The sequence below is a fragment of the Bos grunniens genome, chromosome X, assembly GCF_055505025.1.
Source record: "Bos grunniens cultivar Pamir isolate PY7600 chromosome X, Bosgru_T2T1.0, whole genome shotgun sequence".
In the NCBI taxonomy this organism is placed as follows: domain Eukaryota; kingdom Metazoa; phylum Chordata; class Mammalia; order Artiodactyla; family Bovidae; genus Bos; species Bos grunniens.
This window is the reverse complement of record NC_141194.1, coordinates 23,668,563-23,956,920: the sequence shown is the minus strand read 5'-3', so window position 1 is coordinate 23,956,920 and position 288,358 is coordinate 23,668,563. Positions and strand designations below refer to the sequence as shown.

Below are 288,358 nucleotides of genomic sequence, written 5' to 3'. Positions count from 1 at the left end.
TCTAACTGGGTTGTACAGAGTACATACCCAATAGTACTCAGTAGGCACACAGGAAAACTAGAAGATTTAGAATGAGTGATTATAGATAATTAAAAGAAAAACTGTTTCTCTAAGGTCATTGTAATGGAATGAATATTGAAGAGTCTGATTTATGTCTCCCTGAAATAAATGTTTTTATAAACCAGCCAGGTGGGTGTCAAGTTTGATTCAGAATTCTTAGCGGTGAGTTTGGAGATAGCTAGGTTTGGAAATTATGGCAGAGATTTGATTTGAGTACCCTGAGGGTATGAGCTTTATCAAATGAGTCTATGCCAATGGAAAGCAGAATAAAGTTGAAAACAGAATGTTGGGAACACACCAAATCTTAATCAAGAAGGCATTTTTCCTTGTTTTTTAAATAGATTTCAAAAAGCCTTTTGGAATAAAGACCATTTTATTTATTCTAGTAACAAAATTGCATTATATAAAAGTGACCACAGTGAAAAATTAAATGGCATTATGTTTCCATCACAATTAGTACGTGAGTCTGTCTCTAATTGGCTTTGTCTCTTATTGTTAACAACTTTGTAGAGATATTTATGAGCACCAGTAAGGATGTTCATTTATTCTTATTTATTTATGTATTCTTTTTTGTTGTTGTTTAGTTATTTAATTATTTTAATGGTACATTTTTGTTCTGTTTATTCTTTAGTAATCTTGTTCCTACACTATATTAAGCATATTTTTCTTTAACAAACTGGCAATACTTCATTTCAAATCTGTGAAAAATATAGGATATTTTGATAAATGAATATAACATTTACCCCAGCAACAATCTGAGAGGCACTTGTTAGTGTATAAGTGTATATATGTTTGTATATATGTGTGTATGTATCTTTATTGAGTTATAATTAGCATATAACATTTGTAAGTTTAAGGTGTACATCCTGTTGATTTGATACATTTGTATATTGCAGTATGATTACCATGTAGCATTTAGCTAACACTTCCATCCTGTCCTATAATTACCATTTATGTTATATTGTGAGAACAATTACAATCTAGTCTCTTAGCAATTTTGAAGTTTATAATATAGTATCATTGACCATAATCACTGTGCTGATTATTAAGATCCTCAGGACTTATTTATCTGCTAGTTGCAAGTTTGTATCCTTAAATATCATCTCCCCAATTTTCCCTAGTCCCTGGTAACCATCATTCTGCTCTCTGTTTTTATGAATTCACTTTTTTTTTAGATTCTACATAAATGATATCATACAGTATTTGTCTTTCTCTGACATCTCACTTAGCATAATAACCTCAAGGTCTATCCACGTTGTCACAAATGACAGGATTTCTTTCTTTTTTAAGCCTGAATAATATTCCACCATATATATATCTTCATTACTCTTTTATCCATTGAGGAATGCCTAAATTGTTTCCCTATCTTGGCTGCTATGAATAGTGCTGCAATGAAATGTGAGTGCACATGGTTTTTGATATTCTGTTTTCATTTCCTTTGGACATATACCCAGAAGTGGGATTTCTGAAGCCATGTATTGGATAAGGGATTGTTATTCAAAATGTATAAAGACCTCACACAACTCAATAACAAACCCCCCAAAATCCAATTAAAAAATGGGTAGAGGAACGGAATAGACATTTTTCCAAAGAAGACATCAAAATGGCCAATGGGTACATGAAAAGATTCTCAACATCATTAATAATCAGGAAAATGAAAATCAAAACCACAATGAGATGTCAGCTCACACCTGTTAGAATGGCCATAATTAAGACAAGAGATTGAACTTGGAGAGTATCATGCTAAGTGAAATAAGTCAAAGCCAAATACTGTATGTTATCACTTATAAGTGAAATCTAAAAAATAAAATGAACTATTGAATATAACCAAAAAAAGCAAATTCCCTGATAGTCTAGTGGTTAGGACTGCACACTTGAACTGCTGAGGGCCTGGGTTTAATCCCTGGTTGGGGAACTAAGATCCCATAAACCATGGGCATGGCCAAAAAAACAACAGAAGGAAAACATGCTGGATGAATATAACAAAAAAGAAACAGACTCACAGATACAGAATACAAACTAGTGGTTATGATTTGGAAGGGGGAAGGAAGAGCGGCAAGATGGGGTAATCTTAAGAGGTACAAACTACTACTATGTATAAAATAAGCCACAAGGATATATTATACAGCACAGGGAACATAGCCAGTATTTTATAACAACTATAAGTGGAGTATAATCCTTAAAAATTGTGAGTCACTATTTTGTATACCTGAAAGTTATACAATACTGTAAGTCAAGTACACCTCAGTAAAAAAGGAAAAAAATTAATGAAAACAAGACAAGGTAAATGTTGGCAAGGACATGGAGAAGAGAGTCTTTGTGCATTGTTGGTGGGCATGTAAACTGGTTCAGCAAGTTTGGAAAACAGTATGGAGGATTCTCTAAAAATCAGATATATTATATGTTTTTATTAACATTTGAGGGAATTCTCTGGTACTAAAAGCAAGAAAACTTTCTTTCATGTGTACACTTTGTATACTCTGAACACAAATACTTTGTCACACATGCAATTGGCAAATAATTTCTCCAGGAATGTGGTTTACCAATTAATTTTCTTAATTGTATTTAAATAAACAAAATTTGTAATTTTGTTGAAAGCTAAAGTATATTTTTTAATCTGTTGTGGGGTTTTATTTTTCTGTGTCTTCGTTAAGAAAGCTTTGCCTACTCCAAGTTAGTGAAGATAATGCTCCTGGTTTCTTTATGTGTGTGCGTGCTCAATCACTAAGTTGTGTCCAACTTTTTGTGACCCCATAGACTGTAGCCCGCCAGGCTCCTCTGTCCATGAAATTTTCCAGGTAAGAATACTGGAGTGGGTTGACATTTCCTGCTCCAGGAGATCTTCCCAACCCAGGGATTGAACCCTTATCTCCTGCATCAGCAAGCGATTCTTTACCACTGAGCCACCTGGGAAGCCATTTTACTTATGAAGTTTTATTTAACTTTTTTATAGTTAGGTCTGTGCTCTATCTTATATTAATTTTTATAGAGGTTGTTAGGTAAAGATCAGGGTGTATTTAGTTTCCTTATGGATGTTATTCCAACATTGTTGGAAAGACTTTCCTTTTTGTATTGATATGTATGTATGTGTGTGCATGCACACATGCACGTGTGTACATATGAGTGCCTTGGTCATATATCATTTATCTATATAAGTGAGGGTCTATTTCCGCACTCTCTGTTCTATTGCATTGAAGTATTGTCTTTCATTATGCAATGATTACCCTAAGTTTATATTGGTCAGTAAGTCAGGTAGTAAAATCCTCCAGTGTAGTTTTACTTTTAAAAGTTTATATTAAATCTTCTATATCTTCATATACATTTTAGATTCAATACATTAACTTATGTAAAATGTCCTGCTTGGATTATTATTCAGATTAAATTTAATCTATATGTCAATTGGGAGAGAATTGACAAGTAGACAATATTAAGTCTCTTCAAATCCCATAGACAAGGTATTTCATCATGTATTCTAATCTTCATTATGTTTTCTTCTTAATGTTTTGTTGTTTTTATGGTTAAGATCTTAAACGTCTCTTATTATATTCCTTTATCAGGATATTAAGTATTTCTAGGTTATTATAAATGTATGTTTTTCTTTTTTATTGCTAGTATGTGAAAGTACAAATTATATTTGTATATCAATCTTCTATCACATGACCTTGTTAAAATCACTTATATTTTGAAGTTTTTAAATGAATTCCTTAAGGTTTTCTACATGATCATGTCATCTGTGAATAAATTCAATTTTACTTCTTTTCTAGTCTTTATGTTATTTCTTTTTTTATTTTCTTCCACTAACTACTAACTTCAGTTCAGATTGCATAGAGAGTAGACTGTCTTCTTCTCAATCTTAGGGAAAAAGCATTCCATACTTCCTTAATAAGTATCTGTTAGCTGTTGGGTTTTGGTACATTTTGAACTTTTTCTCTTGAGTCCTATTTCTCACATAATGAGCAAAATTTTGTTATATAGTGTATATTGTGGATGAGATACTGTAGAGATTCTGATCACTCTCTCTTGTTCTTGTTCTAGCTAAAAGTTAACTTGAATCAATTGAATCCCAAGTCTGTACCTGCCAGGACCTCACCGTAGCCCCTAACTCCATGATGGGCAGCAGTTGAAACTGTTTAGTTTGTTCAACCTTTTGGCTATTGCATACTTTCCAACTTACGCCACATTCAGGGACTATCCAAGAGTATAAGCAAAATTTATCTGTGTATTTGAGAACTGTCCCTTCTTTGGCTCCCTCCTTCTAGACTTGCCCATCACTTTTCAGCTGTTTCAGAACACGAGAAACTCTTTTTTTTTTTTTAATTTTATTTTATTTTTAAACTTTACATAATTGTATTAGTTTTGCCAAATATCGAAATGAATCCGCCACAGGTATACATGTGTTCCCCATCCTGAACCCTCCTCCCTCCTTCCTCCCCATACCATCCCTCTGGGTCGTCCCAGTGCACTAGCCCCAAGCATCCAGTATCGTGCATCGAACCTGGACTGGCAACTCGTTTCTTACATGATATTTTACATGTTTCAATGTCATTCTCCAAAATCTTCCCACCCTCTCCCTCTCCCACAGAGTCCATAAGACTGTTCTATACATCAGTGTCTCTTTTGCTGTCTCGTACACCGGGTTATTGTTACCATCTTTCTAAATTCCATATATATGCGTTAGTATACTGTATTTATGTTTTTCCTTCTGGCTGAAACTCTTCCATAGCCAGTATCGCTCCTTACCTTCTGGCGTCCTCAGAGAAACTGGGAAGTGCCCTCAGGCAAGTCTTATTACTCAGGAATTTTACTTAAAGCACTTCCCTTTCCTCCAGGTTTTATTTAATTCTAGCCCTTCTTTAGTGCCTTCAAGTAGTTTTTACAACAGAGTTGATAATGGTTTTCTGCAGGAAGGTGATTCTGAAAAGAAGCTACTCAAACATTATTACCTTAAATGAAACAATAGTGAGTAGTATTTATTTATTTATTTTAACATTTTAGAAAATTTTATTTATTATTTATGGATGTACTAGGTCTTCGTTGCTGTGCATGGGCTTTCTCTAGTTGCAGGGAACTGAGGGCTACTCTCTAGTTGCGATGCATGCACGGGCTTCTCATTGCGGTGGCTTCTCTTGTTGCACAGCACAAGACTAGGGGCACAGGCTTCAAGTTGTGCTGCGTGAGCTTCAGTAGTTGTGGTGCTTGGGCTTCAGTAGTGGTGGAGCCTGGGCATAGTTGCCCAGTTCCATGTGGAATCTTCCCGGAGCAGGAATCAAACCTGTGACCCCTGCACTGGCAGGTGGATTCTTAACCACTGGGCCACCAGGGAAATCCTAATATTATTTCTGTGTAAATCTACCTTTAAATCTAGCTGAATGTATTGGCTATTCATTTATTATATAATATTTTGTCTGTTCAAGTGTTCTGCATTTTCCATTATCAGATCAGATCAGATCAGATCAGTAGCTCAGTCGAGTTCAACTCTTTGCAACCCCATGAATCGCAGCACCCCAGGCCTCCCTGTCCATCACCAACTCCCAGAGTTCACTCAGACTCACGTCCATCCAGTCAGAGATGCCATCCAGCCATCTCATCCTCTGTCATCCCCTTCTCCTCCTGCCCCCAATCCCTCCCAGCATCAGAGTCTTTTCCAATGAGTCAACTCTTCGCATGAGGTGGCCAAAGTACTGGAGTTTCAGCTTTAGCATCATTCCTTCCAAAGAAATCCCAGGGCTGATCTCCTTCAGAATGGACTGGTTGGATCTCCTTGCAGTCCAAGAGACTCTAAAGACTCTTCTCCAACACCACAGTTCAAAAGCATCAATTCTTCAGCACTCAGCCTTCTTCACAGTCCAACTCTCACATCCATACACACCACAGGAAAAACCATAGCCTTGACTGGACGAACCTTTGTTGGCAAAGTAATATCTCTGATTTTGAATATGCTATCTAGGTTGGTCATAACTTTCCTTCCAAGGAGTAAGCGTCTTTTAATTTCATGGCTGCAGTCACCATCTGCAGTGATTTTGGAGCCCCAAGAAATAAAGTCTGACACTGCTTCCACTGTTTCCCCATCTATTTCCCATGAAGTGATGGGACCAGATGCCATGATCTTCGTTTTCTGAATGTTGAGCTTTAAGCCAACTTTTTCACTCTCCACTGTCACTTTCATCAAGAGGCTTTTGAGTTCCTCTTCACTTTCTGCCATAAGGGTGGTGTCATCTGCATATCTGAGGTTATTGATATTTCTCCTGGCAATCTTGATTCCAGCTTGTGTTTCTTCCAGTCCAGTGTTTCTCATGATGTACTCTAAATATAAGTTACATAAACAGGGTGACAATATACAGCCTTGATGAACTCCTTTTCCTATTTGGAACCAGTCTGTTGTTCCATGTCCAGTTCTAACTGTTGCTTCCTGACCTGCATACAAATTTCTCAAGAGGCAGGTCAGGTGGTCTGGTATTCCCATCTCTTTCAGAATTTTCCACAGTTTATTGTGATCCACACAGTCAAAGGCTTTGGCATAGTCAATAAAGCACAAATAGATGTTTTTCTGGAACTCTCTTGCTTTTTCCATGATCCAGCGGATGTTGGCAATTTGATCTCTGGTTCCTCTGCCTTTTCTAAAACTGGCTTGAACATCAGGAAGTTCATGGTTCACATATTGCTGAAGCCTGGCTTGGAGAATTTTGAGCATTATTTTACTAGCGTGTGAGATGAGTGCAATTGTGCGGTAGTCTGAGCATTCTTTGGCATTGCCTTTCTTTGGGATTGGAATGAAAACTGACCTTTTCCAGTCCTGTGGCCACTGCTGAGTTTTCCAAATTTGTTGGCATATTGAGTGCAGCACTTTCACAGCATCATCTTTCAGGATTTGGAATAGCTCAACTGGAATTCCATCACCTCCACTAGCTTTGTTCATAGTGATGCTTTCTAAAGCCCACTTGACTTTACATTCCAGGATGTCTGGCTCTAGGTGAGTGATCACACCATCGTGATTATCTGGGTCGTGAAGATCTTTTTTGTAGTTCTTCTGTGTATTCTTGCCATCTTTTCTTAGTATCTTCTGCTTCTGTTAGGTCCATACCATTTCTGTCCTTTATCGAGCCCATCTTTGCATGAAATGTTCCTTTGGTATCTCTGATTTTCTTGAAGAGATCCCTAGTCTTTCCCGTTCTGTTGTTTTCCTCTATTTCTTTGCATTGATCGCTGAAGAAGGCTTTCTTATCTCTTCTTGCTATTCTTTCGAACTCTGCATTCAGGTGTTTATATCTTTTCTTTTCTCCTTTGCTTTTCACTTCTCTTCTTTTCACAGCTATTTGTAAGGCCTCCCCAGACAGCCATTTTGCTTTTTTGCATTTCTTTTCCATGGGGATGGTCTTGATCCCTGTCTCCTGTACAATGTCACGAACCTCATTCCATAGTTCATTAGGCACTCTATCAGATCTAGGCCCTTAAACCTATTTCTCACTTCCACTGTATAATCATAAGGGGTTTGATTTAGGTCATACCTGAATGGTCTAGTGGTTTTCCCTACTTTCTTCAATTTAAGTCTGAATTTGGCAATAAGGAGTTCATGATCTGAGCCACAGTCAGCTCCTGGTCTTGTTTTTGCTGACTGTATAGAGCTTCTCCATCTTTGGCTGCAAAGAATATAATCAGTCTGATTTCGGTGTTGACCATCTGGTGATGTCCATGTATAGAGTCTTCTCTTGTGGTGTTGGAAGAGGGTGTTTGTTATGACCAGTGCATTTTCTTGGCAAAACTCTATTAGTCTTTGCCCTGCTTCATTCTGTATTCCAAGGCCAAATTTGCCTGTTATTCCAGGTGTTTCTTGACTTCCTACTTTTGCATTCCAGTCCCCTATAATGAAAAGGACATCTTTTTTGGGTGTTAGTTCTAAAAGGTCTTGTAGGTCTTCATAAAACCGTTCAACTTCAGCTTCTTCAGCATTACTGGTTGGGGCATAGACTTGGATTACTGTGATATTGAATGGTTTGCCTTGGAAACGAACAGAGATCATTCTGTCATTTTTGAGATTGCTTCTAAGTACTGCATTTTGGACTCTTTTGTTGACCATGATGGCCACTCCATTTCTTCTGAGGGATTCCTGCCTGCAGTAGTAGATATAATGGTCATCTGAGTTAAATTCACCCATGCCAGTCCATTTCAGTTTGCTGATTCCTAGAATGTCGACATTCACTCTTGCCATCTCTTGTTTGACTGCTTCCAATTTGCCTTGATTCATGAACCTGACATTCCAGGTTCCTATGAAATATTGCTCTTTACAGCATCAGACCTTGCTTCTATCACCAGTCACATCCACAGCTGGGTATTCTTTTTGCTTTGGCTCCATCCCTTCATTCTTTCTGGAGTTATTTCTCCACTGATCTCCAGTAGCATATTGGGCACCTACTGACCTGGGGAGTTTCTCTTTCAGTATCCTATCATTTTGCCTTTTCATACTATTCATGGGGTTCTCAAGGCAAGAATACTGAAGTGGTTTGCCATTCCCTTCTCCAGTGGACCACATTCTGTCAGATCTCTCCACCATGACCCGCCCATCTTGGGTGGCCCCACAGGGCATGGCTTAGTTTCATTGAGTTAGACAAGGCTGTGGTCCTAGTGTGATTAGATTGACTAGTTTTCTCTGAGTATGGTTTCAGTGGGTTTGCCCTCTGAACACCTACTGTCTTTTCCATTATAATTACCTTGAAATATCTAATCTCTTATATGAACAACTAGCTCAGAACTTATTTTAAACAGGAACTATTATATGTTTTAGTGTCATTTGTTCCATGCTTAGATGATCACTTTACACAATACATACATGTTCTTTAAATAAATGTTAATTGGTTTGTTTCTAAAATTTGGATGCTTTCTGAGTGACCAATTTCTGATTTTCTTTTAACCTATCAGAATCATATTTTATAAGAGGTGGGTGCATCAGAAATAAGAGAGACTCATTTTAAGTACATTATTTATTTATTCTTTATTATATGACTTTTACTATGGAATTCATAGAATAATACTTTGTGTTTGATGTCAATAATAAAGGTAATCTATTTCAACCATCTCAGGCTTTTAAAATCCAATCTCCTTGAGAAAAACTATTTCACCTACAGATAAATCATTGTTATCCAAATGTTCTCTCTACATGTGCATTATAATGCAAATACAGAAATTCAAATTGCCAGTTGCCTTCTTGTGGTTTAATAATCATAACATTTTTATTTCCAGGTCAGATGCCATTGACTTCAACTCATGAAATTATGAAATGAATTAATTTAGAATGTGTGCCAGAATGAAAGGGAGGGTGGTAATGGATCAAGCTAAGTGAAGCTATAAAAAGAAAATCACGCCAGAGTGAAAAAGAGTTAAAATATGCTGAATTTCTTTCCATTTTGGGTTTAATATTAGTTCAGCTCATTAGGTAGAGAATGGATTAGGCTAATCCCAACTGTAATTATACATTCTATTGGGCATATAAAGGTAAATGAGAGAGCCTGTCTGTATTGCCATAAAATTCAGGTTTGAGATAATCATCACAACAGAATTAAGCTGTCACTAAATGACATTCATTATGCGGCAAAAGCCTAAAGCAGATGGAACTCACTCATAGTTGGCTTTATACTAGATGTCAAGAAACAAATATATTTAGCCAGGTTCTCAGATTTTAGGAAAATACTTACATGGTAACTGTACTGACACTATTTCATATAATACACTTGAAACCAGGTAGAACTGAAACCAGTATTTTCTTACCCCTGGGGGGAAGCAAGTAGAAATCGAAATGATTATAATACCATGTTCTTCAACAGTGTACATTGGAGACTAAATTTAGGTTTCTATCCTTGATTTGGTGACTCTTGGAAATGTGTTCATATTTCTCAAGTTACTCACAATAAAAAGAAATAACTTTTAAGTTTAACATATACATTAAACTGTATATGACAGAATTAAAAAATATTTTAGAAAGTTGGGTCCTTCCTCTCTGTGTTTGATTTTTTTTAAACCCATCTCAAATACTATTTCCCAATCACTGTAGCAGTTGAGTCAGCTATTGTGGTGTAATCATAACTCATCTACTTATTTTAGTGATAACTTCCAGTCCATTCCAAACGCCCATTAACATTATCATATTTCAGGTCCTACCTCCAAGCTGTTTCAACTCAAGATTTCACGCAAGTATAATTGGGAGTGAAGAGGAAGTCAGAAAGTATTAAATTGAGGGGGCATGTAAGGCAGTTATCATAAGATTGTATTGTGGAATCTAAACTGGATAAGGTTGAAAGCAAGGTTATTGTAGTTGACTTAGAGGAGTGGGAAGCATGTAAAAATATGGTGATATTAATAGATTTTTGGTTCTCACAAGTTCAAGAAAATGATGCAGTCAAGGTACTGGAAGAAGTAATCTTTAAAGAGTGAGATGTTTGAAGCTTATATTATTGAAGGATGCTGCTAAGCTAAGTCGCTTCAGTCGTGTCCGACTCTGTGCAACCCAAGAGATGGCAGCCCACCAGGCTCCCCTGTCCCTGGGATTCTCCAGGCAAGAACGCTGGAGTGGGCTGCCATTTCCTTCTCCAGTGCATGAAAGTGAAAAGTCAAAGTGAAGTTGCTCAGTTGTGTCCGACTCTTCGCAACCCATGGACTGCAGCCTACCAGGCTCCTCCGTCCATGGGATTTTCCAGGCAAGAGTACTGGAGTGGGTTACCATTCCCTTCTCCAATTGAAGGATGAGCAAGCATATATTAGTAATGACTATGTTAGTGTGTGATTGTAGAGTGGTGGCTTAGGGAAAACTTATGGAAGGAAGGAAGATCCTGAAACTGAGAAGCAAGATTTGTTTAAGAATTATGTTCATTGGTGTTAGAGTCATTGGTAATTGTGAAAGATTTTATTGGGAGAGTCACACATATGGTTAATGAGTGAACAGAATTGTATATGTATGAGTGAATTAATGTGAGTTTATGGGTATGTCTATATTAGACGGCTTAGTTCAATTATAGTATTGCTTCAGTTTAGTCTTAGCTGGTGTATTTAATAAGTAAAAATTGATAATAAACAGCATAACCACTATCCTAGTGTCAATCAAGTACTGTTTTGTAAACAGAAATAGAATCACAGACATAGAAAACAAACGTAAGGCTTTGTTTTGTGTTATTCCTTAGAGGAAAGAGGGGTTCAGTTCAGTCAGTTCGGTCGCACAGTCATGTCCAACTCTTTGTGACCCCCATGAACCACAGCATGCCAGGCCTCCCTGTCCATCACCAGCTCCTGGAGTCTACTCAAACCCATGTCCATTGAGTTAGTGATGCCATCCCACCATCTCATTTTCTGTCATCCCCTTCTCCTCCTGCCCTCAATCTTTTCCAGCATCAGGGTCTTTTCCAATGAGTCAGCTCTTCACATCAGGTGGCCAAAGTATTGAAGTTTCAGCTTCAACATTAGTCCTTCCAACGAACACCTAGGACTGATCTCCTTTAGAATGGACTGGTTGGATCTCCTTGCAGTCCAAGGACTCTCAAGAGTCTTCTCCAACACCACAGTTCAAAAGCATGAATTCTTCGGTGCTCAGCTTTCTTTATAGTCCATCTCTCACATCCATACATGACCACTGGAAAAACCATAGCTGTGACTAGACGGACCTTTGTTGACAAGGTGATGTCTCTGCTTTTATGGGTGAGGGAAAATTAGGAGGTTGGGATTAACTTATACACAATGATATATATATCAAATAGATAATCAACAGGGACCTACTGTATAGCACAGGGATGTCTACTCAATATTTTGTAATAACCAATAAGGGAAAAGAACTTGAAAAGGAATATATATATATAGATATGATAGATATAGATATAGATATATATCTCACATTGTGGTACACCTGAAACTAACATGATATTGTAAATCTACTATATTTCAATTGCATTTTTTTAAGAAAAAGAAACAATATATGCAGTTTTGTATTATGGTTAACTGAAGACATGTATTGCTTTCTCTCCAAGACAATCACAGTGGCTAATTCTTTATTTCTCCTACAGCTATGGTTTATAAGAAACACATTTATATGGAGTAATTACACAGAGACAAAGTCAGCTTTGAAGAACGAACATTTGTTTTCATCATATCTTGACATTTAGTGGCAAAGTTGAACAGTGGAATTGTATTTTAATTAAATTAAATTTTAATTTAATTGTATTTTAAAAATACCTTTAGCCAAGGTTTAATGACCTTTTTACTCTATGCCTGATGTGCAAAATGCTTTACATGCATTGCATTACTCTCATTATTTTTCCCCTAACTTCAATTTTTCATATTTGTAACTATTCAGTGATTTTAGTAACTTTACTAAATGATGCGACTATCACCACAAACAAGTTTTAGAACAATTTAATCCTTCAAATAAGATTCCCTCATGCCCATTTATAGTTAATCTTCATTATCATGAGTAGACCCAGGTGACTACTAATCTACTTTCTGTTTCTATAAATCTGCCTTCTCTGGACATGTCATACAAATGGAATCTTACAATATATAGTCTCTTATGTTTGGATTTTTTTGACTTCGCATAATGTTTTTGAACTTCAGCCACATTGTTGCATGTATCAAAATTTCATTCTCTTTTCTTGCTGAAAAGTACCCTGTCATATTGATATGCCACTTTTGTTTCCATTCACCAGTTGATGGCCATTTAATCGTTCCCAGTTTGGGGCCATTAGGAATAAAGCTTCTGTGAAAATTATTGTTCAAATCTTTGTGTGGAATATGCTTTCATTTACCTTGGACATATGCCTAGGGATAGCATTGCTGGGTGGTATGGTAACAGAAGTGTTCTTAAGAATAGATTTTGTTTTCAGAAGCAGGAGAGATGCTGATTGCTGTCTACTTAAATAATCCACATTCATCTTGATGTACTCTCCCAGCTATAGGGCTCCTATCTGAAAATTTTAGACATCTGGAAAATTTAAAATCCATACACACATATCATATTTAATGGAAGCTTAATCAATTTTTTGGTTTTGTTTTAAAAAAACATTTATTTATTTATTTGGCCACATGCCAGATCTTAGTTGCAGCGTGTGGGATCTAGTTCCCTGACCAGGGATTGAACCTGGGCCCCCTGCATTGAATGCATGGAGTGTTAGCCACTGGATTACCAGGGAAGTTCCAGACCTAATTGTTATGTCTTTTTCAGTGAAGGAAAGGAATGTGATCCTGTGAGAAGGAAAGGTTCTGGACTTGAGTGTAGTATATGATCTGTGATAGATTCACTGGGGGAAATAGTATCAGATGAATATGCGTGAGCTAAATGAAGAGAAACTTAGAAGAGTATTTCAATTAGAGGGAATAGCATGAGAAAAAATCATTATGGCAGCAGGGAGCATGAAAATTTTTGAGGAGTGGAAAGAAGTACATACAATATGGCTGGCCTCTTGTCAGTGAGAAGACAAGTAGAGTGTTGGCCTCAAGGTTTTGCTCCTGTCCCTAAAATCAGTAATAACCACTGAAGGGGTAGAAACAGGTAGGTGACAAAATCTGATAATCTTGTCTGCACTGGAAAATAGAGATTAGTCAGGATTTGTAGTGAATGTTGGGAGACCACTTACAGTCTACCTGGGTTTTTTCTCTCATGTGCATTTTTTGGGTGAGAGGGAAGGGAGGTTATTTGACATCTGTCATGCTGATGTGAACAGGAAAAGACTCACCAGTGACTGATGGTTTGTTACATCCTGCACCCTGTGCCCGAGGGGGGGCAGTGTTAGAAGCCAGGTTCAGTTCAGTTCCAACTCTTTGTGACCCATGGACTGCAGCATGCCAGGCTTCCCTGTCCATCACCAACTCCTGGAGCTTGCTAAAACTCATGTTCATCAAGTCGACAATGCCATCCAACCATCTCATGTTCGTCGTCCCCTTCTCCTCATGCCTTCAATCATTCCCAGCATCAGTGTGCCTTCCAATGAGTCAGTTCTTTGCATCAGGTGGCCAAAGTATTGGAGTTTCAGTTTCAGGATCAGTCCTTCCAATGAACATTCAGGACTGATTTCCTTTAGGATGGACTGGTTTGATCTCCTTGCAGTCCAAGGGACTCTCAAGAGTCTTCTCCAACACCACAGTTCAAAAGCATCAATTCTTCAGCGCTCAGTTTTGTTTATAGTTCAACTCTCACATCCTTACACGACCATGTGAATAACCATAACTTTGACTAGACAGTCTTTTGTTGGCAAAGTAATGTCTCTGCTTTTCAGTATGCTGTCTAGGTTGGTCATAGCTTTTCTTCCAAGGAACAAGCGTCTTTTAATTTCATGGCTACAGTCATCATCTGCAGTGATTTTGGAGCCCCCCAAAATAAAATCTCTCTCTGTTTACCCATCTATTTGCCTTTAAGAGATGGGACCAGATGCCATGATCTTAGTTTTCTGAATGTTGGGTTCTAAGCCAACTTTTTCACTCTCCTCTTTCACTTTCATCAAGAGGCTCTTCAGTTCTTCTTCATTTTCTTCCATAAAGATGATGTCTCCTGCGTATCTGAGGTTATTGATATTTTCTCCCAGCAATCTTGATTCCAGCTTATGTTTCATCCAACCCAGCATTTTGCATGATGTATTCTGCATAAAAGTTAAATAGCAACTGGAAGTGTTCCCTAAATATACGGTAATTGGTAAATTAGCAAAAATGGTTATGTAAATATAAAATCAATCAAAAAGCATAACGGGCTTCCCTGGTAGCTCAGCTGGTAAATAATCCACCTGCAATGCAGGATACCCCAATTCAGTTCCTGGGTTGGGAAGTTCTCCTGGAGAAAGGATAGGCTACTCACTCCAGTCTTCTTAGGGTTCCCGATGACTCAGGTAGTAAAGAGTTCACCTGAAATGTGGGAGATCTGGGTTCCATCCATGGGTCTTAAAGATCCCCTGGAGAAGGGAATGGCTACCCACTCCAGTATTCTTGCCTGGGAAATCCCATGGACAGAGGAACCTGGTGGGCTACAGTCCCTGGAGTCACAAAGAGTTGGACACAACTGAGTGACTAAGCACAGCACAGCACAAAGCATAAAGATGAATATGTGCTTCATTGCTCAGTTGTATCTGACTCTTTGTGACCCCATGGACTGTAGGCTGCCAGGTTCCCCTGTCCATGGAATTCTCCAGGCAAGAATACTGGATTGGGTATCCATTCCCTTCTCCAGGGGATCTTCCCTACCCAGGGATTGAACCCAGGTCTCCTGCACTGCAGATAGATTCTTTACCTTCTGAGCCACCAGGGAAACCCAAAGATGAATATAATGTATATAAACTCTTCTTGTAGTTCATAAAATATAAGCTTCATAACAAAGAGAACAAAACTAAATACAAAGTGTTGACTATATACAATATCGTCCATTGGATAACTGCAATTTTTCTGAACACACTATTTATATTACTAGTAATAATATTATTAGCTACCAATTATTTAGTGCCAACTGTGTGAGCTACTCTAAATACTTAATACAGCTTATCCTCAAGATAACATTACTGAGTAATAATTTTTAACCCCTTTTTAGATTAGAATATGAGGGTTCACAAATATGAGATGTCTTGTCCAAAATCTCACCGGTAATGAATAATGGAACAGATTTCCCAGTAATGTTCCATGTGGAACCCTAGAAAAGATGCTTACTAGTTGTGCTATTTTGTCTCCCTCCAAGCTCTTTGTAAAATAAAAGTGAAACATTTCAAAACCATTTCTCGAACAAATGGAATCTGAATCATGGGTTTTTTAAGTGGCGTTTTGAAAGCCTGCCTTTCATCCCATTTCTGTCTGCCAGGCTCTCCACCTTGGGTGAAGTAATTCATACACAGAAAATATAGTAACCTACCCTGTCATTAATAAGTAAGTAGAACTTTAGCAGTGAGCAATTTTTCCCCCTTCCTGCCTATCAGTTTGACAAGACCAACTATTTAACAGATAATTGGTTATATTTCTAAAATTAATCTTAAGGATATAAAATTGGGAGAAGATGAATAGAATGAAAGGCAAAAGACTTCCAAATGAAAAAGGATAGAAGTACTCAGGGCAAAGAAATGAACCATTTTGGATACTGTAAATAAAAAAAATAATAATTGAATATTTTGTAGTCATCCTAAACGTTCACTTTTCTATGTTCAAGTTAAGGTTGTATTTATAATCATGCATCCCCCCTTTCTCTAGTTGCTAGTATTATTCCTAAAATAGAATAGTTCTTGTTGGCACTATATCCTGAAATGATACACACAGAGTTTACTCAGATTTAGTGATGGATTTTAGAAGCTGCACATGGTAAAACTTATTGACTTGTCATCTGCTTATATTCATGGTCATAAACTAAGCAATATTCCCAAAGAGAAAAAAAACTACTTTTGGTAGCTCTTGCTTCCTTTTTTTTATTAAAAGAAATTCAAATAGTGCATGAAATAAAATCTAATTTTAAAATTTTGTTAGGCTTATGCCAGTGGGCTTTTATGCAAATGACCAATTGTAGACATAATGACTAAACAAGAGTGAGAAATGCTAAAAGAGTTCACTTAAGCAATGTCAACAAATGTTCCTTTCGACAATAAATAATGACAGATGGCTACCTTCTTAGTGACAGCTTCTAACTATAATGGTTTGACACTTAGAAAGAGCATTTCCCTAATGACACAAGAATGCCCTTCACTGAAAATTATTTGTACATCATCCTTTTTATAATATGACTATTCAAGTGATGCTAAATGAGTTACTTTCAAAACAAGTGTTTCAATGTAAGCTCACAGTCATAGGCAATCTATAAGGACTGTTGCAATACATGTGTGTTCTGCCTTGCAAAGTTGTCAATGCCTGTGTATGATTTTTCTTTTTTTCTTCTTTTAGTTTTATTGAGATATAATTGGCATATAGCACTGTATAAGTTTAAGGTATATAGCATAGTGATTTAACTTGTGTATATTATGAAAATATTACCACAATAAGTTTAGTGAACATCCATCTCATATAGATGGAAAATAACAAGAAATTTTCCTTATGATGAGGACCCTAAGGGTTTACTCTCTTAGCAGCTCTTATATGAAACATACAGCAATGTTAATTGTGTTTATCATGTTGTATATCATGTCCCTCATATTTGTTTATCTTACAGTAGGAGTTTGTACCTTTTGACCAATTTCATCCAATTCCCCCACCCCCCACCACCCTGCCGCTGGAAGCCACAAATCTCATCTCTTTTCCTATGAGTTTGGTTTTTTTGAAGTATAAATTGACCTACAACACTATGTTAGTTCCTGTTACACACAATATGGTGATTCAATACTTCTATACATTTCAAAATGATTACCACTAAAAATATAGTTAAAATATGTCAGTATACTGAGATATTACATAGTTACTGACTATATTCCCCATGCTGTACATTTCATACCCTTAACTCATTTATTTTGCAACTAGAAGTTTGTATCTCTTAATCCCTCTCATCTATTTCTTTCAGGCCCCTCAACCTCCAACCCCTCTGGCAACCACCTGATTGTTCTCTGTATCTATACTCTGTTTCTTTTTGGATACATTTGTTCATTTGCTTTATGTTTTATATTCTGCATACAAGTGAAAGCGTACAGTATTTGTCTTTCTCTGTCTGGCTTATTTCACTACATAGCATCCTCTGGGTCCATCCATGTTGTTGCAAATGGGAAGATTTGATTCTTCTTTATGGCTGAGTAAAGTATGCGACCCCATGGACTGTAGCTCACCAGGCACCTCTGTACATGGGATTTTCCAGGCAAGAATACTGGAGTGAGTAGCCATTTCCTCCTCCATGGGATCTTATGGATCTAGGATCAAAGCCAGGTCTCCTGCACTGCAGGCAGATTCTTTACCATATGAGCCTCCAGGGAAGCCCCAAAGTATATACAATAAGATATACTTATACCAAATCTTCTTTGCCATTCATCTATTGATGGGGACTTAGATTCCTTCCATATCTTGGCTATTTTAAGTAATTATGCAAATCACTCTAGAGGGTGACTGCAGCCATGAAATTAAAAGACGCTTGCTCCTCAGAACCTTATTCCATAGCTCATCAGGCACTCTATCTATCAGATCTAGGCCCTTACATCTATTTTTCACTTCCACTGTATAATCATAAGGGATTTATGGGGAGGCCTTACAAATAGCTGTGAAAAGAAGAGAAGCGAAAAACAAAGGAGAAAAGGAAAGATATAAGCATCTGAATGCAGAGTTCCAAAGAATAGCAAGAAGAGATAAGAAAGCCTTCTTCAGTGATCAATGCAAAGAAATAGAGGAAAACAACAGAATGGGAAAGACTAGGGATCTCTTCAAGAAAATCAGAGATACCAAAGGAACATTTCATGCAAAGATGGGCTTGATAAAGGACAGAAATGGGATGGACCTAACAGAAGCAGAAGATATTAAGAAGAGATGGCAAGAATACACAGAAGAACTGTACAAAAAAGATCTTCACGACCCAGATAATCATGATGGTGTGATCACTCACCTAGAGCCAGACATACTGGAATGTGAAGTCAAGTGGGCCTTAGAGCATCACTACGAACAAAGCTAGTGGAGGTGATGGAATTCCAGTTGAGCTATTCCAAATCCTGAAAGATGATGCTGTGAAAGTGCTGCACTCAATATGCCAGCAAATTTGGAAAACTCAGCAGTGGCCACAGGACTGGAAAAGGTCAGTTTTCATTCCAATCCCAAAGAAAGGCAATGCCAAAGAATGCTCAGACTACTGCACAATTGCACTCATCTCACATGCTAGTAAAGTAATGCTCAAAATTCTCCAAGCCAGGCTTCAGCAATATGTGAATCATGAACTTCCTGATGTTCAAGCTGGTTTTAGAAAAGGCAGAGGAACCAGAGATCAAATTGCCAACATCCGCTGGATCATGGAAAAAGCAAGAGAGTTCCAGAAAAACATCTATTTGTGCTTTATTGACTATGGCAAAGCCTTTGACTGTGTGAATCACAATAAACTGGAAAATTCTGAAAGAGATGGGAATACCAGACCACCTGATCTGCCTCTTGAGAAATTTGTATGCAGGTCAGGAAGCAACAGTTAGAACTGGACATGGAACAACAGACTGGTTCCAAATAGGAAAAGGAGTTCGTCAAGGCTGTATATTGTCACCCTGTTTATTTAACTTATATGCAGAGTACATCATGAGAAACGCTGGACTGGAAGAAACACAAGCTGGAATCAAGATTGCCGGGAGAAATATCAATAACCTCAGATATGCAGATGACACCACCCTTATGGCAGAAAGTGAAGAGGAACTCAAAAGCCTCTTGATGAAAGTGAAAGTGGAGAGTGAAAAAGTTGGTTTAAAGCTCAACATTCAGGAAACGAAGATCATGGCATCTGGTCCCACCACTTCATGGGAAATAGATGGGGAAACAGTGGAAACAGTGTCAGACTTTATTTCTTGGGGCTCCAAAATCACTACAGATGGTGACTGCAGCCATGAAATTAAAAGACGCTTACTCCTTGGAAGGAAAGTTATGACCAACCTAGATAGCATATTCAAAAGCAGAGATATTACTTTGCCAACAAAGGTTTGTCTAGTCAAGGCTATGGTTTTTCCTGTGGTCATGTATGGATGTGAGAGTTGGACTGTGAAGAAGGCTGAGCGCTGAAGAATTGATGCTTTTGAACTGTGGTGTTGGAGACGACTCTTGAGAGTCCCTTGGACTGCAAGGAGATCCAACCAGTCCATTCTGAAGGAGATCAGCCCTGGGACTTCTTTGGAAGGAATGATGCTAAAGCTGAAACTCCAGTACTTTGGCCACCTCATTCGAAGAGTTGACTCATTGGAAAAGACTCTGATGCTGGGAGGGATTGGGGGCAGGAGGAGAAGGGGACGACAGAGGATGAGATGGCTGGATGGCATCACTGACTAGATGGACATGAGTCTGAGTGAACTCCTGGATTTGGTGATGGACAGGGAGGCCTGGCGTGCTGGGATTCATGGGGTCGCAAAGAGTCGGACATGACTGAGTGACTGATCTGATCTGATCTGATCTGCTCCTCAGAAGAAAAGTTATGACCAAGCTAAACAGCATATTAAAAAGCAGAGATATTACTTTGCCAACAAAGGTCCATCTAGTCAAGACTATTGTTTTTCCAGTAGTCATGTATGGATGTGAGAGTTGGACTATAAGGAAAGTGGAGCACCGAAGAATTGATGCTTTTAAACTGTAGTGTTGGAGAAGACTCTTGAGTGTTCCTTTGACTGCAAGGAGATCCAACCAGTCCATCCTAAAGGAAATCAGTCCTGAATAGTCATTGGAAGGACTGTTGCTGAAGCTGAAACTCCAATACTTTGGCCTCCTGATGTGAAGAACTGACTCATTAGAAAAGACCCTGATGCTGGGAAAGATTGAAGGCAGGAGGAGAAGGGGACTACCGAGGACGAGATGGTTGAATGGCATTACCGACTCAATGGACATGAGTTTGAGTAAACTCTGGGAGTTGGTGATGGGCAGGCAGCAGGCCTGATGTGCTGCAGTCCATGGGGTTGCAAAGAGTGGACACAACTGAGCGACTGAACTGAACTGAGCATAGGAGTGCATATATTTTTTGTTTTATTTTAAAATATTTATTTATTTATTTGCCTGAGCTGGGTCTTAGTTGTGGCATGCAGGATTTTTTGTCTGTATTGTGGCATGTGGGTTCTTTAGTTGCAGTATACAGAATCCTTTAGCAGGCTAAAAGATTGCAGCCCGTGAACAAACTCTTAGTTGCAGCATGTGGGATCAGTGCCTAAGGACTGAACCCGGGCCCCCTGCATTGGGAGTGCAGAGTCTTAGCCACTGGACCACAAGAGAAGTACCTATTTTTTCTAACTAGTGTTTTTTTTTTTCTTTGTATAAATACTCAGGAGTGAAGCTGTTGAATCATATGATAGTTCTATTTTAATTTTTTGAGGAATCTCCATACTAATTTCCATCGTGACTGCACCAATTTATATTCCCACCAACAGTGCATTTTCTCCACATTCTCACCAACACTTACTTGTTGTTTTTGATATTGGCCATTCTAACAGGTGTGAGGTGATATCTCACTGTGGTTTTATTTATGTTTCCCAGATTAGTGATGTTGAGCATCATGTTATGTGCCCATAGGTGATTGTTTACGTCTTCTTTGGAAAAATGTCTATTCAAGTCCCCTTCACATTTGTGTACTATTTTTGCTAAATCAATAGCATGTTATGTATTTTAGGAAGTCATTGACACAGTGAGATGAAAGAGTTGTAATATCTGATAAATTGCAGAAAATTATTAAATATTTTATCTATAGGGAATTGATGATGCCATGATAAAGAATAGATGAAAATGTATCATAATTCTAATTAAGGATACATGTCATTACATTCTAATTTAATTCAATTCACTCATGCTCTTACACTCAAAAATACCATCCTGCAAACACAGGATTCCTAGACCCCAGATTTCCCATCTCCTTCTTAAAACCCTCCTTGGAACTGGGTCTCCCTGCCTGTACTTCATAATATATCATTTGGTTCTATTCATTGATTTGTGACCCTCCTCCACTCCCTTTCAAATTTTTGCTTATGCTAGATAGATACTTCCTAAGGCTTGTGACTGAGAAAAACTAATCCGTCATCTTTTTGAAAAATGGCTGTGAGAGCTTTCTCTGATATTACAAGAGGCCTTGCAGATGAGAAAACAAACAGAACAACAAACCAAAAATCATTGATAAGTCCATGTAAGAAAGACCGATTATTAGAGAATGGTGAGCTAGTATGTTTAAAACTACATTAAAATGACACCTGGGAGGAATCATGTCTCCTCTCATAATATTTCCTCTACGATCCCTATTAGATGTGTTCATTGAGATAGCATAGAGTTTTGGTGGTACACAGAATAGTCCAAAACTTGCATGGCGATTCCTAAGTTCTTATTGGAAATATTTTTTAAAGTATCATATATTTATCAGTAAACATGGAATAAATGATTTACACATTCTAGCTAAATTATTTTGGGAAGTAGAATTCTATAAAATAATATTACCTGAAAATGAAGTTATTTATGCAGTATAACTTAGTTAAAAAAAAACTTTTGAGATGATATAAGCTTTTTATTTAAATATTGTTGAATTGATTAACATGAGGTTGATATAATGACGGAAGAAAATCACATGAGGTTTTTTTTTTTTTTTTAGTTCGACACAAACACACATGTGCACACAGATATCTACATAGTACAATTTCCTATTACATATTGTATAAACAGTCCCCTGTAGCAGTGAGTGCAGAAATAGGATCCTTAGCACAAAATAATGAAAACTAATTCAAACAACTGGATGTCAGGATCATTGGATTCCTGCCCAGATGGGTCATTAGAAAGCTAGAGGACATTGCTAATGTCACCTGGATTTTAACTTTTTAGAAATTATTCATTTGTTAAATGTGGGAGTAGGAGGAGAGTAGTGGCTAGATCATCTAAAATTTTTCTTTGGTGCTATTATTCTCTGGCATTTCCAAAGAATTCTTTATTTAGAACCAATTCATAATTCAGAGCACCATCTGGTGTCTTGAAAGGGAATTTCAGGGAAAGTTTTAGTTAATTGTCTTTGGAACAACAGCATATGCCATTAGTTTATGGGGGGGGGGGAAGAATGTACCAGAATGTATCACATGTTGTCTTAACAAATACTCTTGCAATGATATTCAAAACATCACCATGTAAGTATGACTGACATGTTATTTACATATTACTGTTTTCCACATCACAAGTGTAGCCTTTTGATTATTTTACCTAATTTTCTATGCTTTGTTTTAATATTATTATTCTAATATCAGTTTGGAAGCTGACCTGACCATTTAATTTGAGAAGTTTTTACTCAAATAAAATATTATTAAATCAATGGTTTAAAATAAAATATTATCTCGATGTAGTTTTTACCTCCAAGCACCCAAATGTAAATTGTGAAAATGTCTGAATAAAATAGGCCATTGAATGTTGTAAAAAATAAGTCACCTATGTTAACCTTTTCTGTCCAATATTTTTGTTCACTGAATAACCATGCCTAGGGTTCTGGCATGAATTTATTTCCAAAGAACATAGTTCCTCTGAACTCTACATACTGAAAGAAATGAAGTGAATCATTTAAATGAGGATATTTACATGCACATGAATTATCTTCACAATATGGAGCTAATAGGTTCCTAGTGCTTTAAAGAGTAGGATCCTGAGAGAGTTATTGCCATGTTGGGAAAAATCATGGTTAAAGTTATCAAACACCAGCTTACCTTGTGAGGAAATGGACTTCATATAATTTATCTCAGCTTCATGAGTTAAAAGAAATAAAAAGAGAATCTGATGATTTTCTCATTAATAATTAAGTAGCAATCCTTTTAGAGTTAACTCTCCTGGAATTTACTACAACAATAGCAGAAGAAAAACCACCTTGTATATCTTTACAAATTTTAAAAATAGAATTTTAAACAGTAAATAGTGTGGCACTAAAGCATTTTAACCACTTTGGATTCAACCCAATAATAAAAACTAAATCAGACTAATTAATGATAGTTATAAACCATTCTAAGTTCAGAATTAAACTTAGCAAATAATTATTCTGAAACATTCACAAAATGTATGTTAAAGAATATTTGGCCATGATCAATCACCAGGTGTCTATTTGCCTGTAAGAATGAAGCACATTCTAACATTTAACCATCTGTCAGTCAACATTATTTATTGAATAACTGCTGTGTATGGAATAGTTAACCTTAAAACAAATCAATCACAAAAAAGTCAAGATTTTAATACTGAATAAAGCAAATGAAAGCACCTACATCAATTTCTGGTCAATTTAATAGGAAATTGCTTCATTATTTTGCATTTCTATTGTATATTTACTCTTGGAATGTATTATTTGCATATTGTCTGAATAGCCTTTAATTAGGAAGTCAAAATATATACAGTAATATGCAAGTATTCTATCAGCAACTGCCTTGTAACTCAGATTATCCCACCATCTCCACACATTTATTAGAGGGATTTTCCTGTATCACCTAATGTGCCATTAATTAAAGGATTAACGCTGGCCTGCTACCTAATTATCCTTAGATAAGATGCAATGTGATAATGTCTCTGCATCCTATAATGTTACTACTGATATTCTAAATGAGCATTATTGAGGAGGAAAAAAGATTCCCTGTACCCTTCTAGGTTCTTGTAGCTGATCTAAGAATTAAATTAATATGAGATAAATAAACAGGAGAAATAAAACTTTTTAAAAATGTATATACATGGGAGAGACACAGGAGAACTGTGTAACTTGCTGTCACCTTCAGTCAGTTCAGTTAAGTTGCTCAGTTGTGTCTGACTCATTGCGACCCCATGGACTGCAGCACGCCAGGCTTCCCTGTCCATTACCAACTCCCGGAGCTTGCAGCCATCTCATTCTCTGTTGTCCCCTTCTCCTGCCTTCAATCTTTCCCAGCATCAGGGCCTTTTCTAACGAGTCAGTTCTTCACATCAGGTGGCCAAAGTATTGGAGTTTCAGCTTCAGCATCAGCCCTTCCAATGAATATTCCTGACTGATTTCCTTTCGAATGAACTGGTTGGATCTCCTTGCTCCAAGGGACTCTCAAGAGTCTTCTCCAACACCACAGTTCAAAAGCATCAATTCTTCAGCATTCAGCTTTCTTTATGGTCCAACTCTCACATCCATACATGCCCACTGGAAAAACCATAGCTTTGACTAGACAGATCTGTGTCGGCAAAGTAATGTCTCTGCTTTTCAATATGCTGTCTAGGTTGGTTATAGCTTTTCTTCCAAGAAGCAAGCGTCTTTTAATTTCATGATTGCAGTCACCATCTGCAGTGATTTTGGAGCCTAAGAAAATAAACTCTGTCACTATTTCCATTGTTTCCCCATCTATTTGCATGAAGTGATGGGACCAAATACCATGATCCTCATTTTTTGAAGGTTGAGTTTAGGCTAGTTTTTTCACTCTCCTCTTTGATTTTGCCATCATCTTCAGCCAAAGACAAAAGAGGATATTGAGGATGATGGTTTGGGACTCGAAAGGGTAGGAAGGCAATTCATAAAGAGATCAAAAAGCAAAGGTTTGTTGAGCAAATGTTTGCTGACCCATATAGAGACAAGCTTCCCTGATGGCTTAGCAGTATAGAATCCACCTGCAGTACAGGAGATACAAGTTCAATCCCTGGGTCAGGAAGGTCCCCTGGAGGAGGGCACGGCAACTCACCCCAGAATTCTTGCCTGGAGAATCCTATGGTTAGAGGAACCTGGCGGGGTACAGTCCGTAGGATTGCAAAGAGTCAGACACAACTGAGCAGGAACACAGACGGATGGAGACAATAGGACACTGAGTAGATTCTGATCTCTAGAATCCCTGTCCAGTCTTCGGCACATTTACACATATTATTTTACAGTGATCTCTGGTGAGCTCTCTTTTCTGGGAACTTGCCCTCTATTAAATTCTTTCAGGCAGTTGGCAAAAGGTCAAAATTTCTTTGTGAGTCTTCTGGACCTTGATTGTTTTCAACTCAAAATAATCTGTATACTAAAGAGACATTTTAGGGTGGAAAAATTTTCTCCTTCATAGCATAATAAAGAAAATTTCATGTGGTTATTTGTTTTTGTTTTGATGTGGATATAGTGTTTCTCTATTAGGTTTCTAGTTGAGTCTACTAAATTCCATGTACGTATTGGGCACTTAATGTATTTTATATCTTTTATTTATTTTGCTCTTACCTTCAGTTTAAAATGCAACTAGGAAACAATATTAAGATATTACACAATGTGAGTTGTTAGAATGAAGAAGTCTCATCCCCAAGATGAGGATATTTTAGGCTGGATTTTGATAAGTGGACAGTTCACTATTTTTGTATAAACTGGGATGAGAGAATGAACAAAGAAAAGAGGGAAGCAAACAAGAAAGGAAGGAAGGAAAGTAGGAAAGAAGAAAAGGAAGGAAAGAGAAGAGAGGAAGGAAGGAAAGCAGAGATAGAAGGAGCAAGGTATGTATGCTCCAAATTTCTAAAAGTGCCTTGGAATAGACTTAACATTAGAAACATTAGTTTCTATAAGAAAATAGTTTTCTATAAGAAAATAGTTTTCATTCAGAGTCTCATTTGATTAACCTTAAATTAATGAAGAGTACATTTCTTTCCTGAGAAAGTGTATGAATATATACAAAGTTTTTATAAAACTATTAAGTCTTAATTATTGTTTTATTTCTGGTTATTATTTCCAGCTTTATTGAGATATAATTGATATATAACAGTGTGTTTGTTGGCAGATGAATAAACAAAACGTGTCATATATGCAGAATGCAATACGTTTCTGCTTTGAAAAGGAAGGACATGCTGACACATGCTACAACATGGGTGAACCCTGAAAACATTATGCTAAGTGAAATAAGACAGTCACAAGTGGGTAAATGCTATAAGAATCAGCTTATATTAAGTACCTAGAGTAGTTAATCGGAGAAGGCACTGGCACCCCACTCCAGTACTCTTGCCTGGAAAATCCCATGGACAGAGGAGTCTAGTAGGCTGCAGTCCATCGGGTCGCTAAGAGTCATGTCACTTTCCCTTTTCCCTTTCCTGCATTGGAGAAGGAAATGGCAACCCACTCCAGTGTTCTTGCCTGGAGAATCCCAGGGACGGGGGAGCCTGGTGGGCTGCCGTCTATGGGGTTGCACAGAGTCGGACACGACTGAAGCGACTTAGCAGCAGCAGCAGAGTAGTTAATAGAGGCAGAAAGTAGAACGGTGGTTTCCAAGGTTTAGGGGAGCGAGGAATGAAGAATTGTTGTTTAATGGGTACATAGGTTCAGTTTTGTAAGATAAAAAGATATGGTGATGAATAATGATAATTGTTGCATAAGAATATAAGTGTATTTAATGCCACTCAAAATTATTAAAATGATAAATATTATATTAATTAGTTGCAATTAAGAAAATACCAAAATTTAAAACTATAATTTTCCATAGCTCCATAAATCCATGAAAAGTTATCTTCTCAGTTTATATCATCAATTTGTCTTTCATTCTTTCCTCTCTCCATATTTAAATATGCATTTTCTAATATAAACTTATTTTTTCCTTTCTTGTATTCTCTGATTACTTTATATCCATTTTAATCCCAATACTTTTAGATGATGGTAGGCAACCTCATTAATTCATGAATAAATATGTATATAGATGGATTTTTTAAATGATTCTGAAAGAAAAAATTTACTTAAATTCAATTATCACTGTATTTAAAATAACTAATTATTAACCAATGCTAAAGTCCAAAGTTAACAAAGGTTTACCACATTTTATTGTGCTTCACATTATTGTACATCACGGATGATTTGTTTTTCCTCCAATTGAAGGCTTGTGGAAACCCTGTGTGAAGCATCTTTGTTGGCACTATTTTTCTAACAGAATTTGCTTACTATCTCTCTCTGTATCATGTTTTGATCATTCTCTCCATATTTCAAACTTCTTCATTATCATATTCATTATGGTGATCTGTGACTAATGATCTTTGATGTTACTGATACAACTCACTGAAGACTCAGATGATGGTTAGGATTTGTGAGCAATGAAATGATTTTTAATTGAGGTATGTGCATTGTTTTTCTAAACATAGGGCTTTTGCCCACTTACTAGACTATAGTATAGTGTAAACAAAACTTTCATATACACTGGGAAGCCAAAAGATTCTTATGACTCACTTGGCTGCAAGATTTGCTCTATTGTGGTGGTCTGGAATTGAACCTGCAATATCTCTGTGGATTGATTGACTGTATTCTCCTCATAGCTCAGTTGGTAAATAATCCACCTGAAATGCAGGAGACCCTGGTCTGGTTCCTGGGTTGGGAAGATCCGCTAGAGAAGGGATAGGCTACCTACGCCAGTAATCTTGGGCTTCCCTTGTGGCTCAGCTGGTAAAGAATCCGCTTGCAATGTGGGTTTGATCCCTGGGTTGTGAAGATACCCTGGAGAAGGGAAAGGCTACCCACTCCAGTATTCTGGCCTGGAGAATTCCATGGACTTTATAGTGCATGGGGTCACAGAGAGTCAGACATGACTGAGCAACTTTCACAGAAATTTAATTATCTTTATTACTGTAGATATAGATAATATTGATTTAATGACCCCATTAAACACCATGATATATTCTGTAACTATGTCAGTAATTTACATTGATTCCCCAAAAGGCAAAAGTAGGAGATAAACTTTTTATTAACCTTTAAAATCTTCCCAAATTCAATTACGTATTTCCCAAGACCCTGACAACTTCCATTTTTAAGCATCTACTTTCCTCCCTGTGTTCAGATATAACATTTTCCTCTTCTGTGTGCTTTTTATCAGTGCATGTTCAGCTTTTTGAAAGATTTTAAATCTAAGAATGTAAATTATTATAGCAATTTATGATTCATTCTGTATACTGTCTTTCCTCTAAACTCTTCAAACCTATTACAGCCATTCATTCATTAATATAAATACTCCTGAGAAGTAAAGTGGTCAATTGACCCCTTCGATATTAATAGAAAGGGGGAAAGAAAATTCAAATGACTTTGCTTTTATTTATTTATTTTTTGAACCAATACAATATTGTAAAGTAAAAAAAAATAATAATAAATAAATAAATAAAAATGACTTTGCTTTTAATTAAGTTACTACAGTCAGGGAAGCAGATCCTCATTTCCTCACCATTTTCTTCACAACAATATAGGATAATACAAATATGAAACTCACAAGAAGCTACTTCCCTTTTTGCACAAAACCCAATATTTCTGTAGTTTATCATGGAAGGAAAAAAAGATTTATTTGCCTCTTAATATTATCTTACTGAACAATTTATGGAAGGAAATTGGGAGTCAGTATGCCTTGTGGTTGAGTGTAGACTTGGGAAGAAACATGCCAGGGTTTGGTTTATAACCATTTTATTTAAAAATTGTGTGATTTGAGATAATTTTCTGAGCCTCATTCATCATATGTGAAATAGGGATAACAATAATAGGAGATACATCACAGAGTTGGTATGAGAAATGAATGAAATAAGATGTGCTAAGTATGTAGAAACTTCCTTGCTACATTCTCATCAACAACCCCATTTTATCTGTTTCATGTCTAGAATTAATGAATACATTACTGAGTGTCTACCATAAACCAGTCATTCTAATATGCACTTTCATGTACAGGTTTAATAGACTGTCCTGTTATATGATTTTTTTCCTTTTTATATTTTTATTGAAAGATAATTGCTTTACAGAATTTTGTTGTTTTCTGTCAAACCTCAACATGAATCAGCCATAGGTATACATATATCCCCTCCCTTTTGAACCTCCCTCCCATCTCCCTCAACATCCCACCCCTCTAGGTTGATGCAGAGCCCCTATTTATTTCCTGAGACATACAGCAAATTCCCATTGGCTGTCTATTTTACATATGGTAATGTAAATTTCCATGTTACTCTTTCCATATATCTCACCCTCTCCTCCCCTCTCCCCATGTCCATAAGTCTATCCTCTATGTCTGTTTCTCCACTGCTGCCCTGTAAATAAATTCTTCAGTAACATTTTTCTAGATTCCGTATATATGTGTTTGAATATGATATTTATCTTTCTCTTTCTGACTCACTTCATTCTGTATAATCGTTTCTAGGTTATTCACCTCGTCAGAACTGACTGAAATGTGTTCCTTTTTATGGCTGAGTAGTATTCCATTGTATATATGTAACGCACTTTTTTATCCATTCAGCTGTCAATGGACATCTAGGTTGCTTCCATGTTCTAGCTATTGTAAATAGTATTGTAATGAATAATGGGATACATGTGTTTTCTCAATTTTGATTTCTTCAGGGTGTATGACTAGGTGTGGGTTTGCTGGGCCATATGGTGGTTTTATTCCTAGTTTTTAAGGAATCCCCATACCATCTTCCAAAGTGACTGTATCAATATACATTCCCACCAACAGTGCAAGAGAGTTCCCTTTTCTCCCCACCCACTCCAGCATTTATTGTTTGTAGACTTTTTGATGATGGCCATTCTGACTGGTCTGAGGTGATATCTCACTGTAGTTTTGATTTGCATTTCTCTAATAATGAGTGATGTTGAGCATCTTTTCATGTGTTTGTTAGCTATCTATATGTCTTCTTTGGAGAAATGTCTGTTTAGGTCTTTTTCCCACTTTTTGACTGGGTTGTTTGTTTTTCAGGCATTGAGTTGTATGACCTGATTGTATATTTTGGAATTAATCCTTTATCAGATGCTTCATTTGCAATTATTTTCTCCCATTCTGAGGGTTGTTTTTTCACCTTGCTTATAGTTTTGTTTTGTTTTGTTTTTAGCTGTGCAAAAGCTTTTAAATTTAATCAGGTACCACTTGTTTACTTTTGGTTTTATTTCTATTACTCGAGGAGGTGGGTCATAGAGGATCTTGATTTGATTTATGTTATCATGTGTTCTGCGTATGTTTTCCTCTAAGAGTTTTAGTTTCTGGTCTTCCATTTAGATCTTTAATCCATTCTGAGTTTATCTTTGTGTATGGTGTCAGGAAGTGTTCTATGTGTTTTACACATAGCTGTCCAGTTTTCCCAGCACCATTTATTGAAGAGGCTGTCTTTGCCCCATTGTATATTCTTGCCTTCTTTGTCAAAAATAAGGTACCCATAGGTGCATGGCTTTATTTCTGGGCTTTCTATCTTGTTCCATTGGTCTATATTTCTGTTTTTGTGCCAGTACCGTACTGTCTTCATAACTGTAGCTTTGTAGTATAATCTGAAGTCAGGAAGGTTGATTCCCGCAGCTCCATTCTTCTTTCTCAAGACTGCTTTGGCTATTCAGGGTCTTTTGTGTTTTCATATGAATTGTAAAATTTTTTGTTCTAGTTCTGTGAAAAATGCCATTGGTAATTTGATAGGGATTGCATTGAATCTGTAGATTGCATTTGGTAGTATAGTCATTTTCACAGTATTGATTCTTCCTACCCAGGCGCATGGAATATCTCTGCATCTGTATATGTCATCTTTGATTTCTTTCATTAGTATATTATAATTTTCTGTGTACAGGTCTTTTGTCTCCTTAGGTAAGTTTATTCCCAGTTATTTAATTCTTTTTGTTACAGTGGTGAATGGAATTGATTCTTTATTTTCTCTCTCTGATTTGTCATTGTTAGTATATAGAAATGCAAGTGACTTCTGTGTGTTGATTTTGTGTCTTGCAACCTTGCTAAATTCACTGATTAGCTCTAGTAATTTTCTCATACTGTCTATAGGGTTTTCTATGTACAGAATTATGTCATCTGCAAACAGTGAGAGCTTTACTTCTTCTTTCCCTATCTGCATTCCTTTTATTTCTTTTTCTTCTCTGATTGCTGTAGCTAGGACTTTCAGAATATGTTGAATAATAGTGGTGACAGTGGACACCCTTGTCTTGTTCCTCATCTTAGGGGGAATACTTTCAGTTTTTCACCATTAAGAGTAATGTTTGCTGTAGGCTTATCATATATGGCCTTTATTATGCTGAGGTAGGTTCCTTCTATGCCCATTTTTTGAGGAGTTTTAATCATAACCAGGTGCTGAATTTTGTCAAAAGCTTTTTCCGGATCTATTGAGATGATCATATGGTTTTTATCTTTCAATTTGTTAATATGGTGTATCACATTGATTGATTTGTGTATATGAAGAACCCTTGCATTTCTGGAATAAACCCAACTTGATCATGGTGTATGAGCTTTTTGATGTGTTGCTGAATTCTGTTTGCTAAAATTTTGTTGAGGATTTTTGCATCTATATTCGTCAGTGATATTGGCCTGTAGTTTTCTTTTTTGTGTGTTGTCTTTGTCTGGTTTTGGTAGCAGAGTGATGGTGGCCTTATAGAATGAGTTTAGAAGTCTTCCTTCCTCTGCAATTTTTTGAAAGAGTTTTAGAAGTGTCTTCACTAAATGTTGATAGAATTCTCCTGTGAAGCCATCTGGTCCTGGACTTTTGTTTTGGGGGAGATTTTTGATCATAGCTTCAATTTCAGTGCTTGTAATTGGGTTGTTCATAATTTCAATTTCTTCCTGGTTCAGTCTTGAAACTTTGAACTTTTCTAAGAATCTGTCCATTTCTTCCAGGTTATCCATTTTATTGCCATATAATTGTTCATAATAGTCTCTTATAATCCTTTGTATTTTTGCATTGTCTGTTGTAACCTCTCCTTTTTCATTTCTAGTTTGTTGATTTGATTCTTCTCTCTTTTCTTCTTAATGATTCTGGCTAAAGGCTTGTCAATTTGTTTATCTTCTCAAAGAAACAGCTTTTGGTTTTATTAATCTTTACTATTGTTTCTTTCATTTCTTTTTCATTTATTTCTGCTCGGATCTTTATGTCTTTATGATTTCTTTCCTTCTACTACTTTTTTTTTTTGTCTTCTTTTTCCAGTTGTTTTAGATGTAAAGTTAGGTTTTCTATTCAATCTTTTTCTTATTTCTTGAGGTATGATTATATTGCTATAAACTTCCCTCTTAGAACTGCCTTTGCTGCATCCCATAGGTTTTGAGTTGTCGTGTTTTCATTGTCATTTGTTTCTAATTTTTTTTTTTATTTCCCTTTTGGTTTCTGCAGTAACCTGTTGGTTATTTAGAAACGTGTTGTTTAATCTTCACGTGTTTATGTTTCTTACAGTTTTTTTCTTGTAATTGATATCTAGTCTTATAGTGTTGTGGTCAGAGAAGATGCTTGATATGATTTCAATGTTCTTAAATTTACTGAGGTTTGATTTGTGATCCAAGATGTGGTCTATTCTGGAGAATGCTCCATGTACACTTGAGAAGAAGGTGTATTCTTCTGCATTTGGATGGAATATCCTGAAGATATCAGTGAGATCCGTCTCATCTAATGTATCACTTAAGACTTGTGTTTCCTTATTAATTTTCTGTTTTGATGATCTGTCCAATGGTGTGAATGGGGTGTTAAAGTCTCCTACTATTATTGTGTTACTGCCAGTTTCTCCTTTTATGTTTGTTAGTGTTTGTCCTATGTATTGAGGTGCTCCTATGTTGGGTGGATAGATATTTAAAATTGTTTTCTGTTATATGATTTTTGAAGTGAAATGCCTTGCATCTTAGTGGACCCAATAGAAACAGATCATCTCACTAAAGAAAAATATTTACTAACCAACCTAACATTTCCAACTGATCATAGTTTCTCTGTCAATTAAGATCCCATGTAGTATAATAAGTCCCAGAAATTTCCATTGTGAAATGGAAAGATAACTTCAGTTAAGGCTCACATTTGCCCATGTTCTCAAACTGGTGGGTGCCCACTTGTAAAAAAAACTATATGGCTCTACTGATTTATCCAAACTGCTGGGGAGGGTAGGTCTCCTCTAAGACTTGCTATCTGACAAGATTCTTTAAACAAAATCATTTTATAATGTATAAAAATATCAAATTACCATGTTGTAACCTGGAACTAATATAATATTGTGAGCCAGTTATACTTCAATTTTTTTTAAAAAATAGAAGCTTCCATTGTTATGTAATTAACTAAATAAACTCTACTCATGTACTTTTCCTATAAATATACCAAGCAACATGGTGGGTAGAGTTTTTTCTTTTGGATCATTTGCAAGATATTTCCAGCTATGCCAGATCTAGAATATTGAGTTGTTCACTGTAGCTTTTCTCCCTGTAAGTTTTCCCAATAAAATTTAAGCTAAGTTTATACCATATGATATGCTGTGTTCTTTTTATGATAGACATCTTATATTTCCTTTGACCCTCTAGTAAATACCAAAATGTCTATGTAATAATTAAATCAATGAATGAAGATAGAGAAGAACCTATATGATGGTGAAATGGTCTTTCTAATGTATTTGCATATTATTTTTATAGGTGATGTTTTTCAAACTATTTTGATAATGTTCTTCCTGAGAGTGAAGAGAAGCTGAACATCCATTTTGTTCCTAAATCACTTTATCACAGGTTAGTAAATTGATGGTCATATCATTTTGGATTCCTTTCAGTTGCATACAGTAGAAAGACTTATATTTACAAAGTTATAAACATTGTTTAACCCAACATATGGCTTTCAAACCCCAATTTTGGAATGGTGAGTGACCAAAACAGGCAAAAATATCTGCCCTCATGGAAATTACATCTTAGGATATAAGAGAGAAAATAAAGAAATAAAGTATATAATATGTTAGAGAGTAATAATAAGTATAAAGGGAAAAGGTTGCTGAGAATTTAGAGAGGATGAGAAACAAGGGCCCATTGAGAAAGTCACATGTCACATTAAGACTTAAACTGAGATAGGTAACGCAGATGTCTGGGGTGAGATTATTTCAGAATGAAATAGCACAAGATCATGACAGGCTTACTCAGGAAATAAAGAAACTTATGATTAGAACAGAGTGAACAAGTGGAAGAGTAGTAGGAGATATAGTTAAAAGGGGTGATGGGAGGAGGGCTAGACCTTGCTGAATATATGACTGTTGCTGTGATTGAGATGGGAATCTAGAACGTTCTGAGCACAAGAATGGTGGGATGAGATGTGTATTTTATGGATTCAGAGGAGCCTTTTATGAAGTTATTATAGCATTCCAGGCAAAAATTTATGGTTGCTTGGACCAGTCTCATATCAGTGGAAGTGGTGAACACAGATGCCCTATTGTGCAATAGTAGGGGTATACTAACTTTGCAATCTGTGTGAGTGGCTATGCACTGTACTGTTCTGTACTATCAATCAACCTTCACATTGATATAAAAAACTCAGACTCTGTGCATTGGTGCCAAATTGAATCTTGGAGACAGAGTTTGCAGTGAAGGAGAGAAAGAGTAGTTTTATTGCTTTGCCAGGCAAAGTGGGACACAGCCCCAGGTTCATGCCCCTCAAAAACTGTGTCCCCCAACCTGGGAGGACTTGGTGAGGTATTTTATAACAGTGGTTCAAGGGCTGGGTTGTTGACAAGGATTAGGGTGTGTGCAAGGCCTGCACTTCTTTATTCTGGTCTCAGGTAGTCTTCTGATGAACTTCTCTGGTTTCTTTAACCTGGCTTCAGGTGGTCTTCTTTGGAGTGAAGAATATTAACATCTTCCATTTGTTACCAGTTTTAGTTCTGCTGAAGAGCTTAATTATACTGTTGTGTGTATCCCTTGAGATGGAATCAGGGCCTGACCCAAGGATACACTAGTTTTTCTTGGCTGCTCCGTCCTTATTTCTGCATCTTTTCCCTTCCCTGATTAGCAGCTGTCCAAATCTGCCCTTTGCAACTCAGGGAAGGCATGGAGGCTGGAGTCTGTTCTCTATAAACAAGAAATGTATAAGAAAGCTGTGGTACATATACACGATGGAATATTACTCAGCTAATAAAAAGAACACATTTGACTCAGTTCTAATGAGGTGGATGAAACTGGAGCTTATTATACAGAGTGAAGTGAGTCAGAAAGAAAACCACCAATACAATATATTAACACATATATGTGGAATTTAGAAAGATAGTAATGATGGCCCTATATGTGAGACAGCAAAAGAGACACAGATATAAAAAACAGACTTTTGGACTCTGTGGAAGAAGGCGAGGGTGGGATGATTTGAGAGAATAGCATTGAAACATGTGTATTACCATATTGAAATAGATCACCAGTCCAAGCTCGATGCATGAAACAGGGCACTCAAAGCCAGTGCACTGGGACAACCCAGAGGGATGGGATGAGGAGGGAGGTGGGTTCAGGATAGGGGACACATGTACACTCATGGCTGATTCATGTCAATGTATGGCAAAAACCACTACAATATTGTAAAGTAATTAGCCTCCAATTAAAATAAATAAATTAATTAAAAAAAAAAAAAAGAAATGGGGATACAGAAAGGCTTCTGTGCTCAAGAACCCCACAGGGTCATGCTTGGTTTCAACATGGCATGCATGTTAACATGGTTCTTAGAGTTGTATTATGCAATAAAGAGAGAAACTTAGTTTTGAACACTTTATACTTGAGATTTCCAGTAGAGGCACAAGTGAGTATTGAATAGTCTGGTGGATATAGAAGTCATAAGAGAGGAACGGCTTGAGTCATACACTTGGTAGTAATCTGCGTATAGATATGTTTAAGGCTGTGTGACTATATAAGATCATCAGAATAATAAAATTAGAGTGAAAATATAAAAATTGAATTTGGAGGCACCACAGTACTTGGAGTACATCTAGGACAGGAGTAGGAGCCAGCAAAGGATACAAGAAAATCATAGTAGAGAATATTTGAAAAATCATCATCACCTTTGTTCAGTGCTGGTGACTTAACTTTTCATTAGCTTATAAAAGTTCAAAATTGGAGGTGGTGTGATTCCATGGTGGCCTAGTGGTTAAGATTCTGAGCTTTCACTGCCATGGCCTGGGTTCAATCCCTGGTTGAGAAACTGAGATCTAAACAAATTACATTACACTGAATTGACTGGCCAATGGGTCACTGTCAAAAATGCTGAATGTATGAAAATGTAAGTTTCTAAGTAAAAAAAGCAGAAGAATACATTTTTACTTGAGATATGTATATACTTATATATTCATATGTGTAAAATACATTTTATAAAAATCAGAGCACATAGAAAATTACAAAATAGTATTTTTCAAAGTTGTAGCACTGCCATTATTTTATTTTTTGTCATACCACTTCCTCCTGTACTTCCTAAAGATATTTTGTGATATGAATCAAATATTTTTTAAGGGTCCTATAATTTTTAAATGAATAAAAATTGGGAGCTGATAATTTTCTGACACCCATTGATCATTAGAAATATCCCAAGTATTGCAAAACCTGGACAGGGCATCACCAACCTAGAAAAACAGTTGAAAGGAGTAATTAATTCAATAGAGTATAGAAATACTACATAATCACACATTTGGTAGTATAGAATAGTGGTTAAATGTTTACTCTCTGACTTGTGGGTTGGAATCTTTTTAAATTTATTTTTAATTGAAGGATAATTGCTTTGCAATACTGATTATATTTCTGCCATCTTTTTAAAAAATCGATAAGATTCCCATACCATCATATTCATCATTTTAATGTGTACAATTTAGTGGTTTTTAGTATATTCACAAAGCTGTGCAGTAATTGCTAATTCCTAAACATTTTCATTTCATTCTCCCTTTCTCCCCTGTCCACCCCTGCCCCCAGGCCCTTCAGTTCAGTTCAGTTCAGTCGCTCAGTTGTGTCCAACTCTTTGCGACCCCATGAATTGCAGCACACCAGGCCTCCCTGTCCATCACCAACTCCCAGCGTCTACTCAAACTCATGTCCATCGAGTTGGTGATGGCATCCAGCCGTCTCATCCTCCGTTGTCCCTTTCTCCTCCTGCCTCCTATCCCTCCCAGCATCAGGGTCTTTTACAATAAGTCAACTCTTCGCATGAAGTGGCCAAAGTATTGGAGTTTCAGCTTTAGCATCAGTCCTTCCAAAGAACACCCAGGGCTGATCTCCTTTAGAATGGACTGGCTGGATCTCCTTGCAGTCCAAGGACTCTCAAGAGTCTTCTCCAATGCCACAGTTTAAAAGGATCAATTTTTTGACACTCAGCTTTCTTCACAGTCCAACTCTCACATCCATACATGACTACTGGAAAAACCACAGCCTGGACTAGACGGACCTTTGTTGGCAAAGTAATGTCTCTGCTTTTTAATATACTACCTAGGTTGGTCATAACTTTCCTTCCAAGGGAGTAAGCGTCTTTTAATTTCATGGCTGAAGTCACCATCTGCAGTGATTTTGGAGCCCAGAAAAATAAAGTCTGACACTGTTTCCCCATCTATTTCCCATGAAGTGATGGGACCGGATGCCATGATCTTCGTTTTCTGAATGTTGAGCTTTAAGCCAACTTTTTCACTCTCCTCTTTCACCTTCATCAAGAGGCTTTTTAGTTCCTCTTCACTTTCTGCCATAAGGGTGGTGTCATCTGCATATCTGAGGTTATTTATATTTCTCCCGGCAATCTTGATTCCAGCTTGTGCTTCTTCCAGCCCAGTGTTTCTCATGATGTACTCTGCATATAAGTTAAATAAGCAGGGTGACGATATACAGCCTTGATGTACTCCTTTTCCTATTGAGAACCAGTCTGTTGTTCCATGTCCAGTTGAGAAGCACTAATCTACTTATGGGTTTGCCTTTTCTGGACATTTCCTAAGGGAATCATATAATTTTTGACCTTTTGTGACTGGCTTATTTTACTTAGTATAATGTTTTCAAGGATCACCCATGTTGTAGCATGTGCATGCATGCTCAGTCATCCGACTCTTTGTGACCCTGTGAATTGTAGCCCACCAGCTTCCTCTGTCAATGGAATTTTCCAGACAAGAATACTGGAGTGGATTGCCATTTCCTACTCCAGGGAATCTTCCCAAACTCAGGGATCAAACTTGTGTCTTTTGCATTAGCAGGCAGATTCTTTACCACTAAGCCACCTGTGAAGTCCATTGTAGTATGTATCAGTACTTCATTCCTATTTCTTGCTGAATTATATTCCATTATGTGGATAGACCATATTTGTTTATCCACTCATCAGTTGAGGGACATTTGGGTTGTTTCCACCATTTGGTTGTTTTGAATAATGCTGCTATGAACATGAACATTAGTGTACTCCAGATATGAGTCAGCATATCTTCTGTTCTTCTAGATCTTATGGTAACTCTACATTTAGCATTTTGAAGAATTGCCAAACTATTTACATTCCTACCAGCAATGTACAAGGGTCCCAGTTTCTCTACATCCCAGCTGACATTTGTTTTTATTTTTTTATTATAGCCATCCTATTGTGTGTGAAGTAATATGATAGTTATTCTAGTTAGTGTGAAATAGTAGCTCAATGTGTGTTTTTTTAAATTACTTTTTATTGAAGTGTGTGTTGTGTTAGTTTCAGGTATACAACAAAGTGAATCATTTATACATATACATGTGTGTGTGCTAAATTGCTTCAGTTGTGTCCAACTCTTTGCAAACCTATGAACTGTAGCCTCCTGCCAGTCTCCTCTGTCTTTTGGATTCTCCAGGCAAGGATACATATCCACTCTTTTTTTAGATTGTTTTCCCATAAAGGTCATTACAGAGTATTGAGAAGCATTTCCTGTGCTATACAGTTGGTCCTTAGTAGGTATCTATTTTATAAATAGTAGTGTGTATATGTCGATCCCAATCTCCCAATTTATCTCTACCCCACATAAATAGTATTTTGTTTGAGAGATTTTATTCTAAAATTATTAGTAAAGTTAGCATAACAAAGAAAAAATGTTTGGGTCAACCTTTTTACTTCTGCGCAAGTAAAATCAAAATGGATTTGGTATTGCATGAGAGCTCTCTAAAGTGGAGGAAGGAGGCCTCTGAGGAAGTGTGACTTATACACGTCTCAGCCTGGATGCAATCTGATCTTTTGATTACTTATTGTCCTAAAGAACATCTGCCAGAAAGTAATACTTCCCAGTCCCTTACCCTAAAGCAACTTGATATTCCTTAAGGACAAATATTTCCTGAATTGAATTCTTACCAAGCAAGTTTAGCAACTTGTGGGTTTTTGTCTTAAAAGGCCTGGACTTTTTGAAACTGGGGGTGGTGGGGGGAGGGCATGGAAAGGATTTGTACTAGGGAGGACCACAGGAACACTTTGTATTGTTTTGCAGTATGCTGTGAAGATTCATTTTCAATTTAAAAATTTTTTAAAATCAAGGTTAACTCTGAGTTTTGATTAATTCAGGTGTAAAGAAGCAAAAGGATTGGGCATAAGGATGATTTGGCATAAGGATTATTTTAGCTGATTGTTTTTAAGAAGCAGAAGATAGATGAGAAGCTCTGAAAACCAAATAAAAGTTACCCTTTTGTAAGAGACATTTACGCGTATAAGGGAAGGCTCCATTTGTAAGCCTCTCACCCTCCTATACTGGAAGGAAGAAGGAATGACTGTATCTCTAGAAATTCTTCTCAATGAAGAACGTGTGAACTTACATCTGCATAGTAAACTTACCCTTGTCTATTGTGTATTTCCTGGCAACATCCCATTAACAGGCCTCCACTACTCCTACCCCTATCTTCTTTTGTTTCTAGCTGGGCATGACATTTAAGGTGATGGTTTAGACCAATACCAGGAGTTAGGTACTCAGTTTTCCTGGGCATCTCCTGGGTATACATGCTATGAAACTTCTGTTTGTCTTTCTCTTATTAATCTGCCTTTTATTGTATGGGTGTCTCAGCCCAGAATTTAGAAGGGTAGAAGGAGTAATATTTTTCCTACCCTCACCAGTAAACACAGAGATACTGTTTAAAAGCAAAACAAACAAACAAAAAAACCAACCTTGGGCCCTAAATGGAGTCAGTTTTGCTAGGCCACACCACTAACTTCATTGAAGTTTCCATGTCTCCTGGACATGTAGTCTTAACCACTCAGTCAGAAATTTTCTCATCAGCACCAATGAGGTAACACCCCAAGGGCTTTCTCCATCCCCCAAAGGAAGATGAGGTCATCTGCCCCATAGACCCCTTTCATCCACCATAGGCTGGCTGAATGATCTGACCTGAAATGACTTCTTTCATTTATGACTTCCTTGCCTCCTTTGTAAAACCCTTGCCCTTTATGAAGCCCACCACTACTCACTAGAGGATGCTGATCAATTCACAAATCATTTAGTGAAGTCAAATAGAGCTTTAAAATGTACTCAGCCGATTTTCTTTTGACAGTTTTGAGGAGGTAGTTTCAGTGGCCTTTTTGAGGAATAATAAGGCCTGTGACTCAAGCAAAGGGAACAGAGGGAAACTGAGATAAAAGGGGGCTAGATAATATAGTGCCTTAAAGGTATTATAAATGCTTTGTCTTAATATGGGAAGCTATTAGCATGTTTGGGAAATGACACGATTTAATACAGATTTTAATAAGATCCCCATGGATCCCTATTCTGTGTTAAGAATGAGCTGAAGATGGTAACATAATCTCCATGATCTCTGTGCTTCAGGATAGCCTCCTTCCCTTCTCTGATTTATGCCAGTTAGTCCAAGATTTAGCCCGTGTGTTTCCTTTGCTAAAAGCATTTGCCCTTTTTTTTTTTTTAATGCAGTACAGTTGATTTATAATGTGCATGCATTTGCTGATCTCCCATTCAAGGAGAAGAAATAACAAAGGTCCAGCATGTAGACATTTAAAGGTGTCGACTAAAAATATAGTCACAACCTGAAAGAAGTGAGTTATTTTATTTAGTGGTAATGTTTAGGAGTCTCAGAGTCTCTGAGTCCAAGAGACAGTGTCTCAGTAGCTCTGAGAAAACTGCTCCAAGGAAGCAGGGGGGAAGTCAGGCTGTATACAAGTTTGCAGCAAAGGGAGAAGGCAGTCTGATCATCAAAGATCAGGTATCAAGTAAAGGTATTTAGCATTCTGTATATGGGAAGATGTAAGCCTCTGGGCTCGCTGAGTTCATTCCTTTCATAGGCACCTCAGCTATCTGGGGCCAACTCTGTCCCCTTGTTCGCCTTGCTTCTTGCATTCCCCCAGCTCCTCAGCAGTCACTGTGGGGGCTGGCAGCATCTGCTGGATCAGTGTTTTGGGAGACCTCATTCACATTTGGAGGCCAGAAATCGCTGATGGCTGTAACATTTCTTGTTGATCAATATAGCAGGAGATATTTTCATTTCACAAAGGTCTGTTAAAAGAGACATAACAGAAATCACAGGCCCCACATATAGTCATTTACTCACCATGACAGTGTTATCCAACACAAATTTGTGTGCCTGATGCACAGGGAGGCCAAACAAACAAAGTGAAACGTCAGAGTTTTAAGCAAGGGAAGGTTCATTGCAGGCCCAATCAAGGAGAAGCGGGTGGTTCATGGTCAAAACCCCCAAACTCCCCAGTGGTTTCTGGGGAGAAGTTTTCATAGGCAAAATTTGGGGCAAAGGCTGCAGGGTGTGTGACTTTGTTCTGATTGGTTGGTGGTGAGGTAACAAGGTGGTGCTCCAGGAAGCTTGTGTTCAGCCTGAAGTTACCATCTTTCACTTGGATGGGCACCTTAGTTCCTGCAGAAGAACTCAAAGATATATATATATGTATTCCTTGAGGAGGAGCTAGGACAGTGCTTTAAAGGCTGCACTGTTGTTTCTCACTGCTTCTCCTTTGTCTCTGCACCCCCTCCCTTCACTGATTAGCAACCATTTGAATCTGCCCCTTGGTACTCAGGAAGAGAAGGGGGACAGATAATGGGCTCTGTACTTGGGAAGCCCCCCACAGAGTCCTGCTGGGTTTCAATAGCAAATCAAGACTTAATTGCAGTTTTGAATTTCTGTAGGTAAGTAATCTTAATCAACCAGTCTAAGAATTTTCTGATCAGCTTCAATAAGGTGATCTGTCACATTGACCCTCTCCATCGCCCTAGTGGAAGAAGAGGCAATCTGTGTGATAAAAACCCTTGCCATCCCCCCATCCCCATCCCCAACAATGTCCTGGCCTACAAATATATATATTTTTCTCTTTCTAAGAGATTCCTTGCTCCACTTTCCTTCCTATAAAGACTTTCAATTCTGTATAAACCCCTCAAAATACACTTCTAGTTGCTAGATGGAATGCTGACTCCTGAATCATCGAATAAAACCAATTTGTTCCTTAATAGTTCTTTAATCTGGAAGTGCATATATATCAATACTTAGGGGCTTCCCAGGTGGTGCTAGAGGTAAAGAATCCACCTGCCAATGCAGGAGACTTAAGAGATGCAGATTTGATCCCCAGGTCGGGAAGATCCCCTGGGGGAGGAAATGGCACCCCACTCCAATAGTCTTGCCTGGAGAATCCCATGGAGCCTGGGGGACTACAGTCTATAGTGTCGCAAAGAGTCGGACATAACCGAAGTGACTTAGCACACACACACATATATACATATACAATCCAATGTTAAGCAAGATGAGAGCTAGACACCTTCTAAATGCTATAGTGATTGGATTAGATGAAATAATTTTGGCTACAGAAGCCCTAAACAATAAAATGGGAAAGACTAGAAATTTCTTCAGGAAAATTGGAGGTATCGGGGAAGATTTCATGCAAGGATGGGCACAATAAAGGACAGAAATGTAAGGACCTAACAGAAACAGAAGAGATTAAAAAGAGGTGGCAAGAATACACAGAAGAACTATACAAAAAAAGATCTTCATGACCCAGATAACCACAAAGGTGTGATCACTCACCTAGAGCCAGATATCCTGGAATGTGAAGTCAAATGGGCCTTAGGAAGCATTACTATAAACAAAGCTAGTGGAGGTGATGGAATTCCAGCTGAGCTATTTCAAATCCTAAAAGATGATGCTGTGAAAGTGGTGCACTCAATATGTCAGCAAATTTGGAAATCTCATCAGTGGCCACAGGACTGGAAAGGTCAGTTTTCATTCCAATCCCAAAGAAAGACAATGCCAAGGAATATTCAAACTGCTGTACAGTTGTGCTCATTTCCTGTACTAGCAAGGTAATGCTCAAACTCTTTCAAGCTCGGCTTCAGCACTATGTGAACCAAGAACTTCCAGATGTACAGCTGGGTTTAGAAAAGGCAGAAAAACCAGAACTCAAATTGCCAACATCTCTTAGATTATTAAAAGAGCAAGGGGAAAAAAAAAAAAAAAAAAAGAGCAAGGGAATTCCAGAAAAACATCTCCTCTGCTCCATTGACTATACTAAACCCTTTGACTGTGTGGATCACCACAAACTAGGGAAAATTCTTTGAGATGGGAATACGAGACCACCTTACCTGTCTCCTTAGAAACCTACATGCAGGCAAGAAGAAACAGTTAGAACTGGACATGAAACGACAGACTGGTTCAAAGTTGGGAAAGGAGTACAAGAAGGCTGTATATTGTCACCCTGCTTATTTGACTTACATGCAGAGTACGTCATGAGAAGAAGCACTGGGCTGGATGAAGCACAAGCTGGAATCAGGATTGCCGGGAGAAGTATCAATAACCTCAGATATGCAGATGACATCACCCTTATGGCAGAAAGAGAAGAACTAGAGTCTCTTGACGAATGTGAAAGAGGATAGTGAAAAAGTTGGCTTTAAACTCAACATTCAAAAAACGAAGATCATGGCATGTGGTCCCATCATTTCATGGCAAATAGAAAGCGAAAAAATGGAAACAGTGACAGATTTTCTTTTCTTAGGCTCCAAAATCACTGTGGACAGTGACTGCAGCCATGAAATTAAAAGACGCTTGCTCCTTTTAAAGCCATGACCAACCTAGACAGCATAAGAAAAAAAAGAGACATCACTTTGCCAAGAAAAGTCCGTATAGACCTTTGTTGAGCCATTGCTCAGAGCTATTGTTTTCCCAGTAGTCGTGTTCAGGTGTGAGAGCTGAACCATAAAGAAGGTTGAGCAATGTAGAATTGATGCTTTCAAACTGTGGTGTTGAAGACTCTTGAGAGTCCCCTGAACAGCAAAGAGATCCAACCAGTCAATCTTAAAGGAAATCAGTCCTGAATATTCACTGGAAGGACTGATGCTGAAGCTCCAATACTTTGGCCAGCTGATGCGAAGAGCCAACTCATTGGAAAAGACCCTGATACTGGGAAAGATTGAGGGCAGGAGGAAAAGCTGGCGACAGAGGACGAGACAGTTGGATGACCAGGGAAGCCTGGATGGCATCACTGATTCAATAAACATGAGTTTGAGCAAGCTCCAGGAGATGGTAAAGGACAGGGAAGCCTGTCATGCTGCTGTGCATGGGATCACGAAGAGTCAGACATAGAGACTGAACAACAACAACAAGACAAATAAAGCCTGGAAGGAAGTAATTCAAGGAAATTTTCTCAAATATGAAAGGAGAATGGTTGATCTGTTCCATTACCTTTGAACATGGTCTTCAGTGTTTGCACAACATTAAGTGTAGAACTAATTCCTAACATTCAAAATATCATTCACTTTTAAGCAATTTCCATCATCCACCTCATCACTGAAACATATTCAAAGAATAAACTTTCTCTACCCCTATATCCTACAACCACCCCCCTCGCCTGTTTTTATCTCATTCATGGATGTGTTTAGCAATTGTGCTATATTCTCTGAAAGTTCTTTGGAAGATGGGCTAAATGTTTGGAATAGTTTTTCTACTGAAAGTTACTTTCTTACCACTTTGGGCTTTAAATTTTCAAAATAATCAGCAAATAAATAGCAATTTGGTTTTTTCCCTCTAAAATGATTTAACAGGTTATTGTGAACATTCACAGCAAATTCCTCTAAGACTTAATTCCAAGACTTCTTTCCAAAATAAATGGCTGCTAGAAGAACTGATCCACTCAAGTGTTTTAAGGATTTTTTTATTTCTGCCCCTTAACAGATTTAGAAACTTTAATTTTCTTCTAGGCTAACACATTCCTACCAATGATTTATTAGTAAAAAAGAATTACTTACTTCACATAAAGTTGAAAAAATAATTTCTAAAGGAAAATTCAAGTCCTAAAATATGCAACCTATAAAACAAATAAGGAACAAAAATTCCATGAGGAAAAAAGAAAGTCAACAGAAACTGTCTTCATCTACCAATGAATTGGGTGAATCCCCGAGTCTTTAAAATAAGAGAAAGGAAAAATTAAATATCATCAGCCTTTTATTTTAATATGCATATCTTAATTCACTTAAATTTAAATTTAAACTAAATTTAAACTGCCAGTTCAATGCCATCATTTAGGAGCTGTTTGCTTTCTTTTGGTTTGAATTTTTGGATTTACTTTTGTGAATTTTTTTTCTTTTCAATATCTAGAATGCAGATTTTCCCTGCTTCTCTGCCTTTGTTGTTTTTCAATCTTTCAGTTATGTACAACTGTCCGTGGGATTTGCCAGGCAAGAATACTGCAGTGGGCTTCAATTTTCTTCTCCCAGGGATCTTATGGATACAGGGATCAAGTCTGCATCTACTGCTTAGCAGGAGGATTCTTTACCACTGAGCCAGGCCTGGTTATCTTGCTAAGATAGAAAAAAAAAAAAAAGAGCCCATGATTCTGATGGCATGATAGTGTCAGGGAGCAAGAAATTTTCCTCTGTATTTCTAGGTTTTTTTGGTTGCCCTAAGAGTTAAATTGACATGAGAGAGATTACCAGGAGAAAATCAAACAAAATTTTAATAACATTATACACATGAGAGAGATCCAAGAAAACTGATTAACTCATCAAAATGATGGAAGCCCTCACCTCAAATATTATCTTTAGCTAAAAAACTAAAGATTAAGTTGGGGCTGGTGGATTGGGATTTCAAAAGAGAGGAAGGCATTTCACATGGAGATGGAATTTAAATGTTCGGTAAACAAATGTTTGCTGGCAGAGACAATGGGACACTGGGAGAAGTTTTAACAGTCTTTGCTAAATTCCTCCCTGTCTACCACACCTACTTCATATTATTCTGTCCTTGGCTGTCATGACAGCCCCCTTCCTGGAACTGGTGCTCTATCTGCATTCATTTAGGCAGCTAGGCGAGCCTTAATGATTTGGGGGAAATCTTTTGGGCCTTGATTGTTTTCAGCTCAAAATAACCCGCATGCTAAAGAGACGCATTTTAAGGTGGCAAATTTTTCTCCCCTACAATAAAATAAAATACCTGAAGTTTATTTTTATGGTCACTTCTTTAATAAGAGAAAAATTTGTCTACTGAAAGTAGGGTCCTAATATTAGTAACATGGATATCAGCTAGGGTGATTTACAAACACCAACACCTGAGTTTCACCTACCAAGTCAGAGTCTCTGAGGGTGGGGCTCTCTAGAGTAATTGATTTAAAAACCTCTTCTTTCTTTGAAAATCCTGGAACTAGCAGATGTCGGTCCTTTAAGAAAAAACCTGTAACATCTGAATGCTTCTCCACCAAATAGGAAACCGAAAGAAGTGTGCTAAGACGCCAGGGATTTTACTGGAAGGTAGATGGGCAAATTCACTGGAGCACCTTAAAACAGGAAGAGGAAAGAAAGCCAGTTTCGAGGGACTCCATGATTCTTCTTCAAGGTAGGCTCTTATGATCTGCTGTGGTCTTACCAGTTGTCTGTGTGCAGTGATATTCTGACAGTAATGTTTTATTTCTGGTAATGGACCATCTGTGTCTTCCTGATATTTTAAATGGTACACTGATGCCAAAGTTGTTACAGTTACTAACGCATCAACTAGGTTGAGGTAAATGGATTTTAGCAACCTTTTTTAACTTTAATTGCTTAAGAGAAAAGTTTTGGTTTTTTGTTTTTTTTCTTACAGAAAGACATTATGTAACATTGTGTTGCCAACACATGGCACTGGCATACCTAAATGCTAAAGGATGCTATTAAGTGTTTTATGTGTTTATGAAAAACCAGTGGTGGTGGTGGTAACTGAAATATATTTTTATAGCATTTATTATTTTGCATAAAATGTTCCTTTACATTATTTCATTTTCTCCTTACAAGTATAAGCTGTTAACTTTGAGGGGAACATAAAGACCCTGCGAATGTCTCATTCATTTTCCCAACTTAAAAAAAAAAAAAAGAGAGAGAAAGGAAAAAAAAAATCTCCCTGTCATTATAGCTAGAAAATTGCAACCTAGAACTTGAATCTATATATTCAGTTTGTGTTTAGACTTATCATGCTGGAGCAGCGAGCAGCGGCTGAGCAGCAAGTGGTGGCTGCACAGCACTGGAGCGGCGAGCAGCTGAGAGGAGATACCCCACGTCCAAGGTAAGAGAAACCCCAGTAAGACAGTAGGTGCTGAGAGAGGGCATCAGAGGGCAGAAAGACTGAAACCACAATTACAGAAAACTAGCCAAACTGATCACATGGACCACAGCCTTGTCGAACTCAATAAAACTAAGCCATGCCCTGTGGGGCCACCCAAGATGGGTGGGTCATGGTGGAGAGGTCTGACAAAATGTGGTCCACTGGAGAAGGGAATGGCAAACCACTTCAGTATTCCTGCCTTGAGAACCCCATGAGAAGTATGAAAAGGCAAAAAGATAGGACCCTGAAAGATGAACTCCCCAGGTCAGTAGGTGCCCAATATGCTACTGGAAATCAGTGGAGAAATAACTCCAGAAAGAATGAAGGGACAGAGCCAAAGCAAAAACAACACCCAGCTGTGGATATGACTGGTGATAGAAGCAAGGTCTGATGCTATAAAGAGCAATATTGCATAGGAACCTGGAATGTTAGGTCCATGAATCAAGGCAAATTGGAAGTGGTCAAACAGGAGATGGCAAGAGGGAACGTCAACATTCTAGGAATCAGAGAACTAAAATGGACTATAATGGGTGAATTTAACTCAGATGACCATTATATCTACTACTGTGGGCAAATGGAGTAGCCATCATACTCAACAAAAGAGTACAAAATGCAGTACTTGGATGCAGTCTCAAAAACGACAGAATGATCTCCGTTTCCAAGGCAAACAATTCAATATCACGGTAATCCAAGTCTATGCCCGACCAGTAATGCTGAAGAAGCTGAAGCTGAATGGCTCTATGAAGACCTACAAGACCTTTTAGAACACCCAAAAATGATGTCCTTTTCATTATAGGGGACTGGAATGCAAAAGTAGGAAGTCAAGAAACACCTGGAGTAAGAGGCAAATTTGGCCTTGGAGTACAGAATGAAGCAGGGCAAAGGCTAATAGAGTTGTGCTAAGAGAGCACACTGGTCATAGAAAACACCCTCTTCCAACAACACAAGACTCTACTCATGGACATCACCAGATGACCAACACTGAAATCAGACTGATTATATTCTTTGCAGCCAAAGATGGAAAAGCTCTATACAGTCAGCAAAAACAAGACTGGGAGCTGACTGTGGCTCGGATCATGAACTCCTTATTGCCAAATTCAGACTTAAATTGAAGAAAGTAGGGAAAACCACTAGACCATTCAGGCATGACCTAAATCAAATCCCTTCTGATTATACAGTGGAAGTGTGAAATAGATTTAAGGAACTAGATCTGATAGACAGAGTGCCTGATGAATTATGGACGGAGGTTCGTGACACTGTACAGGAGACAGGGATCAAGACCATCAAGACCCAAGAAAAACAAATGCAAAAAAGCAAAATGGCTGTCTGAGGAGGCCTTGCAAATAGCTGTGAAAGAAAGAGAAGCCAAAAGCAAAGGACAAAAGGAAAGATATAAGCATCTGAATGCAGAGTTCCAAAGAGTAGCAAGGAGAGATAAGAAAGCCTTCCTCAGTTATCAGTGCAAAGAAAAAGAGAAAAACAACAGAATGGGAAAGACTAGAGATCTCTTCAAGGAAATTAGAGATACCAAGGGAACATTTCTTGCAAAGATGGGCTCAATAAAGGATAGAAATGGTATGGACCTAACAGAAGCAGAAGAGATTAAAAAGAGGTGGCAAGAATACACAGAAGATCCTGGAGAAGGAAATGGCATCACACTCCAGTATTCTTGCCTGGAAAATCCCATGGACGGAGGAGCCTGGTAGGCTACAGTCCATGGGGTAGCACAGAGTCAGACAGGACTGAGTGACTTCACTTAAAAAAAAAAAAAAAAAGAATACACAGAAGAACTGTACAAAAAAGATCTTCATGACCCAGATAATCATGATGGTATGATCACTCACCTAGGGCCAGACATCCTGGAATGCAAAGTCAAGTGGGCCTTAAGAAGCATCACTACAAACAAAGCTAGTGGACGTGATGGAATTCCAGTTGAGCTATTTCAAATCCTGAAAGATGATGTGGTGAAAGTGCTGCACTTAGCAAATTTGGAAAACTCAGCAGTGGCCACAGGACTGGAAAAGGTCAGTTTTCATTCCAGTCGCGAAGAAAGGCAATGCCAAAGAATGCTCAAACTACCGCACAATTGCACTCATCTCACACTATAGTAAAGTAATGCTCAAAATTTTCCAAGCCAGGCTTAAATAGTATGTGAACTGTGAACTTCCAGATGTTCAAGCTGGTTTTAGAAAAGGCAGAGGAACCATAGATCAAATTGCCAACATCCGTTAGATCATCAAAAAGACAACAGAGTTCCAGAAAAATATCTACATCTGCTTTATTGACGATGCCAAAGCCTTTGACTGTGTGGATCACAATAAACTGTGGAAAATTCTGAAAGAGATGGGAATACCAGACCACCTGACCTGCTTCTTGAGAAATCTGTATGCAGGTCAGGAAGCAAGTTATAACTGGACATGAAACAACAGACTGGCTCCAAATAGGGAAAGGAGTATATCCGGGCTGTATATTGTCACCTTGCTTATTTAACTTATATGCAGAGTACATCATGAGAAATGCTGGGCTGGATGAAGGACAAGCTGGAATCAAAATTGCTGGGAGAAATATCAGTAACCTCAGGTATGCAGATGACACCACCCTTATGGCAGAAAGGGAAGAAGAACTAAAGAGTCTCTTGATGAAAGTGAAAGAGGAGAGTGAAAAAGTTGGCTGAAAACTCAACATTCAGAAAACTAAGATCATGGCATCTGGCCCCATCACTTCATGGCAAATAGATGGGGAAACAGTGGAAACAGTGACAGACTTTATTTTTCTAGGTTCGAAAATCACTGCAGATGGTGATTGCAGCCATGAAATTAAAAGACGCTTACTCTTTTAAGAAGAAAAGTTATGGAAGAAAAGTTATGACCAACCTAGACAGCATATTAAAAAGCAGACACATTACTTTGCCAACAAAGATCCATCTAGTCTAAGCTATGGTTTTTCCAGTAGTCATGTATGGATGTGAGAGTTGGACTATAAAGTTGCATGCTGAAGAATTGATGCTTTTGAACTGTGGTGTTGGAGAAGACTCTTGAGAGTCCCTTGGAGTGCAAAGAGATCCAACCAGTCCATCCTAAAGGAAATTAGTCCTGAATAGTCATTGGAAGGTCTGATGCTAAAGCTGAAACTCCAATACTTTGGCCACCTGATGTGAAGAACTGACTCATTGGAAAAGACCCTGATGCTGGGAAAGATTGAAGGTGAAGGAGAAGGGGGCAACAGAGGATAAGATGGTTGGATGGCATCACTGACTCAATGGACATGAGTTTGAGTAAATTCCGGCAACTGGTGGTGGACAGGGAGGCCTGGGGTGCTGCAGTCCATGGGGTTGCAAAGAGTCGTACACGACTGAGCAACTGAACGGAACTGAGATTTTTGTCTGTCGACCTGGGAAGTATGGAGAAAGCATTTCTTCTGGATGTTAAAGTAAATGATTGGCTCTGCTGCTGCTACTGCTGCTGCTAAATCACTTCAGTCATATCCGACTCTGTGCGACCCCATAGACGGCAGCCCACTAGGCTCCTCTGTTCCTGGGATTCTCCAGGCAAGAATACTGGAGTGGGTTGCCATTTCCTTCTCCAATGATTGGCTCTAGGGAATGCATTTGTGTGGTTGTTTTGTTTTGAGCTGAAGTTGATGCTTTGTTTTTCATGTAGTGTTATTTTTACTTGAAAGAACTCCTGACAGAAAGTAATGGTTATTCAGAGTTGGGCTTTTGGAAGATAGTTTCTCAAAATAATTAGAAATGAGGCTGCCACTTCACAGGAAATGATTGACAATATTTGTTGCCAAAGAAAAAATTTGAAATTTCATTTGAAAATTAAAATTTTGGAAACCTTGTAAATGCTTCCATAAGCTTGAAAGCTTCTTAGTGCTTAATATCACCAGTATAATCATTAGAAAAGTCCTTAAGCTGATTTTTATATAACATAAAGAAGTGTCAGTGAACCAAAATTCTGCAATGACCAATGTTTGATGTTACAAAATTATAGGCATGAAAAAGATAGATTAAAAGTGCAATAGATATCAATGGATTTTAATGTTCAGTTCAGTTCAGTTCAGTCACTCAGTTGTGTCCGACTCTTTGTGACCCCATGAATTGCAGCATGCCAGTCCTCCCTGTCCATCACCAACTCCCAGAGTTCACTCAGACTCATGTCCATCGAGTCAGTGATGCCATCCAGACATCTCATCCTCTGTCGTCCCCTTCTCCTTCTGCCCCCAATCCCTCCCAGCATCAGAGTCTTTTCCAATGATTCAACTCTTCTCATGAGGTGGCCAAAGTACTGGAGTTTCAGCTTTAGCATCATTCCTTCCAAAGAAATCCCAGGGCTGATCTCCTTCAGAATGGACTGGTTGGATCTCCTTGCAGTCCAAGGGACTCTCAGGAGTCTTCTCCAACACCGCAGTTCAAAAGCATCAATTCTTCAGCGCTCAGCTTTCTTCACATGTCCAACTCTCACATTCATACATGACCACTGGAAAAACCATAGCCTTGACTAGATGGACCTTTGTTGGCAAAGTAATGTCTCTGTTTTTCAATATGCTATCTAGGTTGGTCATAACTTTTCTTCCAAGGAGTGTCTTTTAATTTCATGGCTGCTTAGCAGGGTACAAAAAGTCCTTTGATAGAGTTTGACTCTGCATTGTTACTTTTATGAAACTACAACTTGCGAAGTTTGGATGTAGTATTAAATAAGAGTCTCCAAAATTACCTTAAAAGTCTACTAAAATAGCCCTCCCCTTTCCAGGTACTTCTCTATAATAGGCCACGTTTTGTTCATATATGTACATCTACCAATGTAACATCACAGCCAATTTAAAGTCGAATGTATGAGAACCTGCCTGTCATCTAATAGGCTAGACATTTAAAAAATTAGCAAAATTGTGAAACAGTGCTACTCTTCTGAGTAAATGTTTTATATTTTGGAAAAATATATTTCTTTCTTTAAAAATAATTTTAAATTTGTTTTAATCTCTAATAGGCTAAATATTAATAAATAACACCAACCCCAACCCCCAGGACTTCCCTGGTGGCTTAGAAGGTAAAGAATGTGCCTACAATGCAGGAGACCTGGCTTCAATCCCTGGGTCGGCAAGATCTCCTGAAGAAAGGAATGGCAACCCACTCCAATATTCTTGCCTAGAGAATTCCATGAATGGATTAGACTAGTGAGCTGTAGTCCATGGGGTTGCAAAGAGTTGGGCACGACTGAGCAGCTAACACTTTTACCTTCACCCCCACCCCCAACAAACAAAAATGCTCTTTGATGGTATTCAATAATTTTTAAGAGTGTAAAGAGGTTCTGAGATCAAAATGTTTGACAACAGGTCTAATATATCAAACAGTAGCAGTGAGAAATAATATATTTGTTTAGTTCTTCATATCTAAAATGTTTCCATTTCAAGAAATTATTACCTTTGGTTTTCAGATAATTTTCAGATAACTTTTAAGATAATTTGTTGCTTACAGATATGTATAATGTTGCTCAGATAATTTGTTTAAAGTAGAAGTATGAATTGTGGGGTTTGTCATACCTCCTGTGCACTAAGGGTTAATTTTAGCAGGCCTGAAACTGACCTGTGTTGTCTTGCTAAAAGACCTGTGCCCCACCTGACCAATGGTCAAAACATGAAATAATAGTGTTGTTCTTGTCACCATGGATTCAAGAGGTAATACCAACTTTTGAGCATTATTTACTGATTATGGAGAGACTGGTTTAATACGTAGTTCTGGCACAAGCTGGTTACATAGCAAGAATATGCCTAAGTGAATGGAATTGTGTAAGAAGCCCAAGCTGAGACTCAATTTGGGCTCCCTGATCATGTCTTGGAATATGCATTCCAGAGCAAGGATAATTGGTGCTTGAACCTGGCATCTTCAGATCCTGGCTTTGATGCCTTTTCTGTGTCATATCCCTTCCTCAAAATAAACTGTCGGTTCACAAGCCATGCTGTTTCAGTCCTGTGAGCTGTGTTTACCAATCACACCTTTTCTGATTGCCACATTTAGTGCATGAGCCAATCCAGTTTATTATACTAAGAACAATAACCATGTGTTACTTCTTTAGAATCTATGAATACATCTACTAAGAAATTATTTTTTTAAATACTAGCTGTTATTTAACATTTCTAGACACTGCATTTTGAAGTAGGTACTCTAAAATATATCAAACCATTTATTGACATAAAATCATCTGGTAAATGACCCTAGAGAGCTCCATCTTAATATTGTATCCATTAGCAGAGTTGTGACATCAAGTCTAGTACTTATCTTACTAAAAAGCCTAGAGAGAAAGATCTCCAGGATAAGTTGAGATGCTTAGCAATGTTATTAAGTAGACACTTGCCAAAATGATTTCCCTCCACACTTAGAGTGCTAGCTTTTCATTCTCAGAATTCTTACTGCCTGGGGATACTCAGGCCATACAGATATCACACTGGTACAGCTAAGTAGATAAGAGTTTTCATTTTATTATCATTCCTGTCTTTGACTCATAACCCTTCTCTCTTCTCTGAGACTTGTCTTAGGGCAGAATTTAGTTAAATAGACACACTTACTAGCAAGTGACTGGGACCAGGAAGATACAGCTTCAGTGTCCATCATGGATGGCAGGTTTTGCTGGCAAGTAGGAGGAGGGAGAGAAAACACCCATGGTGTGCACATCACCATGCCTGCTGTGTTATAGTACATGTGTGTGAGCCCCTAGAGTCACAGGTCAGGTGTACAGCAGGAAGTGGGTGGGGGATGGTATAATAGGATGAAAGCCCTCAGGTCCAACTAACTGGATCACCTTCCTCTCTGTTTAAATGCAGTCCTGGAGACTTTGTGATGCCTCTATGTGATGCCTCTTTTCCTTAAACACCTAGGTAAATTGTATTTTGTCGACCAAGCAATGCAGAAGGCGGCAAATAAGAAATAGAGTTTATATGGAGTCTTAGGAATTTTAATTCAGGAGTCACTGATTTGAGTAGCTACTCAAATATGCTCTGAGGAAAATAGAAAATGATGGGCATTTATAAAGACAACAAAGAAAGACATTCCAGAGAAGTAATTTAGGTTATCTTTGCAGATCTATTTTACAGTAAGTGCTGCCAAGCCTTCAGTTTTTTGCCAGCAGCACCTTGTTTGCTATGCTATGGTCTCTAGGGAGTAAATACAAGTTCCAGATTGTCTCAGGACGGCTGGGTCAAAAGTTTATGTTGCACTGGGGGTGAGGGAGGGTGGTGGCGGCTTGCATATGTTTCACTTCCTTAATGGCCTCCTGTCTCCATTTTTAGATCCTTTTGACATAAGTGACTCCAGTTTTTTGTTCATGGTCCACACTATAAAGTCACATATCAATTCCTCTTTGAAATTTTCCTAGATACCAAAATAAAGAAGCTTTCCCTTCTATACACTTTGTGTTGAAACCACTATTATAGAACTAGTGGTGTTAAAGTAATCTGTTTATCTCTGGCTGCCCTGGTAGATTGCAGTCCTGTAGGAATAGAGATGGACTTTGTTTGTATACATTATCAGCTTCAATGTGATGAATATATTATTACATGCAGATTAGATTGAAAAGTAGATGGTTGAAAACTATCTTTTTCACAAAGACTATGAAATGGGGTTGAATAAAATGGGAAAAAACCCACTGTTTATTCAACACCATTTCTTAATGACCATGCACGGCTACATATCAAGATGTTAGAGACAAATTAGCCTCATGGTGGCATCTATACTAAAAATGAATCTCTCCATTCATGGGTTAAATAGGGTGCAAACACCAATGACATATGGTTTGTGATTAAAAAGGTTTGATAATATATACACCCATTTTATGCATCAAGCATGTTTGACCTTTAGGTTTAAATGCTTCAGTATACTATTTATATCTTTTAAAGTTATTAACAAGAAAATACCAGGCATCCTCAGTAGTAAAAATAGCTTCCTCAGCTAAAATAACCTGAATTAAAATAAAAGAGATATAAATATGCATGCTTTACAATATAAACCCAAATGTCCCCTATGGTATAATTAGCCAATCCGCAGCATTTAGAGAAGGCTTTTTCATCTGTGGATCTAAAAGTGATTCACATGTTATTAATTCCACAAAAATGCCTCTAAGGTAGGAAAGTTATAGATTAGGAAACTGAGATTTTTGTGTTTATTTGCTAAAGGATCTAATGCTGGAATGCTTCAGAGATGGGTTTTAAGGTCAAATTATACATATATATATATATATATATATATATATTTTTAATCTTCTTAGGTCACTAGTTAGTGTTACATAACAACATGTCTTAATAAGCAGCCAAGTGTCGGTGGTACAGTGCTAGGCACTGAACACCTTGAATGAACACTGGCCACACCACAGACTGAAATCTAAGGCAGAAAATCTAGATGAACAAAACCAAAATGAAGTAATACTTGTGGTAAAAGGTCCTTTGGCAGTGGAATAATTATGAAAATATCAAGTAAAAATCTAAGTAGTGTCTCATAATAACTTGTATGGCATGTATATAGTTATAAATAATGTAATTATATATAAAGTATTATAGACAGAAAGAGGAGAATAAGAGTGAGGGTGGAATGGAACAAGGGAAGCAGGGGCAGAGGAAAGGGAAAGGTGTTTTGGATTATGAATATATTCTAAGCATTGTTGTTGTTTAGTCACTAAGTCATGTCTGACTCTTTTGTGACCCCATGGACTGTAGCCCACCAGGCTCCTCTGTCCATGGGATTTTCCAGGCAAGAATACTAGAGTGGGTTGCCATTTACTTCTTCAGAGGATCTTCCTAACCCAGGGATCAAACCTGAGTCTCCTGCATTGGCAGATGGGTTCTTAACTACTGAGCCACCAGGGAAGTTACCCGTTATTATTTTTTTCACACATTATTTTAATTTAAATCAAGAATAACATGGAAAAATATGTGGTCATGAGCAAAGACTCAAGGGAGAACTGGAAGAAGTAAGATGGGCATATAAAAATGAATGTATGAATTAAGTCTCTATACATACACAAACACACACCCTTCACAAAGTTAAGTACAATTGATTGTCTTTTGAGGAAAACTCACACTGAGTTCCTGTATGACCACTGTTATAGTCCAAAACTGAAGTGAAGTTTACCCTGCACCAGGAGATTAACAGCTCTTGAAAATTAAGTAATCACAACATTGATAATCAATTATACCCCAACGTAAAATTTTAAAAATTAAAAAAAAAAAAAGCCATCACAGCCCCATAAATCTCTTTAGGTCTTGATTGCCAGTGCTTAACAAAATGAGTTCATGTTCTCACAAAATACTTCCATATGTTCTATACACTTTTTAGAAACAATTCTTCGATGATATGAATAGTCTGGAAAGCTTTTTAAAGAGAATTCCACTATCAAAAGTTTCTCTTGATGACATACTCCTCTGGCTAAACTTTACCTTTACACTGAAACTTCTGAAGACATAGGCCTCCAGGGACTTTATCCACTCGAGTCCTGTCCTATCCACTTGGCGTTTGGAAAATGCAGCTTATAATAAAGTAATAACTTACTCCTAGAAATAACCCCAGAGCCTCAGGAGATGGCTTCATAAATCTCCTCCAGCACACAGCACACCAAAGCAGTTCACCCTTTGATCCTAACTAGTAAGTACAAATCTCTCTAAGGAAAATTCAACCTAACAGAAGGAAAGCCCAACCTAGGGATTCCTAGGAAGCCATTTGGCAAAATTGTTCTAGAAGAGTAGCTATGTGCTAGGGACCAACTGCCTTCAAAGGACTCTGAAGTCTTTAAAGGCACTACCCTTCAAAGATCCTTGCATCATGATTCACGTAATTGTTGCTTTGTCAAATACTCATCCTCACAGTTTTGTACATGGAAAAAAAGTGTTTATAATTTGAAAAACAAGTCTATATTTCTGAATATGCTACCTGATAGGCAATTTATTGTTTTTAATTAATTATGTAATTAAATTACACAGTGACATTTCTATTTAAATCACATGAGTGCACATTTGTGGTTATGTCTTACCTGGTGCATTTGTTTTCTAAGGTGATAAGGTGCTTAGTCACTCAGTTGTGTCTGACTCTTTGTGACCCCATGGACTGTAGCCCACCAGGCTTCTCTATCCATGGGATTTCCCAGGCAAACAAACCGGAGCGGATTGCCATTTCCTTCCCCAGGGGATCTTCCCCACCCAGAAATCAAACCCTTTTCTCCTGCATTGCAGGCAGATTCTTCACCAGGGAAGCTGCCTGCAATTCTCCAGTTTGGTGTAAAAAATTGTTACATACTTGGTGATTTAAAATGAAACCCCTTTATTAGCTCATACTTCTGTAAGTCAGAAGTATGAACACATTGGGCCCAGGTTCTCTACTTAAGGTATCGCAAGGCTGAAATCAAGGTGTGAGCCTGCTACTTTCTGGAGCTTGGGCTTCTCATTCAGGTGGTAGAATTTAGGCTAAAACATAAGATCTGGGGACATCGGTCTCGGCAGTGATTCTTTTGGATCAGACATTAAAAGCACAAGCAACCAAAGCAAAATTAACCAAGTAAGACTATGTCAAACAAAAAAGTTTCTTCACAACATAGGAAACATTCAACAATATGAAAAGGCAACTTGTGGAATGGGAGAAAATACTTGAAAATCATATATCCAATAAAGGGTTAATGTCAACAGTATATAAGGACCTCTTATAATTTAATGACAAACAGCAAATACACTGCTTTTAAAAATGGGGAATAGACCTGAATAGATATTTTCTGAAGAAACCTGCAAATGGCCAACAGGCACATGAAAAGATGTTCAGCATCATTGATCATCAGGGGGATGTGAATCAAAAACAATGACCTAAAAAAAAAAAAAAAAAAAAAAAACAATGACCTATCACCTCATACATGTTAGGTTGGCTATTATCAGAAAACAAGAGGTGACAACTACTGGTGAGTATGTAGAGAAAAGGGAAGCTGATACACTGTGGGAACATTTGATAACATCTGTTATTAAAAGCACTACACAGGTTCCTCAAAAAATTAAAAATAGTTACCGTAGTAACCAGCAATCTCACTTCTGGGTATATCTGAAGGAAGTGAAATCACTGTCTTGAAGAGTTATCTGCACCCCCATGTTCATTCATAGAAGCACTGTTTACATAGCCAAAACGTGGAACCAGCCTGTGTCCATTGATGGAGAAATGGATAAAGAAAATGTAACATACAAAGAAAATGTGAGATACACACACACACAGTATTATACATGTGCATGCAATACACATACACACACTTCCCTCGTGGCTCAGTGGTAAAAAACCCATCTGCCAATGCAGATGACATGGGTTTGATCCCTGGGTTGTGAATATCCCCTGGAGGAGGAAATGGCAATCCACTCCAGTATTCTTGACTGGGAAATCCCATGGACAGAGGAGCCAGATGGACTACAGTCCATGGGGTCACAAAAGAGTCAGACACAATTGCGTGACTAAACAACAACAAATGTGTACATACTATGCAAGTATATACATATGTGTTCACATTTTGGATATATGCATAGGCATGTGTGTGTGTGTGTGTATACACACACATATATATATACACATACATACATATATGCATACACACACTCAGTGGAATGTTATACAGTCCTTAAAAAATAGTAAAAAGGAAATCATGCTACTGGCAACAACCTGGGTAGACCTTGAGGGTCTTAAGCTGAGTGCTAAGTGAAATAAGCTAGACAGAGAAGGACAAATAGAATTTGTCATAGTAACCTATGGTGTCACTTACATCACTTACATGTGGAAACAGTAGAATGGTGGTTACTGAGTTGGGCCGAGGACAGAGAGTAGATTAAGGGAATGTTGGCCAGGGTGCAAATTTTCAGTTATAAGTTCTGGGAATCTAATATTACAGCATGGTGAGTATAGTTAATAATACTGTACTGTATGCTTGCATTTAATATGCTAAGAGAGTAGCTCTTAATCGTTTGCACCAAAAACATAAAAAAAAAAAAAAACTGTGAGGTGATGAATGTTATGACTATGGTAATTATTTTACAATGTATACATACATTAGATCATCACATGGGTTTGATCCCTGTTCAGTGAGCTAATATCCTGCATGCCATGTGGCATGGCCAGAAAACAAAAAACAAATTATAAGTGTTACCGTTTCATTAAACATCTTTCTCCATTCATTTGCCTTAAGGAAGGTCAGGTGGTTAATTTTAACCTGGAAATAAAGAATGTGTTTTGGATTTTGTTTCATTGTACTGAATCTCTATCTTTTGTTTACACAGTATACATAAAAGTCACAATAGTGTGTCTACAGTGTTGCCTCAAGATGTATGTGAATATTAATATGAGTAATACTAACTCAGGCTTCCCTTGTGGCTCAGCTGGTAAAGAATCCACCTGCAGTGAGGGAGACCTGGGTTCAATCCCTGGGTTGGGAACATCTCCTGGAGAAGGGAAAGGGTACCCACTCCAATATTCTGGCCTGGAGAATTCCATGGACTGTATAATCCAAGGGGTTGCAAGGAGTTGGACACAACAGCAACTTTTACTTCACTTTCAATGCTAACTCAGCCCATACTAAATGTTCTGCTTCAGGCAAAGATATTTTCTCTTCACTTTTAAAATTGAACAAAAATAAATTATTAAGTGTAATTTCTCAAATTATGCAAAATGTTCATTATCACTTTAAAAATATCATGTCAGTGTCATTGCAAGTTTAAGATTCTACATAATTGTTCTCTCTGAGTGCAGAAAGGAGAAAATGATTTGTTAAGGTGCTGTTGAACACGTGAAAATTTTTTGCCCTTGCCAATTTAAATCTATTGAATGACCTGTATGGGACTTGTATTACTGCAGCCCAGATGAAGTTCTGAACATCAGTTGAGTATATTCTTTTAAATTTAACTTCCTTTTATTTTTACCTAAATGGCATGAGAAATCCTGATAAAGTAGAAAGGACTCCTGAAGGTGAATATATTTTGACTTTAATTTAAAATGCTATTAATAACCATCATCTATTGCATGGTGATGTATGCTAAGAAATGTGCATTATTTCATTTAACCTCAACACTCTAAGGCAGTGTATCTGAAAGATTAAAAAACTGTAGTTGCTATGTCATCATCACACCTAATTTTTTTAAACTTTTATTTTTTAAAGGAATTAAATATGCTGTGTTTGAACTTCCCCAATTTCTATATACAATTTGTTTGAATCAGAATCAGAACACTAACCACAAGTGGCAATTGATTGATATGCTTTTACATCTATTTACTCTATAAACCCACTTCTTTTTCCTTTCAAATATTATATTAAAAAGTAATTTTTTTTGGCAGACTCTTCTACAAGATGTACTTGGCTAATTGTGTCCACACAGTGTTGTTAATTATATTCCTTTGTCTTCCCTGTGGCAGGGCAACTGATAGATTGATACAGGCTGGATCAGCTTCAGGTTTGACTTTTTTGCAAGACTGCTTTATAGGCAATGAGGAGCCTGGCTTTTCTGGGTCCACTTGCTTTGACACAGCCTTTCATTGTGATGCATATATTGACTTTAACGATTTTGCTATATTCTTGCAAATAATAATGTATCCTATTCTTGCAATAAATTTTGGATTTGTAAGTAGTGCCCTTTTGGGTCATGTAAGTCGTCTTCAGATCATTTCATTTCAGTTCAGTTGCTCAGTTGTGTCCGACTCTTTGCGACCCCATGAATCACAGCATGCCAGGCATCCCTGTCCATCACCAACTCCCAGAGTCTACTCAAACTAATGTCCATCGAGTTGGTAATACCATCCAACCATGTCATCCTGTCGTCCCCTTCTACTCCTGCCCCCAATCCCTCCCAGCATCAGGGTCTTTTCCAATGAGTCAACTCTGCGCATGAGATGGCCAAAGTATTGGAGTTTCAGCTTTAGCATCAGTCCTTCCAATGAACACCCAGGATTGATCTCCTTTAGGATGGACTGGTTGGACCTCCTTGCAGTCCAAGGGACTCTCAAGAATCTTCTCCAACACCACAGTTCAAAAGCATCAATTCTTTGGCGCTCAGCTTTCTTCACAGTCTAACTCTCACATCCATACATGACCACTGGAAAAAACCATAGCCTTGACTAGAGGGACCTTTGCTGGCAAAGTAATGTCTCTGCTTTTGAATATGCTACCTAAGTTGATCATAACTTTTCTTCCAAGGAGTAAGTCTTTTAATTTCATGGCTGCAGTCACCATCTGCAGTGATTTTGGAGCCCCAAGAAATAAAGTCTGACACTGTTTCCACTGTTTCCCCATCTATTTCCCATGAAGTGATGGGACCAGATGTCATGATCTTCGTTTTCTGAATGTTGAGCTTTAAGCCAACTTTTTCACTCTCCACTTTCACTTTCATCAAGAGGCTTTTGAGTTCCTCTTCACTTTCTGCCATAAGGTTGGTGTCGTCTGCATATCTGAGGTTATTGATATTTATTCTGGAAATCTTGATTCCAGCTTGTGCTTCTTCCAGCCCAGCGTTTCTCATGATGTACTCTGCGTATAAGTTAAATAAGCAGGGTGACAGTATACAGCCTTGACATACTCCTTTTCCCATTTGGAACCAGTCTGTTGTTCCATGTCCAGTTCTAACTGTTGCTTCCTGACCTGCATATAGGTTTCTCAAGAGGTAGGTCAGGTGGTCTGGTATTCTCATCTCTTGAAAAATTTTCCAGTTTATTGTGATCCACACAGTCAAAGGCTTTGGCATAGTCAGTAAAGCAGAAATAGATGTTTTTCTGGAACTCTCTTGCTTTTTCGATGATCCAGCATGTAAGACATCTTTAGACCATTTAACTCTGTTTAATTGCCACCGTTAGTGTAAGATCTATTCAGATAATCTACCTTTTATCAACATTTTGTTACACTCAGCAGCAGTTTGTAAAGAAAGCATGAAAAATGTTTGAGTCTTTTCCTTTATTTCACAATAATGACTCAGTTACTTAATAGTCCTCCAAAGGGGATGGATGTACTTTATTTTTCTTAAATGGCACTATAATTTGTTTCTTAATGTAAGCACACTAAATGTTCCAATCCACCGCAGTCTTCGTTTTATTGTTGCTTAAATGGTGACAACTTTGGCTAGTGGGAGACAACTCAAGTTGGCTCCTGAAACACTCTGCTATGTCTTCAGTAATTTTTGAAATCTCCCTTGCTTAACAATATGACAAGGTGATCCAGGTTACTCATATATTTCCTACACCAGACCCAGAATCAGCCATTTGTTTAGAGACTCCCTTTCCTGTTAATAGGAAATCGTATTTGGATTCACAGTCTGGGCGCTAGTAGTGCAAATTGCTACTAGGTTAGTCCTAGTTCCGAAAACTTTTCAGTGAAGAGACCTATGAAATATGTTTGTCTTTTTTTAAAAACTTTTGCTTACACCATGCAGCATGTGGGATCTTATTTCCCTGCCTGGGGATCGAACCTGCACTGCCTGCAGTGAAAGTATGGAGTCATAATCACCGGACCCCCAGGGAAGTCCTTAAAATACATTTTTTTCCATGAATTTTACACCATGCCTTTCAATGCTTTCAATTCAAGTTCATAACCCTAAGAAGGCTTTTAATTACTGTCAGAAATGTTATTTTTTTCTCCCACATCAAGCAAAAAAAAAAAAAAACTCTGTTACCAGTTGTACCTACATAATTTTTTTCTTTTTTTTTAATTTTAAATTTGAATTTATTTATTTTAATTAGAGGCTAATTACTTTACAGTATTGTATTGGTTTTGCCGTACATCAACATGAATCTGCCAGGGGTGTACATGTGTTCCCAATCCTGAACCCCCCTCCCACCTCCCTCCCCATACTATCCCTCTGGGTCATCCCAGTACACCAGCCCCAAGCTTCCTGTATTGAAACATGTATAATATCATATAAGAAATGAATTTTTTCTTTTTTTAACCACACAGTACACATACAACTATGTTTGAATTACAGTATCAACATTGCAAAAACCTATTGACTATTGAAAATAGTTTGAGGCTTTTTTTTTTTAAGTTTCTTTTGTCCTCAGAGTACTTGCCACCAGTGATATACAGTCAAATTATTGTACTTACTATTTTATTTTTTTTAATTTTTTACTTATTTCTAATCTTTTGGGGAAGATTTTTAAAATCTTTTTTAAAATTTAATTTATTTAAATTTTTAAAAAATTTAGTTTAATGATATATGGGGACTGCCGGGTAGCTCAGATGGTAAAGAATCTGCCTGCAATGCAGGAGACCTAGGTTCGATCCCCCTTGGTCAGGGGGATCACCTGGAGAAGGAAATGGCAACCCACTCCAGTATTCTTGCCTGGAAAATTCCATGGACAGAGGAGCCTGGTGGGCTACAGTCCATGGGGTCGCAAAGAATCAGACATGACTAAGTGACTAACACACACAATGATATGTATCTCATTCTGGTTTTTGTTTCTTGCTTTGCTTTCTTTACAAGTTACTGTGTTTTAGGTTCCAACTATGTATGTATGACATAATTTATTACTTCTATTTGCTGAGTGCTTATTAGTATGCAATGGCTAGTTTTTAATCTACTCTTGCAGGTAGAGACAGTCAGATTACCACATGATCTCCAACTTCCATCAATTCTCAGATTCCCAAAATAATACAATGCAGGTCATCATGGCTGTTCACCTTAGCCTGGAATTGCTGCATTTTAGAGTATCGATACATTTAATTGTACTATGTCAGATGGCACCATTGTCTGCTCACACCAGTAATAAATGAAGTAGCCTAAAGCCTGTATTTACTAATACTTCGAATTATTCAACTTTCTGATAATTTTTTTCAGTCACCGAAATGTTGCTCTGTAATTGTACTGTATCTGAAGATAATAGGCCAAAGAATGTGCAGAGTTGCAGGCAGTGGATTGCATTTTCCTCAACCCCCCACCCCAACCCCAGCAGACACTAGAAGAAAAACCATCTTATCTGGGGTTCATACAAGAGATTACAGAAATATGTATTTAACAAGTGGAAGTTTTCTTGGGCCTTCTTGTACAGTTTTAGGAGAGGAACTCAAAGAAAAGATTAGACATCCAGCTAATAAAATAGATGGAAGCTCAGCATATCCAAATTTAGCTGTAGATAATACATTTATAGTCACAGGTCAATGAAGCTAACAAAGGGACTACTAATATTTTGAGCACTTGTGATGTCCTAAGTATTTTGCTAGTTGTGTTAATACAGGGGATCTCTTTTGAGCCTCACAATAGTGCTCTAAGGCAGGATTGTTTTTAACCTTACAACTATCAACGTTTTGGGCAAATAATTCTTAGTTTTTGGTGGGGAGGTGAGCTGTGCATTGTAGGATGTTTAGCACCACACTGTTCTCTACCCATTAGAGGCCAGTCGCAACCCTTGGACAACCCAAAATGTCTCTACAGACATTCCCAAGTGTTGCTTTGAGGGTGGGATTGCCTCCAGTTGAGAGCCACTGCTTTAAGGTAATGATCACCATCTGTATGTATCTGGTATTAGGAATATACAAGAGAGAAAAGTTTTCATTTATTAAGCCATTAGTTAGCTTTATTTTTACTATAGCCCTAAAATACCCGAAGTCATAGATAAGACAAAAAGTTTACATAATCTGGGAGATCTACCAAAATGTTAGTTTAAGAGAGCAAACACAAAACAATGTAAAGCAAGTTGTTGTAATGTGGGCCTGTTTCTTTATATTTAGTATGTCTGCCCTAATTCCTTTTTAGTTGCAAGGCACAATTACTAGTGTTTATTGCCAGGACTGTGTTATTTATGTGCTGAACTCCCATCAAGAGGGTCTTCTTTCTCTGTCAGCAATGGCTTAATGAAATCGCCTTTCACCTTTCAAGACAGGCCTTTAAATTCTCTCTGTACAAATGGAAATGCTGTAGGTCATTTTCTTCTAATTGCTTGTGGACAAGGATTGACAAGCCACCACACAATTTTGCTTGATTGGCAGGTACTTCTCAGTAGTCCAAGCCTGAACCAGCAATTTCAGCACAAGATTTAGATATCTTGTCAGAGCCTGGTAGTGAAAATTAGCCTTCTTCTGAGCTCTCTGAAAGAATTATTTTTAAAAGAAAGAGCAGTATATCACAATTCTTTAACATAAAATAGGGAGGTTTGTTTGACCATCCTATAAAATAATTTTGATGAGTTTCTGTGTATTTGCCATTTGGTGACTCTTTCACAATCCTCAAGTGAGAGACATGCAGGAAAAATATTTCTTGAGTTCAGATTATTTTTACGTTAAATTTTTATTATTTATTTTATGTTTGTATGCATGGCATGTGGGATCTCAGTTCCCTGATGGGGAATGGAACACGTGCCCCCAGCAGTGGAAGCGTGGAGACTTAACCACTGGACCACCAGGGAAGTCCCCCAGATTATTTTTAAATTATGTGTTTTTTAAAGTATTAAGATTAAAATGATTGATTAAAAATTAAGATTTTTTTTAAAATTCAGTGTATATTAAATTGTGGTATGCTGTAGGAAATTAAGGGTAATGTATATGCATGTGTAATACTTTTTCTCTGAAAGAAATGCTCCTCTTCATATTGGTGCTATTTCTCATTATTTTACCCATCATTGCAGATTGCCACAGTGTTGAACTTACTGCCATATATGCCTTCACTTTGGATCAAATCTTTTAAGGCACATTTTGAAAATAATATGATTACATATTTGTCTTACTTAAAAGAAGGTCAAATTTTTTAAATATAAATTTATTTATTTTAATTGGAGGTTAATTACTTTACAGTATTGTAAACTGTTATGAAAATAACAAAAGTCAAAGCTTTGAGATAAAGAACAGATAGAAATACTCAAGTCTTCAGTAGTCCTCAAAATCTTTGTTCTCAGGAAAGCTATTAAATTCTTAAAACATTAAGGAAGCTAGTGTTGATGTGGATTGAACCTATTCATATTTATCATATTAGAAATTAAAACTGAAAAGAATGTAAAACATTATTTAAAAAATAGCAATAATAAACCCATTACGTGTAGATATAATTTTATTTTAAAATGTATCTTTATAGTAAAAAAGTAGTGCTAAATATGGCAATGTTTTACATGTCTGAAAATCTCTTAAATATCTAGAACTGTTTTATTAGGGGACAAAATGGCACCCACTGGCTTTGAGTGAGAGCATGAAAATGATACCCCACAGTCTCCCTCGCCAGAGAGAATCTCAGGAGGCCTCTGCCCCTCTGGTGAAGCCTTAAGATGAGGAAATGAGTCTTTTCACATAAAATCTGAGTGCTTTTCAAATGACTGCTCTTTCTCATATCTGTACAGCTCTTTGGGTCTCATGGAGGTGACCCCCACTTTTTTGAAAGCCAAATGCTCTGGGTGCAGGTCTCAAAAGTGGGGTTGCCCAATGTAGGGTATGAACACTTCACTACTCAGGTATGCAAAGCTCCAAGTTCATGGATCCCCTCCCTTATCATGGGTTGCTACCAAGGGTGGAAGAGGGCGATGTTATGGTAAAACTGGTTCTCTGCCTCTCTTACTTGCTCAGTATGGCTTTTTTTCTCCTTTGCCTGATGTGAATGAAGCAGCTGCTCAACTAGTTTGGAGGTCTTTTTTCAGAGAAAATTGTTCCATAGATTTGGTGTATTGGGGGAAGGAGATGAGTTCAGGAGCTTCCTGAGCAGCCATCTTGAACCACATGGCTTAACAGAAGATACTTGATTTCTCGTATACATTTAATGAACCACTGGGAAACTTGATTGTAATGCTTGAAAGAGAATGAGACTGAAAAAAGCAAATGACATTATTATTATGAAAGTAGTTTTGCTTGCAGAGCCCTGAGACAGTTTCAGGGAAGACTGGAGGTCCCTAGACCACGCTTTTAGAATCCATGCCTTAGACTGAAATTTGTATTGCATAGGAGGTGAATGTTTTATTTTTCTATTTGGAACTAAAATTTTCCCTTTGTTTGAGGCTAGCATGAGAAATTTAAGCTTTTGAGACTAATTTTACTATTTTTTTATTTAATGGTTGTATTTCACCTTCTGTAGAAAGCCATCTCATATTTGGGCCAAACTTTCCAATAAGAGTATTATGGGGATGACATTCATAGCATGGCAGAGGACTTTTTAATAAGATGCTGAAGGCTGCTGAACCACAAAATAAATCCAATTCCATCAAAGATCAAAAAAGAAAAGCACCACTGTTTATACTATATTTTTTAGAAGTACTCTTTTCATCTGCTCATCTGTGAGGAACAGCCCCAGAGATGACCTTGAGGGCAAGGTGAGATAAAACCAAAACCTATTTTATGTGGATGGAATCTACATCCATTTGTTTAGATTTTATATAGGGATCAGTCATACTATTGGTAATTTTTTTCATAGAATATTGTTTTCTTGTTACAGTCTCTTATTCTGGTATTCCTGGAACTATCAGAAATAGTGACAATTACTCTTACTATAGATTCCTATAAATTAATATAAAAGTAATTTTAGTATTTGATCTATACAGTTTATACATACTTTTACCCTAACTGGCAAAGTCTCTGACCTTGTGCTTACCTCACCTAGATTATGGCAGCCATATTTATGGTTTGGCTTTATATTTTTATATCTTCTCTTAAATCCCTGCTAAAGTTTGTGTCATAGTCACCTAAGGATCTTTTTTAAAATTTAAAACTCAGATAAACTTCTTTCATGTTCCTGATGTAGACAACTTGTTGATCTATTTTGCATCTACCTTTTCTGCAATTCGTAAGACATGTAAAGAATTATAGGCCACCTCAGTGGTGTGCTGGCATGCCTTGTATCTGAAATCCCCTGCTCAGGAACTGCTGAATACTTACCACCATCTCTAGGGGCAAGGGTTATAATTTATTGAAAAAATTTTAATTAAGTTATAGTTGATTTACAACACTGTTAGTTTCAGGTATACAACAAAGTAATTCAGTTATATACTCTTCATATTTCCCATTATGGTTTATTTTCAGATTGAATATAGTCCTCTGTGCTACACAGTAAGTCCTTGATGTTTGTCTACTTTATATATAGTCACATGTATCTGTTAACACCATACTCCCAATTTATTCCTCTCGCCTTTTTCTCCATTTGGTAACATAAGTTTGCATTCTATCTCTGTGGGTCTATTTCTGTTTTGTAAATAAGTTCACCTGTATTATTTTTCAGATTCCACATGTAAGTGATATATGATATTTGTCTTTCTCTGATTTACTTAGTATGATATTTTCTGGATCTATCTGTGTTGCTGCAAATGGCAATATTTCATTCTTTTTTCTGGCCAAGATGAATGGATAAAAATGTGTGACACACACACATATGTACATGCATATGTATTTCACATAATATTGAAATATTACTCAGCTGTAGAAAAGAATGGAAGGGTTTTCATCAGACTAGATAGAACTTCTCATTCCCTGAGAAAAAAATTTCTTTCCAACTAATTCCATCCTTTGATATGGTGCTTAGTCAGTCAGTTGTGTCCGACTCTGTGACCCCATGGACTGTAGCCTACCAGGCTCCTCTTTCCATGGGGATTCTCCAGGCAAGAATACTGGAGTGGGTTGTCATTTACTCCTCCAGCCTTAGCTATGGGAATACCTGCAATTCCAGGGTATATTTGTTATTTGCTCTAGTGTAGAATTATATTTTGGAGAAGGCAGTGGCGACCCCCTCCAGTACTCTTGCCTGGAAAATCCCATGGATGGAGGAGCCTGGTAGGCTGCAGTCCATGGAGTCACTAAGAGTCGGACATGACTGAGCGACTTCACTTTCACTTTTCACTTTCATGCATTGGAGAAGGAAATGGCAACCTACTCCAGTATTCTTGCCTGGAGAATCCCAGGGACGGGGGAGCCTGGTGGGCTGCCATCTATGGGGTCGCACAGAGTTGGACACAACTGAAGCGACTTAGCAGCAGCAGCAGCAGCAGAGTTACATTGGCAATCTTTAAGGAATCTGAAAACCCTTTTATAGGCATTTGAAAGAGAAGAAGATGTTTTTAATGTAGTTGATATGAGAATCCCCTCTAGGGGATCCCCATGTTTAATAAGAGGATTCTTCAGTTTCCCAAAACCTGTAATTGGAGGAGGTGATCGAGGGGGGTGAGTTGGAATGCAGTGCTGCTAGTGGAATCAAAAGACCCTTCTCATTGTTCTCCCTGTAGTGGGGGAAAAAATCTGAACACTGTATTGGTTACAAAGCATTTTATTTGACAGTTTTTTAATTTGGGAGATTGAAATCAATTTATGATAGATTCTATCTGTTGATAGTTGAAGCAAATACATAAAATGCATGCACAAGCTTTAAGAATGTGGTTCAAAGTCCTTGAGACAGTTCCATGATGATCCCTATATACATACAAAGTTGAATTGTGTGATTATGAATAGCCTCGCCCTGGCAAGTACAAAGTGTGGTGTGACCTCCTGGCTTAGGTATTAAAAGAATCAGGTACTAGATACAAAAGTGAAACCTGTAAGGCCACTGTTAGTATTCTGAGATGTCATGGAAATGCATACATTGAAATGTGTGCAGAAATCACTTTTTTTGTTAGACGTATGAATATTCCTTTTAATCTTTTTCCTTCAGTTGTTTCTTTTTCCTTTTTTTGCTTATTTGAGCTGGTAGGTAAATAATAATTATGCACATTGAAAATTCCCTGGTAGTCCAGTGGTTAGACTCTGTGCTTCCACTGCAGGGGGCACAGGTTCAATTCCTGGTTGAGAATTAATATCCTACATGTCACATGACATGGCCAAATATATATATATATATACATATATATACACACACATATATATATATATACACACACACATTATCTCTTCTGTTTGTTTTATCTCTTCCATTTTTACCCTGTATTTCAGTATTATTATTTCTATTTTATGGATAAAATTGAGACCCATGAAATGCTGATTTCGCTTGGCTAATAAGTGATTGCCTTGGTATATTCACCTTGCTGTTGTTCAGTCATTAAGTCATGTCCGACTCCTGCAACCCCATGGACTGAGGCATACCAGGCTTCCTTGTCCTTCACTATCTCCTGGAGTTTGCTCAAACTATGTACATTAAGTCGATGATGCCATCCAACCATCTCATCCTCTGTTGCCCCCTTCTCCTTTTGCCTTCAGTCTTTCCCAGCATCAGGGTCTTTCCAATGAGTCGGCTCTTCGCATCAGGTGGCCTAAGTATTGGAGTTTCAGTTTCAGTATCAGTCCTTCCAGTGAATATTCAGGGTTGATTTCCTTTAGGTTTGGTCTCCTTGCTGTCCAAGGGACTCTCAAGAGTCTTCTCCAGCATCACAGTTTGAAAGCATCTTCACCTTGAATCCCTCTCAACCCCAACTCCAATAGAATCCAGCCTCTTTTATCCATTTATAGATAATTAGATACCTGAAAACATTTAGCAATATAAATTATATAAAGTCAATTTATTGATCATTGAAACTTGGGATGAGCAAAAGTGGGCCTTGGGTTTTCAGCTCTTTGACCACATCACCCTTGATTTTTGTTTCCACAAAAATAGAAATACAAAAATGGTAACTGAACATTTCAGTTTGAGTTCACTTGGATATTTTGTAATATTTTAAATATTTTCATGATTTTGGTAAAGCCATGGTTCATGAGGATTTTCTTCAGCTCATTTTCCTTTTTTAGCATGAGTCAGTGTTAATTTTACACACATAGACACACTATTGTTCTAGGAAAAATATCTCAGGAGAATAATTACCTTGCCCTGTTGACAAATTGTTTAGCCTAAATAACAGTGCCATCTACTGAAAAGGACGAGTGAGTCACAGAAAAGTTTTCAGAGGGCTTATTTTGGCTAAAGATGCAAGGACTGAAAATGAAAAACAAAACAAAAACACTAGAGGAGGTGAACTCAAACAAAAGCTAGACCTAGAGGGAGGCAGAACTTCAGGGTACAATAAACTCCCCCCATTGATGAGGAACTTTACAAGCCTTGATGTGATATAAATTAAAACAGAACAATACTTTAGTCACATTGAAAATTTCAAGACACTATGATTGAAGTCATAATTATAATACAAGTGAAATACTGCAGTTAATCGAAGGGGGTGTGAAGAAATGGTACAAACAGGTCAATGAGAATAGGTTCTTCCTGTTTTTAAGCCTCCTCAAAAATATTCTGATGAAAGTTTAGTGATAGATGACATTAAGACATCAAGATTAAGAAAGAAACATTAATTGCTGCTTTCTCAACAATACTTGAATTTTACTGATGTGTTCTGCAGTTTGTTAAAGGCAAATCAAACAGGCAAATTCACTTTCAAAGGACTGTCTTTAAAATAAACTTCTTAAATGTTATGTTATTACTTCCCATAATATTTGTAATTGCTAGTTGTCTCTTTTCTAACCCTATCTCAGGGAAAGTTCAGCAATTACTTACTGGTGTTCTGAGAATGAATGGATGCTATGATTATAATGAAAGGTTTGTCCTAGAATGCTTTTGAATCAAAGTAGTATGTGGCCCTTTTAGTACCATTTAAAAGAGAGAATCTAGAATGTAGGCCTGTTGAATATATTTTGATGATGTTAAATGGATCATTGCATTTTTCCTTATTTTAATGTATTTTCCTACTGAAGTTTTTATGTTTTCCTTTTATAATATTATACAATGCCAAATGTCTAAAGGGAAACTGAAAATTTAGAACCTCCTGAACTACACATTCTTTCTATGCACATATTTTAATTTTTTTAGTTTTTTTCAATTAAAGTTTCTTTCATATACAGCATATTCTTGAATTTAGCATTGTTATCTAGTGTGAAAACATTTGTTTTTGAGTAGATGAATTCAACCCATTTATACTTCTTGCTATATTTCTCTGTCTCTATCTGCTATATCTTTTTGGAATTAAGGAAGTTTTGACTATTTTCTATACTTAGTTTTTTATATATTTAGTCTCTTTGGCCTCCTTTTCATTTAGCTATACTTAATTGATTCCCAACTATGAACTTAGTTTCAGCTAGTTAATACCTTCTTTTCCATCTCTTCCCTTTTCTCTTAGCATCACATTTGAATCAGTCATTTTTCTTTTATTTAATGCTTTACACAATCGAAAAGTTTATTTTACTTTTTGTGTTCTCTCCCATCTCTCTCCATTTTAGGAGAGATGATCTGTATTTTCAGCAGGTATTGGTGATTGCATATTACATTATTAACCTTATACCAACAAGTAGTCTTCAGTTCAGTTCAGTTCAGTCACTTAGTCGTGTCCGACTCTTGGCGACTCCATGAATCGCAGCACGCCAGGCCTCCCTGTCCATCACCAACTCTCAGAGTTCACTCAGACTAATGTCCATCGAGTCAGTGATGCCATCCAGCAATCTCATCCTCTGTCGTCCCCTTCTCCTCCTGCCCCCAATCCCTCCCAGCATCAGAGTCTTTTCCAATGAGTCAACTCTTCACATGAGGCGGCCAAAGTACTGGAGTTTCAGCTTTAGCATCATTCCTTCCAAAGAAATCCCAGGGCTGATCTCCTTCAGAATGGACTGGTTGGATCTCCTTGCAGTCCAAGGGACTCTCAAGAGTTGTCTCCAACACCACAGTTCAAAAGCATCAATTCTTTGGCGCTCAGCCTTCTTCAGAGTCCAACTCTCACATCCATACATGACCACAGGAAAAACCATAGCCTTGACTAGACAAACTTTTGTTGGAAAAGTAATGTCTCTGCTTTTGAATATGCTATATAGGTTGGTCATAAATTTTCTTCCAAGGAGTAAGTATCTTTTAATTTCATGGCTGCAGTCACCATCTGCAGTGATTTTTGAGCCCCCAAAAATAAAGTCTGACACTATTTCCACTGTTTCTCCATCTATTTCCCATGAAGTGATGGGACCAGATGTCATGATCTTAGTTTTCTGAATGTTGAGTTTTAAACCAACTTTTTCACTCTCCACTTTCACTTTCATCAAGAGGCTTTTGAGTTCCTCTTCACTTTCTGCCATAAGGTTGGTGTCTTCTGCATATCTGAGGTTATTGATATTTCTTCTGGCAATCTTGATTTCAGCTTGTGCTTCTTCCAGCCCAGCGTTTCTCATGATGTACTCTGCATATAAGTTAAATAAGCAGGGTGACAATATACAGCCTTGACGGACTCCTTTTCCTATTTGGAACCAGTCTGTTGTTTCATGTCAAGTTCTAACTGTTGCTTCCTGACCTGCATACAAATTTCTCAAGAGGCAGATCAGGTGGTCTGGTATTCCCATCTCTTTCAGAATTTTCCACAGTTTATTGTGATCCACACAGTCAAAGGCTTTGGCATAGTCAATAAAGCAGATATAGATGTTTTTTCTGGAACTCTCTTGCTTTTTCCATGATCCAGCAGATGTTGGCAATTTGATCTCTGGTTCCTCTGCGTTTTCGAAAGCCAGCTTGAACATCGGGAAGTTCACGGTTCATGTGTTGCTGAAGCCTGGCTTGGAGAATTTTGAGCATTATTTTACTAGCATGTGAGATGAGTGCAATTGTGCAGTGGTTTGAGCATTCTTTGGCATTGCCTTTCTTTGAGATTGGAATGAAAACTGACCTTTTCCAGTCCTGTGGCCACTGCTGAGTTTTCCAAATTTGCTGGCATATTGAGTGCAGCACTTTCACAGCATCATCTTTCAGGATTTGAAATAGCTCAACTGGAATTCCATCACCTCCACTAGCTTTGTTCGTAGTGATGCTTTCTAAGGCCTACCTGACTTCACATTCCAGGATGTCTGGCTCTAGGTCAGTGATCACACCATCGTGATTATCTGGGTCGTGAAGATCTTTTTTGTACAGTTCTTCTGTGTATTCTTGCCATCTCTTGTTAATATCTTCTGCTTCTGTTAGGTCCATCCCATTTATGTCCTTTATCGAGCCCATCTTTGCATGAAATGTTCCCTTGGTATCTCTAATTTTCTTGAAGAGAACTCTAGTCTTTCCCATTCTGTTGTTTTCCTCTATTTCTTTGCATTAATCGCTGAAGAAGGCTTTCTTATCTCTTCTTGCTATTCTTTGGAACTCTGCATTCAGATGTTTATATCTTTCCTTTTCTCCTTTGCTTTTCACTTCTCTTCTTTTCACAGCTATTTGTAAGGCCTCCCCCGACAGCCATTTTGCTTTTTTGCATTTCTTTTCCATGGGGATGGTCCTAATCCCTGTCTCCCATACAATGTCATGAACCTCAGTCCATAGTTCATCAGGCACTCTATCTATCAGATCTAGGCCCTTAAATCTATTTCTCACTTCCACTGTATAATCATAAGGGATTTGATTTAGGTCATACCTAATGATCTAGTGGTTTTCCCTACTTTCTTCAATTTAAGTCTGAATTTGGCAATAAGGAGTTCATGATCTGAGCCACAGTCAGTTCCCAGTCTTGTTTTTGTTGACTGTATAGAGCTTCTCCATCTTTGGCTGCAAAGAATATAATCAATCTGATTTCGGTGTTGACCCTCTGATGATGTCCACGTATAGAGTCTTCTCTTGTGTTGTTGGAAGAGGGTGTTTGCTATGACCAGTGCATTTTCTTGGCAAAACTCTATTAATCTTTGCCCTTCTTCATTCCGTATTCCAAGGCCAAATTTGCCTTTTACTCTAGGTGTTTCTTGACTTCCTCCTTTTGCATTCCAGTCCCCTATAATGAAAAGGACATCTTTTAAGTGTTAGTTCTAAAGGTCTTGTATGTCTTCATAGAACCGTTCAACTTCAGCTTCTTCAGCGTTCCTGGTTGGGACATAGACTTGGATTACTGTGATATTGAATTGTTTGCCTTGGAAACGAACAGAGATCATTCTGTCGTTTTTGAGATTGCATCCAAGTACTGCATTTCGGACTCTTTTGTTGACCATGATGGCTACCAGTGGTCTTAAGTACACGTAATACTCAATTTTCACTGTCACTCTTGAAGTCACTCTCTCTCAGTCCTTTGGGATGCCTAAAGATAATTCTCTGGAACTTCACTAGCTGAAATCTCATGGTAAAAATATTTGCTGAGTTCTTACATGTTCAAAAGATTGTCTCTGGCCCTGGCCTTAACACTTGAATATTTATTGACTGGGTACAAAATTCTTAGCTAAGATTTTCTTTACTAAAGTTTAATTACTAGTCATTTCCATTGTCTTCTGATATTAAGTATATACTTTGGGAAAATCTGATAATAGTTTATCTTTCCCTTATATGTGACTACATTTTTGCATCAATATTTCTCTTTTTCCTTATAATCTAATACTTACACTAAAATTTAAGATAAAAAAGTTGAAAATGTAGGGAAGATTTAGGGGCACCTCATATTCATTCCAGCATTTTTCTCCATAGCCAAGACACAGAAAAGATCTAAGTATCCATGGACCCATGACTGTATAAAGAAAATGTGGTATATATATACAATGAAATAGTATTCCTTGAAAAAAGATAATCCTGCCATTTGCAACCACACAGATGGACCTTGAGGACATTATGCTAAGAGAAATCAGGGAAAGACAAATACTATATGATCTCACTTACATGTAGAATCTAAAGAAAGCTAAAGTCATAGCAACAGATGATAGAACGGTGGATGTCAGGGACTGGGGAGAGGGGAATGAGGAGGTGTTGATCCAAGGGTACAAACTTTGTGTTACAGGATAAATAATTTGGGGTATCTAATGTATAGCATAGGAGAAGGCAATGGCAACCCACTCTAGTACTCTTGCCTGGAAAATCCCATGGGTGCAGGAGCCTGGTAGGCTGCAGTCCATGGGGTCTCGAAGAGTTGGACATGACTGAGCGACTTCACTTTCACTTTTCACTTTCATGCATTGGAGAAGGAAATGGCAACCCACTCCAGTGTCCTTGCCTGGAGAATCCCAGGGACAGGGGAGCCTGGTGGGCTGCCGTCTATTGGGTCGCACAGAGTCGGACACGACTGAAGTGACTTAGCAGCAGCAGCAGCAGCATCAACTTGTATGCCTTAAACTTACAGTGTCAGTTTTATGTCAATAGAGCTGAAAAAATAGTTTTTGAGTAACATGTAAGTTACTTTTTAAAAATGTAGTTTGTGGGCAGGCATTTCTTCTGTACCTTGACTGTCTATACATTAGATTGTTCTTTTTTTTTTCATATCCTAATTTTGTATGGAGTTTTAACCAGGATCCATTTTTTGTTTGGTATTTTGAAATCAAATTCCTTTTCCTGTTCTTTAACAGAACAATTGAGGCCAGGACAGCTTTCCTTACACCATCATTCTAGTGTTTGTTTTTTTACTGTTTTCATGAATTAACAATAAATCCTGCTTCATATATTCTGGGATCTGGCTCCTCTGTTCCTCTCCTTAAATTTTATTTGAAAAACTTCCTTTTCTTTTCTCCCATTGGTCCTGTCCTCCTTAACTTGGATTATACTACCAGTAATTTCTTCTTTGTGATGGGCTTTATTCTGGTAGAAAATTTGTTTAAGCGGTCAATGGGACTCACAACACAGTAACCCCTTCATTTCTTATCTCAGTCCTTTTACACTCAGTCATAAATTTAAGGATATTGAAATATGAAAAGATGTATAGCATTTATAATCTTGTTTCCTTTCTGTATATCTAATCTTTTATTACTATATCAGTAACATGAAAGAGTTCTAAATCCCACCTTATTAACAGCTGTTCTAAGATACTTCATATTCAATGTAGGCATCTGTGTTTGAAATTTGTAATTTTTAAAAGGTCTTAGAAATATTTGCATTAAGTAGCTGTATGGCGCTTGTTTCAGTCATGTGTTGAGGATCAAAAATTTTGATAATTATTATTGTATGCTTGAGAGTGAATGTGTGATGAATTTAGATTAAAGAGTAAGATAAAATTACCTTAAGTACACTTTAATGTTATCGCCTAAGGAATCCTTCCCAAAATTGCCACCCAAAATCTTAAGTCATAAAATGGATGTTTAAAGATAAAAGTAAATAAATTGGTAGTGAGTATGAAGGGACCAGATGAATAGTGCGTAGTTCAGAGGGTAGTTCTGGATGACTTTATATTTGAACTGAAACTTCTCCTATCCCCAGTGTTCTTGGGAAGGAAATAAGAGCAATGTTTTAGTAGTTTATAATAAATAATATTCATTGATTACAATCGTTACTGTCATTTGTGTCGTTATTGTTTTTTGGTTGTTTTTTTATGTATTCTTTCACAGGTATTTCTAAATGGGCTTAGGAGATTAATATGCTTCATTTCCAGAACATTTCTGCAGAAATTCAAGTAAGGAAATTGCCTTATTACTTAAAAAAATTTTTTTTAATATAAGTTATTTTGTGAAGAGTCTGTTCACAAAAGAGACTTTTGAGTTGTAAGAGTTCTTAATGCACTCTGGATGCAAGGCCTGTTTGAGATGTGTGTTTCAAGCATTACTTTTTTGTTTAGTGCATTTATTGTCTGTCTATATTTGTCTTAATCAAGACAGTTGAGATCTTTTTGTTTTATTTTTTAAGAAGCTTTATAGTTTTAGCTCTTGCCTCTATGTCTATATTTTGTCTTGAATTCATTTTTCCATGTAGGTAGAAATTGAGGCTCGTATTTTCCTTGAAGGATATTCAGTTGTTGCTTTGTCATTTGTTGAAGATTGTTTTCCTGGTTGAGTTCTGTTGACACTTCTGTCAAAATCTGTTAATCTATATATGTGTGTATTTCTGGACTTGATGTTATATTGATCAAAGTATATTACGTCAGATAAGGACCACACTGCCTTGACTGCTGAAACTTTACAGTAACTCTTGAAATCAAATCATGTAAGTCCAACAACTTTGTTCTTTTCAAAATTGTTTTGTCTATGCTAGCTCCTTTGCATTTCCATATTTCAATAAAGCCCACTGAGATATTAATTAGGATTATGCTGCATGTATAGATCTTAGCAATACTGAGTATTCAAATATGTAAACTTGGTAGAGATCACATTTATTTCACTTTGCTTTACTTTGGCAGTAGAGAGGAGTGGTATATCTTTTGTTAAATATATTTACATTTTATGCCCTTTTAAATAGATTGGTTATTTCATTTCACAAGTTTTTTCTTCCGTATGGAAATGGATGCTTCTATATAAATTTTGAATCCTACATATTCAGTTCAGTTCAGTTCAGTCACAAGTCATGTCCGACTCTTTGCAACCCCATGAATTGCAGCATGCCAGGCCTCCCTGTCCATCACCAACTCCCAGAGTTCACCGAAACCCACATCCATCGAGTTGGTGATGCCATCCAGCCATCTCATCCTCTGTCGTCCCCTTTTCCTCCTGCCCCCAATCCCTCCCAGCATCAGTCTTTTCCAATGAATCAACTCTTCGCATGAGGTGGGTAAAATCTACATTTTAATTCTCATAGGATTATTTAGACTCCTTAGGCTATTTTATGGAGATAAGGTTGTTGGTGACATTTTTGCTTATTATTTGACAAATGGTATGGCCTTTATTTCATTTGCTTGTCCCTTACACTTACTATAACTTCCAGAACAATTTTTAATGAAACTGGTAAGAGCAGATGTTCTTCTTCTTTTCCCAAGTTTCCCAAGTTTGTAAAAAGATGTTCAATGTAGCATGATTAAGAGGTTTGTTGTAAATATCTCATATGTGCCCTTTATCAGATTGAGATAATTTAAAAAAAATTAAAGAATCATGTTTCCTCTTCTAGGAGTGGGGAAAAAAAAAGTAGCTATTTGTAAGAGTTGGAAGGGGACCCGTTATGATGTGTAAGAAGGGAAAGGCTACCCACTCCAGTATTCTGGCCTGGAGAATTCAGTCCATGGGGTCACAAAGAGTTGGACAAGACTGAGCGACTTTCATGGGCTTCCCTCGTGGCTCAGCTGCTAAAGAATCCACCTGCAATGTGGGAGATCTGGGCTCAATCCCTGGGTTGGGAAGATCCCCTGGAGAATGGAAAGGCTACCCACTCCAATATACTGGCCTGGAGAATTCCATGGGCTGTATAGTCCATGGGGACGCAAGGAGTCAGACACAACTGAGTGACTTTCACTCTTTCTCTTTTGCTCACTCAGAGAATCTAACAGAGATGAAAAATCTAGCTACAGCACCATTAATTGCTAGGTCTAAGATATGTATTTTTCAGTACATCTGTTTAATAAAGAAATACTAATAAGACCTTCTGTACTTCACAGTAGGTATTCCCTAAACAAACCCATTATGTAGCCACATTTGTTGTTCAGTCACTCAGTCATGTCTGACTCTGCATGGACTGCAGCATGCCAGGATTCCCTGTCCTTCACCATCTCCTGGAGCTTGCTCAAACTCATGTCCATTGAGTCAGTGATGCCATCCAACCATCTCATCCTCCTGTCATCCCCTTCTCTTGCCTTTAATCTTTCCCAGCATCAGGGTCTTTTCCAATGAGTCAGCTCTTCGCATCAGGTGGCTAAAGTATTGGAGCTTCAGCTTCAGTATCAGTCCTTCCAATGAACATTCAAGACTAATTTCCTTTAGAATTGACTGGTTTGATCTGCTTGCAGTCCAAGGGACTCTCAAGAGTCTTCTGAAATAAGCAGAAGCATCAAAAGCATCAATTCTTTGGTTCTAAGCTTTCTTTATGGTCAAACTCTCACAGCCATGCATGACTACTGAAAAAACCATAGCTTTGACTAGGTGGACCTTTGTTGGCAAAATAATGTCTCTGCTTTTTAATATGCTGTCTAGGTTTGTCATAGCTTTTCTTCCAAGAAGCAAGCGTATTTTAATTTCATGGCTGCAGTCACCATCTGCTGTGATTTTGGAGTCCAAGTAAATAAATTCTGTCACTGTTTCCATTGCTTCCCCATCTATTTGCCATGAAGTGATGGGGCCAAGATGCCATGATCTTAGTTTTTTGAATTTTGAGTTTTAAGCCAGCTTTTTCACTCTCCTCTTAAACCTTCATCACTTTCTGCTATAAGGGTGGTGTCATCTGCATATCTGAGGTTGTTAATATTTCTCCCGGCAATCTGGATTCCAACTTGTGCTTCATCCAGCCCAGTGTTTCTCATGATGTACTCTGCAGATAAGTTAAATGAGCAGGGTGACAGTATACAGCCTTGATGTACTCCTTTCCTAATTTGGAACTAGTCCTTTGTTCCATGTCCAGTTCTAACTGTTGCTTCTTGACCTGTATCCAGGTTTTGCAGGTGGTGGGTAAGGCGGTCTGGTATTCCCATCTCTTGAAGAATTTCCCACAGTTTGTTGTGATCCACACAGTCAAAGCTTTCACCTAGTCAATGAAACAGAAGTAGATGTTCTTCTGAAATTATCTTGCTTTTTCTATGATCCAATGGATGTTGGCAATTTGATCTCTGATTCTTCTGCCTTTTCTAAATCCAGCTTATACATCTGGAAGTTCTCAGTTCCTGTACTGCTGAAGCCTAGCTTGGAGAATTTTGAACATTACTTTGCTAGTATGTGAAATGAGTGAAATTGTGTGGCCACATAGATACAAGCAAATAAATACACATTTTTTTCTCCTGAAGGTGATATTTTTAAAAAGCAATTATAAGTATTCTGTACTTGTAATGATGATAAATCCTTACAAAATGTGAATTAAATAAAGACAACTTAAGTAAAAATATTTCTCCACTGAAATCTTATTCTGCAAATAGATTAATGCAATATCTTTAAAAAATTAGCTTCAAAATTATAATTGTAGCTTATTTAATATTATCCATTTGCTTTCTTCATACCCAGGGCTAGTAAGATCCATATTATGATACAATGTGAATATTTAGTAGTCACTGTTATTTAACTAACATTAATTACTGTAAATTTGTGAATATTTAATATTTAAGTAGATAAACTAGCCTCATGAGTTAAAATATATTTTCTGCATGTCTTCATATGTTTCAAAATTAAGAACTCTAGACAATTTATAAGTAAAATCATAATGTATCCCTAACTTAGGTCCCCTCAGTGGGTAAATAGTAGTCAAATTCCACATTGTTTACTACATATATCTCCAAATAAGAAGTTTGGAAAGTCACATTTAATACATAAGAGACAAGGCTAATGTGACAGCCCTGGGAGAAAGAAAAATTAAATTCATCCTATCAACAAAATCAAGCACAACCCTTTATTCAGCTTTTATCCAGAGCTACTGTTGCAAATAGGCATCTCATAGCAGCCAACAATTTATACTTGGATAAATAAAGGTAATATATTGAGAGAAAAATTGCTTTCAGTTTTCCAAACCACACTTAATTCTTCTTTTAGACGGATGCTGAGCTCAAGTGGGAACCAAACTTATAGAAGAAACATATCCTAAGAGCAAAATCAAACCCCAAAACTGTCGTAAAATCAAAATCAAATGAGTGGTTATCTAAGGTACCTCTCGAAGGTAAAATAATCAAAGAGGAGCAAATTTTAAACAGTTAAATGAGAAGAAATTTAAGTGAACCAAAGGGCTGGAAAATGTTTATTAGTAGAAATTTATTCTAAACATACTTAGGCATGTCTAATTTGGCTTATCCCAATTTGGACAATCCAGGTACCTAAACTAGGCTCTAATTAGAAAGAAAAAAAACATATTTTTTGACTTTATTTTTAGTATAATTATTCATTTAATCCCTTTATATAACAAGTGTCTGTTGAGTGTTGATTACATTCCTGGTACTTTATTTAGTGCCACTGAAATCATCAGGGCAACAACACGGCCGAGCTTATGCCTATCACACCAGTTTCCATAATACCAAGGCCTAAGTGTTGGCCTCAGAACAGCTTGTAATTGCACAGAGGCCTGGCAGTGTGTGCCTGGACATCTTTTCCTTTGGTTTATTTGCTTGATTAGCAAGGCCAGTTGCCTGAAGTTGAGGAACAGAAGGGAGAGGAGTAGAATATAATATCAGGGGAGTCTCAGAGGACCGGAGCCTGTAGAACCTTTTAGATGAGGGTAAGCTTTTTGTCTCTATTCTAAGAGAAATGACAGGACTGGTAAGAATTGGTTTGGCAAGTGGGGTAGATGGGGAATTCAATTTTTAACCTAACAGGTTTGACATGTCTATTAGATATTCACATCCAGATGTCAAGTGGGCAGTTAAATAACTGACATTCTGAGGATATATGAATTGGAAAGTGAGTCTGAGTCTGTTTGAGATGACCTAGCACAGAGACAGAAGTAATCAAAAGACTCAACACTAAGACACTCCATCACTAGAGGATGGGAAGCTAAGGAAGCACTGGTAAAAGAGAGTAAAAGTAGGCAGAGGGTAGGAGGAGAACCCAGAGTGAGAGGTGTCCTTGAAGTGGGGGAAAAATGAGAAAAAACCAGTGTTAAATGCTGCCAGTAAATCTACTGATTAAAGAATTGAGAATTGGCTGATAAAGTTGTTACTACTGAGGTTGTTTGTGACCTTGTCAGAAATAAGTTATTTTTATAGCAGCCCCCAATCCTCTGTGGCATGAAAGCAAGAATGAATTAGAGGAAATGAAGTATAACAGTGAGTATAGACAATTTGGGGAGGATTTATATTGTAAAGAAAGCAGAAAAATTAAGCCACTAGTTACATGATATTATAGCACATTCTGCTGCAATTAGAATTATCTCATAGGTTAGAAAGGAATAATATGGAGCTAAGAGAACTGCAGAAAAAAAAAAAATCATGTTTTTTTTTTTTTTTTTTGCATTTGAGGAAGTATTGCCTTAACCAGGACCACAGCAAATTCATTCATACCAGTGAGAGAAGTTGAATTACATGGGTATCAATTTGAAAATAAAGATTGCCAGGCATCATGAAAGAAGTAGTTTTTAGAATAGAAGTGAGCCAGCAACTATGTGTTAAATATGAGGGAAGGGGCCATGGTACATAAATGCCTGCATCAAGGAGGGAATAATGGTGAGTGATATGTCAATGGTATTTACCTTTAGATTTGAAATGTCCAGAGATAGAGAGTAATAGTACAGTTGCCTGAAAGTGGCAATAAGAAACAGGAAAGACACTGACCTTACTTTGAGGCTACATGGAGCATAGTGTCCTCAGAGGAATAGGTGCTCTCAGAAGAACATTCAGGAAAGATGGGATTTTCCAGAGAACAGAGTGAAAAGATGTTGAGTGTTGGAGAGGGGCAATGATTATGTAAAATTAGAGAATGCCCAGAATATATGGGATGAGTTCCTGGTGATGGGTAATAAGTGAGAGACCTTGCGTTTCTTCTTACTGATTCTTCGTTAAGTTTATTGAGAGTGTCTAGTGATGACCTTCCTGGTAGTTTTGGTGATGAAGTTTATTTTCTGAAAAGGTGGTAGTTTTCCACACCCACTTCTTCTCCTGAGACAGGTGTGCTCCAAATCAGGCTGTGGTGGGGCTGTGGGGAGTGGGGAGGCAGGGTGTGTTTCAGTTACATTTAGTTGCACTTGTCTCTGAAGAGACTTGAAACTGAAGTCTCAGTTTTCCTTTGATGTAAAAAATAGCGTTATTACTGGCATTAAATAATGTTGATTCCCAATAAAGTGTTTAATAAATAACCTGACATATGGCAGACGTTAATTAGCTAGTGACTTTTAGATATATTACTTAGGTATCATTACAATTGCTACAAATGATTTTAAGGACTTGATATTTAGGGAGCTTTTTAGATTATTAAAATGTACGGATATGCCTAAAATAGCATATTCTAGAAAAGCAAATGGATGCAGTTTCTGATGATGTATTCAGCATTAAAAAATTTATTTATGGACTTATCTGCTTGTCAGAGTGCCTTTTTTAAGCTGTTCAAAAAGCATGTCTTTGATGTAACTATAATAGGACTTATAACTAATTATAATTCTGCATACCACTGTAGTTAACTCATGAATTAACAAGGTGTTGAGTCAACAAGTCCTATGTCTGTTAAGTATTTCTGGCAACAGCATAGTCTTTAAACACCAGTACTTAATCATTTAGTTTACTTCTGCATATTTGATTACATTGACTCTGTGGGTTTGCCTTGACCAATAGGCTATTAAAGACATTAATTTTTCTATCTTACTAATTCTGATCCAAGAATACAACTTCTCAAAGGTGAGAAACTAAATATAGTCTGTTTATTCAGAAACCTTTTAAGTATGCAATGATATGCTCTCAACATGTACTTTAGACATCTCTTTCTCTCAAAGTCTTTTGATCTGCCCATTCATTTGGTACTAAGTATTTGAAATAAGTTGAAAGTGTTCATTGCTTAGTGGTGTCCAACTCTTTGTGACCCCATGGATTGTAGCTCGCCATGCTCCTCTATCCATGGAATTCTCTAGGCAAGAGTACTGGAATGGGTAGCCATTCCCTTCTCCAGGGGATCTTCCCAACCCAGGGATCGAACCTAAGTCTCCTAAATTGCAGGCAGATTCTTTACCAAGTGACCCACCAGGGAAGCCCCTGACAAATAGTGACCTAAACTGAGTGTGAATAGAAATGATTGGATTGCCCTGCTTTCTTGAAATAATAACTTTTATAAATGCATAACACACTTTGAAAATCTTTTTGTGTTTCTTTCTGGAACAGTTTATCATATTTGTCATATTTCTAGCCATGGTTGCTTAGTTGTGGAATCCTTAGAACTTAGGGACTTAGGATCCAATGATCTTAATTTTTTTCTTAACAAAAGAAAAGTATCACATGGATGCTCTTTATGAATATTATAAACCTAGACATAAAATGAACCATGTAGTCAAGGTGAATAATTATTATTGGCCTGAAAATATACTATGATTTCTTATGGTTACACTCTGTACACTTGGGCATCTACCAAGCACTTTGACCACACTATCTCTAATTCTTAAAGTCATCCACTGAGAAGTGTGCTATTACTCTGATATTATAGACCATAAAACTAAAGCTTGATGAATTCAAGTGATAGTGCTTAAAGTTTCACAGAGAGCTCAAGAATGAGGTTCTACACACATACACGTGGTTTTGCCTGTGCTGCTTCTCTAGTCCTGTGTCTTTCCCTCATACTCTACACCAGACCATTCTCTAAATAATATGGTATCATATGCCTTTGATTTTTTAATTAGGAAGCACATCGTTGTTAAAATAATATTCAAACCTGAAATCGACAATCTGGTCAATGCCTTCAACCTCATCCTCTATAAACCCATTTATCTTAGGCCTGGAAAAAGAGAGACAGAAAGGCCACGTGCCATATATCTAAGTATTTCAAAGATGGCCAGTCAAGCCATATAGGATATAAAATAAATTTTATGCTTTTATTTTCTTCCAAAATGCAACAGTATTCATCAAAAATCAGAAGACGCGGTATAATTTGTAAGTGAATATAAAAATGTTAAATCAAAATTATTGAAAACTCAGTTTTAACTTAATTTTAAAAATGTATTATTGACTCTATAAAATATTTTTTTACAGTATCAGCTCTTTGCACTTCTAGTATTTAGTGTCTGTCCACTTGACAATGTAAACCATGATGTGTCTGTATCTACACATGCGAATGCAAACTTAAAAGTAATTTAAATTTTGTAATATTGCCAAATATTCCTCAGCTGTCACGTGCAACTTTGGAGAATTCCATGCTAATTCCTATGTACCTCTGGAACCATATGTTGGAACATTTAGAGGGGCAAAAGATGAGTATTTTGAAGAAGTCCTGGGAGATTCTGTTCCAACAGGAGGACCCCATTTGCATTCATGCTGAGGGAAAGAATTTAACAAGTTAATTAACTTGTCTTTTCCTTAAATGCTCCTGTCACTCAAAATCCTCCCCCAATTCTGAAACAGTATTCATCTTTCACGCCGGCAATGGTCCAACTCTTAAACCTTTATGGCATTTGGATGCAGTAATCCCTGGTGGCGCAGCAATAAAGAATCCGCCTGCAATGCAGGATATCTGGGTTTGATCTCTGGGTCAGGACAATTCCTTGGAGAAGGAAATGACAACCCACTCCAGTATTCTTGCCGGGAGAATCCCATGGATAGAGGAGCCTGGTGAGCTACAGTCCATGGGGTCGCAGAGAGTCAGACATGGCTGAGTGACTAAACAACAACCAACAACATTTTTACAATTTTACTTGATTTTTTAAAACAACATCTGGGGAAGAGTTTCCCTGGAGCCTGAACAGAGTTTGATAAGAGCAAATGTTCAGGGTGTAGAAGTTATTCTGTGAGCATCAGACCCCACAGAACACAGCCACCCAAGGTGATATAACCACTTTATTTTTACATGTCTGTGACATGTGGGACCTAACTGGAGTCCCACATCCTCTTGCCCAGATCTCTGGGTGCTACTGTACTACTACAAACCTTCCCATAAAAGCATACTGGTACCTTTGTGTTTCCTTAAATATTCTGATTTTAGGTTCCTCTGCTTATGAAATTCTATTTGTAATCTTCTTGCTTTAAAAGATGGAGAAGGAAATGGCAACCCACTCCAGTGTTCTTGCCTGGAGAATCCCAGGGACAGAGGAGCCTGGTGGGCTTCTGTCTGTGGGGTCGCACAGAGTCGGACACAACTGAAGTGACTTAGCAGCAGCAGCAGCTTTAAAAGATTTCTTTTTTCCAAGGTCAGATATAAATACCAGTTTTAATTTTTATTTTATTTTTTATGTTGTCTCTAGACATTTAAAGTTTTTTTATTTTATATTGGAGTATAGTTGATTGACAATATTGTGTTAGTTTTAAGTGTACAGCAAACTGAATTAGTTATACGTAGACTTGTATCTGTTTCAAGTTCTTTTTCCCATTTAGGTTATTACAGAGTATTGAGCAGAATTTCCTGTGCTATACAGCAGGCCCTTGTTGGTTATCTATTTTAAATATAACAGAGTGTACATATCCATCCCAAACTCCCAATCTATCCCTCTCTTCCACCCTCCCTCCTGGTAACCGTAAATTCCAAGTCTGTGAGGCTGTTTCCTAACACCAGTTTTTAATCTTCACCAGAAGTTACTGTTCTTTCTGAATTCTTAGACCATTTATGCTCTACTTTGGCTCAAGTTTGCCATAGGTCTTGGAGGAGTCCCAAGCAGTAGGATTTTAAGAACTTGCCTAAGCCATCTTTAGTGAGAAGAGCTGTATGTATGTGTGTTTTTTTGTTTGTTTGTTTGTCTCTTATAGTTGGGACATCCATTTCAGTTATTTAAAGAAAAATAAAAGAAGTCACAAATCACTGGAAGTTATACCTTTTATTATAGTAACAAACTCATGCATATTACCCATTCCATCATGTACTACACTGCCACACCTATTGGGGAGAGAACAATGACATTTCATCACTTCTTTGCTCTAATACCTATGTGTTTCTTATTGAATATTATCATTATCTCTCCATCCAGCACTCTTGGTCTTATATGCACAGTCAGATAATTTCTATTTGGTCTCAATGACTGGTAAAGATTGAAAAAAGGTATAGAAGAACAGAGTTGAGTTCGGTCCGAGCCAACGAATCATCCAAGTCACATGCTGTGCTTTGATGTCTCTTCAAAGAGGGTCTGGATACCTGAAGAGAATGACTAGGAAGGTTAATGGTGAGAAATCAGAAAGGACATTTTACAAACAAGTGTTCTGACAAGGCAGTTTCTGGTTACCATTAAAAGGTCAAAGCATGGTACCAACTTGAACTTGATTTCTGGCCAGCAGCCCAAGTTGCAGTTCCTCTCAACTACACACTGATGGAACTCTGCAGTTGGAAGAAACAAAACCAAATCTCAAACAGAAACATGAAAACTCACTACACTGAAACTATTATCACTTGTCAAGCTCTGGGCAAAATGGTAACTTTTAAGAAATCAATGCTTTTTTTCCCCTCTTAGTGTATTGATTTTAAATCTCAGTTAATGCAATAAGTTATCCTTCTAATTGTAATGATGTATATCTTATTCTAAGTTTTTCTTAGCTACATTTTCTTCCCAAGCAGCCTGAAGCAAATTGGGCTTGCCAGGTAAAATGTAGGAGGCCCAGTTAAATTTCAGTTTCAAATAAATAATGCATACTTTTATAGCATAAGTCTCAAATATTTCATGGGATATAGCTATACAAAAATATGCATTGTTTATCTGAAATTTAAATTTTAGACTTTTTCCTTTTCTTTCTCTTCATACATTTGTTAGTCAGGTTAATGTTTATTTTCTAGTTTCAGATGGGGAGCTAGAATAGTTTCTTTTCCCTCTAGTCTAGAGATTTGAAACAATGACTCTGTATTTGAACCACAGAAACAATTTCAGAAAAATGTGCATGGCCAAGAACCACCTAGGGATGAGATCCAAATATATTTTTAAAAGCTCTAAGGTTGCAGTCATGCACAGCTATTACACTGAGAACCACTCACCGAATTTAATGGCATCCTCCTACCCACCTACGATCTGATAGAAAAGAAACACAATGTTCCCTAACTGAAGATGGGACTAAAGGTTAGTATTTCTAAGTGCCATGTGGGAATTGACCCAAATTGACAGCAGAAAGCCATTAGCCCCACCATAGAGCTGCTGAGCAGACAACCCACAAATTGCAGAACAATTATACCAAGGAAATTCTCTCACTGTTAAGAAAGTTCTAGGACCCACAACATATTTCCCAACCTGGGGGTCTAGCAAAGGGACTGAGAATCCCCAGGGAATTTGACTTCAGAAGCCAGTAGGATTTGATTACAGAACTTCCACAGGACAGGGGAAACTGAGGACTGTTAGAGGGCACAAATAAAACCTTGTGCACACTAGGAGCCAGGAGAAAGGAGCAGTGTCCCCACAAGAGACTGAGCCAGACTTGTCCATGAGTGTCCAGGAGTCTCTGGTAGAGGCGTGGGTCAACAGTGGCTGGCTGCAGTGTCAGGGGAACTGAATACAAGAGTGCCTGCACAGGTCCTTTTAAAGGAGGTCACCATTACCATCACTACCCCTACCATAGTTTGGCCTCAGGCTAAACAACAGGGAGGAAACAGCCCCACCCATCAACAGAAAATTGGCTTAAAGATTTACTAAGAGGAGAAAATTTTGCCAAGAGCAAACACCCTCTTCCAACAACATAAGACAAACATAGACAAACGTACACATAGACAAACGTACACATAGACATCACCAGATGGTCAATACTGAAATCAGATTGATTATATTCTTTGCAGCCAGAGATGAAGAAGCTCTATACAGTCAACAAAACCAAGACTGGGAGCTGACTGTGGCTCAGATCATGAACTCCTTATTGCAAGATTCAAACTTAAATTGAAGAAAGTAGGGAAAAACACTAGACCATTCAGGTGTGACCTAAATCAAATCCCTTACAATTATACAGTGTAAGTGAGAAATAGATTCAAGGGATTAGATCTGACAGAGTGCCTGAAGAACTATGGACAGAAATTCCTGACATTGTAGAGGAGGCAGTGATTAAGACCATCCTGAAGGAATAGAAATGCAAAAAGGCAAAATGGTTGTCTGAGGACGCCTTACAAATAGCTGAGAAATGAAGAGAAGCTAATGGCAACCCACTCCAGTACTCTTGCCTAGAAAATCCCATGGACAGAGGAGCCTGGTAGGCTGCAGTCCACAGGGTTGTGAAGAGTTGGACACGACTGAGCGACTTCATTTTCACTTTTCACTTTCCTGCATTGAAGAAGGAAATGGCAACCCACTCCAGTATTCTTGCCTGGAGAATCCCGGGGATGGGGAAGCCTGGTGGGCTGCCGTGTATGTGGTCGCACAGAGTCGGACATGAGTGAAGCGACATAACAGCAGCAGCAGAAGAGAAGCTAAAGGCAAAGGAGAAAAAGAAAGATAGATCCATCTGAATGCAGATTTCCAAAGAAGAGCAAGGAGAGATAAGAAAGCCATCAGTGATCAATACAAAGAAATAGAGGAAAACAATAGAATGGGAAAGATGAGAGATCTCTTCAAGAAAATTAGAGATACCAAGGGAACATTTCATGCAAAGATGGGATCAATAAAGGACCAAAATGGTATGGACCTAACAGAAGTAGAAGATATACGGAAAAGGTGGCAAGAACACACAGAAGAACTATACAAAAATGAACTTCATGACCCAGATAACCATAATGGTGTGGTCACTCACCTAGAGCCAGACATACTGGAATGTGAAGTCAAGTGGGCCTTAGGAAGCATCACTACTAACAAAGCTAGTGGAGGTGATGGAATTCCAGTTGGGCTATTTCAAATCCAAAAAGACAATGCTGTGAAAGTGGTGCACTCAGTATGCCAGCAAATTTGGAAAACTCAGCAGTGGCCACAGGACTGGAAAAGGTCAGTTTTCATTCCAGTCCCAAAGAAAGTCAATGCCAAAGAATGCTCAAACTACCACCCAATTGCACTCATCTCACATGCTAACAATGTAATGCTCAAAATTCTCCAAGTCAGGCTTCAACAGTATGTGAACTGTGAACATCCAGATGTTCAAGTTGGATTTAGAAAAGGCAGAGGAACCAGAGTACAAATTGCCAACATCCATTGGGTCATAGAAAAAGCAAGAGAGTTCCAGAAAAACATCTACTTCCACTTCAGTGACTATGCTAAAGCCTTTGACTGTGTGGATCACAACAAACTGTGTAAAATTCTTCAAGAGATGTGACTACCAGCCCATCTTACTTGCCTCCTGAGAAATCTGTATGCAGGTCAAGAAGCAACATGACAGAGGGTGAGATGGTTGAATGGCATCACTGGCTCAATGGTCATGAATTTGAGCAAGCTCTTGGAGTTGGTGATGGACTGGGCAGCCTGGTGTGCTGAACTCCATGGGGTCGCAAAGAATGGTACACGACTGAGTGGCTGAACTGAACTGATTGTGTAGAGGAGCAAAGTTGGCCATCCTAAAATGTCTCCTTGGGGAACTAAAAACAGTCAAGGCCCCAAAGTCCCAGGAAATCTTTCTTTTTACCTCCCCTTTAGCTGCCTAAAGACTTTATAAAAAGAGCCTAAAATCAGAATAGAGCTATCAGGAGAGGTATCTTCAAATACTTGAGCTAGATGTGGTAGACCAGCAAACATTTGTTTCCCGAACATTTGCTTTTCCATTTCCTTGTGAAGTGACTTCTCCCAGATTTTAGGTCCAAAATCACTCCCCCCAACATCCTCTTCTCTCTTTAGATTGGTATTTAGGGTGACGGTTTCAGCCAATTGGTGAGTTACTCAGTTCTCCTGCATCTTTCCCATGTTATTAAACTTGTGTTTGATTTTTTCTCCCTTGTTAATCTATCTTACATTAGTTTGGTTCCTAGACCAGACTGAATAACCAAGAAGGGGAGAAGGATATTTCTTTCTCTGGATCACAGAGATGTCTTGTCAGAATACAAATTGTTCCTTTCTAGTTTGTCTAAAACAGAACCTCAGGAGATAACATCACAACAGCACAGGACATTTGCTTGTCTTACTAAGGCTGAATGGGATGGGGACTGGGGAAGGGTGCAAGCAGGACTTAAGCACTGTAGTTACGTAGAATCTTGCCAGTGGGCTTCTCCAGCTCACAAAGGAAGGCAGGATATTTAGAGACTGGCTTTCCCCAGGCAAAAATAATTTACCATTTCTTTTAGTACTATTAGCAAAAAGCACTGTTTCATTTCAAGCATAATGTTGGTGTATAAATGAAAATGTTGCATTATAATCAAGTAACACTAGTCCATTTTAATATATGTAAACCAAAGACTTGAGTTGAATCAGTAAATGATCTGGTGACTCTAAAAGCAAAGCCTTCCTACTAAGTTATATTTGTTCCAAGTATCCTGGAATGTTATTGTACAAATTTTGTTTAGAAAAGCTGCCAGACACCATCTGGGACCTTTTTAAAAATGTAGAATTTTGGGAATTCCCTAGCAATCCAGTGGTTAGCACTCTGAGCTTCTACCATGGAGGGTCTGGGTTCTATTCCTGATCTGGGAACCAAGATTCTGCAAGTGACATCATGTGGCAAAAAAAAAAAATAATAATAATAAAATAATAAAAAAAATAGAAATGCAGAATGTCAAGTCCCAGCTAGGAATAAAAATCTGCATTTTAACAGTATCATTAGGTGATTTGTATGTGAATTAAAGTCTGAAACACATTGATCTAGAACCCTGTGTGGGTCATGGCCCAGAGACCTCTACCATGGTAGTATTAAAGTGCAATATAATAGGGAAATAATATGTACTTAAATAATTGGTGAATAATTAGTAACTTCTTATATTTTAAAGGGTCTTTAAAATGCTAGGATGTATTTTATCTGTAATTAATAAATTTGCTTAAACTTATTTAGGTCAGGGTCAACATTGCCATTGACCAGTTCAGTATTCATACTTTTAAAGTATGTATTCTTTTCCCATGGTTGCATCATGAAATGTTGGGAAGCTACTCTTAGATTCTTGATTAAAGCTCCAGACTGGCTATATGTAAAATGGTTGATGCAAATTCAACCAATCCCAAGGTTTGGGACATTATAAATTAATGCAAACTTTTTGGAGGCTTATTTTCCCATATGGCACCAAAAGGCTTAAATTGGACGTGTGTGGCCAAAGCAAGTTCATTATTTATACTAAACTTTATAGTAATGAAAAACATAGGGTGTTTTCCCTCCCAGATGCTATAACCATTAGGTTATAGAATAGGGAATGTTGTTTAAAGACTGTCACTTCAGAGTCCATAACCAGTTAATATCATTGAGAGTTATGATGGTTTTACAGAAACAAGGAAAATTAAAAGCATAGTAATGAACTGGGAAGAGCTTTAACTGGTAAATTACAAAGGCAAAATATCAAGCATATGAAAATTATTAGTACTCAAATACCAACTAAAGGAAGAGTTCAGTTCAGTTCAGTTCAGTTGCTCAGTCGTGTCCAACTCTTTGTGACCCCATGAACTGCAGCACGCCAGGCCTCCCTGTCCATCACCAACTCCCGGAGTCCACCCAAACCCATGAGTGGCAAATTAGTTATATATACTGTCTAGGTTGGTCATACCTTTTCTTCCAAGGAGCAAGTGTCTTTTAATTGCTCTAATTTATGTTAAAAACAATATTTTACGTTATCTTCTAGGAGTCTTATCTTTCAGATCTTACATTTAGGTCTTTAATCCATTTTGAGTTAAATAGATACCTATAACTCTTTGTTTATTAAATGATTTATTTTCAGACAGATTGCACTAGGAAAAGGACACAACAAATATATTTGAAAGCCTATATGTGCATATATGAAAGAAGTATTCTTGGGTTTCCCTTGTGTCTCAGCTGGTAAAGAATCCACCTGCAGTGTGGGAGAGCTAGGTTTAATCCCTGGGTTGGGAAGATCCCCTGGAGAAGGAACTAGCTACCCACTCCAGTATTCTGGCCTGGAGAACTCCATGGACTGTATAGTCCATGGGATCACAAGGAATCGGACATAAATGAGCAACTTTCACTTTCACAGTACACTATGGGCCTCCCAGGTGGCCTAGTGGTAAGGAATCCACCTGCCAGTGCAGGAGACATGGGTTCAATCCCTGGGTTGGGAAGATCCCCTGGAGGAGGGCATGGCAACCCACTCTGGTATTCTTGCCTGGGAAAACTCATGGGCAGTGGAACCTGGTAGGCTATAGCCCAGGGGGTCACAAAGAGTCAGACATGACTGAGTCACTGAGCACACATGCACACATACAGTATACTAGTTCTATATCGCATCTTCCATGGCAGCTAAGTGTGGCTCTGTGACTTGGCTCTGGATAACTGAATATATATTAGAGTGGTATAAAAAAATTCTGGGATGTTTCCTTACAGGGAAAATGCTTCTTTAGAGGAGGAATCCTTCATTTTTTCTTAATAGTTAGCCACAAGGCAGCTGTGATGTCTGGAATTAGAGCAGCCATCTGATAACCACAAGGAAGTCACATAAAAGAATGGTAGCACATCACTACACACTGTATACATCACTTCTGTACCTGTTATAAAATCTTTGGAGTAACTGTCTAGGCTATCATTTAAAAAAAAAATAAGCTTCTATCTTAATTAACCTGTGGTTATTTGGATCCTTCAACATCCACAGTGATGCCTGTGTTTACCTGATAGAGTGACCTTTTGGATTCCCTGCACCTTTTTTGTTGTTGTTGAAGGAACAGAGGAAGCAGCACTTGACAACTCTAACTAGAAACTCTGTTCAATCTCTGGCAATTTATATGTCCTATTCCACAGTAGCCTGAGCTTGACCTCCTATTAGAAGTTACTGCTGTTATTTTTACCTCTTAAGTCAACTGCAGCTCCTCAGGAAATGGGATTGGACAAATCCTGTCTGAACAGAGTAACAGAGCAAACAGCATTTTGTAATTTGCTGATAGAGCCTTTCTTCCAGCTTACAAAATAAGTCTCAGGAGTAGTGGGTAAAAACAGCTCTAATTCAAGAGAGTGCTTTTTACAAGGCTTTCTAAACACCCAGCATTATTACTGTCTGTAGTACCTAACTTGATATTAATTGATAGAAATGATTGAAAAAAAAGATAGCTAAGACTCATAAGTAAGTGAAATAATACTGAATTGACTTTTGTAATATATGGAGATGTTATAAACTATTATAACTTATAATAGTTTATAGTTATAATAGTTTAACACTTAGATAATCTGTTGGAAAATATACTTCAGTCTATTAAATACTGGTCTTGAAAACTAATTGAGACTTTAGTTGCTCTGAAAATATGAAGCTATCTTTATGCTGTTTGAACTATATGTATTTAATGATGATTGATTTCATATTCTTATGTTCATGGTCTTCATTCAGTTATTATCTGTGATATTAGTCTGAAAATAAGGTCAACGTGAAATACTTTATGTCATGAAATGAAATAATGAAGGTAGTGTCTGTTACATTAATGTTGAAATCTGAGTTAAATATCTTCATTTAATTGAGGAAGCATTCATCATATTCCCAGTACCTGAAAATGGAGAACTTTTAACCATCCACACCTTTATTATACACTATAGTCCTTCAGAATATGAGATAAAATTAGATGAGTGTGTTATTTTAGTTGTCTGTTTCTAGAATGAACTTGCTAAAGGAAGGAGAAAGACATTTCAACGATAAAATAATAAATATTTTTGAAAGGCATTTATTTTCAGCTCTGAGTCTTAGCTGCACATTTCTAAGTATAAATGTGACACCTATTAATCTTTCTTTGCAATAATATAAGAATGAAAAATAAATACCAATGTTATTGGACATGAATTAGCAAACACATATGGTTAATTGATTAGCTGCAAAATAAGAAATTCTTATTTGTTTTACTGTATTCCTTACAAAAAATTAACAGGCAATTCATACTCTATATTGTTTTGTTCCCAAGGAGCCTTTTTAAGGTTGCTTTTAGATAACAGTCACAGACTCACAGCTGTTAGACAGTCTGTGGATCCCCAGGGACATGCTTATTGGCACATCCAGGAGTTTTGTTTGCTTTATATACATTTGATAAAATTCTCCTGTATTTTCCACCAATCCTCCTCTTGTGAAAAAGATGGGAAGAAAGTAAATATATATATATTTATATATATGATATATATATATATCAGTCACACACACACACACACACACACACACACACATATATATATATGATTATTTGAGACAAAGTGAATTTTGATTTAATAGTGTAGCTATTCTGCCAAAGATTTGAGAAGGAGATATAAACTTTGGCCCTTGCCTATGTACTTAGCTGGAATCCTTCAAATGAACCCAGGACTCGAGCAATGTACTCTCCAGGCCTATTGGCTGCAGCAGTTTTGGATGAAAATGTGAAAATGATAGCCAACATGGTCTAATAGAATTGTTTAATTAGTTCAGAGATTCTCTACAAAACTCACAGCTTTATTTGGAAAACAAATTGTTGACTTGCAAGAGATAGCACATAAGGAAACTCTAATGGCCTTTACTGATGCTGTGTTCAAGTGAGAAGTAATGAGGTTTTATAATGATTTTAAAGTTTACAATATGTATTATAAAGTACTTCATATTTCTTATAGAATAATTAGCCTGTAGCACTATATATATATATATTTGTCATATGCACACATATGTGCCCATATATGTATATTATATATGTCAAATGACTCACATCCTGAATATATAAAGAGCTCCTATAAATCAGTAACAAAAGATTAGCAATGCAATTTACAAATGGACAAAATTCTTATAACAGAAACAATGCAGATGATACACAAATGTCTAATGAACACATGAAAAAGTGTTCAACATCATTAAGCCATCAGGGAACTGGAAATTAAAACTACAATGAAATACTACCACTCACCCTCTAGAATGGCTAAAATTAAAAAGATCCACAGCACCAAATATTGGTGAGGATGTGGAACAAATGAACTCTCATGCATTGCTGACGGGAGTATAAAATGTAAAATGGAAAGATTTGTTTATAAACTGACAATTTCATATGTAAAATTAAAAATAACATCTTCCCTTTGACCCAGCCATTCATTTCCTGAGTATTTACATAAGACAGATGAAACTTTATCTTCATAGCAACTTTATTCATAATGGGCCCAAACTAGAATGACCAAGTGAATTGATGTAATAAATTGTAGTATATTTGTGCAATAGAAAACAGCTTGGTAATACCAAAAATGAATTACTGGTACAAGCAACAGTGTAGAAGAACCTCAAAAACATCCCATTAAGTGAAAGGATTCAGAACAGATATGGCATGACTGTTTATATTAAGAGCAAAAACAAACAAAACTCATCTGTAGCAAAAAGAAATCAGAACAGTGGTTGCCTGAGAAGATGGGGATTGACTGCAGGGGATATGGGAACTTTGGGGGCATGATGGAGATGTGCCAAATTTGGTTTGGGTTCATGGTAGCTATATCTATTAAAACTCACTAAACTGTCCACTTAAGATTTGCATATTTCACTGCATGTACAATTTACCTAAGCAGTGATAATTTTAAAATTGTTGTTGTTGTTCAGTAGGTAAGTCATGTCCAACTTTTTGCAACCACATCACTATAGCACTCCAGGCCACCATGTTCCTCACTATCTCCTGGAGTTTACCCAAGCTCATTACATTGAATGGGTGATGCTATCCAACCATCTCATCCTCTGGTGACCTCTTTTCCTTTTGCCTTCGATCTCAAAACCCAAAACTAGATATTTCAAACAACTGTAGTTGAATATGGAAAGGTTGGGCTTTGCTTACTCTTATCATTGCACTTCAGCCATTTCATTTGATCTTGGGACTGTCACATTGTCTCTACTGAACCACAACCACAGTCCTCTTAAAAACCACCTCTGCTGCCAAGGCACTCAGTGTTTCACTGAATAAAGACATTTAAGATTATAGCATACCCAACCTATCCAGGCTTCCCTGGTAGTTCAGTCAGTAAAGAACCTGCCTGCCATTGCAGAAGACAGGTTCGATCTCTGGGTTGGGAAGATCCCCTGGAGAAGGAAGTGGCAACCCACTCCAATATTCTTGCTTGGGAAATCCCACGGACAGAGGAGCCTGGCAAGCTACTGTCCATGGAGTTGCAAGAGTCGGACACCACTGAATGAATACACTAACAAGAGGACAAAAGTGAAAAATTCATACAAAGTCCAACTTATCATTGTAGTCTATTTGGAACAAGTCTTTAAAATATACACATACAAGTAGAGTTAAATGATTATGGAATCTCATGCTATTTTTTTTTTAATTTTTTACCACTCTATGTGTCCTATGTGGTATGTGGGGTCTTGGTTCCCTGACAAGGAATCAAATGGGCAGCCCCTGCATTTGAAATGTGGAATCTTGGCCACTGGTCCACCAGGAAAGTCCCATATTCTTAAATTACTAAATATGTATCTAAAGAATCTTTTTAATGGCTACCAATGATGATGCTGGCTGAGAAACTCCAGGCAAGAATTAAAATCTGATACCTTGGATAGGTGTTCATACCTAAATGATATATGAGGTTCTTTCAGGAATCTCCATGAAGAATATGAGGAGTTTGATGGTCATGTCTCTTGTAGGCATTCAGAGGCAACAGTAGCTAGATGAGCCTTGGTACATAGGGAGACCATGTTGTTGAGACCAGACTACCCTCCATCTGTGCCATCATGACCATTCCACTTATGTGCCCATCATAGCAGTTCTGGGGTGGCCAGCATTGAACGTTGGCTAATATCAACTGGCCATGTTGTTTTGTCTGTCCGGTTGTTTAGTGTCTCTCTAAGAGGGTGCTAACATAATAAAAAGATACTCCCATTTAGTTCTCCCTCTCATGTCTATCCACGTGCCTTTATGCCAGACCTTCTTGTCTCTAATCTCTCAATCTTTCTCCTTCCAGACCCTGAGCTGTTGACCAGGCCATTTACCATTACTCATGAATATATACAGACTATAACTTGTGGTTATTTCTTATTTTAGCTAAAGTGACTGACTCGGTGAACTGCTGTCAATTCTATCCACTGGGTAGATTTCCCCTTCTCAGTCTTTTTTTTTTTTAATTAAAGTATAGTTTATTTACAATGTTGTGTTAGATTCATGTGTACAGTAAAGTGATTCAGTTATACATATATATGTTCTTTTTCAGATTCTTTTCTAAGTTTCATGAAATATTGAATATAATCTCCTGTGCTATGCAGTAGATCCTTGTTGTTATCTATTTTATATATAATAGTGTGTATCTGTTAATCCCAAGATCCTAGTTTATTCCTCTCCTAGATAACTAGAAGTTTTTTTTCTTTGCCTCCTCAGTCTTTTAAAGTCATTCGTGAGAGTGCCTGTAAGATAGTCACTATTCCTTTTCAAAACTGTCCCATATTCTGACCTGACATCAGCAGAGCAAGCCCAGGGTTTTCTTCTCTCAGTTCATCATTCAAGGCCTTTTTATACAGAGTAAATGTGAGCTGCGAAAAGACCGGTGTGGCAGTGGTAGGGAGTTAAATCTGAATCTGAGCTTATTTTCTGAGGATAAATAAGAAGAGTAGGCTACACTCAGGCTGAGTTGACCCATAAAGGAACTTACAGTTGGAGACGGTCTGCTCAGCACAGCCCTTGCTGATCAGCGATTCCTTTCATAAATCTAGACGAATATCATTTTTATTCTTTGAAACTAAATTCATAATCAGTTTGCCAAGTTACACATGCTAATATAATTTTATAGCAATCAGAATTTAGGTATTGATTGAAGTTTTTATAGATAATATTGAATCTTTCTCAAAAGGGTAGTGACATGTCTCCATTTTATCAAAACTACTTTTGTCTTTCAATAGTTTTAAATTTTTCTTCATTTTCCTGTATGCATTTCTCATTAGGTTTATTCCTCTATTATTATTTGTGTTCATTCATAAAACATTTTTATTGGGTATTGATTTAAAACAAAGGGTTATTTTTATTTTATCAGAGGAAAAGTTCATAAATGCTATTCTCACATGATTTTGTTTATCTTGGATTTTTGTTATGATTTGCAAATAAAACATTCAAACGTTGCATAATTATTGCATAAATAAAATAAATCCTACCTGATCATAATGCTTCTTCAGTTCACAGTCGCTCAGTCATGTCTGACTCTGCGAACCCACGGACTGCAGCATGCCAGGCTTCCCTGTCCATCACCAACTCCCGGAGCTTGCTCAAACTCACATCCATCGAGTTGGTGAAGCCATCCAACCATCTCATCCTCTGTCGTCTCCTCCTGCCTTCAATCTTTCCCAGAAGCAGGGTCTCTTCCAATGAGACAGTTCTTCACATAAGGTGGCCTAAGTATTGGAACTTCCACTTCAGCATCAGTCCTTCCAATGAATATTCAGGACTGATTTACTTTAGGACAGACTGGTTTGATCTCCTTGCAGTCCAAGGGACTCTCAAGAGTCTTCTCCAACACCACAGTTCAAAAGCATCAATTCTTTGGTGCTCAGCTTTCCTTATGGTCCAACTCTCACATCCATATATGATCACTGGAAAACCATAGCTTTGATTAGATGGACTTTTTTCAGCAAAGTTCTGTATGGTGCTTCTTGCTTACATGTAAAACATATATATATATATATATATCTTTTATAAAAATAAATATGAACTTCTATAACACTTTTATTGGAAGTTGCCACATCTTTTTTCTCTTCTAATACTGTATGTCTATGTCTTCTGTCTTGTGGATTTAGTTTTGCTGCAGTGCTTCTTGAGCTTTTCCAATGCCTGTTCCTAACACACTCAGTGAATTCAGCTTCCTAGGTTTCTGCAAGAAGGATGAAGTTTTTCTTTAGATTCATGTTTCATTGATAAATCCATATACATTGTGTAACACTTTATGCTATATACACATTTTTTTTGCTATTAAAATAAGTACAGTTGTTTTCTTTTTCTTTGTTTCCTCTGAATAGTCAAGGGATAATTGATAGTTTTTCATGCCCTAAAGGCTTTGGTCATCCTAGAAAATTATTAGTCATTCTTGTTGAGAATGCTCAGTCTAATCCAGAAGTCATCCAACTAAGGCAAACAGGCTAAATCCTGTCTGTTACTTGTTTTGTAAATAATTTATTGGAATGTGGCCATACTCATTCATTTACATATTTCTTTTGACCTGTGTGCATGGTACAATGGCAGCTGGCCTGCAGGGCTTAAAATATTTACTCTATGATCCTTTACATAATAGGTTTGCCAGTCATGGATCTATATATTTCTTTAGGAAAGTTCCTGTATTTTTCAAAAATGTGATGTTCCTCTATTTTTTAATGATTTCATATTAAATTTCTCTCCCAATTTTCTTGGTTTTATTTGATCATTGTTTGTTTAACTCTTGGATTTAATTTTTTTTTACTTTTTATTATGATTTATGCATAATCATGGAACATTTCTATTCTAATTTCTTCCAAAATATTTCTGGAAGTGCATTTTCCCCTCATATTTTGATTTTTTTTATTTTAAAAATTTGCTTTTGATTTCTAGTTTCACTAAACTATGCTCCAAAATGATACCTATATAAAATCCATGGTTTGCAAATGGGTTTTACTTATGGCCTATGATGTCATTTTCAGAATATTCTAAGAATATTTGACAAGATTTTGAAGTCCCTGGAAGGGAAACATTTAAAAGTACATCTCTTCAGTTACTCTATTTGACTAGCTGCCAAAACCTGTAAGATACTTCTTACGCATTTCTCAGGGTACATCTGGATCTTGTGAAATGGACTGAAGCTTTGTCAGACTTAGTAAGAAAAAATGTATTCAATTAGGAGTGTGGAAAGAAAATGATAAAAAAAGTTTTGTAGATAAAATAGGACAAGTCTCTGTGTTGCCAAATCCATTTTAAGGCAGGTGCACCACAATGGCATGCCTGGGGACACTTGCCTGTTGTTCAGAGTTTTAGAATCAGAAACCTACCTTTCACAGTGCCATTAGGGCTCCAGGCTGCTGAGATAATATAGTTCTCTGATTACAATATCCTTGCATTAATAGAAAACTTGGATCCTAGTAATGAATCTCTGAACCTGTCTTCTAGTCTTAAGAACATTTGTGTTGTGCTCGCTTCGGCAGCACATATACTAAAATTGGAACAATACAGAGAAGATTAGCATGGCCCCTGCGCAAGGATGACACGCAAATTCGTGAAGCGTTCCATATTTTTAAAAAAAGAAAAAAAAAAAAAAACATTTGTGTTGACCCTTTGATTCTTCCCTAATTGATTTAAATACATAACAGTGAATTCAGAAGCAGCAGATAATTTAAATCTATGACATAATTAAAGACTAGACTGGGGGAACATGTTTTATCTGTTGGGTTGGCCAAAATGTTCATTCAAGTAGTCCTGTCTTACAAAAAAACCCAAGTGAACTTTTTGGCCAACCCAGTATTTCTTCTTATAGTAAAATAAAAAGGCTATTTACCTCCTGAACATAAATTATTATATTCATTATAAGAACTTGGATAATCAGCTAAGGATAATCATTTACCTTTTATAAACAGTGGAAAACTAAGATTTTATATAGGTACTCCAAAAAAAAAATAGAGGACTGTAACTTTTTGAAACAGTAAAATAGAGTTTACACATTAGAGGTTATAAATAAGTATGTAATATCCAAGAACCGCAGTACTTTGACTTCATGAATCTGTCTTTTAGAAAGAAATATAATGAGTATTATGTAGAATTGATGTCACAAAGATGAACATTTATAGAAATGAATTAAGAGTTGCTTTTAGTTAAGCAAAACTGCAACCACATGTGCTGGAAATAAATTTCATTGTTAATGTGCCCAATACTCAATTATTTTTTCATGTTTTAATAGAATTTGTAAGAATGGCTTTCATTTCAGTAAGATTTCAAATACCCTTTCTTCAAGGGGATAAAGTGTTTAATCACCATTTACTTTTACTTAAACTCAGTGCATAAAAACACTGTATAATCTGGAGACACAATTAAAAGGGAAAATATGTCCAAAAAATTGGTACAAACTGGCAGTATTGCCAGTACAAGACAGGTGCAATGCAAAATATTTTTATTATTTTTACAAAATGGAGAGTAGGATTCAAATTAAGAACCAGTCTATGGAAAACTGCCAGAAGTTAACATTTGAAGAAATAATTAGTTTGTAAGGATGTCTAGCATCTCCTTAACCTCTTGCGGTGATGTCCCAGCTCCTCCTAGAAAATATCAGCAGTAAGTCACAAGGCCTTTCCAAGTCTATTAATTTAACTTTTAAAATGCCCTTTGTAAAAAAACAAAAAGCATGACATATTTTTCCAATGTAATGTTTCACTGTTTATTCTTTTTAAGCACAGCAGCCTTTTCAAGATATGTTTTGCTGTATAATTTAAAAACATGATTGGCCAAAACTGGTCCTTCTACTTTGGTTTTGTCCCTTGAACAGTGTGACTCTGCCCAGCCCCCATGCAGTTGAAAACATTTTACTCCCCGTAAACCTAAGTACAAATAGCCTATGTTGACTGGAAAACCTACCAGTAATATAACCAAGGGCTCAGGATTAGCAGCTCTGTAGATTAAGTACCGTCCTGATCATAAACCTGACCGCATTTGTACAAAACCATAGAATTAACCTTAAATCCTGGAGCTTGCTTCTCTTCTTTACCAATGAATGTCCTTCATGGCATTTTTTCCCCCAGAATAGGACACTTTCATCTGCATTAAAAACCTGTTCAGGTAGATCTCCTTTTTCCTCACAGATGTCTTTATGGCATCTGGGACCTAATGCACTCCAGTATGCCTGCCTGGAAAAATCCCATGGACAGAGGAGCCTGGCAGCCGTCCATGAGGTCTCAAAGAGATGGACACAACTAAGCGACTTAGTACAGCACACATGGGCATTAAAAACCTGTTCAGGTGGATATCGTTTTTCCTCAGTGATGTCCTTTAGGGTATCTGGGAACTCTTGGTCGGCAAAAACTGCTTCTCCTGCCATATTGACATTTTTAAAGCCAAACTTCTTTCTCAGATTATCAGACCATTCTTTGCTGGCATTAAACCCTACAGCCTTAGCTCCTTTACCTTCATTTTGCTTTAGGTTGTCATATAATGACTTTGTTTTTCTCGAATCCTATTAGAGTCTGTAGGGTAGGCCTTGCTGATAGCAATGCTGTACCACATAAAAACTGCATTTTCTCATATGAGATAAAAAGGTATTTCTTGCAAAAAGTAGAAGGCATAAATACAGCTTCAGTTTCATGAATTTTCTTTTTCTTTTCTTTCTTTCTCTCTCTCTTTTTTTTTTTTTGAAAAAACAATGATCCTTATGCTGAACTCATTCATCAAGAGATGGCGGCAACTGCAGCTGTGGATTTCAATCTACATATCAAGCAATTCAGCTTTTTCTTGTAATGTCATGACTTCCCTCTGTTTCTTGGTAATGCTTCCATCAGCACTAGTGGCACTTTGTAGGGGTCCCATGGTGTTCCTCAGGGTTTATGGCCTCATACTAAACATGATGAGAGATACCTGAGAACCCCAGGAGATCACTGTCTACAGAGATACGCAGTGTAGGAGGGATGAACACACATCATCACACGACATGATTAGAGTCACAGGTCATTTTAAGCAGATACTCGGGACACTTGAACTAGTGTAATAGCAATAGGAGGTGGCTAGGGAATTCTTACAGCAGGACAGTATGTATTAGGCAGTTAGGATGTAATGCTGCATCTTAATGTTCACATTTCTTTCAACTGTGAATGGTGCTCTGCATGGACTGTAAGTGTGTGTGTGTTTAAGTTTTGATGAATTTTAATTTTTAATAATTCTTATATATTTTATGGTAGTAAATGATAAGATAGCCTAGTATGTGTATATATTTTATGCATTACCTAACCTGAGGTCTTTCTAGATGACATGGTTCATCTGTGAATTTTTTCAAATTGTCACCAATCTCCAAAACATTGTCCAATATTTATTGGGAAAAAATTCCATGTATAAAGGCACCCAGGCAGTTCAAACTTGGGTTGCTCCAGAGTCAGAAGTATTTTCAACAAATCACAGATTTTAATGATATGGATTAGTAAGTGTATATAAACACCAAAAAAAAGATTAAACTTCAGTTATTTAATATATCTCATAGGATAAATCAAACTGATCTAAGTGACAACAAATTCCTGATCATCTCAAATACCAAAAGTAATTTTTGTCTTGATTATTTTGCCTTTTATAACCAGATATTTACAACATGGAATAATAAACTCTTTTTAAGAAACATTTTATTTATTGTTTTAAACATTTTATTTTGTATTAGGGTATAATCCATTAACAATGTTGTGATAGTTTCAGGTGAACAGCAAAGGGACTCAACCATACATAAACATGTATCTATTCTCCCCCAGACTTTCCTCCCATCTAGGCTGCCACATAACATTGAGCAGAGTTCCATGTGCTATACCTTAGATCCTTGTTGGTTACCCATTTCAAATATAGCAGTGTGTACATGCCCATCCAAAACTCCCTAACTATCCCTTCCCTCCATCCTCTGCACCCCCTGGCCCGCCCACAACCATAAGTTTGTTCTCTAAGTCTGTGAGTCCCTTTCTGTTTTGTAAGTAAGTTCATTTATATAATTTCTTTTTAGATTCCATATATAAAGGATACCATACCATATTCAGCTTCAGCATCAATCCTTCCAATGAATATTCAGGGTTCATTTCCTTTAGGATTGACTGGTTTGATCTCCTTAAAGTCCAGGGGACTCTCAAGAATCTTCTCCAGCAACACAGTTTGAAAGCATCAGTTTGTCAGTATTCAGCCTTCTTTATAGAGTTGGTTAAAAAAAAAAAACAGAAACAGATTCACAGGCTTAGAGAATGAACTTATGGTTACCAGGTGGGAATAAAAATGGGGAGGGATACACTGGGAATTTCAGATTGACGTGTACACACTGCTATATTTAAAAATAGATGACCAGCAAGGACCTAATATATACCACAGGGAACTCTGCTCAATATTCTGTAATAGCTTAAATGAGAAAAAAAATTTTGAAAAACAATAGATACATGTACAACAATCACTCTGCTGTACACCTGAAATTAACACAACATTGTTAATCAACTGTACTCTAACATAAAATAAAAAAAATTTTTAAACTGTGAGTAAAGTGAAATATTTATAGCATTGAGAGAAAAACCCCACCAACCTATAATTCTGTAGTATACCGAATCATCCTTTAAGATAGAAGGAGCTATAAAGACTTCTTCAGACAAACAAAAATTGAGGGAATCTTTTCCAGTAGACCTGCCTTGCAAGAAATGTTTTAAATTTTTTTCAGAAAGAAGAAAAATCATATAAGGAAGCAGTTCAAATCTGTATTTTAAAAAGGAAGAGTATTAGAGAATAAGTGAAGATGAAACAAAAAGTCTCATGTAGAAGAAAAATGAAGAGCCAAAGGAACCACAATGAATCACTGAAAAGCAGGAAGGAAATGTTTAGAATGTTATTATGCACACTTTCTCTCTTTGTATCTTTGTTACTGTTGCAGTTAGAGAAAATATTACCTTAAAATCTATTGTCTATTTAGAATCACTCATAGAATCATGTCTAAGATTAATTTTTCATGCAGAAAGAGCTTTCCAGTGGTAGTTTCCTATTGCTCTTTTAACAAATTAGCGCAAGTTGAGTGGCTTAAAATAACATGATTTCCTTCTAGTTCTGTAGATCAGAAGTCCAAGAGGGGTTAGTCACTGGGCTATAGTGAAGGTGTCAGCAGGCCCATGTTTCTTCTAGAGGATTGAGAGGGGAATGTTTCCTTACCTTTTCTAGTTCCTAGAGGCTGCTTAGATTCATTGGTTCATGGCTCCTTCACCACTTTCAAAGCCATCTTTGTAGCCATTTTTATCCTTTCCTGACCTCTCCTCCCATCATCACATCTTTCTGTACCTTTGTCCCTTTGTCTCTCTGAAAAGGACCCTTGTGATTATACTGGGCCAACCTAGATAATCCAAGATAATCTTGTCTCAATACCCTTAATCACATCTACAGAGTCTCTTTTGCAGATGTAAGTTAATATAGGCACAGAGTCCAGCAACTTGGATGTGTCTTTTTTGGGGGGATGTAGTAGGGGTGGGGTGGGCTTACAGGGGGTGCATTATCTATCCTACACTATCTCTGTACCCCTTTTACTCTCTTATGGTACCCAAATAGCATCCCTCATAGCCATCATCACTTTCTTTCACATTAGACTCAATGAGGGTTGAGGACTTTGAAGGTTAGTTCAGCTTTTTATTATTCCACTGTGTGCTGCAGTGGCTGGCATACAGTAAACACTCTGAAATCCATTGTGAGTGGACAGCCAAAATATATCCAGATCCCAGATATCTCGATTCCCAGGCAGAGGCACTATCTAAAACATCATCATGCTGCCTTTTTGATTAGTATCATTATTTTATTACATGTATTATTCTGAAAGTAGTTCCCATAGATTGATTTTATACTTAAATTAGATAAAACGCCTTCTTGGTCTTAGCACCACTGAGAAGGTGCTGTGTGCTCACATGTAATCCACATCAAGTAGTCTCAGGTTCAGATTGTAGTTAGATTGGATCATGACCCATGCTAGAGAATTTAGTCATTTAGTCCTCTTTTTATTTCTCATAATTTACCAAGGAAAGAGAAAACATACCATGTTAAATTCCAATTTTGTTTTGGAAAACAGTTTGAAACTGATAAAAAATGAATAAAAAAATCTTTCTTATACATATTTAATTATTTAGATAGTATTAAAGTAAGCAAATTAATATATTTGAAGCTATTTCAAGTTTTAAGAAAATAATGCTCCTGTTATATATCTGTAGTAAAGCAATTTTTATCTGAAAGGTTAGTCTAAGAAGACTGAAATTCCTTTAACACAGGAAAGAAAAAAATCACATGCTCCATACACAGGTTACCATGGTTTCAGTTTAGCAAAAAAGAAAAAAAAAATTGGAAGGTCACCAATAAGTTCTGAGCATATTCTTTTTTACAGAAAGAAGTCATCCCAATGCAGTGTAAAATCCTAACAAGATTTGGAACAATACAGGCACTTTGAAAATTACAAAACCATTAGTCAATGCATATTAAGGTGACTTATTACCCTCTAGTGCCACAGCCTTTTAGCTGCTGATGGAGATCCAGTTAAGAAATAAGATTATGAGTCTTTTCTTGAAATTTTCACACGCTATTTTTTCATAAAAAAATTAGATAAGAAAGTATTGTTCATATTACTTCTCAACTGGTAGCAATTTAAGAGGTTGATATTCAAGCTGAGAAATGTTTCCTGTCCCTTGTACCAAAATCTTGTACAGTTACTTTCAGTTAAATGATGCAGAAGACTCCTTGATTGCAAGGAAGGAAACCCCAATTTGAACTCAATTAAAGAACAAAAGAGAATTTATTAAGAGAACAATAGCTCCCTAGATTATGTTCTAATAGCTTCATGATGAACCTCCAATATGAAAATCCCAAGGAAGGTTTTTAATGCCCCTACGTAGGTTCCTATTTAGGTCACATGCCTCCTTACTCTATGAATGGTTCTTTACCAGGTAGGGAATATCCTATGATTGACCTAAATTCACTGTTACCTATTGCTCACCTCTCTCTCTGATAATGACCAAGGTGGCCTCTCTTAGCAAATAAAAAAGAAGGGTGTAGTAGGTAGGATAATGGCCCCTCAAAGACATCTATAATATAATCCCACAAACCTGTGAATATATTTGGTTATATGGTGAAGAGGCGTTAGATTGGTAGGTGGAATTTATCAGGTCACCTTAAAATAGGGAGATTATTCTGGATTATAGTCAAAGCTATGGATGGTTTTTCTGGTAGTCATATATGGATGTGAGAGTTGGACTATAAAGGAAGCTGAGTGCCGAAGAATTGATGCTTTTGAACTGTGGTGTTGGAGAAGACTCTTGAGAGTCCCTTGGACAGCATGGAGATCCAACCAGTCCATCCTAAAGGAAATCCTAAATATTCATTGGAAGGACTGATGCTGAAGCTGAAACTCCAATACTTTGGCTATCTGATGCAAAGAACTGACTCATTGGAAAAGACCCTGATGCTGGGAAAGATCGAAGGTGGGAGGAGAAGGGGACAACAGAGGATGAAATGGTGGATGGCATCACCAACATGATGAACATGAGTTTGAGTAGGCTCCAGGAGTTGGTGATGGACAGGGAAGCCTGGCATGCTGCAGTCCATGGGGTCACAAAGAGTTGGACATGACTGAACAATTGAACTGAACTGATCTAGGTGTGCCCAGTGTAATTACAAGGATCTGTGAAAGTGAAAGAGGGAGACTGAAGACAGGCAGAGAAAGAAAAGTGACAATGGAAAAAGGGCCAGGGAGGTACTATGCGAAAAACATCTATTTCTGCTTTATTGACTATGCCAAAGCCTTTGACTGTGTGGATCACAATAAACTGTGGAAAATTCTGAAAGAGATGGGAATACCAGACCACCTGACCTGCCTCTTGAGAAATCTGTATGCAGGTCAGGAAGCAACAGTTAGAACTGGACATGGAACAGCAGACTGGTTCCAAATAGGAAAAGGAGTTCGTCAAGGCTGTATATTGTCACCCTGTTTATTTAACTTCTATGCAGAGTACATCATGAGAAATGCTGGACTGGAAGAAGCACAAGCTGGAATCAAGATTGACGGGAGAAATATCAATAACCTCAGATATGCAGTTGACACCACCCTTATGGCAGAAAGTGAAGAGGAACTCAAAAGCCTCTTGATGAAAGTGAAAGTGGAGAGTGAAAAAGTTGGCTTAAGACTCAACATTCAGAAAACGAAGATCATGGCATCCGGTCCCATCACTTCATGGGAAATAGATGGGGAAACAGTGGAAACAGTGTCAGACTTTATTTTTCTGGGCTCCAAAATCACTGCAGATGGTGACTGCAGCCATGAAATTAAAAGACGCTTACTCCTTGGAAGGAAAGTTATGATCAACCTAGATAGCATATTCAAAAGCAGAGACATTTCTTTGCCAACAAAGGTCTGTCTAGTCAAGGCTATGGTTTTTCCAGTGGTCATGTATGGATGTGAGAGTTGGACTGTGAAGAAGGCTGAGAGTCGAAGAATTGATGCTTTTGAACTGTGGTGGTAGAGAAGACTCTTGAGAGTCCCTTGGACTGCAAGGAGATCCAACCAGTCCATTCTGAAGGAGATCAGCCCTGGGATTTCTTTGGAAGAAATGATACTAAAGCTGAAACTCCAGTACTTTGGCCATGTCATGAGAAGAGTTGACTACATTGGAAAAGACTCTGATGCTGGGAGGGATTGGGGGCAGGAGGAGAAGGGGATGACAGAGGATGAGATGGCTGGATGGCATCACTGACTCGATGGACGTGAGTCTCAGTGGACTCCGGGAGTTGGTGATGGACAGGGAGGCCTGGGGTGCTGAGATTCATGGGGTCGCAAAGAGTCGGACACGACTGAATGACTGATCTGATCTGATCTGATCTGATGCTGCTGGCTTTGAAGATGGAGGAAAGGAGTCATGAACCAAGAATAAGGGTGGCCTCTAGAAGACTGAGGGCTTCCCTGGTAGCTTGGCTGATATAGAATCCACCTGCAATGTGGGAGAGCCGGGTTCAACCCCTGGGTCAGGAAGATCCCCTAGAGAAGGGCATGACAACCCACTCCAGTATTCTTGCCTGGAGAATCCCCATGGACAGAGGAGCCTGGTGGGCCTACAGTCCATGGGGTCGTAAAGAGTCAGACACAACTGAGCAACTAAGCACACTAGACGGTAGAAATGGGAGGGAAATGGCTTATCTTCTAGAGAGCCCTGCTGATAGGGAGGTACACTTACGAGGTCATGAACAAATTTTAAAATGACAATAAAAGTTAAAATGTTAAAATTTATCTTTGTTATAAATCAATGTAATTCGAGCAAAGTTTCTGTTCTTCTAATTTCTCTCCTGCTTCCTTGATTCTCCGCAATAAGGAGCCTGGGGGGTTTGGTTGGGCTTTATTTACTATAATGGGAAAAAAGGGAACCTTGCATTCATGGAGTATATGCGAATGGGAATGATCTGTCCTCCTGGTCGCAAGGGGGAGTAGGGATTCATTTTCAGTTATTGTCCTGTGGATCAGATACACAACTTCTGATATCTTCTAGTTTGTGGACTGGTGATCATGTTTAATAAAGAGACCCGGATCTGACATTCAGAATCTAAGACAACAGTCATTTGTTCTCAACCAGTCACTTGGTCTACTTTTGCCTCCACTTGTCCTCTTAACACTTCTGAGTCTTCTTGCTAGGGCACTTATTATGTGCCCAGGCCATAGGAAAGCTTCAGGCTCATCACTCTAGCCATCTCTCTTGACCACTGCTGTGCTGTTGCTCGAAGACTGTTGCATTTGGTCCCGAGAAAGGCTTGTCAGATATGCCAAGGCTTTTAGAGTCCCCCAAGTTTTACCCAGGGAGCAAATATGGCTTACCTCCTGATAGTCTCAAGACCTCCATACTTACCTTGGTACTTACAAAGTGCTCCCTTCCCTGAGTCCAGCCCATTTGTGAGTGGATTGAAGGCAACTTTTCCCACTGCCTTTCCCATTTCTCACAAACCACTATGGAAGAAGGGCAGACTTACCACTTGTTTTATATTATAAATTGCCCTAGATTGTATCTTTCTTCTTCTCCTTAGAAACTAAAATTCACTGCTTTGAAAAAGAAGAGATTTCTCTATAATCTAGTCTTCCATCTCTCAATATGTTAATGGAGCTTCAAAGACTATGAAAATCCTCATCTTTCTTGATAAAACTTTTTATCTTGATAAAAGCGTTTAAGATTCTTATCATGCTTTTAACTGGAAAGTGAATTTTGAATTCCAAAAGCTGACTATTGATCCTTGTTTCTCTTTGTAATTCTGTTCCAACAATTCTAATCTTTCCCAAGTCAAATGAATGTCTCTGACTGAAGAGAGGGGTGTTGTAAGCATAGAAACGTAAAAGATAAAGGAAAATGTTGTAGTTAGTGAAAATGTTATGTCTAATACATGTCAATAGATTTATTTGTCATAATATTTTAAATGTTTTGAAAATATATTCATATGTAACACTTATGGTTTAAGGAAACTCAAAGTATTAAAGTCCATTAGTACTTTAGGTGCATGTCAAGATTGCTCACTACCCCAAAGATTTGGCAACACTAAGGTCGTATATTCTTCACCTCCAAGTCCCGTGAATACCTCAGTGAACATACCTCATTGGTATGCTCCTCCTATGAGACTGAAAACTAAGAGAACCTTTTACCTGGTTGCCACATGGATATTTTTGTATGGTGGGTTAGTGGAGTCAGAAAGTAGCTGCAACCCGAAGGGACAGTCACTCAACAACCACCAAGGAAAAACAATGGAGAAAAAAAGTGAAAGGAGTTCCAAGTGGCAAGTGTTTTCTGCTAAGCAATATTGAGAAAATACAGATAAAATATAAAATATTGAACACTGCAAAAGCCCCCTAAAATAGTAGAACAGTGTGAACTATTTTGATCACATGATTAGCAGTTAAATATAAATGGCCATGAAAAGTACTGAGTCTTACCTAATACCATCTTAGATTATTCCAGTGAAATAATAACAACCACCACAAACATTGACTGGATGCTTATCCTGGGCTTGGTGCTTTTCCAAGTGCTAAGTATTTTCATTTCTAATATTCAGAACACCTTGTGCAATAGTTTTTATTACCTCAGTTTTACAGATTAGCAAATTGAAACACAATGAGGTTAGATAGCTTTTCTTTCTCTTCTTCTTTTTAATTTCTTATTTATTTATTTGGCTGTGTAGGATCTTAGTTGTGGGAACTCTTAGTTGCAGCATGTGGGTTCTAATTCCCTGCCCTGAGATTGAACCCGGGTCCCCTGCATTGGGAGCGGGGGAGTCTTTGCCACTGGACCACCAGGGAAATCCTGTTTACGTAGCTTTTCTATGGGACACAGATAATTGGCATGAAGCTTGACTTTTGATTTCTGTATTAATACTTGACTTCCTGCTCTTAATCTGTTACCTGTGATATTTCTCCAGAGACACTCATCTGCTTGATGGAGAGTTATAGACTTCAGACTTTGCCCAGGTATGACCAGATGGTTGTGCATGAGATATTACGGCACGACTGCAATATCTCTGGGTGGATTTCTTAATTATTATCTAAAAAATCCTTAATTCTTCCTCATTTAGACATGCATAATCTGCTGCTGCTGCTGCTGCTAAGTTGCTTCAGTCATGTCTGACTCTGTGCGACCCCATAGACGGCAGCCCGCCAGGCTCCTCTGTCCCTGGGATTCGCCAGGCAAGAACACTGGAGTGGGTTGCCATTTCCTTCTCCATTGCATGAAAGTGAAAAGTGAAAGTGAAGTTGCTCAGTCGTGTCTGACTCTTAGCGACCCCATGGACCGCAGCCCACCAGGCAGGACTGTAATATCTCTGGATGGATTTCTTAATTATTATCTAAAAAATTTTTAATTCTTCCTCATTTAGACATGCATAATCTACTGTTACTCAAAGTTGATCAGTGATTATCACTGAGAGTATGGCAGTCTTAAATCCTAGTGTTGGGCTTTAATGAATAGGGACAGCCTCAAGGACTCAATCCAAAACTCAAGGAGACTTCCCTGGAAGTCCACTGGTTAGGACTTTACCTTCCAATACAGGGGGTGCCAGTTCGATCCCTGGTCAAGGAGCTAAGATCCCATCTGCCTCATGGCCAAAAAAACACAATGTAAAGCAGAAGCAATAGCGTAACAAATTCTATAAGGACTTTAAAAATGATCCACATCAAAAAAACAAAAAAATCTTTGAAACAAAACCAAAACTTAAACTACACCATGGTATGGCAGGAGGTTTCTCTGTCTGCAGCCTTAGTCATTCAAGAGAACTATTGTTTCCCACTTGAGATACTAACTGGTAAACAATTCAGAATACCTACCATCTGCACTGCTACTGCAGAAAGTGCCCAAGCTTCCGCCAGTCTCTCTTTTGCCCAAATAACTGTGGTTTTATGGAGGACAAGGTTCTGCCACCATTCAAGGTCCTACCTAGATTCTTCAGAACTTGGAAGACAAGGGCCCTGGCTGAGGAAACTAGTCCTAAATTCCTCATGGAGACAGTTTTGTGAATAAATGTACCCACTATTTATGACTTTACTTTTCACTGGATGAGTAGTTCTGAATACCATAATGAATGAAATTAATAAAATTAACAGTAGGAAAAATTTAAAAAACTACAGAAGAGCAAAAACATCAAAACAAAAGCCTACTTTGTGTCATAATCAGTCTGTAATTAAAAAACAGCTACGTAAGTTTTACATTTATATTTTACTTTGGGCATTCAGTTAATAGCAAACAAATTTAACAATATTGAGAGAAACGTGACATAACAGGGCTGATACAATTTTATTGAGGTTTTGTTTAGGAATGTAGAGTTATAAACTATATTAGAAATAAAGTTAAAATCTAAATGCTAAAGTCTTGTTATAAACTATTAGGAAATCTTGATAAAATAATCGATACTTGAAATATAATTGTAAATCTCTGAGATACAAAATAAAATATAATTATAAATCATATAAATATAAAATATAATTGTAAATCATTCATCTTATCAGTTCAAGTTTTATTTGTGAATTTAAGAGAGTAAAACATAGGAGTAGTCTATGATAAACAACAATATCTATTGCATGTTTAGTGTCTGCTGACTGCCACACATTATAATTATCTTCTTAACCCTACTAAGAATCCTAAGATGGTATTATACATGCAGTTTTACAGACATCATAACAGAGGCCGAGAGATAAAGTCTCTTCCTCCAGATTAAAGTGAAGTCTTTGACAGAGCCGAGTTTCAAACTCAGACCCCTCTGACGCATTACCATCAGTACTACTGGTAAAGCAACATTTTAGATATAGATGAGGGAGAAGAATCATTGATTGGTTCTATACACAAAGCACATTCTTACAAGACAAGAGGACTGAAGGTTTATTTTTATTCAGATAAAGGATTGTCTCAGATGGCATAACCTATGAGAAGAAAACAAAGCCAACAAACAAAACAGAGGTGGGGGATGTAGAAAAGCTAAGTCCTGAGCTGGTCCAAGGGTAATTGTTACATCACACCTGCGACCAGTCACCTTTAACCTGAGAAAGAATATTAGAATGAAAGAATGTTCTTCCTTGGGCCTCCTTCCGGAATATAAAACTCATAGTTTGTAACTATATTTTTGTTGCTCTTGTTGCCATTGCTATTGTGATTGTTACTATTTTCGGAGATCATTGCAACAAGAGAATAAGAAAGATGGGCAAACCTTATCACATTGCTTTTTGGAGTTTGTTTCATCTGCATCCACAATCTATTGAGTTAAAAGGGTGCTTTTTTAAAAATAGTGCTTGTTGTTGAATATTTAATTCAGCTTAATCCTGGTTGAGGGCACAGTAGTAATTTCAAAAGAGATTTTCAGTCAAAGGGGTAAAGCTCAGTAGTAGACCATTTGACTGTAAAAGACATTGGAAGATGGTGGGCACAAAACAGTGACCCCTGATTTGCAGTACTGGAAGGGGACCATCGTCCAGCTGAGAGCATGTGATTCAGTGTAATCTATGGCTCCTTTTTCAGAGATACACACACACACACACTGACGTATGTGCACACATGAATTTTTCTCATCAACTCTGAAAACTCCAGGTACAGCCAAACATAATATGGCAGAAAGAAGGCAGCTCCATGACCACATGCTATAAAGTCAGATAATCTCTATTTGAATGGTGTCTCTCCCCCTTTATCCTTTTATTACCAGCCTGATTAATCCAAGTAGTTTCCCTCATTATAAAATAGTTATAATTCCTCCCTCCTGTAATTTTTTTTTACCTTTGTTTTGATGTGGATCATTTTATAAAGTCTGTTGAATTTGAATTTATTGAAATATATATATATATATCTATATCTTCAGTCATGTCCGACTCTTTGAGACCCTGTGGACTATAGCCCACCAGGCTCCTCTGTCCATGGGATTTCTTAGGTAAGAATACTGGAATGGGTTGCCATTTCCTACTCCAGGGGATCTTCCTGACACAAGGATCAAACCTGCATCTCTCCTATCTCCTGCATTGGCAGTGTAATTGTTTTGAGGGATAAATGAGATAACATGTGTAAAAATATTTAGTAAAATAACTGGAAATCACTTAGCAACCAAGGGTATATAATATAATAACAAAGTTATTTTTATTCTTGGGTCTGAAGGGAGCTCTGTGTTTTGTTTTGTTTTTTTTTTGTAATTTTGTTTTGTTTTTTGCTATGGCTACCTCTATTTTTCTCTCCATGAATGAGTCAGACTCAAGTTCAGATTACTCCATTACTCAGAAGAATCACTACAGTTTATGGACATAAATTAGACTACGTTTTTCCAATTAGAATTTTTCATTAAAGATGAAAAATAGTGGATAGGTTCCCTGTCTCAGTCTCCCTTTCAGATGGCAGAAAGGAACAGTGGCAACATTTCACACGTCAAGGAAAAGCAAGGATAAAACTTGGCCCCTGAAAATGCCCTCCTTTGAAATTTGTTCATTACATCACTCTTTTTAGGAATTCTTCCAGTTCTCTGTTGTTCTTTGTTTTTTGTCTTTTCCCATCCTCTGTTGGCTCATCTTCCCTCTGCCCACTCCTGTACATAAAATGTCTCCAACTATGTTTCTCACAAAGAAAAGTCTCCCTGATCAGGTATGTGTAAGAGAGGCTGCTCTAGACAAACTTATATAAATGTTCTGTGCCTCAGTCTGGCTTTCTGTAATTATAAAAGATGGCAGTAAGTTTAAAGTTACTGACAGATGAAGTCCAGGACTGTGGTCACTCTTTTTTTGTCACTGAGGTGCAGAACCACACCCATTAGAAATCTACACAGCTGTGCCTAAGCCAGACTTGCTCTGGTGAAAAAACCCTAACAAGAACATGCCCTGCACAGAAAGTCAATTTATCTGCTCCCATAATTTAACTTAGCAAGGACTTAACCCACAGACAGGGATGAGATTTTTCCTAGCAATGTTTATGGGTATAACACTATCAAGTAAGCAATTGCTTCCACAAAGTTTTTCAGCCATTGGATTTGCTTACTGAAGAAGGAAAAAAAAATGAAAGCTAGAACCAAATATCCAATTTCTAAAATTAAAAGAAGATAGCCATAATGAAGCAAAAAATAAAATACATTTAGTTTTGCACAAAGTACTGTAACATGTAAAATAAACTTTATTTTTGCAGAGATGGCTAATACTTGTTATATAAAGAAAGCCCTTATCTACCTTCTAATTTGTAGATGACAATATCAGTAACAGTATTTAGAATACCATTTCATACAAGTTTCAAATATTAGAACATCTTGAGATATCTACTGTGTGTTAGTCACTCAGTCGTATCCGACTCTTTGCGACCCCATGGACTGTACATCCTGCCAGGCTCTTCTGTCCATAGGATTTTCCAGGCAAGGATACTGGAGTGGGTTGACATTTCCCTCTTCAGGGGATCTTTCCAACCCAGGGATCGAACCCAAGTCTCCTGCATTGCAGTCAGATGCTTTACCATCTGAGCTACGAGGGAAGCCCCTCTACTACAATGAGATATCTACTACAGTAATGAAATGGTAATAAAATCAGTTCTCCTCCACGTCCCTTGGCATTTATTTCTATCCGCCTTTTTTTTTTTTCATATTCCTACATGATCTTTAACATCCAGAGTCACTATGATTTAAGACAGTATCATTCTCCCCACTCTTTGCTCTGTCTCCTTGAGACCTAGCACAAAATAGCCTTGGAGAACCAGCAGAGTTGAAAGTGAAATGTATAGATGTTGACAGAGATTAATCAATGTGGGCTCTAAGATGCAGATGGCTATCTTGCTTAAAGTCATTTTTTCACTTCTGAAGTGTGAGACACTTCCATTCACTGTTCTAATCAGTAGTCTTTGTAACTGATATAACCATGGGCACTTGAGTGGGTAAAATGAGGTGGTCCATTTGTCATTTATGTGGAGAAGGGGACGACAGAGGATGAGATGGTTGGATGGCATCACTGACTCAATGGACATGAGTTTGGGTAAACTCTGGGAGATGGTGGTGGACAGGGAGGCCTGAGGTGCTGCAGTCCATGGGGTCACAAAGAGTCGGACACGACTGAGCGACTGAACTGAACTGATATTTACATATTTATTTCCAAATGTCTTTAAATGCCACAACCAACAAGAGAGGTTCTTGTGGTCCCTAATGAAAGGAAACACGAAAGAAGCTTGAGAAAAATAAGAGTTTGCAGTAAAATCTGCTTCTTTCTTTTATACTTTGATTCACTCAGTTGTAAGAATGATTCTGCCAGATGAAGATTTATACTTTCAGATATGTAGAACGATAGGAGACAGTTCTTTTGGTTTAAGGAGGCTATTAGTTGAAGTAGTAGAAGAAAAAAGCCTACAGGCTTGATTGAAAATCAGGGCATGGGTACACTGTTTATGGATTTTTTTTCCCCACAGCTAGGAAACATTCTGCTTTCTCTGATACTGTTCACTAGATATTCTCTCTTTTTTAGAAAAATAACCCAATCTCTTAAAGTGCAATGAAGTTATTTTTGTCCTTCTAGTAATTTTTTCAATCTCTAATTTTTTCAACAAGATGTATTTAAAAGAAACAAGAGGATGTATAGTTTATTATCAATATTCCTATGATTTTATATTTATCCTAATTGGATACCCCTATACAACATTTAAAGTATTTGCTACTTTTAAAAAAATCATTAACATATGAAACTGATAGACTTAATAGGTCTCTGTGAAACTAACACATTCTATCCTTATTGTATTATGCATTTGTATATTTATTCCTTTATTCATAATTGTGTATTGTATCCCTGGGCAAAAATGTAGTGAGATTATAGACAGAATCTCTGTGGGAAGAAAGATAGATAAACCCAAACATATCCATATAAGTGAGTGTACAGGTGAGGAGGGGTCATGGAGGAGTAGGACCTAACTTTTGGGAGAAAGTAAAAGACTGTGAAAATAGATTCTGAGTGAGATGACACAGAGCAAGACATGGAGAACCAGAGGGAGTTAGAAGTGGAGTAGTATGCCAGAGGGAATAAAATTGAGTGTACAAAGATATCTTTGACAAGGCATCCTCCCTTTCCATTTCTTATTGTTAAATATAATTATGACTTTCACTCTAATGTCAAACCTTAATCCATTTTCCCAAAAGCTAATGGAATATTTTTTCAAAAATCAAATCTGATATTACTACCGTGGTTACAAATTTGCACTAGTTTCCTATAGACGTTAGAAGAAAAAGCAGTCTTCATAAGTCCTGTTCTGATTTGGCCCATGTTCTATTAACCCTTTTTGTAGACAGCTTTTATAAACTTGAAATTTCATTTAGTAACATTAGTTTATATTGACAGACTTATAAGAGATATTTATTTAAACCCAATAGCTGTGTTTATTGTTAAAATGTTGAACACAAATATTTCTATGAATCCAACAGCTGTATTTACAAGAGGAATGTTGGAAATATTGTATATTGCATTATATGGGATTCTTTCTATGAGGACTCTTGAAAGAAATAGCTCTCTGGTCTTAGAAATAGCTGTGTTTCTTTAGAGGAACTCTTTGACTTCATCCTGTTATATATATTCTGGATCATATAACTAGTAGTTTGCCTCTTTGACTGGTCTAATGGAATGCTTAGAACTCAGAATACATTATCTTCATTAGGAAATGTTTAGGATATTAAGGCATTTTAAAAAAAAAAGAGGAAACTAATCTTACTATTTGCCTTTATCTTACTTTCCTTTGTAACTTATCTTGACCCTATTTTTTCCTCATCTCTTTCATCTATTTTCCCATATAGGTATAGTGTAAGAGTCTGAAATTCATATTGAATTCTCTCAAACAAGATATTACTTGAAAGGAGGGAAGGGGGAGGGAAAAGGAGGGAAGGGAGATAGAGAAAAGCACACAGTTCTCTCAACTGTAATTTTTACTCTTTAAAAGTTATAAAGGGAAACAGAAAAAACTATCCCTGCATACTCAAGTTATACATGTATATACTAGCCTTCTCCTCTTTGTTTCTGAAATGTATCTTTGACAAGCATTGAGACATCTGGACTTGGCAGATTAGCTGAAAGAGTGCTTTCATCTTTTGAGAATTTCTTTGGGGGGCCATGAATCTCCTATTCTCACTCTGGGTGATTCTGTAGTTGCCTAGCTGACCCCCAAAGCCAGGGGAGGTCACACAATCTAGTCCTAGCCATTTAGAACATCCCATTTCCGCAAGTACAATGACTGATTTGGGAATAAAATCACAACTCAAAGCTAGCCAGTCAGAGCCCTCTGTGAGCTTTGCCACAGAACTTGTATTGCAGACCAGAAGAATGAGGAAAACCTCAAAGAGCTTCAGTTCTTGTCTTTCCGTTTGCAGAAGCCTTAGAATTAGGCCACCTCTGTTAGGATGGAGAGCTGAAAGCAGTAATAGAAACTTAAATTAATGCAATTACACTTTCTAGGTACCTAAGCCAATGATTATCTTTAGTACTTGTATCATTTGATTTAGATCTTTGTCATTTGCAGATTCGAGTGTCATTGATTCAAGCAGAGGAAAAAGGTCTTAGAGTCTAGTAACAATACTACTACCCAAGGTTTCTCCTCTCCATGAACACACTATCTTTCACATTCTTTCTGCCACCTGTATGTTGGGAAAGCCCTCCAATCTCACTCTACCTTTATCTTATTATATAATTAGGTCCTCAAAGTAGACACTTTGTTTAATATGACACAGTGATTCTCCCGTCTGCAGTTTCCCTTCTCAGGTGTACTATGTGAATTACTGCAAGGAGTTTAATTATTAAATCAGGCTCACACAAATAATATATCTTACCCAGCACCAATTCTACTAACAATTCAAAGGATACAGGTAAGCCGAGATGTTGGGGTATAGTGGTTAGCATAGCTGCCTTCCAAAGGATACAGGTAGGCATCAGGAAGAGATGGAAGTTACCAGGTGTCCATTTTCTAATGAGCTGTGATAAATTTTGCTTTTGGATTAACATGAAATTTTGAGAGTTTTTGACTCCTGCATTTTATATACTGTTAATTTCACAAAGAGGATAGTACTCACTTTACCCCCTCTCTCCAGCTAACCATGCTTGTTGTTTATTTAGAATTTAAAAAACCTAGATCTTAAGTATGTTTATAAGACAAGCTGGTCATAATCCATCTCCTCTTGTTCTAGGTGGGAAGAGAACAGATAATAGGTCTGTGACTAGCTCTGAGTGCCTAAGCCCCAAATGTAAAGCCTAGATGATATATGGGATTGATAACAGTGTTACATAAGTATTACCAAATTTTTACTATACACTATGCCATAAATAGAGGCTCACTTACAGCTAAAGGATGCTCCCTTGGCTTTACAGAACTCATAGTATAGTAGGAACAATATTTAAGTAAATAATACAGTGTATTTGTGACTAGAGCTAAAATTGGTACCACATGATTAAGTTAACAAAGATGAAGGATACACAGATCAGACTGAGAAATCCATCACACAGCTTTGAAGAGAAGGTACTTGACACTGAGTCTTTAAAGATAATAATAACTTGGCTAAGAAAAGAGAGGGTAGTCATACCAGATTCAGAAAATAGTACGGATACAGGAAATGTTGTCTGATAAGTCAAGTGATTTATGGTATAAATAGTTTGTTACGATGAAAGAAGAAAGTTTGTCAGAGTATGTTAAAAAAAAAAAAACCAATGAAGCAAGTATGGCTTGGATCTAGGGTTTTTATTTTCATTTTGGAACATAAGCGTTTACAATGAAAAAATTTAAGGTCACAGGGATATATTATACCTATATTTCCATTACTCTTCTCTTATTTTCTATTCAATTATTCACTATACTTTCAGCAGATATTAATATTTTTTTAAAGGCAAGCACTGTCATAGAGGCTGATTTTACAAGGATGAGTGTATAAGACAAAATCCTTAATTTTGCAGGTAAGTGGATAAGGAGAAGCAGATGAAAAGTAACAAATACTCATTATTGTAAAATATGACATTTGTGCCAAGCTCATATAGGGATCTCTGAGGATCAAAGGACCAGGTGGGACCTACCAGGAGAGTTGGTCAGTGAAGGCCTTTCTGTGGAAGTTACATTGAAAAAGACACATGAAAGAAGAGAGAAAACCAGCCTGGTGACTCTGTATGATGAGCAGAAAGAACTCCATGAACTTCTAATGAACCAAATAATTTGGTGTACTTAAGGAACATATGGAAGCTAAGAGTAGAGTTAGGAACAAGTACAGGATGTTTTATAGTAATTCATGTGAAAAACGATAATGAGGCTATTGATAAAGTTAGCATTTCTTGAGCACATACTTAGAATGACATATAATTGCTAATATATACCTGTCTGACCTACCGTGTTGCTGTTGCTGCTAAGTCACTTCAGTCATGTCCAACTCTGTGTGACCCCATAGACAGCAGCCCACCAGGCTCCCCTACCCCTGGGATTCTCCAGGCAAGAACACTGGAGTGGGTTGCCATTTCCTTCTCCACTGACTTACCATATAGGTGTATATTAGTATACACTTATATGCTATACACATACACACACACACTCAAATATATAGCATATATTTGATTTAGGTCAAATCCCTTAAGATTATACGTGGAAGTGACAAATAGATTGAAGGGACTGGATCTGATTGACATGAGTGCCTGAAGAACTATGGATGGAGGTTTGTGACATTGTACAAGAGGCAGGGATCAAGACCATCCTCAAGAAAAAGAAATGCAAAAGGGCAAAAGGGTTGTCTGAGGAGGCCTTACAAATAGATGAGAAATGAAGAGAAGCTAAAGGCAAAGGAGAAAAGGAAAGATATATCCATCTGAATGCAGAATTCCACAGAAGACCAAGGAGAAATAAGAAAGCCTTCCTCAGTGATCAATGCAAAGAAATAGAGGAAAACAATAGAATGGGAAAGACTAGAGATCTATTCAAGAAAATTAGAGATACCAAGGGAACATTTCATGTAAAGATGTTCATTCACAATAAAGGACAGAAAAGGTATGGACCTAACAGAAGCTGAAGACATTAAGGAGAGGTCACAAGAATATACAGAAAAAAAAACTATACAAAAATGATTTTCATGACCCAGATAACCATGATGGTGTGATCACTCACCTAGAGCCAGACATCCTGGAGTGTGAAGTCAAGTGGGCCTTACGAAGCATCACTGCAAACAAAGCTAGTGGAGGTGATGGAATTCCAGCTGAGCTATTTAAAATCCTAAAAAAACGATGCTATGATAGTGCTGCACTCAATATGCTAGCAAATTTGGAAAACTCAGCAGTGGCCACAGGCCTAGAAAAGGTCAGTTTTCATTCCAGTCCCAAAGAAAGGCAATGACAAAGAATGTTAAAACTATCACACAATTGCACACATCTCACACACTAGCAAAGCAATGCTCAAAATTCTCTAAGCCAGGTTTCAACAGGATGTGAACCGTGAACTTCCAGATGTTCAAGCTGGATTTTGAAAAGGCAGAGTTGCCAACATCCACCGATCATTGAAAAAGCAAGACATTTCAAGAAAAAATATATATTTCTGCTTTATTGACTACGCCAAAGCCTTTGACTGTGTGGATCACATAAAACTGTGGAAAATTCTTAAACAGATGGGAATACAAGACCACCTTACCTGCCTCCTGAGAAATCTGTATGCAGGTTAAGAAGCAACAGTTAGAACCGGACATGGAACAGCAGACTGTGTTCTAAATCGGGAAAGAAGTACGTCAAGGCTGTATATTGTCACCCTGCTTATTTAACTTCTATGCAGAGTACATCATATGAAATGCCAGGCTGGATGAAGCACAAGCTGGAATCAAGATTGCTGGGAGAAATATCAATAACCTCAGATATGCAGATGACACCATCCTTATGACAGAAAGTGAAGAACTGAAGAGCCTCTTGATGAAAGTGAAAGAGGAGAGTGAAAAAGTTGGCTTAAAACTCAACATTCGAAAAATGAAGATCATGGCATCCCATCCCATCACTTCATGGCAAATGATGGGGAAACAATGGAAAGAGTGAGAAACTTTATTTTCTTGGGCTCCAAAATCACTGCAGATGGTGACTACAGCCAGGAAATTAAGATGCTTGTTCCTTAGAATAAAAATTATGACCAAACTAGACAGCATATTACAATGTTGACATTACTTTGCCAACAAAGGTCTGTCTAGTCAAAGCTATTGTTTTTCCAGTAGTCACGTATGGATGTGGGAGTTGGAATGTAAACAAAGCTGGGTGCCAAAGAATTGATGCTTTTGAACTATGGTGTTACAGAAGACTTTTGAGAGTGCCTTAGACTGCAAGGAGATCCAACCAGTACATCCTAAAGGAAATCAGTCCTGAATATTCATTGGAAGGAATGATGCTGAAGCTGAAACTCCAATACTTTGGCCACCTGATGTGAAGAACTGACTCACTGGAAAAGACCCTGATGCTGGGAAAGATTGAAGGTGGGAGGAGAAGGGGACAACAGGATTAGATAGTTGGATAGCATCACTGACTCTATGGACAATCAGTTTGAGCAAGCTCTGGGAGTTGGTGTAGGACATGGAAGCCTGGCATTTTGCAGCCCATGGGCTCACAAAGAGTCGGACTCGGCTGAGTGATTGAAGTGAACTGACCAACTCTTATCACTGCAAGACTGAAAGTGACAGCAAGCAGATGACTATATGACTGAAGCGACAAGAGCACATTTCAGTAAGTTCCTTGGTGGTCTAAAGTGAAAGTAAGATTATGAGGATGGAGCAAATGGAAAAACTCATCAAAGACTTTTCCGTGGAAATGTGTAGGGCATGAGAAAAATAAGGTATCTAGAGTGAGTCAAAACCTTTGACTTGAGTTATTAGGTAGAGAGTGACAGTTTAAGTGAAATTAGGACAAATGGGAGAAGAGAGAAAAGTTCAAATTGGGGAATGTTCAGCTGTAGTGTCTGTGGATTTTGTAACCTAATGGTTAGATGGGTAGGTAGAAGAGACTCTGAGAAAATTTAGGAGATAGTTTTGAATTAGGAATTAGCATAAAGTTCTGGTGGTTGAGGTTTGGAATTTATTTTGGTTACTCATGATATATATATCGAAAGAAGAGAACCAGGACAGGAAAACTGCTGATGCTTAAGTGCCATTAAGGATGAGAATCCACTAAAAATCAGTGTCCCTACTGGATAATTTTGATTAAATAAACCAGAACAGGATAAAATAACATTGCACAAAAGAAAGGAGGAAAATATTGTTGAATGGTGGTTCAGTTTTCTTGTAATTCTAGAAAAATGTTGGAATGTCTGTAGTAAATAAAATCAACTAAAATAATGCACATGTGTCTAATACAATCACTTAATTTCACCTTTCATATTCTTTGGTCCTGCTCCCCTAACAGTGAGATGGAAAGTTTATATCAATGAGGGACGTGAATGCAGGGGTCAAATATGGCTGTTAAGGGGACTTCTCACATTATGGCTGAGACAAACCAAGGAAGAGCACTGAAGCTAAAAGTTTAGGGCTAGGCAGTTGTCAGGATTCGTAAGAAAAGGGTATCTACATAAAATACAATAAATAAGAAAATCTGTACAATGTGAATTTGAAAAATTCCTTAAACTTTTGTATAGTGGACATTATATTGACTTATTTTTCCTCCTTTTTAAAATTTTTTAAAAAATTATTTTTATTTTTTTTATTGTTTTTTATTTTTTAATTTTTCCTTCTTAATGGATAGAGTAGAACAAACAGATGAGTTAGTTTTCAACTATAAATTACCCATTAACTTATGAGGGCATATGTCTTATTACATCATATTTAATATTCTTTTGATTAAATGGGACTATCATGTTTAAAAATGATACAAGAAGTGGACTTAAAACAGGTGCACTTTCTAAGGAAATTAACTGAACTTGATGAAAGACAAAAGAAATAATAAAATGCTTTTGTTTTTGTCTATACCTAGGATATAATAAAATTTTAAACACACAAGTAGTATTGTATATTGAGAGTGCCATTGGACTAGATCCCAGAGAGTGATATTTAAGGCTTATTATTACTGAAGAGTAACACTGTAATTTTTTCCAGTTAGCTGAAGAGCATTATGAAACAGTTAACTGTGTGGCTAAGTTTAGACTACAAAGAACATTTCTGACCAGTCTAACATACATTTAAAAGCACTAAATATAACTTCTTAAAATAGATCCCTTTGGTACCTAGATAGAAAAGAAACTATTTGCTGAATTCCAACAAAACTCCCTTACAGTTCAAAGAGACAATTGAGACCTTCCTCTTGTATCAAATACTACAATTGGCCGTTATACTAAATACTCAGGACTCTGTTTTAAAAAGCAATTTCTTGAAAAAGTGTATTTCATCTCCAGGTCTAGACTAAATGGCCATTTTCATTTTTCACTTATAATAGTTCTCCCTCAAGCTAATAAACTACATGGGGTGCTTTACTGAGGTCTCTAAGTATAATTTTGAATATAATTCACAGAAAATAAAAATTTGGATTACTTTAATATTAGGGATCTTTATTGTGGAATATACATTTGCCACTGAATAATTAGGTGATGGTATAATTAATATCAATACCTCAGGAAGCATAACAATAATTTGTACTTTAGACAAATTCATTTTTATTAATATTGGGTATTGTACATTGTATCATCATTCAGCTAATAGTCATTACCCACCCTGTCTCTACATCACAGAATGAGTAGACTCCCTGTCCATTGGTTTTTGGCATGGGGAATTGACTTGATTGGAACAATGTAAATGTGGCAGAAGAAACTATGAATTCCGAGTCAAGAAACTTCAGAAGTTTCTGCTTAGCCATCTGGGAGCTTAACTACAAGCATGAGAAAAAATTTTCCCTGGTAGCCATTGCCCCTTCATGCTGGGTTCATAATGAGACCCATAGAAAAAACCCTTCACTCCACTTAAAGGCTGAAGCGGAGTTCTTGAAATGAACCACAGATGACTTGCAGCTTGAAATGGAATGGCATACACTAATGCTTAGGTAGAAAAAGGAGAAAGTTTTGTGGTAAGCCACTGACTTTGGGGGTATTTTGTTATGGAGCATTATCGCAATATCTGGCCAAAAAAAATTTTCATAATTGTTCCTTAGAATTCAGAATGTTTTAAATAAAATCCTACCATTTATTGGGTAATAAAAACACATGTTAATATTTGTAACATTTAGAGGAAATTTTCAAAAGACTATTTTACCCAATTTGTGTGAATAGTGTGACATAATTGCTAGATGATAAGCAAAAAACAGAACATTTGTTTGTATGTCTTATTTCTCAGTGACAGCTTTGCCAAAGTGTTAGATTCTCCTATTTGGGTAAATATTTTGCCAACTACGTAAAAAAGCAAGATGCATTTTTACTAGTATAAAGTATTCTACTTCTTTAAAAGATAGCACTGAAATGAAATTAGAACACTTTTCCTTTGAATACTTTTCAGCTCCATGTTATCACATTTTGAGATGGTGTATGAGACAATGCTCTGAAAGTGCTGCACTCAATATGTCAGGAAATTTGGAAAACTCAGCAGTGGCCACAGGACTGGAAAAGGCCACTTTTCATTCTAATCCCAAAGAAGAGCAATGCCAAAGAATGTCCAAACTACTGCACAAATGCAATCATCTTACACGCTAGCAAAGTAATGCTCAAAATTCTCCAAGCCAGGCTTTAACAGTATGTGAACCATGAACTTCCAGATATTCAAGCTGGATTTCGAAAAGGCAGAGGAACCAAAGATCAAGTTGCCAACATCCATTGGACCATAGAAAAAGCAAGACGATTCCAAAAAAAAAAAATCTACTTCTGCTTTACTGATTATGCCAAAACCTTTGATTGTGTAGATCACAATAAACTGTGGAAAATTCTTAAACAGATGGGAATACCAGACCACCTTACCTGCCTCCTGAGAAATCTATATGCAGGTCAAGAAACAACAGTTAGAACCGGACATGGAACATCAGACTGATTCCAAATTGGGAAAGGAGTACGACAAGGCTGTATATTGTCACCCTGCTTATTTAACTTCTATGCCGAGTACATCATGTGAAATGCCAGACTGGATGAAGCACAAGCTGGAATCAAGATAGCTGGGAGAAATACCAATAATCTCAGATATGCATATGACACCACCCTTATGGCAGAAAGTGAAGAGGAACTGAAGAGCCTCTTGATGAAAGTGAAAGAGAGTGATGAAGCTGGCTTGAAACTCAACATTCAAAAAACGAAGATCATGGCATCCAGTCCCATCACTTCATGGCAAATAGATGGGGAAACAGTGGAAACAGTGAAGACTTTATTTTGGGGGGCTCCAAAATCACTGCAGATGGTGACTGCAGCCATGAAATTAAAAGACTCTTACTCCTTGGAAGAAAAACTATGACCAACCTAGACAGCATATTAAAAAGCAGAGACATTACTTTGCCAACAAAGGTCCATCTAGTCAAAGCTATGGTTTTTCCAGTAGTCATGTATGGATGTGCGAGTTGGACTGTAAAGAAAGCTGAGCACCGATAATTGATGCTTTTGAACTGTTGTGTTGGAGAAGACTCTTCATAGTGCCTTAGACTGCAAGGAGATCAAACCAGTCAGTCCTAAAGGAAATTGGTCCTGAACAACTCATTGGAAGGACTGATGCTGAAGCTGAAACTCCAATACTTTAGCCACTTGATGTGAAGAACTAACTTCTTGGAAAAGACCATGCTGCTGGGAAAGATTGAAGATGGGAGGAGAAAAGAACGACAGAGAATGAGATGATTGGATGACCTCACTGACTTGATGGATGTGAGTTGAGCAAGCTCTGGGATTTGGTGTTGGACAGGGAAGCCTGGCGTACTGCAGTCCATGGGGTTGCAAAGAGTCAGACACAAGTTGGTAACTGAAGTGAACTGAACTGATCAGCTTCACAGGTGGCTCAGTGGTAAAGAACCCACCTGCCAATTTAGGAGACGTGTGTTCCATCCCTGGGTCAGGAAGATACCCTGGAGAAGGGAACGGCTACCCACTCCAGTATTTTGCCTGGAGAATTACATGGACAGAGAAGCCTGGTGAGCTACAGTCCTTGGGATCACAAAGAATTGGAAACAACTTAACAACTCAACAACACAAATTTGTTTCTTACTGCTGCCATAGGAAATTCCCACCAGTGTATTTGCTTCAAGCAGCACAGATTTACTACCTCACCATTGGGTAGTTCATAAATCTTAAAATATGTCTCATTGGGCTAAAGTTAAGGTGTCAACAGGGCTACATTCGATTCTGGAGTTTCTAGGAGAAAATCCATGCCCTGCCCTTACCAGCCTCTTGAGGCCATCCACATTCCTTGATTCATGGCCTTCCTCTTCCTCTACTATTACAGACAGAAACATTTGGCAAAGTATATCTCACATTGTCATCTTTCTGGTTCTCACTATACTTCCTTCCTCTTCCACTTAAAAGGATCTATGTGATTATATCAAGCTAATTAAAATAATCTAGGATAATCTCCCATCTCAAATCACCTGAAAAGCAATTTTCCATTTTCAAATTTAGTTCCCCCTTACCCTGTCACCTAATGTATTCACAGGTTCTGGGGATTAGGATGTGGACCTTGTTGGGGATTCATTATTCTGCACAAAATAGATGATAGTAAAATTTGATAATGCTCATAATGACATTATGTATGGGCTTCCCTGGTGGCTCAGATGGTAAAGCATCTGTCCACAATGCGGAAGACCCAGGTTCAATCCCTGGTTCAGGAAGATCTCCTGGAGAAGGAAATGGCAACCCACTCCAGTATCCTTGCCTGGAAAATCCTATGGATGGAGGAGCCTGGGAGGCTACAGTCCGTCGGGTTGCCAAGAATCAGACACAACTGAGCGACTTCACTTTTTCACTTCATAATGATGTTAGATCAAAACATTGTTTTATATACTCACACACTCTGCAGTGTAACACATTGATTCACATCACATAATCTATTTCAACAGACTTCTCAGTTTTTTCTCATCTCTTTTAAAGCTGCATACATTTTGGGCAGGATATCCAAGCTTTATAAGCTCTAATTTTCTCATCTGTATTAATTGGGGATAATGGATAATCTACGTTGATTGTGAGGATAATCTACATCATTGACTGTGATTATAATGGATAATCTACATTATTGATTTATATGTTGTTGTGAGGATTAAATGCAATAATATGAGTAAAGGCCATTAGCAAGTGTCTAATGTACATTAATTAATAAATAGTATCTATTATGTATATTATTAAGCTAAAATATCTGTGCTTTGTATGTTGGTATAGATTAGGTATTATGTCTGCTTATAACAGCTAGGTTGTTCTTGGATACGGCAGGCCAATTTCAAATTATGCATCTGGCTGTATATGAAGAACATACAAGCCAAAAAAATTAAGCTTGTATGATATAAATAATATTTTTGCACTGAATGCACATTAATCTGAATCATTAAAGCCAATTGCACACTCATTTAATACTACCCGTGTTACTTTCCAATTACATTCGTCTCTAGCTAATAATCTCAAAACAGGTATCTAACACTAAAGTCTTGATAAGTTGAAATCACTTTTTATTGATTGGGATACAAATACAAATAAGATTTGGGGATTCTAATATTGCTTGATAAAACCTCATTCTTTACAGATGAACAGCTTGAAATTTAATTCCAAATTAAACTATAATTACATCTCTGGCATTATTAAGGTATCAGTATTAGTTAATGACAATTTCCTTGAGATAAGATCTGACCATTTATCTTCCTAATCTATACACTGCTCAGAGGCCTGCAGTACCCACAGAAGCCCTGGTAAAATCTTCTTTTTACAGCAGCATAGATTTGGAGAGTGAAGTGATTCTGCTGCTGCTGCTAAGTCGCTTCAGTCATGTCCAACTCTGTGCAACCCCTGAGACAGCAGCCCACCAGGCCTCCCCGTCCCTGGGATTCTCCAGGCAAGAACACTGGAGTGGGTTGCCATTTCCTTCTCCAATGCATGAAAGCGAAAAGTGAAAGTGAAGTCGCTCAGTCATGTCCGACTCTAGTGACCCCATGGACTGCAGCCTACCAGGCTTCTCTATCCATGGGATTTTCCAGGCAAGAGTACTGGAGTGGGATGCCATTGCCTTCTAGAGGGTGTTATTCTTTTTTCCTTTCTTTCCTTGTAAATAAAGTTTATGTAGGATAAATCCTCTGGCATTACCATTGCAGGATTCTATACTGAGTGTTTTACAAACTCTTATTCATAAGAAATTACTTTCAGGCAACCTGTACTTAAAGTTGAAGAGAATAAACTGGGATTATATTTTGTTATTCTAAAAGTTTACAAAATAAATTCTGAAAATATTTTTAAGTACCATTGAGGAGTGCAGGGTGTCTGAAGAAGGATAATAAGAAAAGCTTCTGGTCAGTGATGCTATTAATTTAAATTTTATAACTTCAAATAATTAGCACTTCATTAAAATATTTTTTCTGTATATTGTTAATAAACAACTCAAATATAAAAACTGAACATCAGTGTTAGCATGGGATCTTTCACTGAACTATTAGGTTGGTACAAATGTAATTGTGGTTTTGGACCGTAAATTTTGAATTATTATAACTAGGCTCAAACATATCCTTATTTTTCAAAATAGCCATTAAAATCAATATATTTTTGCCAGTGAGAGATAAGTTGGTTTATTTATTTAATCTGTGCTTCAGGATTCAATGAACTCTTGGAAAACATTTTCTACCTCCTGCTGGTTGTGGAAGCATTTTTCCTGCAAAAAGTTGTGGAGATAATTGAAGAAGTGGTAGTCGGTTGTCAAGAGGTCTGGTGAATATGGAGGATGAGGCAAAACTTCATAGCCCAATTTGTTCAACTTATGTAGTGTTGGTTGTGTGATGTGTGCTCGGTGTTGTGGAGAAGAACTGGACCCTTTCTGTTGATCAATACTGGCTGCAGGCATTGCAGTTTTCCATACATCTCATCGATTTGGTGAGCATACTTCTCATACATAATGGTTTCATGGGATTCAGAAAGCTGTAGTGGAGCAGATGGGCAGCAGACCACCAAACAGTGACTGTGACCTGTTTTTTTTTTACCCAGGTTTGGCTTTGGGAAGTGCTTTGGAGCTTCCACTTCTTGGTCCAACTATTTAGCTGGTCATCACTGACTGTCGTATACAATCTATTTTTCATCATACATCACAATCAGATTGAGAAATGGTTCATTGTTTTTGCATAGAATAAGAGAACATGACACTTCAGAATGATTGTGAGGCTGGGGCAAAGACAGAGGACTTAATCCTTTTTTGCTTCCCCCCAAATGCTTCTACACCCCAGTCAGCAGTATTGCTTTCTTCTAATAGCAACAGCTAAATAACTGCTTATCTAGCTGTTGAGATATCAGTGCCATTCTGTTGCCCTTTCTAAGATGTCAAGGTCACAGGCCCAGAAGACCCCTCCTCTTAATTCAGAGACACCAGCAGCAATGGACTAGTGTCTTATTCTCAGGAACCAGAGTATCATTTCTAGGAGATCCCTCTTGTATATTTCTAGGTTTTAATTATTTCAATCTCTTACCTTTGTTCTTTTAGCACTAGGGCAGTGGCCACATCCTTCCATCACTAACTTTGGAAGTTGCCTTGTTCTTTTTTAAAACTTTTATTTATTTAATTGAAGTGTAGTTGGTTTACTGCAGCATGCCAGGTTTCCCTTGTTGTTGTTCAGTTGCTCAGTCCTGTCTGACTCTTTGCTACCCTATGGACTGTAGCAGGCCAGGCTTCCCTGTCCTTCACCACCTCCTGAAGCTTGCTCAAACTCATGTCCATCAAGTCAGTGATGCCATCCGACCATCTCATCCTCTGTCATCCCTTTCTTCTCCTGCATTCAATCTTTCCCAGCATCATGGTCTTTTCTAATGAGTCAGCTCTTCGTATCAGGTGGCCAAAGTATTGTCACTTCAGCTTCAGCATCAGTCCTTTCAATGAATATTAAGGGTTGATTTTCTTTAGATTGACTGGTTTGGTCTATTTGTTGTTCAAGTGACTCTCAAGTGTCTTCTCCAGCTCCACAGTTCAAAAGTGTCAGTGCTTCAGTGCTCAACTTTATGGTCCAACACTTTATGGTCCAACTCTTACATCTGTATGTGACTACTGCAAAAACCATAGCTTTGACTATGGTTTGTCAGCAGGCATTTGTCAGCAAAGTGATGTCTCTGCTTTTTAATATAGTATCTAGGTTTGTCATAGCTTTTCATTCAAGAAACAAACATCTTTTAATTTCATAGCTGCAGTCACTGTCCACAGTGATTTTGGAGCCCAAGAAAATAAAGTCTGTCTCTGTTTCCATTGTTTCCCCATCTATTTTCTGTGAAGTCATGGGAACAGATGCCATGATCTTAGTTTCTTGAATATTGAGTTTCAAACCAGCTTTTTCACTTTGCTCTTTCACCTTTATCAAAAGCCTCTTTAGTTCCTCTTTGCTTTCTGCCATTAGGGTGGTATCATCTTCATATCTGAGATTATTGATATTTCTCCCAGCAGTCTTGATTCCAGCTTGTGAGTCATCCAGCCCAGCGTTTTGCAAGATGTACTCTGCATAGAAGTTAAATAAGCAGGGTGATACATGTGATCACATATAATTTGTTAAACTATGTGTGCTCTTTGATAAGATAAAGAATTTAACAATAGCAATCTTACAGGTCAAATTGATTTATTTTATTAACATATAATGAGTTTTATTTACTTATGGGCAAAAGCTGTAGGTCTTCTCTACAGGTTTTAAAAAGGTCCAAGAGAAAAAAATATTTAACCACTAAGGTGCTTTTATCTGCATGAAGACAAGCAAATTTACAAATGTTCAAACAAAATAATATATCACTGACTGGATCAGTATCTGATGTAAAATATTTGTATAATAAAGGTTCAAGTGCATGAACAGGTAATGACCTGCTTTATTCACAGTCTGTTAATGATGCAGAATACTCAGGTTTGGATCATTGCTCATGATTCATTTCTGTATGCAATGGGAATGTGGAAATAATGTTTGTTTATTGAGCACCTTGCTGCCAAATAATTCTTATTCTCAGTACAGTAAGATTCATTGTATTTTTTAAATGTACATTTATAAAGACATAAAATAGATTCATTAGGATTAAGACTTAATAATGTATTCAGTTTTCAGAGAACATGGACTAAGTGCCTTAGCAGACATTCTCAAATAAAAGGATGAAAAGAAAGGTAAATCTCAGTCCTGCCTACCAACAATTCATGATATATAGTTGAACAGCAAACAAGTAACTATGTACATAAAACAATTCCATTACCCTCACTTGACATGTGACGGAATACTCAGCTATTTAATAATCTGTCAAAAGTTTTTGAAGTGAGAGCATTGTGATTTGATCCTCAATTTACATTACTCTAAAGCTTCCTTTTACCTGTATCATTCTCAGAAATATTTGTTTCAAAAACTTAGCAGTTGCTAGCAGATGTTGTTCTTCTGAGATTAACTCTCTGTATGTTAGTGTTTAGCATTTTCAACAAGGTTAATACAGTTAAGTGCATAGATTACAGGTTTGATTATCCCTGAAATCCAATGTGCTTTGCCTATTCCTATGGGGAAGAGTGCCAGTAATGCCAACAGCTTGAGCACAATGAAAATCCCATGCCCTTCATGTATAAATCCCCATTATATAAAATTTCTATTTTGTAGCTGTTCTAAAGAACTGCGAGTAGCTTAGAATTTTAGAACATGTAAATTAATATTATATAATTCAACTACAAATCTTATTAAAACAGTCTAGAGACATTACGTAACTGGTGAATCAGAGTTTCTGTGAGGGCAGTTTTTGGATGAAATACACAGGCACTAACACGCAGTCCCTAAAAGGAACATTGAAGAATCACCATTCAGGACTCTGTTTTCATTATGTTACATTGCTGGATTTTGTTTCCTAATGATTTTCTTATGAAATCTTTATAAAAATTACTGGTAGAGGCCCATATTCTTTTAGAAAATATGTATATTAGTCAGTGAGAAAATTAATAGATATTCTAGAAAAGTAAGACAAGTAAAAGTGTATTATTTTTAAAACTCTAATAAACTATGAATACTATGCAAAATTCAGGAATAATTAATTAGCTATACTAGTGCCCAAGAATAAATCATAAAATTGGACATATTAAAAATGTGACACAATCAATAAGCAATGTAAAGTAATAATCTTATCATTATTACAACACACAATAATAGTTATTCAGGGATCCATATGTTAGGATATTTATCAGATTTTACTGAGTACCTTTGGTGGTGCTATATGGAAGGTAGCAAGTGAGAGTAGAAATTAGGGTAAATGGACAATGTCAAGTCATACAGAAAAAATGAAATAAAGAGTGTAGCCTCATACAGCCTGCTAATCTGATAAATAGAATTAACAGAATTTATTGCAGCTGAAGTTCAAACAGAAAATTTTTAAAAGTTACATTTATCAAAACCAAGAAACCAACATTGGGACCTTACAGCAATCAACTTACAAATTCTAAACTTATATTTGGTAGATTTGCCACTAGTCTCCTTTCTCTGTTCCAGGATCCAGTCCAGGATTCCACATTGCATTTCTTATGACTATTTAGGCTCCTATGGTCTGTAGCAGTTTCTCAGTGTTTGTTTTTCATGACCTTGATAGTATTGAGCACTAGAAAAGGTCAGTTTTCATTCCAGTCCCAAAGAAGGGCAATGCCAAAGAATGTTTGAACTATTGCACGATTGCCCTCATCTCACACACTAGCAAAGTAATGCTCAAAATTCTCCAACCAGGCTTTAACAGTACGTGAACCATGAATTTCCAGATGTTCAAGCTGAATTTTGAAAAGGCAGAGGTACCAGTGATCAAGTTGCCAACATCCATTGGATCATAGAAAAAGCAAGAGAATGAAAAAAAAAAAATCTACTTCTGCTTTATAGATTATTCCAAAGTCTTTGACTGTGTAGATCACAATAAACTGTGGAAAACTCTTCAAGAGATGGGAATACCAGACCACTTTACCTGCCTCCTGAGAAATCTGTATGCAGGTCAAGAAGCAATAGTTAGAACCGGACATGGAATAAGAGACTGGTTCCAAATTAGGAAAGGAGTACGTCAAGGCTATATATTGTCATCCTGCTTATTTAACTTTTATGCAGAGTATATCATGCGAAATGCCAGGCTGGATGAAGCACAAGCTTGGATCAAGATTGCCAGGAGAAATATCAATAACCTCAAATATGCAGATGGCACCACACTTATGGCAGAAAGTGAAGAGGAACTGAAAGCCTCTCATGAACGTGAAAGAGGAGAGTGAAAAAGTTGGTTTAAAACTCAACATTCAAAAAATGAAGATCATGGCATCCAGTCCCATCACATCATGGCAAATAGATGGATAAACAATGGAAACTGAGAAACTTTATTTTCTTGGGCTCCAAAATCACTGCAGATGGTGATTACAGCCATGAAATTAAAAGACACTTACTCCTTGGAAGAAAAGCTGTGACAAACCTAGATATCCCACTGCAGATTTCAAGCATACAATGTATTTTTTTCTTTTATTATTATTATTATTATTTTTTACTTTACAATATTGTATTGGTTTTGCCATACATCAACATGCATCCGCCACGAGTGTACACGTGCTCCCCATCCTGAACCCCTCTCCCACCTCCCTCCCCATACCATCCCTCTGGGTCATCCCAGTGCACCAGCCCCAGGCTTCCTGTATCCTGCATCGAACCTGGACTGGCAATTCGTTTCTTATATGATATTATACATGTTTTTATGCCATTCTCCCAAATCATCCCCCCCTCCCTCTCCCACAGAGTCCAAAAGATTTTAATCATCACGCTGTACATAAGATTCTTGGAACTTAATCACCTTGAAACTGAAAGTTTGTATCCACTGATGGACATTATGCTATAAAAAATTTTAAATTTTATAGGACCCAGATAATTTAACATCCTATAAATTTGAAACAGTTACTAAATCTTCAGTGAATATATCTGGTTCTATTCTGAAGATTTATTTTCAACATTTTTGTGGTTTGATTAATTACATCACTATTAATTATGTCACTGATATTTTAAGTTTTACTTTTCCTTGCTGGCCTCATCCATTTCATAGGGCCAATAAATGAAATATATACTATTAAACATTTTTTGCTTTCTATCACACAAATGATGGTAACACTGATAAAACTGGTAAAGCTGATAAAACATGCTTTATAATGGAAAACCTAGCAGTTTATAGGGACTCTGGATCACATGTTGACTATTAGTTAAATCAGTAATTTGTTTTGATAGGATAACTTTTGCATAAATATGTAAGATCCTGATGATAATATGGAAACCAAAATTAAAATGGTCTTTAATATTTAGATATTTTGGTTGAGTCTTGATGGGACAGTTGACTTCACATTACAGGTAGCTGTGACAAACCCTATTTACTTCATACTCAAGTAGTGGTTGAATTATTAAAGCATTAGCATACTTTTGTATATGTCTAAAAGAATATCCAACTAAAAAAAAAAGAATATCCAACTAATAGTGACTAAATTAGTTATTAATATGGTGCAATATTGGTGAGAGCTAATGGAATACTTGGAATGGTCATCAGTCTGGTATGCTCTGACTTACTGTGTTTATGTGAAAAGTAGTGACGTTAGATTAGACAAATCTTTACTTTCAAATATGCTTCAAAATCATGCAATTCCAATTGAATTCTGATGGCATTAGCCATTTATAGGAATGTTTCAAGATTATGTTCCTGACTAACTATCATTGGAATGAATTAAGGTAAGCCAGGAGGCAAATTCTGTTTTAGAATTGTCCTATAGAATATGGTTCTGATTTGGGTGGAGAAGCAGGAAATTAACTGATGGGAGAGGAGCTACTATCTCTGATGTAACAACACTGGGAGAGAAATGAAAACTTTGCTCCCAAGGCCACAATGGATGAGGACAGCAGACACATGAGAAGGTTGATTTCCACTCTTAGGGTTTCAAAATGTGTCTGGGCACATCCTTGTTTTTCATATGAGGAGCTGCAACAGTTTTCAATACCTCATATGAATAGGACCACCAATCAGTCAAAAACGAAGCCATCACAGCTAAGCCCTTAGCCCAGAGTGATCAGGATGACATAGAGTCTCTCAACACAAAGGAATATCTAGATCATGAATATCTTCTAAATTTAAACCAAGGATCACAGAAATGTGACTTCAATCCTTTACTGTTACTACATTTTTTCCTTTCTTTTATGTCCACAGCTCAGTTTAGTTCAGGTCAGTCATTCAGTCATGTCCAACTCTTTACAACCCCATGAATTGCAGCACGCAAGGCCTCCCTGTCCATCACCAACTCCCAGAGTTTACCCAAACTCATGTTCATCGAGTCAGTGATGCCATCCAGCCATCTCATCCTCTGTCGTCCCCTTCTCCTCCTGCCCCCAATCCCTGCCAGCATCAGGGTCTTTTCCAATAAGTCAACTCTTCACATGAGGTGGCCAAAGTATTGGAGTTTCAGCTTCAGCATCAGTCCTTCCAATGAACAACCAGGACTAATCTCCTTTAGGATGGACGGTTGGATCTCCTTGCAGTCCAAGGGACTCTCAAGAGTCTTCTCCAACACCACAGTCCAAAAGCATCAATTCTTCGGCGCTCAGCTTTATTCACAGTCCAACTCACATCCATACATGACCACTGGAAAAACCATAGCCTTGACTAGACGGACCTTTGTTGGCAAAGTAATGTCTCTGCTTTTCAATATGCTATCTAGGTTGGTCATAACTTTCCTTCCAAGGAGTAAGCATCTTTTAATTTCATGGCTGCAGTCACCATCTGTAGTGATTTTGGAGCCCCCAAAAAGAAAGTCTGACACTGTTTCCACTGTTTCCCCATCTATTTCCCACGAAGTGATGGGACCAGAAGCCATGATCTTCGTTTTCTGAATATTGAGTTTTAAGCCAACTTTTTCCACTCTCCTCTTTCACTTTCATCAACAGGCTTTTTAGTTCCTCTTCACTTTCTACATAATACTTCTTTTCTTTTCGTGGTGGTGGTTTACTTGCTAAGTCGTGTTCAACTCTTGTGACCCCATAGACTGTAGGCCACCAGGTTCCTCTGTCCATGGGGATTCTCCAAGCAAGAATACTGGAGGGGATTGCCATTTCCTTCTCCAGGGGTATCTTCCCAACCCAGGAATCAAACCCAGGTCTCTTGCATTGCAGGCAGATTCTTTACCAACTGAACTACCTATTGATAAAATATGGTTAAATCCATTGATATAAACAAAGGAGAACTGAAAAACAATCTATGTAACTTAGGCCAAGATAGAAGTCATTCTGAAAATGATGTATAAAAACTCCTTTGAAATAGTTTCCATTTCCATAAACATTAATGAGAGGAAAACTGATATGCTCAAGACTTGATTTCCTGTCATTGGGAGCAGGTTTGTTCTAATTCATTCATTCATTCATTCTCTATCTATCTATATAGAGACAAACACAGACATATAGTGGTGTGTGTGCACAGATGTGAATGTTATTTAGACTTTAAAAATTATTATATACAAGTTTAAAAAGTACTAGTTTATCATTTATTGATTTAAATAATTGACTAGTGGATCTATGTGTGATTTACAAGTTTACATCTTTCAAGTTGGGACAGAAATTTATAAGAATTTTATCAGGTCATGATTATTAAATGGGAAGATAAAGTTACAAACAGAAACATGTTTCATAAAGTTTCTTACTGTCCTTTCTAATTATGGGCACAAAGTTAATCTGGTCTTTCAGTCCTGGTACCAGGACATAATCAAATTTCCTTATTTAAAATTCAAACAATTGTAATTAATCTTAATCATTCTGTTTACAGGATGGCAGTTAGAAAGTGCTTTAAAATTACAGGTTTTAACAAATGAAATACACTTTAGAATCTGAGGGAGCACGTTTTTATACACCCATGTTATGTTACTTGGTAGATTAAACTTGTAGGTCCTGAACCACCTGCTGTGATGATGGATTTAACACTTCATAATGAGTGCTAAGTAATATTTACTGTGTATCCTCATTTGCATTAAGTTGCTTTATGTTAGAGAAAGAAGAACCTTATGTTGAGTTTATTAGAGTAGTATTACATTTAAGACCTCCAGACTTTTCCCCATCTGTTAACTGAAATAACTTTTACTTGTGAAAGCAGACCAAAATAAATGTACTTCAATTAAGCTACTTGTTTCATAGCCATGGAATTTATTTTACATTTTCTGTCTCAGTGGGAATTGGAGACTATGCAGAGGTAATGATGTCTTTATTAAACTACTTGACTCCATTCAAGACAAAGTAAATATGTTTAATGAAAAATATTTTTGTAAATTAAGGACAAACAATGCAAGAAAAGTAGAAAATTTGCTGAAGCATGTAAGTAATAAATCTTATATAGCATCTATTTTTTTTTTGCTTTTTATATAAATAACATTTCTGAAGAAAATAGAGTCAAGGTTAGTGTTTCTCCTCTGAACTCATTTTAGCACTCATTTGTTTACTCATTTAATTCAGTTCTAGTTATTGAAAATTGTAGAGTCTTTTTATCAAGAGTGCTGACAAGTAGGTAAGTCAAGGGTAACCTTCATTTTTAAGACATGTATGTTCAGTTGAATTATCACATTAGCTACTTTTTATCACAACTGAATATGTGTGAATCCTTGGCTACTGCAATTAGTTCCTACAAAAGGTCAAGTGTGGCCAGATATTGGTCATCAAAAATGTTTTTCTCTTAATGCTCCAAGTCTTTATCATTAATATTTAATGGAAAATATCTTTCCTGCAATAGCCACAAAAAACGTATCAGACCTACCTTTCTATTTGTTGTTTGACAGTCTTCAACTTCATACCTTTATCCCTATTAACCTAGACCATTCATAGTCTATGTATACATATTATTTTTAAAGTATCAAAGCTAACTTGCTGCAGACAAGGTTGTGAACCTATGAATATGTTTTTAAGTGACTTATTTCCCCATTTATTATTTTTTCTAGATTTCTCTCAACTCGGAAGGTCACATTTTTTTTTCTATTTTACCACTAACAAAACTACTCTAATAAAATACCTGTCTACCAAATCATTTTATAAATAAGGTCATAATTTCTGAGGATTAGGCTGTACTTTAAACAAAGAGAAGAATTAGTGGTTCCTGATTCTATTAATGAAATTTCAGGATGGGGGGGCTGGTCAGTGAGATCTTTTAAAGAATGGAAGAGCTGCTGAAACCGTGTGAATAGTTTCTTACCTATTCTGTGGAAGGACTATGTTTTAAATGAGAAAAATAGCATAGTTCCAGAGTGTGAAGTCACCATGTTTATATCTGTCCCTTATTTGTAAAATATTTAAAGAAAATTTTGATCTCATTTGTAAAGGCAACATCTACAGAACCATCATAAAGAAGAGTTAAATATACTAGACTGCATGAGCTGTCAAGTCAAAATTCAGTCATTTTGCTCAAATTGCATGAAATTGGATCCATCAACTCTTCATTATATATGGCCTTTATATTTATAGATTTTATCAATAATTGTGCTATTGTTAAAATACTTAAGAAGCTTGGAATATAAAAATTCCCTGTTTTACCAGTGTTTAAGTGAAGGATGTAGAGAAATTAGTCTATAGAGAATAGCTATGAAAATTTGTTAAATGATTGAGGAATTTGTCAGTAAATTATATTTAAATATGTTTATTTTAAGAAAGATAATTAGGATAATTTATATCACAGTACAGAGAAGGCAATGGCAACCCACTCCAGTACTCTTGCCTGGAAAATCCCATGGATGGAGGAGCCTATTAGGCTGAAGTCCATGGGGTCGCTTGGAGTCGGACACAACTGAGCGATTTCACTTTCCCTTTTCACTTTCATGCATTGGAGAAGAAAATGGCAACCCACTCCAGTGTTCTTGCCTGGAGAATCCCAGGGACAGAGGAGCCTGGTGGGCTGCCGTCTATGGGGTCGCACAGAGTCGGACACGACTGACGTGACTTAGCAGCAGCAGCAGATCACAATAAGGCTTTTATAAATCTGAACTGTGGGAAAGCTTTCCTTTAATAATACTTGTAATATTCAGGTCTTATTCTTAAAAGAATTTAAAGCTGACTTAACTTTGATGTTACATGAAATGCTTTCTTCTCAAAATCAGCTTAGCATTAGTACTCACTATAATTGTTGAACAAGTCATGTCAGTATACAGAAATACCTATTTCTATGCATATTAATACAACAACATTACAGCTAAACATGACCTCAATGCTTTCAGTGTTGGACTTCGACTAGCCCTGTTGGGATTGTTAACTCTGCCTGCTTCTGCTATGCTATATTTTCTTAAATATTCCCAAGCATCTTTCAGAAGTGATTAGCAGTCACCAAAAAAGAAGTTTTTTTTTTTTTAAAGCTAGGGAATCAGATAAAAACAAATTTCATAGCTCAACATTATACCATGCATTTTTGCTCTCCATAGAAGTAGAAGAATCAGAAATTATGCCCCATTCATGATATTCTATAAACATTTAGGAACTTCATTTCTTGTAAACATATCTGAACTTTGCTCAAAACTGTCCCAATAGAGGGGGGAGGGATATATGTGGTTTTAGTTAGTAATATTATCTAATAATTTGCATTAGTATTTAAATTGTTGTTGTGCAGTCACTAAGTCATCTCTGACTCTTTGCTACCTCATGGACTGCAGCACGCCAGGCTTCTCTGTTCTTCACCATCTCTTGGAGCTTGCTCAAACTCATGTCCATCGAGTCGGTGATGCCATCCAACATCTGGTCCTCTGTTGTCCCCTTTTCCTCCTGCCTTCAATCTTTCCCAGCATCAGGGTCTTTTCTAATGAGTCAGCTCTTCACATCCGGTGGCCAAAGTATTGGAATTTCAGCTTCAGCATCAGCCCTTCCAATGAATATTCAGGACTGATTTCCTTTAGGATGGACTTGTTTGATCTCCTTTCAGTCCAAGGAACTCTCAAGTGTCTTCTTCAACACCACAGTTCAAAAGCATCAATTCTTTAGTGCTCAGCCTTCTTTATGGTCCAACTCTTACATCCATACATGACTACTGGAAAAACCATAGCTTTGACTAGACGGACCTTTGTCGACAAAGGAATGTCTCTGCTTTTGAATATGCTGTCTAGGTTAGCCATGGCTTGTCTTCATATGGCATCATAAGCCTACTACTGCTAAATCACTTCAGTCATGTCCGACTCTGTGTGACCCCATAGACGCAGCCCACTAGGCTCCCCCGTCCCTGGGATTCTCCAGGCAAGAACACTGGAGTGGGTTGCCATTTCCTTCTCCAATGCATGAAAGTGAAAAGTGAAAGTGAAGTCGCTCAGTTGTGTCCGACTCTTAGTGACCCCATGGACTGTGGCCCACCAGGCTCCTCCATCCATGGGATTTTCCAGGCAAGAGTGCTAGAGTGGGGTGCCATTGCCTTCTCCGTAAGCCTACTACCATATCAAAATATTCATTGTATTGTATATAATGATAAGATAGAGGCCATTTCAAAGAATTATAAAAAATAATAAAATGAATAATCATTCTCCTTTCTAAACTATGATTTATGATTAATAAGATATCTTCTTCTGATACTTCCTATTTCATTTTTCTATTTTATGTAATAAGAAGGAGAAAATAAGTTAGGGGATGGTAACAAGTTGGGCTATGGTCAAAATCTTAAATAAGATTTAGAAAATTGAAAACTTTTACTATATATTTATCTTGAGCAGTAAGAACAGTTTGCTTCACCATCACTATTGTAAGGACTACAAAACTGAGCCAATGAATTTAAATCATGGCAAACACCTGAAGGAGGCTGGATCCATTCTATCACATTTTTCTAAATTAAATGTTTTTCATGAGAATTCTAGATGAGGAGAGGTGGTCAATATGATGAATTAGAAGGAAATTCCAGCACTTACCTCCTCCCACCAACAAAATTACAATCATTTACAGAGCAGAGTTTATGAAAATGACCTGAACACTGGCAGTAAAGCTTTTCTGCAACTAAACACAAGACATATAGGACGGTGGAGGCACAGTATAGCCAGGATTCACACCCCAGGGATTGTGACATATGAATGGGAGTAATATCACAACCTTAAAGGTCATCCTCAAGGGGTCTGAGCTGCACACTGGGCTCCCCAGCCTGAGGATCCTGCACTAGGAAGAGAAGCCCTCAGAGTATCTGACATTGAAAATTACATACAATTGTGCACAGCAATGAGACAGAGGAATATGTTCCAAATGAAGGAATCAGCTATAACCTCACACAAAGAGCTAAATGAAGTAGAGATAAGCAATCCGTCTGATAAGGAACTTAACGTAATGATCATAAAGATGTTGAAAAAAATTGGGAGAAGATTATATGAACAGGATGGTAAGTTGGAAGTTTTTAACAGAGTTAGAAAATAAAAAGATACAAACAGAGATGAAGAATACAGTATCCAAAAATAAACTAGAAGGAATGCACAGTAGAAGACAGAAACAGCAGATAGATGATCTAGAAGACAAAGTAGTGGAAATTAGCTGTAGTGAACAGGGCGGGGGTTGGAAACAAACTAAAAAGGGAGATACCTCAGCAATCAGAAAAGAAAAAGAAATCCAGATTTGAATGGAAGAAGTAAAACTGTCTATTGTCTGCAGATGACATAATACTATAAAAAGAAAATCCTAAAGATGCTACCCTTGTGCACTGTTGGTGGGATTATAAATTGGTATAGCCACTATGGAAACCAGTATGGAGTTTCCTTAAAAAAAAAAAAATACAAAATGAAACTACCATATGAATCAGTGATTCCACTTTGGGTATTTATCTTAAGAAAATAAAAACACTAATTTGAAAATATATATACCCTAAAATTTAATTTAACATTTATTTAGGGTATCCAAGATAGGGGAGTAACCTAAGTGTCTATCAATAAAGGAATGGGTAGAGTATGTGTGTATATTTTTGCAATGGAATGTTAGTCATAAAAAAAATCTTGCCATTTCCAACAACATGGGTGAATCTACAGGGTTTTATGTTAACTAGTATAAGTCAGAAAAAGACAAATGCTATATCATTATATGTGGCATTAAAAAAACTTAACAAACAAAATGAAATAAGATTCATAGAGAATGAATGGGCAGTTTTCAGAGAGTAAGGGGATGAGGGCACAATAGATTAGGGAATTAAGAGGTATAAACCTCCAGATATAAAATAAGCCATGTAATGTACAGGCTTCCTTGGTGGCTCAGACAGTAAAGAATCTGTCTGCTATGCAGGAGACCTGGGTTTGATCCCTGGCTTGGAAAGATCCCCTGGAGAAGGGAATAGCTACTCACTCCAGTATTCTTGCCTGGGAAATCCCATGGACAGAGGAGCATTGCGGGCTACTGTCCATGGGGTCTCACAGAGTCAGACATGACCGAACAACTAAACACTTCTCTATGCTGTGTAATGCATAGCATAAAGAATATTGTCAACAATATTTTAATAACTTTGAGGATAGATGTTTGTAAATGTCAAATCACTATGTAGTATACCTAAAACTAACATAATACTGTATGTTATCTATGTCTCCAAAAAAAGAAACTGGCAACCCATGCTGAAAGCTCTTCAGTGGAGAGCCATTCCTACAGGGCAGAATCCAAGTTCCTCTGTATGGGTACATGGACATTTATTTTCTGCCTTTGCCTGTTTTTCCAGTCTCCTCTTCTGAGCCTCCCAACCTAACCTATTACAAAACAATCTAGATGACAGTGTGTGTGTTTCTGTGTGCTGATTGCTGGATTGAGCATCTATACTGAAGGCCTCTCAGTTTCAGTGGTACTTAACACAGACAAACTGAATATCATGGAGCAGTATTTTGCTCATGTTAATCATTTTGGGAAACTCTGTTAAAAAAGTGTAACTGCAGGCCATATAGCTGTAACAGGAAGTATTGCTTTTCCTTATTCTTTGTTACATGAGTTTTTTTTTTTTTTTTAATCTGACCTGCCTGTATTTTGAAAGAATTCCCAGTTATCCAAATAAACCAACAGAGTTTAGATTAAATGTGTTGTAGGCTTAATGGTGATTAATTAATGGCGCTCAGAAGAGGGCCTTGACACAATCAATGGTAGATTGGCTACTTCCAGATGAAAATGGTTTTGCTCCCCAAAACAAAAGCATGTTAAAGACTACTATTAATCTGTACCCAGTGTGATGTGTGTTTCTTCTCTTCCCTTTTGGTTTGTAGAGCTTAAAGGAGTATTCTAATATGACACCTTTGTCCTGGACTAGTGTTTTACTGTCTAGGTACTTATTATGCTATACTGGACAGTTCACTTATCACCTACCCAAAGGCTAAATGGTGGGAAAGAGATTGAAAGCATTTGGATAATATGGTAAAGAAATCTGTCAAAAATATAATAAAAGTGCACAAAACAAATATGTAACATTTACTTCAGATTTCTTATAATGCTGTATATTTGTATAAAAATAATACTCTATTAAATCAACATAGCACTTTTAAGGAAGAGTTCTAAATAAGGTTCTGCGGACTGGTTGCAGGATAGGGTTCCAGTAGATTGTGAACAAACTGTGCTCATGATCAAAATCTTATGTGTATGGTAATATGGGAAGTTTTCTTGGAAAAATGACCATGGTTTTCATCACATTCTCAAAAGGTTCTGAGACAGTGCCTCTCAAAATAACATCATCTTTGCATTACATTTCTCAAAGCAATGTACCTTGACTGTTTCTTTTCTTTTAGAAAATAAAACACCAGTACCGTATAGTAACGCATATATATGGAATTTAGAAAGATGGTAATGATAACCCTATATGCGAGACAGCAAAAGAGACACAGATGTATAGAACAGTCTTTTGGACTCTGTGGGAGAAGGTGAGGGTGGGATTATTTGAGAAAATAGCATTGAAACATGTATATTATCATATGTGAAACAGATCACCAGTCCAGGTTCGATGCATGAGACAGGGTACTCAGGGCTGGTGCACCGGGATGACCCAGAGGGATGGGATGGGAAGGGAGATGGGAGGAGGGGTTCAGGATGGGGAACACATGTACACCCGTGGCTGATTCACATCAATGTATGGCAAAACCACTACAGTATTTTAAAGTAATTAGCCTCCAATTAAAATAAATAATTTTTTTTAAAAAAGAAAATAACAGTGTGGAGAGAAACAAAATTATCATTGTTCTTATTTATTCATAGGAGAATGAGAGGCATGAATGTTAAGGAACTGGCCCAATCTTACAGGCAATAATTTTAGAAATCAAGCTGAGGTCCCAGGAAATTTGATGGCTAGTTCAGTGATCTTTCTTATAAGATGAAGGATGATGTAGTTAATTTTAAGCACATTGGATACACTTCTTTAAAAGTAAAACCATAGATTCAAATTTATTTTGTCTGAAAAATAGATGCAAAATGTTTCTGCTTAGAAGCTGTCACTTGATTTGCCCAATAGATCTTGGTCTAATACTATAGCCCATATCCCTGTAGTGTTATATTTTGGATTCTGGGAGGAAAGAATAGTGCTTTATGAATAGTGTGAATATTGAATTCTGTGGAGAGTCAGAGGATGAGGGGAACTTATTTGTAAAGCAGAAGCCCTGAAAGAGCAATATTTCAGGTCTTTGCCCTCAACAATAAAAGAAGGCTATTTGATAAGCAAAGTCAAAAGGACTGTCCTTTACACATGAAAGGCAGTACAATACTGATGTATCCAAACAAAAGATTACAGAAATAAAAATGAGTTTTTGTTTTTGTATTTTTTCCCTGTTTTGATTTGGCTTGACTTTTTGACCCCTCAACTGAACATTCAGCCAGCACTAATAAAATAGGGAGTAACTTTTGCCACCAATGAAAAGTAATATATCTTTTGGATGTCCCAAAGTTAGGGGAAATATACAAGATTTTAAGACTGAAATAATTTTTGGTTACTAATAAGGTAACATTGCCCACATGCAAATATAAGAAATGAGATTTGCGTAATGGATTGAAATAGGTGACCAAGTGAAAGATCTTACTGTCTTTCTAATTCTATCAGGCCAGGGCAATATTGATAATACTACCACTCAAGCCTCCTGTATAAAAGTTTAAACATGTTTTGATACATCATTCTTGTTATGAAAAAGAAACTCCTTTATTGCAGTGAGCTTTTAACTTCTTCAATTCACAAAATATGCATTACCTATCAAGATTCAACTAAAGAAACATAACCCATAGGAGATACATATTAAGGGATTTATTGTAAGCATTTGGCTTACGCGGTTATGGTGCTTGCTAGTTCAGTCTCAAATATGTTGGACAGACCACCTGGGAAAGGGCACCTGGACATTTTTTTTCCTTAAATCTTGGCTCTTCTCATAAGGTATTTTGACAAATTGAATTAGGACTACCTAGATATCTAGCATAGTCTCCTTTACTTAACATCAGCTTATGATTGATACTAATTATTGCTACAAAATAACTGCAGAAATACTTATAAGTGTTTGATTGACTACCTAGCCACTGTATACTAGTCAAGTTGACACATAAAACTGGCCATCACAATGTATTACTTATTCATTTGGCACTTAGTGTATTAAGTATTGCCTAGACTAAGTTAATACCATTCATTCCCATGACTGTACTAGTCCAAAATTGTTCCAAACCCCAGATGTCAGCACAGTTTTCCCCACAGAATCAATATATTTAGGTTTGCAGACCATATGGTTTCCATCATAACAAAAGTACATAAATGAATAAGTGTATTCCAATAAGACTTTACTTATGGAAATATGTGATCTTCCCTTGGGCTACAGTTGACTTAACTTCTGCTGTAAACCTGCATTTAAATTCTTAATATCACCATGGATTATGGAGCACTTGTGAGCAAGATGCTGTCTTGAAGCCTACACCACTTGGAAGTAGCATAAACATCTTAACATCTAGTTGGAAGAATGGATATGCAAATAGTGGAATACAGGTCAAGGTTAAAACTGATGAAGTTCTACTTACAGTGTTCTGGAAAGACAGATAAGACTGTCTTTAAATATATCTGTGGGGTTTAGGTAGTATTTCCCCAAATAGTTGACCTCTGATTTGGCCCCTCAGGAGGTCTCTAAATAGAAGGGGTAAGGAAGGAGCAAAGAGAGAGAGAGAGAGGAGAAAAGGACAGACTCACGGAAACATTTTTGGAGGCAGAAAACTAAACAAGTTTGATGGGCAGTGAATAATCCAGCATCACCAAAGGATGTGTGGAAAAAGACTGAATTTTATGCTAGGAAGCTGGGCAATTATCCTATAGGAAATGGGGAGACCATAAATTAAAGTTGAGGAGAGTATATATTTGATTACAAAACTCCATAGAGTCTCATAACAAACAAGCAATAACTGGGGCTTTCCTGGTGGCTCAGTGGTAAAGAATCTGCCTGCCAATGCAGTTCAAACCCTGATCTGGGAAGATCCCACATGCTATGGAACTGAGCCCATGGGCTACAACTATTGAGCTTGTGCTCCAGAGCCCGGGAGCCACAACTACTGAGCCCACATGCCAGAACTGCTGAAGTCTATGCGCCCCAGAGCCCATGTTCTGCAGCAAGAGGAGCCACTGCAATGAGAATCCCATGTACCTCAACTAGAGAGTAGCCTTCACTCCCTGCAGCAAGATAAAAGTCCAAAGACCCAGCATAATCAAAAATGAATAATTAAAATTAAAAAAAAGAAAAAGAAGAAACCAAGTTATCTGCTAGACACTGTTGTTGACCTGCCTGGTACTAATTCTCCCTTTTCCTTGTGTACTCCAATTAATTTTTAAAGATGAATCTCTTCCCATGTAGACCATGCACTTTGAGGAGAACAGTTCTGTGTAGTTTGAGGAGTAATATTTAATGTTCTAAGAATAATCTCATCTGCCTTATTATGGATACAAAACAAAACAAAACAAAGATGCTTTATTCTATAAGAAAGGAAGATGAATATATATATACATATATATATGTATATATATATATATATAGCCACTGTATCCTAGTCAAGTTGACACATAAAACTGGCCATCACAATGTGTGTGTGTGTGTATGTGTATGTGTATATATATATATATATATATATAGTTCACAAAACTTCCCATTTGCAGATCATTTCTCTGACAACTAAAGCCTAACTTATTAAATGTTTTCTTAGTATAAGAACTGCATGAGTTCTGTGTACTAGATACAAAATTGGGAAGTAGATTTAAACAGTTTTTAAAATTTTTAACAGATTTAAACAGTTAAAAATATCTGTGGAAATTAAATAACCCAGTTAAACTAAGACAGGGCTTAAATAAGAGTGTAAAATAGAAGTTGTACTATATCCCTATTTGGCAGTTTAATGTTTCTACTATAATGCTAAAGTGTAAATTTTATTTTAAAACCTAGACTTACATGTGAAGCAGTCCAGTGGGGACACATTTATAGAGAAAAGTTGTTTTCATTTTGTAGACATACACCATGGTTCTGTTCTGTTCTTTTTACTACATGGAATGAATGTCTATATCCAGGAAAAAATATGTTGCTTGAAATGATATGTAGCATATGATTTATTTTGGGTATACTTTGAAAAGTGTATGTGAAATGCTAAGGAGGTGAATAGCTATGAAGTGGCTTAGCCCCTTCTCTAGAAATTATGTGTTTTGTAAATTTAGTGTACCTGCTGATGTCTGTTTGCAATTTATATTTAGTTTTTCAAGGACCAAAAAAAGAAAAAAAATTGCTTTTGCTCTCCTAACATTAGTAATTATCTCTAATTATAGGAAGAATTCTCTATGTGTGTGTCAAACAGCCCCTGATTTTTTTTCATGTCATCTGGTTGCATGTTTTAACTTATACTGTGCTTCCAAGCATCTCTTGGATTTAGATCATTAGCATCTCCACCAATATAGCAGTCAAGGGAACCACAAGAGTGTTTGCCTGCTGATAACCATAAGAGGGGTGGGCCGTCATTTGTTGTTCTCATTTCCAGTGAGAATCCTGTCAGTAAAGTTGGCTTAATGTTCAGTCACAGAATCTGCACTGTTACAAAGGAAAACACACAAAGGCAAGTTCAGGATGAATTACTCAGGAGTCTGGATATGTTCTCTCCTGATTGACTCCTTTGAAAATTGCAGAAGTGTTTTGTGCATTATGTTTTCATTCAGCAGATGCACGTTCTGTTACTATTCCAAAATCCAGAAAGCCTGAATGTTTCCTCATCTCGGAAGTAGCTAGTATTTTTCAGAGCTCTCAAGAGGTGGCATGAGAAACCTTCCATAGCTTACTAAAGCAGAGCTGAAAGTCATAAGATTAGGTAGTTAGGGGTTGAATGGGACATCCCACCAACACTGATGGCACAATTTAGCCTCTGTTCACAATGAGGGCTTCATCAGCTTACCTTCTTCCCTGGCTTCTCCACTGTGGGTACCTGGGCCTGAATCTCCTCTCTATTCCAAGATTTACAAGAACGTTCACTCTGGGCATTGCTGATGGACCAACATTTTTGTTTTGTTTTCTTTTAAATAGATAAGTAACTTTCTTTTTTCCACAATATTTATTGATTTGGCTGCATCTTAATTGTGGCATGCATGATCCTTGTTGAGGCATGTGGAATCTTTAGTTGCAACAGGTAGGATCTAGTTCCCTGACCCCAGGGATCAAACCCATGTCTCCTGCATTGTTAGGCAGATTCTTTACCACCCAGCCACCTGGGAAGCCCAGCGTATCACAGACCAAGAGATAAGCTTCTCAGGATATGCTGAGTCCAGTCCAGATCAGATTATCCCTGCAGATACCTGAACTGAACTCATGTTTCTATTTGTTTGACCCTGAAGTTTTGTGATTGTTTATTATATCATTGTAGCACTGGAGATAATATGGATTATGCCCAGAAGACTTCTTGTATGCTGAATTCTCCACCTGGCAACTAGTCTTTATGGGGGCTCTTATGAATTTTAAAATGTGTAGACATGCCTAGATGAATATCACTCAGAGGCCTTTACTCTTGCCTGATCACCCATCCCTGAAAAGATGACCTGCATTTTGTGGTCATTCATATTCTAAACCCACACTGCCCTCTCTAACCACAGTTAATATGACTGTGTCAACTCTGAGACAGATTGTGGGAGGCTTCTGTATTCAACAGCTGCTGGCAGACAAGACAAAGTTTGTAGGGATTATCCAGAGCAAGGTCTGGATAGAACATAGCTGTGTGTCCATGTGTATATTTTAATCGGTAACCATGTGTGTGCTTTCTGGAGGGTATGCAGATAAGAGTAGGCTCCAGAATTCTGGTGGGGCACCACGAATATCCATGTTTTCATTCTCATTTAATTTAAAGTCTGTGATTCTGAATTGTGTCCTGGAAATGTGGAAGCTGTATGCAATATACAAACTGAGAGACTGGTAGGTTACAGGCTACCTGTGAATACTATTATTTCATAATTGGTATGGTATTTCTCAGAATGTCCTTAAAGTTTTGCATTATTCTGATCAGATGTATTGATCTTCTGTTGTGTACCCTGGGTGTACAAAGATAACTAAGGCTCCCTCTCAGTTCCCAAGGGTGTCAAAGCCTAGTCAAAAGACAAATGCAGAAAGTATTTTTGTGTAGTATTAGAAGTGATCTTTTTCACTAGTGATTAAAGTACTATGGAGAAACATAGTGAAAGTTGTTTGGCACGAGAGTACAGGCAGGGTTCATGGAAGGCTTCACAGAATAGAATTTTATAAATGAATAGGTTAAGTAGAAGTTCTAAGGACTTAAGTTCTTAAAAGACAGGAGGAAGGAAATAAAACTTCCTAGAGAAAGGGCACAGCAAGAGTACTTGAACTGTAGAGAGAGATGACATCACTAGATTGATGATAGGTAAACTCAATGGTGTCTTGAGTCAGGCTTAACACATGAGAAAAGAACAGAAAGATATGGGGAAATTGAGGATTATGGGAGACAGAAAAGAACATTATCCTGCAAGCCATAGATAAATAGATATCCTGTTTGACTTTATCCTGTAAGCCATAGACAAATATATATGAAACACAAAAGTATAAAGATCAGATTTGCATGTTAGAAGTGGAATTGTGGAGGATGGGCCTGGAGGGTGGGAGCAATGCTTAGATATATGCTGTTCATATGGTTGCCAGCAGCCACATCTGCATACTGAGTACTTGAAATGCCTCAGTCAGAATTGAAGTTTATGTGCAGAGCAGTGTAAAATATACACTGGATGTCAATGAAACAATTTAAATAGAAGATGTTAAATATCCTTCTAATCATTGATGCTGATTATATTTTGAAAATGATAATTTTTTGTGTACTGAGTTAAAATGTACTATCAAATGTAATTTAATCTGTTTTCTTTTTAACTTGTTTAATGTGGCTACCATAATTTTTTAAAATTATGAATGTGGTTTGCAATATATTTCTCTTGGACATCCCTGCTCGAGATGATACATGACTGATGATCTCAGTTGTGACTAAAGTGTAAAGACAGGGAGAAAATTTGACAGCTATTAAAGGAGGGGAAACTGGCAAGAATCTTGTGGGACTTGAAGAACTGAAGAGGTCTAGAATTGCTTTGAGAGTTCAGACTTGATTGTCAAGGATAGTGTTGAGTTCAATAAGTAGGATACAGAACCCAAGAAGAATAAGAGTGAAAATGTGAGTTTGGTAGTCAATGTATCGAGTGTACTGTTCTGGTTTTAATGGGTAAAGGTGGAAAATAAATAACAACTTAAATATTTCTGGCATTCAGAACCAAAACTGTATCTCAAAATAGACTTAATGGGGACTGGGTAGGAGGGAGGCTGAAGAGGGAGAGGATGTGTGTGTGTGTGTGTGTGTGTGTATTTATAATATATATAAATATATATATATATTATAACTATATATGTAATTATGTATATATATAATTATGACTGATTGCATAATTATGACTGATTCACATTGTTGTGTGGCAGAGACCAACAGAACATTGTAAAGCAATTATCTTCCAATTTAAAAAATACAAAAGTAGACTTATGAGTTATTGGCCTATACAAGAGAAAAGAAATCATAATCATCAATGATATTGCTTCAGAAAACAAGGGTGCAAAAAAAGAAATAAATCATGGGGTTTGGAAAAACCAAGGAGAGCCAGATCTCTGTATCTGTAGATTCAACCAAACATGGATTGAAAATCTTTTGGGGAAAAAAATCCAGAAATGTCCAAAAATGTGCCAACATCTATTTACATAGTATTTAAATGGTATTAAGTATTATAAGTAATCTAGAGATGATTTGAAGGATGCCTTATATAATATAGCATAGATTATATGTAATATTATGCCATTTTACATAAGGGACTTGACCATATTCAGATTTTGGTATCCAGGGGTATCCTGGAATCAATCCCCCCATAGGATGAAGCAAAGAAAGCCATTAAAAAATGAAGTTGGAGAGATGGGGGAAGACTTCAAAGACTGTGGTATAGGAAATTTGTGGAAGAGCACATCAAGAATAAGAGAAGCTGAGCTTTGTTTTTTGTCAAAGGAGAACTCATGTAATAGTAAGACATGGTCTTTGGATTCAAAAATTAACCCTCCATTCTTGACCTTATTCTGGTTCTGAGAAGTTTCGTCAGCATCCAAAATACTCTGTTAATTCCATATTAGTAATAGCTTCAACAGTCTTGTCAATTTCAGTCAATATGTCTTCCTCTCAGTTGTTGTAATTGTTGCATGAATTTTAAAACACAAAATAATGATCATCTATTTTAATAACTTGATTTGGGGGGCGCAGAGTGTAAGAATTCAACATTATTTTATTCCTGTGACTCACCAAAGAGTTTGGATAGTTCTTTGATTTACAGAAATAGTCTATAACCTCTGATCTCTATTTCTGTCCAAACTTGAGGGGTTTAAAATATTGAAGTATATTGATTTACAATGATTGTATTAGTTTCCTATATATATATATATATATATATATTCTTTTTCAGATTCTGTTCCATAAATGTTATTACAGTATATTGAATATAGTTCCCTGTGTTATACAGTAGGCCTTTGTTTTCTATTTTATACATGGTGTGTGTAGTAGTGATAGCAAGTTGCGAAAAACATTGGCAGAAAATGAAATAGTTTATCCAAATGCACAAAGGCAAGGAAAAGAGCTATGGAGGACAGAAACCACTTTATTATGATTAGAAGATTCTTTGGATGTAATCAGCTGTCCTCCCAGGCACTCTCCTTCTTAAAACTGAAGGGTGGGCTACTTATTTTTTCAAGTCCCTGACAGGTTCCTGAATGTCATTTCCCTGTCATTATTATGCTGTCTTCTCAGACTACATCCTACTCAGTGTGAACACCTACTAAGCACCTCACCATCCTCTCACATCAGGATTTTGACCCTAGATCACAACTTCTTTCTCACCCCCTAGGTCTGTGATCATTCTGGGAGAGTTGGAGATCATGTGCTTATCCATCCACCACATGGGCCTCTCAGCTATTGACTAATATCAAGAATCTTTCTTATGAACCCTACTCTTAGTTTTCTTTTAGTTTCAAGAATAGAGCTTCCCTGGTTGCTCAGTGGTAAAGTATCTGCCTGCAAGGCAGGAGATGTGAGTTTGATCCCTGGGTTGTGAAGATCCCAGGTAGAAGGAAATACCAACCCACTCCAGTACTGTTGCCTGGGAAATCCCATGGACAGAGGAACCGGTCGGGCTACATACATTCCATGGGGTTGCTAAAGGGTCCGACACAGCTTGGCGACTAAAACAATTTCAAGAATAGTAATTCCCCTAACTGTAAGAATCTTATTCCTCAAGGTATAGAAGAGATGTCAGTCTATTTTCCTTCATTGCTCTCAGCTTCTACTCAGGAAATTTACTTAAATTAGAATGGCTTCAATTTTGGCATCAGGTCATATGACCCTACCCTTTCCAATTATAGTTCTTTTGAATGGGGAGAAACTAACTCAAAGCCAGGCAATCTATTGCCAACCACCAGGCAATCAGAACCTCTGATTAAGGAATAGTCATTGTAGCTGGGAGACACTGAACACCCAAACAGAAAGATCTGGTAAAGTAAGATCCAGAGTCAGTATATAACAAGCCAGAAAATTTGCACTTGTCAAAGTTATGAAGGAACAAACATTAAAAGGTTTTCAGACATGAGCAGTCTTTAGAGAGGACAGTGGAACAGATGTAATAAAGAAACACGGATGAAAAACTATGGTCAGAAAGTCAGAGAGAAATTGAGAGACTGCATTTTGATGATTTTCTATTCCCCATGAGGCTCAGTTATAGTTTCTGCAGTTTTCTGTTCAGTGTGATTCACCTATATTTTTATAATGATCTCTTTGTTTACTTGAACTTGCTTGACTGTACTTCTGCCTTTTCCTCAAAATGATCTCTAACCAATATAGATATTACCTCTGTTTGTTTCTACCACTGCATTCAGACTTGTGAAATATACATGTAAGTGATCAAGAGCCTTCTCCATTCCCATTTATGCTGGCGAGAATAGCAATCAAAATCAGTTGTGGAATTTCAGCCTTACAACTCCTGAAAAAAATTTTTTTCTTGTTCATTCCTAAAACTAAGGACCAATATTTATAATTTTGATCATTTAGACAGTAAAACTGTCATTGTGTAAAATATTAAATCTTTTTCAAGTCATGCTATGTCTTCATGTTTTGCAAGGATGTCTGACTTATGAGCCCTAAATTGTACTAATAATACAGTTTTTATATGTATAATATAAAAATTTCATGAGTATAAACATTTTCTCATTTTGTTTCAAAACAGGAAATAATATTTGACATTGTAGAAAAGGGATGGGCGTACTGTGGACCAAATCTAGCCTGTCACCTTTTTAAAATAAAGTTTTTTATTGTACCTACACCCATACCCATTCTATATACTGTCTGTTGCTGCTTTCATTCTACAACGGCAGGATCAAGTAATTGCAATGAAGACCATATAACTTGTAAAACCTGAAATATTTCCTATTTAGTCCTTCACAGAAAAAAGAAAAAGTTACTTACCCCTGCTTGTAGAAATATAGGACACATTATTTATCAACTTAAACACTAGTAGAAAACATAAGTGACTTAAGTGGGGCTTAAGTTTCTATATATTTACTGGATTATGAACTCACAAAATGCTCTACCTTCTTCTATGGAATAACTGGAATAATTTTTTTTTCTGCACAGAATCATGATAAGCAGGGAAGGATTGTTTGGTGATTTTAAATACAAAGCGTCTTTAATAAAATGATGAGACAGATGGTATTTTATTATCTGCAATGAATAAAGTTAAAACAAAGAATTCAGTTCAAAGAAATGAAATTCATTAGGAAAATTAAGAAATAGGAAAGATGGGATTGTATTTAAAAGTATAGGATGGCTTCAAAGAAGCTAAGTAGGCAAAATTATAAAATTACAATGATCTAAAATTCTAATGGAAGCATCCATTGGATGGAAAGTAGGCTAGGCTATTATAAAGCAGAACATAGATATTTCACAATTAAAATTAAGGACAACTTGTTTAAAAATACAAAGTTATGAGACTTAAGAGACAAACTAAAATCTGAACTTTGTATTTCTCAAATCATAAATAGCATCAGAAACTATCTATTGAAGAAAGCATGTGTTAACATGATTATCGATAAATAAAGCACACTGTCATGAGCTAAACAGTTCTTTAAGCATGATATATTACAATGTTATACTGCTTGTTTTCTTTCCCTCCATATTCTCTCCTCCAACATAGAGATTATATGTTTGCCATTTCATTTTCACATCCCTCTCCTCAATCAAAACTGCTAGTGATTTCACACTGAACCGTGGCATTTTAGAGCTAAAATCATTAAGTGCTACCAAGTCCACTAACACACAAGGGCAATGAGAAACGTAAGGTGAAACAGTTTTCCTATGTGACATATCTGAACAAAAAGTGGATGTTCAGATTGAACCCTAAGGCCCCTGATAACTAGATCAGTGTCTGTCTACTATATTGAGCTTTTCTTATATACGGTTTTCTTTGATCTTTATGTTTACTGGTTTGTTACTTGAAAATCATTTGCTTGATACACTGCTTTTCTGGTTTGCTGCTTCACATTTGGCTATAAAATTCATGTCCAGTCTCAGTTTTTCTGCATTTCTCGCATGATAATAAAGTGCTGGAGAGCTTTGCACAATGCTCATTACATAGAAAGCACTAGTAAAGTTAACTGCATTTAAAGGCAAATAGGAAGCTCCTTTCTTCTTCTGTGAAGCATGATTTTCCTTCCTCTTAATTGCTTTAGAACATGTGTCCTGATGTATTCATTTGACTTTTGATACCTTCTCCCCTGTGTTGTCCTTTATTTTTTCCTGTACTTGTAACTGTGGTGTAATCCAAATATATTGTGAGTCCTTAAAGGCAAAGATGATTTGTAACACTCTGAACATAATAATTGCTCAATAATGTTTGTTAAACACAATAGAAATTAAAAGTACTGTTCTCCATTGTGGCTGTACCAATTTACATTCCCACCAATGCTGTAGGAGGGTTCCCTTTTCTCTGCATCCTCTCCAGCATTTATTGTTTATAGGCCTTTTACTGATGACCATTCTGACTGGTGTGAGGTGCTATTCATTGTAGTTTTCATTTGCATTTCTCTATTAGTGATGTTGAGTATCTTTTCATGTGTCTGATGGTCATCTGTATGTTTTCTTTGGAGAAGTATCTATTTAGGTCCTCTGCTCATTTTTTGGATTGCATTGTTTGTTTTTTTGATATCAAGCTATATGGATTGTTTATGTATTTTGGAAATTAACTGCTTGTTGGTAGCATCATTTGCCAGAGAAGGCAATGGCAACCTACTCCAGTACTCTTGCCTGGAAAATCCCATGGACGGAGGAGCCTGGTAGGCTGCAGTCCATGGGGTTGCGAAGAGTCGGACATGACTGAGCAACTTCACTTTCACTTTTCACTTTCATGCATTGGAGAAGGAAATAGCAACCCACTCCAATGTTCTTGCCTGGAGAATCCCAGGGACGGCAGAGCCTGGTGGGCTGCCGTCTATCGGGTCACATAGAGTTGGATACGACTGAAGTGACGTAGCAGCAGCAGCATTGCTTGGAAACATTTTGTCTCACTTTGTTGGTTGTATTTTCATTTAGTTTATGGTTTCCTTTTCTGTGCAAAAGCTTTTAACTTTAATAAGGTCCCATTTGTTTATTTTTGTTTTTATTTACAGTACTCTAGGAGACAGATCCAAATAATTTTTGCCATGATTTATGTCAAGGAGTGTTCTGTCTATATTTTACTCTAAGAGTTTTATAGTATCTGGTCTTACATTTAAGTATTTAATCCATTTTGTGTTTATTTTTGTATATGGTGTTAGAGAATGTTCTAATTTCATTCTTGTACATATAGCTGTCCAGTTTTCCCAGCACCACTTATTGAAAATACTGTCTTTTCTCCCTTGTATATTTTTGCCTCCTTTGTGGTAGATTAATTGACTGTGAGTATGTGGGTTTGTTTTGGGGCTTTCTGTTGTATTCCATTGATCTATGTGTGTGTTTTTCTGCCACTACTGTACTGTTTTGATGACTACAGCTTTGTAGTATAGTCTAAAGTCAGGGTGCCTGATTACTCTAGCTCCATTCTCCTTTCTCAAGATTGTTTTGGCTCTTCAGGGTCTTTTGTGTCTCCATACAAATTAAAAAAAAAAAAAACCTTTTGTTCTAGTTCTGTGAAAAATGCCATTGGTAATTTGGTAGAGATTGCATTGAATCTGTAGATTGCCTTGAGTATTGCAGTCATTTTAACAGTTTTCTTTTTTTATATGTGAAATCTAAAATAAAAGACACCAGAGGAAAAAACCTACCAGAAAAAAAAAAAAAAAAACACACCATACATACAGACAACAAATCGATTGTTGTCAGAGGTAGAGGGGTGAAGATCAAAAGGGGATGGAGTGGGGTTGATGGGAATCATTCGGATTCCCTATGTGGTTGCTACTGCAGCAGATCCTCACTGCATCACCCTAGCCATCACCATGGTGAAGTTGAACAAAATTTAACTTTTCTACAAAGAAAAGGAAATTATATGCATCCATCAGTATTAACAAAGTCTAATTTTACTGATGTGTAAGGATTTCCAAGAAATAATGATTAAAAAAAAAACCCTAGTCAAGGAAGAATATAAATACTATAACCTCAGTTTTGTACAATATACAGCTTTAAGGAGAAAAATAAGACTTTAAGAAAAGGAAGAATATTTGGCTTTGGACAGCGGGGTTAATTGGAAATCTTAGCGAGTGAAGAAAGGAAACAAATCGAGCATTCACAAACAAAAGCATATCTTTACTAAGTTTATGTAAGATAATAAGAAAAAAAAATCAGTGCCTATGTTGAGATGGATATAAAGAAAAGACTGCTTTGTCTAAGCTGTAGAGGAAATACCCGGGATAGAGATGTCTATTAATGTCAGGAGAGAGGAATTTAGAAGAAGAGGGGAGTCAAAATATACAATCAACTTCTCTAAGTTTAACCTTACACCTGGGCTGTGACTGTGTTCTGTGATTTGGGATACTGTTTGAGATCATAATCAGCATTGTAACAAGTAGCTAGTTCATTCCAATAACCACCATCAATGGCAGATAATGGGATTATTTGATAACATTGGTTGTATGAAAAAAAAATGACTTCCTTGCATTTATGTAATAGCCATCCAATAAATTCAGATAGTTTCCTTCTTTCTTACATAGCAAAAATGGCTACTTGGTTGTTTAGGGACATTTCAAACTTTGTAAAGATAAAAATTGTTTATTAAAATATCAAAATACTTTGAAAATTTAGATATGTAGTATCATAATACAGTATTGGTCAATGTCTTGGCCCTGGATCAGCACATTAGGATCATCTGGGAACACTGTAGAAAAGAAAACTCTCAGAATCTACCTGAGACCTACTGAATCAGAAACTCTGGGGTGGATCCCAGCAATTTGTGTTTTAATTGGCCTAAAGGATTCCTTTGAAAGGCCACAGTTTCAATAGTGTGGCTTTAATCCAGAGTCCAAATAATGGCAAAGGATGGGGAAAAGAAGAAGTGAAGACATGGATCTAGTTTGTGTTTCTGAATTATCTGAGATTTTATAATTCAGATATAGGCTTGACATCCCTTAGATTTTACTCAAATTTGAGAAATGCCAGTTTTCCCCCTGATTGAGCTGAGTGCTTACAGAGCTTATTCCATGTGAAAAAAGACTGATATCTTCTGTTACCACTGCTTCTATGCACAATAGGGACTTTCAAGGCCCTTTCTTTCCTTTGTTGAAATGAATTTTGGGGTGTTTTCAAGTCATATGTTACTGACTGCAGCAATTTGTTTCCAAAATTGGACTGGTTCATTGTCATTTTCAACTAACCACAAAGACTCTGTCTATTGAAACACAAATAACCAAATAACATGAGAAACATATTCAATCTCCTTTTTAATAAGATAAATTCAAATTATGAGCACAGTGGGAGCATATGTTTTTGGTCTATTCTATTTTCATGGATTATTTTCAAAATGATGTAGCCATTACTTACATATATATACATAAGCAAACAAACACTCAAAATGGCTTGGTGTTAGAAAGCAAATTGACAGATTGACAGTTTTTTCTTTCTTCCCCTTTTTTTGGACTAATGTGTATTCTGTGTTCACAATGTGCCAGATATTATGGTAGAAACTTAACATGTATTATCTTATTTAATTCTCAAAACAAGTTTGTGAGGCCCTCCTTTAAAACAGACAGCTTCCATATTAGCTGTCAATTAATGAGCACTGGACTCTAAAACTTTTTACTGGATTAATACACAAAGTCGTTTCACACCGTCTGTCTACCTCTACCGACTAAACTGCCTCAACATCAGAAGCTGTTTCTAGGGTGGACACACTAGAATTGAATACCCCATGAGGTGAGCCTGAAATATCCCTCATTCAATCCATTGTTATTAATGAATCCACTTCCATGAGTATGCTGTCTACTTGCAAATGCTAAACATCAGTCAGTGCAAGAGCAGGGATTTTTTTGTTTCCTCTTTGAATAGAATGTGGATGCAGTCACTTTGGAAGACAGTTCAGTGGTTTCTTATAACACTCATAATAGTCTTAACCTATAATCTAGCAAGCTGGTTCCTAGGTAATTACCTAACTAATCTGAACAATTAGGTTCACACAAACACCTGCACTTGAATGTTTATAGTAGCTTTATTCATAATCACCAAAAAGTTGAGGCAACCAGGATGTCCTTGAAAAAGAGAATGGATAAGTGAAATGTGGGACATGCATATAGTAGAATAATATTTAGTGATAGAATGGCAAAGCTAGCAGTGCAAGCAAAGACACAGATGAATCATAAAGGCATGTTGCTGCTGCTGCTGCTAAGTCACTTCAGTCATGTCCGACTCTGTGTGACCCCATAGACAGCAGCCCACCAGGCTCCCCCGTCCCTGGGATTCTCCAGGCAAGAACACTGGAGTGGGTTGCCATTTCCTTCTCCAATGCATGAAAGTGAAAAGCGAAAGTGAAGTCATTCAGTCATGGCCGAGTCTTAGACACCCCATGGACTGCAGCCTACCAGGCTCCTCCGTCCATGAGATTTTCCAGGCAAGAGTACTGGAGTGGGTTGCCATTGCCTTCTCCAAAGACGTGTTACTAAGTAGAAAAAAAAAAGTTGGAAAAAAGCTGCATACTTTATGATTCTATTTATATTATACTCTGGAAAGTGCAAATGTGAGGCCAGGGGAAACCCAGAAAAAGCAATGCATGCTATGAACAAAGAATCTGTATTACTAATAAGTGAGATAATCCCTTTGACAAAGAATAGGAGTATAACATGCTGACCTAATGAGTAGCTTTGGAGATTAGTGGAGACTCTTAAGATGCAAGGCAAAACGAACTGTACATGGGAACTTGATTCTAGTTGATAAGGTTGTTTCCCATGGGGTATGGGTTAAGAATTCTGAAACTGCTACACATGTCCTATAGAACTGAACAATTAAGTTAATGGATGGTAGACTATGGCACCCTTATTTTTCACCGTTGGAGATAGAGGTGACAGATAAGCAGGATGGAAAGGCTAGAATAACCCATTTGATACTGGATTAGAGTTGGAGACTTTAATATGAACTCATGTTTAGTTTATTAGAGATTCAAATGGATACATATAGAAATATTTATAGATATGGATATATACATGTTTTATTACACACACACACACACATTTTCTAGCTTTGACAACTGAGAGGGCCTGGAAATAACGAATCTTCTGGAGCAATGAGTACATTCAATGCCCAAATTTTGATTTCTATTACCATCTCCCAAGAAAGGGAACCAGGGATCCTTAGAGAAATGGCTGATTCTAGGAATGGAGTGGAAACATTAATAGATGAGCCTGGAGTATCTTGTAGTGCCAAAAAATAAGGAAATGCTAAAGAAGAAAAAACCTACAATAGTGGAGTGATATCAACGTAATATGGGAGTCAACTGAAAGAACTCCAAAGCAGAAACAGTTTGGATAACAAAATAAGCAATGTAGTGTTACAGTGTGACTCAGTATTTTTTAAAAATCTGTGAGACCATACTAAAATAAATCAATTAATGGGAGACAATAGACCAATATCTCATGAAGAAAAATTCCAAATAATTTATTTATAGATTTTTTTTCCCCTGTAAAGGAGGTGACACATAACTTCTAACTCCTTAAGTATGGGCTCTATGTAGTGACTTCCTTCCAAAAAAGTACAGTATGCATGGGGGAAAATGAATGACTCTGTAGTAGGGACACTTGGTAAACACTATCTCAGCCACATCATCAAGGTTAACATCAGCAATGATAAGACTTGATAATAGTATAACCTCTTGATATGATGTGATTAGAATGGTAATCTCCTCCTCCCCAAACCTGCAACTCCAGTCTAATTGTGAGAAACACATCAAACAAAATGAAAATAAGGGATATTCTGCAAAATAGCTGATCAGTACACGTTGAAATTGCCAAGGCCATCAAAAACAATGTCTTAGAATCTGACACTGTGTGAAAGAGCCTAAGGAAACCTAAGGACTTAATTTTCTGTCATAACTGGAATGAGATCCTGGAATATAAAAAAGACATCCAGTAAAAACTAAGGACATTTGCATAGAGTATGGATTTTAGTTAATACCAGTGAAGTTAATAGGGGAAACTAGGTGTGGAGTGTATAAGAATTCTCTGTACTGATTTCGCAACTTTTCTAAAAATCTAAAATTATTCTAAACTTAAAATTTTCATTAAAAAATGTAATGTGACTCATGTGGTTAGACTGGATAAAATATGTTGAGAATTGTGTGATATTCTTGTGTAGTTGTTGTTCAGTCACTAAGTAGTGTCCAACTCTTTGCGACCCCATGGATTCCAACATGCCAGGCTTCCCTGTCCTTCACCATCTCCCAGAGCTTGCTAAAATTCATGGCCATCGAGTTAGTGATGCTATCCAACCATCTCGTCCTCTGCTGCCCCCTTCTCCTTCTGCCCTCAGTTTTTGCCAGCTTCAGGGTGTTTTCCAGTGAGTCAGTTCTTTGCATCAGGTGGCCAAAGTATTGTGACTTCAGCTTCAGCATCAGTCCTTCCAATGAATATTCAGGGTTGATTTCCTTTAAGATTGACTGGTTTGATCTCCTTGCTGTCCAAGGGACTTTCAAGAGTAACTTCTCCAGCACCACAGTTCAAAAGCATCAATTCTTCAGCACTCAGCCTTCTTTATGGTCCAGTTCTCACATCTGTACATGGCTACTGGAAAAACCATAGCTTTGACTGTACAGACCTTTGTAAGCAAAGTGATGTCTCTGCTTTTTAATATGCTGTCTATGTTTGTCATAGCTTTTCTTCCAAGGATCAAGCATCTTTTAATTTCATGGCTGCAGTCACCACCCGAAGTGCTTTTGGAGCCCAAGAAACTGAACTCTGTCACCGTTTCTACTTTTCCCTCATTCTTATGTGGAGTGGTTTACTTTGGGCAAGTTTTATTATTTGAATCAAGGCGATGATCATAGTTATGGTACAAGTTTACAAGTATGACCAGTATGTATTATATTAATATGCTTTATGATTAAAATATAAATTTAAATAACTCAGTAGCTGATGAGAAGGTGGAAAATCCTTTTCCCCATGCCCTGCTATAGTACCTCTCTGAATTCATGCAGTTGACGCTTTCAGGTTATTTGGAAATATAAGTTTCTTTTATTCAGTCTTTTTAACCAATACTACCATTTTCTTGATCCTCATAATTAAATGGTCTCCCTATACAACCCTCTTCAAAGTCCGTATACAACAGCAATCACAATGTATCTTCCCTGTTAACTCAAAATAATTGATTGTAATCAAAGACTTTTTAAAAATGTCATAGATAAGTCATCTTTCATTTCATATTTCATCTCATTTTCATTTGAAGCTCATTATCATGGACTTTACCTTGCCTTTATATTTTCTTTTTGAAGAAAAATTTCCATCTAGATTTCATTGGAAATTGTCTCCCAAATTTCCTGCTATGTCATTGACTCAACCAATATTTATGGAGTACCTTTCCCTGATAGCTCAGTTGGTAAAGAATCCACCTGCAATGCAGGATTACCCCAGTTCGATTCCTGGGTCGGGAGGATACCCTGGAGAAGGGATAGGCTACCCACTCCAGTATACTTGGGCTTCCCTTGTCGCTCAGCTGGTAAAGAATCCACTTGCAATGTGGGAGACCTGGGTTCGATCCCTGGGTTGGGAAAATCACCTGGAGAAGGGAAAGGCTACCCACTGCAGTATTCTGGCCTGGAGAATTTCACGGACTGTATAGTGCATGGTGTTGCAACCATTCGGACACGACTGAGAGACTTTCACTTTCACTTTTCCTGTATGTCAGATATTAGCTTAGGCTTCGAGATATAGTGGTGTACAAAATATACAAAATCCCTCCTAGCATAGAGTTTGAATTCTGATGAGTGTGAATAAGAAAGAGGGAAAGTGTAGGAAAGTTAGTAAATTATATGACATCAGATGATAAATTCTAGGAAGAAAAACAAAAGAGAACAAGATGATAAACATGAATGAAGACTGTGTGTTCTTTTTTGAGTATAGGATATAAGAACATGTCTCCTGATAAAGTAGGGAATATCAATAAGGTAGTGAGCTAGGTGGCTGTATAGGGAGGTAGTTATCAAAATGCATCAACTAGCAACATCAGCATGACGGGGCAACTTGCTGGGAATGCAAATCAGTGCATCCCATGTTAGACCTAATGAATCAGAAACCCTGGGTGTGGGATCCCACAGCATGTGTTTTAACAAGCCCTCATGTGCTGCTAATGCAGCTAAAGTTTGAGGGGCCCCCTGCACCCTATGTTGTAGGGGCTATCATTTCATGTGAAAATAATAGCAGGTACAAAGGTATGGACAAAAGAGTTATTTTGCTTGAAGAACAGCAAAGAGGTCAAAGATGGCTGCCACAGAGTGAGTAAAGAGATCAGTAAAAACTAGGTGAAAGTAGAGATTAGTATGGGGATTAGGGAAGTAGAGTGTATTGTGACTTGCAGATGCTGTGACATTGGTTCTTATTCTGAGTTGGGCAGCCTGTGCAGTATACTGAGCAGAGAAGTGACTTGATTGAACTGACTTTTTTAGAACATCTGTCTCTAATGTGTGGATGGTAGAGTGTGGCAGGTATGGCAGAGTGGAGGCCAGTAAGGGGGAAGGTAACTGCATTAATCCACCTCTTATTTTGTTGAGATGAGTGTCCCAACTTTACAGCTTTGCTGTGAGGATTGAAAGACTTATGACTATTACTTACTTCCCAAATGATCTTTTATTTTAAAATTAAGTCTATTAGAGTTGGGGTAATCCCTTTGAGGTAAAGGAAGAACCAGTCGATGTTTGCCTACTCATATTCTTCAAATTATCTCAATGAAGGCACTTTAGAAAGTTACAAAGTACAGAATATTCTGACTGTATAGCAATCTTCCTCTGAATTGTCCTTGTTAGTTCAGTTGCATAAATCTTCTGTAAATTCTTGTGGTTGATCATTGTGTCACATATGGCTAGTGGTGGATGGTGTCTGATTCCTTTCTTCTGAGGTCCATGTGGAAATGATCCTTCCACATCTCCTTGAAGATGGATAACTATATTCCTGCTGAAGTTCTGCTTCATGAGAGTGAGCCAAGGTGGTTTGTGTCAATGTGAGGCACTTTCCCCTCCTTTAGCTTGGTTTCTTGAGTAAAATCATGAAATGTATAATCACTTAACAAATACTTATTGATGATGATGTGTCAGTAGGGGCAGAATTAAAATTTCAACCCAGGAACATGTAACTGTAAACCCAGAACAGTTCTCTCAATGATATGGCCTTTCCCTTACTAGCAAAGACAAGTGGAATTATATCTCCATTGTAGATTCACGATTATAGGGCATTGTCTTGCTTCTGCAGTGAATGAGCCCTGCTACCTTAATACACAGTCCTACTTCTGTGCCTCCTTTCTTACAGATTGAAAGGAAAGGACTAGATGATGTTTAGAAGGGCTGTGGACTTGATGTCTGGGCTGTGGGGTTGAATAGAGCTGGACTCATGTCAGTATTCCTGTCTTTTCCCAGTAGTTGACTTCTGTCCTATGCAAAATAGGGGTTCTTGCTCTCTGGTATGCTCTCTCTATCTCTCTCATTCACTCTCTGTCTTTGTTTCTCTCTCAGATTTGTTGTATAACTTTTAAAAAACTCTCTATTTTTTAAAATTGAAGTATAGTTGATTTACAGTGTTCTGCTAATTTCTACTGTACAGCAAAGTGGCTCCATTATACACATGTATACATTCTTTTTTTAATATTCTTTTCCATTATGGTTTAGGGCTTCCTAGGTGGCCCTAGTGGTAAAGACCTCACCTGCCAATGCAGAAGACATAAAAGATGGCATAGTCAATCCTGGGTCAGAAAGATCCCCTGATTTCTGAGAAGGAAATGGCAACCCCCTCCAGTATTTCTTGCCTGGAGAATCCCATGGACAGAGGAGTCTGGCAGGCTGCAGTCCATAGGGTTGCAAAGAGTTGGCCCCTACAGAAGTGACTTAGCACTCACACACACATACATTCTTTTTTTTTTTTAATATTCTTTTCCATTATGGTTTATCCCAGAAGATTGGATATAATTCCCTTTGCTATACAGTGAAAGTGAAAGTCGTTCAGTTGTGTCCGACTCTTTGTGACCCCATGGACTATAAAGTCCATGGAATTCTCCAGGCCAGAATACTAGAGTAGGTAGCCTTTCCCTTCTCTACAGGACCTTCCCAACCCAGGGATCGAACCCAGGTCTCCCACACTGCAGGTGGATTCTTTACCAGCTGAGCCACCTTGCTATGCAGTAGGACCTTGTTTATCCATTCTAAATGTAGTAGTTTGCATCTATTACAATAGTAACTTCAAACTCTCAGTTCATCCCTCCCCATTGTTGTATAATATTAAATGTAGAAATGTGGCTAGTCCAAGCCCACATCCTTTCACACATTTATTATTTACTACCTAATTTGTGGTAGCACCATTCTAGACAGATGGGATAAAATAGTGAATAAGACTTACAGAAATGCCTGTCTTCATGGAACATAAAAATATGAGGACAATCAGTGCAAATTTCTTTCTTTTTCTCCAGATATTGTTCCTTTCACTTCTGAAAATATGCTATACTATCTCTCCTTTTCTTTCTAAAACCCTTTCCAAACCTATTCTTTTATTTTATTAGTGTGGAGTTCTGTACATGGCCAATTTTTTCACTGATGTTTAAAGGTAAAATGAAACTATCTGTCTTTTTCACTGTATGGTCTATCAGTACTTTATGTATGGAAAATCGAAGATCTATCTTAAGACTGCATTTTGTAACTATGCAGCTAAAAAAACTGAGAGCAACATAATAAAATCTTTCCTTGAAATGTGACTATTTAAAAACACTTTCCCCACATCGGCTGTAACTAGTTCTGTATCTTTATCATAATCTTTACTGAACCATTTGAAATGAAATTATAGATACAATGACATTACATCAGAAATAGTTCATGCTGTGTCTCTTAAGAATATGGATTTCTCCTTCATAACTAAACTAGTACCCCTCCAAGGTGTTCAACAACGATAGAGTACTTTTAATCAACATAGAGTTCATAATCACATTTCCCCAAACTTCCCTAAATGCTTTTTCAGATTTTTGTTTCTGGACTAGGATCCAATCAAGGATAATTTAGTACATTTGATTGTCATATGTCTCTAAATTGTTTTTAATCTAGAAAGTTCCTGTCAACCCCTTTTTTTCTTTTTTGACAGTGATATTTTGAAGAGATCAGGTCAATTGTCTTGTAGAATGCCCCACATTTTGATCGATCCAAATGTTTCCTCATGATTAAATGCATGATAAAATTTTTTGATAAGAATTCTCTAAATGTGCACTTCTTACTAATAGAGTCTCAGAAAACACATCTTGTTGGTTTGTGTCACAATGGGTATCCTGGTTTGAAGACTGAATTAAAATACAGTTTTCTCGTTCTCCCTGTTGTAGAGGTATTTTTATCCATTGTAAATAATAAGCTACTGTGGCTTCATGCTATGAGACCATATTACCGTCCTCCTCCAACATTTCACCTAACGGTTTTAGAATCTATGCATGATTCTCACCTAAATCAGTAGTCATATTAGTGGTTGCAAAGGTCATTGGCAATTTTTTATTGCATTGTTATGTACAAATGGATTAGCTAGCATTTTTGTTCACCAAAGAGTTTCCCTTATGTCTCTTTTGTTTTTGAGTATCACTATAGACTTGGTGTTTCTTATATTGAATATAATATGAGCTATCATCATTAATATGTAGTTTTTTGATGTGCAAATCCCAGTTAGACCAGTGGGAGTCATATTGAGGCAACTCTTCTTATTCCCTTTGGCATGACGTAATGGACTGTTTAAACATTTTATATCAAGGTTTATTTCTTGAAACACAGTGACAAAACATTGGCTGTCCTTTGATATTTCCTCTAATAAGTTAGAAATGATCATTCTAAGCCTATTTCTCCATTTTTTTGTAACAGAATGAGTAAAAAAAATTTTTTTAATGAATCGCTTCATAAGTGATGAGCTACTCCCAAGAAACTGCACATACAACACCTGTGTCACAGCTGTTCTCAGCTGCATTTATGTCATCTCTGATCATTCTGAAGGCAGGGGGGACCCTGCCATTTTTTAATGAGGGTTAATTATGGAGGAAAAATTTCACAGGGTTCTCACGAAGCTTACTACTGTTCTTGAGTAGTATCGGTGATGGGTAATGATTTATCACTGTACATAGTTGCTGATAAAGCAATTTTTGGTAAAGTCTTGACAGTTTGTTATGACTGATATCAGGTATATTATTTTTTAATTGGCCTTCTCTTCCCTAGCTGAGAAACAGGCCATGCCATCTATCAGGCAGGAAGCTGATTTTAAAATTGCTTTTGCATACCTGTAGTGCATGTGTAATACTTGGTTTTCTGTACCTCCTGAAGTTTGATATTTTATCACTTCTGTTTAGAGAGTAAATGCTCATCATTTTGAGTGTTTACTGGTATTTCATGTAATTATTTGCAATGAATGTTTACCCTTTGGGCATAACTACATGAAATTGTTTCGCCCTCTGAGAATGACTGTCACAAGCCAATAAATGACCTTCACAGTTCTAGCACCGTATGTGGCACTTGTAGATATTCATTTTGTATTTTTATAAGGAAATAGATGAAGAATTTAAGAAAGAAAGAAAGGCACAGCAGAGTGTGATGGTTTCCAGTAAAGATGCAGCTTATGCTCTTGGCTCAACTTCTTGTCCTGGAGCCAGGCCTCAATCCCCCCATCTCTTTCTTGCAAAACCTGGCCCTAGCATCAGTACAATAGACAATCCAGCAGACAGGGTAGGAGATGTGGTGAAATCAGACAAGAACCTCACCCAAAAGAAAAACATCAGAATACAGGCTAAATGAGAAATAATTCATCATTATGAGTGCCTAACTAAGAGGGTCATAATCCAATTAAATGCATCAATTCAGAGTTAGTGGGAGGGGAGGGGACTGACTGTGGTGAAACAGTCCTTATGAAATATTGAAACTCTGAAGCCAAAAAAGATATCAGTCAGGAACAGTTCTGCACTAACTCAGTTTCTCTTTGGCTGAAGATGCATCTCTGCTGACTCCTGAGTTCAGTCTAGGAATCCAGAAAGCCAAAAATTTATAATCATTCTCCTGAACAGAAGCATTTGGATTATTAATATGAGTTCTTCTGAAATAATGAGTAAATCCTTTATGTAAAGAATATTGTTAAAACACCTGAGAATTAATTATTCTCTTTTCTCAACTCTAACAAGACCTTCCTTGTTCAGGAAATATCCCAGATGTCCTTGTAGAGAAGGAGAGGGGAAAGCTATGCTCCACAGAAATACTTGGTGTTCTCCATCTAGGGAACTGCCTTGTTTCTGTTAAAGAAATTGGCAGATCATATCAAGTGTGTTTCTTCCTGACCTAAATCCTGTGAGTGGTTTTCTGAATAAAGGTTCATTTTAATTTCAGAGAAATATCTGTTTATAGCAACTGCATGTGAAGTGAAATGTTATTCACTCAGTCACATCCGACTCTTTGCAATCACATGGACTGTAGCCTGCCAGGCTCCTCTGTCCGTGGGATTTCCCAGGCAAGAATACTGTAGTGGGTAGCCATTCCTTTCTCCAGGGGATCTTCCCAAGCCAGGGATCAAAGCTAGGTCTCCTGCATTACAGGCAGATTCTTTACTGTCTGAGCCACCAGGGAAGCCCCAGCAATCTTAGCTCCTAAATTACATCATGGTATTGGTCACTACCTGCCTTTATTTCTATTTTTTTTTTTAATTGGGATATACTTTCTTTACAATGTTGTGCTAGTTTCTACTGTACAATGAAGTGAATCAGCTATATGTATACATATCAATTACATTGAAACACTGCATGTTCATCTGGACATTTAATTATTGATCTCATCCTCTATTAGAATATAAATTCCATGAGGGCAAGAACTCTGTTGTGTTTACAACTATCTTGTGTTACAACTATATCACCAACACCAGAAAAAGTAACATGGCTCAGAGTAGATGCTTAGTAAACATTTATGTTAAATGAACTCTAGTACTTACATGATTACATGGGCTTAGGAGCTTATAGATTTGGGGCTATTCTTTATTCCACCCATTAATCTGAAGCAGAAAACAGTGCTTTCCTCAGGCCAAAAATAAATGAAGCTTATTTGAGACACCCTCATAAGAATGGAGGATCCACTGGGCAGGAAGTGAGCTCTTTGCTCTGGTAATTGAAGTCTCTACCTTTATTCTGAGCCTTTGCTCTATCCTCTCAACCTCAACCTTTTTAATATTGTACATGTGTGGCTGTGATCCAAAAGCCTACAAATAATAAATGCTGGAGAGGGTGTGGAGAAAAGGGAACCCTCTTACACTGTTGGTGGGAATGCAAACTGGTACAGCCACTATGGAGAACAGTGTGGAGATTCCTTAAAAAACTGGAAATAGAACTGCCTTGTGATCCAGCAATCCCACTGCTAGGCATACACACTGAGGAAACCAGAAGGGAAAGAGACACGTGTACCCCAATGTTCATCGCAGCACTGTTTATAATAGCCAGGACATGGAAGCAACCTAGATGCCCATCAGCAGATGAATGGATAAGAAAGCGGTGGTACATATACACAATGGAGTATTACTCAGCCATTAAAAAGAATACATTTGAATCAGTTCTAATGAGGTGGATGAAACTGGAGCCTATTATACAGAGTGAAGTAAGCCAGAAGGAAAAACACCAATACAGTATACTAACGCATATATATGGAATTTAGAAAGATGGTAACAATAACCCTGTATACGAGACAGCAAAAGAGACACTGATGTATAGAACAGTCTTATGGACTCTGTGGGAGAGGGAGAGGGTGGGAAGATTTGGGAGAATGGCATTGAAACATGTAAAATATCATGTATGAAATGAGATGCCAGTCCAGGTTCGATGCACGATACTGGACGCTTGGGGCTAGTGCACTGGGATGACCCAGAGGGATGGTATGGGGAGGGAGGAGGGAGGAGGGTTCAGGATGGGGAACACATGTATACCTGTGGTGGATTCATTTTGATATTTGGCAAAACTAATACAATTATGTACAGTTTAAAAATTAAATAAAATTTAAAAAAAAAGATAATATTGTACATGAACTGAAATATACCCATCTTGACTTCTCGTCTCCATTATTCTCCATTATTATTTTTCCTTTTTTGTATGTATGTAGGACAAGAGGGCAGTGGATCTTCTCTCTGTAGCACTCAGAATTGCCTTAGAGTAATAGATGACTTGGTCCTTGAGAAATGCCAGTCATTTCTATAGGCTAATTGAAGAAGGCATTTTCATTTTTTTCTGCTGTCTGTCCTGCTGAGAGGTGTGTATAGAATTGAATGTATTTCTTTTACTGTAGTCCTTAACCTGTTCATTATTGGGCATCTGCCATAGTCCTGCTCTTCCTCCCTAGCAGTCAATTCAGCCCAGCAATCTGGTCATATTAGTTAGCAGTAGGTATGGCCCCTGAATGTGAGCTACAGAGAAAGAGATGTCAGTGTAACAAGAGGGAAAACCCCCTCCAGAAGTTCAGTACTCAGAGAGGCTATGGAAACACTTCTAGACTCTGAACCTTTAATTTTACCTTATAGAATCATCAAGAAAGAGCTCTTCTGATGTCCAGCTCTGCCTCACTTAGACACCTAGCTAGGCATTTGCTCAACTTGAGTCTCATGACTGACCACATTTGCCTTTGTGAATTCAATTTCCTATCTTAAGATTTCTAAAGAAACAGATCTAAAATTCTCACTGCATCAGGAGCATTAGGGGCCTTGATAAAAGAGAACATTAAGGGGAAGGAAAGTGAGCACAAGATTGAGTCACAAAAGCTAGGACAAAGAAAAAGTCAAAGGCTTAAAAAAAGAGTACTAAGTAGGTAAAGGAAGTACTAAGTAGTACCTACTAATTACCTACTAAGTACTAAGTAGGTAGAGACTTAAAATGTCTTGGCAGATGTTAACACCAAAATCATTTTTCTGAGCATCCAAAACCTTCCATTATCTAACATCAAATTATTTTTCATGATGATTTCATAACACTGTACTCTGCTCAGATGGACTTTGGATCTTGCTGAATATGCATATATATGCTTGCGTGGTTTATTTATAGACGTAAAAACTAAATTTTATAAAGTTGAAGTGTTTTAATACCAATATAATAGTAATTAACACTAAATCTTCAGTGGCATAAATTAAAATGTTTGACTTAGCAGACCTATTTCCAGAAAATATTCATCATAATTTCTTTATGGTTTTCTCTTTCACTTTGCTTTATGGTGAACAAAATAAGAATGATGAGGATACTGGTGGTTATTTCTCTACCATTTATCTTCCAAATTTAACAACAGCAAAAGATAATCAGCCCTGTTGTTCTTGGCAAAAGTCAATCCAGAAAAGATAGTCTGAGACCCAGGTGGCAGGAGCCCCTCTGTTTTACTTTCAACTTGGGAACCAAGCTTTTTCATACTGTTCATGGGGTTTTCAAGGCAAGAATACTAAAGTAGTTTGCCATTCCTTTCTCCACTCAGGTATGACCTAAATAAAATCCCTTATGACTATACAGTGGAACTGACAAATAAATTCAAGGGACTATATCTGATAGAGTACCTGAAGAACTATGGACAGAGGTTCCTAACATTGTATGGGAGTCCATGATCAAAACCATCCCCAAGAAAAAGAAATGAAAAAGGCAAAATGGTTGTCTGAGGAGGCCTTAAAAATAGCTGAGCAGAGAAGCAAAAAGGCAAAGGAGAAAAGGAAAGATATATCCATCTGAGTGCAGAGTTCCAAAGAATAGCAAGGAGAGATAAGAAAGCCTTCCTCAGTGGTCAGTGCAAAGAAATAGAGGAAAACAGTAGAATGGGAAAGACTAGAGATCTCTTCAGGAAAATTAGAGATACCAAGAGAACATATTATGCAAAGATGGGCTCAATAAAGGACAGAAATGGTATGGACCTAACAGAAGCAGAAGATATTAAGAAGTGGTGGCAAGAATACACAGAAGAACTATACAAAAAAGATCTTTATGACCCAGATAACCATGATAGTGTGATTACTCACCTAGAGCCAGACGTTCTGCAGTGTGAAGTCAACTGGGCCTTAGGAAGTATCACTACGAACAAAGCTAATGGAGCTGATGGAATTTCAGTTGAGCCATTTCAAATCCTAAAAGATGATGCTGTGAAAGTGCTACAGTCAATATGCCGGGAAATTTGGAAAATTCATCAGGGGCCACAGGACTGGAAAAGGCGAGTTTCCATTCCAATCCCAAAGAAAGGCAATGCCAAAGAATGTTCAAACTATCACACAATTGGACTCAACTAACATTCTAGCAAAGTAATGCTCAAAATTCTCCAAGCTAGGCTTCAACAATATGTGAGCCAAGAGATCCCAGATGTTCAAGCTGGATTTAGAAAAGGCAGAGGAACCAAGATCAAATTGCCAACATCCATTGGATCACAGAAAAAGCAAAAGAGTTCCAGAAAAACATCTACTTCTGCTTCATTGACTTCACTGAAGTCTTTGATTGTGTGTATCACAACAAACTGTGAAAAATATGGGAATACCAGACCACCTGACGTGCCTCCTGAGAAATTTGTATGCAGGTCAAGAAGAAATAGTTAGAATTGGACATGGGATAATGGACTGGCTCCAAATTGGGAAAGGGGTACATCAAGGCTGTATCTTGTCACCCTGCTTATTTAGCTTATATGCAGAGTACATCATACAAAATGCAAGGCTGGGTGAAGCACAAGCTGGAATCAACATTGTTGGGAGAAATACCAATAACCTCAGATATGTAGATGACACCACCCTTATGGCAGAAAGTGAAGAGGAACTAAAGAGCCTCTTACTGAAAGTGAAAGAGGAGAGTGATGAAGTTGGCTTAAGACTCAACATGAAAAAAATGAAGATCATGGTATCCGGTCCCATCACTTCATGGCAAATAGATGGAGAAACAATGGAAACTGTGACAGACTTTATTTTCTTGGGCTCCAAAATCACTGCAGATGGTGACTGCAGCCATGAAATTAAAAGATGCTTGCTTCTTGGAAGAAAAGCTATGAGCAAGCTAGACAGCATATTAAAAAGCAGAGACATTACTTTGCCAACAAAGGTCCATCTAGTCAAAGCTATGGTTTTTCCAGTAGTCATGTACGGATGTGAGAGTTTGATCTAAAGAAAGTGGAGTGCCGAAGAATTGATGCCTTTGAACTGTGGTGTTGGAGAAGACTCTTGAGAGTCCCTTGGAGTGCAAAGAGATCAAACCAGTCAATCCTAAAGGAAATCAGTCCTGAATATTCATTGGAAGGACTGATATGGAAACTCCAATAATTTGGCCACCTGATATGAAGGACTGACTCCTTGGAAAAGACCCTGATGCTGGGAAAGATTGAAGGCGAGAGGAGAAGGGGACGACAGAGGATGAGATGGTTGGATGGCATCACCAACTCAATGGACATGAGTTTGAGCAAGCTCAGGGTGTTGGTGATGGAAAGAGAAGCCTGGCATGCTGCAGTCCATGGGGTTGCAAAAAGTCGGACATAACTAAGCAACTTAACTGTAGTAGCAACCAAGCTAACCCATCAACCTATATGATTCTTTGATCTTTGCTCAATTTTGTCAGTCAACTAGCTGCTAAAATTCAGAATAAACTGTGTCCAGATGTGTGCCACATTTTAAGAGAATACAAGCCTTTGATAAAGCCCAGGGAAAAAATATCCCAAGCAAAAGGAAGTTGACAGCATTCCAAATAATGATGATAACAACAGCAATAGCAATAGTAAAGAATAAAAGGAGCAAAGGAAGAACGTGTTTTCCCAAGTTATGAAGCTCTCATGGAGTCCATTTCTATCCTATCTTGAAGAGGACCCTCTTTGAATTCCATGTGAATATTTTTGAAACGGAACTTTCTTTCCTATTGTGATGAGCCAAATATAATTAGGAAAAGGAAAGCCCACAGAATGATTTTAAAATAAGGAATACACATTAGAGCTTACCCTTTTAAGCACTTTATTTTTAAGCACAAATGGCAGGGCATAAATTAGTAATAATTATGACAAGATAAAACAATGAATTTAAATAAAGATAGGCATGCCACCCAAATAGAATTTCATCAGAGAAAAATGCAGTTGTAAGTAAATTAATCAACATTTACCATATGTAATCTAAAGCAATCTTGTATTCTGTTTTTTCCATCTAGTGTTAGATTTATGCTTTTGTTTCCTATTGACAAAGATTGACTAAATATTACCCTAATGTAGTTTTTCTGTAGCAATAATTATAAATGTTTCACTGTAATATGTGAAGCCAAAATCTCATTTGGAAAGCTGATCACCTAGGCTGTATACTAATAAATTAGCACCAACAGATGAAAAACCAGCCCCTTTCACACGAATAGAAATATCTTTTTTGATCTATTAGAATTCACATGTCACAAAGTCATGGTCTGTGGTTTAATTTCCACAATACATTAATATTTTTTCTAAATTAATTACATTTAAACTCTGTTACAAATCATTCTAGACCATGCAGTATATCACTTCCACAGCAAAACTGTTGTGAGTCTATAATTAAGATAAAACATTCTTATAATCACTGTAGAATAGTTAATCATATGTGAGGTGGAAAAAAGGGCTACACACACCCACACATGCATGCACACATGAGTTCAAGTAAAACTGGGGAAATGCAAACAAAATCAGCGTGTTGTTTCACTCTCAATTTCCTGGCTGTGATATTGTGCTGTCATTTTGCAACATGTTTCTATAGGGGGAAACGGGGTGGAGAATACCCAGACTCTTTCTATATGGCTTCCTACAACTGCATGTGACCCCACAATTATCTAAAAAAATCCTTAATGTACAAGAAAATATTTACTGTATATTTGACAAAGAAGAGAGAGATCTTTGGAAGGTGGAAGCTGAAGAGAGTTAAGATAGGAAGATGCTAAATCAGGGCTGCACTCAAGAACCAAGAGGGCTCTAGATACTCAAAGTAGACAGTTTAGAAGATTCTGTAACATTTTATTTTACTCTGGCTTGAAGTTAACCTGGCTTGGATCAACAGCTTACATCCTTATACTTTCAGGCACATTCCTATGGGTTTCTTGTATTTGGTTTTGTTTTTGCTTCTTCTTAGTTAAACTGAAATAAGGTCAGTCCTAGTATAAGCTTATCCCAAACTCTCTAGTGGCAGTGACAGGAGAGAAAAGGTAGCAATGTACATAATTGAGGAAAGTGAAAAAATAACACATTAACCCTATATTTTTTCATCTTGTTTGATTTTTGAAATTTGTAATTGTTTTGATAAAAGTTACCAATTTTTAAAGACTCATTTTCTCTAAATTCACCTATGATTTTAGTCTAAGAAGATGATTCTATTATAGAAATAATGCAACAAATGACTTCAAAGCTTATATGGCAGTAGAGAAGAAAACGTGAGATGTGTTGAGATTTGCATTTAAAAGAACCATAAAGACAACGAGCCTTATTTTAAACCAAAATGTGAAATAAAACTGAAGTAATTGAAACATGGTAGAATTAGTGGAGGAAGAAGCAAAAATTGATAAAGCAGAAGAGAGAATTCAAAAAAAGACTAATGTATAGAAAAGAATTACATTTATGATAAAGATGCATTTCAAGCAAATAGGGAAATGTTATATTAAAATACATTAAGTGATGTTTGAAAAAAACATTTAATTGTACCTTTTAAAATTAAGCGTGCATTCATCTCACACACTGGCAAAGTAATGCTCAAAATTCTCCAAGCCAGGCTTCAACAATATGTGAACGGTGAAATTCCAGGTGTTCAAGCTGGTTTTAGAAAAGGCAGAGGAACCGAGATCAAATTGCCAACAACCGCTGGATCATCGAAAAAGCAAGAGAGTTCCAGAAAAACATCAATTTCTGCTTTACCGACTATGCCAAAGCCTTTGACTGTGTGGATCACAGTAAACTGTGGAAAATTCTTCAAGATATGGGAATACCAGCCCACCTGACCTGCCTCTTGAGAAATCTTTATGCAGGTCAGGAAGCAACAGTTAGAACTGGACATGGAACAACAGACTGGTTCCAAATTGGAAAAGGAGTACATCGAGGCTGTATATTGTCACCCTGCTTATTTAACTTATATGCAGAGTACATCATGAGAAATGGTGGGCTGGAAGCACAAGCTGGAATCAAGATTGCCGGGAGAAATTTCAATAACCTCAGATATGCAGATGACACCACCCTTATGGCAGAAAGTGAAGAGGAACTAAAGAGCCTCTTGATGAAAGTGAAAGAGGAGAGTGAAAAAGTTGGCTTAAAGCTCAATATTCAGAAAACAAATATCATAGCATTTGGTCCCATAGCATCTTCATGGCAAATAGATGGAGAAACAGTGGCAGACTTTATTTTTGGGGGCTCCGAAATCACTGCAGATGCCGACTACAGCCATGAAATAGAAAGACACTTACTCCTTGGAAGAAAAGTTATGACCAACCTAGACAGCATATTAAAAAGCAGAGACATTACTTTGCCAACAAAGGTCGTTCTAGTCAAGGCTATGGTTTTTCCAGTAGTCCTGTATGGATGTGAGAGTTGGACTATAAAGAAAGCTGAGTGCTGAAGAACTGATGCTTTTGAACTGTGATGTTGGAGAAGACTCTTGAGAGTCCCTTGGACTGCAAGGAGATCCAACCAGTCCATTCTAAAGGACATCAGTCCTGAATGTTTAATGGAAGGACTGATGTTGAAGCTGAAGCTCCAGTACTTTGAATGTGAAAAGCTGACTCATTAGAAATGACCCTGATGCTGGGAAAGATTGAAGGCAAGAGAAGGGGACGACAGAGGATGAGATGGTTGGATGGTATCAATGGCATCAATAGACATGATTTTGAGTGAACTCCAGGAGTTGGTGATGGACTGGGAGGCCTGGCGTGCTGCAGTCCATGGGATCGCAAAGAGTCAGACACGACTGACTGACTCAACTGAACTGAACTAAAATTAAATAATCCAGGAATTATAGACAATATGATTTTTCTATTTTTCTTTTTAAATAGTTTACAATTTTTATACAAATTTTAAAGTTTGGTTTCCATATACAGTTAGTACAAAATATTGAATATATTCCCTGTGTTGTATAATACACCCTGGAGCCTATCTTATACCCAGGAGTTTGTTTCTCTTATTCCCCCACCACTACATTGCCTATCGCCCTCTCCCTACTGGTAATCACTAGTTTATTCTCTGTATCTGTAAGTCTGCTTCTTTTTTGTTATATTCAGTAGTTTGTTGTAATTTTCAGATTCTACATGTGATATCATACTTATTTATTTTTCTCTAATATATTTCACTTAGCATAATGCCCTCCAAGTCCATCTGTGTTGCTGCAAATGGCAAAGTTTTCTTCTTTTGTTATGGCCCAGTAGTATTCCTGTGTGTGTGTGTGTCTGTTGTCTGTGTGTGTGTGATCATAGCTTCTTTATCCATTCATCTGTTGAGAGACTTGTATTTCCATGTCTTGGCTGTTGTAAATAATGCTGTAGTGAACATTAGGGGTGCATGTATCTTTTCAAATTCGTATTTTTTTTTTTTTTTCAGATATGCTGGGTATATATCTAATTTACTTTTTGGAGAAACCTCCATACCATTTCCATGATGGCTACACCAGTTTACATTCCCATCACTGGTTTATAAGTCTTGCATTTTCTCCACATTTTCACCAATATTTTGTTAATTGTAGACTTTTTGATAAGAACCATTCTGACAGGCGTAAGATAGTATCTCGTGGTTTTCATTTGCATTTCTCTGATGATTAGTGATATTGAACATATTTTCACATGCATTTCTTTTTTGTTGTTGTTGTTGGAAAAATGTTGATGTACTTTTGCCAAAGCAAATATGTGTACATTGTACAAACAGTTTGCCTCCTTCAGAAAATCACAACCAAATAGCAAAGAAATAGAGAGAAAGATAGATGTCATGGAGCTAAACAGATTTAACTTTATGAAAATAATGTAAATAAATGCACAAAAGGGACAAAATTAATGAAATTAAATGGTAAGAAAATGACTGGAAGAAAATTACTCATAAAATGTAAAAGAGAGAAGTGGTCACAATTGACAGAAGCCTTAAAATATCTTTAAAACAGTAAGAAAACTGCAATACATTTGTGCAAAAAGGTTAATATAAAGCAAATTGTAAAAGGACAAATACAAGTATCCAGTAAATGTAATCACTAGTGCTCACCCTCACTAGAAATCAGTAAAATACAAGTTAATGCAAAAATAAGATTATTTTGACCCTCAGATCACCATAGATTCAAAAGCTTGATCATTTAAAATGCAATAAAGAAATAGTTGTATCTGACTCTTCGTGAGTCCATGGGCTGTAGCCTGCCAGGCTCCTCTGACCATGGAATTCTCCCGGCAAGAATGGAATGGGTTGCTATTTCCTCCTCCAGGGGATTTGTCCCAACCTAGGGATCGAACCCTGATCTCCTGCATTGCAGGCAGATTCTTTATCATCTGGGCTACCAGGGAAGCAAAGAAAGAGAGACTCTAGCTATCTCATATCACATTTATTGAAGTGAACACTGTTGAAACAATTGGCAGGATTTGCTAAGATTTTGAATTACCAGTGGATGGACCCTGTGATCACATATTTAGTAAGCTATCATATAGAGATATTTATGGGAAAATATAAGAATATTCATTATATTATAATTGACATTGGTTTCAAATTTGAAATGAAGTAAATATACATCACTCTGGAAACTTCTAGATTCATTTTGATTCGATAAGACTACGTAGTTGATATGCAGCTATTATAAAGAATTAGGTAAATGCAGAAAAAATTACGTTCACAGAGAAAGATATCTTGAAGCAAATTCTTGAAGAATTTATTCCCATTTATATTTAACATCTACATGCATGGAGAAAAATTCTACTCTCTATTCTGCTCTATTTCTATGAGGTTGACTATTTTTAGATTCTTCAAATAAGTGAGCACATACAATATTTGTCTATCTTGTTAACCTCTTGTTTCTAAATACCTTTGACCTTATACTTCAGAACTATTTTGTAAAATTAAGTACTACCACTCAAGTTTCTTTCTAAGTTATGCTGTCTAAATGGCAATATTAAAAGAATTTCAAAGGAAATAATTTATGTGAATTGTAAATAGTGACATTTAAAAATGAAATTGCTATGTCACATTTTAGGTGTTTCCAGTGAAATGTAAATAATGTATTGTCTTGATGTTCACTATGATCTGCTTAAATGTAAACAAATATTTATTTCTTGATAGCTGGAAATGTTATCTCATTCCTTTCTAAATGTGACTAGCATTTCTATTCCATCTTTTCTACAAAATTTATCCTAATGAGATATACCTTCTGTTTATAATTCCTTTATTACACTGTCATATTCTATTGACTAATATATATATTTTTAATTTATATTGAATTAATTTATAAGTATTATATTTTTACTTTGCTATGATAAAAAGCTCTAATAAAAATTTTTGGTCAATTGGAGTTGTCATCATGATATTAGTACACAGTTGGTCATAAGAATATAAACATGACAGAATTTTGTGAAATAATTATTAAATATGAAAAATAATGTACTGTAACTTTTATCCATTAACGAGATGGATGGAGATTTTCTTTTCTTTTTCATAACTTATGTAATGCTGAATGGCTCTTACTACCACAATGAGTCAGAGTTGAACATAGACTTTATCCTACAAAATTTAAAATTTTGTAATAAAGAGTGACAGAAGTTGTTCTGTTGACAGAACTTGTTCACAAGAAGTAAAGAAATAGAATTTTTTGACAACAGGAATCTATCGTGTAGCCCAGGGAACTATATTCAATATCCTATAATAACCTATTATGGAAAAGAATCTGAAAAAAATTAACTGAATCCCTTTGCTGTACATTAAAACTAACACAACACTGTAAATTAATTATACTTCAATTAAAAAAATAAGTAAAAACATTTTGCCTTCCTAAAAAATAAAGAGAAATTGTTTTGTTTTAGCAATTCAGTTATTTGAACTCCTAAGATACATGCCAAAATAACCAAATGATCCACCATCAAAAAGTATTTTAATAATCTGTTAGCTGACACCCTGATTAGATTCCCCTTCAGTTCCTTGGATACCAACAAAGGGAAAACCACTTGCCTCACAAAGTGATTTGCTATCTAGTAAATTTCACTTTAAAGTAAATTTCACTTTCCAAAACCATTATGATTCTATTATAGCAAATTGTCCCTTTGTTTAGTATCCTGGAGGTTTTTACTGCCTGGGACAATGTTTACGGGTAGAGTGTCAGTTTTCTATCTTTTACAGGGGCCAGAGGAAGTTGTGAAAGGGAAGGAGGAAAAGAAGAACCAGCATCTCCTTCACACGTGTGCCTTTCTTTGATTCATTTTCAGAAAGACTATGGAAGTAGAAAACTTAGAAATCAGTGCCTTTGTATAATTCATGCTTTCTATTGTGGGGTAGTGTTTGCCTGAGCCAAAGGTACACATACTCTAGATGGGTCACCTTGGACTTAAATCAGAAAGGCATTTATTGTTTATTTGACCAGATGTCCAGAGGTTGGCAGTCCTTTCGGTTGATTCTGTGATTCCACGGTGTCTTCTGCTACCCACACTCCTGTCCTTCACTGATAGACATTTGATGACTGCAGCAGCTCCAAGCATCACAGTCTCAAGTGACACTATCAAAAACAGAAAACGAAGAAGGAAAGATTAGACATTTTCAGGAAGAAACCACGTTCCTGGAGGCCAAAAGTAGATTTTCCATTTACTAGATCAGGCACTCATGGTCATACTTTGATCAGTCAAAGGCAGTGGAGACAGAAGTGCCCTAAACATAACAGACCAGTTGTGATCCAGACCCTGATGAACCAGGGCTATATACATTGGCACTCTCCAAAAGAAATTAGAATTTTTTAACAAAGAATTGAACTATTGTAGCAGATGTTGCCAGTACTGTGCACATATACCCTGGGATGATTTTATCATTTTTGTGCCCTTTACCCTTTGTTTGGTCTACCACATGCTTTCACTCCCAACCATCACCTGTATCTCTTTGTTTTGAGGGTTGTCCTCATGATAACCCACTCCAGTATTGTTGCCTGGAGAATCCCATGGACAGAGCAACCTGGCGGGCTATAGCCCATGGGGTCGCAAAGAATCTCATAAGACTTAGCGAGTAAATCCCTGCCACCACCACCTCAAGCTACCAAACCTGCTTAGCTTGGTACAGGGAGAACTGAAACTGCCTGGAAATTTACCAATCCCTCTTCCCCTTCCCTGCCAGGAGGTATTTAACCCACTGGTATGATGCTGGAGCTCCCTTACTGTCAATTATCATAAGCTCTGTGGTTCAGACTCTTCTGTAGGATTTAGTCATTTAGCTCCCATGGGGCTTTGCTTGCTACTGTGACCCTTTTTTTTGGTCTTTCCCCAATCCAGTGCTTCTTTCCCCCTCCCCTAGCTAATTTCCCAGAAATTCTTTCTAGCAAATCGTTTTTGCATTACTCATTGCCTTTGGGTCTGCTTCTGGAATACCCAGCTGAGTGGAGAAGCGTTGGCTCTTGGCCATATGGAACTTTCCTGCCAATCCCGGAGCAGAGGATTTTGTGATAGAGAAGCCGGGGGAGAAGGCATGTGAATAGTTTGCTATTTGTAAGATAGAGGCTGTCGGTGATTCTTACCACAGCAAACAAATTTGCCAGCTTATTTCCATAACATGTAAAACTTGTAAACAGACTCACTCCCCAAAGATGCCTCAGTATTGAATAGATAATTGTTAAAATAAATTCCAAACCTATAATGCTTTGGTTTATGAAATATAGCCTGATATAATTTTATCACACAAATCCCTTGCATAAATGAGAGAATTAAAAATTGAGGCATCTATGAATGTAGAATTTCATATATTTAGACTATAAAAAATACATTAGAATTACTTTATAGTTCCCCAGTAGAATGTAGAGTAGCAGACTTATTTCTCCATGTTATACAAACCATGTTCCCAAAACAGTAAGATTAATTCCCTAACTACATGCAGAAATCTGTTTTATTATTTCAAATCTATCATGTTACTTGATAACACCTCATATGAGGAATCTCTATGTGCATTTCAATATTCAGTAGAAATCCTCATATTTTAAATATATTAAAGATCACTTTTTAAGTTATTTTGAGCTAGAGAGTCAATTAATAGGCAATAGATAGATACATAGATAAATAGATAAACATATCTTACTAGAATAAAGGGTTGCTGAAAATCCCGGCGGAGGGAAACTTAATTTTTAAATCATGTATGTTGACTGTGCCAGTAGGGAAAATTGAATGGAATGATTACAGATAATAAAATTATCTCTATAAGTCCATTTGTCTACTCTATGCAGTGTGCTATGATATATAGCTTTTTAACCCTGATGCTGGGAAAGATTGGAGGCAAAAGGAGAAGAGGGCAACAGAGGATGAAATGGTTAGATAGCATCACTGACTCAATGGACATGAATCTGAGCAAACTCCAGGAGATGGTGAAGGACAGGGAAGCCTGGCATTCTGCAGTCCATACAGTCATAAAGAATTGGACATGACTTAGCAACTGAACAACAGCAGCACCGGCTCCTTATGGATTCATTGTAATTATTCCCATTTTTGCATATAGGTAAAATGAGCTTCAACAAGATTAAAGGTAATTTTTCCAAAGATGTAAGCAAACCAACAGTAGAGCTGGAATTGAGACACAAGTCTATGTGAACTTTAAATCTGTGGTACTACACCATTGTGTCTGCTCCATTTTATCAGATAAGAAATTAGTCTTTTGGGGGAGAGTCATCCTGAATTGTTATGATGTTAATTTGATGTGCACTTCTAGTCTCCCTTAGCTGCCCCAAAGATTTTAGATAAAGGGCCTGTTCCCAGAATACAGATCTCTGCAAAGAATCTGCTTGAGGAGTGGGTGAAGGAAACCTACCTTCTCTTGGTCTCTGCCTGGCCCAGGAAACATTTGTTTACCAAACATTTGCTTTTCCATCTCCATATGAATTGCCTTCCTCCCCTTTGGAACCCTGAACTATTACCCCCAGTATCTTCTTTGGTCTATAGCTAAAGTTGGTGTCTAAGTGAGGGTTTCACCCATTTTGATGAGTTACTCCATTCTCCTGGATGTCTCCCAGCTAGACATGTTATTAATCTTTTATTCAATTTTCTCCTGTTAATCTGTCTCATGTCAATTGAATTCTTTGACCAACCAGAAGAATCTAGAAGGGTGGAGGAAAACTTCTTCCTCTCCACCAGTGACAGTATTGAGTTTTCCAATCCATGGCTATAGTCAACATTTTTAGTAGGAAAAGAGTTGAGTATGTTCAGTATGGCAAGAGAAGATTGGCATTAGATGTATACACAATCCACCCATTCTACCAATATTCAGACATATATTATACAAATATTACAGTGAGATGTTTGATAGAAGGAGAGGTTTTACTATGATCACTTCCATTTCTCTCAAATAAATTAGTAACATGGTCATCACCTGAGAGAACCAGAATGATATTTCATGAGGGATAAGACATTATCCTTTAACATAAGATAAGGGATAAGATAAAATAAGAACATACATCAACAGGCTACAGTACTTACTATCATCATTTTGCTGAAAGTGTTAGTCACCAGTCTTGTCCAATGCTTTGTGACCCCATAGACGGTGGCCTGCTAGGCTCTTCTGTCCATGGGATTTCCCAGGCAAGAAAACTGGAGTGGGTTGCCATTTCCAAATCCAGGGGCTCTTCTCAACTCAAGGTTCAAACCTGTAATTCTGCTGACCTCACATTTATTAGCTTCTTTTTGGGTGACCCCTATTTCCTAGTGCGCTCAGGATCTGCCTGATTTTAGCACAGAAGGTTGCCCATCCCAGGAAACCCCTCAGTCCTGGGCAAATTGGGACAGTTGGTCAATCTATTTAGCCCTCTCTCTGTTTCCTTATGACTTCAGTTTTGTCTGTTGCAAGTAAAGTACGTAGAAGCTTGTTTGTAGATGTTACATAGGAGAAAGCATTTGAAATACCCACCTGGGTCATCACCTAGGTAATCTTGGGCAATTTAGTTAACTATCAGTACAGTTCAGTCACTCAGTTGTGTCTGATTCTTTGTGACCCCATGGGCTGCTATATGCCAGGCTTCCTTGTCCATCACCAACTCCCAGAGCTTGCTCAAACTCATTTCTACTAAATCAGTGATGCCATCCAACCATCTCATCCTCTGTCGTCCCCTTCTCCTCTTGCCTTCAATCTTTCCCAGCATCAGGGTCTTTTCTAATGAGTCAGCTCTTCACATCAGGTGGCCAAAGTACTGGAGTTTCAACTTCAGCATCAGTCCTTCCAATGAATATTAAAGACTGATTTCCTTTAGGATGGACTGGTTGGACCTCCTTGCAGTCCAAGGGACTCTCAAGAATCTTCTCCAACACCACAGTTCAAAAGCATTAATTCTTCAGCACTCAGCGTTCTTTATAGTCCGACTCTCACATCCATACATGACTACTGAAAAAAGCATAGCCTTGACTAGATGGACCTTTGTTGGCAAAGTAATGTCTCTGCTTTTTAGTATGCTATCTAGGATGGTCATAGCTTTTCTTCCAAGGAGCAAGCGTCTTTCTATTGCATGGCTGCAGTCACCATCTGTAGTGATTTTGGAGTCCAAAAAAATAAAGTGTGTCACTGTTTCCATTGTTTCCCCATCTATTTGGCATGAAGTGATGGGACCAGATCCTGTGATCATTGTTTTCTGAATGTTGAGTTTTAAGCCAACTTTTCCACTCTCCTCTTTCACTTTCAACAAGAGGCTCTTTAGTTCTTCATTTTCTGCCATAAGGGTAGTGTCATCTGCATATCTTTATTATTGATATTTCTCCCAACAGTCTTGATTCCAGCTTGTGCTTCATCCAGCCTAGCATTTCGCATGATGTACTCTGCATCTAAATTAAATAAGCACGGTAACAATATACAGCCTTGACGTACTCCTTTCCTGATTTGGAACCAGTCTGTTGTTCCGCGTCCAGTTCTAACTGTTGTTTCTTGACCTGCATGCAGATTTCTCAGGAGGCAGGTAGATGGCTGGTATTCCCATCTCTTGAAGAATTTTCCAGAGTTTGTTATGATCCACACAATCAAAGGCTTTGTCATAATCAATAAAGCAGAAGTAGATGTTTTTCTGGAACTCTCTTGCTTTCTCAAAGATGGAACGGACGTTGGCAGTTTGATCTCTGGTTCCTCTGTCTTTTCTAAATCCAGCTTGAACATCGGGAAGTTCACGTTAGGGTTAACTTTAGAGTTAACCTTAGGGTCTCCGTTTCCTCATCTGTGTAATGAAGATAACAGTTTTACTTCCTCGCACGATTGAGGAGGGAATTAAATGAGTTGATGGTTGCTCAGATGAGTTCTGGGAGAAGGCAATAGCAACCCACCCCAGTACTCTTGCCTGGAAAATCCCATGGACGGAGGAGCCTGGTAGGCTGCAGTCCATGGGGTTGCTAAGAGTTGGACATGACTGAGCGACTTCACTTTCACTTTTCACTTTTATGCATTGGAGAAGGAAATGGCAACCCACTCCAGTGTTCTTGCCTGGAGAATCCCAGGGATGGCGGGGCCTGATGGGCTGCCGTCTATGGGGTCGCACAAAGTCGGACACAACTGAAGTGACTTAGCAGCAGCAGCAGCAGTAGCAGCAAAAGAGTTCTTGGTTCTCTGTCAGTTAACTATTGTCAAAATTGCTTTGAATTCATGGTCTCTATTGATAGAGAGTGGACATGTGTGAAGATGGTATTGCTTTCAATAACACAGCATGCAAACAGAAACTGTGACCTTTTAGCTTTAGTTGAAATCTATTATTTCTGATCTCTGGTTCTATTCAATTCAGTTAATTTAGAAGGAGAAGGGGAAATTTTGATTCAGTGCTTGATAAGTCTGTCTCAGAGAGTGCATATGGCACTGCTTGTTCTTGTGTTCCTGGTGAGTGGACATTATACATTAAAAAAAAAAAGATATTTAGTCATAATCATAGTAACTCATCAACTGTGGATTAAATAGTAATAGTAATTTTCAACAGAGTAATATAATTATTTTGGGTAGGGGTAATCAGTAGCATTTGAATATTTTTAACACATCTTTCAAAGGAAATAATAAAACAGATTTAAAAGCAAAAAAAAAATTATAAGTCCCTATTATTTTAGAGAAGAATAGTGAATGTAAATTTTACCATGTTACTGATAGCATTTAAATAGAATCATAATTAAAATCTGCCTTCTGGAAGAAATATTTCACTATATTCACAATGCTAGCCTAGTGATTATATGTATTCAACTTGCTCATAGAATATGACCTGAAAGCCAGAAAATAAAAAGGGACTAATTCTGCTACTTAAGTGGATTCCAGGGGAAAAGAGCAAAGAATAAGAAAGATTAGAGAACAGTAAAAGTGAATATAGCATCAAATATTGGAAAGCAAATTCATATGGGCAATTTTTAGAGTCAGAAACATGATAGCATTATATCATAATCCATTAAGTCTATCTCCCATGCCATGGATTTGGAGTTGCCTAAAAGAATAAAATAGTTAATTGTTTGCATCTTTACCTAGTTTTCCTGAAACCAGAAATTCCAGGAAATAACAGAAACACTTTGGATATATTAAGTGTCTTTCACATTGAGGAGAGAATGCCCACTCAACTTGTGAGAGGGATAAAAATGTAAGGTGTAAAGTTAATATTCCATCAGTTCAGTTTGGTTACTCAGTCATGTCCAACTCTTTGAGATTCCATGGACTACAGCATGCCAGGCCTCCCTGTCCATCACAACTCCCGGAGTTGACTCAAACTCATGTCCATTGAGTCGGTGATGCCATCCAACCGTCTCATCCTCTGTTGTTCCCTTCTCCTCTTGCCTTCAAACTTTCCCAGCATCAGAGCCTTTTGCAATGAGTCAGCTCTTTGCATCAGGGGCCCAAAGTATTGGAGTTTCAGCTTCAACATCAGTCCTTCCAATGAACATTCAGGGCTGATTGCCTTTAGGATGGACTGGTTGGATCTCCTTGCAGTCCAAGGGACTCTCAAGAATCTTCTCCAACACCACAGTTCAAAAGCATCAATTATTTGGTGCTCAGCTTTCTTTATAGTCCATAGCCTTGACAAGATGGACCTTTGTTGGCAAAGTAATGTCTCTGCTTTTTAATATGCTATCTAGGTTGGTCATAACTTTTCTCCAAGGAGTAAGTGTCTTTCTATTTCATGGCTGCAGTCACCATCTGCAGTGATTTTGGACCCCCCCCAAAATAAAATCTGCCACTGTTTCCATGTTTCTCCATCTATTTGCCATGAAGTGATGGGAACAGATGCCATGATCTTTGTTTTCTGAATATTGAGCTTTAAGCCAACTTTTTCACTCTACTCTTTCACTTTCCAAGAGGCTCTTTAGTTCTTCAATTTCTGCCATAAGGCTGGTGTCATCTGTGTATCCGAGGTTATTGATATTTCTCCCAACAATCTTGACTCCAGCTTGTGCTTCCTCCAGCCCAGCGTTTCTCATGATGTACTCTGCATATAAGTTAAATAAGCAGGGTGACAATATACAGCCTTGATGTACTCCTTTTCCTATTTGGAACCAGTCTGTTGTTCCATGTCCAGTTCTAACTGTTGCTTCCTGACCTGCATACAGATTTCTCAAGAGGCAGGTCAGGTGGGCTGGTATTCCCATCTCTCGAAGAATTTTCCACAGTTTATTGTGATCCACACAGTCAAAGGCTTTGGCATAGTCAATAAAGCAGAAATAGATGTTTTTCTGGAACTCTCTTGCTTTTTTGATGATCCAACAGATGTTGGCAATTTTATCTAGGTTCCTCTGCCTTTTCTAAAAGCAGCTTGAACATCTGGAAGATCACAATTCATGTATTGTTGAAGCCTCACTTGGAGAATTTTGAGCATTACTTTACTAGCGTGTGAGTTGAGTGCAATTGTGAGGTAGTCTGAGCATTCTTTGGCATTACCTTTCTTTGGGATTGGAATGAAGACTGACATTTTCCAGTCCTATGGCCACTGCTGAGTTTTCCAAATTTGTTGGCATATTGAGTGCAGCACTTTCACAGCATCATCTTTCAGGATTTGAAATAGCTCAACTGGAATTCCATCACTTCCACTAGCTTTGTTCTTAGTGATGCTTCCGAAGGTCCACTTGACTTCACATTCCAGGATGTCTGTCTCTAGGTGAGTGATCACACTGTCGTGATTATCTGGGTCTTAAAGGTCTTTTTTGCACAGTTCCTCTGTGTATCCTTTCCACCTCTTCTTAATATCTTCTGCTTCTATTAGGTCCATACCATTACTGTCCTTTATCGAACCCATCTTTGCATGAAATGTTCCCTTGGTGTATCTAATTTTCTTGAAGAAACCTCTAGTCTTTCCCATTCTATTTTTTTTCCCCCTCTATTTCTTTGCACTGATCACTGAGGAAGGCTTTCCTATCTCACCTTGCTATTCTTTGGAATTCTGCATTCAAATGAGTATATCTTTCCTTTTCTCCTTTGCTTTTTGCTTCTCTTCTTTTCACAACTATTGGTAAGGCCTCCTCAAACAGCCATTTTCCTTTTTTGCATTTCTTTTTCTTGGGAATGTTCTTTATCACTGTCTTCTGTACAATGTCATGAACCTCCATCCTTAATTCATCAGGCACTCTATAGATCTAGTCCCTTAAATCTATCTCTCACTTTCTCACTGTATAATTGTTAGGTATTTGATTTAGGTCATACCTGAATGGTCTAGTGGTTTTCCCTACTTTCTTCAATTTAAGTCAGAATTTGGAAATAAGGAGTTCATGATCTGAGCCACAGTCAGCTCCTGGTCTTGTTTTTGTTGATTGTATAGAGCTTCTCCATCTTTGGCTGCAAAGAATATAATCAGATTTCGGTGTTGACCATCTGGTGATGTCCATGTGTAGAGTCTTCTCTTGTGTTGTTGGAAGAGGGTGTTTGCTATGACCAGTGCATTCTCTTGGCAGAATTCTATTAGCCTTTGCCCTACTTCATTCTGTACTCCAAGGCCAAATTTGCCTGTTACTCCAGGTGTTTCTTGACTTCCTCCTTTTGCATTCCAGTCCCCTATAATGAAAAGGACATCTTTTGGGGGTGTTAATTCTAGAAGGTCTTCATAGAACCTTTCAACTTCAGTTTCTTCAGCATTATTGGTCAGGGCATAGACTCAGATTACTGTGATACTGAATGGTTTGCCTTGGAAACGAACAAAGATCATTCTGTTATTTTTGAGACTGCATCCAAGTACTGCATTTCAGAGTCTTTCGTTGACTGTGATGGCTACTCCATTTCTCCTAAGGGATTCTTGCCCACAGTAGTAGATATAATGGTCATCTGAGTTAAATTCACCCATTCCAGTCCATTTTAGTTTGCTGATTCCTAAAATGTCAACGTTCACTCTTGCCATCTCCTGCTTGATCACTTCCAATTTGCTTTGATTCATGGACCTAACATTCCAGGTTCCTATGCAATATTGCTCTTTACAGCATCGGACCTTGCTTCCATCACCAGTCACATCCACAACTGGGTGTTGTTTTTGCTTTGGCTCCGTCTTTTCATTCTTTCTTTCATATTTCATAATTCATATCCTTCATTCTTTCATATTTCATGGGTTTATATAAACCTGGTTTAAAACCATAAGTCAAAGATAAGAATGTGAGTATGTAAGTGTGAGGAAATGTGTTTGTCAAGAGCAGGATTGTTGCTACCACCTTCATGGGATATGTGGTGACGTGAGCTGATGTGTGGCCATGAATACTGAGCAGCATTTGCCTTAATTCTCAGGACCTTGGAGTGACTGTGGCGTTTGTCAGTTTACATAGTTTCAGTAGATTAACTACAGTGATCAGCTAACTTTCTCCCAATAGGTTTGGCATCATGGTTACCAAGTTGCAGACTCCTGTTTTCTAATTTAATTTCCCTGCCACAAATTCTGCCTTGTCTTTCTCAAGTCCCTTAGGAATATTAGTATTTGCCTTTTCCATTCATTTTTTTTCAGTACATTAATAGGATATATGGTGTTATAAATATAGAATCCTTATATACAGATAATTAAAGTCCTTGCTCTTGAATCTTCTCTTCATGAATAAGATGTTTACCTTATTGTCTGAAAGATTCTTATGTATTATTTTGATCTATTTAATGACAAAATGTATATATATATATATATATATATATATATATATATATATATATATTTAAGTGTTAGTCATTCAATCCTGTCCAATTCTTTAAAACCCCATGGGCTGTAAGCCACCAGAATTCTCTGTTCAAGAAATCCTCCAGGCAAGAATACTAAAATGCATTACCATTCCCTTCTCCATGGGATCCTCCCAACCCAGGGATGAAACTCAGGTCTCTCACATTGCAGGCAGATTCTTTAATGGTCTGAGCCACCAGGAAAGCCCTTTTACAATAGCAAAGTTACTTCCTAGGTCATTACCTATATAACTTATTTGCTGACATCAATAAATTATAGAAAACTAACAAAGTTTTATATATATGTGTGTATATATATATGTGTGTGTGTGTGTTCACAATATGTATGCATATTTGCATATATACACACAGAGAGAGAGAAAATAGAGTAATTAAAGATATATCATTTCATTTCTCTTATCTTTTTTCTTCATCACATCTTTCTCTGTATATTTCCCACAAAATTGGAATCATACTGCATGTACTGGTTCATAACATGGGGTTTTGCACACTTTATATATTACAGAAGGTTTCCCTATATTATTATGTTAGTAGTTTCATAGTAATAATAAAGCCACAATATACTAAAGGCTGGGAGCTTCCCAGGTGGCTCAGTGGTAAAGATCCTGCCCGCCAGTGCAGGAGACATGAGAGACGTGGGTTCAATCCCTGGGTCAGCAAGATCCCCTGGAGGAGAGCATGGCAACCCACTCCAGTATTCTTGCCTGGAGAATCCCATGGACAGAAGAGCCTGGCAGGCTACAGTCCATAGGGTCGCAAAAAGTTGGACATGACTGAAGTGACTTAGCACGCACGCACTGAAGGCCAGGTTCTAGTCTAAGTAATTTTCAGGTATACCTCAATAATGGGCATAGTAACAATTTGATGTAGGTGATATTTTTGTTTTATATATTATTATCTTTATTTTAGATATAAAAAGGCTGAATCTTTAAAAGAATAAGTGACTTGCTCTTGACCACATTAATAATAAGTACTAGAACACTGATTCAGATACTGGTATGATTTCCAAAACATGCATTTTAAAAAATATCATTATTTTGTAAACTCACAATAATATTCAGTTGAATGAATAACAAATAATTTGTTCTACCAGTCTTCTCTTTTCAACATTTAGTGGTGCTCTAAAATAGCCAATTTTAAATTTGACTTGTATTGAGCATTCTTTTATAAGGATTCATATTCATAATTCTCATTGTTCCTGTAAGACAAATTCCTAGAAATCTAACTGCAAGGTTAAGGCTCTGAATAGTTTTAACACTTCTGATACATAGTGCTGAATTGCACTAAAGGAAGTTTTTTTAAAAAAATTAAATACCATTCCACTGGCACTGTTTCATTTTAAAGATTTCTTGGCAAATGCCCTTTTCATCTTTTTTAAGGTCATTTATATTTATACAGGTGATCATCCATAATTTTTATTATCCCCAATCTGGGGTGGTATATTTAGATCAAGATCTAGGTATATATTTCCCCAGGATTTGCAAACAAATGATATCCTGATATTTACATTATATTTCTTTCATCACTATTAAACTTTGTTGACTGTAGTTCTTCTTTTCAATTTCTTATTCATATGCTTTGCCTTTGTAAAAAAAAAATAATACATCCATCTCTTCTTAAATGATTTTAAAAATAAACATTTACTGAATTATAGCTAGCTAATGTTGAGGATCATTCTCTTCTTTTACATCCTTATGAAATGAACAGGGCAAATGACCTTCCAGTATGCTCCCTTGCAGCTGATCATTGACATATGCATAAATTCTGATCAGCAGTGTTTATTGAGAACATTATGTGGTAGATTCTTTCCCTTGGTGACTCAGTTCTGTGATGTGACTTTCACATCCATTCTGTGAACTACAGTTTAGTAGTCAACTGTTGCTCAAAATTTCAATTGTCTACCGCCTTTCTTTCTCATGCGTTTGTGAACTGGCTGTGGCAGCTCTATGTCCGGCTGCAGATCAGGCTCAGTTCTGCTTCATAGGGCTACCATTCTGAGATCTAGGCTAAAAGTAGCAGCAGTGTCCAAGGCCTTGCCCTTCTCATGATGAGAAACAGCAGAGCAAGAGTCAATGGAAATAAAAGATTATTCTTAAAACATCTACTCAGAACTGGCATAGTTGCACAGTGGTTGGGATGGGGACATAGACTGTACCTGGTCTACACTTCAATGGTGGACACTTCAATGTCACATGACAGAGAGCTTGGGTGTACAACCCAATAACATGGGGCAGAGCTGGCAACAAGAATCCAGTCTACTACACTCATTTATGTTCTGTTTATAAAATCAATGAGACCGTGAGACTGAATTTCCTATAAAAAATTCCTTTCTCACTTTATCTTGAGTGGCTTCTGTTCTCTGCAGATAAATCCTGAGTGACATTTTCCAGAACATTTCTGTTTTTAACTCATGCAATTTATCTGCTGGAAGGTCAGAAAGAAGAAAGAATGTTCATCTGACATTTCTGCCACTAAACATGTTCTTCACCTGTACTCTGTGAAGCAGCTTGCTCTTTCACTCCCTGTCTATGGACTTTGAGTAGCATAGCCACCCTACCAGGGGTAGAACTTGTGATTTCATCTTAATTCAATTAAAAATGGCTAGATACTGAAATACAGTGGGATTGGGGGTGATCTTATGGATCCCATGGTAATTAGAACCTTTGAATGTCCAGGTAAAGGATTAAACAAGTAGAGTGATGAAAACTAAAGAAGTCAAAGCACTGTTCCAAATATGAGCAGCTATTTAAGTACAATGAATGTGGCAGATGGGAATATCATTGCACTCAATAGTAGATCTAACGGGATATGATTAACAGATAGATGTTGGCTCTCTGAGAGTGAGACTGTTGAAGAAAATTTATAGGTAGATATGAATGTGGGCATTATATGTATACCCCTTCTGTGTATACCCCTTCTGTGTAGAAAGGAATTGAATTTTTTCAGAATTATTGTTTTTGATTCATTCTGCAAAAATCCTCACACTGGTAAGGGACATTTGAAAAGAGGTAGGAAAAGGTGAGTGAAAGGGAGAGCAAATGAAAGTCACAGGGTAGAATTAGATTCAATTCAATTCAGATGGTTATGTATGACAGAAATAAAATTCGAGTTATTTTCTCCCACATTCAATTTAGGGAGAATTATTTTCTCCTCTGAAAGTTCTGATTTTTCTTGTCTCAACTTCACCTCTTTGTTACGTAGTATTACATTTCCCCCTTGTACTCATTGTTTACCCACTTCAAGGGAATTCAATATGATTTCTAATCAAAATTATATAAGCCTCTACTAGGCAGAACTTGAAGCAAAATATATAATACCTTTAGAAATAAACCTCTGGCATATACTTCTGCTCTCAGACACATGTATTATATTCCTAGAAGCATGGAGGGAGATGAGAATAAGATTCTATTCAGTTAACCAAATAATCATTGTCAGTATCAGATACATTCTTCCTGTAGCTGACTCCGTACCAACAATTACTCACATGAAATATATCCATAAACAATAATAACCCAATTTTAGAAAACTCAACTCTATGTGCTCAACTGGGGGTCGTCAGTATGTCTTTGGAAACCAGAGGAAACTTTATTGCTTCAGATTATTTGGAGGTTTGACTTGTACTACTCACCAGGAGAGATGGAAGCTATGAACTGGGTTAAATATGTAAAAAGAAGAAAGAAGAGACAGGATATTTCTTGGAAGTACACTACACTAGGAGGATCAGAGGACAAATAAAAAAATGTTACTAGAGTCATGAGGAAATAGTCTAGGGTCATTAAACCCAGGATCTAAGGAATGGAGTAGAATCTAGAGATACTAGGCTCAGGAAATAATGGTCAATGAGCTGGAACTCATGTACATTGTCATGTAGCAAAAGTAAAACTAGAAACTCTGGATGGGTAGAATCTAGAAACTAGATATGAGTAACAATACTGACAGACAAGCTGTAAGAAATACACTTGACTTTGTAGCTAGTTAAGACAAAAGATTAAGCTTCATGCATTTCAAGTGGAAATTAGTCTCATTAATATTAGACTTTCTTTCTAGACTCAGATCTGGTCCCAGAGAATAAATTACCCCTAGCCTATTGTTGAAACAGACAGACTAGAGACAGGGCTGCACCCTCATCTTCTCTAGTTTGGATTTGTAACTTCTGTGTCTATGTTCCCTGATCTCTAATTCAAATACCAATATGGGCAGGGTTTTAATTAATCTCTGAATAGCATTTCATTCAGAATGTGACTTTTTCATAATACTTGAAAATATAGGTCCAGATTAGGACTTTACATTTCATAATGTTTAGAAAAGCTGTTTAGAAAGTGCTTTTGCACTAAAATATTGCATTACTACACCTTTTCTCCAATGATGCTCTATGCTTACCTTCACACTCAAAACATTTGTCTCCATTCATATGTGTATAATACACATTAAGTCTCTTCATGTCTGGCTTCCCAGGTGGCCCTAATATTAGTAAAGAACCTGCCTGCCAATGCAGCAGGCCTAAGAGACACAGGTTTGATCCCTGTGTTGGGAAGAGCCCCTGGAGGAGAGCATGGTAACCCACTCCAGTATTCTTGCCTGGAGAATCTCAGGGACAGAGGAGCCTGGTGGGCTACAGTCCATAGGGTCGGAAAGAGTCAGACACAACTGAAGTGACTTAGCACAAACGCCCTTAATGTCTATTCATTTAATGGCTTAATATTTGCCTTCTTTTTTCATGCATTTTATTTTTGGGTCTTAGGCTACATACTAATTTAATTTTTCATCTTCTGAATGTTGACAATTCAATAAAGAACCCACACACTTGCATCAAGACCATTCCCTATACCATTGTATGTTTCCATCAGCAGGAATTAATTAGAGGTCTGGAAGTCTGCATGTTCATGGCACTAATCCCCTGCTTCTTATTTACCTTAACAAGTCAGAGATTTTTCCTCCTAGGGAAAGTCAGCAATGATCTCTCTGCATACTTTATATCTTTCTTGGAAGTCACCATAGCAACCACTGGTCATTCTGGTAATAGGAATCTGTTCTGTTGTGACCCTACATCACACCCTGAATTAGTCAGGGTCCTACCGTGAAATAGAATGCCACTCAGATGGCTCACCTGAAGAGATGTTATGAAAGAGCAATTTACAGAAAGCAGAGTTAAAGCAACCAACAAGAAGTTGATGTACCCAGAGACAAACAACAAAAAGAAATTACCATAAAGATAATGGGAGAAGAGTGTTTAAGGAGCGTAGTGAAAGCTAAAGCATTGGAGGAGGAAAACAGAGGCAATAATGATGAAGTGGGGCAGACATAGTGTGAATAATGACTTACAAATAAATAAAGCAATCAGAAGAAAATATAGAACAGTCTTTTGGACTCTGTGGGAGAGGGAGAGGGTGGGATGATTTGGGAGAATGGCATTGAAACATGTATAATATCATATATGAAACGAGTCGCCAGTCCAGGTTTGATGCACGATACTGGATGCTTGGGGCTGGTGCACTGGGATGACCCAGAGGGATGGTACAAGGAGGGAGGAGGGAAGAGGGTTCAGGATGGGGAACACGTGTATACCTGTGGTGGATGCATGTTGATATATGGCAAAACCAATACAATATTGTAAAGTTAAAAAATAAAATAAAATATTAAAAAAAATGAAAGGAAAGGCTGACTAACTGTCCCAGATTAGAAGAGACTAAAGGACAGAACAAATGTAACATGAAGTCTTGGATGGTACTCAGAAACAGAACAAGGACATTACTGGGGGGGAAATGGTGAAATCCTAATAAAATCTGTAGTTTAGTTAATAGTACTGTACAAATGTTTGTTTCTAAGTTTTGATAACTCCACGATGGTTATAAGAGATGTTAATATTAGGGAAAGCTGAGTAATGGGTATTTAGGAACTCTGTACTGTCATGGCCACTCTTTTGTTAAGTCTAAAATTATCTCAAAATTAAAAGGCTAAAATGTTTTAAATTCTTAAAAAAAAAAAGAAGAAGAAAATGTAAGTTTCCACCACTATATCTGTGCTGTAGACTCTCTGGAGGGACTGTTGATATACCTAGATAAGGCCGAATTCTCCATTAATGAACCCTATCCCTTTTCCTCTGAGTCAAGCACTTTGCCCCAGCAAGACTCAATTTCTCTCCTGAATCAATAATCTTCCCATCTACTGGATCATTTCCACCTGCATAAAACATCCCTCATGTTTGGCATCAGTTACAACCACAATTCCGTGAATCGCTTCTTGTGACATTTTCTCCACCCGCCCTACTTGGTTGTACCATGTGGCATACAGGGGATTAGTTCCCCCACCAGGGATCAAACCTGCTGTGGAAGTGTGGAGTCTTAACCACTGAACCCCCAAGGAAATCCCTGATGAGTTTCACCTTGGTTATTTTATATTTTATGATTTATAGTAATGAATTTGCATTGTTATACTAATTCTATTTCATATATTTTGCAAATATTCTACAAAATATATAATAATATAATATTATATTATATATAATAATTCAACACTGGATACTGAACTTTCTGCTGTCATTTGCCATACAAATAAGGAAATTTAGGATAGTCAAATTTGTATGATATCATTTTAAAATTTGTTCTTTCCTGCTAAGGAGGCCATTCCTAGCTCAAGATCCTAAGCATTGTCTTTCTCCTTTAAAACTTAAATAGTTTTCTTTATTTTTTCTGTATGTTAAACTCTTTACTACTACTACTACTACTAAGTCACTTCAGTAGTTTCCGACTCTGTGCAACCCCATAGACAGCAGCCCACCAGGCTCCCCAGTCCCTGGGATTCTCCAGGCAAGAACACTGGAGTGGGTTGCCATTTCCTTCTCCAGCGCATGAAAGGAAAAGTGGAAGTGAAGTCACTCAGTTGTGTCTGACTCTTAGCGACCCCATGGACTGCAGCCTACCAGGCTCCTCCGTCCATGGGCTTTTCCAGGCAAGAGTACTGGAGTGGGTTGCCATTGCCTTCTCCCATTAAACTCTTTAATGCAGCTCAAATTTTATTTTCATCAGTTATGTAAGTCACAGCTCTGCCTTTGTTTGTTTTTTCTTTTCTGCAAATGTATATCAAATTGACTCACCTTTGAAGCAAACTTCTATTTTTTTTCCCTCCTGGTTTCAAATTGCATCTCTATCACACACTTAGCTTTCACATAAATATGTGTCTGGCCTTACCTCTTAGTTCTGTTTCAGTGATCTATTTTCTACATTCTCCTGTTAATATTATGCATTTATTTTTCTAACTGTCAGACTCAGTTATCCTAGTTCCTTGAGCTATGATGAGAAGATGAAATATACAAAGTGGATTCTTTCCAAAAGTTTTATAATTAACATTTCTATAGTTCAAGGGCTTCCCTTGTGGCTCAGATGGTAAAAGAATCTGCCTGCAATGCAAGAAACCTGGCTTCAATCCCTGGGTTAGGTGATCCCCTGGAGAAGGAAATGGCACTCCAGTATTCTTACCTGGAGAATCCCATGGACTGAAGAGCCTGGTGGGCTACAGACCGTGGGGTCACAAAGAGTTGGACGTGACTGAGTAACTAACACTGCTGCTGTGGCTGCTGCTGCTAAGTCGCTTCAGTCGTGTCCCACTCTGTGCGACCCCATAGACAGAAGCCCACCAGATTCCCCCATCCCTGGGATTCTCCAGACAAGAACACTGGAGTGGGTTGCCATTTCCTTCTCCAATGCATGAAAGTGAAAAGTGAAAGGGAAGTCGCTCAGTCATGTCCGACTCTTCGCAACCCCGTGGACTGCAGCCTACGTGGGCTCCTCCATCCGTGGGATTTTCCAGGCAAGAGTACTGGAGTGGGGTGCCACTGCCTTCTCTGGTAACTAACACTATAGTTATAGTTCACTATAGTTCAAGTAGCACAAAGAAAGATCATCTGGTGACTCTTAACTAATCAAGTGTTTACCCATATACTTTTCAAGAAAACAGCCATTAGAAATACAACATTTGCTACTCTGAGCTGTTCAATCTCCTCTGTGAATGCTCAGAATGACAAGTGTAGAGCATCTGTAACTTCATTAGCTCCCCGCCTATTTTCCAATTGTTACCAAGTAGCAAAGCCAACAGAAAATCAATTGCTTCCATTTCCTATCCCACAGGGAGAGACAGTTTGAGAAACAGTCACCAGTGTCCTATTGCAGTCAGCATTTTATGGCAACATACTATTTCCAAACTGACTTGAGTGTAAATTACTTGCAAAATTCAAGTAAGGTAGATTTGGGAGAGGATGCCTCATCAATCTAGTGGGCTTTGTTCCACTTTTAGCAAACTAGATATTATTGTATACATAAATGAGTGATTTAAATATGAAGGTAAAGCAGCGTTTTAACATTAGAAATCAATCTCTTGTCATTAAAATGTATGATCATAGTTAATGTATGTTCATATAAATTAATTTCTAAAGGTAGAAAAGCTCATTAAATCCATTAAAGTGATATATATATATATATTTTTTTTTTTTTTTTTTGAGGTGGGCTGCTTCCTGGTAGCTTGGCTAGTAAAGAATCTGCCTGTGATGCAGGAGACTCTGGTACTATTCCTGGGTTGGGAAGTTCTCCTGGAGAAGGGATAGACTACTCATTCCAATATTCTTGGGCTTCCTTGGTTGCTCAGACAGTAAAGAATCTGCTTACGTTGCGGGAGACCTGGGTTCAATCCGTAGGTTGGGAAGATCCCCTGGCAGAGGGCATGGCAACCCATTCTAGTATTCTTGCCTGGAGAATCCCATGGACAGAGGATCCTGGCTGGTTACAGTCCATGGGGGTCACAAAGAATCAGACACAACTGAGTGACTAAGCACAGCATATCCATTTTTTTTCAAATAGATACTCCCTTGTTTTTAAAGCTGAGGACTAATCCTGAAGCACATTGCTCACTTGCCTCACAAACATGATCATTCCTTCTTCTTATAACTTCTATCACACTTAAAAAGCTCTGTATTTTTCCTAAGAATATCTTACATATAAAATATTAACTTTTAAAATACACTAATAATGCCTCATATGTGTACAGAACTTTAAGATTTACAATGTGCTTTTCAATATTGGGTTGCCCAAAAAGTTCACTTGGGTTTTTCTGTAATCCAGTGCTTTTATTTTTATACATGAGAAGGCTTTTAAGCACAGTTGCTAATATTGTGGCTCTTAGGAAGAACTCAGATTTGGGGGAAAGTTGGGAAGAAGAAGGTCTAATGGGTGCATTCCATGATTATAATTTATTGTTTGATTTTTGTGTGTGAATAAATTCCTCACATCCTGCCTAGTTCCCTTTTCCTTGTATTTACCCTTAGGAGGGCCACTGGGAAGCACTGAGTAGAAATGATTATACTTGAGATCATTTATTTAGAAATAGAACTTCCAGATCTACCCTGTTTCTATTGATGTTACCCCTTCTCATTTCCTGCCACCATGGGGCAATGTATCCCTCATTACTCCTGATCTTTGAGTTTTCTCTTTAGCCTAGTTCTAAAACCTCTATTTTGGCATCAACTGAGTCCTCAACACAATGAATAGAAATCCAAATACAAATGAAATGGAGATTTTTGTGTTAATTTACTTGAAAAGGAAAAACCTAAACTTTTTATTATTATAGTACCAAGCATAAATTTAATATCACATTTATTATTTTAGTAATTCTGACATTAAAATACTAGATGTAAAGGCATAGTGTTAGTTGGATATTTTTCCTAGGCTTCTTACTTATCTACCTGTCCATGGTTTTCCTCATAGTTCTTAAATTCTCTCTTACATTACTTTTGAATAGAACACACTTTCCTATTTAAATAAACACTTGATAATTATCTTTAGTTATGTCACTATGCATGGTAATATGAAGGGAAAATGATGTAAAATTAGGTAATGGTTAATTATCAAATATTAGTACAGTGGTTTATCAAGAAATAGTAGATGTTTCATGAGTAGATGTTTTATGTGGAAGAAAAAAGAAAGGAATACATAAGGTCTATAAAACCTCATAAACTGTGAGAAAGGTCAAAATCCATATACACATCATTTCATATATGTTAAGATGTCAGTTTTTCAAAAAATGAAAATCTAACATGTGTTGCTGAGAATGTGGAGAAATTGGAACACTTGGCCATTGCTAATGGAAATATAACATGGTGCAGCCACTAGAGAAAACAGTATGGAAGTTGCTCAAAAAGTGAAACATGGAATTACCATGTGATCCAGGAACTCGCACTTTTAGGTATACCCAAAAGAACTGAAATCAGGAACTCCAACAGATATTTATACACCAATGTTCATAGCATTATACACAATAGCCAGAAGGTGAAAACAACCTAAATGATGTCGGTCAACATGTGAAAGGATAAACAAAAATGTAGTGTGTGTATATACATATATGTATGTGTGTATGTGAGTATATGCATATATGTATATAGATACAAGTATATATGCAATATGATATTATTCAGCCTAAAAGGGATAAAATTTTGATGTATGCTGCAAAATGGATAAAAATTCAAAACATTATGCTAGTGAAATATGCTAGACACAAAAGAGCAAATCTTGTATGATTCTACTTATGTGAGGTATCTAGGATAGGCAAATTCATAGAGACAGAAGATGGTTGCCAGGGGCTGCTAGGAAGAGGGAGTGAGAATTGTTGTTTAATGGGTATGAAGTTTCTGTCTGGGAGGATAGTTTGCAGATAAGCATAATCCCCCATACCTAGCACTTGTGAGAGTAAATGTTAGACACAGAGAGAAGCCCTCTGACCACAGAGTTACACATTCAGAGCAGCTTCCTCTCTCTACCTATTAACCCCAATAAAAATCCTGTAGAAAAATGGCCAGGGAGCATCTTTGTGATTAGAATCTGGGACACCTCCTGCTGCACCTCCATTGTGCCCCAGCCCTAGTCATAGATCCTAGACTCCAGAAATCAGGTCTGGTAAGGCAAATAGATGGAGAAACAGTGGAAACAGTGGCTGACTTTATTTTAGGGGGCTCAAAAATCACTGCAGATGGTGACTGCAGCCATGCAATAGAAAGACGCTTACTCCTTGGAAGAAAAAGTATGACCAACCTAGATAGCATATTCAAAAGCAGAGACATTACTTTGCCAACAAAGGTCCATCTAGTCAAGGCTATGGTTTTTCCAGTATTCATGTTTGGATGTGAGAGTTGGACTATAAAGAAAGCTGAGCACTGAAGAATTGATGCTTTTGAACTGCGGTGTTGGAGAAGACTCTTGAGAGTCCCTTGGACTGCAAGGAGATCCAACCAGTCCATCCTAAAGGAGATCAGTCCTGAATATTCATTGGAAGGATTGATGTTGAAGCTGAAACTCCAATACTTTGGCCACCTGATGTGAAGTGCTGACTCATTTGAAAAGACCTTGATGCTGGGAAAGATTGAAGGTAGGAGGAGAAGGGGATGACAGAGGATGAGATGGTTGGATGGCGATCACCGACTCAATGGACATGAGTTTGGGTGGCCTCTGAGAGTTGGTGATGGATAGGGAGGCCTGGCGTGCTGCGGTTCATGGGGTCTCAAAGAGTTGGACATGACTGAGTGACTGAACTGAACTGAAAATGGAGACCATTTGGTAAACTGGATACTAGGATATCTTACTGACTGGTAGCCTCCACTGTACATAGAAGAAGCTAGTTCTTAGATCAAGTAAATGTCAGGGAAAGCATTTTTTAAATGATTTTTTATGCTGGGCCTGACTTCCACCAATTCATTTTCCCTTCCACCACAATATTCCCAGTTGCAGAGGTGTGGTTGTGTTTGTAAAGCATCTTGTCTGAAAAGACACCACCTACCTTTTGCCCAGGGAAGTTTGTGATACTAACTAGTCCAGTGTATTTGTCTTAATCTTTGCAGTTCTTTATAGGCTATCATCAAACTAACTGGTATGCCTGACAAGGTTTTAATAACCTAAAATACATTCCATGGACTCTGCAATTTTTTTTTTTTTGTATTTACAAGAAAAGGTACAGAGAGTTCTTAGCTAATCTTCTTGAAGTCTAAAAAAAAGGATGTTAATTCACTGGGAATGAGAGGAAAAAACCTTTTATGCAGATACCTAAACACTGCAAACCTACTTGATATAAATACTAACCTTTAAAGGGAGAGAGAAAATATTCTACACCTGAGAAAGTCCTAACTGTATGATTATTAATACATAATTCAATGGAGCATAAAACCAATTTGGGAACAAAATGGGTGAAGATATAAATGCCTTAATGGACAAAGTGGAAATGCTTAAGAAATAGATAACAGCTTACTGGATGTTCATCTACCCTCTATTCCAAGGAGCAGTCCATAGCCAGGTGTCATATAATATGGCAGAAATTTAATAGCTCATTTTAAAACACTTCATTCTCCTGATTGTAATATAATTTTTTATCATTTTTGGATTTTCCCTCCTTAAATTAACATTTTAATTTTTAAGGATAGCACACATATGCATTTAGATTATTTATGATCTGTCTATTCCATTAAGATAAAAAATAAACCCTTTAATAAGAATGTAAACTGCAGGGGGAAAGGACATTTTAAAAAAACTAAAAATAACAAAAAGAAATTCTCATTAAAAAAAAATGATGCCACAAAAATAATTACTGCTTTAATGCCCTCATCATCTTACTGAGTAGCTGCGATTGTATATATTCTATTGGAAACCTTGAAATTATCATTTGTCTTTCCCTGATGTTAATGTTAATCTTTTGCTCTGGAATGGTTTCCCTTCCTGAAGCTGTATGAGTTTTGCTTTTCATTTTAAGATGAGAGAGTACAAGTGTATACTATTTATCCTGCCTTACTTGAATATCCCAAAGGAATTTAAATTATACATTAGCATCTTAGCAAGTGTTGCAAATGAGGACCCTCTCTTAAAAGGAACTGTATTTCTCATCTAATGTACATTTTTAATTACTACTAACTTGCTTCCTTAAAAGATAAAACTTCTTCCATGATTGTGCTGTTTACTGAAGCAGTACAACCCATTCTTTATTTGTCAAGTCCACGTTACCTCAATAAGTTGAAGGATACTAAAATTTGTGATTTCAGTATCCTGATATTAAGTTATTTCATACATATATGTGATGCTTATTTTCTTTAACATAAAGGAGCTAAATTATCTCAATAACTGAAATAATTTTAGAGCTATTAAATTGATTTAATTTAAAAAGATTGTAAGTTTTTACTTGTTCATAATTTTTAATATAGATATTTTGGTTTTACTACAGCTTTATAGACTATATATACACACAACTACACATCATAATTATATGATATAATATTACATGGTGTGATGCTTTCTATATATTTATAATTTAAAAAACAGAAATGAGATTTGAGAGGAAAGTTTTAAGTAACAGGCTACATAGTTCATGGGATTTCCAAAATGTCCTTGGAATTCAGTACAGATCTTCTTTAGCACTACTAGTGCCTTTAACAGTATAAATGAGGGTAATGAACTTGAAATGCAGTGCAGACTAATGGGGTTTGGTCTGCCTTCCTAAAAAACTATGTAGTATACTGCACAGTGGAAAAGGCAATGGCACCCCACTCCAGTACTCTTGCCTGGAAAATCTCATGGAGGAGCCTGGTAGGCTGCAGTCCATGGGGTCATGGAGAGTTGGACACGACTGAGCAACTTCACTCTCACTTTACACTTTCATACATTGGAGAAGGAAATGGCAACCCACTCCAGTGTTCTTGCCTGGAGAATCCCAGGGATGGGGGAGCCTGGTGGGCTGCCATCTATGGGGTCGCACAGAGTCAGACACGACTGAAGCGACTTAGCAGCAGCAGCAGCATATTGCATGTGGTTGATGAAGAATTGATGCTTTTGAACTGTGGTGCTGAAGAAGACTCTTGAGAGTCCCTTGAACTGCTAGGATATCTAACCAGTCCATCCTAAAGGAAATCAGTCCTGAATATTCATTGGAAGGACTGATGCTGAAGCTCCAATATTTTGGCCACCTGATGCAAAGAACTGACTCATCAGAAAAGACCATGATGCTGGGAAAAATTAAAGGCAGGAGGAGAAGGGGATGACAGAAGATGAGATGGTTGGATGGCATCATCCACTCAATGGACATGAGTTCGAGAAAGCTCTGGGAGTTGGTGATGGACAGGGAAGCCTGGCGTGCTGCAGTCTATGGGGTCATGAAGAGTGGGATATGCCTGAGTGGTTGGACTGAATTGACTGTTACTGCCACATGCTAGCATTTGTGAATGGAAGAGAAGGGCATTCATGTGTACTTAGGATGATGCCTGAGTCAAAGATTTAATCATTCTTCAGTTCAGTGCAGTTCAGTCACTCAGTCATGTCTGACTCTTTGCGACCCCATGAATTGCAGCATGCCAGGACTCCCTGTCCATCACTAAATCCCGGAGTTCACTCAGACTCACGTCCATCGAGTCAGTGATGCCATCCAGCCATCTTATCCTCTGTCGTCCCCTTCTCCTCCTGCCCCCAATCCCTCCCAGTATCAGAGTCTTTTTCAATGAGTCAACTCTTCGCATGAGGTGGCCAAAGTACTGGAGTTTCAGCTTTAGCATCATTCCTTCCAATGAACACCCAGGACTGATCTCCTTCAGAATGGACTAGTTGGATCTCCTTGCAGTCCAAGGGACTCTCAAGAGTCTTTTCCAACACCACAATTCAAAAGCATCAATTCTTCGGCACTCAGCTTTCTTCACAGTCCAACTCTCACATCCATACATGACCACTGGAAAAACCATAACATTGACTATACGGACTTGTGTTGGCCAAGTAATGTCTCTGTTTTTGAATGTGCTATCTAGGTTGGTCATAACTTTCCTTCCAAGGAGTAAGCGTCTTTTAATTTCACGGCTGCAGTCACCATCTGCAGTGATTTTGGAGCCCCCAAAAATAAAGTCTGTCACTGTTTCCACTGTTTCCCCATCTATTTCCCATGAAGTGGTGGGACCAGATGCCATGATCTTCGTTTTCTGAATGTTGAGCTTTAAGCCAACTTTTTCACTCTCCACTTTCACTTTCATCAAGAGGCTTTTTAGTTCCTCTTCAGTTTCTCCCATAAGGGTGGTGTCATCTGCATATCTGAGGTTCTTGATATTTCTCCCGGCAATCTTGATTCCAGCTCGTGCTTCTTCCAGCCCAGCATTTCTCATGATGTACTCTGCATATAAGTTAAATAAACAGGGTGACAATATACAGCCTTGATGTACTTCTTTCCCGAATTGGAACATAGTCTGCTGTTCCATGTCCAGTTCTAACTGTTGCTTCTTAACCTGCATACAGATTTCTCAGGAGGCAGGTAAGGTGGTCTTGTATTCCCCATCTGTTAAAGAATTTTCCACAGTTTGTTGTGATCCACACAGTCAAAGCCTTTGGCATAGTCAATAAAGCAGAAATAGATGCTTTTCTGGAACTCTCTTGCTTTTTCGATGATCCAGCAGATGTTGGCAATTTGATCTCTGGTTCCTCTGCCTTTTCTAAAACCAGCTTGAACATCTGGAAGTTCACAGTTCACGTACTGCTGAAACCTGGCTTGGAGAATTTTAAGCATTACTTTACTAGCGTGTGAGATGAGTGCAATTGTGCAGTATTTTGAACATTCTTTGGCGTTGCGTTTCTTTGGGATTGGAATGAAAACTGACCTTTTCCAGTCCTGTGGCTACTGCTGAGTTTTCCAAATTTGCTGGAATATTGAGCGCAGCACTTTCACAACATCATCTTTCAGGATTTGAAATAGCTCAACTGGAATTCCATCACCTCCACTAGCTTTGTTCGTAGGGATGCTTTCTAAGGCCCACTTGACTTCACATTCCAGTATGTCTGGCTCTAGGTGAGTGATCACAACATCGTGATTATAGGTCCACTTATTTCTGTGCATATCTAAAGGATATGTAGGCTTATTGATCATGTTTTGAGGAGACAATACAATGAGAGAGGAAAAAGGCATACAGAACTAACCTAAGGCAAGGAGAAAGATTACAGAGAAAAATTAACATGCTGCTTAAATCATGCTCATTTCCAGCCTCTTGAGCTCTTGCCTGAGTCCTTGCATAAGTCCTACTAATCAAGAGAAAAAAATGAAAAGCTAAAGTTGAATTAATACACAGAGCAGATGTGCCATTGTAGCAGTTTTGATTCTCCAGAAGAAATGCAGTGATGTCTTCCAAAGGGTGGTATTGGCATGTTTGTGGTTTTGCCAATGACAGGAGATAATAGTCTCATCTCAGATATAATCACTGTCAGTATCAGGTATTAGCCAACTTGATGGAATCATTAGCAGGCACAAACCACTGAAACACTGCTTTTGGCAGGCATGAACAACAGTAGTGACTTCTGGGGGAAATGACAATGTTGTTCCTATTAGCCTCAACTGAAAGAGGAAACCTCAGGATAGAAAATTAAAGTACCATCGGACACAACTGAGTGACTGAACTGAACTGAACTAAACTGAGTTAGATAATCACTGCTGCTACCTTCTGGCTGAAGAGACACATGAGTCACTCCCTAGGTACTTCAGGAACCATTTTGAAACACTTCTCAATATTAGGATTTCCAGAAATGAATGGGTATAGAGCCTGATAAACACTGATTCATGACTGTTATGTTGAGCATTTTTTTTGTGGCTTTGTAATCTCAAAAATACAGTTTACACATATAAATACTTTGAAATATACCCAATACATGCATTTTTGATCAGATCAGATCAGTCGCTCAGTCGTGTCCGACTCTTTGCGACCCCATGAATCACAGCACCCCAGGCCTCCCTGTCCATCACCAACTCCGGGAGTTCACTGAGACTCAGGTCCATCGAGTCAGTGATGCCATCCAGCCATCTCATCCTCTGTCGTCCCCTTCTCCTCCTGCCCCCAATCCCTCCCAGCATCAGAGTCTTTTCCAATGAGTCAACTCTTCGCATGAGGTGGCCAAAGTACTGGAGTTTCAGCTTTAGCATCATTCCTTCCAAAGAAATCCCAGGGCTGATCTCCTTCAGAATGGACTGGTTGGATCTCCTTGCAGTCCAAGGGACTCTCAAGAGTCTTCTCTAACACCAGAGTCCAAAAGCATCAATTCTTTGGCGCTCAGCCTTCTTCACAGTCCAACTCTCACATCCATACATGACCACTGGAAAAACCATAGCCTTGACTAGACGAACTTTTGTTGGCAAAGTAATGTCTCTGCTTTTGAATATGCTATCTAGGTTGGACATAACTTTCCTTCCAAGGAGTAAGTGCCTTTTAATTTCATGGCTTCAGTCACCATCTGTAGTGATTTTGGAGCCCAGAAAAATAAAGTCTGACACTGTTTCCACTGTTTCCCCATCTATTTCCCATGAAGTGGTGGGACCAGATGCCATGATCTTCGTTTTCTGAATGTTGAGCTTTAAGCCAACTTTTTCACTCTCCACTTTCACTTTCATCAAGAGGCTTTTTAGTTCCTCTTCAGTTTCTCCCATAAGGGTGGTGTCATCTGCATATCTGAGGTTCTTGATATTTCTCCCGGCAATCTTGATTCCAGCTTGTGTTTCTTCCAGTCCAGCGTTTCTCATGATGTACTCTGCATATAAGTTAAATAAACAGGGTGACAATATACAGCCTTGACGAACTCCATTTCCAATTTGGAACCAGTCTGTTGTTCCATGTCCAGTTCTAACTGTTGCTTCCTGACCTGCATACAAATTTCTCAGGAAGCAGGTAAGGTGGTCTTGTATTCCCATCTGTTTAAGAATTTTCCACAGTTTGTTGTGATCCACACAGTCAAAGGCTTTGGCATAGTCAATAAAGCAGAAATAGATGCTTTTCTGGAACTCTCTTGCTTTTTCCATGATCCAGCAGATGTTGGCAATTTGATCTCTGGTTCCCCTGCCTTTTCTAAATCCAGCTTGAACATCAGGAAGTTCACGGTTCACATATTGCTGAAGCCTGACTTGGAGAATTTTGAGCATTACTTTACTAGCGTGTGAGATGAGTGTAATTGTGCAGTATTTTGAGCATTCTTTGGCATTGCATTTCTTTGGGATTGGAATGAAAGCTGACCTTTTCCAGACCTGTGGCCACTGCTGAGTTTTCCAAATTTGCTGGCCTATTGAGTGCAGCACTTTCACAGCATCATTTTTCAGGATTTGGAATAGCTCAACTGGAATTCCATCACCTTCACTAGCTTTGTTCGTAGTGATGCTTTCTAAGGCCCACTTGACTTCACATTCCAGGATGTCTGGCTCTAGGTCAGTGATCACACCATTGTGATTATCTGGGTCATGAAGATCTTTTTTGTACAGTTCTTCTGTGTATTCTTGCCATCTCTTCTTAATATCTTCTGCTTCTGTTAGGTCCATCCCATTTCTGTCCTTTATCAAGCCCATCTTTGCGTGAAATATTCCTTTGGTATCTCTGATTTTCTTGAAGAGATCCCTAGTCTTTCCCATTCTGTTGTTTTCCTCTATTTCTTTGCATTGATTGCTGAAGAAGGCTTTCTTATCTCTCCTTGCTATTCTTTGGAACTCTGCATTCAGATGTTTATATCTTTCCTTTTCTCCTTTGCTTTTCACTTCTCTTCTTTTCACAGCTATTTGTAAGGCCTCCCCAGAGAGCCATTTTGCTTTTTTGCATTTCTTTTCTATAGGAATGATCTTGATCCCTGTCTCCTGTACAATGTCATGAACCTCATTCCATAGTTCATCAGGCACTCCATCTATCAGATCTAGGCTCTTAAATCTATTTCTCACTTCCACTGTATAATCATAAGGGATTTGATTTAGGTCATACCGAATGGCCTAGTGGTTTTCCCTACTTTCTTCAATTTAAGTTTGAATTTGGCAAAAAGGAGTTCATGGTCTGAGCCATAGTCAGCTCCTAGTCTTGTTTTTGCTGACTGTATAGAGCTTCTCCATCTTTGGCTGCAAAGAATATAATCAGTCTGATTTCGGTGTTGACCATCTGGTGATGTCCATGTATAGAGTCTTCTCTTGTGTTGTTGGAAGAGGGTGTTTGTTATGACCAGTGCATTTTCTTGGCAAAACTCTGTTAGTCTTTGCCCTGCTTCATTCTGTATTCCAAGGCCAAATTTGCCTGTTACTCCAGGTGTTTCTTGACTTCCTACTTTTGCATTCCAGTCCCCTATAATGAAAAGGACATCTTTTTTGGGTGTTAGTTCTACAAGGACCTGTTATATATTGAATATGTTATTTTCATTCTTTCAAAAGTGCAGTGCATATTTTTTCTTTTTATTTGTTTTCCAGGCATATAAACTCATTTTAATAAGAAAAAATCTTTTACTTTTCATTCTCTTTCAATTCGTTTATCAAATCACCTCATAAATATTTCTTGCTTACATACTATATTTCAGACACATACCACATCTACCAATGGTGTATTGATCTTTTTGTATAAATATACTTAAATAGTCTCAAACTTTAGGAACACTGAAAGAACAAATAATGTTTATATTCCCCAACCTGTGACAGAGTGGACAGTAACCTGGTACACTATTCTTCCAAAGGTTTATTTTCTATTCCTACATAAGTGATATAGGGAAATGTCCTTATTTGAAGCATTTAAGTCAGAAAAATAATGTTATTAAATGGCCACTATTTAATTTTAGTTCTATTCATATTATAATTGTCCCAGTGATGTTCTTTATGATGAAATGATCCAATTTAGAATCAGATATTACGTTAGCTTATTATATTTCCAGAGTTTCCATCACTCTGAAAAAGTTCTTTCATCTTTGACTTTCATAACCTTGATAGAATTTTATAGAGTTACTTTATAGAATTTTCAATTTGGGTTTGTCTGATGTTTCCTTACAATTATATTCAAATTATCAAGTGTTATTCTCAATGCTTCCTATTGAACAGTATTGCTTTGGCTCATTACTGATGATGCTCACTTTGTTCTCTTGAGTATAAAATGTCAACTTCCTGGCTCTGTAAAGTTATGCTTTCCTCTCTTTAGTTCATAAGTATCTCACAGAGAAGCTAACTTTGAAAATATGTAAACAGCTTGTTTGGCTCAAACTTTACTTATTCACTTATATCAGTATGCAGTCAGGTTTCCTGTTTTATTAAATGGACAGCAATCCGCTATGATTAGTATTTACCCCAATCTCAGACTTGGTCAGTAGGTGCCTTTTTGACATGTCCCCATCTTTCTTTGAGTACTTCCTTTTTTCCTGACATAAGAGGGTATTCAGGTACATACTGTATTTTTTCTACCCCAGCACTAGACTCATACATCTTCGAAAGCTTTGGTTTCTTCTCCTGGAGATTGGTATATAGAAGCAAAGATGTGGGTGCCAATAGCCCCATGCTAATATGTGGGTTGCTGCTCCAAGGCATATATCATATACATATACCATATACACTCCAAGGTGTGTGTGTGTGTGTGTGTGTGTGTGTGTGTATAAAATCATAGGACCCTTTTTAGTTTTCTCCCTTTCCATATTTAAAAATTCTTTCTGAATCACTTTGCTGTACACCACAAACTAACACAATGTTTTAAATCAACTATACTCCAATAAATTTTTTTAAATGGATTAGTCTAACCAATCTTCTACATATTCATCTTAATCTCAGAGACTGCTTAATGATGAACCTCGCCTGAAACACAGTGACACAAGGTGTGGTGTTCCTTCTATTTTGTGACTCTAACATCCTGGTGTCCTCTGCTTCCAGTCTTATAGACAGAGAGAAGCATTGTGGCTGATATACCATGGTGGTTTATGACTGGAAGTTATGACTACTTGTTCCTGGAAGTTTCATGTTTGACTTTTTTCCATATCCCAGTGGCCAAAACTCCATAATAGGACCCCATTACCATCAAAAGGAAGGTTGAAAATATACTTCTCCTTTGTGCCACAGAAAAAGAAATAGAATTAGGGATATTTTCTACTACAAAGAATATCTGGGAAAATCTAACTAGCCAACATTGTTCTTAATGATAAAATAGTGGAAGCACTTATTAATACTTTCATTTAGAAATTTAAAACAAAGGTACAGATACCCACAAAAACTGCTTTAACCTAAAACTTTAAGTGGGGCCTAGGTAGGGTGGGGCTTCCCTGTTGGCTCAGATGGTAAAGAATTTGCCTGCAATGCAGGAGACCTGTGTTCAAGCCCCTGGAGAAGGGAATGGCGACCCATTCCAGTATTCTTGCCTGGAGAATCTCACAGACAGAGGAGCCTGGTGCACTACACACCATGTGGTCGCAGAGTTGCACATGTCTGAGCAACTAACACTTTCACTAAGTGTGATAACACAGGTAAAATGAAGTAAGAATTTGTAGTTTAGAAATGAAAGAATACCATTTATCAATTGTAGCACAAGACCCTCATACAACACCTCAAAAATCACAGCACATATTTTTTTTAATTAAATAAGAGAATATAAATGACTAGATACATGATTAAAAATCAACAAGTCATGTGTGACCAATAGGTCAAAAATATGATTTTAAAAGGTACTATTGCATTCCCCGGAGAAGGCAATGGCACCCCACTCCAGTACTCTTGCTTGGAAAATCCCATGGATGGAGGAGCCTGGTGGGCTGCAGTCCATGGGGTCGCTAAGAGTCGGACATGACTGAGCGACTTCACTTTCACTTTTCACTTTCAGGCGTTGGAGAAGGAAATGGCAACCCACTCCAGTGTTCTTGCCTGGAGAACCCCAGGGACGGGGGAGCCTGGTGGGCTGCAGTCTATGGGGTCGCACAGAGTTGGACACGACTGAAGTGACTTAGCATAGCATAGCACTGCATTCCCAAATGTACCTAGTCTATCCAAAGTCTATCAAAAGATGGCTCAATTTGGGGAGTTTTTTTTTTTTTTTTCCAAAAACAAAAAAGAAGACAAGTAAATGATCCTCCTGTGTGCTTTCCAGGAGAAATAAGCCTCTAAGAGATTATGATTTTAAGGGATCATGATACCATATACATTCCATTCTTTGTTTCACTAGATACCAATAGGGGCTCTCTCAGCATGAAATCAGACATTATATAGAAAAAAGCCCAAGTGCTTTTAGCAATGTAAGCAGTACAGAAAGTAAGCCAGTGAGAAGTGAGAAATATATGTGCATATGAGTGCCTGATCAGTAAAGAGAAAGGACGGGCCTTCTGCCACTCTTGTGTGTGTATGTCAATTTCTCAATCGTGTCTGTTTGCAATCCCTTGGACTGCAGCCGGCCTGGCACCTCTGTCCATAGAGTTCTATAGCCAAGAATATTGGAGTGCGTAGCCATTCCCCTGTCCAGGTGATCTTCCTGACCCAGAGATTGAACTTGGGTTTCCCACATTGTAGGCAGATTCTTTATCATCTGGATCACCATTTGTGTTCAATTTTTTTTTTGGTAATTTTTTTCCTAAACTTTTTATTTTGTATCAGCATGTAGCTGATTAATAATCTTGCAATTGTTTCAGGTGAACAGTAAAGGGACTCAGCCATACATATACATGTATCCATCCTCCCCCAAACTCCCCTCCTATCCAGGCTGCCTCATAGCATTGAGCTGAGTTCCATGTGCTATACAGTAGGTCCTTGTTGGTTATCCATTTTAAATATAGCAATGTGTACATATCCATTGTTGAAGAAGATAATTTAAGGCAGTTATTTGGTTAACTTTTTAGGAATGATTCTCCTATGATGATGCAAAAGATAAAATGGCTCATTTTTAAGTTGATTTTTTTTGATAGTGTAGAGTCCCAGGAATAGTTACAACTTACTGCAGAAATCATCAGGGAGTCAGTAATTTTTTTAGAAAAAATTCTTTGATTTTTATTTCCTCTGCTCTGCCATGTTAGCACCCTCGATTTCCTGTTTTTAGATACTTAATATGGAATTATTTGAAGCATTTAACTTCAACCTTCCCTCCTTGAGTCTTCAATTGAAGTTATTTTACTCATAGAAAATCTATCCATTACAAAAAAGAGATTATATTTTAAATGAGAACTGTAATATAGAGAGGGGGAAATGGATGGATATTAGGAAAGGAAGACTGATTGAGGTTTAATTTAAAAATGAAATATAAATGACATAAAAGTGGTACATTTTCTAGATCTTATACTTTATATTTGAAGAGCAGTTTTAGTATTCTGGCTACTTTTGTAATTGCTGAAAATGATATGTCCATTTAGGGCTTAATAGGGGAGGCAGCCTTTTCAAATGTTATTTTTCTGAAACTCAGTTAACGTCCATTTTATCCCTCTTCAATTGCTTTAGATGGCTATGCTTCCAGGGTATTTATTTTGGGGTTGTAAAAGAAAACATTTGCCACCCTGAAATGTGTTGCTGGCTTGGGAATTATTTCAAGCTGAAAACAATCAAGGCTCAAGCTGAAAACAAAGACTCAGAAAGGATCTTTGACCTTTGCTCTAACAGTTTAAAGAATGTAGATAGAGGACCTGTTCCAGGAAGGGAGTTATTGGCATAGATAGCTATGGTATAGTAGGTATATGCAATGTAATATAATGTAATACAGTGTCAGCAGGCGTGTAGACAGAAAAGTACCTGGAAAAGTCTGTTAGGGACTTTCCTGGTAGTCCAGTGGCTAAGACTCCATCTTCCCAATGCAGGGGGCTTTGACCCCTGAGCTGGGAACTGTATCTCACTTGGTGCAACTGAGAGTTCGCATGTCACAACTAAGACCGCTACAGTCAAATTTTAAAGTATAATTTCTTTGAAAAATCTGTCTGTTAAAATTCCTCTCTGTGTCCCATTGTCTCTGATGGGCCCAGCAAACATTTGCCTTTTGGTCCTCAGTCAAATTGCCTTCTTCCCCTTTCAGGTCCCAAACCACTACCTGCTTTGCCACTCATATCCTCTTTTGTCTTTAGCTGAAGACGATAAGGTGAAGGCTTCCGCCATCTTGGTAAGTTACTCAGTTTACCTTGGTCTCTCCCATGTATGTGCATGTGTGCTCAGTCACTTCAGTCATGTCCAACTCTCTGCAACCCTGTGGACTCTAGCCCGCCAGGCTCCTCTGTCCATGGGATTTCCCAGGCAAGAATACTGAAGTGGGTCGCCATTTCCTTCTCTAGAGGATCTTCCCGACCCAGGGATTGAACCCACATCTCTTGCATCTCCTGCATTGGCAGGTGGATTCTTTATCATTGATCCACCTGGGAAGCTCCCTCCTATGATACATATTAGTAAACTTTTGTGTGATTTTTCTCCTGTTAATCTATCTCATGTCAATTTAATTCTTAGGCCAGTCAAAAGAACCTAGAAGAGTAGAGGAAAACTTTTTCCCTGACACTGTAAATCTAACTACTAGGACTTAGAAAGATTTTGAGGATTGTTCATAGAAGATGGAACAAACCAAAGAAATTGAGATGGAGTGGACAGATGGGTTCAAGAAAAAGCACTATGGGGCATTGTCACAAAAGCCAATAGATGTGATCAACTTTATACTACTTTAATATTGAGGTCATAGAAGTATCCATTAGGTTTTGTCAACTTGACCTTTAAAAGGGCAATTTTGAGAGTGATTCTATAACCAAGAATGGAATTATAGGCACACATCATTTTATTGCAGTTCTCTTTATTGCTCTTTTTGTGCTTTTTTTGTTTTTTACAGATTAAAACTCTGTGGCAGCCCTGCACTGAGCAAGTGTATCAGCACCCTTTTTCTGGCATTGTTTTCTTACTTCATGTTTCTGTGTCATATTTTGGTAATTCACACAATGTTTCAAACTCTCCACCAGCATAAAGATTATGACTTGATGAAGGCTCAGATGGTGGTTAGCATTTTTTAGGAGTGAAACATTTTTAATAAAGTATATACATGTGGTTTTAGACATACCATTGCACACTTATAGACTGCAGTATAGTGTGAACATTGTTTTATATGTACTGGGAAACCAAAAAATTGTGTAATTTCTTTTATAGTGATATTGGCTTTTTTGTGATGGTCTTGAACCAAACTCACAATATCTCCAAGGTGTACCTGTAATGGCACAAAATTGCAGACTGTCAGGTAGTAATCTAATGAAGAAATCCCTTTGAGTTCTGGAGTAGTTAGATGTGATGCCTTATTTCCAACTCACCGCTCCTTTGGATTTGAAAAATGAATAGGAGAAGAAATTAAGAGTATGTGAGAAAAAAACATGAATAAAAGGGAAAGGATAAGGTCCTGCTAATAGTTTATACATTCTCAGAACTTGAGCAGATGAAAAGCCAGTCTCCTAATTCCTCTTTCTTCCCATTCAAGCACTATTCCATACTGCAACTCTGCATTCATGGACAGAACATTGACTTCATCTTTTTAAGCAAATGTAGCTGGGAGAACTCCTTTGAAGTTCATGTTAGTCCTTCCAAAATTCAAGGAAATGCAGTTTTTTTAAAAGCCAGCCATCTATATTAGAATGTATATAGATTTAACAACAACAAAAATAACACAGAACGCCACTGTGTAGCTAATGGCTTCATCTGCAATTACAGAATGGCAATTGCATTGTGTGACTATTTAAAAAGTAAGGCATTCTGCTGACAAGTGCGAAAATGCACAAATCGTTTCAGGGTAGAATGTTGACAGTGGATTCAAACCTGATAGATTTAGACACATGTTTCTAGTGGATTGTCCAACCCAATCCTGTATAACTCCTAAATATTTGTTTGAATATGACCACATGCAGTGGTTTCTAGAGTTACCATCTACCTCTTCCCAGCCCCACCCCACTGCCTCTTGTACCTAAATAACCAGCTCCACAGCATTTCACATTCATAGCAAGAGCCCCCAGGACCTTTCCAGTTTTATGTCCTGTCACCACACACTTTATACTTTACAATCTTTGGAGTCCCTAATTTGTATCACAAGTAATAAAGTATAGCTTTCTTTTTTGTAACATGTGCTACAGAGCCTCACTCTCATAAAATGCTCCATGAAAATAAAATAAAATTTTTAAAAAGTTATATACTTTTGAAACATGTAAAATATCATGTATGAAACGAGATGCCAGTCCAGGTTCAATGCATGATACTGGATGCTTGGGGCTAGTGCACTGGGACAACCCAGAGGGATGGTATGGGGAAGGAGGAGGGAGGAGGGTTCAGGAGGGGGAGCACATGTATACCTGTGGCGGATTCATTTTGATGTTTGGCAAAACTAATACAATTATGTAAAGTTTAAAAATAAAATAAAATAAAAAAAAAGTTATATACTTTTTAAAAGAGAAATGTCACTTATTGCATTTCCCCCTATAAATTCACACTGCATACTAGCAAATAAAATTTCCAGAAAGCTGAAATTAATATTACCCTAGACTTTAACACCGTGAGTACTTTTCAGTTCAGTCAGTCAGTTCAGTTGCTCAGTCGTGTCCGAAGTACTTAAATCTCAGAAATAGTAATTTAGCAGTGCTCCCCACCCCCAGAAAAAAAATAGAAAGCAGTTGTCTCATACATCACTATTTTAATTGTCAGATACCACTGAAAACAAGCCATTTCAAGATTACCCAAGAATTATCAGAAGGAGTAATTTTGTGGCAATCACAAATTACATCAAAAGGATAGTTAATTTTTTAATTATCTATGATAGGCAAACAGACACTCATGACTTAACATTTCCATTAAGAATACCAAATACACAAACAAAAAGGCACTGTCTCTCAAATAACTTAGATTGAAGTAGTATGCATTCTAGAACACTGTGTTAGGGGATGCAGAAAAGGGACCAAGGTAATGGGAGGACATTGATGTTGGAGTGGGCTTTGAAGCATCTTAAGAAAAGTATTTCATTAAATGTGAGTAGAATAAAGAAATATTTGAAAATCCTATTGAGTTGGCCAAAAAGTTCACTGGCCGAACAAACATTTTGGCCAACTTAATATTTATATTATGAGATTTAAATATATGTAGCTGAATTAATCAGAGATTATAAAGAGATATTTGACCTTTTCCCTCTATATCACCCTCAGGTTTTATATTTAAATTGGCTGAAATAGTTGCATGTGAATTATGCATGTGCATGTGTGTCTCAGTGGAATAATGGGAAATTAATTTATATTTGTGCTTACATACCATATCTCAGTCTACACTACCTTTGAGAAGTTCCCTCTGAAGTCCTTTCTTTCCTTTTCCTTGTCTCTCTGCCAGGATTTCAGAGTTACCTATCTATTTAAATACAATTCCATGACATTTATCTCTGTCTTTTCTCCCTATCCAGATATTTAGCTTTCATATGTATTAGGACTTATCCCCTGGAGGACAAGCACGTATCTCATTGGGTGATTCATTTCAAAGGATTGTTACAGTGCCAGGGATATAGCTCAGTGAATGTTTGTTAAATTAATTAACAATATTACTTTTCAAATTAACTAATTGATTATCCCCAGATTTCACTTTCTTCTTTTGTTTCAAATCACATTGAATACATACATGATTTATTCAGTCAGTCAGTTCACATGCTAAAGACTTTGAAATTCCTAAGATGAAAGAAAGTATAAAATAGCCTTGTAGATGAAAATAATCATTTTATCCTACAAACTTTCACTAGTTCTTTTCATACATCCCAGTTTCAGAGAAATAATATCAGTCAGATTTTTTTGATATCAGTAAAACTCTGAGCCTGTGAAAAATATAAAATTTTTTTTCATTTCTATGACAGTCTTTTTGTCACAAACTTTGTGTATACATCATTTCAGATTGTTAAGAATTATGCTGCACCATTGCTAAAAACGTGCAAATTTATTGTTCTCTATTAGTACATTTCAGAATAATTAATTACTAAAAACTGGTTGAGGTTACAAATAAAAAACTCATAACTGCTTCACTTTGTCAGCTTATACCTTATAAACGTTATGATTAAGATCTGAGCATGTGGAAAGAACTATAGTAACTGTACTAACTAATAATTTATGTAATTTATGAGCTTGATTCAGGCATTGAATTTAGTGACTATAAAAGGGAAAATAAAGCTTCAGAGAAATATTGTAAATGGTCTGTTCAACTTCTGTATAAATCAACCAGGTATAAAGCATTATAAATATTTAAACTTTTGTAATATAACTAGCTCTATTATCTAAAAACATAGTCATAAAATTAAATACTTTTCCTGAATTCAAATAAGAAATCTAGGAAGAAATTTATAATTCTTTGGGTAAATTGGGAAAGCAAATAACAAAGCAATTTCCATAAATTTCACCATTAAGATACCATATTTTTCATTTACATGCTTAATTTTACAAAAGCTATAATTCTATTGCTAAAACACAACTTTGCTGGATTTTAATGTCTTTATTGACTAATATTTTCTATAACCTTAGGAACTTCACCTCAAATCATCACATTATTTCTGCTCATCAATAACATTATAGTCATCTAATATTTTAAATATTTCTTTACCAATAGCTGATTTATACTTTAACCTAAATTGTTAGATACTCTTGAAAACAATAACTGAAAATAATTAGTATTCATAACCCTTAGCTAAGAGTCAGAAATATAAAGACACTGAGGTTTCCATTAGAATTTAATTAAATTTAGCGAGTTATAGCTTGGTGCTTTCTTGACATGTGAAAAAAGAGTTCACAAATCTCATCTTAATTATTTCCTGTCTATCATCCATGTTGATTCGGTCCTTTGTTACAGAACCATATTTCCAAGTATCAGTCATTAAGTTCTGACATAATCATATTAAAATTTGTATTATATTATGACATTTCCCCTTGCTATTAGTGCAAAAGAATTAGGGGCTGAAGGGGTCACTTCTTTGTCCCCACTTTTCTGAAGTTGTATTATTTTATTCTTTTGTAAAGTTACCTTTTTGTATATTATACAGCCCATATTTAATACATTGCCTTGTCACCTGGTCTATGTTCTTCCAAATACAAAACAAAAAAATACTGTGTTTTACCAACAGACTGTAGTATCAACTTCCTTATACACATTCAGTTGACATCTGTGACATTATGAAGAAAGAAAAAAAAAAGTGTTCTGCAATTACATGTTAATAAGTCCTTAGTGTTTCTTTTCTGTTTATGTAAAGTAGGCTTTAAATCACAGTTATCTAACCAGAGGCTGGGTCTTCAATGTTTAGTAGTGCAGCAGCTCCCCCTATAGAAATCTTGCAATTATATTTTGACCTGCTAATCCAGAGAAGATAAAGCTTATTTTTTTCCATAAGTGCCTTAATTGTTGATCATTTTATTCAGTTATTCATTATTTTTTAGCAGTGTGTATCTTTAAAGTTATTTTCCTTTTAAAGTGGATGGAGGGAAAGAAGAGAAAGAGGAGAGAGAATGAAAATAGTGTGAGTGGACTGATGACAAAAGCACCTATCAAATACATTCCTTTTTGCTTGTTTCTGTCTAGTTTTCTCTTATTAGTCAGAATTATACGTAAGGGTCACCCAGACAATGGGAAGCTACAATTTCATGGTCAGTCTAAGAGCCTATAAAAATAGTAATACTGGATACAGATGAGTACAAATCTCTTGTGTCTGGATTTAGATATCAAGTATTTTGATATATGTGATTTCTGTATTTTAGACAAATTAGAAGATGGAGCTGTGAATTAGAGAAAAGTTTAATACAAATAACCACCTCTAGGAATGCAGTCTAACATCTGTAGCTTACACACATGAGATGAAACATTTGAAGTTACTGCTAAATAATAATTGAACCAAATTAATCGTGTAATTAGCATGTGCTTCTTATTTGACATTATGACAGTGAAATGTCAATGGCATTTCTTCCCTACATGAGTTAGTCATTCTGAAATCTTGCATGGTAATTTTACTCTCTGGGTAAGTACTGTAAAAGACTGGCTGAGTTCAGTACAGCATAGTCAAATTATCATTAATTTCCATTGACTGAGGTTGTAATGAATGTGAATTGTTTTGTAATTGCTAGCTGACACAAGTTGGTGTGCCCGAAGCAAAAGGAGGCCAAATAATACCAAAACATTGGACTTTGGAGCAGAGAAATGCTTATGGCAAAGCCATACAAGGAGACAAGTGGCTTATGCCCACCCCAACCCCCAACTTCCAACTCCCCAAAGTTTCAGAAAAGCATTTTTAAAGGCCTGGTGAGGGCTATGTGCTCATGATCATCAAGGAGTTAATTTCTTGCATTTGCTCATGGTTTTTAGCATCTGGACAACTGTGCCACCTGGGAAGCCCATAGAGGGAACCTGGGCTGTGTGTGCTTCGTCTGTCAGTCGTGTCCGACTGTTTGTGACCCCATGGACTGTAGCCTGTCAGGCTCCTCTCTCCATGGGATTCTCCAGGCAAGAATACTGGAGTCGGTTGCCATTCACTCCTCCAGGGGCTTTTCCCAACCCAGGGATGGAACTCAGGTCTCCCACATTGCAGGCAGATTCTTTACCATCTCAGCCACCAGGGAAGCCCCAAATATGCCTGAATAAATGTTATTTTCCCTTAATATGTCTGTGTCACAATCACTGGCCTTCAATGGCAAACATCCATGGTGGAAATTTGATATGGAAGTCAGCATAATGTCTGTTGCTGCTGCTGCTAAGACGCTTCAGTCGTGTCCAACTCTGTGCGACCCCATAGACGGCAGCCCACCAGGCTCCCCCGTCCCTGGGGTTCTCCAGGCAAGAACACTGGAGTGGGTTGCCATTTCCTTCTCCAATGCGTGAAAGGGAAAAGTGAAAGTGAAGTTGCTCAGTCATGTCCGACTCTCTGCGACCCCATGGACTGCAGCCTACCAGGCTCCTCCGTCCATTGGGTTTTCCAGGCAAGAGTACTGGAGTAGGGTGCCATTGCCTTTTCCAGCATAATGTCTGTTCAGTTCAGTTCAGTCGCTCAGTCGTGTCCGACTCTTTGCAACCCCGTGAATCGCAGCACACCAGGCCTCCCTGTCCATCATCAACTCCCGGAGTTTACTCAAACTCATGTCCATCGAGTCAGTGATGCCATCCAGCCATCTCATCCTCTGTCGTCCCCTTCTCCTCCTACCCCCAATCCCTTCCAGCATCAGAGTCTTTTCCAATGAGTCAACTCTTCGCATCAGGTGGCCAAAATATTGGAGTTTCAGCTTTAACATCCGTCCTTCCAATGAACACCCAGGACTGATCTCCTTTAGAATGGACTGGTTGGATCTCCTTGCAGTCCAAGAGACTCTCAAGAGTCTTCTCCAACACAACAGTCGTGTCCGACTCTTAGCGACCCCATGGACTGCAGCCTACCAGGCCCCTCTGTCCATGGGATTTTCCAGGCAAGAGTACTGGAGTGGGGTGCCATTGCCTTCTCAATCCACACATTAGGTAAGGTTATATACTTTAGTAAGCATTTCTGTCAAGGTGACACTAGGGACAGCAGACAATGGCCATGTTCCATCTGCAACAACATAACATTACACATAGGAACCCACCACCAGATGGGAATAGTTTTGAAGTCTCATGTCTAGTAAAAGACTTTATATTCTCTTCAGTAATAGATCCATAGGGTTTTTCATTTTTATTTTATTTTTTGGAGTAAAGTTGCTTTACACTGCTGTGTCAGTCATAGATGTTAATTTAAAAATAAATTATTCACAATTAAATAATTTGATTTTCTCTCCCCCCCCACCCCCCTGCTGCCAAGATTTCATGTAGCATCAACATTCACAGTAGAGGCATTATACTTAGTTTTGGGCTTTGTGGTCACTTGGCAGATCTCTGTGTTGTGTCTATGGACCTCCAATTTCAGAAGCATGGGTAAAACAATACTTCTTGTATGAAACTCACATCTGTCCATGGATAAGGGGACCCATAAATTAGTTTGAAGTCCATGTTGGATTTTTAGAATGCCTTTCTGAAGTCCACTATATTCTGCTCTTAGAAATATGGTACCTGAAGTACATAACAAAACCTTTGCCTCTAAATGGAAGCTTGGCCCCGAAAGCTGTGTAGTATTATTACATGCTGCAGAAGGATAATCCAATATCGTTCATGAGATCACTTATTCCCTTCATAAAGCAGGGACAGGGGACAAAGCCTTCTATTAAATTGCCTCTATTGCAGAACAATGGCAAAGAGTTCTGCCAGATTTCAGAAAACCTTCAGGAAAAATACAATTTTGATCCAAAGAAATATAACCATATAAATAATTCTATCCTTACTGTGTACTATCCAGTTCAGCAGGGGTACAGAAATATGATGTGGTTGTTTCCATTTAAAGCTACAGAATCAATCTTAAAGCAAATACTGAAACAGTGCTGATATTAATGAAAACATCAAGTCAATCAGATAGTCTCCAGTTTTATTATAACCTTTCAAATGATAACAATAATGGTGGCATCATTTGGTAACACCCCACCAACAGTCATATAGGTGTTATCTGACTTGAAATGATGTCATTGTAAATGACATTTAATTAATTAAAGACTTGAGGTCTTCTCTTCACCTAGGCTAAGTGGCATGAATAAAAAATAGATGAGATAATTGTAGGAAATGTAGATTCAGAACTATTCTGCAATATGCAGGAATAAAGACAGGATGTGTTTCATCAACCATATTGAGAATTAAATGGTCTTGTCCTTAGAAGTTCAAAGTAGGAATAAGATGGGCAACTTGGAAACTTTCCACATTTTCTCAGAACAGACTGCTTTAACCAAGATTTTTAGTCAAGTAAACACGAAACAAGTTAAATACCCAAAGAAAGTGATTAAAGAAAGCACATGTAAAAAAAAAAAAAGAAAGCACATGTAAATAAACCGGGCAGTAACTTGGATTTAAAACCAACAAAAAGTCAAGTATCCATTCCCTAAAGCATGCAGTTACACAGATGGGGATGATGGGAGGAAAGGGACTAAGTACAGAGTGAAGCAATTTGAACATATGGTGTTCTTAAAGGTTCATATGAATTGGAAAGCAGGGAGCATTTGGGCTGTAAAGGAGACTAACAGATCACCCACGTAATTGGCTGGCTAATGGGATATCTTTGAACAAAGGAACTGTGATAATTTTACCTATAGAAATATTATGCCTGATAAACAAAGAATCCTGTAATGCACAGAAATGGCCACTTTTATTTTTCTAGAAGAGGAGAACAGAGTAAGTTCCTGGAAGCTCTTAAAATAAAAGACGTTGTCATTCAGTCCTGATAGAGAGCGTCATAGCAGACATCACCTGATGATGACACTACCAGAAAGAAGATTTTGAAGAGAAAGAATCAGCTCTAACACAGCATTGTAAAGCAGTTACCCTCCAATAAACACCATTTGTGAGTTACCAGAAAAAATGTCTGGGTTATAAACAGCATATGTTAGTTTACTACACATGTTCATCAGTCAGTACTACTTATAAGCGCAGATGGAGGTGAAGCTAGTGACTATCTCCTCTGTGCTTGGTTCTCTCAGCAGAGGCATGTCATTTGTTGTTGTTCAGTCATTAAGTCATGTCCAACTCATGGACTGCAGCATGCCAGGCTTCCCTGTCCTTCACTATCTTCTGGAGTTTGCTCAAACTCATGTCCATTGAGTCGGTGATGCCATCCAACCATCTCATCCTCTGTTGCCCTCTTCTCCTCCTTCTCTCAGTCTTTCCCAGCATCAGGGCCTTTTCCAATGAGTCAGCTGTTTGCATCAACTGGCCAAAGTACTGGAGCTTTAGCTTCAGCATCAGTCCTTCCAATGAATATTCAGGGTTGATTTCCTGTAGGATTGACTGGTTTGGTTTCCTTACAGTCCAAGGGACTCTCATTTAAGCTTGGAAATATGCTTACAATGGAGATATTGTTATCACAGCTGAGACTGAGAAATTAATTTACCTCAGGATTCTTACCTAATATGTGTGAAAATTTGGGTTTGACTCAAAACTGTCTAACAATCCTACTCTCTTTTGTCTATATCCTTTTTCCTTAACAAGTAAAATTTGAGGACCACCCATGATCATTCACTGGACATTTGCAGGTGACCTTCATCTTATTATAATGCTCTTTTTCACCAAGATGAAACATGGCCATATTATTCCTCTCTTAGGTGTTCAGCAGTCACAATTGCTGGAATTGACAATTTCTGCTACATGAAACTAATTTATCACATAGAGAGAAAGCAGTACTCTGGCCTTGAAAATAGATGTTTTCAGAAAATGTTACGTGGTTTTAAAGGAAAAAAAAAATTGGGGCACCGGGCAGAAGTTTAATAGTGAAATTTCTTCTGGTTTCTTTTGTGTTACTTAAATATTTGCTTCTCACTTATTATAATTCAGTTGGTATTCAGCATGTCTTCTATTTTCTCTCAAACCTGCAGCTGCTTTGAGATTCTTTGGTAGTAAGATTGGTATCAAATCACCATATTGGCTTAGGGGATTCTTCTACTCTGAGACCAACTTACTGTGAAGGTTGTAAAGCTCATAATGCTTTGGAGACTGTCACGTACAAGGATTTCTCTATAGGCCCTAGGTTTTTTGATGTTGGCCTATGTGGGTGCTTTCTTCAATTTGTAACTTTGTATTCCCTTTCTCATTGTAAATAATTTTTATAATAAAGTTTGTATTTGTTACTGGAGATTCATTTTCATAAAAGGGGACTCCCAAAATTGTGTAACCCTGAAGCCCTACAAAACCTGGGTACCCTTTCCTCCTCCAGCTGTTACATAGTAGTTATCTTAAAACTAACATGATTTATTTGAAAAGCTCAGTTTCTATGTTTTTTTTATATCTTTTGCTCCATTGAAAATCTGTGATGTCACGTGAGAAAAAGTTTGTTCTACCATGGGTTCTAAAATTCTTTTAGGATGGGCTTTGCATTTATTCTTGTTAACTATGATTGACTGAGACAATATAAATATCAGAGAAAATGTTGCTCCTTTTTGACAATGGAATGAAAAGAAGATTAAAAGGATCAAGGTATACTATTTAAAATACTGATAATACTTTATGAAACATATTCTAATCCTTAGCTGTACATACTGGCTTGAGATTTATTTGTATGTCTATTTTATTTACTGATGTTCAATTTCTTGATGAATATAAAAGCCCTATAGGGAGAGGGAAGTCTGTCCGCTTATTCTCCAGAGGATCTCCACCACTTAGAAAAGGGCCTGGCACATGGGAAACAGGAAATAAATATTTGCTGAATGAATGACTGGATAAATTAATGTCATGTGCTGAAAATCTCCAAATATACTGATAAGTGGAAGTCATTGCTTAAAAAAAGATTCTATTGATCTAGCTGAGTCTTTCAGAAGTATTCAGGCATTCACAAAATTATACTAATTTTTACTCAACACTCATCATTTCTGTGCACCAAGTTTCAGCCAGATGTTATTTAAAGTATCTGAATTATAGACCCTTGAAAGCTGGGGTTTGTAATGGAAATGCTGACAGCCACTTAACCGGATAATAGCACTAGTTCACTTGGTGTGTATATATAGTGTCACTGCTAATATGGCTGTGCCATCTGTTCTGAGAGTTGCAAAGATCTGAGCTTCAAATGACTGGCTTAGGGAAAGAAAAAAAAAACCAAACACAACCTGCTAGATAAATTGCATCCTAAAAGGTGAAGTAATGAAAGGACACCTTAATGCTTTAATTACATTGCTTTGGCAACTACCTAAGTGCAAATAGTGCATCAGCAAAGAGATGACGGAAAACGGCATGTCACCTTGAAACCCACCAGGCATTTCTATTTACAATTCTGTTCCTGCTAGACAAGGTAGGAAAACATTTTGCACTTCTTATCATTTTTTTAACAGCCTAATAATAGTGTAGGTGTGTGGTCAACAAGGTATGGTGAAACTATGTTTTTAAAGCGCCTAGTGGCTGTGCCTCTGCTGACTCTTATCTTGAAGAGAAAGGTCAGAGACAGTCCAGATGGCCATCACAAACATTGCAGCAATGGCTTTCCCTAATTACTGACACTTGACAAGTGTCACCCCCTCTCTCCCCACAAGGTAGGCTTTCAAGGCACTGGAAGTTAATTCTTAACACCTGTGTTATCAGGGCTGGCAGCCTGGGAGATCTTCTCTCCTGCCTTACAGCTCAGTGCCTGGGAGAGTCTCCCAACCTCTTAGCTATTTGGTAACAGGAAAATCATGGCAAGTACACAGACTGGAAGAGCCCAGAGGTCACAGAGTAAGACTCACCCTTCTCTCACTATAGCTGTCGAGTGTCAGATGGACATGGGCTGCTTCTGCTACAATTACATGGTGTGTCCAATGGAGCCAATCAATGGATGTCTGGAAGCAAAGACAGGAGGTCCATCTTCAAGGAGCTTTCCTCGTGGTCTCCCCATAATCTATTGATAGTTTCCCAGAGAACCTAGACTTGACCTTCACTAAACACTTCTCCACTTCCTGCTACAGGCTTCTACTTTGTGCCTTTACTACATGTATTTCACAATTTCTCAAGATCAAAAATATGTGCTATATTAGGATTCAGGAAATGAGTCTGAAATTTAAAGAACTTTCATAGCCTACAAATATCTGTGATAGAGATAGGGGGAAAAGTATTAAATGTTACACCTGATGCAAATTAAAATACAAATTAAGGTACATCAACTATATTTCAGTAAAAATTGTTTTCAAACTATACACAAATAAAGGGAGAGAAGACACTTTTGAAGAAAAATATTAAGGAAATAAGAGCAAATATGCTATCTCATCATTAAGTCATTCATTCACCAGGTAGTTTACATTTACCACGTGCTAGTTTGTGTTCAAATTGATGGAGAAATTTTGGAGAGCAGGGATTTTTTTCTTTTTTGAAGGCTTAGATATTTGTGAAGAAGATGGAAAATCAACAAATAAATATACAACTAAGGCTGAAGCCAATATATACAATTAAAGACTTGGTTATGTTTCATGAAGTAGTCTCAATATTTTAGGCAGAGTTTCATGATCCTTCTAATCTTATTTTCATCCCACTGTCAAAAGAAATTCACCTAATTACATGAAATCAACACTTTATGCATGCTCAGTTGCTCAGTCATGTCCAACTCTTTATATTTGGAGGATGGTTTATATAAACGTGGAGGATGCATGTTATATATGAAAGTTAATAGAAGAAATCCTAAGAATTTTCATCACAAGGAAAAATATTTCCATGTCTATCTGAAATAATGGATGTTCAGTAAGCTTATTGTGATATTTATTTCATGACATATGTGTTACTGAGCAAAGAGCTTTCTGCCCAATGTGCACAGAAGTCAATACGATGGTGCCTGCTTTTGAGAACAGAAAAAGCTTTATTGCAAGGTCCACCACCAAGGAGATAGGAGGGCAGGGCTGTAATGAGTTTCTCTGATTGGGGATCTCTATCAGTCTTCTATGAGTAGGGGAGGATAAGTATAATATTTGGAAGTGCTGGAGTGTAAGTTTCAATTGGAAGGCTTTGGAACCTGGCCATTTATGGTAAAATAAGAGGGGGAGGGGGCTTCAGCATATGATCTTCTTGGACAGTGGACCCTTTCTTTCTGAAAGGGATTTTTGTGTTATTTGAGGTCACAATTATCTCCTCTGTACCTGCCTTGGTTGGCTTCATGACTTAAAATTTTGTTCTATTTTTCCTGAAAACCACTCAGTATCTTGTTTGAAACAGGGTAGGGAGAGTTTCGAACTGGCCTTCTGTAGTTACAAATCGTTATGCTGTACAACTTGAACTTCTCCAGTACTGTATGTCAAATACATCTCAGTAAAAGTGGAAGGACAATAAATTGCAAACAAAAAATAACAGTTAATGAAGTAGTGCACATCTGGACTGTTCAGAAGTGTCTGTCACAGAGCAAGCACTTAGTAAAATGTAGCTATTTTCTGTTGTAGTTTAAATTCACAAGTGAAGCATTCTTACCTCTAAATGGCTTCACAAGAAAAGGTAGCTGTTAAATAACTACCAAAATTTTTCCTCCTGTGGTCTTAATTACATTTAGGAATAGAGGAATAATATGAGGTCAAAACTTTTCATCAGTGACTTCAGTGGCTCAGTGAAGGTGACATAGATGAGCACAGACTGCAGTGACAATGACTGACTTTCTGCGCAAGCTCTTTTTTTTTTTTCCTAATAAGAGTCAGCCCCCTGCTAACACCTGAACTACAGTCTATAGTCTAGAGGAATAATGCTACCACAAAAATCTGTTCAAGGAAATTCACATCTACGTTTATTTGACTTTGAAATTCCTGATAGCCAAACCTTATGGACTTTCACATTTGAAAATACAGCAATTCGGAGGGGGAGCTATTTTCCCTGATTTTAGCAAGTTGAAATGCAGCTTTTGATATCCATTGTGTCTTTTTAGTTGCTTATTTAATCTGACAGCTGTTGGCTCTGTTACCAGAGAAAGTGTTCTTACAAACACTAAACATGAGGTCTACCCTTTAAACACAATTTTAAGTCCACAACACGATACTGTTAACTATATATATGCACTGTGTTGGACAGCAGATTGCTAGACTTATTTCTCTTGTATCACTAAAAGATTATACCTATTAAATAGTAGCTTCTTCCTTTTGCCCCTCCTTTCAGCCTCTGGCAACGGTTATGAAATTCAGCCTATGTACACCACTGGTAGATTAAATCTTGGAGACAGTTTTGGGTGAAGTAGAAAGAAACAGCTTTATTGCTCTGCCAGGCAAAGGGGGTCACAGTAGGCTAATGTGCTCAAGAATGTGAGTCCTGCCCTGGATCAGGTAGTAAGGAGTCTATGTTCAAGGAACAGGGTGTGATCAACTCATGGACATTCTTCTGATTGGCTGCTGGTGATGTAGTCAGGAGTCAGCATCATCAACCTTCTATTTTCCACCCATCTGGGTCTACGTGCTTGTGGACAGCAAATCATTAAGGTATTCTACCTGGTGGGGGTTTCAGTATCTGCAGAGCAGCTAGAAGGACATGGCTCAGAATAGTATCTATAGTCCCTGGGGAAGAACTAAAGGTCATTGACTTTAATGGCTAAAGAATTATTATTTTGTCTTACTTGACTCTTTTCCTTTCTTTCTGCATTTTCTAACTTTTCAGATTAAATTTTATTTGATGACTAAAATTTTTCTACAGACAAAAGGCAGGCAGAGGACATGGAAAGGGGTCTGTTCTGGGAAGGTCTCATAGGGTCCTGCTCATTCACACAACCATCAGTCTCTTCTCTGTGAATTTGATGATGTATTTTTAGATTCCTCATATAAGTGGAATCATGCAGTATTTGTCCTTCTGTGTCTGTCTTATTTCACTTGGTGTAATGTCTTCCAGGACTATCCATGATATCACAAATGGTAGCATTTTCTTCTCTTAGAAATGTTGAATAATATTCCATTGTATGTGTACACCATATTTTCTTTATCCATTCATTTATTGATGGACGTTTAGGTTGTTTTCACCACTTGGCTATTGTAAATAATGGTGTGATGAATCTGATCGAAATTCTTTTGGATATATACCCAGAAGTGGGATTCCTGGAGCATACTGTAGTACTATTTTTAACTTCTGGAGGAAACACCATACTGTTTTCCATTGTGGCTGTACCAGTTAACATTCCCACCAACAGCTGTACCTGTCCTCTGTTGAAACTTTGTATCTGTTGCCTCATTAAGCAGTTTCAAAAATGAAAACTAAGATGTCATAGAATTCATGGGTAGTAGTACTAATATCTGGAGAAGGCAATGGCACCCCACTCCAGTACTTTTGCCTGGAAAATCCCATGGATGGAGGAGCCTGGTAGGCTGCAGTCCATGGGGTCGCTAGAGTCAGACACGACTGAGCGACTTCACTTTTATTCTTCACTTTCATGCATTGGAGAAGGAAATGGCAACCCACTCCAATATTCTTGCCTGGAGAATCCCAGGGACGGGGGAACCTGGTGGGCTGCTGTCTACGGGGTTGCACAGAGTCGGACACGACTGAAGTGACTTAGCAGCAGCAGCAGCAGTACTAATATCAGAACTTTCTTCCATCTAGCAAAAGTCATCATCATTCAAACTCATTCCTGAAAATGGCTCATCTATAATTATTCTCTTTATAGCTATTTTGTAATTATCCTTAGACTTTAGGACAGCAGTTATGAGGACAGCAGTTATCAGGGGATATGGAGAAGGCAACGACACCCTACTCCAGTACTCTTGCCTGGAAAATCCCATGGACAGAGGAGCCTGGTAGGCTGTAGTCCATGGGGTTGCTAGGAGTCAGACACGACTGAACAACTTCACTTTCACTTTTCCCTTTCATGCATTGGAGAAGGAAATGGCAACCCACTCCAGTGTTCTTGCCTGGAGAAACCCAAGGACGGTGGAGCCTGGTGGGCTGCCGTCTAAGGGGTCGCACAGAGTTGGACACGACTGAAGCGACTTAGCAGCAGCAGCAGCTATGAGGGAATAGGGGAAGGAATTGGCAAAAAGATGCCAGACCAGCTTCAGCTAACAGGAAAAAGAGAGAGGGAAATGTAGGAGAACATGCACAGAACACGGAGAAATGCTACGTGAAATCCTAACATCTTGCAGTCTGCCATGTGAATATAAACTTGCTGGAGTTTGGAAATAACACCTGCAATAACTCAAATGGTTAACATTAATTTTTAGGATGCCTTGAGGCCCCTGTAAATCTAGAAGAATTGATGGGAAAGGACATAGTTTATCAGCTATCTTTTTAATGAAAGGAGGAATGGTAGAGTTAGGCTTAAAAATGGCTGCATTGCACATGCATTGTCTCTAGGGTTAGCTAAGGTTTTGTTGGAGACTGTACTTACCCTTGCTCTCAGAGTTCCCAGTAGAGAAGAGCAGTAGCTATCTGGGAACACCACCTGCAGAGTCTTTTAGACTATTAAAGGATGATTCTAGAAAATACATTTGAGCACACATGCACACACAAAATCTGATTAGTGTTTTATTATGTTTCTCTGCCGTCACTTGGTTTTATAACCATCATTTCTCTCAATATTTTATATTTTATTTTAGTTTTTAAAGATTTTTAAACTTTTTTGGTACTTGGTTTTACATAAGTAAGTGCCATTTTTGTAGATTCCACATATATGCTATTATGGTATTTGTTTTTCTCTTTCTGCCTTACTTCATCTTGTATGAGTCTCTATGTCCGTCTCTAAAAATGGCCCAATTTCATTCCTTTTAATGGCTGAGTAATATTCCATTGCATATATGTAGCACATCTTCTTTATCCATTCAGTGGATAAATGTCAGTGGACATTTAGGTTGCTTCCAGGTCCTCACTATTGTAAGTAGTGCTGCAATGAACATTGGGGTGCATGTCTCTTTTTGAATGATTGTTTTCTCTAGGTATATGCCGAGAAGTGGGATTGCCAGGTCCTATGGTAGTTCTATTTTTAGATTTTTAAGGAACCTCCATACTCTTTCCATAGTGGCTTTATCAATTCACAATCTGCATTTTAATCAAGAATGCAATTACAGATGTTGCTATTTTGATGCTTTTTATCAGATTAAACAAATTTCCTTTTATCTCTGGTTTGTTCAGAGATTTTACCAGGTGTTGAATTTTATAAAATTCTGTATCTAAAAATATATTTTTCTCCTATATTCTGTTAATGTGGGGAATTATATTGATAGATCATATGTTAAGACAATTTTGATTCTTTGAAATAAAACCAACTTGTGATGTATAATTCTTTTCAAATATCACTGGATTTAATTTGCTACTGTCTTGTTTAGGATTTTTGTTGGTTTCCATGTTCAGAGTGGCCTATAAGTTTCTTTCTTGTAATGTTCTGGTCATATTTTGATATCATGATTATTCTTGCCTCATGAAACAAAAGATCTCATTCATCTCTCCCCCTGACTTTGGAAAAGTTTGTGTATAGTTTTTGTTGCTACTTCCTTAAGTATTTAGAAGAATGCAGTAAAGAGGCTATTTTATCCTGAATTTTTCTTAGAGTATTTTAAATTATGTATTCATTTTAACATAAATAGATGATTATATATATATATATATATATATACAATTTCCCTCCCCCCAGAACACTGGGGTTTTTTCCTGTGCCAGGTTGGGTAAATTGTGTTCTTCAGTAAATTTATACATGTCATTACATCTAAAATTTTAAATTTAATCATGTATAGTTGTTTACAGCATTCTCTTATTTTTAAATACCTCTATTAGATATGTGTGATGTGCCAATGATTTCTGATAATGGTAATCTGCCTTTTCTCTTTTTTGAATCATCATACTTTTGAGAGTTTACAGACTTCTAAGTATTTGATGAAAGTGAAAGTGGAGAGTGAAAAAGTTGGCTTAAAACTCAACATCCAGAAAACAAAGATCATGGCATCCAGTCCCATCACTTCATGGGAAATAGATGGGGAAACAGTGTCAGACTTTATTTTTTGGGGCTCCAAAATCACTGCAGATGGTAACTGCAGCCATGAAATTAAAAGACGCTTACTCCTTGGAAGGAAAGTTATGTCCAACCTAGATAGCATATTCAAAAGCAGAGACATTACTTTGCCAACAAAGTTTCACCTAGTCAAGGCTATGGTTTTTCCTGTGGTCATGTATGGACGTGAGAGTTGGACTGTGAAGAAGGCTGAGCTCCAAAGAATTGATGCTTTTGAACTGTGGTGTTGGAGAAGACTCTTGAGAGTCCCTTGGACTGCAAGGAGATCCAACCAGTCCATTCTGAAGGAGATCAGCCCTGGGATTTCTTTGGAAGGAATGATGCTAAAGCTGAAACTCCAGTACTTTGGCCACCTCATGTGAAGTGTTGACTCATTGGAAAAGACTCTGATGCTGGGAGGGATTGGGGGCAGGAGGAAAAGGGGACAACAGAGGATGAGATGGCTGGATGGCGTCACTGACTCGATGGACGTGAGTCTGAGTGAACTCCGGGAGTGGGTGATGGACAGGGAGGCCTTGTGTGCTGCGATTCATTGGGTCGCAAAGAGTTGGACACGACTGAGTGACTGAACTGAACTGAACTGAACTGAAGTATTTCCAAAGGACTACATTCTGCCTTTGTTAATTCTATTGTATATTGATCTCTGTTTTATTAATTTCTATGTATAATACACGTTTTCTTTTCTGTGGTCTTACTTTGTGGTTTGTTTGGGTTCATTAGTGGACAGAACACTAAATTAATGAATTCCCACTTTTCCGCATTTTTCATTTCAAACACATGAATTTGAGGCTATATCTACTTTCTGAGCATGGTTTTCTCCACATTTTTCATGATTTTCTATGTCATGTTTTTGTTATTCAGCTACAATATTTTCTAAGAATGATTATGATTCTTTTGTCACTCATGGATTACTTAGGAGTGTATTGCCTAATTTACAAACATTTAGGGATATCTTTGCTTTATCATTGCTTTTGTTATTATTTTATTTCACTGTTGTCAAAGAGAATGCACAAACTCTTGTCAATCCTTTCAGCATTTTTGAGGTTTGCTTTATGATCCACAGGCAACTTGAGTATATGTTCCCAGAGCACTTGTTTACAGCATTTAATACGTATCTAATAAGTCAGAACTATTAATATTGTTCTGCATTCTTACTAATTTATTGTCTATGTAATTAGTTCCTGTGCAAGGTGTTTAGAAATCTTTTACTATATTTGTTGATTGGTTTATTTCTCCTTGTCCATTCTTTACTTTATCAGTTTTGAAACATTATTAATTTATCTAAATTTAGAATATCTCCTGATAGATTGGTTCTTTTGTCATTATAAGAAGTCCCTCTTTTCCTCTAGTCTTATCTTGAAGTCTGTTTTGACCAAAATACTCTTACATCAGTTATTCTTTTTTTTAAGATAGTGTTAAAGTAGTCAATCCTTTCACCTTGATTTTTTGTATAATTGTTTATTTAAATTAAGACTTTTCTTCACAGCAGTTTTTGGTCCATAGTATAATTGAGGGGAAGATAGATTTTCTTTATAACCCCTGCCCCAAACATGCACAACCTCCTTTACTATCAACATCATTCACCAGAGTGACACAGGTTTCATGAAGACACATCATAATCATACAAGTCTACAGTTTGCATTATAGTTCACTCATGGTATTGTATGTTATATGAGGTTGAGTAAATATATTGTAAAGAATGACATTAATCCATCATTATGGTATCACACAGCATATTTTCATTGCCCTAAAATTCCTATGCATTCTACCTGTTCACCCCTCCTGCCCCTCAACCTCTGGCAATTCTTTCTACTTTCTCTACAGTTGTACCTTTTTCAGAATGCCATATACTCACAGTCATAAACTATGTTTACTTTTCATATTTGTTTCTTTTACTTAGTAATATGAATGTCATGTTCCTCTATGTCTTGTCATGGCTTATTAGGTTATTTCTTGTTAGCACTGAATAAATATTTCATTGTCTAGATGTACCACAATTTATCCATTTACCTACTGAAGGATATCTTGATTGCTTCTAAGTTTTACAGTTATGAATAAAGTTGCTGGAAATACCCATGTGCAGGTTTTTGTACGGACATAAACTTTTAATTCCTTTGGGTATATAGCAAGGTGTGCCATTGCTGGATTGTATGGTAAGACTACGTTTAGGTTTTGGAAGAAACTGCCAAAGTGGCTGTACCATTTTATATTCCAACCATCAATGAAGAACTGTTCCCTATCGTTCCATATCGTCCACAGCATTTAGTGTTATCTGTGTTTAGATTTTGGGCATTCTAATAGATGTGTAATAATATCTCATTGTTGTTTTAATTTACATTTCCCCAATGGCATGTGATGTGTGGCATCTTTTTGTATGCCATCTGTGTGTATCTTCTTTGGTGAAGGGATCTATTAAGGTTAGGCCCAATTGTTAATCATTCATGTTTTCTTACTGTTTAATTTTCTGAGTTCTTTGTATATTTTGGATAACAGTCTTTTATCAGATACATCTTTAGCAAATATTTCCCCGCAGTCTGGCTTGTATTCTCAATTTCCTGATACAGTTGGATTTTAACTTAAGAAATCATTCTTACCATGTTTTCTATTACTGATTTTATTTAGCCTATTTTTTTCTCTTTTTGCCTACAAAATGGATTGACCATATCTTTCCTTTTAAATTCAATTGGCCCTTCCTCTCAGCTTGTTAGTTACCCCTTTATTACTGTTATTTTTTGGTGGCTTTTTACAGTTGACTATAATTTATTAGTAGTATTTTTTCTAGATGTTTGTAGGGCAGAAGTGGAGACACAGATGTAGAGAATGGAAATGTGGACATGGTGGGGGAAGGGGAAGGTGGGATGAATTCAGAGAGTAGCACTGACATATATACACTACCATGTGTAAAATAGATAGCTAGTGGGAAGCTGCTGTACAGACCAGGGAGCTCAACTTGGTGTTCTGTGATAACCTAGAGGAGTAGGATGAGGGGTGGGGTATGAAGGAGGTCCAAGAGGGAGGCGATATATGTATACATATAGCTGATTCACTTCATGGTATAGCAGAAACTAACATAACATCGTAAAGCAATTATATTCCAATTTGTTTAAGTATTTTTTAAGTTTCCAGAGAATAATAGAAAGTGTGATCATTTTATCTATATTTACTGCCTTCTCACCTTTTGTAGAATTGTTATATAATTTTATACATATTTAATGCCATAAGCTTAATGAGCATTGTTCATAATATTCTATAGTTATTTAGGTACAAAATACCTCCTAATTATTTGCCATTTTCTTCCTTTTGTCCTGTATTTCCAGGGACAAAGACTTCTACCTTGGATGATTTTTATTCTGCTGGAAGAAGTCCCTGTGCCTTTTACTGTGAGGCAGTTCTGCTGGTCATGAGCTCTCTCATTTGTTTATATATCTTAATCTAAAGTTCATCTTCATTTTGGAAGGTTTTTAGATGGGTAGAGAATTCTAGATTAGTCATCATTTCTATTTTTTAAATGGCATTCCATTGTTTCATGGCTTTCATATTTTTTGTGGAAAAATCAATTTTCAATCTTATATGAAAATAATGTATCTTTTCATCTGCCTCCTTCAGGATTCCCTCTTTATATTTGATTTTCATTAATTGAACTATACTAAAGATTTTATTTATACTGATTACGCTTTAGGTTTTAGAATTTGTCGAGGCTGTGTTGTACTTTCTATTTTTAGGTTCTCTCATCTGTGAACCTTGGCCCCTCTTGTTCTGGTTCATGTTCTTGATAGTCTAACTGCAGTTTTCATTTGTGAGGCCTGTTGTTTGCTGAAGCTCTGAGCCACAGATTTCTACTTGGAGTTTGCCTTCTTTAGAACTGGCATTTGATATCTAGTTCTATTTGATATGAGAGGAGTGTTTGCTCTCCTCCTTTTCTCTCTCACTCTTCTTATACTCTTGATTTTTTCATACTTCCCAAAAAACTTTCACCACAGGCTCTGTTCTCCAGTGACCCTAGGCTAAGACAAACATGGCCATGTTGAGTCAGTTTCTGTTTGTTCTGAAACTTTGGCAGATTCTTCTGGACACTATCACCCATGCAGAGCACTGCTGTCATACCCTCTGAGTGCTGTCATACCCACTGGTCACGGAGTTAAAAACTCAGTTTAAGACTGTCATGGATATGTGAAAATTAAATGCAGATGAATCGTTGCTTCAGGGATTGACACAGGAATGGTTCCTGTGCACATGGCCAGATATTCACATTTAGATCAGTGGGGGATTAAAATTCTTAGACATGTGTATATGCATTCTTGGAAGTATACATAGGTCTGTTGGGTCTGTGCTGACATTTTTCAAGTTCCCATTTATAATTTTCCCAGCACTGCCTGTAACTTCACCCCTTTCTTTAGTCCCTAATACATTTAGAGAGCTGCTTACACATTCCAAATCTCTGATATGCCTGGGAACATGTAAATTCTACAGATGCTAATAAAGTAGCAAAAGCTTGGATCTCTGATAAAGGATTAACTGTGTTATTATTTCAAATCACTGTCAGTTTGGGATTTCAAACTAAGCAAATTCCTGAATTAAGGGCTATATCTAGCCTTTAGGCAGATATGGTTGCCTACAACTCTTTTTTGGAAACTTACAGTTTTTTGAGGTATTTAAAGTAGCTGTCCTTAAACCTTGTAAAAGTCACAAACTCCTTGGACCTCTGGCGATGTGTATATATGCTATTTCAGAATATTATAATCAAGTGCATAAAATTAAATGCAAAGGATTATAATGGAACCATTTGGAATGTAGTCATCAGTAAGGGCAGGTACATTTCTTTATTAATGCTTTTAATAACAACATCTGTTGGCAGATTTAATAGCTAGCAATTTTTAAGTCATTATAACCATAAAAGACATTTTAGGAGATCTGTGACAAATAGAATATGGTTTAATATCTGTGACTTCTACTGTTTACAAAATCAAAGTTACTACTAATACTGTGGTTTATTACTTAGTCATGATTAAAAGAAAAAGGTCAATTCCAGTTCAACCTAATGAAAATAGTTTTTCCATCCAAATTCATGGATGAATGAATGACAAATGAAAACACAAATGAAAACTGCTCCCTTGAATTCTATCCATGGAATTCTTGTGCTTCTGTAGATGCCACATTCAGTTGAATTCAATCACTCAGTTGTGTCCAACTCTTTGCGACCCCATGGACTGCAGCACATCAGGGTTCCCTGTCCATCACCAGTTCCTGTGGCTTGCTCAAATTCATGTCCATCAATCAAGTTGATTATGCCAACCAACTATCTTATCCTCTGTTGTCCCCTTCTTTTCCTGCCTTCAATCTTTCCTACCATAAGGGTCTTTTCCAATGAGTCAGTTCTTTGCATCAGATGGCCAAAATACTGGAGCTTCAGCATCAGTCCTTCCAATGAATATTCAGAACTGATTTCCTTTAGGACTGACTGGTTTGATCTCCTTGCCGTCCAAAGAACTCTCAAGTGTCTTCTCCACCACCACAGTTCAAAAACATCAATTCTTCAGTGCTCAGCTTTCTTTATGGTCCAACTCTCACATCCATACATGATTCCTGGAAAATCCATAGCTTTGACTAGACCGGTAAGGTATGATTGGTAAAGATGCCAGATTAACCCCTTCCTCAGTTCAGTTGCTCAGTTGTGTCTTTTGACCCCATGAATTGCAACACGCAAGGCCTCCCTGTCCATCACCAACTCCCAGAGTTTACCCAAACTCATGTCGATCGAGTCAGTGATGCCATCCAGCCATCTCATCCTCTGTTGTTCCCTTCTCTTCCTGCCCCCAATCCCTCCCAGCATCAGGGTCTTTTCCAATGAGTCCACTCTTTGTATGAGGTGGCCAAAGTATTGGAGTTTCAGCTTTAGCATCAGTTCTTCCAATGAACACCCAGGACTGATCTCCTTTAGGATGGACTGATTGGATCTCCTTGCAGTCCAAGGGACTCTCAAGAGTCTTTTCCAACACCACAGTTCAAAAGCATCAATTCTTTGGCGCTCAGCTTTCTTCACAGTCCAACTCTCACATCCATACATGATCACTGGAAAAAACATAGCCTTGACTAGATGGACCTTTGTTGGCAAAGTAATGTCTCTGTTTTTCAATATGCTATCTAGGTTGGTCATAACTTTCCTTCCAAGGAGTAAGCGTCTTTTAATTTCATGGCTGCAATCACCATCTGCAGTGACTTTTGGAGACCAAAAAAGTAAAGTCTGTCACTGTTTCCCCATCTATTTTCCATGAAGTGATGGGACCACATGCCATGATCTTAGTTTCCTAGAGTACTGAAAATCCAATACAAACATAATGAATGCTATTTACTAAAGGTCAAATATTAGGATTTTCTAGAATCTATCCTCTAAACACTATAGCCCCTCAATCTTTCCTGCGGGGCCTAGAACCATGTCAAACCTACACTTGCTAGTTTGGTTTGAACTCACAAGTCTCTTGTAATCTGACAGAATTGTCAGATTTCCATTGCTTTGTTAACCCCAGAAGCACGTCTCCCATCAGAACGGATGGAGTGGGGAAGAGGAAGTTTCCATAAGTGTAAACTGGTGTACCATGTTTATACAAATCTTGCGTATGTTGGATATAGTAAATAAATATATCCCTTCTAGTGGGATTCTTTTTTTTTTTTTTTTTAATACTTAACCCTGAGGAGAAATGGAGATGTGGGTCTCATGGCCAAGGGCCAACTGTATACCTGGGGTGGAGAGCATGGGCCAGGGTGCTGGCCCTGTAGGCAGGCCCCTTCCATATGCTAATTCCAGCCCCATCTCAGAAGGGAGGCTGCTTCCTAGTGACCCGAAGAGCCAGGGGTAGGGTCAGGACCCTGCTTAGCTGCCCTGAAGCCTAGGGAGGCCCTGGGAGGTTCTGGCCAGTGGAAGATCTTTTGCTGGATAAAGTAAATATGATGGTGTCCCTAACTGTTTTTTAATGAAAATTTTAATACCTTTTTATCTAATATATATCTGGTACCTTCCTTTTAGTGTGAGTCTTTCTGTTACTTATCTCCAACTGACGATGTGTTCATTTTAATTAAACAGCAAGTGCTTTCTCCTTCAGAACACAAGGACAAACAGCTCTTCTTTTTTAAGTCACTGACCACTTCTATTAAAATCTGTTTATGCATAATTAACACAATCAGCTACAAGTACTATTCCTAATAACTGAGAAGGAACTTATGAAAGGGAAAGCCAGTTGGTTTGGAGATGTTTAGAAGTTGGTCCTGAAGAAACCCTCAGTCTTTTTTTGTTTGGGGGGGGTTCCCATTATGTGTATGGATCAATGTGGTTGGGAGTGGAGGTGGTAGTGGTGGTTCAGAATAAGACGATGTTGACTTAAGCAACAATAATATTTTAGTCAAACACAGAATGACGCTAAAAAGATGAGAAGGTTCATTAAATGGCAGGATGGATTTCAGGAACTAATGGGCAGATCTTAGTACGTAGGGAAAGATCGAAACAGCTCAACCAAGGCACAGATTAAATTATGCACCTGGTCTGCACAATATACAACTGAACCTCCTTTATGTTGTTTATTGACTTGGAGCAGAGCTGCCTTGCAATCCTAGAGCAAGGGAAGATAAGAATATTGAAGTAGAGCTTTTTTACAAAGTCTTTTTTTAGAAAGACTTCTAGAATCGGCTTAAGAATTTAAGGTTCATGTGAAAAGTATTTATACTAAGTGTACAAATTCCACAGTTGTAGTCCTGCCTATAAATGTCTATGTATTATCTCCCAGAAGCTTACTGCTTGAGTTCTCAAACCCTTAGAAGTGTTTAATAAATATGAGTGAATTGTCTCCTCAAAGTCAAAAGTCATACATATTTTTCAAAATTGGTTTTTATTTCACTTCCTTTTGCCATATGATGGTTCTGTCATTTATTCCTATTTCATGGGATAATACTCAAAATCATGGGCATGCCAAAAATAATTGTAGAAACTACAGTAACTTCTGACAGTAGTTACCAAGGAAAATCTCTAAAATCTTTCCTTCCTTGCAAATGATTGGAAAATTACCTGTTTTATAATTTTAAGCATAGAGACTACTTTGCAGTGATAAATTGTTACTCAGTTTTTTTTTCTCTATCATGATATAAAAATGGATATATCATGATAGAAAAATGTTGAGTATTAATGAATGAAATAACTGTGCAATTATGTCACTATTAAGTGTACATCCTATGTCAGAGTTTTAGGGGTTTCAGATCAGACCAGTCGCTCAGTCGTGTCTGACTCTTTGCGACCCCATGAATCGCAGCGCACCAGGCCTCCTTGTCCATCACCAACTCCCGGAGTTCACTCAGACTCACGTCCATCGAGTCAGTGATGCCATCCAGCCATCTCATCTTCTGTTGTCCCCTTCACCTCTTGCCCCCAATCCCTCCCAGCATTAGAGTCTTTTCCAATGAGTCAACTCTTCGCATGAGGTGGCCAAAGTACTGGAGTTTCAGCTTTAGCATCATTCCTTCCAAAGAAATCCCTGGGCTGATCTCCTTCAGAATGGACTGGTTGGATCTCCTTGCAGTCCAAGGGACTCTCAAGAGTCTTCTCCAACACCACAGTTCAAAAGCATCAATTCTTCGGCACTCAGCCTTCTTCACAGTCCAACTCTCGCATCCATACATGACCACAGGAAAAACCATAGCCTTGACTAGATGAACCTTTGTTGGCAAAGTAATATCTCTGCTTTTGAATATGCTATCTAGGTTGGTCATAACTTTCCTTCCAAGGAGTAAGCGTCTTTTAATTTCATGGCTGCAGTCACCATCTGCAGTGATTTTGGAGCCCCCCCAAAAATAAAGTTTGACACTGTTTCCACTGTTTCCCCATCTATTTCCCATGAAGTGATGGGACCGGATGCCATGATCTTCATTTTCTGAATGTTGAGTTTTAAGCCAACTTTTTCACTCTCTACTTTCACTTTCATCAAGAGGCTTTTTAGTTCCTCTTCACTTTCTGCCATAAGGGTGGTGTCACCTGCATATCTGAGGTTATTGATATTTCTCCCAGCAATCTTGATTCCAGCTTGTGTTTCTTCCAGTAACAAACTAGGGGTTACACTGGCAAGGGCAATTAAAAGATACAAACTATTCTATATAAAATAAGTTATGAGGATATATTTAACAACACAGGAAATAGAGCCAATATTTTTAAATAACTGTAAATGGATAACCTTTACAAATTGTGAATCATTATATTGAATGAATGAGTTAGTGAAAGTCATTCAGTCGTGTCTGACTCGTAGAAACCCCATGAACTGTAGCCCAAAGCCTCCTCTGTCCATGAAATTCTCCAGGCAAGAATACTGGGGTGGGTTGCCATTTCGTTCTCCAGTGGATCTTCCCAACCCACAGATTGAATCCAGGTCTCCTACATTGTAGTCAGATTCTTTATAATTTATTTATACTTTAAAATTATTTATACTTGTGGAATTTTGTTTAAATAAACTTATTTTAGGATATGTTTATAATTACAAAAAAAGTTGCAAAGATGTTAGAGTTCCCGGCACCCCAGAGTTTAACTCCTTCTTAATATATTATTGTGTTATATTTGTCATGATTAATAAACCAGTATCAATGATTTTATTTTTTCAAAAATTAAAAAATTTTTATTGTGGTTCAGTTCAGCTGCTCAGTTGTGTCTGACTCTGTGACCCCATGAACTGCAGCACGCCAGGCCTCCCTGCCCATCACCAACTCCCAGAGTTTACCCAAACTCATGTCCATTGAGTCGGTGATGCCATCTAACCATCTCATCCTCTGTCTTCCCCTTCTCCTTCTGCCTTCAATCTTTCCCAACATCAGGATCTTTTCAAATGAGTCAGCACTTTGCATCAGGTGGCCAAAATATTGGAGTTTCAGCTTCAACATCAGTCCTTCCAATGGACACCCAGGACTGATCTCCTTTAGGATGGACTGGTTGGATATCCTCATAGTCCAAAGGACTCTCAAGAGTCCTCTCCAACACCACAGTTCAAAAGCATTAATTCTTCGGCACTCAGCTTTCTTCACAGTCCAACTCTCACATCCATACATGACCACTGGAAAAACCATAGCCGTGACTAGACGGACCTTTGTTGGCAAAGTAATGTCTCTGCTTTTGAATATGCTGTCTAGGTTGGTCATAACTTTCCAAGGAGTAAGCATCTTTTAATTTCATGGCTACAGTCACCATCTGCGGTGATTTTGGAGCCCCAAAAAAATAAAGTCTGACACTGTTTCCCCATCTATTTCCCATGAAGTGATGGGACCAGATGCCATGATCTTCGTGTTCTGAATGTTGAGCTTTAAGCCAGCTTTTTCACTCTCCCCATTCACTTTCATCAAGAGGCTTTTTAGTTCCTCTTCACTTTCTGCCATCAGGGTGGTGTCATCTGCATATCTGAGGTTATTGATATTTCTCCCAGCAATCTTGATTCCCACTTGTGCTTCTTCCAGCCCAGTGTTTCTCATGATGTACTCTGCATATAAGTTAAATAAGCAGGGTGACAATATACAGCCTTGACGTACTCCTTTTCCTATTTGGAACCAGTCTGTTGTTCCATGTCCAGTTCTAACTGTTGCTTCCTGACCTGCATATAGGTTTCTCAAGAGGCAGGTCAGGTGGTCTGGTATTCCCACGTCTTCACGAATTTTCCACAGTTTGTTGTCATCCACACAGTCAAAGGCTTTGGCATAATAAATAAAGCAGAAATAGATGCTTTTCTGGAACTCTCTTGCTTTTTTGATGATCCAGCGAATGTTCTGATAAGAACACTTAAATATAGCTAACCTCATAATAAACTTCTAAGTGCACAATAAAGTAGCATTCACTATAGGTTCAGTCTTGTACAGCAGATTGAACTTACGTACATTACAACAAAGTTCACATCCATTGAATAGCAATTCCCAATTTCCCACTGCTGCTGCTCCCTGGCAAACAGCATTCTACTCTATTTCTATGAGTTTGCTCATTTTAGATACCTCATATAATTGGAACTATTCAGTATTTGTCCTTCTGTGACTATCTTATTTCACAATAAGGTGAAATAAGTCTTTCAAGTTCATCCATGTTATCAAATATGGCAGGATTGCATTTTTTAGGAGTGATTAATATGTATACTTAGTATGAATATAACCAGCTTTTCTTTATGCCTTTATCCATCAATGTACATTTAAGTGTTCCTACCTCTATGTTATTGTTAATATTGCAATGAACATGGGAGTGCAGATATTCAAGGCTTTTGGATACATACCCAGATGTAGAATTGCTGGGTCATATATTAGTTGTATTTTTAATTTTGAGAAGTTTCCATACTGTTTTTCATGGTGGCTTCAACATTTTATGTTCCCACGGTGTGAAAAGATTGTAGTTTTTCCACATCATCACCAACACTGATTATCATTGTTGTAAATAATAGCCATCCTAACAGCTGTACATAATATTTCATTCTGATTTGATTTGCATTTCCGGGATAATGATGCTGTGCATTTTTCCATATACCTGATAAATATCTTGTATGTCTTCTTTGGAAAATGTCTATTCAAGTTCTTTAAACTTTTCTAATCAGGTTGGTTTTTTGCTATTGAGCTTTAGGAGTTACTTGAATATTTTGGATATTAAGCTGTTATTGAAGATATGGATTCCAAATATTTTCTGCCATTCAGTAGATTGTCTTTGTACTCTTTTATTTCCTTTGCTTTGCAAAAGCTTTTTTAGTTCAGTGTAGTCACTTGCCTGTTTTTGCTTTTGTTGTTGTTGTTGTTTTTGTTTTGTTTTGTTTTCAAATCCAAAAATTTCATTGACGAGACCGATGTCCTAAAGCTTGTCCCCTATGTATTATTTTAGGAGTTAATAGTTTGAACTTTTATGTTTAAACCATTCATCTGTTTTGAGTTGATTTCTGGATAAAATTCAAGATAAGTGTCCAGTTTCATTGTTTTGCATTTTGATGTCCAGTTTTCCCAACACCGTTTGTTAAAAATCTTACCTTTGCACATGGTGTATTCTTGGTGCCATTTTCTACATGTGTGTGGGGTGGGGAATTTATTTCTGCATTGTGTTCTGTTCCATTGATCTGTCTCTTTTTATACTGTAATTACTGTCATTCTGTAGTACATTATGAAATCAGGAAGTATGATGCTTACAGCTTTGTTCTTCCTCAAAATTTGTTTGGTATTTGGATCATTTGTGGTTCCATATGAATTTTAAGAATACCTTTTATTTTCCAGTAGGAAAAAAACTGTCATGGGATTTTGATGGGTTTACATTGAATGTATAAATCACTTTGGGTAGCATGGACATGTTAACAATTTTAAGTATTCTTATTCATGAACATGGATTTCCTTCCATTTATTTATGCCTTTAATTTCTTTCAGCAGTGTTTTAAGCATTCAGGATAAAAGTCTTTTACCTTCTTCAGTTCAGTTCAGTTCAGTCACTCAGTCGTGTCCGACTCTTTGCAACCCCATGAATCGCAGCACACCAGGCCTCCCTGTCCATCACCAACTCCCAGAGTTCACTCAGACTCATGTCCATCGAGTCAGTGATGCCATCCAGCCATCTCATCTTCTGTTGTCCCCTTTTCCTCCTGTCTCCAATCCCTCCCAGCATCAGAGTCTTTTCCAATGAGTCAACTCTTCACATGAGGTGGCCAAAGTACTGGAGTTTCAGCTTTAGCATCATTCCTTCCAAAGAAATCCCCAGTTAAGTTTATTTCTAAGTATTTGATTCTTTTTCATGTTATTGTCAATGAGAATGTCTAATAATTTCTTTTGGTGATAGTTTGTTGTTACTGTTCAGAAATACAATTAATTTTTTTTTAACTTTGTATTTTATAGTGGAGTATAGTAGATGAACAATGTTGTAACAGTTTCAGGTATACAGAAAAGTGATTCAGCTACAAATATACAGGTATCCATTCTTTTTCAAATTATTTACCTATTTAAGTCATACCATAATAAAACTGAGTAGAGCTCCCTGTGCTATACAGTTGGCCCCCATCAGCCATCCCTTTAAATATAGCAATGTGTACATATCAAACTGAAATTGTCCTACCATCTCCCACCCCCAACCCTTCCTCCCTCGTGACCCCAAGTTCATTCCCAAAGTCTGTGAGTCTGTTTTGTAAATAAGTTTATTTGCATCATTTCTTTAGATTTTGCATATAAGCAATATCATATGATATTTCTTTCTCTTATTTCACTCAGTATGGCAAACTCTCGGTCTACCCATGTTGTTGCAAATAGCATTTCATTCTTTTTAATGGCTGAGTAATATTCTGTTGCATGTATACACACCACATCTTCTTTATCCATTGCTCTGCTGATGGACATTAAGGCTAGTTCCATGTCTTGGCTATTGTAAACAGTGGAGCAACGAACACTGGGGTGCATGCAGCTTTTAGGTAAGGTTTTTAAGGAGCCTCCATACTGTTCTCTATAGTGGCTGTACACAATTACATTCCCACCCGCAATGTAGGAGGGTTCCTTTTTCTCCACACCTCTCCAGAAATTGTGGATTTTTTTTTTTCATAATGGCCATTTGGACTGGTGTGAGGTGATAGTTTTGGGTTGTTTGTTGTGATGACATGAAGCCACATGAGCTGCTTGGAAGTTCTGGAGACTAATCCCTTGTCAGTCATGTCATTGAGAAATAGTTTCTCACATTCTGTGGTCTCTTTTCGTGTTGTGTATGGTTTCCTTTGCTATGCAGAAGCTTTTGAATTTAATGAGGTTCCCTTTGTTTATTTGTTTTTATTTCCATTCTTTTTTCATTACTGTGGGAAATGGATCCACAAAGATATTGCGGCAGTGTATGTCAGGCTGCTCTGCCTGTGTTTTCCTCTAGCAGTCTTGTGTTTTTTTTTTTTTAAATGTAGCTAAGGGTTTATCCATTTTGTGTGTCTCTCAAGAAACCAGCTCTGAGTTCTGTTGTTTCTGTTTTCTGTTACATACTGTTTTAATGAAGCACAGAACAACAGAATGATTCAATATGTTTACGGATTACAGAACATGTCAGGTTATGACAAGACAGTGGCTTTAATTCCTGTGCTGTACAATACACACTTGTTGCTCTTTTATACATAGTTTCTCTCTTAATACCCAAGCTTTTGTAGTTCTTCTTTCTTTGTGGTTTGATTTTCTTCAGTAGTATGCTGATGTTCCTTGGTTTTCCATTTTTGAGTTGGAGGTGTACGATTTGTGCTTACCAGGGGGTTCATATATGTTGATGTGTAACCATCTACTTCTCTTAAACTGGTAGTCATTTAAACTCACACTCATTGTAGAAGATCTACACTTGTACCCCCTCCATTTTGTGTTTCTGATGTCCTATTGTATGAATGAATTTTTTTTTTTTTTTTTTTTACCTTTTAAGGTAGATATTCGCTAATGAAGTGGTTGATCCTCAGTCCTTACTACATCTGTGCATTTCCTAGTGGGAGTTTCCCTTTTCCATGGCTTTTTACTTTTCCACTTAGAGAAGACCCTTCACCCTTTCATTTAGGGTAAGTTTAGCAGTGTTTACTAACTTACAAAATTAAGTTTGCTAACTTAGTTGTTTGCTTCTTTATGTTCTCTCTTTCCATTCTAAATGGTAATCTTGCTGTGTAGAGTCATGTTGGTGTCTCCATTTCAGCACTTAGAATATCCATCCTGCCACTCCCTTCTGCCCTGTAAAGTTTCTGCAGCAAAGTTAGTTGGCAGTCTTATGGAAATTCCCTTGTGTATGACTTTTTCTCTTGCTGCCTATAGAATTCTAACTTTAGCCATTTCAATTATGACACGTACTGGTGTGGGTCAGTTTGGGACCCTCTGTGCTTGCTGGGCATTTTAGGTAAATTTTGGATGATGGTTCAAGGTAAGCAAAAAAGCTCAGAAACACCAATTTTTCCCTTTGCAGTTGTTTCTGCCAAGCACAGGAATTTGTACCATCCTGGCCAGAAGGAGCTCACTGCAAGGAAAATGGCTGAACAGGTTTCCATAGCTGGGTTTGATTGTGATGAGTTTCAAATTTAGAATTGAAAGTAATTGAGCTGTGCTCAATATACTTTGCTCTCACAAATTGTCCTCTAAAGCTGTCTGTGTATAAGTCTGTCTTCTTTATGACTCAGCATGATTTCTACTTTTTCATGGAGCCATTCCTATGCTCTGTAAATTCAGGGTATTTGTCAGAGCAAAGAGGGAATCAGAAGCTAAGTATTTGAGAGTTCCTAGTTGGTGTAGTGATTAGGCAGTTGCTTGGTAAGGCAGGGGTCATACGTTTGATTCCACAGCTAAGGAGAGCTACGGCAACTTAACTTACCTTGCTCTCCCTAAGCTCTCCTTAAAATGCTATAGTTCACAGCAAGAAATTCTTCTTAGATCTCCTTAGAACACTATAGTTCAGAGTAGGTAGGTCTCCTTAGCTCTCTTAAGCCCTCCTTAGAACACGTTAGTTCAGAGTAAGAATGTCTCCTTAGCTCTCCTTACTCTCCATACCTCTCATTACCTGTCTTTAGTCCTCCTTAGAACACTAAGTCAGGGTATATAAGTCAGGGTACATAAGTCTCCTAGACCTATCATGTTCTAAGGAGAGCTAAGGAAACTTATTTATTCTGAACTATAAGATGATACCACCCTTATGGCAGAAAGTGAAGAGGAACTAAAAAGCCTCTTGATGAAAGTGAAAAAGGAGAGTGAAAAAGTTGGCTTAAAGCTCAACATTCAGAAAACGAAGAGCATGGCATCTGGTCCCACCACTTCATGGGAAATAGATGGGGAAACAGTGGAAACAGTGTCAGACTTTATTTTTGGGGGCTCCAAAATCACTGCAGATGGTGACTGCAGCCATGAAATTAGAAGACGCTTACTCCTTGGAAGGAAAGTTATGACCAACCTAGATAGCATATTCAAAAGCAGAGACATTACTTTGCCAACAAAAGTTCGTCTAGTCAAGGCTATGGTTTTTCCTGTGGTCATGTATGGATGCGAGAGTTGGACTGTGAAGAAGGCTGAGCGCCGAAGAATTGATGCTTTTGAACTGTGGTGTTGGAGAAGACTCTTGAGAGTCCCTTGGACTGCAAGGAGATCCAACCAGTCCATTCTGAAGGAGATCAGCCCAGGGATTTCTTTGGAAGGAATGATGCTTAAGCTAAAACTCCAGTACTTTGGCTACCTCATGTGAAGAGTTGACTCATTGGAAAACACTCTGATGCTGGGAGGGATTGGGGGCAGGAGGAGCAAGGGACAACAGAAGATGAGATGGCTGGATGGCATCACTGACTCTATGGATGTGAGTCTCAGTGAACTCTGGGAGTTGGTGATGGACAGGGAGGCCTGGCGTGCTGCAATTCATGGGGTCGCAAAGAGTCGGACATGACTGAGCAACTGATCTGATCTGATCTGATAGTGTTCTAAGCAGAGCTAAAGGAGACGTACTTATTCTGACCTATTGTTCTAAGGAGACCAAAGGAGAGCTAAGGGAACTTACTTACACCAAGCAAGTGTTCTAAGGACAGCAAAGGAGACTTATTTACCCCAAGCAAGTCTTCCAAGGAGGGCTAAGGAGAAATAAGGAAACTTATTCCAACAAGTGTACTAAGGAAAGCAAAGGAGACTTACTTACCCAAAGTAAAGTGTTCCAAGGAAAGCTGAAGAGAGTTTTGGAGAGCTAAGGAGACTTATGTACCCCAAGAAAGTGTGTTAAGGAGAGCTAAGGAGACTTACTTACCCCAAGAAAGTCTTCTAAGGAGAACTATGGAGAGCTAAGATGACTTACTTACCCAAGCAAGTGTTCCAAGGAGAGCTAAGAAGAAATAAGGAAACTTACTTACTCCAGCAAATGTACTAAAAAGAGTAAAGGAGACTTACTTACCCTAAGCAAGTCTTCTAAGGACAGCTAAGGAGAATTATTTACCCCAAGCTGAAGAGAGCCTTGGAGAGCTAATGAGACTTACTTACCCCAAGCAAGTTTTCTAAGGAGAGCTATGGAGAGCTAAGAAGACGTACTTACCCAAGCAAGTGTGCTAAAGAGATATAAGGAAATTTACTTACTCCAGCAAGTGTACTAAGGAGAACAAAGGAGACTTACTTACACTAAGAAAATGTTCTAAGGATAGCTAATGAGAACTAAGGAGACTTACTTAACCCAAGCATGTGTACTAAGGAGAGCTAAGGAGACTTACTTACCCTGAGCATAGTGTTCTCTGGAGAGTTAAGAGCTATGGAGCACTAAGAAGACTTACTTACCCCTAGCAAGTGTTCTAAGGAGAGCTTGGGGTTTCCCTGGTACCTCAGTTGGTAAAGAATCTGCCTGCAATGCAGGAGACCATTGTTTGATTCCTGGTTCAGGAAGATCTGCTGGAGAAGTGATAGGCCACCACCCCAGTATCCTTGGCTGAATCAATGCTTTTGAAATGTGGTGTTGAAGAAGACTCTTCAGAGTTTCTTGGACTATAAGGAGATCAAACCAGTCAATCCTAAAGAAATTAGTCCTGAATATTCATTGGATAGACTGATGATGAAGGTGAAGCTCCAATACTTTGACCACCTGATGCAAAAACTGACTAATTGGAAAAAACCCTGATGCTGGGAAAGATTGAAGGCAGGAGAAGAAGGGGACAACAGAGGATGAGATCATTGGATGGCATCACAGACTCGATAGACATGAATTTGAGCAAGCTTCAAGAGTTGATGATGGACAAGAGGGCCTAGTGTGCTGCAGTCCATGGGGTCGCAAAGAATTTAACACAACTGACCAACTGAACTGAACTAAACTGAAGGAGGGATAAGGAGACTTTCTTACCCCAAGCTAATGTTCTAAAGAGAGCTAGGGAGAGCTACGGAGACTTACGCAACACAGTGTGCTTTGGAGAGCTACAGAGAATTCAGGAGACTTACTTACCCTGACATAGTGTTCTTAGGAGAGCTAACGACAGCTAAGAAGACTTACTTACCCTAACCATGTGTTCTAAGGAGAGCTAATGAGCACTAAAGAGAGCTAAGGAGAGGCTGCACAAGTTGGCTTCCAATACTTTTTATTTCACATATTTAATTCAGTTGGACATCAAATGAATTAAGCAATAAGCAGAAGCCTGGTATGCTGTAGTACATGGGGTCATAAAGAGTCAAACATGACTGAGGGACTCAGCACTAAATCCAATTACTGCACTTCTCATAAGAGAAAGGATAGGGAAAAATTGGACATGGATACTTTTTCCACACAGACCCAGAGGACAGACACACAGAAGAAGGCCATGTGGGGCTGAAAACAAAGACTGCAGTCACTTTCTCATAATCCATGGAATGGATGCCAGAAGCACCATACATTGGAAGAAGCAAAAAAAGTATTCTTGCCTAGAACCTTTGGAGTGAGTGTAGATGGATTTCACACTTCTAGACTCCACAAGTACAAGAGAGTACATTTCTGTTACCTTAAGCCACGAAGTTTGTGGTACTTTGTTACAATAAGGCTAGGAAACTAATACAAGTGTAAGGGTAGTTTTGCAGATACAAGAAGCCTGTAAGTGAATGGCATTTATTAGCTAAAACATTTCCTTCCAAACTGTCTCTTGATTACATATTAAACAGTTTTCCTTGTTAATAATAAAATGATTAAGAACAGATCCCAGCTTAAATTGTCACAGAGTAAAAATATGAAGTTGGAAATATTTTAATGCATCTTTACTGATTAAATCTGATCCTTAAAGATTCTTGTAAAGACTGTTTATTTTGTCCATTTCCCAAAGGTTAAATTGATGGAGTAAGAGAACATGGAGCTCACCACCACCATGCCCCACCACCCCCACACCCCTGTCAACCAACACATCAAAAATTCATCTACATGCGTAAAACTTCTCACTGACAACTAACTGGGAACTAGCAAGAGGATTCTGGTATAACCAACGCTGTAGGAAAGATAGACACATAATTAGCAAGGAAGGGAAGAAAAGCAATTATATCAGAGCCTGTGTCCCTGGGAGGGAACTGAGAGGGAAAGGGAGATGACATGGGCAGACACCTACCCTGGGGAGTGAGCGGTTCAAGGCCCAGAGCGGGTGCCCCAGTCCTGGGGTCCCCCATGGAGGAGGCAAACCTGCTTGACTGGTGGGAGGGCCACTGGGACAATTAGAAGTGCTGTGGGAAGCCTGGACTCTCCATGGGAGAAGCCTCCATTCCCTGCATAGCTCCGGAGGCAGGATGGAGAGGCATCAGCTCTAGCACCTGCCAGGTTTCTCAGAACCACCTAACCACACACCTCAGCCCAAGCTGAGTGAATCTTCCGTGACTGAGCTATGCTCAACTCCATGCCACAGTACAGCATAGGCTCTGCCGTGTCCATAACCAGGGAAGACAATCAACCATATGACACAGAGCCGGGATGGGCTGGCAGTGGCCATTGTTGGCCCTTACTAAAGCACCACCTCAGAAGCCACCCCCATCTCTGACAGCAGCCAGTCCACCACACCTCACCGCCCTTCCCCCTACACTCAGAGCAATCCTGTGGGGCCTCTGGCACTGCAGAGTGCTCCCACAACAGGGTGGGAGCAGGGGAGGTGGGGTACAGTGATTTGCTCTTAGAGACAAAGAGAACTTGCCCCAGAGGCAGGTCAGAGAAAGGTCCCCTTTGGTGGCTGTCAGGTTTCCTGCAACCGCCTTGCTGCACAGTACAACACTGGCTATGGTCCTTCCACAACCAGGGGAAAAGACTTGATCAGAGGACACAGGAGACCCGATCCCAGGGCAGAGCCTGGGTGAGCAGTGGCAGCCACTATGGGCACTTCCTCAAGTGGCACTCCAGAGGCCACCAGAGATACCTGACAGTAGCCACTCTGCCACAGCTCACCCCTAATTTCTTACTCACAAGCCCACGTGAGAGCCTGCCACCCCTACGGAGGAGGTGGTGGCGAAGGCTGAGGGCAGTAAGCGACTGTGAGCAACAGAGAGGACTTGGCTGCATCTGAGTGGAGACATCTATGGCTGCACAGTCAGTCCAATGGATCTCTGTCTGGGCACGGGCCCCCCTTGCTTCAGCACTCTCTTTCTCTGGGGCAAAGATCTCAGTGTGGGGAGAGGGAATTACATATCCATATGCAAGGAGCATACATTCCCGTGCTGTGCTTAGTCACTCAGTCATGTCTCACTCTTTGCGACCTAAAGGACTACAGCCCACGAGCCTCCTCTGTCCTTCTCCAGGCAAGAATACTGGAATGGGTTGCCATGCCCTCCTCATACATTCCTATCTCCTGTAATAAAATAACAATATGATCCAGCAATCCCACTCCTGGACATGTATCTGGAGGAAAACATAGTCCAAAAGGATATATATGCACCCCAATGTTCATTGTAGCACTATTCATAGCCAAGGCATGGAAACAATCTTAATGCCTATTGCCAGATGAGTACATACAGAAGATGTGTTACACACATACAATGGAATATCGCTCAGCCCTTGAAAAGAATGAAATAATGCCATTTGCAGCAACATGGATGGACCTAAAGGTTATCATACCGAGTAAAGACAGAAAGAGAAAGATATATCACTTATGTGGAACGTAAAATATTACACAAATGAACCTGTCTTCAAAACAGACTCTAAGACATAAAGAACAGACATGATTGCCAAGGGGAAGGGAGGGCTGGTGGTAGAGGGATGGATTGGAAGTTTGGGATTAGCAGAGTCAAACTACTATATATAGAATGCGTAAACAATAAGGTCCTATTGTATAGCACAGGGAACTATATTCAATATCCAGTGATAAACCATAACAGAAAATAATATGAAAAAGAATATATATATATATATAAAAGTCACTGCTGTACAGCAGAAATTAAACTGAAAGTCAACTAGATTATAATAAATTTTTTAAAGTATTATTTTAACATCAAAAACTATCCCATTAAAATACTTATTACATAATTGTCTCACTCTACTTGGGACTTTGAATTTTTGGACTTTGATTGCTAGCATGTTAAACCATCATTTGATATATATTTGTTTAGCAGCTGAATCCTGCTTGTCCCTGACTAGGAACGATGGTTCTTCAAGTGATTCATTAGCACCACCTAGAAACTTGTTATAGAGCACATGCCAGCCCTGCACCAAATTTCCTGGGCCAGACTCTCTAAGGTAGTATCCAGCAAGCCCTCCTGGGATTCCAATGGTCACTGAGGTTTGAGAACCACTGAGATAAAGAATACTGGATGCCTAAGTTTTTTTTTTTTTTTTTTTTAGAGTCGGACACAACTGAAGTGACTTAGCATAGCATAATGAAAAGGGCATCTTTTGGGGTGTTATTTCTAAAAGGTCTTGTAGGTCTTTATAGACTAATTCAACTTCAGCTTCTTCAGCATTACTGGTCAGGGCATATACTTGGATTACTGTGATATTGCAAAGTTTGCCTCCGAAACGAACAGAGATCATTCTGTCGATTTGAGATTGCATCCAAGTACTGCACTGAGAACTCTTGTTGACTATGATGGCTACTGCATTTCTTCTTTTTTTTTTTTTTTTTTTAAGTAGAATCTTATAAAACTGCAAATAAATTTTGAATTATTACTTGAAAATGTAATACGAGAAGCCCTTATTTGAAATTCAAAGACTTGCTTACAAAGCTACCAATATGTCAACATTTTTTATGTCTTTCTCATTTATTTTTTTTTATTTTTTTTATTTTTATTTTTATTTTTTACGTCTCTAACCATCAAGGTCAAGAATGTCCAGTTTGGTGAGAGGATAAATGACCCCCTTCCTATATGTCCATGTTAACAGTCCCCTGAACATAAGACTCCCTTCCCAGACACTAGGGCCCAGCCAGCTCACTGTATATGTAGTAAGCAGTCTCTTTTTTAAAAAAAAAATTAAATAAAAAAATTTATAGCTTATACAAGATTTTTCTTTACGCAACAAGTATTTTCTTTTTTTTTTTTTTTTTTTTTACTTCAGTTGTAGATACAAATACATTCTATTCCTTATCAGTGTCATGACATCTGCATATTTCTTACTGAATTCTCCAGACTGATAATGATATCTACAAACTCTAGTTTTTTTTTTTTTTTGCACATTTTTAATTTTTAATGTAAAGCTTAAAGAAAAGTTCCAAAAATAATACAAATAATATCCATATAACCTCTGCCCAGATTTTTCACTTGTTCTTATCATTTCACCCCATTTCTTTATTATTTGTCTGCTCCCCACCCAAAAAGTTTTTTTCTAAACTCTTGGAAGGCCTGCTGCAGATATCATGGTTTTTATTCCCATGAAGTATCCCACATACTTCAGTACATATTTCTGAATTTCCTAAGAATAGGGATATTCGGTTAATAACTGTAATAGTACAGTTGTCAACTTCAGTGATTTAACATGGATAAAATACTTTTATTAAATCTACTGTCTGTATTCTAATACTGTTAACTGACCCTCAGTGTCCTTTTTAGCACTTTTTCCTTCTAGTACAAGATCTAGTCCAGGATCAGATATTGCATTTCATTGTCATGTTGATAAAGTCTCTTTTAATCTGGAACACTTTTACAGCCTTTATTTGTTTTTTATGATATGGATGCCTAAGTTTTGATTACTAGGAATCAATGAAATTCAGTTGAAAGCACTACTTTCTTTTCCAGCTGTTTAAAATTAAATGCTCAAATATTTTGATGGCAAAATGGAATGTGATGTGTGATAATCATAAAGACTAAATAACCTTAAAATTCTGATGCCAAACACTTGACATGTGTTCTACACAGAAAGTATTGGCAAGAGCTTCATACTGAATTGATTATACAATCAGAAGACAAAGGTTTAGTGAAACATAAGGTTGAAACATAGGGCTTCCCTGATAGCTCAGTTGGTAAAAGAATCCACCTGCAATGCAGGAGACCCCAGTTCAATTCCTGGGTGGGGAAGATCCACTGGAGAAGGGATAGGCTACTCATTCTAGTATTCTTGGGCTTCCCTCATGACTCAGCTGGTAAAGAATCCACCTGCAACATGGGAGACCTGGGTTTGATCCCTGGGTTGGGAAGGTCCCCTGGAGAAGGGAACAGCTACCCACTGCAGTATTCTGGACTGGAGAATTCCATGGACTGTATAGTGCATGGGGTTGCAAAGAGTCAAACACGACTGAGCGACTTTCACTTTCACTTTTTCAAGGTTGAAATATCTGTATATTGAAGGCCTACAAGGAACAATTAAACAACTGAAAGCATTAGGTCTTATTTTGAAATATACAGTAATTATTTATTAATGCTTATTAAAATTTTCAGTGTCCTTGTTATTGAATAATGTTGCAGAAATACATAAAATATTTCAAAATACAAACAATAATCCAGTCACTTATGTTAAAAAGGTATGTAAAGTGAAAACAAAACCTAAAATGGGCTCATACTATTAAATCTTTGGTTGCTTTCTACAAAACATAGTGTTTAACTTTGAATCATAGTTTGTTTCCTATGTAGTGGAATCAATTTATGGGAACATTTAGTGAAAACCACAGAAATAAAAACTCAATATCAAGGTTAATCACTGACCTTCCCTCAATTTCTCATTTTGTAAGGATTAGTCCAATGTTATTTTCTGGTATTTCTGCAGACTTTAGCTTTGTGAGCTCTATGTCCTTCTTAAAGCTCTCCCCTTCTACTTTCATGACTTCCTTCTCTGATATCAGAGTCTGTTTTGCTTTTTTTTTTTTTTTTTTAAGAAGATCTTTCTGTGGTCTCTTCCTCTACTTCTTGCCTGTGTTGACCAGGTATATAATGACTTATATTTTTGGAAACTTTCCTCTTAGATTTCTATTGAAAAAGACACTGATGCTTTCACTCCTATTTATAAATCTAAAACCTTACACCTTTTTAAAATTTTATTTTATTTTTAAACTTTACAAATTGTATTAGTTTTGCCAAATATCAAAGTGAATCCGCCACGGGTATATATGTGTTCCCCATCCTGAACCCTCCTCCCTCCTCCCTCCTCCCTCCCCATACCATCCCTCTGGGTCGTCCCAGTGCACTAGCCCCAAGCATCCAGTATCGTGCATCGAACCTGGACTGGCAACTCGTTTCATACATGTTATTATACATGTTTCAATACCATTCTCCTAAATCTTCCCACCCTCTCCCTCTGCAACAGAGTCCATAAGACTATTCTATACATCAGTGTCTCTTTTGCTGTCTCGTACACAGGGTTATTGTTACCATCTTTCTAAATCCCATATATATGCGTTAGTATACTGTATTGGTGTTTTTCTTTCTGGCTTACTTCACTCTGTATAATAGGCTCCAGTTTCATCCACCTCATTATAACTGATTCAAATGTATTCTTTTTAATGGCTGAATAATACTCCATTGTGTATATGTACCACCGCTTTCTTATCCATTCATCTGCTGATGGACATCTAGGTTGCTTCCATGTCCTGGCTATTATAAACAGTGCTGCAATGAATATTGGGGTACACGTGTCTCTTTCCCTTCTGGTTTCCTCAGTGTGTATGCCCAGCAGTGGGATTGCTGGATCATAAGGCAGTTCTATTTCCAGTTTTTTAAGGAATCTCCACACTGTTCTCCATAGTGGCTGTACTAGTTTGCATTCCCACCAACAGTGTAAGACGGTTCCCTTTTCTCCACACCCTCTCCAGCATTTATTGCTTGTAGACTTTTGTATCGTTAACAAGTGGTGCTGGTAAATCTGGTCAACCACTTGTAAAAGAATGAAACTAGAACACTTTCTAACACCATACACAAAAATAAACTCAAAATGGATTAAAGATCTAAACGTAAGACCAGAAACTATAAAACTCCTAGAGGAGAACATAGGCAAAACACTCTCCGACATACATCACAGCAGGATCCTCTATGACCCACCTCCCAGAATATTGGAAATAAAAGCAAAAATAAACAAATGGGACCTAATTAAACTTAAAAGCTTCTGCACATCAAAGGAAACTATTAGCAAGGTGAAAAGGCAGCCTTCAGAATGGGAGAAAGTAATAGCAAATGAAGCAACTGAAAAACAACTAATCTCAAAAATATACAAGCAACTCCTACAGCTCAACTTACACCTAATTTTTAAGCACAAATTCTTTTAGGAAATCATATTTGAATGTCATAATTTAATTCAAATAATCCAGGATTTGGAAAGGTAAATTAGTAACTCATTCTCCAATATCTTTCTGATCCCAACTCTGTATTTCTATCAAAGGCAGCTTTATTGAGCCACTTTCCAATCACAGCACTGCTTTCAAGTTCCCTTTTGATCTTCTCTAGCTAAATAATCCTGAAAACATTTCATTCCTTTTTCTCTTCTCTTGCATGCTCACTGCTAGGATCTTCGTCAAGGTTTTGACCTACAACATGAAGCAGTGTAAAACCTAGTTTTCTGCCATCTCTTGTCTTTTGAAGATCTCTTTTTATGGGCCCCTGCTATATGATTTCTGTTCCTAAAACATATGATTCAATCATGTTTCTACCATACTTAAACCTTTTACTAGAACTTTCCTGTATCGGGGAGGAAAATATTTTCCTCTTCCCTTCAAGTTTCTTCCAGCTGGTATAAGAATTCAATTGACATGCAAGGTTACCAGGCAAAAATCAAAGAAATGTTTAAAAACATACACACATGGGAGAAACCCTACGAAACTAAGTCAATTGGCAAAATGGCCAAAACCCTCACTTAAAATACCACTGTTAGCTAAAGGCAAAAGAAAATGTTGTGGGTAGTGGTTTGGGACTTCAAAAGTAAGGAAGGCATTCATATGGAGATGGAAAAGCAAATGGTAGGTAAACCAGTGTTTGCTGGGCCCTGCAGAGACCATGGGACACAGAGTGGACTCCAGGCCGCCCTAGAGTTTCCCCCACCACATCTCACCCACATTCTTTGCAGGGATCTCTGGTGATAGCTCTATTCTGAACCACTGTCTAAATGATTTTAGGCAGTTAGGAGGAAGGTCAAAGTTTTTTCCTGAGTCTTTGGGGCCTTGGGTATTTTCAGCTTGAAATAATCCACACGCCAAAGAGATATTAGGGTGGCAAGTTGTTCCCCAATAGCTTCAAACAAGATTCATCCAAAAAGCAATGCCTGGAATTTAAGAACTTCCAGACAGTACTATTTAATTTATATAGTGGTACATAGTTTATGGGGCTTCCCAGTGGTAGAGCATCTGCCTGCAGTGCATGGGTCAGGAAGATCCCCTGGAGGAGGAATGGCTACCCACATAGTTTATAAAGACTTTCTATGCATTTTAATCATTTATCTTTTCCCCAACATTGAGCTGTGTGTGAAAAATTAGAAAACTATGCCTCAGATTCTACATCAGTGATCAAGTCTAAATTGGGGCTGGGTCCTTTAATTTTTTACTTTTTGAAATACAAATGGTTCCCAGTTTTATTGTGGTATCAATGGCAAATCAAAATGGTATATATTTAGGTTGTACAATGTGAATATTTTGAGAGGTAGGATTGATCATTTAATCTATAATACATACACAATGTGAAATGATTACCACAATCAAGCTAATTAACACATCCATCAATTTACATTGTTACTGTTTGTGTGCCTGTGGTGAGAATGCTTAATCTACTCTTTTAGCAAATTTCAAGTGTAAAATACAGCATTACCTCTAATCACCATACTGTATATTGGATTTACATTTTCTTCATATGTCACTCCTTATGGCTTCTAATGAGGAACTGAGTGCAACATCAGAGAAATATGTGTTTAATTATTACGATTAATCTTCTGTGGGCATGATTTATTTGACCTCGAAGAGAGCTATAAGAATGTTTTCTGTCAAAAATACATAAGAATTTATTTAGATCTAATATACTATCTCAGTTCCAACTGGTCAAAAGTGAACTTCACTTGCTTTTCAGAAAGAAGAAAACTGAAGTACAGGAGAGAATTCCTGATCAACCACATAAATGAAACAGATTCTGGACTGGCTATATTTTGTGCACTGGCTTTGGATTTAGGCACTCCACCCAAAGTGAGGCTGTCAGATCACTTGGATCAAAGGAGAGAGATGACTGAGATCGTTTAGGGTAATGGATTAGGAGAGTAACATTATTTTCAATGGTCTTTCTTCAGTGTGCAGTAAAAAAAAATGTAACTTAAGTTCTCTGTTTATTATTGGAAAGAGATTATTCTATCTCATTTGGCAACTCGAGTGGATTTGGAATTTGTTTTATCATGTTAGCACCTTTTTTTCTTACGAAAGGAGGATTCCAATTTTCTCTCAAAAATCTACTTAATCACCTCCCACCTGTATTAGATTTGATTCCCCAGTAATAGAACTCTGGCAGGACATTGTGGTGCAGATGGCTTATTTGAGAAGTAAGCCCAGGAAGCCTAAGAACTGGGATGCTGACACAAGAAATGAAGAGTCAAAGGTGACTTAAGAAGGGGTTACTGCTATGAGCAACTGGATCTCAATCACACTGTGGAAACTGTGTAGAATACTGTGTAGAATAGATCTCAGATTATCCCACTGAGGAATGAGAAAGCTGGCACATGTATTTACCACTCCTAATTGTCAATGGTTGAGGGATATCCATGGAGGTGTTTAATCCCTAGAATTTCTTGGTGGGCCTGAATGCAGCCTTACAAATAGTCAGCTGCACCCAAGAAAGCTCTCAGAGAAGCAAAGAGATAAACACTGGAGGTGAGACTTTGAAAATGTGTATAGAAAACTGACTACAGTGCCTGCAACTGAACTGAGAAGAGGCATTGGGAGAAATATCTCAGCAAATCAACTGTGTCTTATAGTTTATTTGAAAAAAAAAAAAAAAAAAAAACGATTTCCTTGGAATCTATGTACTAAGCGTCAGCAACATATTGGGAAGATACAAGTCAGCAAAACCAAAAATCTGGCCTCCATTACATAAATAGTCCTCTACTTCAATCCCCAACCAAATGATCTCCACCGTGATGAATTTTATTCCAAAATATTTTCTGATGTCTTTTCCTCTCAGATTTTTTTCCAGTCAATGCCCTGCTTTAGGCTCTGACCATACTTATTCACATGGATTACTGCAGCTATCTGTTAGTCTTCCTTTCAGTACCACACTCCTTAAAATCTTTCAAAGGTTCTCACAGTCAAAACTTTCATCCATGGCCTACTTGTTGATCATTTTCTGCCCTCCATCCATATGAAGTATATGGTTCATCCATGTTCAGACACTTTGTGTCCCAAATTCATCAGGTGATATACAGTCTTTGAGCACATTCTAATCTCCTTTTAAGAATACATCTCCACCCCTTAGTAGCAACTGCTACAAACATATTTTATTTTCTAATTCACTCCTGTCAGTTCAGGTGATCTCTCTATTGACCCTGCTTATTTTCCAATAATTTACTTTACTATTAACAGAATACTTTGTCACACTGTATGGTGGATATTTGCTCTCCAACTCATTCATTAACTCCTTTAAGACAAAGATTTTTATACTTCATGTTGGTACCCATGTCTCAAACCCTGAAATTTGTGTTGGTAATAATGTTGTATGCATATGGCTTAATGAAAGACAACAATACCCTAACTGCAAAGAAATCAAAATAAGGCATGCTGTCTGCTCTTTAGGAACTTGCTCTCTGATTTTGGGAACTTTAACTACTTACCAGAGCATTATATATAACAAGTACAGATTCCTTCCCATTGAGTTCTTCAGTTCAGTTCAGTCACTCAGTCGTGTCCGACTCTTTGTGACCCCATGAATCGCAGCACGCCAGGCCTCCCTGTCCATCATGAGACCTTACAAAACAAGATCTCATTAGAAATACTCACATTAAACCAAATTTCCCTGATATTAGCAACAGGATTCTTTCTGGGTAATTATGGTCCTAATTTTCTCCCATTATTCCTGCTGAGTCTCACTACAATATTTCTTAACGTTGAGACCCATATATGCTCAATCTGATTAAAACACAAATTTAGCACCAAGGAGGCACAAGAGTTTAGAATTCCATGGTTCTCTTTCTCTTTGATTCATTTCATAAATGATCATAATACAGGATTTAAAACAGAATGAGACAGCTGGAAAAAGGTTTCTTTCTGATTTAGGGATTGCTTCCTAATGCTGGAAAATACCACCATTTTCATGACTCATCTTCTGTAACCCTGTATAAGCATGTAAAGAAAGTAAGATGTCAGTGCATTTATAGCAATAAAACATTATTACTGGCATTGTTGTGGGCTCCTTTATTTGATTTACAAGTCCAAACTTTTTTAATGGAAGGCTAGTCAAATATTCCCCATCTGATAAGACTAATATAAGTATTGCTGACAGAGAGTACTGTATTGCTAATATAAGTATTGTATTGACACAGAGTTCACCTTGACAGAATATTACACAGATTCCTCTGAACCCTGTTGCAACTAGGACTTACACACAGAAAGCTGATACACTGCCACAGACAGCAAAATGCAAACAAACCAATTAAAAAATAGGCTGAGGTCCTAAATATGCATTTCTCCACAGAAGAACTACAAAAGGTGAACAGGCACAAGAAAAGAAACTCAAGATCGCTAAAAATTAGAGACAGGTAAAGGCAGAGGAAACAGAGATCAAATTGCCAACATCTGCTGGATCATCGAAAAAGCAAGAGAGTTCCAGAAAAATATCTATTTCTGCTTTATTGACTATGCCAAAGCCTTTGACTGTGTGGATCACAACAAACTGTGGAAAATTCGTGAAGACATGGGAATACCAGACCACCTGATCTGCCTCTTGAGAAACCTATATGCAGGTCAGGAAGCAACAGTTAGAACTGGACATGGAACAATAGACTGGTTCCAAATAGGAAAAGGAGTCCATCAAGGCTGTATATTGTCACCGCGCTTATTTAACTTATATGCAGAGTACATCATGAGAAACGCTGGGCTGGAAGAAACAAGCTGGAATCAAGAATGCCGGGAGAAATATCAATAACCTCAGATATGCAGATGACACCACCCTGATGGCAGAAAGTGAAGAGGAACTAAAAAGCCTCTTGATGAAAGTGAAAGGGGAGAGTGAAAAAGTTGGCTTAAAACTCAGCATTCAGAAAATGAAGATCATGGCATCTGGTCCCATCACTTCATGGAAAATAGATGGGGAAACAGTGGAAACAGTGTCAGACTTTATTTTTTTGGGCTCCAAAATCACTGCAGATGGTGACTGCAGCCATGAAATTAAAAGACGCTTACTCCTTGGAAGGAAAGTTATGACCAACCTAGATAGCATTTTGAAAAGCAGAGACATTACTTTGCCAACAAAGGTCCGTCTAGTCAAGGTTACGGTTTTTCCAGTGGTCATGTGTGGATGTGAGAGTTGGACTGTGAAGAAGGCTGAGCACCGAAGAATTGATGCTTTTGAACTGTGGTGGTGGAGAAGACTCTTGAGAGTCCCTTGGACTGCAAGGAGATCCAACCAGTCCATTCTGAAGGAGATCAGCCCTGGGATTTCATTGGAAGGAATGATGCTAAAGCTGAAACTCCAGTACTTTAGCCACCTCATGTGAAGTGTTAACTCATTAGAAAAGACTCTGATGCTGGGAGGGATTGGGGGCAGGAGGAGAAGGGGACGACAGAGGATGAGATGGCTCGATGGCATCACTGACTTGAGGGACGTGAGTCTGAGTGAACTCCGGGAGTTGGTGATGGACAGGGAGGCCTGGCGTGCTGTGATTCATGGGGTCGCAAAGAGTCGGACATGACTGAACGACTGAACTGAACTGAAATCAAAACTATCATGTGGTAAAACTTCACACTGGTCAGCATGGACATCGTTAAATAACTCTACACATACAAATGCTCAAGAGAATGTAGAAATGCCTCCTACACTCTTGCTGGAAACAGAAGCTGCTATGGCCACTAAGGAAAATGGAAAAGTGAACATAAAATAATAGCCATATGAACCAACAATCCAACTCCTGGGCATATATCCAGACAAAACTCTAATTGAGATTGGTACATGCATACATATTTTCATCACAGCACAATTCACAGTGCCCTAGTAGTGGAAACAACATCAATGTTTATTGAAACATGAACGGATGAAGAAGCTGTGCTACATACATAAAACAGAATGCTCAGATCAGATAAGTCGCTCAGTCGTGTCCGACTCTTTGCGACCCGATGAATCACAGCATGCCAGGCCTCCCTGTCCATCACCAACTCTTGGAGCTCACTGAGACTCACGTCCATCAAGTCAGTGATGCCATCCAGCCATCTCATCCTCTGTTGTCCCTTTCTCCTCCTGCCCCCAATCCCTGCCAGCATCAGAGTCTTTTCCAATGAGTCAACTCTTCACAGGAGGTGGCCAAAGTACTGGAGTTTCAGCTTTAGCATCATTCCTTCCAAAGAAATCCCAGGGCTGATCTCCTTCAGAATGGACTGGTTGGATCTCCTTGCAGTCCAAGGGACTCTCTAGAGTCTTCTCCAACACCACAGTTCAAAAGCATCAATTCTTCGGCGCTCAGCTCTCTTCACAGTCCAACTCTCACATCCATACATGACCATGGGAAAAACCATAGCCTTGACTAGACGAACCTTTGTTGGCAAAGTAATGTCTCTGCTTTTGAATATGCTATCTAGGTTGGTCATAACTTTCCTTCCAAGTAGTAAGCGTCTTTTAATTTCATGGCTGCAGTCACCATCTGTAGTGATTTTGGAGCCCAGAAAAATAAAGGCTGACACTGTTTCCCCATCTATTTCCCATGAAGTGGTGGGACCGGATGCCATGATCTTCGTTTTCTGAATGTTGGGCTTTAAGCCAACTTTTTCACTCTCCCCTTTCACTTTCATCAAGAGGCTTTTGAGTTCCTCTTCACTTTCTGCCATAAGGGTGGTGTCATCTGCATATCTGAGGTTATTGATATTTTTCCCGGCAATCTTGATTCCAGTTTGTGTTTCTTCCAGTCCAGCGTTTCTCATGATGTACTCTGCATATAAGTTAAATAAGCACGGTGACAATATACAGCCTTGACGAACTCCTTTTCCTATTTGGAACCAGTCTATTGTTCCATGTCCAGTTCTAACTGTTGCTTCCTGACCTGCATACAGATTTCTCAAGAGGCAGAACAGGTGGTCTGGTATTCCCATGTCTTCACGAATTTTTCACAGTTTATTGTGATCCACACAGTCAAAGGCTTTGGCATAGTCAATAAAGCAGAAATAGATGTTTTTCTGGAACTCTCTTGCTTTTTCCATGATCCAGCGGATGTTGGTAATTTGGTCTCTGGTTCCTCTGCCTTTTCTAAAACCAGCTTGAACATCAGGAAGTTCATGGTTCACGTATTGCTGAAGCCCGGATTGGAGAATTTTGAGCATTACTTTACTAGCGTGTGAGATGAGTGCAATTGTGTGGTAGTTTGAGCATTCTTTGGCATTGCCTGCCTTTCTTTGGGATTGGAATGAAAACTGACCTTTTCCAGTCCTGTGGCCACTGCTGAGTTTTCCAAATTTGCTGGTATATTGAGGGCAGCACTTTCACAGCATCACCTTTTAGGATTTGGAATAGCTCAACTGGAATTCCATCACCTCCACTTGCTTTGTTTGTAGTGATGCTTTCTAAGGTCCACTTCACTTCACATACCAGGATGTCTGGCTCTAGGTCAGTGATCACAGCATCGTGATTATCTGGGTCATGAAGATCTTTTTTGTACGGTTCTTCTGTGTATTCTTGCCATCTCTTCTTAATATCTTCTGCTTCTGTTAGGTCCATCCCATTTCTGTCCTTTATTGAGCCCATCTTTGCATGAAATGTTCCTTTGGTATCTCTGATTTTCTTGAAGAGATCCCTAGTCTTTCCCATTCTGTTGTTTTCCTTTATTTCTTTGCATTGATTGCTGAAGAAGGCTTTCTTATCTCTTCTTGCCATTCTTTGGAACTCTGCATTCAGATGTTTATATCTTTCCTTTTCTTCTTTGCTTTTCACTTCTCTTCTTTTCACAGCTATTTGTAAGGCCTCCCCAGACAGCCATTTTGCTTTTTTGCATTTCTTTTCTATGGGAATGGTCTTGATCCCTGTCTCCTGTATAATGTCATGAACCTCATTCCATAGTTCATCAGGCACTCTATCTATCAGATCTAGACACTTAAATCTATTTCTCACTTCCACTGTATAATCATAAGGGATTTGATTTAGGTCATACCTGAATGGTCTAGTGGTTTTCCCTACTTTCTTCAATTTAAGTCTGAATTTGGCAATAAGGAGTTCATGATCTGAGCCACAGTCAGCTCCTGGTCTTGTTTTTGCTGACTGTATAGAGCTTCTCCATCTTTGGCTGCAAAGAATATAATCAATATGATTTCATTGTTGACCATCTGGGGATGTCCATGTATAGAGTCTTCTCTTGTGTTGTTGGATGAGGATGTTTGTTATGACCAGTGCATTTTCTTGGCAAAACTCTATTAGTCTTTGTCCTGCTTCAGTCCGTATTCCAAGGCAAAATTTGCCTGTTACTCCAGGTGTTTCTTGACTTCCTACTTTTGCATTCCAGTCCCTTATAATGAAAAGGACATCTTTTTTGGATGTTAGTTCTAAAAGGTCTTGTAGGTCTTCAAAGAACCGTTCAACTTCAACTTCTTCAGCGTTACTGGTTAGGGCATAGACTTGGATTACTGTGATATTGAAGGGTTTGCCTTGGAAATGAACAGAGATCATTCTGTCATTTTTGAGATTGCTTCCAAGTACTGCATTTCAGACTCTTTTGTTGACCATGATGGCCACTCCATTTCTTCTGAGGGATTCCTGCCCACAGTAGGAGATATAATGGCCATCTGAGTTAAATTCACCCATTCCAGTCCATTTCAGTTCGCTGATTCCTAGAATGTTGACATTCACTCTTGCCATCTCTTGTTTGACCACTTCCAATTTGCCTTGATTCATGGACCTGACATTCCAGGTTCCTATGCAATATTGCTCTTTACAGCATTGGACCTTGCTTCTATCACCAGTCACATCCACAGCTGGGTATTCTTTTCGCTTTGGCTCCATCCCTTCATTCTTTCTGGAGTTATTTCTCCACTGTTCTCCAGTAGCGTATTGGGCACCTACTGACCTGGGGAGTTTCTCTTTCAGTATCCTATCATTTTGCCTTTTCATACTGTTCATGGGGTTCTCAAGGCAAGAATACTGAAGTGGTTTGCCATTCCCGTCTCCAGTGGGCCACATTCTGTCAGATCTCTCCACCATGACCTGCCCATCTTGGGTTGCCCCACGGGCATGGGGCATGCTAGTTTCATTGAGTTAGACAAGGCTGTGGTCCTAGTGTGATTAGATTGACTAGTTTTCTGTAAGTATGGTTTCAGTGTGTTTGCCCGCTGATGCCCTCTTGCAACACCTACCATCTTACTTGGGTTTCTCTTACCTTGGGCATGGGGTATCTCTTCATGGCTGCTCCAGCAAAGCGCAGCCATTGCTCCTTACCTTGGACGAGGGGTATCTCCTCACCACCACCCTTCCTGACTTTCAATGTGGGATAGCTCCTCTAGGCCCTCCTGCTCAGTCATAAAACAACAAAATCATAACCTTTGTAGCAAGTTCAAAGCAACTAGAGATTAGCCTACTTAGACTTGTATGTACAAACATAAACCCCTCCCTCAGGATATCTCTTTCATGTAAAATCTTAGAGATGATACACAGATCTACCTACAAAATGGAAACAGACTCAGGGAGATGGGAAACATATGTGTCGTTGCCAAGAGAAAGGGTCCTGGGGGATGGTTGGAGTATAAGGTCAGTCAGTCAGTCAGTCAGTCAGTTCAGTCGCTCAGTTGTGTCCGACTATCTGCGACCCCATGAATTGCAGCATGCCAGGCCTCCCTGTCCATCACCAACTCCTGGAGTTCACTCAAACCCATATTCATCGAGTTGGTGATGCCATCCAGCCATCTCATCCTCTCGTCCCCTTCTCCTCCTGCCCCCAATCCCTCCCAGCATCAGAGTCTTTTCCAGGTATTGGCTAGCAAATGTCAGCTCTGATATGTGCAATGGATTAACACCAAGGTTCTAGTATATAGCACAAAGTATCCTAGGAGAAACCATGATGGAAAACAACATTTAACATAGAATATGCATGCATGCACTGATATATACAGACATATCTATAGACGTATATATACATCTACACCACTGAATCGCTTTGCTTTACAACTGAAATTAACAGAAGATAGTAAGTCAACTATACTTCAAGTATTAAAAAAAAAAAATGAAAGGGTGGGGGGAACACACACAAAACCTAACCAAAGTTTAGTCACACTGCTTCCTATTGGCCGTCAGACATTTGCAGATATTCTCAACAATCAGGACACTGGAAGAACAATTGTACACCACATCAGACATTCGGAAAGGATCCACCAACGTTTGTACAGGGAGGTTACTTCTGAGATTTATGAATAAAACAAAAAAGGCTATTACCAAATGGAGATGAAGAAAATCAACAGTGATGGCACAAAAACACAGATTTCCTAGAGAACTGGTAAAAGCTAGGTGTGCCAAGGCATCCTTCAGTTGGTGCCCCAACGTTCAAAGAACCGAAACTGGTGCCATCCACGCATCCCAGGTTGAAGAAATTTAGTACATTAACATAATAAAGTCAGGGAGATTCCTCTCCACTAACCATGACATACCAGGTAAGAGATATTGAAAAAAACTCATATCTTTGAAAATAGCATGCCCACATTGAAATATTTAGCAACAAACTTGACCAGGAAGGATAGACACCTATAAGTTGAGAAACTAAACTAAAATTAAAAGAAACTAGATGATTCAAAGAAATGAAATGATCTTGCATGCTCATGGATTTGGAATAATTAAGATTTTTAGAAGGCACGCTCCTAAAAGCAACCTACAGTTTTCATGCGACCCCTCTCAAGTTACCCATAACATTTTACACAGAACAACTACAAGTAATGTGAAATATCAACAAATAATCTTACAGTTTATGGAGGGCCATTGAAGACCCAGAATTCCCAAAGCCATCTTGAAGAAAAAGAACAAAGCAGGAGGCGAAACCCTCCCAGACTTTGGAAACTACTATGATAGTACAGTAATGCCAATACCTTGATACTAGCACAAAAAGAGACTTACAAATAAAGGGCACAGGAAAGAGAGCTCAGAAATGAACCTGCATGCCTAAACTCAAAGGATCTTCCACAAAAAAGTCAAGAATATACACTGGGCAAATGACAGTCTCTTCAGCCAGTTGTGTAGGCAAACTTCGACAGCTCCATGGGACTCTGCCAAGTTAGAACACATCTACTTATCATATCATGGAAGTCAGTTCAAGGTGGCTTCAAGACTTAATCATAAGCCATGACACCATAAAACTCCATGAAAAGATCAACTATGCCAATCAAACTGACATAAAAAGGAACAATATCTACTTTAGGTCAGTCAACCCAGGCAACAGAAATAAAAACAAAATACATAAATGAGACAGAAACTAACACACTTTTCAACCACAAAGGAAAACAGTTAAAAAGAGAAAAAGACAACCAGCAGATGGAATGGATTAGGATCAATCTATTAGGAATGGATGCAATGATGAGAATGATTTCATTTCCAAGATGCACAAACAGCTCATACACCTCCACAGCAAAATACAAACAACCCAATGAAGAAACACCCTGAGGACCTAAAAGGCATTTCTCCATAGAAGAAATACAAAAGGGCCAATAGGCACATGAGAGGAATCTCAAGATCACTAAGTATGAGAGAGATGCAGATCAAAACTACAATGTGGTAATACCACACACTGGTCAGCATGACCATCATTAAATATTCCACAAATAACAAATGCTCATGAGGAAGTTTCAATGCCTCCCCCACTCTTGCTGGGGATGGAAACATCTACAGCCCCTATGGAAAACAGAAAACAGAACATGTAATTGTCATTTGACCCAACAATCCCACGCCTGGACATATATCCAGACAAAACTCTAATCCTGAAAGATAACCATGTCTTTGTTCCTCATAGCCTAATTCACAATGCCCTATATGGGGAAACAACCTCAATGTTTATTTACAGCTGAACAGATAAAGAAACTGTGGTACATACTTACAATGCAATACTACTCAGTCATAAAAAAGAACAAAACCATACCCTTTGTAGCAACTTGGAAGCAACTAGAGATTAGCCTACCTATGTTCCTATGTACAAACACAAACCCTTCAGGATATCTCTTTCACGTGTAATCTAAAAGATGACACATGGATCTACCTACTAAATGGAAACAGACCCAGGGAGATAGTCAACAGACATGCAGTAGTCAGGAGAAAAGGTCTCGGGGGCTTGACGGAATGTGAGGTTTGGACTAGCAGATGTCAGCTCTGATATGTGGAATGGATTAACACCAAGGTTCCAGTACATAGCACAGAGACTGATACATATTACCCTAGGATAAACCATGATGGAAAGCAACAGTTAACATTGAATATATATGTATGTAGACATTGCGTGTAGGCTTTCCTGGTGGCCCAGCTGGTAAAGAATCTGCCTGCAATGCGGGAGACCTGGGTTCAATCCCTGGGTTGGGAAGATTCCCTGGAGAAGGGAGTGGCTACCCACTCCAGTATTCTGACCCGGAGAATTCCATGGACTGTATTGTCCATGGAGTTGCAAAGAGTAGGACACAACTGAGCGACTTTCACTTTCAGACATCGCACGTGCATGTGTGTGTATGTGTGTAGACACACACACACACACACACACACATATATATATATATTCATACCACTGGATCATTTTGCTTTACAACTGAAATTAACAGAAGATGGTAAATCAAATCTACTCGAGTTTAAAGAAAAATGACAAGAAAAAAAAAAGAAAACACAAAAAAACCTAACCAAAGTTTAGTCACACTGCTTCCTACTGGCCATCAGATATTTGCAGATATTCTCAGCATTCAGGACACGGGAAGAACAATTGTCCAGCACTTCAGAAATACCAAAAGAATCCTCCACCATTTCTATAGGGAGGTTAGTTTCTGAGATTCATGAATAAAGAAAAAAAAAAAAAAAAGGTGATTCCCAAATGGACATGAACAAAAGTCAACAGCAATGGCATAAAAACACTGGTTTCCAAGAGCACTGGAAAAAGCTCAGTGTGCCAAGGCATCCTCCAGTTGGTCCCCCAATAGTCAAAGAGTCAATCTATAGTCAATTTATGGCCCTAAGTGTTTCTTTGTCTATACAAATTGTATCGGTATATACCTCTGTAAATAAGTCAGTCACCAATAAAACCATATGAAATAAACCATTTCAAAATACTGTTGATAATCATTTTCCATAGTAAAAAAATCTTCTGAGAGTACAATATAAAGAAATAATATATAACACTCAGCCATAAAAAAGAACAAAATAATGCCATTTGCAACATGAGTGGAACTGGAGATGAGTAAGTGAAGTAAGCCAGACAGAGAAAGATAGTCATCATGTGATATCTTATCATGCTTATCTGTGATATATGAAAAAATGATACAGATGAACTTATTTGCAAAACAGAGACTCAGACATAAAAACAAACTTATGGTTCCTAAAGGGTAAAGATGCAAGAGAGGGATAAATCAGGAGTTGGGAATTAGCAGATACAAACTATACATAAAATAGCTAACAAACTAAACAACAACATAAATGTCCATCAACAGACAAATGAATAAAGAAGTGGTACATTTATACAATGGAATACTACTCACCCATAAAAAAGAATGAAATAATGCCATTTGCAGCAACATGGTTCCAACTGGAGATTATCATGCTAAGTGAAGTACATCAGACACAGAAAGCCAAACTCCATATGATATTGCTTACATGTGTAATCTAAAACATGACAGAAATGAACCTATCTATGGAACAGAAACAGGCTCACTGACATAGAGAACAGACTTGTGGTTACCTGGGTGGGGGAGTTGGGGAGGGATGCAGTGTGAGATTGGGGTTAGCAGATGCAAACTATCATATGTAGGATGGATAAACAATAAGGTCCTACTGTATAGCACAGGGAACTGTATTCAATATCCTATGATAAACCATACTGTAAAAGAACATTAAAAAAAGAATATGTATATGTTTGGCTGAATCACTTTGCTGCAGAGCAGAAATTAATCCAACATTGCAAATAAACTACACTTCAATTAGAACATGAAAAAAGAAATAAGCATAATGAACTTAATGAATTGTAAGTTTCAATTGAGATAGTGAATTAGGTGCCAATGGAATTGTACCTCTACTTACTATCCTTTAAAAATCACCTTTAGCATTAATTTTTCATTTTATAGTTTTATATCTATTAAGTATTCAACTCTTCATTTTATTAAAACATTTCATTTATTAGAATATAAACTAATGATATGGTGTCATAGGTTTCATTTTACCTCTGATTTTTCAAGTCGCAAAGTACTATTTACAAATAGGATTCAAATCCACACTTCATAAGCTTGACTATCTTCCACCTATCATAAGAATGTGGCTAAAAAAGTATAAAGTATTTTGGAGCTAAAATGTCAAATGTGAAAAACAAACTGGAAAAACTGGATGGTCAGATAAGTGACGGAACAGTTTGTATTAAGAACCTGCATCTGTTTATTTTCTAATGTCATGATTCTCAAAATGCAGTCTCCAGATCAGCATTGTCACCATCATTGGAGCTTGTCAGAAATGTTCATTATTAACCCACATCTCAAACATTATTGACCCACATCTCAAATCTACTGAATCAAAAAACTCTAAGATTGACAACCTTTCAAAAGGCCTCTCGGTAATTCTGATGTAATCCAAAATTTGAGAACTCTGCTCTAGTCCATTCAATCGTTCATTTCTCACATGTATTTCTAACTTCTTACCACATGACAGGTACTAGGTGAAGAGCTGGGCTACAAATACAGATTACTGTATCAACAGCAAACATTTCCTGAGAGTTTACACTTTGATTAAGACACTTTCATAACTGAGATCATTACCCTTTGTAACAACCTTCTAAGTATTTCTATTATGTTCCAAATACCCTTTTGGGAGGACAATGGCACCACAGGGCAGCAACCAGCATTGTTGGAAAAGTGCCTGGCTCTGCCTGAGAGGATCCAAGGTGGTTGCCCAGTGCAGGTGGCACCTGAATTACCTCAAAAATCAAATTGAATTTCCCAAGAAAAAACAAGTTAAAGGAAAAGAAACTAGGTATCAGATAATTTTTTAGGCAATTCATATTCTGTAATTTGTTTATTTACAACAACCCTCTGTGAAAGTTAGTGACTCTTGTTTAAAAATTTAAAAACAACAACAACAACAACAACACGAACCTAAATACATAAGCAATTGTCTGAAGTCATAAATTTTCAGGTTCCAAAGAAGAGACTTGAGCCCTGGCCTGAACCCAGAGCACCTGCAGACCCTCTGAGGTATGACAGTATATGGTCAGGAAGCTTAGTATGTTAAGAGGGATTGAGTGTGGGGACTATGAAGATCATGCTTACGGCTGAATTCAGAAGTGAATGAATGTTGGGATCCATAGTGTCAAGAGTTCTGACTACTCACCTGATAAGTTCAGATGTACTTCTGCATTAAGGTCTTGGTGGAAATACAAACACAATGAAACAATATCACACATTGAATCAATGCCAACCTGCTAGCTCGTGGGTCAGTAAACTTTTCAGGTAAAGGTCCAGAAACTAAAATATTTTCAGCTTAGCAGCCCATACAGTTTTCCGCGTACCAACTTAAACTCTCTTAGTACTTTTTAGTATTCTGTTAGAACCCTCAGTTAGGATCCATAGACCAGTGGTCCCCAACCTTTTTTGGCACCAGGAACTGATTTCATGGAAGACAGTTTTTCCACGGATGGGGCGTGGTGGTGGTTTTGGGATGATTTAAGCACATTACATTTCTTGTGCACTTTTTATTATTATTACATTGGCTCCACCTTGGATCATCAGGCATTAGATACTGGAGGCTGGGAACCCCTGCCATAGTCAATACGTAAATGAGTGGGCATGACTGCATTATAAGAAATCTTTGCCTTTGTACACGGAAATATGAATTTCATGTAACTGCCAGTTATCATAAGACATTTATTTTTCTCAATCATTTAAAAATATAAAAACCTTTTTTAGCTTGCAGGCCATACAAAAAAGATATGAGCCCCAGTTTGTCCCATGGGTCATTGTTTGCTAATTACCTCAAAAACTCATAGGAATTTAAAAGTCATGGAGATGTTTGAAAAGGAAGAGAGGCAAAAAAAGGGAGAAAAACATCCATCTGAATACCTGAGAGGAAAGGTTAAAAATGGTTTAATGCATTCATTGTTCTCAACAAACAAACAAAAAAATTTCTTGCATCTTCCCACACATAGAAAAGCCCTAAATTCTTTAGCTTGAAATTAACATAATCTTTTGAAATCAGACTACATGCCCTTTGCTACAAAACTTCTATATAACCTGCCACCACCACCACCTCCTCGGAGTTTTCTTTGGGTTGCTGGAGATGCTGCCTCCTTGGCTTGATGTTCTAAAAATGCCCTTTTGAATAAAACATAACTCTCAAAAAAGAAAAAAAAAAATCTCACCCTTACTGCCCAAGACTTACCTTTTTCTTGCCCAGTGCACAGCAAGCTGAAATGATTTGCAGCATAGAGAAGGTTTATTCACAAGGTACCAAGAGGGGAAAAAGCCAGTTTTACCACCACAGAGCGAGGGGTTTATGGTACGTCTGATACAAGGAATAAAGCAGCGCAATGGTTTGAGGTGTGGGAAGCAGTGATTGGAAAGAGGTGTGACAATCCTTGTTCTGCTCAGGCCTAACTAAGCTACAGGTCTTCACGCATTCCAAAGGTCACCCAACCAATGCTGGTGCATGCCCAGTTGAAGGTTTGACAATTAAAGCCAATCTTAACCAGCTCAGCTGGAACTAAACCAGCTGACTCCGAGCTCCTAGAAAACAACATGTGCAAACATCTTATTAGGGTACAAGCTGATTGGAAGACAGGCAGGTTTTTTGTACCAACAATTAAGATGGCATTGATTAGTGACAGCAGGTTACAGATGAAATGGATTTAACTAATGCTTAATCCATGGTTTCAACATCTTTGTGAGATTTAGAAAAGTGCCCATCTTCTCAGGTGGAAGCATAGGCTTTACAGCTGAACTCTAACTGGATTTCAGCCTCACTTGCATCAATGTCAAATACTTTTGGTCAAGGCACACCTTGTACAACTGTTCATGGCAGCCCTGGATTCTTAATTATCCCATTGCCTTTTATCTTTTTTTCAAGTCTTTATTTTTTGTTTATAAATAAATTATCATATAACAAGTCTCCCATGAGCAGAATGTTAAGTACACGACATTTTTATTTTCCCTGTCTAGCACCAATCAATTAGCCATGACTAGTAAAGGCTTGGGCCAACAAAAGATGAACACTACATCTTCCGTCTTTCTTTTACATCAACTTTGTTGATTATTGCATAGTATTCTCAAGAGAAAACACGTGCTCAGGTCCTTTTTGCTGAGCTAATATGGAAAGTTAATTCAGGTCAGATTGCAGTTAAAAGAATGATTGCTAGATGAATTATAACTAAGAATATTAATGTACCTCCAAAAATCACTTGAGCCTAAGAAAATTAAATTATTTTTATCTTTTACATAACTTGACCAATGTTTATTTCTTCAATGAAGCCAAAATTGTTTTGGCATTTCTTGCTTCTTCCACTCTTAAGGTTCCATGACTATAAAACAAAAGTTTTGTGTTAATTCAGAGAAGCATCACTAAATTTTAGATTCTAGTAGACTTGCTTTAAAATGTCTGTTCTGCCAATTTGAATATGTACCTTTGGACAAGTTACCTACTTCGACGATCAGTAAATTCTTCATCTATAAAGTTGTCATCACACTTCCCACTTTATAGCTGTGTGGGGGAGGACCGAAAGGTAGATATAATCAAGATAAAAGTTAAATTATAGATATCATAATAAAACTGCAGAAATCTATTGATGCTGCTGCTGCTGCTGCTGAGTCACTTCAGTTGTGTCCGACTCTGTGCGACCCCATAGATGGAAGCCCACCAGGCTCCCCCATCCCTGGGATTCTCCAGGCAAGAACACAGGAGTGGGTTGCCATTTCCTTCTCCAATGCATGAAAGTGAAAAGTGAAAGCGAAGCTGCTCAGTCGTGTCCAACTTGCAGCGACCCCAGGGACTGCAACCTGCGAGGCTCCTCTGTCCATGGGATTTTCCAGGCAAGAGTACTGGAGTGGGTTGCCATTGCCTTCTCCATCTATTGATACTATGAATTTTCAAATCATTATAAGAGGGTAAGCATTTATTACTCTGAGTGAATCTTAACCTTTGCTAAATTATTGATAATGTTTTTACTGTTCTGATATGTGGCATGGTTGACATTTATGTGCTTTAGGAATTCAAACATGTCATTCGCTTATTAAATCAAATGGCTTTTCAAAAAGACGAAATACACTGTACAATATAAATATGCGATAAGATGTGACAATAGAAATACTAACAAAATTTCCATTCACAAATTTCCAATTTTTCTTTCTTAATCCACTTTAATAACAATACCTTAAGTATTGGTGAACCAGATATATTACAGTAAAATTTGATATACTACCTTGTAACATACCAATTCCAGTATCTTTTCACTTTAGTAATGGAAATTCTATGGAAACTTGTTTATTAGAATTAAGTTTTCTAATTCATATTGTTGAATCTCCAAAAAATATAGCATATTAAGGCTCCAACTACATAATAAGAGTGATTTTACTAGACTTATCAGACAGAGGAGATGGTTAGATAGGGATGAAGGGTCATGGAAATTAGGAGAGTCAGGCAGAACTGAAGGTGGGTTTGATCCCCAGCTCTAATGTGAATTAGAATACTTGGTGTGGATTTTGGGGGCTAATTACTTGATCTCTGTTTGTTTTATCTTTAATATGGGGACAATGATATTTCCTACCATGAACATTTATTGTGAGCATTAAAAGACTTAAGACATGAATATATAAAAAATGTAGAAAGTACCTGCCACCTATGATGAATGTCGTCTATGATAATGATGATTATATCCACATGGATAAAATCATCTCAGAAAATATATATAATATATAGTCAACTTATATATATATATGCTGCTAAGTCGCTTCAGTCGTGTCTGACTCTATGTGACCCCATAGACGGCAGCCCACCAGGCTCCCCCGTCCCTGGGATTCTCCAGGCAAGAACACTGGAGTGGGTTGCCATTTCCTTCTCCAATGTATGAAAGTGAAAAGTGAAAGGGAAGTCACTCAGTTGTGTCCGACTCTTTGTGACCTCATGGACTGCAGTCCACCAGGCTCCTCCATCCATGGGATTTTCCAGGCAAAAGTACTGGAGTGGGGTGCCATTGCCTTCATATATATATATATGATCAACTTAGAAAATAAAGTACCGCCTTCTATCTTACTGTAGCTGGCTTTTTCTCCTTTATCATGGTTTCTGACTCCATCCCTTTCTTAATCACCCAAATGTAAAAACTGGCAGGCATCTGGGGCTCTTTCTACACTGCACCTTCCACATCCAATAAGTCATTGTGTTTATGAACTCTATTTTCTAAATATCTCTTAAATAGGTCCCTTCTCTTCATCCTCTTTGTTCTGATTATAATTCAGATGGTCATTACTTGTTTTGATTTTCATAATTATCTTATATCTGGTTTGGTTGTCTTGATAGTTGGACCTTTTCTCCAGTAACCAGTGTCCAAGATAGCCTCTAATGATCATCGTCTCTTTTATGCATGCTCTTGTGTATTTGTTTCCTGACCAATAGAATATGGTGGAAGTGATAGTGTGTCATCTTTGAAAAGCTTTGCAGCTTTCTCCATGGTCCCTTTGTCTACAGCCATCATGCCAGGAGGACACTCACACAGCCCCATTGAGGCTTACCTAGAGAGAAACTGAGGCCCCCAAGTCAACAGCCAGAAAAAACTTGCCAGTCATGTGAGTCACCTTAAAAGTGTATTTCATAGACCCAGTCAAGCCTTCAGTTGAAATCAGCACCCACCAATATCCTGACTGCAACCACATGAGGACCCTAAGTCAGACCCACAGAGTCAGCTGCTCTTCAATTCTTGAAGCCTAGAACCTGTGAGAGATAATAAATCACTATTGGTTTGGTCAAGCTACTATGTTTTGGGGGTGGTTTATTATGTAGTATCTCTCTTGGGACCATTAATATAACAGAATAATCTTTTGAAAATACAAGTCATGTTGCTTCCATGTTAAAACCCTTCAATGAACCCTGTTTGAGCAGCAAATTAAAACAGAAACTCTTGGTCCTTATGAAGTTTTAAAGATCTCCTCATGCATGTTTCCCTCCCTCATCTCTATACATCTAATGTTCCACACATATATGCATAGGCATACACAAGTATAAGATACCATTTTTTCCTTGCATATGCTCTCCTTTATTTTTGGAATATCCACATGAGCTTGTCCTATCTGGAGAACTTCTCAGCACAAGAATCATCTTTACTCCACAGCATTTCTGGATTTCCTGAAGCAGGTATCCTATCCTCTAGGCTACCATTACATGCTGAATATATTCCCTAGTACAGTAATTATCATATTTAAAAAATATTTCATGTGTCTGTCTACCCATTATTTCCCCAATTAGACTGTGAAGTTCTTCAGGGCCATGCTAAACACTTAATAGGAATCAATACATAGTTGCTAAATAATAGTATTTTTGAACAGTTCCCAGTGAAAAGTTGTACTGAAGGGATTCCTATACACCCCCAATTTCCTCTTGAGACATGTTAACCTATATCTTTGAATTACTTCTTCAGGTTCAAGATTATATGCGTGTCTACATGAAAGAGAATGATTGTCTATGTGTGTTGGACTTGGTGAACTGAGACCTTGATGTTGGCCTTAGTTACCCCTGGGTTCTAATTTTCATTGGCCAAGATTATAAACAAATTAACAAATGTAGTACAGTTTCATTTGTTTCCTTTGTAATATTACTATGGTTTGGAAGTTCTCATTAGTTTACTACATTTGATTGTCCCTGTGGAACATAGTTGTTCTGATTTGGCAGGGTTTTTATGAAGCTTCACAGCCAATTTTTGGCAGTCAATTTATAAGCTTGAAAAAGGGAATGTGAGCCAGAATGTGGATCTCTTTCATTTGATTGTGTGTTACTGATTTAAAATATTTTGTTTTCTAATGTAGATGACAGAAAAGAGTATCACAGCAATAATGAACAATAAAACTTAATATGATAAAGAAAAATCAACTTGTGAAAAGAAATTTTTTGAAGATGGACGAGTACACTAATGTGAAGAAAAAAAAATTTAGGAAAAGTTGTTTCCAAATTCAATTCAGATGAACCAGTGAGATGCCAAAATGTATCTCTTAGATTAACTGAAAAATGGCCATTTGTTTCAGTGAAGACACTAAAGCATTCATAAATCACTCATTTAAAAATACCAAACTACTTAAAACTTTGACTCAGTAGACCATTTATTAACATATTGCTTCTTTTAAATATGGGAACTAAATTGTGTGAATCAAAGTGATTTTTCAAATAGGCAAATAATATTATACTGGTTTTTAGCATATGTGAGCAATACAAGTTTATCTAGCTAGAAAAAATCATTAGTAGACATTTCTTATGAGCTCTCAGAACCCTAATTAAAAACTAGTCAATAAATAATTGAAATATGAAAATATTATCTTCTTTAAATGTCATTTAAAATGCTTTATTTCAGATGTCTTGTTATGTGGGTTTATGTGCTTATTTTTATCTGCAAAATGCTGCCAGAGATCAATCCAATACTCAATGTTTCCAAAAAATATGGGTGAAAAGCCAGGATTAATGAAAGCTATTACCAAAAAGTTTGCATATATATATATATATATATATATATATATATATATATGGATAAGGTCATGTTTATAAGGCACAAATATAGAAAATCATAGAAAAATATATATGGAAATCATTAGATTGTGCTAAATTAATTATTTTTCAGGGTTTGGGGAAAGTGATATAGCAGTACTTCAGTTCAGTTCAGTTCAGTTGCTCAGTCATGTCTGACTCTTTGTGACACCATGAACCGCAACAAGCCAGCCCTCCCTGTCCATCACCAACTCCCAGAGCCCACCCAAATTCATGTCCATTGAATCTGTGATGCCATCCAACCATCTCATCCTCTGTCGTCCCCTTCTCCTCCTACCCTCAATCTTTCCCAGCATCAGGGTCTTTTCCAATGAGTCAGCTCTTCACATCAGGTGACCTAAGTATTGGAGTTTCAGCTTCAACATCAGTTCTTCCAATGAACACCCAGGACTGATCTCATTTAGGATGGACTGGTTGGATCTCCTTGCAGTCCAAGGGACTCTTAAGAGTCTTCTCCAACAACACAGTTCAAAAGCATCAATTCTTCGGCACTCAGTTTTCTTTAGAGTCCAACTCTCACATCCATACATGACCACTGGAAAAAACATAGCCTTGACCTGACAGACCTTTGTTGACAAAATAATGTCTCTGCTTTTTAATATGCTTTCTCGGTTGGTCATAACTTTCCTTCCAAAGAGTAAGTGTCTTTTAATTTCAGGGCTGCAATCACCATGATATCATAGTGATTTTGGAGCCCAGAAAAATAAACTCAGCCACTGTTTACACTGTTTCCCCATCTATTTGCCATGAAGTGATGGGACTGGAATGCCATGATCTTCATTTTCTGAATGTTGAGCTTTAAGCCAACTTTTTCACTCTCCTCTTTCACTTTCATCAAGAGGCTCTTTAGTTCTTCACATTCTGCCATAAGGATGGTGTAATCTGCATATCTGAGGTTATTGATATTTCTCCCGGCAATCTTGATTCCAGCTTGTGCTTCCTCCAGCCTAGTGTTTCTCATAATGTACTCTGCATATAAGGTAAATAAGCAGGGTGACAATATACAGCCTTGACGTACTCCTTTTCCTATTTGGAACCAGTCTGTTGTTCCATGTCCAGTTCTAACTGTTGCTTCCTGACCTGCATACAGGTTTCTCAAGAGGCAGGTCAGGTGGTCTGGTATTCCCATCTCTTTCAGAATTTTTTTTCCACAGTTTATTGTGATCCACACAGTCACTTAAGAGTATCCAAAAACAAAATTGTTTTCATAGCACTTTGTAATACATTTAGCAATTTAGTTCTCATATTACGTCAGACAGAACAATAAACATTAAGCAAATAAAGTACACTTATTAAACTGTATTCAGAGCACTTATCAAATAGAAAGTTGAAATAAAATCAGTAATAACTCTGCTTCATTAAATATTTTTTCTCTGCATGACTGCTAAGTCATTTCAGTTGTTTCTGACTTTTTGTGACCCCGTGGACTATAGCCCACCAGGCTCCTCTGTCCATGGGATTCTCCAGGCAAGAATGCTGGAGTGGGTTATCATGCCCTCCTCTAGGGGATCTTCCCAACCCAGGGACTGAACCTGTATCTCTTATGTCTCCTGCATTGGCAGGTGGGTTCTTTACCACTAGTTCCACCCGGGTAGCCTATAAACTTTAGTGTAAACTACTGAATACAAGTATGTTACACACTTATCCTATGGTTCTATTTGTACTATTGACATAGAAGTATTCAAAGCAACTTAGCTGTCAAGAAGTACAGAATTTTAGCTAGCTAAAACATGGTTAAAAAAAGATCAGTTGTAAAAATGTGAATTGGGTCCATTCGCTGATGACCTATTTACTTTCAGACTATTTGAAAAACATGGTAGAATATTGTGAGAGAAATGAATCTACTTTGTTCACTTATGTATTGCAAATGCCCTTATGGTTAGTACTTAATGAATATTTGATGAATTAATTTAACAAGTAGGTGAGCAGGCAATTACTTACATCTAACTTGGTTTCCTTATAGTCAGTGATTCAGGATTATATGGCAATGGTTTAAATGACTAAATATTGACCAAGAGGCACACTTTAAAAAGGGTAAATACATATGATGATGTTAAGTGAATAGATTTTTATCTAAATGTGTTTATACAACAAATAACAGTTCCATGCCTACACTGTGTCTGTCAAAGCCACTAGACTATAATTTCTAGAAAATAAGATCTACCCTTAGATTATGGGACATGATTGAGTGACTAATACTTTCACTTTTATATTTTTTTTTCAGATTATCCTAAAATCCCTAGAACCTTCCACAACCAGAGACTGGACAGGCTTTATTGGAAGGGCATGCCCAAAAATATAACTTACTTGGGGTCAGTTCCTCTTTATTAAATCCTAGTTATCTCTTCATTACAACATATTTGCTTATGAATCCTGAATTAACTGTTCTGGAAGTCTGGTTAGTATAGGCATTCTGAACTTTGTGAGGATATATATTACAGAAATGAATATGTGTTTGGACCAAGTTCTCTAGCTATCTAAGTTCAGACACTGTCAAGAGAAAATGCTGAGATCTAACTGCAAAATGAAATTAAAAGATGCATGCTCCTTGGTAGGAAAGCTATGACAAATCTAGACAGCATATTAAAAAGCAGAGGCATCACTTTGCCAAAAAGGTCCATATAGTCAAAGCTATGGTTTTTCCAGTAATCATATACGGATGTAAGAGTTAGACTATAAAGAAGGCTAAGCACTAAAGAACTGATGTCTTTGAACTGTGGTGCTGAAAAGACCCTTGAGAGTCCCTTGGACAGCAAGAAGATCAAACCAGTCAATCCTAAAAGAAATCAACCCTGAATATTCACTGGAAGGACTGATGCTGAAGCTGAAGCTCCAATACTTTGGCCACCTGATGTGAAAAGCCAACACACTGGAAAAGACCCTGATTCTGGGAAAAATTGAAGGCGGGAGGAGAAGGGGACGACAGAGAATGAGATGGTTGGATGGCATCACCGACTCAATGGACATGAGTTTGAGCAAACTCTGGGAGATAGTGGAGGACAGAGGAGCCTGGCATGCTACAGTCCATGGGGCCGCAAAGAGTCAGGATACAACTTAGCAACTGAACAACAAAACTGCAAAATCCTTCAAGTGCTTGTTTGGAAAGGCACCATGGGTTCACCCTGAGCCAAATAAAAATCAAAAGGCCTATCTTCTACCCCAATGTACAGCTAGAAGGAACAGAGTTGAGCTGGGGTTGTGGTAAGGTTGATACTGCATAGAATTTCTACAAAGCAGTGGGTACTGTCTGGGTTAATTTGCAGTGAACTGCTTCAACCTGGCCATCTCTTGTGACTGCACTTTAAAGGTGCTGAGAAAGATCCACCCAAAGTATATGAAAGGTAGGGACCAAAGAGTAACAATATAGCTTGGCTTGAGCCCTTACTATGCGTTTACCTGAAGCAGAGGCAAGTCCTATTTCAGTTCAGTTCAGTTGCTCAGTCGTGTCCGACTCTTTGCGACCCCATGAATCGCAGTACTCCAGGCCTCTCTGTCCATCAACAACTCCCGGAGTTCACTCAGACTCACGTCCATTGAGTCAGTGATGCCATCCAGCCATCTCATCCTCTGTCGTCCCCTTCTCCTCCTGCCCCCAATCCCTCCCAGCATCAGGGTCTTTTCCAATGAGTCAACTCTTCGCATGAGGTGGCCAAAGTACTGGAGTTTCAGCCTTAGCATCATTCCTTCCAAAGAAATTCCATGGATGATCTCCTTCAGAATGGACTGTTTGGATCTCCTTACAGTCCAAGAGACTCTCAAGAGTCTTCTCCAACACCACAGTTCAAAAGCATCAATTCTTCGGTGCTCAGCTTTCTTGACAGTCCAACTCTCACATCCATACATGACCACTGGAAAAACCATAGCCTTGACTAGATGGACCTTTGTTGGCAAAGTAAGGTCTCTGCTTTTGAATATGCTATCTAGGTTGGTCATAACTTTCCTTCCAAGGAGTAAGTGTCTTTTAATTTCATGGCTGCAGTCACCATCTGCAGTGATTTTGGAGCCCAAAAAAATAAAGTCTGACATGGTTTCCACTGTTTCCCCATCTATGTCCCATGAAGTGACAGGATCAGATGCCATGATTTTCGTTTTCTGAATGTTGAGTTTTAAGCCAACTTTTTCACTCTCCTCTTTCACCTTCATCAAGAGGCTTTTTAGTTACTCTTTACTTTCTGCTATAAGGATGGTGTCATCTGCATATCTGAGGTTCTTGATATTTCTCATGGCAATCTTGATTCCAGCTTGTGCTTCTTCCAGTCCAGCGTTTCTCATGATGTACTCTGCATATAAGTTAAATAAGCAGGGTGACAATATACAGCCTTGACAAACTCCTTTTCCTATTTGGAACCAGTCTGTTGTTCCATGTCCAGTTCTAACTGTTGCTTCCTGACCTGCATAGAGATTTCTCAAGAGGCAGGTCAGGTGGTCTGGTATTCCCATCTCTTTCAGAATTTTCCACAGTTTATTATTTACTAAGTATCAATTTCTCTTTCCCCTCAGGCTTTCAGGATCAAGACCAAAGAACTTACCTGGCAGGGTCTGGGGTATAAGAGAAACTGAAAGATGTTAGGCAGAGGGTACAGAGTTTCAGTTAAATGGGATAAATATTTTCTGGAGATTTTATGTATTGCCTGGTAACTATCAGTGGTGAATACTTCAAATTTTCTGAGAGAATAGATCTCAAATTAAATCTTCTGAATGCAAAGAAACACAAGAGAGTAACTATGTAGATGTGATGGATAACTTATTTAGGTTGATTGTGGTGATCCTTTCACATATACACCAAAAAACATCAGGATGAGATGGTTGGATGGCATCACCGACTCAATGGACATGAGTTTGAGCAAGCTCCAGGAGTTGGTGATGGACAGGGAAGCCTGGCATGCTGCAGTCCATGGGGTCACAAAATCAGACACAACTCAGTGACTGAACTGACACTTGAAATGTATGCAATTTCTTTATGTCAAATATATCTCAATAAAATGATTTTTAAAAAGGTGGTGGGGGGAGGGACTTACCCTGGCCACTCATCTGTTTTTACGGGAACCACTCTATGGAGAATAGGGTCAGATCAACTATTCTTGTTTATTTCTGTGGGAAGTGTTGAGTTACTTTCTGATAGCTGCTGCTGCTGCTGCTGCTAAGTCGCTTTAGTCATGTCCGACTCTGTGGGACCCCATAGACAGCAGCCCACCAGGCTCCCCCATCCCTGGGATTCTCCAGGCAAGAACACTAGACTGGGTTGCCATTTCCTTCTCCAATGCATGAAAGTGAAAAGTGAAAGTGAAGTCACTCAGTCGTGCCCGACTCTTAGCGACCCCATGGGCTGCAGCCTACCAGGCTCCTCCGTCCATGGGATTTTCCATGCAAGAGTACTGGAATGGGTTGCCATTGCCTTTCCCTACTTTCTGACAGCAATACTAGATAAAAGCAATCATTATTGTATTAAATAGATAATGGAGTCCCTGCAAATCTTACTGACTGGTTGATCCACTGACACCACCGTTAAATTTTAATACCCCGTTCAATGCAATGTTCTGAAAAAGAGACTGACATTTCACTGGTCCATGTTGATCAATCACACAGTTCTTACA

At 37.7% G+C, this 288,358-nt stretch overlaps 2 long non-coding RNA genes and 1 other non-coding gene across 4 annotated transcripts; 2 read left to right on the top strand and 1 right to left on the bottom strand.

The window, feature by feature from the left end:
* The first annotated feature begins 46,778 nt into the window (after positions 1–46,778).
* Positions 46,779–218,459, top strand: LOC147339994 (uncharacterized). Of its 2 annotated transcripts, XR_015159458.1 has the most exons (4): positions 46,779–47,042; positions 47,632–47,741; positions 217,425–217,508; positions 218,217–218,459. It is a non-coding gene; the product is annotated as an uncharacterized LOC147339994 (long non-coding RNA). The 2 variants fall into 2 exon arrangements; XR_015159459.1 differs by lacking the exons at positions 217,425–217,508; positions 218,217–218,459 and adding an exon at positions 52,769–53,733 and having other exon boundaries at positions 46,780–47,042.
* LOC147339995 (U6 spliceosomal RNA) lies at positions 102,103–102,209 on the top strand. The gene has a single exon (XR_015160041.1). It is a non-coding gene; the product is annotated as a U6 spliceosomal RNA (small nuclear RNA).
* A 38,627-nt stretch (positions 218,460–257,086) lies between the features above and the next one.
* LOC147339993 (uncharacterized) lies at positions 257,087–277,573 on the bottom strand. Its single transcript, XR_015159460.1, has 3 exons — positions 277,407–277,573; positions 264,466–264,598; positions 257,087–257,394 (listed from the first exon to the last, which is right to left on the bottom strand). It is a non-coding gene; the product is annotated as an uncharacterized LOC147339993 (long non-coding RNA).
* Between the last annotated feature and the right edge of the window lie 10,785 nt (positions 277,574–288,358).